Below are 288,358 nucleotides of genomic sequence, written 5' to 3'. Positions count from 1 at the left end.
AACAAAATTATTTTTATATAACTATCAGAGACTTTTTGACCTGTCTGTAGCACTGACAGTTTTAGAGTGATTAGCCTTTGTGTCTTCTTGTTTGATACATACAGTAGTTGTATATTTCTGCAATGGAATTCCAAAGCAGTAGCATATTGAGCATCAATTCTCACAGTGTAGAAACTAAAGAAAAAATGGCATTTGTATGTACAGAATGCACAAATATAGCTATTAAATGGGAAACTCTAAGATGCCTGAGAGAATGAGTGGATTGAATTGAAAAGCTATTAATATATTTCAAATACTGTAGATTTCAGCAGCTACCAACCCAAACATTATCAACGTTTTCCTATACTGTGTATAGGATGAAGGATCGTAACCCAAAATGTGACTGTTTATTCATCTCCATAGATGCTGCCTGATCTGCTAAGTTCCTCCAGGCCTTTATGCATGTTCTTCAAGATTTCCAGCATCTGCAGACTCTCATGTGTCTGTGAAGTACATCTGCCTTTTCCAGATGCTTATCTATCAACAACACATGTCATTCTGCAGATGCTGGAAATCCAGAGTAACACACAGACAAAATGCTGAAACACCTCAGCTGGTCAGGCAGCCTCTGTGGAAAGGAATAAAGAGCTGACTTTTCATCAGGACTGGAATGGAAGAGGAAAGAAGCCAGAATTAGAAGATGGGAAAGGGGAAGGAGTTCAAGCTGGAAAGTGATAGAAGAAGATATGAGGGGGAAAGTAGGTGGGGGGGGGTTAAAGTGAGAAATTGGGAGGTGGAAAAGGTAAAGGGCTGAAGAAGAAAGAATCTGATAGGAGAGGGGAGTGGAGCATGGGAGAAAGGGAAGGAGGAAGGGCTCCAGAGGGAAATGCTACAGGTAAGGAAAAGAGAAGAAGTGAGAGGAGACCAAAATGTGGAATGGAAGAAGAGAGAAGGAGGAGGGGGAAGAAATTACTGGAAATTAAAAATATATATCAGACAATCTTCATTTCTTAGCAACACACACAAAATGCTGGAGAAATTCAGCAGGTCAGGCAGCTTCCATGGAATTAAATAAATAGTCGATGTTTTGGGCTGAGACCCTTCGTCAGGATGGAATCTTCATTTCTTATAATCTAAAGAAATACAGCATTGAACAGTAATCAATCTGAACCTGTGTTTGTAGAACCCATCAAAACAATCTAGCAATAATCTACACAGACACAAGAGATGTTGAAACCTGGAGCAAAAAGAAACGGACAACTGAAGGAACTCAGCAGGTCATGCAGATCTTTGTGGAAGAGAAACTTGATATTTTGGGTCAAAACTCTGCATCAGAACTGAGGTAGAGAGGGAAGATGGAAGTAAGTGTGAAGAGAAGGCAGTGAAGGGGAGACAGTTAGTTGGTATATTAAGAACGAACACAAAGGCTATTCATGCTGGAATCTGATAAGTAAGGAAATTGTCAATGGGAACCATTAGACGAGAGACGAAGGGCTGTCCTCTGTGGCAAAAAATTCTTTCAATTCACGAGCCTTTGGCTGAAGAAATTGACTTATGAAGGCCATTTGCTTTCTTGCCCATCCTATGTTGCCACTTTCAGGAAATTCTCAAACTGAACAAGTTCCTTAAAGTTCCTCAGACCTCTATCAGAAAGCTGAATGCAGGAGAGGGAAACTAAATCAACTAATACAAAACGGAATGAGATTCTTTTGGTAGGAGATTCTAAATAAACATTGTTATTGTTTTACCTTGTTCTATCTCAATGTATTGTGTAATGAATTGATCTGTATGAACAATATGCAAGACAAGCTTTTCATTGTATCTCTGTCCGTGTGACAATAATAAAACAATTACATTTGGAATTCCAATTCCAATTGTAGTAATAATTAGCCAAAAGACATCATTAAATAATGATATTTTCCAATAAAACAATTAATGCAATGTTCTTAACAACTGAAATATATCCCAGGATAGAGAAAGTGAAAGAGAAACAGAAAGTAAGAGACAGCTTCCAACAATAAAAATCAGGAAATCTTTCAAAGGAGAATCATTGACAAGGAAAACTCTGCCTTAAAGTATTTGCTAGAACTTAAATCAGGAATCTAACATAGTCCGAGATAAAAACCATACATGGCTACAGTCATACTTGATGCCAAAAAAGGTGGTTCCTGGAGCCTAATTATTGTAATTTAGGACATTGTTCAAGGAGTTATCTTGGACATAAAATTAACATTTACTTTTCTCCCTTTATAAGATTAGGCATGAGCTGTTATCTGATGACTGCACTGTGTTAATTCTATTCATAACTCCTCTGATAAAACAGCCTACACTAGTGAACTCCACTGCCGATGAATCACAGGTATTATTCATACCACATTAGTGCTAAACTATGAGCACATCTCAATGACTTTCAAAAGGCACCGCCAAGACTGATTCACCATCAATTCATCAGCTCCCCTGCCCATTCAGAACAACATCCTGAGTATCCAAAACTCCATTCGACCTGTCACTGAAAAACGTTTGTGGTATAGAGCCAAGCTGGTGTTAAACTACAGACTCTGTTGAGATCTTGGCTTAGATTTGGTCTTTTTTTTCAGTTCTTAGGGTTGGCTTTATGGACAGAGAAGGGAGTTAGGGGTCAGGTAAAGGTTTGGGGACAGGGATGTGGGGCAGTTAGAGATCAGATTAAGATTTATGGACAGGGATGTGGAAGAGTTAGAGGTCAGACCAGAGTCTAGACCTCTGGTCTGCAACATTTTTGAAGGCCAGCGACGTGCATGTGTGACAGTGGACATCCAGAGTCCAGGCCTACCCTTTGCACTCAAAGGCCACTGACATGGATAGGTGATGAAGGACACCCATGGGTGTCAGATGCCGTGGCCTGGACCAGTGAGGATAAGGACTGGTGGCCCACCAGGTCAGCTAATTTCCCTAGGTCAGTAGGTCTCTTGATCAGGTGTCCGTGCGAGTAGGTGGCACGAGATCCAGTAACTACCACCCGCCCCCCCCCCCCCCACCATGCAAGTCAATGAGCCTAGATTTCGGGGTGATGGTATCAGCTAGTGCTGTGGTCAATACTGAAGATGGAAGCCCAAAGGTCCATCGGAAATCTGGATTTCGAAGACCTGGGTCTTTAACGCTGACGTCCATTGGGGAAATCGGAGGCCATTGTTCATAGATCCGCTAGAAGCCAAGGTGGCTCTCCTGGGATTAGATGACAGTCTGTGTTGGCATGTGGGGAGGTGGGAGGAGGAAAGACACTTGTTTTGCTGCTGTTGTTTTGTTGCTGATGTTCTGTAGTGTTCCACCGAGCATTGTGGGCATGCTATGTTGGCACCAAAATATGTGATGCCACTTGTGGGCTGCCCCCAGCACATCCTTAGGTTGTGCTGGTTGTTAACACAAACAATATATTTCATTGTAATACGTGATAAATAATTAACCTGAATCTGAGCACCAGCAAGACAGAAGTGAGGCATCCTATAATGGCAGCCATCTGCTCTAAACCCTTTAATCTAGAGCTACTCTGGTATCTCAGCATTGCCCCTGTAGGACAAACAAATACTTCATGATGCTCAGGCTAACTCCAACACATAATCACTACGTATGCCCAATCTTCAAGCTATAGGTTTGGAAGACTTCTTGTCCGACTTTGAAACAAAAGCTTAGCTCATGTCCCAAAAGGAGACAAATTGAGCTACTTCAACATCAGAGTCAGAAAAGACACAATCCTCCAGCAAAGGATGATTGGTAAGGAAGAAAGCAGAGACTAAATCCTCCTCCTGACAAGAGACTTACCATAACTGACACTCAGTATCACGTCGGACAAGCACAAGCCCTCATGGCAACACCCTAAGCCAAACACTGCACCTGTTACAACATCGTCATCTGAATGAGAGACCAAAAGGCTGTTTATGTCATGACTGCTGGACTGACTACTGCCTTTTCTGCTCTACTGTCTCCACCAGACTAAGTCCCAAAACCGGACAGGCAACAGAGACATTGAAAGAAAATAAATGTTGATTTCAAAGGGAGGATAAAACTCCACCTGTGCGAATCCCTGCCGCATCTGGTGACCCTGTGACCTCCGTCTCAGAGGGCAACGTCAGAACATCTTTAAGGAGGGTGAACCCTCGCAAGGTGTCAGGCCCTGATAGTGTGCTTGGTTGGGCTCTGAAAACCTGTCAATCAACTGGCGGGGGGAGAGTCGGTGGTTTCAAGGACATCTTCAATCACTCACTGCAGTTGAAGGTTCCCAACTGCTTCAAAAGAGTGATAATTATACCAGTGCCCAAGAAGAGCACAGTGAGTTTGCTCAATGACTATCAACGAGTGGCACTCACACCTACTGTGACAAAATGCTTTGAGAGATTGGTCATGGCTAGACTCAACTTCTGCCTAAGCAAGGACCTAGATCTACTGTAATCTTCCAGTCCACCTGAGACACCCACATTGGCCACTCCAGCCGTCTCTAAGCCCATAGGTTAAGTGAATCATCCCCCATTCTGAAAGACTGCCTCATAACAGGAGGAGTTTTCTGACACATGGTCAAGTTCCTAACTGTTCAAATCTAACACGTGCATGGCTCAAAGTCCTGGTGGACTACTCATCCAGTCTAAAAAGAATTGATTCATCTTATTACTACAATCCTTGCAGATAATATAATTTTCAGTATTGAATACTTTTGAAACTACGAAACTACTCAAAAGCACATTAGTCATATCCTTGTGATGGCCATGACCCTGTAATCGGGGCCAAGTTTACTTGATATTTCCAGTTACTAGCCAAACATCTTCAGCCAAAACAGTTTAGACTGCCTGATAGGAAAACTGCACTTCCAAGGAAAAAATGTAGCTATGTTATAAAACGCAGAATTGTCCATAGATTTTTTTGCCAAAGGGTAGCCAACTGTAAAGTGGCAGATTATCCTCAATCTCGAATAAAACAAATGCATTTGAGACAGCAATTATGCTTCTACTTTGGAAAATTACACAAGATAGAAATAAGAATAGTCAAAAGAACAACTAATTTTATCAATTTTTCATTCTATTGACATTTTTTTCTTATTTTCTAAAAACAAAAACAACCACAAAGAAAATGAAAGTATATTGGCATCAATATTAGCATTATGATGCAATCAATTTTTTTTTCTTTATTTTAGAAATCCAATCACTGTCATTCTGAGATTTTCAAAATGTTCAGGGGCTTTTAGAGACATAGCAAAATGTGTTAAACAATACATAAAGAAATCTTCAAAGTGCAATGGCTTAATGGCTTATAAATTGCTCCATGTCACAAGAAACACACAAAACTCTTCATAGTTCATTTTTCAGAATCAGGGTGCCACTGTCAAGGCCTTCTCTAATTCCGCTAGAGAAGTTGGTGTTGGCCACCTTGAACTGTTGCAACCCATCTCATAAAGGTACTTCCAAAATATAATTTGGGGGAAAGAATACACTAGAGATTTTGCAGATGCTGGAAATCCAAAGTAACACATACAAAATGCAATATTGGATCTCCTGTTAGGAAACGAGTTAGGACAAGTGACGGAAGTCTGTGTAGGGGAGCACTTTAGTTCCAGTGACCATAACACCATTAGTTTCAACTTGATCACAGACAAGGATCAACTTGATCACAGACAAGGTCCTAGGGTTGAGGTTCTGAACTGGAAGAAGGCCAAATTTGAAGAGATGAGAAAGGATCTAAAAAGCGTGGATTGGGACAGGTTGTTCTCTGGCAAAGATGTGATCGGTAGGTGGGAAGCCTTCAAAGGAGAAATTTTGAGAGTGCAGAGTTTGTATGTTCCTGTCAGGATTAAAGGCAAAGTGAATAGGAATAAGGAACCTTGGTTCTCAAGGGATATTGCAACTCTGATAAAGAAGAAGAGGGAGTTGTATGACATGTATAGGAAACAGGGAGTAAATAAGGTGCTTGAGGAGTATAAGAAGTGCAAGAAAATACTTAAGAAAGAAATCAGGAGGGCTACAAGAAGACATGGGGTTCCCTTGGCAGTCAAAGTGAAGGATAATCCAAAGAGCTTTTACAGATATATTAAGAGCAAAAGGATTGTAAGGGATAAAATTGGTCCTCTTGAAGATCAGAGTGGTCAGCTATGTGCGGAACCAAAGGAAATGGGGGAGATCTTAAATAAGTTTTTTGCGTCTGTATTTACTAAGGAAACTGGCATGAAGTCTATGGAATTAAGGAAAACAAGTAGTGAGATCATGGAAACTGTACAGATTGAAAAGGAGGAGGTGCTTGCTCTCTTGAGGAAAATTAAAGTGGATAAGTCCCCGGAACCTGACAGGGTGTTCCCTCGGACCTTGAAGGAGATTAGTGTTGAAATTGCAGGGGCCCTGGCAGAAATATTTAAAATGTCGCTGTCTACGGGTGAGGTGCTGGAGGATTGGAGAGTGGCTCATGTTGTTCCGTTGTTTAAAAAAGGATCGAAAAGTAATCCGGGAAATTATAGGCCGGTAAGTTTAACGTCGGTAGTAGGTAAGTTATTGGAGGGAGTACTAAGAGACAGAATCTACAAGTATTTGGATAGACAGGGACTTATTAGGGAGAGTCAACATGGCTTTGTGCGTGGTAGGTCATGTTTGACCAATCTATTGGAGTTTTTCGAGGAGGTTACCAGGAAAGTGGATGAAGGGAAGGCAGTGGATATTGTCTACATGGACTTCAGTAAGGCCTTTGACAAGGTCCTGCATGGGAGGTTAGTTAGGAAAATTCAGTCGCTAGGTATACGTGGAGAGGTGGTAAATTGGATTAGACATTGGCTCAATGGAAGAAGCCAAAGAGTGGTAGTAGAGAATTGCTTCTCCGAGTGGAGGCCTATGACTAGTGGTGTGCCACAGGGATCAGTGCTGGGTCCATTGTTATTTGTCATCTATATCAATGATCTGGATGATAATGTGGAAAATTGGATCGGCAAATTTGCTGATGATACAAAGATTGGAGGTGTAGTAGACAGTGAGGAAGGTTTCCAGAGCCTGCAGAGGGACTTGGACCAGCTGCAAAAATGGGCTGAAAAATGGCAGATGGAGTTTAATACAGACAAGTGTGAGGTATTGCATGTTGGAAGGACAAACCAAGGTAGAACATACAGGGTTAATGGTAAGGCACTGAGGAGTGCAGTAGAACAGAGGGATCTGGGAATACAGATACAAAATTCCCTAAAAGTGGCATCACAGGTAGGTAGGGTCGTAAAGAGAGCTTTTGGTACATTGGCCTTTATTAATCAAAGTATTGAGTATAAGAGCTGAAATGTTATGATGATGTTGTATAAGGCATCGGTGAGGCCGAATCTGGAGTATTGTGTTCAGTTTTGATCACCAAATTACAGAAAGGATATTAATAAGGTTGAAAGAGTGCAGAGAAGGTTTACAAGGATGTTGCTGGGACTTGAGAAACTCAGTTACAGAGAAAGGTTGAATAGGTTAGGACTTTATTCCCTGGAGCGTAGAAGAATGAGGGGCGATTTGATAGAGGTATATAAAATTATGATGGGTATAGATAGAGTGAATGCAAGCAGGCTTTTTCCACTGAGGCAAGGGGAGAAAAAAACCAGAGGACATGGGTTAAGGGTGAGAGGGGAAAAGTTTAAAGGGAACGTTTGGGAGGCTTCTTCACACAGAGAGTGGTGGGAGTATGGAATGAGCTGCCAGACAAGGTGGTAAATGTGTGTTCTTTTTTAACATTTAAGAATAAATTGGACAGATACATGGATGGGAGGTGTATGGAGGGATATGGTCTGTGTGCAGGTCAGTGGGACTAGGCAGAAAATGGTTCGGCACAGCCAAGAAGGGCCAAAAGGCCTGTTTCTGTGCTGTAGTTTTTCTATGGTTTCTATGGTTTCTAAAATGCTGGAGAAATTTAGCAGGTTGGGCAGCATCGCCAGAGAGATACAACAGTCAATGTTTCAGGCCAAGACCCTTTATCAGGTCAAGAAAGGAAAGGGGTAAAAGCCAGAATAAGAAGTTGGGAAGAGTGTAAGCTGGGAGGTGAAAGCCAGGTGAAGGGGAAGATGGGTGGGTGTGGAAAGGGGTCATGAAGTGAGAAGCTGGGAAATGTTAGGTGGAAAAAGTAAAGGGATGAAGAAGAAGGAATAGAGTCATAGAGTCATTGAAAAGTACAGCTCAGAAACAAGCTCTTCAGCTCATCCAGTCCATACAGAAACATTTAAACTGCCTACTCCCATTGACCTGCACCAGGACCATAGCCCTCCATACCCCTACCATTCATGTACCTATCCAACCTTCTGTTAAACATTGAAATCAAGCTTGCGTGCACCACTTGCACTGCCAGCCCATTCCACACTCTCACGGCTATCTAAGTGAAGACGTTTCCCCTCATGTTCCCCTTAAACTTTTCACCTTTCACTCTTAACCCATGACCTCTGTTTGTAGTCCCACTCAACCTCAGTGGAAAAAGCCTGTTTACATTTACTCTATCTATACCCTTCATAATTTTGTATACCTCTATCAAATCTCCCTTCAATCTTGAACATTCCAAGGAGTAAAGTCCTAGCCTATTCAATCTTTCCTTATAATTCAGGTCCTCCAGTCCCAGCAACGTCCTTGTAAATTTTCTCTGTACTCATTCAACCTTATTTACATCCTTCCTGTAGGTAGTTGACCAAAACTGCACACAGTACTCCAAGTTAGGCCTCACCAATGTCTCATACAACTTCAACATAATATCTAATCTCCTGTACTCAATACTTTGATTTATGATAGCCAATGTGCCAAAAGTTTTCTTTACAAACCTATCTACCTGTGTTGCCACTTTCAATGAATTATAGACCTGAACTCCCAAATCCCTTTGTTCTACCACACTCCTCTGGGCCCTACCATTCACTGTGCAAGACTGAACTTGGTTGGTCCTACCGAAGTGCGACTTGTCTGCATTAAATTCCATCTGCCATTTTTCAGCCCATTTTTTCCAGTTGGTCCAGATCTTGCCATGATAGTCATGATAATCTTCAATGTCCATTAAATTTGCTGATCCAGTTAACCGCATTATCATCCAGATAATTGATACAGATGACAAACAACAATGGATCCAGCACCAATCCCTGTGGCACACCATTAGTCACAAGCCTCCAGTCAGAGAGGCAACCATCTATAACCACTCTCCGACTTCTCCCACAAAGTCAATGTCTGATCTGAGAGGATTGTTCCAGGACCCAATGGCAATGAAGAAATAGTGATATACCGTATTCCCAAATAAGAAAGGTGTTGCATTTCATATCTCTCATGTTCTTTTGTCAGTTTATTTTGTCTACGTTCTGACCCACTAGGTGCTCTAATTCACCTATCGACCAGATAGCCCCCATTGTCTGGATACAACTTATCCCCATTGTCCTGCTGATTTTAACCCATCGGAGATATCCTCTCCTACCTTCCCTGCAGGTTAGCAAGTTTCTTTTATCTCCTTTGTAGTTCTGATAAAATATCTCGACCTGAAAAATTTGACTCTGAATCTCTTCTCACAGATCTAGCCTGGCCTGCTGGCTATGTCTAGAATTTGCTGTTTTTCTTCTAGATTCCCTGTATCCATAGTTCTTTCCATTTTCAAAGATAGTGTGTGGACTTTTGGAGGTGTATATGCTGGGTTTCATCAGATAGCAGGTGCAACATGGACATCAAAAGAAGAATAGGGATGGCAAAAGACACTTTTACGAGAATGAAGAGTATACTGACCAATACTAAAATAGGCATGACAACCCGCCTCAGAGTACTGAAATGTTACGTTTATCCAGTTATGTTATATGGCTCAGAATGTTGGACAATATCTAGTAACAGAGATGTGGTTTTTGAAGAGGATGCAAAGAATATCATGGACGAAACGAATATCTAACGAGGATGTCATGAACAGAGCAAATGCAAAAAGAGAAATAATGTATGAGATCATGAAAAGGCAACGTAACTTCATTGGACATGTGATTAGGAAAGAGGAGCTACAATGCATGGTAACTTGTGCTTGGAGGTGCTTGCTGTCTTGAGGAAAATTAAAGTGGATAAATCCCCAGGACCTGACAAAGTGTTCCCTCGGACCTTGAAGGAGACTAGTGTTGAAATTGCGGGGGCCCTGGCAGAAATAGTTAAAATGTCGCTGTCTACGGGTGAAGTGCCGGAGGATTGGAGAGTGGCTCATGTTGTTCCGTTGTTTAAAAAGGATCGAAAAGTAATCCGAGAAATTATAGGCCGGTGAGTTTAACGTCAGTAGTAGGTAAGTTATTGGAGGGAGTACTAAGAGACAGAATCTACAAGCATTTGGATAGACAGGGGCTTATTAGGGAGAGTCAACATGGCTTTGTGCGTGGTAGGTCACGTTTGACCAATCTTTTGGAGTTTTTCGAGGAGGTTACTAGGAAAGTGGATGAAGGGAAGGCAGTGGATATTTTCTACATGGACTTCAGTAAGGCCTTTGACAAGGTCCTGCATGGGAGGTTAGTTAGGAAAATTCAGTTGCTAGGTATACATGGAGAGATGGTAAATTGGATTAGACATTGGCTCGATGGAAGAAGCCAGAGAGTGGTGGTAGAGAATTGCTTCTCTGAGTGGAGGCCTGTGACTAGTGGTGTGCCACAGGGATCAGTGCTGGGTCCATTGTTATTTGTCATCTATATCAATGATCTGGATGATAATGTGGTAAATTGGATCAGCAAGTTTGCTGATGATACAAAGATTGGAGGTGTAGTAGACAGTGAGGAAGGTTTTCAGAGCCTGCAGAGGGACTTGGACCAGCTGCAAAAATGGGCTGAAAAATGGCAGATGGAGTTTAATACTGACAAGTGTGAGGTATTGCCCGTTGGAAGGACAAACCAAGGTAGAACATACAGGGTTAATGGTAAGGCACTGAGGAGTGCAGTGGAACAGAGGGATCTGGGAATACAGATACAAAATTCCCTAAAAGTGCCGTCACAGGTAGATAGGGTCGTAAAGAGAGCTTTTGGTACATTGGCCTTTATTATTCAAAGTATTGAGTATAAGAGCTGGAATGTTATGATGAGGTTGTATAAGGCATTGGTGAGGCCGAATCTGGAGTATTGTGTTCAGTTTTGGTCACCAAATTACGGGAAGGATATAAATAAGGTTGAAAGAGTGCAGAGAAGGTTTACAAGGATGTTGCCGGGACTTGAGAAACTCAGTTACAGAGAAAGGTTGAATAGGTTAGGACTTTATTCCCTGGAGCGTAGAAGAATGAGGGGAGATTTGATAGAGGTATATAAAATTATGATGGGTATAGGTAGAGTGAATGCAAGCAGGCTTTTTCCACTGAGGCAAGGGGAGAAAAAAACCAGAGGACATGGGTTAAGGGTGAGGGGGGAAAGTTTAAAGGGAACATTGGGGGGGGGGGCTTCTTCACGCAGAGAGTGGTGGGAGTATGGAATGAGCTGCCAGACGAGGTGGTAAATGCAGGTTCTTTTTTAACATTTAAGAATAAATTGGACAGATACATGGATGGGAGGTGTATGGAGGGATATGGTCCAGGTGCAGGTCAGTGGGACTAGGCAGAAAATGGTTCGGCACAGCCAAGAAGGGCCAAAGGGCCTGTTTCTGTGCTGTAGTTTCTATGGTTCTATGGTTCTAATTATGGAAAAGATTGAAGGGAATTAAGCAAGGGGAAGACAAAGACAAATGATGATGGAGACAGCAGCCAGAGAACTGGAATGAATACCAATGAATTGATCCACTTGACCCAAAACAGCAGTGTGTGGGCCATGGCAGTCAAAGCTCAATCTGGGCACGACACCTAATGATGATGATATGCTGATAGTGGAGTCCCATGCACCCAAGCTCTTGTCCTTCTTAGTGCTAGAGGTCACAGATTTGGGAGATACTGTTGGAGTGCCTAGGTAAGTCACTACAACACTTTTTGTAGATGAAACATACAGCCATCATATTCCACTGGCTGCTGAAGGAATGCATCTTTAGGGTGGTGAATGCAGGACCAATCAAGAAGACTGCTTTGTCCTGCGCGTTGTTCAGCCTCTCCAGTGTTGTAAGAACTGCATCAGGCAAATGGAGACTATTTCATCATTCTCCTGACTTCTGCCTTATAAATAGTGGAAAGGCCTTTGGAGTGCCAGGAGATTAATCGCTCTCCATAGGTACCTTAGCCTCGAAACCATGTGGCAGGATATTGTTAGTGGTGAACTGGAGATAGTAATATCAGACGTGACTTGCTAGACTCAGTTCTGACGGAAGTGGTCATTGCTTGGCGTTTTTGTAACCCGAGTGTTATATTCTGCTTGATCAGCCCATGCCTGAATGTTGTCTGAGTCTTGCTGCATGAGGACATGGACTGCTTCACTGGTAGAGGAATTAATTCTTCGAAACATCAAAACATACACTAAATGCAGTGTTTGTATCAACAACAAGCACGTTCGAGATGTGCCGGGGGCTGCTGCAAGTCTCCCCGTGCTTCCAGTGCCAAAATAGCATGCCCACAACTTACTAACCCCAACTTGTAAGTTTTTGAACTGTGGGAGGAAACTGGAGCACCTGGAGAAAACCCACGCAGTGACAGGGAGAATGTGCAAACTCCTTACAGACAGTGGCAGGAATTGAACCCCAATCTTACAGCTGGCACTGTAAAGCGTTATGCTAACTGTTACACTACTGTAGTGATGGTATGATATTGTAATGGAATTAAATATGGTGTAGTCATCAGTAAGATACCCCACTTTTAATGTGATGAGGAAGGGAAGTCATTGATGAAGCAGTTAAGCATGGCTGGGCTTAGGACACTATCATGAACAACTCCTGCAACAATACTGGCCTTCAGAAATCACAATTATCTTCTTTTCTGTGAAGTATAACTACAATGTTGTGGATTGTTTTCCCTTCAATGACCACTGACTTCACTTTTACCTGAGCTGCCCAATATCAAGGGCAGTCCCTCTCGCCACATCGCTGGAATTCAGTTCTTCCTGTCCATGTTGGGATCAAGGCTGGGGTGGGACTGGAGCTAAGTAGTCATGGCGAAAACTTAACTGGTCACCTGAGAGCAGTTTATTGATGAACAAATGCCATTTGATGGAACTGTTCATAACATAATGCTGATTATTGACATTAGAATGGAGTTAGACTAACTGGGTTGGATTTATCCTGCTTTTTTGTGAATAGGAGCCATCGAGATGGTTTTCCACATTGTTGGGTAGATGTCAGTGTTGTTTTCCTTATTTAGAGATACAGCACAGTAACAGGCCCCAAGGGCTACTTCTCCTCGTTTGTACATCACTGGACCTTCCCCTTTGGTGAATCATTCTGGCAGGAAACAGAATTTTCCCAGCCATTGTGATGGAAGCGTTAATAACTTGAGATTTTGTGAGGACTACAATGTTGCCTGTTGTTTGACTATTCTATGGGTGAGCTCCCCTAATTTAGACAATGGTGCTCAGATATTTATGCAGTAGACTTCACAAGATTAATCTGCCATAACTGAATTTGCGGCCCAGGCTGGTGGCAGATTGTCTGTCAGTTTTATTCTTTCTTTGCAGGAGCATTGGCCCACCATGTTCATGCCAACTCTCACATACTTATCTATAATAATTTAATTTCCCAGCCTTTGATCTGCCGCCTTCTATGCCTTGGCAGTTCTTGTGCTTGTCTAGATACTTAAAAGTGAGAATATCTGCTTTCACCGCCCACTTAGGCAATATGTTCCAGATTCCAACCACGCTCTGGGTGAAAAAAAATTCCAGATCATTATCTGAATTTAAATTCCACATTTCCAGTAGTCTGTTGTATCTTCACTGTAGGCATTTGCGCATGTCCCCCTACCCCACCTGGGATATGGGGTGGTAGAACACCTGGAATGAAGTGTATACTGTATACACAACTTAAAAGGGATCTACTTGTAGGTGGCTTCAAGAGTAGAGACTATGGTTTTGGATCCGGTCTCCTAAGTTCCCTTGAAGCAGGTCTCACATTCTTTGAGAAATCTTGCATCCATACGAGTGGTCTGCACCAATTACAGGTCGTTTTTGTGCAAATTGATGTGTACTGGGTGTTATCACCCTGTTACCGCCGAGTAGACATTATATATGACAGTGCCAGTAACAGTAATAGTGTTGTATATTTAACTATATGTCGTATATGCAACTTTCGTCAACTTGCACGAAAGCATCTGCCAGACAGGCTGATGTTGAAATTAGAAGGACCGGGATTGCTAAATGCATGTTCAAGTGCTTGAGCAAGATATTAAAGAATAACATAATTTCTATGGGAATGAAACTCAGAGTGTTGCAGTGTTACGTTCATTCCACACAAACATATGGAAGCGAATGTTGGACAATGTCAAAGCAAAATGAGGGAAGACTCAAAGCTGCAGAAATGCGGTTTCTGAGAAGAATGATAAAAATATCACGGAACAAATGAGGAAGTGTTGTGAAAAGCCGAAACAAGAAGAAAGCTGATATCATCAATCAGGAAATGGCAGCTGGAATTTCCAGGACATGTACTGAGGAAAGAGAAGCTCGAACATCTTGCAGTGACGGGAAGAATTGATGGAAGAAAAAGTCTCATTCGACAGTGCATGACATTCATGTTACATCAAGGGATGGACAGGCAGAAGAATTGAAGAGCTTGTTAGAACTTCTCAGATTAAAGGCAGATGGAAGACCGTGATTGCCCACATCATATGGCATGACACATGATGATGATGATGTTGGTACATCTCCAGAATACTTTTTTATCTGTTAATATTATTTTATATGCTGTATGTGATGTCTGTACTGTGTTTTGTACCTTGTCCCCGGGAAACTTTGTTTTGTTTAGCTGTATACATGTATATGGTTGAATGGCAATAAACTTGAACTTAAATTTAACTGCAGAATTTTGTACAATATTACAGATCATTGTCTGAGTCCAGACGGCAGTCTTTACAAAGGCAGCATAGTCTAGGGACCTACAACCAATTTGGCAGCTATTGCAAAAAGAACACAGAGGTATCTAACACTTATTTATTGGGCAGCACAGTAGTGGTTCACATAACACTATTACAGCACCAATGACCCAAGTTCAATTCTGCCACTATCTGTAAGGAGTTTATATGTTCTCCCTGTGACCCCATGTGTTTCCTCCAGGTGCTCTTGTTTCTTCCCATATTCTAAAGACATATGGGTTAGTGGGTTAATTGGTCACGTTGATATAATTGGGCAGTGTGGGATTGTTGGGCTGAAAGGGCCTGGTACCTTGCCGTATCTTTAAATAAAAATAAAAATTAAAAAATACTCAATGATTCTCAGCAACTGTGTTTCTGAGAAAATTATAACATTGTGCCTCACAGTAGAAACTAGGTCAGAGTTAATTTGGCATTATTATTGATTGGATAACACACTGTCAAAGAGGAGTGGTGGTGTAGTTGATAAGTTGCTGGACTAGCAGCCAGAATTTTTCAGCCGGTGCCAAAGGTTTGAATCCCATCATGGAAGCTGGGAAATTCAAATTCAGCTATTGAAATTTTGTTCTGCAAAGTCAGTCTCAGAAGTGATGAGTACAAAGCTAGTGGGTTGTTATAAAAACTCACCCTGTTCACATGTTATTCAAGGCAGGAAACCTGCCTTACGTACTCTTGCCTGTACGTGACCAAATGACTTTAAACAACAACCTTGATCAGTAAGGAACGGACAATGAATACTCAAATTGCCAGCACCATCCAGACCATTTCCTACATTTTCTTTTATTCTTTTTGATCCTGTCGTTTAAATAAGATAAAGGGATTTTATTGCTTCACAGGTAAATATTTCTCAGATGGAATATTTGACTTCAGAAAATAAGAAGAGGTACGAGGGATGGATATTTAGAACATTGAACACAGAATGTATAAACCCTTCAGTTCACAATGTTGTACTGACCTTTTAACTACTCTAAGATCAATCCAATCCTTCTCTCCCTCATAGCCCTCCATATTTCGATCATCCGTGTGCCTATCTAAGAGTTTCTTAAATACCCTTAATGTATCTGCCTCTACAACTATCTCTGGCAGGGTGTTCCATGCACTCAGCTCTTACCCCTGACATCCTCCTTATACTTTCCTCCAATCATCCTAAAATTATGCCTCTTATATTAGCCATTTCCAAAAAGTCCCTGGCTATCCACTTGATTTATGCCTCAGATCATCTTGTAAACCAACATCAAGTCACCTCTCATCCTCCTCTGCTCCAAAGAGATAAGTATTAGCTCACTCAACCTATCCTCATAATGCATGCTCTCTAATCCAGGCACCATCCTGGTAAATCGCCTCTGCACCATCTCTCACAGTACAGGGCCCATATTCAAATACACAGGATCGATATCCAATTATACTGCTAATTGATATGAACTTTGACATATGAAAGAGTGCTTAGAAATCTAATTGCATAATACTCATTTATATCACCATGATGCAATTGAAATGTTATATTTTCTGTAGTGAAATACAACAGGTGACTTCATGTCACTCCAGAATTTGACTGTTGACTTCCAGGCATAAGTATTCTTTACAGCCCGATGTAATTTCCCTATCTTATGTGACACACACAAAATGCTAGAGGAACTCAACAGGTCAGGCAGCATCTATGGAGAGGAATGAAGATTCACCGTTTCAGGCCAAGACCCTTCATCAGGATTTCCAGCATCTACTGAATCTCTTGTGTTTCACTTTCTAATGCTATTTGTGGAGCATAATCAGTCAGGGAACTTAACACCATTGCTGGCTACCCCTAGGACTGCTGGGCCTTCTCGATGCAATGCCAGATCAGGACCTCTGTCAGATAAATCCATTCTTCCTTAGCTTCTTCAAATTACCACTGAAATCACCTTTGATCCTTCTGCAGTGCACTGAACTCCCCTTTTCCCACTCCTCTGCACCAAGATGTTGTTCTTAACTCACCAATTCCTACATCTCTACAGATGCTTACACAACCCATAGCTCTGGCCTTGACTCATCTTGTACACCTCTATCAAGTCACTTCTCATCTACTACTTCACTGGCCATAGTCCCATTTTCATTCCCATAGGTGCACAAGCTAAGTTTACTGTGCTTACAATGAAACAAATATTGGTGCCTCACTATCACTCTCATCTGGCTTATCCACTTGAGGTCACCAATTTAGTTGCAAATTGTTCCATTCTCTTTCCTGGAAACATTTCCTCAATCAAGCTTCATTTTGTGTTCATGAACTGACTGGTTCCGGAGATATAAAAACCAAAGTTTCCACATTTTTAAGATTCCTCGCAGTGCCAGATGTTGAATCATAATCAGGTTTAATGTCACTGACATTAGTGGTGAAATTTGCTGTTTTGTGGCAGCACTACTGTGCAGGCATAATAAATTACTATCAGTTACAATAAACGGTGCAAAAGAGAAGTAGCGAGATAGTGTTCATGGATCATTCAGAAATCTGATGGCAGAGGGGAAGAAGCTGGTCCTAAAACTTTGAGTGTGGGTCTTCAGCCTCCTGTACCGCCACCTGAAGGTAGTAACTTTAGGGCAATTAAGAGTCAATTCTCATGGAAACATTCAATCTGATCTCAGTATTTACCGTATAGGGTGGCTTCACTATTCTAGAAAGGCATTTCAATTCATTGTTCTTATCAGAATGTCCCATGGTAGAAAACTGGATATCGTGTAAAGGTATATACAGTATAGCTGCAAACATGTAGTTAAGATCAAAATAATCTTTCATTCCAAAGGCAAGTAATGGTAAATGTACAAGATTCATTTGGCACTTCCTGACATTGCCATACAATCACAAATTAGTTTCAGCAATCCAGTTTTATTTCTATACTTGCTGAAAATCCTCAGAGCCACTTTGCTCTCGAGATTGAATGCAGAATCCTCCTCCTTTGCCCCTTTGGAATTCTGTTCCTCCGATAATTTCATGGAAACTTTGTGTTTGAATGATCTCTGTCTTCCTCGATTCTGTTGGTAGTTGGTGCCGGAGCAAGGTTTAATCAATGTGGACTGTAGATTTGGACTCTAATTCAGGTTTATGATGTGTTCTAGTTTCTAGTTCTAATTTTAGTCACTCTTTTTTGTTACTACTTTTAGGTGATTTTTGAATCACTCTTTCTTTGCTGCCATTTGTCCATGGGGGGGTGGGACTTGATGATCGAGGTTTTTCTTTGAACAGGTTGGTTTCACGGTTCTTTGTTTTATGACTGTCTGTGGGGAAGATAAATTTCAGGGTTGTATACTGCATGCAAACTTTGATAATAAATGTACTTTGAATCTTTGATTTGCATGGCCTAAACAATATTTACTCGCATTACCCAATTGATTTCTCAGTACCAATTTTGAAATGATGCAATATATAGACCACAATCCTTCAACTAGAGTTCTTGAGTTTTTAATTTCATTTGGCAGGGGATGTAAAATGTCATTATCAATTTCAATATATATCTCTGATGTTGAAAGTATAGCGGTGGTGGCATCCATTAGTCTCACGAGACCATGGATCTGCGCTTGGAATAGTAAATATAAAGTATAGTATTGTATAGTAAATTTGCAGTTTTCCAAAGCAACACACACTGTTGTGTTCATTATATTAATACGTACTGTGGGTTAACAATAAAGAATCATATTCTGGAAGAATTAGAACTTTTATTTACAGCAACAAAACCAAACTACATTTTTATCAAGCCATGTTCCAGATCATTCTAACATTTCTGCGCATGCTCAGAACTCTGTCCAATCACAATCTGACACGTCATATCACCACATCTTCCTTTCCTTTAAAAGAAAAACAATTAGCAACATTGATTGAAACAAATGCATAATTTAACATGTCTTTATCAGTCTCTCTGGGAGTTTACGAACACGACTAGACCTTCTAAGTGGTTCACACAGTTCTTGTGTTTCGTTGTAATTTTCATGTGTTGTCTGGTCTGCATCAGTTAACTGAAACCTTGAAGTTGGCTCTTTCTTGAGGTCTTTCCGATTTCTTAACACTGCTCCTTCTGTTTGGACCATGTATGGTCTGGGTTGGACTTCTTCAAGTACTGTAGCTTTCTGTGTCCATGTGTTCATTTTGTCTTGTATCCTTACTTCATCTCCTTGGTGCAGTTCAGGTAATGGACGAGAATATCTGTCAAAGTAAGTTTTCTGCTTTGCTTTGTGTTCATCTTTCCATCTTTTCACTTGTTCACCTCCCTCTGTTCTCAGAAGGCTCTCACCTATTGGCAGATTGGATCTCAAATGGCAACCCATCAAGAGCTGAGCAGGTGAAGATCCACATTCAAGCGATAGGCTAACAAAGCTTTATAAAAATCACCTCCATTATCTTTTGCTTTGTGCATCAGTTTCTTGATAATTCCTACCGACTTCTCAACTAATCCATTGGACTGAGGGAAAAATAGACTAGATGTTGTATGAACAAAGCCCCATTCATGAGCAAAATGTCTCATGCATTCACCATTGAATTATTGACCATTGTCTGTGAAAACTTCATCAGGTACACCATGTCTGAAAAAAACTGATTTCATGCATGTAATTACATTCTCTACAGTTGTTCTGCTCAGACCACACACTTCAGGATACAATGAGTAGTAATCTGTTATTAATAAATAACCTTTGTTGTCTGTTACAAAAAGAACAATGCCTACCTTCTGATAAGGTCTCTGAGGACTAGGATGTGGATGCAGTGGCTCCTTAGGGTTGCTAGGTTGGTATTTAAGGCATATTTGACAAGAAGACGCCAATTCTGCAATTTCTTGATTCATCCTGGGCCAAAACATCACTTCCTGAGCCCTTCTCTTACATTTTTCAATACCTAGGTGGCCTTCATGAATTTTCCCAAACATTTCTTTTCGGAGGCTTTTAGGAATCACAACTCGGCTATCTTTGTACAATATCCCATCCACAACAGACAGTTCTGATCTGTGGTTCCAATATTCTTGTACTTCTGAGGTACAGTTATGCCTATTATCTGGCCATCCATCCATCACCACTTGTATTACCTGGCTGAGAGTTTTGTCCTTCTCTATCTCCAGATGCTGCAGTTGCAAATGTTCAGCGGAAACAGGTACAGTCTCTATGATCATATCAACAAATGCCTGAACATCAACAGTGTCCCTGTAGCTGTCTTTTGTTGTTGGATCCACAGCTCTGGAAAGTGTGTCAGCCGTGTACATGAATTTTCCAGGTGTGTATGACACATTCAATGCATATCCTTGCAATTTGATTATCATTTGCTGAATTTGCAAAGGACAGTCACTTAAAGGTTTGCGAAACAATGCAATCAGAGGCTTATGATCAGTTTCAACATTAATAGATTGCCCTGACACAAACTGATGAAATCTCTCGCAAGCAAACATAATGCTGAGCAATTCTTTTTCAATTTGGGCATATCTTGTTTCTGGATCAGATAATGAACGAGATGCATATGGCACTGGTAGCCATTCCTAATCATGTTTCTGGAGTAATACTGCCCCTAAGCCTGCTTGAGATGCATCACATGAGATTTTGATGGGTCTCTCAGCATCACAGAGTTTCAACACAGTGAGCACTTTCCTGAGATTTTGCCATGCCTTCTCCTGTTCATGAGTCCAGCTCCATTCGTTTTTCTTTTCTGGCGTCATGCTCTTGTTTAGATGATCCCCAAACAATAATATCGTCCATGGAGGTACCCATGCCCTCAATGTGCTAATATAGCATGTGAATGGTTTCATGGTACACTTCAGGAGCTGATGCAATTCCAAACAGAAGCTGAAGAAAACGGTATCTGGCAAAAGGAGTGTTAAAGGTACACAACTTTGAACTCGGTTCATCCAGTTTAAGTTGCCAGAATCCAGAGGATGCATCTAATTTACAAAAGTATTTTACATTAGCAAACTGTGACATAATTTCTTCACGAGTAGGCAATTTGAAATGTTCTCTTTTAATGGCTCAATTCAAGTCTCTTGGATCTAAGCAAATCCCCAGTTTTCCATTTTTCTTATCGACAATGACAAGCGAATTGACCCATTCAGTTGGTTCATCAATTTTTTTTATGACTCCTAGCCGTTCCATTGTGTCAAGCTCTGTTTTCAGTTGATGACGTAATGCAAAAGGTACTTTTCTACATGGATGTACTACGGGTGGCACTGTGCTGTCAATTTTGATCATGTGCTCTCCTGGAAGACAACCATGCCCTTTGAACAAGTCCTCATACTCTTTCATCAAGTCACTGTATTCTGACTCTGTGTCACTGTCCAGGACTAAGACTCTTTTCACCAAATTCAGTCGCTCACAGGCAGATAGACCCAGTATTGACTGTACATTCTTTGGCACCACCACAAATGAAAGCATGTGCACAAAATCTTTGTGTGATACTTTTGCCACACATGTTCCTTTAACTGAAATGTCTGCACCTGAATACCCAGTCACTTTTATATTTGTCTTATGTAACTTTGGTCTTGGCTTTAATGCATTAAACTCAGGCTCTGCAAGAACATTTACTTGTGCTCCAGTATCAAGTTTAAACAGAATATTGTTTTGGTTCCCTTGCAATAGAATAGTCCAGTCATTCTTACTTTGTTCGTTTTCACAAAGTACATCTGTATAAAACTCCTCAAGTTCATTTTCAAGCACTGCATTTACTTGTTTTATTTTCTTTCTACTTCTGCAACAGCGTGAAAAATGATTACTCTTACCGCAGTCGTTGCACATTTTCCCATACGCTGGACACTTTTCTGGCCGGTGCTGCTGCCCACAGCGATCACATGTTGTCTTGTTCTCTGTCGGTTTTGTTGTCGCTTCATTATTTTTTCTAATATGTTCATGTTTATTCACAGTGTGTGCGTTGCATTTCTCAATAAAAAGCTCTTTAGCCTGTGATGTCACAGTTTCCAAAGCTTTGCAGAGCATCAAAGCTTTTTCCAAATCCTAATCTTGTTTTTGTAACAGTCTTTCTCTCAGAGCATTATCCAGAATGCCACAAACAATTCTGTCTTTAATGAGAAAGTCTGTCAGTTCTGCAAACTCGCATGTTTTACTGCGGTGTCTCAACTCCGTAACAAATTGATCAATAATTTTACGAGCTTTCCACTTGCATGTGAAAAATTTGTACCGCTCATACATCACATTACGCTTCGGTAGACAAAATGATTTGAATTTGTCCATTATCGATTTCAAATTTAAATTATCTCCATCTTCAAAAATGAAATGATTATATACCTCAATTGCGTCATCACCTATTACACCTATGGAGTAGAAGCAGTGCTTTTGTTTTTTTCCGGTTTTTTATCCGATCTGATCACTGATAAATAAATTTCAAAACGCTGTTTAAGTCTTCTCCAGTTCTCAACTACATTCCCAGATAAATGAAGTGACGGTGGCGGTTGCAGATCTTCCATTTGTAAAACTGTTAGCAAGCACCAAAACAGTTCGCGCTCTTTTTTTAGAAACTTAGCTTCGCTTCTCCCGTGTTAGCGAACATAATATTCTTCCAGACCGACTTCTGACACCATGTTGTGTTCTTTATATTAATACATACTGTGGGTTAACAATAAAGAATCATATTCTGGAAGAATTAGTACTTTTATTTACAGCAACAAAACCAAACCACGTTTTTACCAAGCCATGTTCCAGATTATTCTAACATTTCTGTGCATGCTCAGTACTCTGCCCAATCATGTTCTGACACATCATATCACCACACACACAAAGTGCTGGAAGAGCTCAGCAGGTCAGGCAGCATCTGTAGTAAAGAGTAAACAGTTGATAGTTTGGGCTGAGAACTTTTTTCAGGACTGCATTTTTCAAGACTGCAGATATCCACTTGAGAGCACTGGAATTTATGGACACTAAAATTCCTTGGCCTCCGATCTCTAGCTTTCCATGTGCCGTGAAATGTTTCATCTGCCGTGATAGCTCAGTAAAATTGAGATTTTTTTTTACATACTTTGTTTATTCCTGGAATGTGGACATTGTCAGAATGTAGGCAACATTTGCAATTGCTGTGCATTCCATTCAGTTAATCTTGGTAGGCTTCCTTAAGTGGGAAGTTGAGAGATGTGACCTGAGTTTGAACGTAGGACATACAAAGAGAAGAATTCAGTTTTCTAGCCTTTAAGCGTTATTGAATGAACGATGAATGCCTTGAAAGGATATTAATGAATCAGTCAGATTTAAGTAGTTTTTTTTTAATTTTTAAATTTCATTGATTTTCTTTGTCCTCTTTTTGCCCTACTTAATGTAATTCTGTACTGCTGCCGCAAAACAACAAATGTCATGATATATGCCAATGATATTAGGGCTGATTCTGTTCAGTTTTATACTTAAAAGAATTAATTTCTTCAAAGTGTCACAGTCACATTTGAAACTGCGTTCTTCAATAGAGTAGGCCTCCAGTCCAGTAACATCGCCCCTCGGCCCATGCATAAGAATATCAGATATGGGAACAGAATTAGACCATTCAGCCCATCAACAATTCATTCCCACATTCAACATGGCTGATCTGCTGCTTCAAACTCCATTTCCTTGCCCTATCCGCACATCCCAACTGGGCGGCATGTAATGCAACAGTTGACGTCATTGCTTTACAGGGCCAGTTGTCGCCGATCCGGGTTTGATTCCTGCCACTCTCTCAAAGGAGTTTGTAACTGTGAGGGTTTCCATCAGGTACTCCAGTTTCATCTCAAATTCCAAAGATGTACGAGTTAGGGTTACAGAGTTGTAGGCATGTTATTTTGGCACCGGGAGTGTGTTGATACTTGTCAGCTGCCCCCAGCACAATTCTCAGACTGTGTTGCTCATTGAAGCATAATGATGCATTTCACTGTATGTTTCAATGTACTGGACACATATTCAAAATCAAGGGTTCTGTTAATATTTTTAATAACTTGGTCTAGCATTAGTGCAACATTTACTGATCTGTATATCACCATTTCCCCTCTGTTTCTGTACCTCAAATAAAAATGTGCACATACTGTACAACGCACTGCTTTCCCGCTTCTAAAATATGTATGTGCCTTACAGTTTATTACCAGTGATTTGTTTCTACAATACCCAAGCACAAAGTTACTTTGACAAGGCAGCTTTACAATTAAGCACCTGCCCATTACACCGCTGGTATTTAGGGCAGTAGTGAAGGGCTTCCATCTCTGTCTGCATAGAAGGATTCTTCATTGCTGTTTTGACAACAATTTTTTTTTTTTTATTGACCAGTCAGGGTTGTTAGCCCTGAGCTAAACCCCTGAACCTTGAGATCTGGTGGACCACTATTAGTCTGGCCTCTGCCCATTGACCTATTTGGCATGGGTGACCCTACCATGAGTCAAAGCACAAGGTCCTGACTCCAGCTGACATAGCTCTCTGGGTCATCGAGGCACACAAGCCTCCAAACCCTACAATCAAGGTGTGGTCCTCTTGGAGGTCTACAATTAAGCTCAGTAAGAGTTTAACATACTATTTATTTTGGTCCCTGCTGTATTACAATAGCTGAGATTGTTAGCATTAAGCTTATTACCACTCCTCAGTTGCTTTCAACAGTTTACCTTTTCACTTTGACATGATTCATTGACTATTTATGCCTTCATTTCTTTTATTTTCTTCTAGAAGTATTACATTATGGTGTTTTCTTTATTCAGTCTCATGTGCCATAACTCTCACCACTGAAATATATATTCAGTGGCCACTTTATTACATACAGGAGTGGAATTCAGCGTGGTCTTCTATTGCTACAGCCCATCCACTTCAAGGTTGACACGTTGTGCATTCAGAGATGCTCTTCTGCATACTACTGTTGTAACATATGGTTATCTGAGTTACTGTCGCTTTCCTGTAAGCTTGAACCAGGCTGGCCATTTTCCTTTGACCTCTCTCTTTAACAAGGTGTTTACACCCATAGAATTGTCACTCAGTGCGTGTTTTTTTTTTGTTTTTTGCTCCATTCTCTGTATCTCTAGACTGTTGTGTGTAAAAATCTCAGAAGATCAACAGTTACTGAAATACTCAAAACACCCTGTCTGGGGCCAACAATCATTTCACTGTCAAATTGTCTTGGATCACATTTCTTCCCCATTCTGATCTTTGGTCTGAACAACAATTGAACCTCTTGACCATGTCTGCATGCTTTTAGGCATTGAGTTGCTGCCACAAGATTGGCTGATTAGATACTTGTATTAACAAGCAGGTTTACCTAATAGTGGCCACTAAGTGTATTTTATACATTTTTCTGTAATTGAGTCATCAAAATCAAATGTTCTCCCAAGTTTAGCATTTGTAAATTTGAGTATGTTGTAGTCTATTTAAGAATATTTTTCAGAATTAGAAACAACAGGGGTCAGAGGGGTATGAAATACAGATTTTTGGCCAGGCATCAATTTGCTAAATGACACTCATCGAATGTTAATTGGCATAACCTCTCCCTGCAGCTTGAACAGCAACCTTTGCATTAACTTTATCAATGCTTTTCTAGACAGGCTCTAAACGGAAACTACAAAAAGCATTTAGAGTCTGGCCATTCTTCTGACTGGTTATAACTCATTCTGCAATAATTGGTTATCTTCCCTTTCATTAGTTATCAAGGATATTCCACAAAACCCATCTCACCATTACATTTTAACAAACGATTCTGTGAAATAACATCAGCTTTTTGCCTTCCACAAGTAAATCCTAAAACACAATGTTTCTCATTGCACATTAAAACAGCAGGAAAACAGTGCTGGAATAAAGGTAATGGCATCTGTTAGTCTTGTGAGACCATGGATCTGTGCCTGGAATGTCTTCACTCTCCAGGGTGCAGGGCTGGGCAAGGTTGTATGGAAGACCAGCAGTTGCCCATGCTGCAAGTCTCCCCTCTCCATGACACCAATGTTGTCCAAGGGAAGGGCATTAGGACCCATACAGCTTGGCACCAGTGTCGTCGCAGAGCAATGTGTGATTAAGTGCCTTGCTCAAGGAACAACACAAGTTGCCTCGGCTGGGGCTCAAACTCACGACCTTCAGGTCGCTAGTCCAATGCCTTAACCACTTGGCCACGTGCCCAAGTGCTGGAATAGCAAGTCTGTTAAAGGGGGCCAAATAGCCCACTCCTGCATCTATCTGTTTCTTATGATCTCAGCTGCCCTCCCACAGAACTGCTTTCAATATTCCTTAGGACCAAGTGGGAAGGCATTGTTAACTTGAAGGGAAGAAAATAGTGAGGGAGAAATTGAGGGAAAAGAATATCACTTTGTACAAGACTTCAAGTGAACATGAGGAATTGATTGATTCCTTCACTGCAGCTTCCTCTTCAATATGCATCATATCTATTACTGAAAGTAATTTACAGCCAGGCTTGACAAGGTGTTCCCTCGAACCCTGTGAGAGGCAAGTGTGAAATTACAGGGACCCTAGCAGAAATATTTAAATCATCCTTAGCAACAGGTGAAGTACCGGAGGATTGGATGATATCTAATATTATTCCACTGTTTAAGAAAGAATCTAAAAATAGGATCTAGGAATTATAGGCTGGTGAGCCTGACATCAGTGGTGAGAAAGTTATTGGGAAGTATTCTAAGGGATTGGATATATGTGTATTTCGAAAGACATGGACTGATTAGGGATTTGTGCATGGTAGGTTGTGTCTAACCAACTTATAGAGTTTTTCAAGGAAGTTACCAAGAAAGCTGATGAAGACAAGGCAGAGAATGTTGTCTACATGGACTTTAGCAAGGGATTTGACAAGGTCCCACATGGGAGGTTGCTCAGGAAGGTTCTGTCGCTCAGTATCCAAGATGAGGTAATAAATTTGATTAGACAATGGCTTTGTGGGAGAAGACAGAGAATGATAGTAGATGGTTGCCCCTCTAACTGGAATCGATGCTGGGTCCATTGTTGTTTGTCATCTATATCAACAATCTGGATGATAATATGGCTAACTGGATTGGCAAATTGGATGACACCAAGATTACAGGTATAGTGGACAGCAAGGAAGACTATCAGAGCTTGCAGACAAGTGTGAGGTGTTGCGCTTCTGTAGGACCAACCAGGGTAGGTCTTTCACAGTGAGCACCAAGGTGTTCAGTAGAACAAAGAGATCTGGGAATACAGGTCTATAATTCATTGAAAGTGTCATTACAGGTAGATAGGGTCATAAAGAAAGTTTTGGCACATTGGCCTTTATAAATCAAAGTATTGAGTACAGGAGAAGAGGTGTTATGGTAAAGTTGTATAAGACATTAATGAGGCATAAATTATGTACAGTTTTGGTCACTTTTCTACAGGAAAGATGTAAGTATGATTGAAAGAGTACAGAAAAAATTTACAAGGATATTGCCGGTTCTGTAGCATCTGAGTTATAAGGAAAGATTAAATAGGTTAGGACTTTATTCCTTAGAACATAGAAGATTGAGAGGAGATTTGATAGAGGTATACAAAATTATCAGGGATATAGATAGGGTAAATGCAAGCAGGCTTTTTCCACTGAGGTTGGGTGAAACTACAACCAGAGGTCATGGGTTAAGGGTGAAAGGTGAAAAGTTTAAGGGGAGCATAAGGGGAAACTTCTTCACTCAGGTGGTCATGAGAGTGTGGAACAAGCTGCCAGTGCAAGTGGTGCATGCGAGCTTAATTTCAATGTTCAAGAGGATGTTTGGATAGGTACAGTACATGGATAGTAGGGGTATGGAGGGCCATGGTCCCGGTATAGGTCAATGGGAGTAGGCAGTTTAAATGGTTCAGCAGGGACCAGATGGACTGAAGGGCCTGTTCCTGTGCTGTACTTTTCTTTGACTCTATAACTCAATTATTAGCAAAATTTCAAAGCCTCCTTAGAATTTCCATTTCCAATCAGTCTGACTTTATCAGTATGTCTTTAGTTTGGCTGGTCTTTTGACTTCACAGTAAGTTTAATTTGAGTGCACAGGGTACTCAAGCTCTGATATCCACCCAGATCTTTATTGACATTAAAGAATAATATATAATTTAGATTGCATGCAGAATCACTATTTTGGTTTGTTCACATTAGAGTTTGCCAAAGTGGGAGTCTTTAGTTACTTGCATGCAAGGGGATCAGCCATTATTTATACTCACTCACCTTCACAAATTCAACTTCAATAATTTCAATCCACTGACTTCACTATGGCAACTATTTGTGCAGCTTCATGTCCCTTGTGGCTGGCCTAGAATCCCCATTCCAACAACGTTATCAGAACTAGACTATTATTTTTTAAATTACTGACATTTATCTATAGCTACACAATGAGTTAGGGACAGGAACTCACCAAAATTAATGTAATCAAAATAACAGTAATTAATAAAACTGGTACTGAACAGTGGCAAATCTTCATGCCAAAATGGTTTCCATCTCAGGGTCTTAAAGGAAGTAATCAAGAACATTGCAGATGCCCTAATTATAATTTTCTGAAGCTCCTTCTATTCAGAAATCAGGAAATTATAGTTAGCCTAACATATGTAGTCAAGAAAATTAGTAGAATCTGTAATTAACGATAAAGTGGCTGAATATCCTGAACACGTTCAAATGATCTGAGAAATTCTGCTTGGATTGTTAAAGAATACATCATACCTACTGAATCTGACTTGAATTGTTTGACAGAATGACAAAAATAGAGAACAAGGGATTGTCTATGTATATTAATGAAATTAATGAAAGTAACTTTCATTGCAATTCCTGATAAGAAATTATTGACTGAAGTTGTAACTCATGAAGGCAAACTTTTGATCTGACTTGGAAACAGCTGAGAATCAGATGACAGACAGTAACAATGTGAGCAAGTTCTTTAACTGGCATCCCACAAAGTTTCGTTTTGACACTGCAGCTGGTCACCGTATTTGCAAATAACTTTGATGCTGGAGGTAATCAGTGGGTCAGGCAGATCAGTCAATGTTTCGGGTCGAGAACCTTAACTTAGGGTGATGGTATGGAAAGCCACTTAAACATGTTTGTCAATGATTCAAAGGACAAGTGGCAATGCAAGCATTGTAGCTGTATGCATTATATTAAGAAGGGATGTTAACAGATTGACTGAATCAGGAAACCTGTGGCTAATGAAAATTAGCATAGCTAAAGATGAAGTCAAGTGACTGCATCATTAATAAATCAAGAATAAGTACAGAAAATAATCAGAAAGACGTGTTATGCTGTCCTATATATTTGACTACAAGAATCAAAGTTATGTTATAATTATACAAAGTGCTGGTTATGTTATTTTAGTAGTTCAAGTCAACCAGTTAACATTTCAGGCTGATGACCTTACATCAATCAGAAGTATTAATTCTTTTAAGACTTGCACTATTTGTCACATGTACAGTAATACATAGAGTGAAATGTGTCATTTGTATCAAATCAAATCAGTGAGGGCTGTGCTGGGCAGCCTACAAGTGTTGCTACATTTCTGACACCAACATACTATCCCCACACTCACTAACCCCAACCGTACGTCTTTGGAATGTGGGAGGAAACCGGGGCACCTGGAGAATACCCACGCAGTCACAGGGAGAACTTGCAAACTCGTTAAAGGCAGTGGCGGCAATGGAACCCCGATCTTACAGCTGGCACCATAAAGCATTGCACTAACCACTGGGCTAACGTGAAACTTTTATTTCTCCTTCTACCTCACCTAAAAGGTTTTCAGCATTCATTGTTTTTCATTCAGGTTTCTGGTATCTACTCCATTTTGCTTTTGGAATTCCGTAGCCATATCTGCTCAAAAACCTTCCGATAGTATGTTAACAACAGGAATTCTGCAGATGCTGGAAATTCAAGCAACAAACATCAAAGTTGCTGGTCAACGCAGCAGGCCAGGCAGCATCTCTAGGAAGAGGTACAGTCGACGTTTCAGGCAGAGACCCTTCGTCAGGTTACCCCAAAAATATTACACGGGTTTTCTATGACTTGTATATAGACTTGAACTGTAGCCTTTTTTACAGTCTTACAGTTTTTTTATATTCTGTGAATGAGAATATGGATTGGATCACATTTGGGTGACCACTCACTCCTATTTGGAATGTACATTAACAGCTTTGAAGACCTTAGAATTGCATTGATTTATTATTGTCACATATACCAAGTTACAGTGAAAAGCTTGTCTTGCATGCTGTTCATACAGATCAAAACATGACACAGTGCATTGAGGTAGAACAAGGTAAATCAATACCATTGCAGAATAAAGTGTAACAGCTACTGAGAAAGTGCAGTGCAGGGAAATAATAAGGTGCACGATCTTAACGAGGTAGATGGTGAGATCAAGAGCGTCATTCTCAGGCCAAGTGACCCCATGGCATCATTTATCATTGAATCATTTTGATCTAATCAGCAACAAACCCTCCCTATTCACGAGTGACCTTATACTTGTGAAATTGTTTCTACTTCACATTTCCTATGGTCCATTGAAATAGATGACCACATCTTCGGGACCTGCATTCGATCGCACCCACATATTTATGTGGAGATTGACAATAATACCTGAGTTTTGTTGAGTTAACTTTGCAAAATGAGGTTACTGTGGCGTGGCTCACACAGAATCTGGTCAGCAGAGGCAACTATTGGCACTTGGCTTACATTGACAGTGCCGGAACTGCTTTGTAGTAGGATTGCGGTGGCTTGTTAATACAGGTCAGGGTGAGGCTTGTGGAGAGGGGTGACATGTCCCACTCAGACCAGGTATGCATTGTGAGTTCCATTCCCAACCCAGTGAGTTTGAAACAATATTGACAGCAGAGTTTGAGAAAACAAAGCTTTCATTTGCAAGAATAACTCTATAAATATTACAAGTGGAATTTGCAGATATGAGCCAGTTTGAATCCTATAGAAAATCATCTCCACCAACCCAATAAATACTGTGAGGATGAGAGATTCAGCAGTGTGAATCACTTCCAGATACCCCATTGCTTTTTCACCACCTACAGAGAGTACAAGTAAGGAGTGCTTGGAATACTTTTCAGTTGCCTGGATGAATCCAGTTCCAAAAGCAGTCAAGCAGATTGACATTACTCAGGTCAAAGCAAGCTGCTTGGCATACCATCTACCAACTCAAACATGAATTGTTCCCACCACCAAAACACAGCAGTACTGAATGCATCACTGTTACTCACCAAAGATATTCCAACAGTGCACTGCAAATTGCAATTTTACCAACAAGAACGAGGGCAGCAGATGCACAGGAATACCACCAGATGTAAGTTTCCCTCCATGTCACACCCCACCCTGTATCTGAAAGTCCATGGTCATTTATGATCTAAATCTTGGAACTCTCTATCCAATAGTGTTATGATAGCATCTTCATCATGCGATTGCAGTGGTCCAAGAAAGTTGCTCACCACCAAACCCAGGACAATTACAATGGTCAAAAACTATTAGCCTTGCCAATTTATCTGCTTAAGTAACCTCATAAAATTTTCATACCTTGCTCATTTACAATGCTCCTGCATCAGAAATTTGGGTGTGGGTCAGACAAGAACAAACACTACGCATAATAATCTGTTAAGATATTGAGATTCAATTAGACTGTGCCCCTGTACATATATTATTAAATGAAACATATCTCATGTTTTAGAAATTGTAGTTATCCTAGTATCAGGGTGTGATATCAGGAAACTTAGAAAATACCAATAGGATTGCGCAAGGTCTGCATGTGTTAATAACGATAAATTATGTTTGGCAACCACTGGACTTTTTGAATATGTTTATGATGTATTCAGATTATCATATGGTGTATGATGTAGATTTGGAGTTTCATAAGCCCTTAAGATCCACATGACAGATTAGTTTGTAAAACTGAAGGATATGTGATTGAAGGTAATACATATTGAAAATGGATTAACAGACAAAAGGCAGATAATAGGATATATTGGCTTTGGAGGCAGTGCAGAGGAGGTTCACCAGGTTGATTCTAGAGATGAAGGGGTTAGTCTATGAGGAGAGATTGAGTCGTCTGGGACTGTACTGACAGGAATTCAGAAGAATGAGAGGAGATCTTATAGAAATATATGAAATTATGAAAGGGATAGATAAGATAGAGGGAGGAAAGTTGTTTCCACTGGTAGGTGAGACTAGACCTAGGGGGCATAGCCTCAAAGATCAGGGCAGTAGACTGAGGACGGAGATGAGGAGGAACTGCTTTTCTCAGAGAGTAGTGAATCTGTGGAAATCTCTGCCTAATGAAGCAGTGGAGGCTACCTCAGTAAATATATTTAAGACAAAGTTAGATAGATTTTTGCATCGTAGGGGAATTAAGGGTTATGGAGAAAAGGCAGATTGGTGGAGATGAGTCCATAGCCAGATCAGCCATGACCTTATTGAATGGCGGAGCAGGCTCGATGGGCCAGATGGCCTACTCCTGCTCCTATTTCTTATGTTCTTAGTAGGAGTAAAATATACCATAAAACCATAAGACATAGGCACAGAATTTGTCTATTCAGACTGTAAAGTCTGCACTGCCGCTTGATCATAGCTGATTTATTTTCCCTCTCAAATCCATTCTCCTAACTTCATCGTGTAACCTTTGATGGCCTTTATTAATGAAGAACCTATCAGCTTCCACTATACCCAATGACTTGGCCTCCATAGCCGTCAATGGCAATGAATTCCACACATTCACCACCCTCTGGCTAAAGAAATTCCCCTTCATCTCTGTTTTAAAGAGACATCCTTCTATTCTGAGGGTGTGCTCTCTGATCTTAGACCCGTCCACTATTTGAAACATCCTTTCCACATCCACTCTAACTAGGCCTTGCAATATTCAGCAGGTTCCAAAGAGAATATCTCCCTCATTCTTCTAAATCCCAGCAAGTACAGGCCTGAAGGCATCAGACACTCTTTTTTTCGATTTTTTTTGGGGGTGACAAGCAGTGATTAGTACAATGTTAGAACAGTTTAGGAACTCAGCAGTTTAGGAAGCAACCATGGGAATAGAAATAGAGTTAAAGTTTCAGGTCAAAGATCTTTTATCAGAACTGGAGATAGAAAAAACAAGCAGCAGGGAGGGTGGGGAGGGATAGAAAGACAAAGGGAATCATTCTCATCGCCCAAGGCCAGTGATAAGGTCATCAGGTTGATAGATAAATGGGGGCAGCTGGACAATGGAATGTAAGGGTCAGGAAATGCAGAGCTACAAGACATTCCCAGCCGGTCAGGCTGTATTAATGGCATTGGAAAAACTGAGTCAATATTTATTTATTTATTTACTGATGAGATATAGGGCAGAATAAGCCCTCCCGGCCCTTCGAGCCACGTCACCTAGCAATCCCCAGATTTAATCCTAGCCTAATCACAGGACAATTTACAATGACCAATTAACCTGACCTTTGAACTGCAGGAGGAAACCGGAGCACCCGGAGGAAACCCGCGCAGTCACAGGGAGAACGTGCAAACACCTCGCAGGCAGTGGCGGGAATTGAAACCGGGTCACTGGCACTGCGAAGTGTTGTGCTAACCACTACACTACCTTGCCACCCCACAATTTCACAAAAGGATGTTCTGAACCGAACCGATACTGACAGAGAAATCAAGTTACTTGAAGTTGCACAATTCAGTACTCTTCCTGGAAGGCAGCAGTGCGCCCAGACGGAAGAAAAGGTGTTGTTTAAACATGTGTGGAGATCATTATAACATATAGGAGAGCACAGAGAGATGGGTCAGAGGACTAGTGGGCTGAAAGATTAAAACAAGTAGACAACAGGACATTCGGAATTGCCTCTGTATTCTGAATTCCACAAAGTGGGCTGGAGGATCTCAGTGGGCTGAGCGGTATCTGTGGGGCTGGGGGGTGGGGGGTGGGAATGAATTGTCAATAGTTTGGTTCAAAACCCCACATCAGGTCTGAGGCCCTCTGCCTCACGAAACAGGCTGCCTGGCCTACTCTCGTATCTGTCTTCCTGATGCTATGACAATCAAGACTGGTAAACGATTTAGACAAAGCATACATAAACACAAGAGATTCTGCAGGTGCTGGAAATCCAGAGGAACAGACAAAGTGCAGGTCAGGCAGCAACTATGGAGAGGAATAACCAGTCGACGTTTCAGGCCGAGACCCTTCATTAGGACTAGTCCTCTCCATATATGCTGCCTGACCTGCTAAGTCATTTCCGCAATTTGTATGTTGCTCTACAATATACAGTATACTCACTAGTTAAAATAATACCTCATTCTGAATGTTCATGTCCTAGAGGGGAATCTGTGGGGACCAAACAAATCTTTTAGTCCTATTCAATATGAGATGAAATATCCACATTGGACACTGGCAATAGTACAGGGTCATTATTTCAGCAGATAATCAAAATACCTTCCTTTGACATTCTCTTCCCATTTCTTTGCTTTCACTTTAGCTCTGTATGGTAAATACAATAACAGAAGAAGAAGTGGTAAATTTTAACTCAGCCAGGTATCTGCACTGAATATGATTAAAGAACTCTTGCAGTGGAGTCAATGGGTCCAATTGTCTAGTAGCTCAAACAGATGTGTGCTTTACCAGTGATCAGAAGGTCAAAGGTTCAGGTCACTTGGCACAACCAGACCTTAGCATTCCTGCTTCAGAGTGACAAGTAGAGATGTAACAAGTCACATTTGGATTTTCTCTTTGATAACAGTCACTTTGATGACACCCATGAAATGATACTTGCATCTTGACTGCAAGAAGTTGTAGCTGAAATGCGTAATGATCCATAAGTAGAAAATTATCTTCTAAAATAAAGATCAGTCTCAAGAAAAAGTTTTCGAACCTATATTACTGTTAACTGACATATCATAACTGATCTCTTCCCAAGTCTGCATTACACTTCTCATGACACAATGCCACACATGTAATAAAATATCAGAATTCTGAGTAACACACACCAGATGCTGGAGGAACTCAGTAGGTCAGGCACCTTATATAGAAAGGAATAAACAGTTGACGTTTCAGACTGAGACTCTTCCAGTTACAGCAACCATTAGGATCAAGGATCAACTTTATTTGCCATATACATTTACATGTATTAGGAATTTGCTGTGGTGTGAATTACAACAAAAAACAACATTCAGCAATTATATACAAATAAAATTAGAGGTTTAAGTACAGATATGGAGTAAAATGTCCATAAGTACATCTGTGAGAAAATTATTATCAAGTCTAATAATTATTGAATTTAGACACTCAACCACTATCATATCTGTTAAAGGTTAACCTTGTAGAAGGGATGTTCTTCCTATCTTCACTTGGACCAGTCAGTAGCACTGTTACTTGAGTTCAAGAGTCAAGCCCCACTCCTTGATTTTTGAATTAATCTAAACCGAGACTTCTTCCGTCCACAGCTGATGAAGTGTTACATTATTGTTACCTCTTAGCACAGTTTATTAAATCATTCCAATGAGTCAAGCACATCTTACTGGCTCTATACACTCTTTAAAGTCAGTGAGAAATTTGATGCTCCAACCAATCTTTCTCTTTCAATAATACCATCAGATGCAAATCAACACTCCAAATCATTTTCATTTTGCACCTATCATATCTCTCACATGACCCAAGACATTCTTATCAACTGACTTACTCTGAAGTGCAGTCATTATCTTCTGTTGATAAATAAGTCATTCAAGTTGTGCGGGGTGAGGATTTACAGTAACTAATAAAATGAATGACACATAGAGCTGTGATTTATGCCTCATTTGAACGTGGCATTCATGCCCATGCAGCTATCTCTCAAAGTACCCTGTTGCTTACAGAATAGACATTTGTTGTCCAAAGAGATGTGTTTTTGAAATCTCCTAAATTTAATCACAATTGCAGATTCTTAGGGGATTAATCATTCTGTGCGTAAATAAAAAGGCCACAATATTAAATGGGTGTGAGGCCAGTTAACCTTCAAGCCCTGTCCACTGCCTGGCAGGAACTTTTAGCAGCCAGCTGATGGGCAGAAGTGATATATCATGCTACAGGAAATGGCTATTGAAGACTTGAGAAACAAGGAACTGATTGTAGACTTCAGGAGAGGGAAACCAGGTGTCCATGAGCCAGTCCTCATCAGAGGATCGGAGATGGAGGGGGTCAGTAACTTTAAATTCCTGGGTGTTACTATCTTGAGGACTTGTCCTGGACTCATCATATAAATGTAATTGCAGAAAAAAAAGCATAGCCTCTACTTCCTCAGGAGTCTGCAGAGATTCAGCATGACAGCAAAAACTTTGAGAGACTTCTATAGATGTGTGGTGGAAAGCCTGGTAGGTGAACACCAATGACTTTGAATGGAAAATTCTTCAAAAGGTAGTGGATTCAGTCCATTACATCATGGGTAAAGCCCTTCCAACCATTGAGTATATCTACATATGCAAGATATCTACAAACACTGTCATCGGCAAGGCACATTCATCGTCAAAATCCTCACCACCCAGGCCATGCACTTTTCTCACTGCTGCCATCAGGTAGAAGGTACAAGTGCCTCAACCATCAGGCTCTTGAACAAAAGAAGATAACTACACTCATCTATTGAGCTGTTCCCACAACCAATGATCTCACTTTAAGGACTCTTTATCTTGTTATTTCATGCTCTTGTTATTTTTTGCTATTATCGTTATATATTTGCATTTGCACAGTTTGCCACCTTCCATGCTTTACATGATCTTTCATTGATCCTGTTTATGATTACTTTTCTACAAATTTGGTGAGTGTGCCCACAGGAAAAAGAAGAGAATCTCAGGGTTGTATGTGGTGACATATATGTACTTTGATAATAAATTTTACCTTGAACTTTGAACTTTAGAATGGTCCCTGATGCTAAAATAGCAGGACACATTTATCAGTTATTATAATTCAAATGTACCTTCATCTTCTATTAATAATAATGTGAAATGAAATATTGTAAGATATACAAAGATTAACAAAAATGATATTGCACTGAACCCACCCTTACCTGGTACTTATATGCACCTGGTACTAGAAGATTGAGGGGGGATCTGATTGAAACATATAAAATCCTAAAGGGATTGGACGGGCTAGATGCAGGAAGATTGTTCCCGATGTTGGGGAAGTCCAGAACGAGGGGTCACAGTTTGAGGATAAAGGGGAAGCCTTTTAGGACCAAGATTAGGAAAAACTTCTTCACACAGAGAGTGGTGAATCTGTGGAATTCTCTGCCACAGGAAACAGTTGAGGCCCGTTCATTGGCTATATTTAAGAGGGAGTTAGATATGGCCCTTGTGGCTAAAGGGATCAGAGGGTATGGAGGGAAGGCTGGTGCAGGGTTCTGAGTTGGATGATCAGCCATGATCATACTGAATGGCGGTGCAGGCTCGAAGGACCAAATGGCCTACTCCTGCACCTATTTTCTATGTTTCTATGTTTCTATAGAGCTGAAAGGCTGAATGGCCTACAAATTTGTACAGCCCCCCCCCAAAAAAAAACAATCAATACCATGCTCAGTACTTATTTGGCTTGTTAAGGAAATCTCTTGGCTTGAGAAATTTTTGTGCTCTAATGGTGTTTTTGTGTTTCTAGTGAGCCCAAATGACATCAACACTGGTGTCCTTCAGTCTACAAGATTTCTATACATGATATGATTATGAAACTTGGGTGATGCAGAACTTTTTTCAAACACAAACTTGTGGCCAAGAATCTCATTCCTGTTGTATTGTACTGCCAACAGTAGCTCATTTTACTTTTAATTAAATTCTCCTTGTCACATCCTGTGGGTTCGATGAGTCATATCATAAGATGACTTTGAAGCATTTGCAAGTCTGTAATGTGGTTGTCCTCCATTTGATCAGCCCACAGTCAGACTTTGGACCTTGAAGATGCTTAACTTCTCCCTTTCATATTTGTTTTCAATTGTTCTGATTTCAACATTCAAAATAGTGGAGATCTGCACTCAGTATTAGGTACACCAGTACACTTGCTTGTTAATGCAAATGCCTAATTGGCCAATCATGTGGCAGCAACTCAATGCATAAAAGCATGCAGATATGGTCAAGAGGTTAAGTTGTTTTTCAGACCAAACATCAGAATGGGGAAGAAATGTGATCTAAGTGACTTTGACCGTGGAATCATTGTTGGTTCCTGATGGGGTGGTTCGAGTATCTCAGAAACTGCTGATCTCCTGGAGGTTACAGAGAGTGGTGCAAAAAATCCAAAAAAAAAAATCTAGTGAGTAGCAGTTCTGTGGGTGAAAATGCCTTACTAGTGAGAATGCTAGAGGAGAATAACCAGGCTGGTTCAAGCTGACAGGAAGGTGACAGTAACTCAGGTAACCCACGTTACAACAGCGGTGTGCAGAAGAGCATCTCTGAATGCACAACACGTCAAACGTTGAAGTGGATAGGCTAAAGGAGCGGAAGACCACACCGGGTTCCACTCCTGTACCTCATAAAGTGACCACTGAGTTCATGTTTACCTGTGGCTTTCTGTCGGAATCTTGTCTGGTATCCCTTAGCTGGTAAACTGAGACTTCAGCTTCTGCATGATGGCTGAAGGTGTGATTAAATGCAGGTAGTTTACCTGCAGGAAGTTGGAACATAGTCTAAACTGTCACCAAGTATTTCTCACCCAAGGTTAATCAAGCACATTAGGTTTACGAATAAATTCCTTCTGCTGCTTTGATTTCCTGGATCTTTAGTATATTTTCAAAGATGATTTTCACTTTCAAAATTCCTGGCCAATAAAAAATGACTCGTGAGTTCCCCTCAAGCAGGGTGTTTCTAACTTAAAATTTCAACACTCCCATTTGTTTCTGTTCTGAAAAGCAATCCCTAAAGGTTCTGAGTCGATCTTGATCCCCAGAGTTGCAGCTCCTTTTCAGGCTAAATGTGCCTTGCAGCAGGATCTATCAAAGGTCTGATTGCGTAAGCTATTGGTTGGCCAATTTGTGTAATATCCGTTCAGAGATCCACTTGTAATGTTTGTCGTCAAAGTAGCATGTCTCTGGTTCAGCCGTGATCTTCTCTTTGACTCATCGTGGATATCCAACCAATACCATTCAATATCGTTGATGGAATATCATTCGTAGAGCAGGGGGAAGGCCATTGTGTCCATGCCAAGCATCCTGATGAAAACCATGCCAACCTGATGAAAACAACCCAATTTTTCAGCATGGATCCCACAGCCATTAACACCATGTCAATTCAAATGCTCATCTAAATACAGTGGATTCCAGTTAATTGGGATACATTGGGACCAGTATATTTTGGCCCAATTAGCCAAAGGTTTATGGAAATAGTTAAAAAGGCATAAATGGGTGGCCACTGGGAGATCCCATTCCCATTCCAATATGTCTCTATCTGTGCTACTCTCCGGCACCATTCTCCATCCCCTTTTCCCTCTCTCACCTTATCTCCTTGCCTGCCCATCACCTCCCTCAGGTTCTCCTCCCCCCTTTTCTTTCTTTCATGGGCTTCTGTCCTCTTCTATTATATTCACCCTTCTCCAGCCCTGTATCTCTTTCACCAATCAACTTCCCAGCTCTTTTCTTCACCTCACCCCCTCCCTGTTCCACCTAGTGTTTCTCTCTCCCTCTGCTCCCCCTACCTTTTAACTCTATTCCTCATCTTTTTTCTCTGGTCCTGCTGAAGGGTCTCGGCGGAAACATCGACTGTACTCTTTTCCACAGATGCTGCCTGGCCTGCTGAGATCATCCAGCAGTTGTGTGTGTTGCTGTGTATTAGTTCTTAATAGTTATCGATGGAGGAATTTATCCAGTGTACACTGCTGTGTTCTTTTGATTGACTGCAAATAAACAAAATCAGCAGAGACACCTAGTGCAGATAACGAACTGCTTTCATTGCCTTCCTGCATGAAAAGTGTTAGGCAGATGGTTATTAATTTGGTCCAGTAGGGTAATTTTATCAGCAAGTGTCAAATCTTTTCGTGGCATTTTGGCAAGGATCTAAATTTTTTTAAAGTCAGAATAAAAAACAAAATTATCACTCTGATTTTTGAACCAGCATCCGTCAGCCCGAATGGATAATGTAACACAAGCACATGCATCTGACACTATTTGAAAAGTGACCAATCTAAGCATGGTATAGTGTCTAGTGGTGGGGTGGCGGGGTGGAGATACAAATCATAAACATGAGAAAGTCTGCAGATGCTGGAAATCCAAAGCAACACACACAAAATGCTGGGAGAATTCAGCAGGTCAGGCAGCATTAATGGAAATGAATAACCAGTTGACCTTTTGGGGCGAGACACTTCATCAGGACTGGAAAGAAAGGGGTGGAGATATGTCTCTACCAAAGGAGGTATAAGGTGCTCCTACCCTCTAGTAGCCTGCGCGTCACCCTTGGGCAAGGTGTAGCACCTACTTAGCCCCCTGATCAGGTCATGTGAAACCATGGGAACAGATGGTGGTTGGTCGTATGAGCAACTGGTGCATATCACAAGTCCTGGTTATGCGACCATTAATCCCAGGCAGAAAATCTCTGGAATATCGATAACGGCTGGGAACATCCATCTTGTAAAGACACTGCCCAACCGAGGGCGATGGCAAACCACTTCTGTGGAAAAGTTTGCCAAGAACAATCATGCCATGCACCATGATTATAGACATGGCACATAATGATGATGATGAGTGTCTGTTGGTCACACAAGTGCACACAACTGACGCTGGTTAGAAACTGTTCAGCACCAGTCTCTTGTCCCAATTAAGAGGCATAGTGTCTCAAATAAATGGAAATCCCAGCTATTTTCTAGATTTGAGTTTGTATTGTCCCAAATTGTATTCTCCAATTAACCATTGAACCAATTAACCGGAATCCACTGACTACTTCTTAAGTATCTGAGACTAATGTGCACTTCCCACATGGGCAGTGTGCTCCAGATTTCTGTTGCCCTCTGGATAAAAATTCTTCCTCAGACCTCCTGCCCATTGCTGATTAGAGGCACGTTTCTAGGAAGGAATGTTTCTCCAAATCTATGCACTTCATAATTTTGTATGCTTCAATCAAGTCACCTCTCAGCCTCCTCAACTCCACAAGGAGATCTAACTCAGTCTTTCTAGCCTTTCCCTTATAACCAAAATTTTCCATGTTAGGCAACATCCTTGTGAATCTCCTCTGCACCATCTTCAGTGTGATCACATCCATTCTGTAGTGTAGTGACTTGCATAATACATAATACTCCAGCTAAGGCGTAAGTAATGCTTTACATTGCTCCTCCTTAGTATCTCAACCTCCTTGGTCTCATATTTTATGCCCTGGCTAATGAAACTTATCTCCCTGTGCTGACAACACAAAGATCACTTGGTTGAACAGTACCTCATAGAGACCCTCTCATCCAATGTGTATAGCCTTACCTTATCTGCACATCTTCCCACTCATTGGCATTGTTCTGTAGTCAAAGACTACCTTTCTCATGCTCAAAAACAGGGTTAATTTTTGAGGAGCACACACAAAATACTGTAGGAACTCAGCAGGTGGAGCAGGGAAATAGACAGTCCACATTTCAGGCTGAGACCCTTCATCAGGACCTGCTTAGTCCTTGATATGCTTTGACCCCATTCTGTGGTGACCACATGATCAATGAAGGGAACATCCTTTGGGCTGAACTTTCCTTTCCAAATGTTGCACTTCAGCTTTCTGCATTGGTTCTTTGTGGTTCTCACAGTGCAGTCATGATCCATCTCTGTCTGCAAAAGTCTACCCTTATCCAAAGGTAAGAATATAATCTCACACAATTCAATAGCCTGATGCAGCCTTGATTCCAAAAGCTATCTTTAGCCATCACTAGCTCCCAAAGAATGCTTTGAAGTTCATTGTTGTGCTCCTTACACCAAAATCCATTCTTGGCATCCAGCACACTGAAATGTTTTGTTCTGCTTAGATCTGGTAGGTTAATCTTCAATGCCATTATCAGAAAATTATTGCTCTTCAGTTTCTTCTGCAAGTCATGTGGATCTAAATAGATGGTGTTTAGTTCGCTGAGCCACACATCAAGATTGATACCCAAGGGATAAGAAGATCTATAAGCAATACACACAAAATGCTGGAGGAACTCAGCAGGTCAGAACAGCGTTTATGGAGAGGAATAAAGCAGTCACCGTTTTGGGCTGAGATACTTCATCAGGACTGGAAAGGAGGGGGGTAGAAGCCAGAATAAGAAGGTGGGGGGGGGGTAAGAGGGGAAAGTGTACAAGCTGGCAAGTGTTAGGTGAGACCCAGTGAAGGGGGAAGATGTGTAGGTGGGGAGAGGGAGTTAAGTAAGAAGCTGGGAGGTGTTAGGTGGGAGAGGCAAAGGGCTGAAGAAGGAATCTGATAGGAGAGGACCGTGGACCATGTTAGATAGGACAGGAGGAGTGGCACCAGATAGATGTGATGGGCAGGTGAGGAGAAGAGAAGGAGTGATAGGGGAGCCAAAATGGGGAATGGAAAAAGAAAGGAGGTTGAGGGAGAAATTACCATAAGTTATAGAAATTGATGTTCATGCCATCAGGTTGGAAGCTAGCCAGAGGAAAATGAGGTGTTGTTCCTACAACCTGATCTTCCCCCTTCCTTCGGGTCCCGAGGAAGGGTGGATCTCAGCCCAAAACATCGACTGTCTATTCCTCTTCAGAGCTGCTGCCCAACCTGATGAGTTCCTCCAGCGTTTTGTGTATGTCGCTCTAGATTTCCAGCATCTGCAGAATTTCTTGTGTTTCAAAAATCCCTAAGAATGATTTGAGCCTTGTTCAGCCTCTCAAGCTCAGTTTTCAGTTGCTCTTTGACAGTCAGAGGAACACATCATTACGGGTGCTTCTTCAGCTCTATAAGGTATTTTCCCTCTAGCTTTCAGACAGAATAACAAAACCACCTAGCATCTGCTTTTCATTAAATGTAGCACATCATATGCGTTATCCACTGTCCTCACCAAGTTCTCCACACTGTTATTTGTTGAGCCACATGCCTACCAAGGTTTAACACGCATCTGTTAAACAAACCCTGCTTTGTACTTCTTACCATTCCTTGGATATTTTTATTTTCAAGGTGCACTTGCCCTGCAGTGCTAGTCACGTGGTTACACGTCATCTCTTCAATATCTTAGGAATGATATTTCATATTGTTCTGCTGTCGACGTGACAGAATAGAGGAAGCCAAGTACTGCCCCTATGAGGCTACACTCAGGTTGGAGAAGCAACAGCTCATATTGCATCTGGATAGCCTCCAACCTGATGGTGTGAACACCAATTTCTCTAAATTCTGGTCATCACCAGAACTGCACCTCTCTTCTATTTGCTTTCATTGCAACAAAGATGGTACTTGGCTTAAAAACAAGACTCTGCATCACTGGAATTCTTGAGCAACATGCAGAAAATGCTGGAGGAACCCAGCAAGCCCGGCAACATCCATAGTGGGGAATAACCAGTCAAAGTTTTGTGCCAAGTCTCTTCATTGGGACTGGATAGGAAGGGGGCAGACGCCAGAATAAGAAGGTGGGGGGAGGGGAAGAAGTACAAACTGGTGGGTGATAGGTGAGACCAAGTGACGGAGAAGGTGGGTGTGTGGGGGAGGGTGGGAGGTGATAGGTGGAAGAGGTAATAGGCTGAAAAAGAAGGAATCCAATAAGAGTGGAGAGTGGACCATGGAAGAAAGGGAAGGAGGAGGGAACCAGAGGGAGGTGATGGGTGGGTGAGGAAAAGAGAAAGGGTAGGGGGTAACTAGAATAGGGAATGGAAAAAGAGAGAAGCAGGAGGGAGGAGAAATTATCAGACATTACATAAATCGAATTTCACTCAATTGGGTTGGAGGTGACTCAGATGGAATATGAGGTGTTACTCCTCCAATCTGAAAGTGGCCTCATCTTGACAGTAGAGGAGGTCATGGGCAGACATACGAACATCATGGCAGCACTGGGCTTTCTCTACTCGGTTCAATTCCATTCTATGTGCGATCAAAATCAGTCTACTTATGTGACATTATGAACTGGTTACACATTGTCACTGTGTCATTATACACATTATTTCATTGACTCTCTCTATACTTTCTGCTACAGTAATGTAGTCAGTATAATCAAAGACCCAACTCACCCTGCACATTCTCTCTTTGCCTCTCTTCCATCGGACATACAAAAGCTAAACTGGCCTAGTCCCTGCTGCTGGTGGGCATCCTTATCAGAGGCTGGGCCTTCTCACCTGCCCATCACTTCCATCTGGTGCCATTCCTCCTTTCCTATCTTCTATGGTCCACTCTCCTCTCCTATCAGATACCTTCTTCTTCAGCCCTTTACCTCTTCCACCTGTCACCTCCTAGATTCTTACTTCATGGTATTAACCACAAGGCTTGCATAACTTACAGTGTGGCTGTCCCCTTTGTTCTGTTGTTAAATCCTCCGCACAGGAGTCCCGCCTTCACCCTCATCCCTAATTAGCCTTCTCTCATATCCTTCAGCTTGACGTCATTTCCCGGATTCACTCCCCACCCCCCACCCCCCCAGCTGTAACCCAGAATCAGGTTTATTATCACTGAATTATGATGCCAAATTTGTTGTCACCAATCTGGTCTGCATCCTCGAATGAACAATGACAGAAATCGCCCTCATCAATGTTATATCATACAAGCAAAAAACAGTCTGCTGGAGGAAGTCAGCAGGTGAAGCAGCAATCGGGAGCGGGGTACAGACATTGTTGACCTTCCAGGTCGCAATCCTGCATGAAAGGTGAGAGAGTGGAGACAGGAAATTATAAGTAGGATGGGCGGAGTTTTGAGTCAGAGAGGAGGGGGAGTGGTGATGGTGGGTAATAGGCAGAGTGAGCCTGATAGGATAGGGGTCAAGTTGGGAGCCAGGAGGTGATGGTGGTAACAGTAACTAGAGGGTATTAGGTGGGAATGCAAAGGCTGTTTACTTGCCTTCCTGTTACTTGTCACCCTAATTCCCCATAAAACTCCCATTCAGATCTATCTGTCTGTTGAAGGCCTCCTGTGTCCAATGAATTTTTGTCTGGCCAGTTCTGATGTAGGTCATCTATCTGTAATATTGACTCAGTTTATCCTCTCTTCACTGCCACAGCTTCAAATGTTGGATATTTCCGATAGCTCTGTATATTACAGCTTCCATATTTCCACCATTCAGGGGCCCAGATAGTCCTTCCAGGTGAGGCGACACTTCACCTGTGAGTTGGCTGGTGTGATATACTGCATCTGGTGCTCCCGATGTGGCCTTCTATATATTGGCGAGACCCGATGCAGACTTGGAGACCATTTCGCTGAACACCTACGCTCTGTCCGCCAGAGAAAGCAGGATCTCCCAGTGGCCACACATTTTAATTCCACGTCCCATTCCCATTCTGATATGTCTGTCCACGGCCTCCTCTACTGTAAAGATGAAGCCACACTCAGGTTGGAGGAACAACACCTTATATTCCGTCTGAGTAGCCTCCAACCTGATGGCATGAACATTGATTTCTCTAACTTCTGTTAATGCCCCTCCTCCCCTTCTTACCCCATCCCTTATTTATTTTTATTCCCCCCTTTCTTTTTTTTCTTCTCTCTCTGTCCCTGTCACAATCACTCCTTGCCTGCTCTCCATCTTCCTCTGGGCTCCCCTCCCCCTTTCTTTCTCCCTAGGCCTCCTGTCCCATGACCCACCCCCTTCTCCAACTCTGTATCCCTTTTGCCAATCAACTTTCCAGCTCTTAGCTCCATCCCTCCCCCTCCTGCCTTCTCCTATCACTTTGGATCTACCCCTCTCCCTCCCACTTTCAAATCTCTTACTATCTCTTCTTTCAGTTAGTCCTGACGAAGGGTCTTGGCCGGAAACGTCGACTGTACCTCTTCCTGTAGATGCTGACTGGCCTGCCGCGTTCCACCAGCATTTTGTGTGTGTTGTTTATATTTCCATTGTGGCTTTCTCTCTCTCTCTTTTTACACTCCCTCATCAATATCAACTAGATGGAGTCATCAATAGATAACCATCTGAGTAAACCTGACCTTAACTTATCAGCAATATCCTCCTCCCATCCTCCCTCCCTGGCACATCCTCCCTACAACTTAAAACTAACTTGTTTTAGAGTAATAGAAAAATCCAGCACAGAATCAGGCCCTTTGGCCCATCTAGTCCATGCTGAACCATTTAAACTACCTACTCCCATCAGCCTTCACCAGGACCACAGCCATTCATACACCTATCCTTCACGTAGGTATCTATCCAAACTTCTTTTAACTGTTGAAACCAAGCTCACATCCACCACTTGTGCTGGCAGTTCATCCCACACTCTCACGACCCTGGGTAAAGCCGTTTCCCCTCATGTTTGCTTAAAGTTCTCACCTCCCACCCTTAACCTATGAGCTCGGGTTGTTGCACCCAGCCTTTGTGGAGAAAGCCTGCTCGCATTTACTCTAACTATAGCCCTCATTATTTCGTATACCTCTATCGCATTTCCTCTTAATCTTTTATTTTCTAAGGAATGCAGTCCTAACCTATTCAAGCTTTCATTATAACTTAGGTCCTCGTGACCCAGCAATATCCTTGTAAAGTTTATCTGTAGCCTTTCAACCTTGTTTTCATCTTTCCTGTAGGTCGGTGACCAAAACTGCACACAATACTTCACATTAGGCCTCATCTACAGCTTCATCAATGTTTTCTTTCTTTCTCAGTTCTGACGAGTCTTTAACCTGAAAGATTAACTCTGTTTCCCTTTTTGCAGATATTGCCTGATTTTACCAGGGTTTTCTTGAATATGCTGTAATTGTTATAGTTTGCTTCCTGTGTAACTCAGGCCCCAGTGCATCATTCTTCCTCGTCCTTCGCAAACCGTCTGCAACCATTAACAAAGATGAGAAGGGTATCCTTCCTAATCCAGCCTCACTTACCCTGTAGCAGTGAGAGCACGTTCAGTAATCTCTGCTCTGTCTATAACTGCATGTCACTAATGGGAGAAATGCCAAAGATAATGTGTAAGATTCTTAAGTGTGATTGACAGGGTGCGTGCTGAGTAGTGTTTTCCCCTATTGAGATTATCCAGAACTTGTGGGCATTGTTGCAGAATAATTGGAGAACTTCTTACTTTGGAGAAAACATTTTTGTAGCACTTTTCCCACTGCTGTTGTGAGGGCACTAGTCGTGCATCTTAGATCTTTGTTTAATCAAACTTCTGCCTCTAGCTTTACTTGACGTTTCAAATTTCTGAGCCTCTCAAAAAATTGCCCTCTGACACTTTGGCAATAAAATTATATATGGAGAAAGAACAGAAAAAAAAATTCCCTATTTTTTATGCATGAAATCTCTTCGAATAAATGTAACGAGAATTGGTGAGAACATCTCTTCCTTGCTGTCAATCAACACAGACACCTCAAGGATGTGTGCTTGGCCCACTGCTCTACTCTCTCTGCACTCTTGTGCATTCCTCAGCACAGCTCAAACTCCCTAACTCACAGACACCACCACTGTTGCTGGTAAAATCTCAGGTGGCAATGAAGAGGTGTACATCAGAGAGACACATCAGTTGGTTGAGTGGTGTCAAAACAATAACCTCATGTTTAACATCTGTAGACCAAGAAATTGATTGTGGACTTCAGGAAGGGGAAGTCAGTAGAACACAGTGATCTGCATGGGAGAAGGTGAGCAGCTGTGATTCCTGGCTATTAACACTTCAGAGGAGCTGTCCTGGACCCAAAACATTGATGGAATCATGAAGAAGGCTTGCCAGTGGCTCTACTTCATTAGGAGTCTGAGGAGATATGATATGGCACCGAGGACTCGTTCAAATTTCTACAGATGTACAATGGAGAGCATTCTGGCTTTGCATCACAGCCTTGTGTGGAAACGCCGTTGCCCAGATGGCAAGTGGCTACAGAGGTCTGCAGGCTCTGCCAGTTCCATCATGGTACAATGATAGATGCCATCCTCTAGAGGTACCGCCTCTCGAAGATGTCCTCAATGGTACAACCCTCACCACCACGGAGAACATCTGCATGAGGCATTCTTCAAGAAGGTAGCATCTATCATTAAGGACCTATTGCATCTGGGGCATACCCTCTTCTCCTTACAACCAACAGGGAGGAGATTCTGGACACTATTCAGGAACAACTTCTTCCCCTTTGCCAGCAGATTTCATGAACTTCTTCATCTTACCTGCCTATCACCTCCCTGCTTCCCCTCCTCCACCCCTTAATCTTTCCCCTTACAGGTTTTTCACCTGGAACCTACCAGCCTTCTCCTTCTCACCCTCCCCCCACCTTCTTTATAGGGCCTCTGCCCCTTCCCTCTTCAGTCCTGATGAAGGGTTCCGGCCCGAAACGTTGACTGATTGCTTCCATGGATGCTGCCCGACCTGCTGAGTTCCTCCAGCGTGTTGTGAGTGTTTCATGAACTCATGAATACTACATTTTTTTTGCATTACTTAATTATTTGAAGTAATTTTATGTCTTTAATCTGTGCTACTGCCACAGAACAACAGATTTCATGTCATTGATTTTAAAAAAACCTGATTCTGATTTTATGCTGTGTAGACAATAGGAGTGTACTGATGTTGATTTCACTCAGATCAGTATTTGGAGCTCTTGTATTAAGTTCCCCACCCCCATGAGTAATGCTGCCTTGAACCATACTAGCTAGTAAGATTTTAGGTTGGCTAAAAGAGGTAACCTAGGACTCAGTTGGCAGTGGGCAGCAACTTCTGTTTCCTGCCCTGGATATAGAAGGAGGTGAACAGTATTCAACAGGGGTCCCCTTTGAGTTATCACTGCCAGGAACAGCTACCCACTGGACTAGTCTGTGGTTAGCACCGTAATCCTCTACCTCAGTGATTACCATCCATGTTCATATGCAAAGAATGGCTATTCTGTGCAAGGCATAAGAAGACTGCTGTGGTTTGGGTATCAAACTGTCGCATGATCTGCCACCTTCAGGAGAGAAAGGGTAAAAGAGGTATGAACACAATTGCTTTACTTATTTCCTCCAATCCTACTTGACAGCCAGTAGCGTTTCATGTGTTTTCTGTAACAGATATAAGTAGATCTTCATAGCTATATTTACCAGCCAATAAATTTAGTCTATTAGGTGCTGCTCACAAGTTCAACTTCATAGGATGATACATTGTATATAACACATTTACCCTCTTTCAAAACAGAAATTAAGATCCAAAACTGATTGTGTAGAAATTCAAGGTTAGAAAAGAGTTAAGTTAGGGAATCATGAATAGGTCATGCTAAACTTTATTTTTTAAATCCTAAGAGGAAGGAAAAATTACTCATCAAGACACTAATGTATAGATGTTGAATTAATTCATCAGGAATTCCTTTCAATTATACTCAGTAGCCACTTCATTAGATACCTCTGGTACTTAATAAAGTGGCTTCTAAGTGTATGTTCATGGTCTTCTGATGTTGTAGCCAATCTACTTCAAGGTTCGATGTGTTGTGTGTTCAGAGATGTTCTTCTGCACACCACTGTTGTAACACGTGATTATTTGAGCTACTGTCGCCTTCCCGCTAGCTTGAACCAGTCTGGTCATTCTCCTCTGACCTCTCCTATTAACAAGGTGTTTTTACCCACGGAACTGCCGCTCACTGTATGTTGTTTGTCTTTCACACCGTTCTCTGTAAACTCTAGTGACCGTTATAAATGAAACTCCTGGGAGATCAGCAATTTCTGAGATACTTAAACCATGCCATCTGGCACCAGCAATCATTCCACAGTCAAAGTCACAAAGATCACATTTCTTCCCCATTCTGATTTTTAGTTTGAACGACAACTGAACCTCTTGATCACGTCCGCATGCTTTTGTGTATTGAGTTGCTGCCACGTGATTGGCTGGTTCGATACTTGCATTAATGTCCGGGCATACAGGTGTACCTAATAAAGTGGCCAGTGAGTGTATTTTGGCTCATTTAAGATAAATTAGAAAATAAGTTTCAACAGTTTTAACACCCAAAAGGCAAGTAGCTCTATCATTCTGAGCTTCTGGGAAACGATGAGATTTAGCAGATTTTATGTTAATCATTCAGATCAGTTTGGATGCAGGGAGGCGTGTGCAGAACTGTGTGTTTCCAGTTAATGAGAAAATGTAGTAATGGTTGTGAGTTTCTGGTGCAATGAAAGGGCGTGTGACTGGAGGAGTGACCCAAAACCAGCTGCTACATTTCTTATATCTGGCCGCACGGTATCATGGTGGTTAGCACAGCGCTTCATTGTGCCAGCTGAAAAATCAATCAGGGTTCAATTCTTGCTGCTGCCTGCGAGGAGTTACGTTCTCCTCATGACCTTGTGGGTTTATTCTAGGTGCTCCCACATTCCAAAGACCTACAGTTAGGATTAGAGTGAGTAAATTGTGGGTGTGCTATGTTGGCACCGGAAGCCTGGCAACACTTGTAGTCTGCCCAGCAGAATCCTCGCTGAATTGAGTTGACACAAATGACACATTTCACCGTACGTTTAGTGTTCAATGTACTTTACATGTGACAAGTAAAGCTTAAAGCTAATCTTTAAATCTTTTGCACGTCTGTAGATGGTGTTAAGGTTGTTAAGGTGGTTCCTTAAGGTTGTTATAACCGGGTGTGGTAATGGGGAGAAGCTCCAACTACCTATTAAATGCTCCCAATGGTGCATGGTTCAAATAGCCTTTGTCTGAACCTATGTATCCCTGTTGTTGCTGCTGCATGCAAACTTTACATTGTGCCTGCACCTCATGATATGACCACATGACAACAAACTTGACTTGACTTGGGAGAAGCACTTGGTAGTGTCGGAGGTCAGAGTGTCAGGGCCAGAGGTGATGGACAGGCCAGGGTTCAGCTCGCTGCTCAGCAAAGTTTACTCGACTTTGCGTTGAACTGAGGCTGTGGTCTGCAACTAATAGGCTCCTGGACTGACAACCAAGCCCAGCTCCTGGCCTTCACGTGCAGCTTAATTACTAAGCCTGGTAGAACCACTTCTGCCGACAGGAGAAACAAGTTACTGGCACCTTAAAACTAGTCGCTTCAGGCAGACGGGGCTTGTCAGTCTTGGCTGCTCATCTAGGAGAAGGAAAATCTCCACTGCCTTGCAGCTATACCCACTCATGGGGAAGGCTTTGGGAGTAAACCCTAAGGGATAAATCAGGAGCTACAGCCCCAAAGGCAGTTGAGTTCAGTGTTGACTGTCAACTCCTGTGATGTTGCTGTTGCCAAACTGTATCGGCCTCTGCCATTCCTTTGGGCTCATCAGATGCATGGAGAGGGGCAGCTTGCTACATGGGCAACAGCTTGTTCTCCATATCGTACTGCCCAAGCTTGCGTACCTAGACACGATATCCATGGTCGGCCTCAAGAGGTCTCTGGAAAATTAAAACAATACTCAACTCCACAAAAGAATGAGTCCTACCAAGAAGTAAAAGCAGCTGAAAAGAAAGCCCAAGGACTGAAACTGAATAGCAACTTTTTTGCTCAGAATTTGCATTGTATTTACACAAACTGGATTCCATCCACCCAGCAGGAAGAGCACCACCCACACCTCCTATCCTATCTACATTGTTTTAAGGAATTCTTAACTACTTGCAAATTCATTAGTGAATAAATAAGAGATCAGAACAGTCATTAAAATGTATTGTGTTACACTTATCAAATGACATAAGAAATTTGAGATCCAGGGATGTCTATTCTGATCAGAGCAGTGATCAGAGCTGGCTGGCACATACCCTGTATATGTAGGTGGTGTTAAAATAGCCTCCATAACCTTAAGCAATATATATTTAACTCCACAAAGCATGGGTCCTATGAAGAGGTCCTGTTTTGTTTTCCTTCCACAGGGGCTTCAGCAGGAGGAGAGGAAGTGCGCAAGTAGGCAAGGACAACTTAGAGAGAAGATCTCTGGCTGTGACTACCAACTCCCAAGCTTCAGGACCAGGTGGAGAGTCAACCCGTTCTCCGAAGAGATGGTCACTGAGAAATACCACCTGCTGCCTGTACCATTGAAAGGCATTGTGGCCAGTTCGCAGAACACATGGAACATACAGCATTATAGCACAAAACAGGCCCTTCGGCCCAAGATGCTGTACTGACCTTTTAACCTGCTCCAATCTACCCCATCCACCTACTGAGCTCTCCATTTTTCTATCATCCATCTAAGAGTTTCTTAAATGCCCCTAATATATCTGCCTCTAACACTACCCCAGGTGGGGAGTTCTATGTACCCGGTTCTCTATCTGTAAACACCCCATCTATACTTTCCTGAAAATCACTTTATGCCTCTCTGTATTAGCCATTTCTGCACTGCGAAAACATCTCCGACTGTCCACTCTACCTATGTCTCTTATCATCTTGTACACCTCTCATCCTGCTTCGCTCCCAAGAGAAAAGCCCGAGCTCACTTTACCTCTCCTTATAAGACATGCCCTCTAGGCCACGCAGCATCTTATTGATCTCCTCTGCACCCTCTTTACAGTTTCCTCATCCTTCCAACAATGAGGTGACCAGAACTGAACACAATACTCCAAGTAACACATGCAAAATGATGGAGGATCTCAGCAGGTCTTGTATGCGATACAGCAAGTGTGGTCTAACCAGTTTATAGAGCTGCAACATTACCTCACAGCTCTTGAACTCAGTTCCCTGACTAATGAAGGTCAACATTCCACATGTTTAAGATTTATTTTTCCTTTGCTTCTGACATTTATCAACTGTAAGAGGTTTTCCTACTCTAACCTAGAAATCTGGCATTTTCTTAATGCCAAATTCATTTCCTTGATGGACAGATTTAGCACAGAGATTTACAATGAGAACAGGTTTCCTCATGGTTTGTGGGTAATACTCCACGTGTGTGCTGTTAAGGGTTTCACAAAAGACCCTCAGCAGATTCAGGAATTGCAAATGCTTTCACCTCCTAAGTATTCAGTTGAATGCAATACAACTAGGGAGATTGCACTGTTCCTTCATTCACAGATATTACTGTCTAACCCATGAACACCCGCCACCGATGTCCCTCACTCCACATCGCAGCAGTTTATGAGACCAACTTGTAGCCTCTGAGGGAGAAAGGTTGCTTTCTGAATGCCTGTCCCCAGACTTGTTCAGCTTCCAGTAACCACAACCAATCCCGCTTTCATGAGAACTTGGAGCCATCCATCGTCATTATGAAGTGAAGCAAAGGTGAAGTGGTCTGGCAGTTTGCTGCAGAACACTCCAGACAAGGATCCCTGTTGCAATGTCAGCTACAGTGTCCTGACTCAATCATTGGCCAACAAACGACACCATGAAGATGAGGAGGAGTAAGTACAGAGCAACCTAGAGACAGTGAGAAACATGTTCCAGATGTACTTCAAGGACATGGGAGGCACAGTAGTGTAGTGGTTAACGCAATGCTTTACAGCATACCAGCTGCCAGTTCAAAGTTTGATTTCCCCCATTGTCTGTATGGAGTTTGTATGTTCTCCCTGTGTCCATGTGGGTTTCCTCCAGGTACTCCAGGTTCCTCCCACATTCCAAAGATATAATGGTTAGGGTTAGTAATGGATCTCAAGGGAGTGAATTTGTTGAATGCCTAAGAGATGGCTTTGTAGAACAGTTTGTCGCTGAGCCTACTAGGGGATCAGCTATACTGGATTGGGTGTTATATAATGAACCAGAGGCAATTAGGGAGCTTAAGGTAAAAGAACCCTTAGGAACCAGTGATCACAATATGATTGAGTTCTTGAAATGTGATAGGGAGAAAGAAAAGTCTGATAGGGAGAAAGTTGGCTGCCGGTGACTAGTGGTGTTCCGGAGGGGTCAGTGTTGGGACCACTTCCTTTTATGCTGTATATAAATGATTTAGATGATGGAATTGATGGCTTTGTTGTCAAGTTTGCAGATGGTATTGTCCTGTGTTTTACGCTTGGCACCGAACCACAATCACTTCTGGTACGTTTCATATATTAACAATAAACTGATTCGGAAATAGTTTCCTCTAATCTGGATGAGAAGAGCTGAACTCTGAAGAAGGTTGATGCCATCCAGATGAAGTGTACTTGATTGTGCATTGACAGCATCTACAGCAGACTGCCTCAAGAGGGAATCCCACCATCTGGGTCGCGCTCTGTTCTCACAATAGGAGGTACAGAAGCCTGAAGTCCCACACTGGTGAGTTCAGGATCAGATACTTTCCTCCAATATAATGCTCTTGAAGTGATCTGCACAAGCTTATCCCAGCTCAACCACAGGAACAGTACCGACCACCTCTTAAAACCCCGTGGTCTTGGCTCTGATTGTGATTTTTGCCGTCTTTTTTTTCTCTTCAGCACCTTGTATAATTTATGTTTTGTTTATTCTCTGAACCTATGTACTTCTGTTGCTGCTGCTGCATGCAAGCCTTACATTGTGCCTGCACCTCACGGTATATGCACATGACAACAAACTTGACTTGACTTGGGAGAAGCACTTGGTAGTGTCAGAGGTCAGAGTATCAAGGCCAGAGGCGATGGACAGGCCAGGGTTCAGCTTGCTGCTCAGCAAAGTTTACTCATCTCTGCGTTGAACTGAGGCTGTGGTCTGCAACTAATAGGCTCCTGGAGTGATGGTTGGCTTCCTGGCCGTGGACTCACTTTTGTGAACTTCAGTTCTGCTTACTTTTATCAATTGTACGATTTGCTTTTTGACGGTCTTCTTTTTTAGTGGGTTGTGTTGGGTTTCTTTGTTTTGTGGCAGCCTGTAAGGTTGTATATAGTATACATATGTTGATAATAAATGTACTTTGAACTTTGAGTTTATGTATAGAAGATATTAGGTTGGGTACATGGATCAGAAAAGTTTAGAAAGACGTGGATCAAGTGTAGATAAATGACACCAACTCAGGAAGGCACATCTGTCAAAATGGGCGAGTTGGATCGAAGGGCTTATTTCTATGCTGTACAACTGTATGCTTCTTGGAGGATTGTTGTCTTGTTGTAATGGTGAGTTCTTGAGATCCCAAGAGCGATGCTGTCTGGAGTTTAGCCATCTGAAGCTTAGCTCCTAGTAGGGTCACCCATTGTGGTGAGGTCTAGGGGGAGGGTTCCAAACAGCAATCCAACCAAGACCTCAACAGTGAAGCTGGAGGAAGATGATGACATGTCGCAACAGCAGAGAAGGCGGAGGAAGGCTGCAGCAATGAAGGGTCTCTAGTCATCTTGTATTCCATGCCACTGGACCCGGATCCTGATCTGACAAGGACTGCCCCACCCATCAGCCTCCCCACATTAAACAGTCACACACAGGCATTCTCCATAAGGGAAACCATCCTAACATCTCGGATTAAGTCATGTGGCATTTAGCAAGTGGCAAAGGCAACAGGATTGTGAGGTCTGGAGGTATGTGGATCCCTGATCGGCCTCTACAGCCACCTGAAGACCTATCACTAGACAACCCCTTTGGAGAAGATCGTACTTGACTCCAGTGAGATCACACAAAGTCAATTCAATAACTCCATTGTTAATCATAGGATTTTGTGAGATAATTAATGCATTGGTTTAAATTTCCAAAATTATCTAGACTGAGGTAAGATTCTACTTGAAAGAAAATAACAAACATATTTCCCTTATTCAAAAAGAGAGTCTGAAAACAGGAAAACAAAGGCATTTAGTTTAACATCTGTTCTAGATAAAATTCAAAAAAAAACTATTAGTAAAGGCATTAGAGCAAAGCACTTTGAAAAATGTAAGCTAATCAGGCAATGTCAACATAGGTTTGTGAAGGGGAAATCATGTTTGGACCATTTATTGAATTTCTCATAAGAAGTATTTTTCTTAATGTAGAGAAACAGCGTGGAATTAGCCCTTCCACTCCTTTGAGCCTTGTCACTGCCAGTAACTCCCAATTTAACCCTAGCCTAATCACAGGACAATTTACAATGACAAATTACCCTACTAACTGGTACATCTTTGGGCTGTGGGAGAAAACCAGAGCACCTGGAGAGAAACCCATGCACTCCATGAGGAGGACATATAAACAACTTAAAGAGGACGTCGGCATTGAACTCCAAACTTTGAATCCCAGTCCTGTAACAGCGTTGCACTAACCATCATGTTACCATGGCACCCATGGTATAAATGTGAAACCTTTGGATGGAGTGCACTTAAACTCCACGTGATTAAGTGCCACATCAAAAGTTACAGTGGAAGGTAAAAGCTGATGGTGCAGGACGTAGTGTTGTGACACTTGCTGGAGATTCTGGGGCTTCCTACTTAACAGCAGTGAGGGAGTAATTTCACCACAACTATGAACAGGAAATGGAGAGGAGGCATTCAATAGGTGTTTTACATCTTACAATTTATGTAAGTGATTTGGTACGGTACCGAAAGAATGTCTGCTACATTTGCTGATGGCAGAAGAAGTAACTTGTGAGGAGGACATCATTCGTTTCCAAAGGAACAGAGATAGTTTAAGTGAGTGGGCAACGTTCTGAGAAAGTACAAAGCTTTCTAGGCGGGAAACTAGGTAGAAAACTGCCTAGGAAACTCTAGGCAATTTCTAGAGTAGTTTACATGGTTGGCACAACATTGTGGGCCGAAGGGCCTGTAATGTGCTGTAGATTTCCATGTTTCTATGTTTGCAAAACTGTTCATTCTTGCGAGGAAATTTTTTTTAAACAGTATATTCTCTAAGTAGCGAGAGACTGCGGATCTCTGAGGTGCAGAGGGATCTGGGTAACCTAGTGCGCAATCTTTCAGTGGCTGGTAGGCAGGTAGAACAGATAATTAGCTCAAGACTCTCTCTCACTGCTCCCCTTCCGTGATGTCTGCTGCTTTCCAACTCTTTGATCACATACTTACACTGAAACGTCGGCAGTTTATTTCCCTCTATAGATGCTGTCTGACTTGTTGAGTTCTTCCTTCATTTTGTGTATGTGTGTGTTCCATCATTAAGAAAGTCCAGGTTGTCCTGATTGTAACTTGAACTCCATATTCCACCTACCCACAATAACATGGAAATGTAAGTATTGTATTTCTACTGCAGCCCCTTTATCCACTTCACACTTCACTTCTTCAAAGAACTCCAATGTACTTTCCAAACATGATATGCCTTGCACAAAACTGTGTCGACTTTGCCTGACCTGATCGGACATCCCTGAAGTGCAGCTGGTGGATGGGCGCTCCTGTGAAACAGACAAGCCTGCAGATGGCTGGGAAGATAGAAAAGCCTGAAAGCACATATCACCAGGCTCAAGGACAGCTTCTAGCACTGTACTAGACTCTTGAATGGACTTCTTGGCCTGATATAAGATGGGCTCTTGGCCGCACAATGTACCTTGAAATGATTTTGCACTTCATTGTAACTTATTCAAGCTCAATGCACGGTGTAATAATTCGATCTGTGTGAACAGTATGCAAAGCAAGCTTTTCACTGCATCTTGGTACATGTGACATTAATAACCCAATCCAAAACTCCAGGAGCCCTGCCTGGGCAGGCCTGTTTCAAATTGTATTACAGTATCCTGCACTGAACCTCTGTTGCTGGGGCTAGCTGATTTGTAGACATCAGGGAGTGTACTAGCAGAGTGGTATTGGTAGGATCCCAAAAACTATCAACCTGAGGTTTAGAGAGTCATACTGTACAAAGACTGTACATCTGTCTGTCAGATTGAGGTCCGTGCCAGGCTTCAGGCTCTCATTTACAATAACCTCATCTTATTCTCGCACGTTCCCATCAACTCTGCCCAGATTCTACTACTCATTGGGAGTAGACTTATGGGGCCAATTAACCTGTACGCCTTTTGGAAGTGGATGAAAACCGAGCACCCAGAGGAAGCACACACTGTCAAAAGCGGTATACACAAATGCCCCACAGGAAAGATTGAACTTACAGTACGTATTTGGAGTTGTGAGGCAGCTCTTCAGTTAGATGCCTTGTTGTGGCCAAAGGAGACAGCTGATTCATATCCCTTGGTTGGTATAGACCTGTTGTTGCGATCACAGTAATGAAAAACATACACTCATTTCAAGAGCTTCCTTCATAATTCCAAAGGTTACCCATGGAATGTGATTCTACCACAATCCAAAGTATATTGCATGTAAAAACAGTGAACTTTCCCAGGCAACACACAAGAAACGGTGGAGGAACAGAGCAGGTTAGGTAGCACCTATGGAGTGAAATAAACAGTTGGCTTTTTGGGTTGAGAACCTTCAGCAGGACTGGAAAGCAGGGAAATAGCTGGTATAAAAAGCAGGGGGGAAATGGGTGGAGTGAGAGCCGACAGGTGATAGTGTGGATCCGGGTGAGAGGGCTATAAAGGTGAGCGAAGTGGGAGAAAGGGAATGATCTAAAGGGATGGGAGGTGAAGATAGAATCTGATAGGAGAGGACAGTGGACCTTGGAATAAAGGAAAAGAGGGTATGGAGGGAAACCATTGGGAGGAACAATAGGCAGGTGGAGACAGTGGGAGAGGGGAAAGAGAGAAGGTAATGGGGGCCAGTGGATGAGGAACATTCTCAAGGCAATTTTCATAATGGAAAGCATTCTATTTGTGAAGAACAGCCAGGAATATCAATCTGTGAAGAAAGGCTAACGAGAGGTGGTAGCATTTGTTGGTGGTATCCAGGGAAATACTGAATGATTCACTGAGTTAACATGATACTTAAAACTTCTCAGCTGTTTCCTTCTTATCAGCTTAGTTGATACAGGAATAGATTTCATTGGCTGAGAGGCTTCAAAACTGAAACTGCTACATATTGGGCAAGATCTATAACAATGGTTATTGTGAAAATTAACAATTTATATGATAGGAACCACAGTGTAAAAGGTAGTATTTGAAAGGGAATTGAATATTGTCTGAGGAAATTTGAACAAGAAAGAACGATTAACTGAGAGCAAGAGTAAAGTATCAAAATCGGGTTTAATATCACTGGCATATGTCATGAAATTTGTTATTTGGCAGCAGCAGTATATTGCAATACAAAGTGTAAAGCATATATTTTTTAAAAAATTAAATTAAGTCATGCACAAAGAGAGGAAAAAAATCGTTAGGTAGTGTTCATGGGTTCATTGTCCATTCAGAAATCTGATTGTGGAGGGGAAGGAGCTGTTTCCGAAATATTGAGTGTGTATCTTCAATCTCTTGCACCTCCTCCTTGATGGTAGCAATGGGGCAAGGACATGTTCTGTGTGATGGGGGTCCTTGATGACGAACGTCACCTTTTGTGAGTACTGGTATGACGGGGCAGAGTACGACAGGAAGATTACTAGTACTGCTCCAATGGATTCAGAGTAAAAGATACGTATGGATAAAACTGTAACATTGGCCTTACTAGTGAAGGACCCTGTCCCTATAACAATGTGCGCTTTTAGGTTACAGCACGGAGTAAGCATCAATGACTGAAATTATGGGAAGTGAAATTGAACATTGATAATTACAAAGTTTTGTACACAGATCAAACATATGAACAAGTAATTTACATTGAATGAATAAGTTAGAAAAAGGCTCTGAAATATCATGGGATATTAATGTACAGAGGGGACTTTGATATTTTAGTAAAAACAAGTGGAAAAACAAAATCAGAGTGTGTTATATGTTTGGAAAGCTTTGCCAGGTAGGTAGTAAAGGTGAACATATCTTAATTACTTTTGGCTGGATAACATGTCAGGGCAACAAGACATGAGCATCAAAGGATTGAATGGCCTTTTCCATACCCGGGTTCTGTTGCCTTGTTTGCCTTAACTTTGATCTATTTTCATTCTTCTGACGGTCTAAAGTGGAGAGCTGTTAAACTACCCCACTGTCAGTCAATGAAATAGTCAAGATGGGATTATGCAGGTGAGCTTGAATTGAACAGTCACATGCCAAAAAAAAAAGCACCCATCACGTTGATGATAATATTGTAAAATTTTACTCACATATTTTGTATACTCAGGTCTTTGATACTAACTGAACACAGTAGCAATTGGAATGTAGATCTTCAGGGGATGGTCAACCTTCCAACTTTAGCCTCATGTTGAGCTTAAGGCAAATACCTCCATCCTATACCACTTTCAAATTCCTTTTAAGTGGAGAGTTGAGAAGATAGCCAGTGTAGTTTTTTTTTGTTTTCCTACTCTTCATTCCAATAGACATATAGACAATATGCCTGCCATCTGTTTCAGTTCTGGGCAGCAATCCATCAAAGAAAACTCTTTGGAAGAATAAAAGAACAAACATGTTAGTTCTGTTTCATACTATGTAGCCACATCAGGGCAATGTTATCAATAACCATCCTAAATCGGATTCAGTTTAGAAACAGGGAGAATTTTTCAGCACCCTCTCTTTTTATGTCTCCTAGGGGAAAGGCAAGTCCTTCCTGCTTCAATCCTTTTTGAGAAGCATGGATCTTGAGAATTTAAAGCTCGTTCTCTGAAAATGTAGTACCAGAATCACATAAGAGTACTTTAGAACAACTATCTGCTCCAACTTCTTTATATTTTATATTAGAACTCAGTGGCCACTTTATTAGATGCACCTGAAAACCTGCTCGTTAATGCAAATATCTAAGCCAATCATGTGGCAGCAACTCAATGCATAAAAGCATGCAGGCACGATCCAGAGGTTTAGTTCAAACATCAGAATGGGGAAGAAATGTGATCTATGTGACTTTGACTGCGGAATGATTGTAGGCGCCAGATGGGGGGGTTTGGGTATCTCAGAAACTGCGGATCTCCTGGGAGTTCCATGCACAGCAGTCTCTAGGGTTTACAGAGAATGGTGTGAGAAACAAAAGACATCCAGTGAGTGGCAGTCTGGGGGCGAAAATGCCTTGTTAAGGAGAGAGTTCGGAGGAGAATGGCCAGACCAGTTCAAGCTGACAGGAAGGGATGGTACCACAAATAACCACACATTACAACAGTGATGTGTAGATGAGCATCTCTGAATGCGCAACATGTCGAACCTTGAAGCAGATGGGCTACAGCAGCAGAAGGCCATACCGGGCTCCGCTCCCGTGGCCACGTTATTGGGTACACTCCTGTAGCTAACAATGAAGCCACTGAGTGTATACATGCAGTTAACTTCCATAACCTATTTTGCATTCCTCAGGACCAGAATAACTTTGAATCATCTCAAGCACCCACAACCTCAATTAACAATTGATCGTTTGGAAATAATTTGCCTCAATTCTGGTTTATCACATTCTGTATTTTCCTTCTTCATTTACCTATCAATTCATGTTTCCTTCTCAGCCACAACAAAAGGCGCTGAGTAATCCAGAATGTTTCTGGATGGTTTCGGTTGGTCAAGTAAACACACCATTTAAAATACTTATCCTCAAGAGGCTTGGTGTAGAAAGATGCTTAAACTATCTTTTGTTTGTTGGATCCAATTCAGATGTATGGTAGGTAAATCTCTTCCTTCTCTTCCCCGTTAACATCAACCTATATACGTAGACACACAGTATTGTGCAAAAGACTTGGTCACCTATATGTGTGCGTATGTAAGGGGGCAGGGAGAGGGGAATCATGGTTGGGAAAAGAGGTGAGGAGCGGGTAGTACCAGAGAGACATTCTATAATGACCGACAGACCAATTGACCTTGCCTGGTCTCTCAGGGCTGGGTGTGTCTGTAGCCATGCCACCCCTGCCCCTGGCACTCCCTCTTGCTACCTATCCCACACCCCTCGCTCCACCTCGCCATTCCTAACATCTCTTGCTCCCACCAGACTTACAAACTCACGCTCTGCTCCACGTTGACAAATACCGTACTGTGCAAAAGTTTTAGGCACCCTAGTTTTACATATAATATGGTTCTAGGACTTTTGCACAGTACTGTACTTAAAATGATTTAATCTACTACTGTAAATCATTGAACATCTACAATACAAAACTTCTGAAACAAGCTCAGTGATATTTCATCAATCATAAAACACAGCAAGAGCAGTAAATAAAAGTGCCTTGCTATGATGGGAAAAATTATATGCAAGAAATGGTTAGTTCTTTAATTTTATATTGAAGCTTGTTCTGCCTTTTGCCTGTCTTTCCTTGATGTACGTTGTATTTTTATTTTGTTTTATTTATTTCATTTGGTAACATAGTACAGAACAGGCCCCTTCAGTCCTTTGAGACACGCCGTACAACCCTCGACAAACCAGATCTACCCCTCCTAATCATGGGACAACTTACCACCGCCAATTAACCTACGAACTTTGGACTGTGGGAGGAAACTGGAGCACCCGGCAGAAACCCACGCATTTCACATGCAGCACATACTCCTTACAGAACGGCGCCAGAATTGAACTCTGTACTCCAGAATGCCACGAGCTGCAACAGCAATGCGCTACTGCGGCGCCTATTAATTAAGCGAAGCTTGTCATGAAAATGAACATTTTCTTTTCATTGAGCCAAGCTAGTCATATAAATTCCCTAGTACAGTTATTCTAATCATTCTGCACGCACAAAAGACCATTGAATTGGTTTAACTGAGGAATAATTATACATCTGGAAGGAATTTAACAGCTATCTTTCAATAACTTTAACAATACAGTGAATAAGGCCACACACTAAATAATTCTAAACGGAATAATACACATTTTTTTAATATTCACAATTTAGTTTGATAATTTAGTTGTCAATATAAACTATATTTATATTCATATTCATCATTACTTTCACAAGTTAAATATTCATATACTAGATTGAACAGAAATCTTTAAATAACTGTACTCAAAATGGAAAAAATATCCATTTTGTGTACTTCATAAATTATAACATTCTAAGCACCAGAATCCCTTCCAGATTTTGATCTTTGAACTTAATACTCTTGAAATGTTCAATGACAGTTACCTTTCTTCATCTTTATGTAAATCTCTACTTAGAAGTTAAGGTACAGTAGTCTGTTGTTTGTATTTACCGGTAACAGAGACATTATAATCTTCCCTTTATAATTTGTAGTACTAGGTTCAATAATTCATGTATTTTGTGGGCTGGGACAGAAAAAAAAAAGGAATGGGCAGAACAATTAACAATATTCCCACTCATTCCTCGTTGCCCTTTTGGAAATGAATCTCTTCATCCCCAACATCTCTTCTTATTGTTACCATGAGGAAGGAGCCTGAAGGCACACACTCAACAATTCGGGAACAACTTAACAGCTTCGTTCTCTCTGTCGTTAGATTTCTGAATGGACATTGAACTCATGAACACTAACTCACTACTTGTTTGTTTCTGTTTTTCCATGAGTTATTTAATTTAACTATTTTATATGTATATAAGTTTAATAAAAATATATATTTTGCTGAAAATCACCTTTTTTTGCATGTATTGCATTGTACTGCTGCTGCAAAGATAACAAATTTCACGACATCTGCTGGTGATATTAAACCTGGTTCTGATTCATCTGGTTTGGGCTACCTGATGTGGTTTACTCAATGTCACTGAGAAGAGATTGCAACTGGTATCTGTAGGCTGCCTGAAACAATTAATCTTTTAAAATATTGTTGAATTGCCAAAGTTTTCCTTTTGATCATGAACAGTCCTTTAAAGTAAAGAGTCCATACATTTGGCATCTGTTATACACAACAGCCCATTAAATTGCCTTTGTCAGTTTCCAGTGGTGGGAATCACACTGCTCATTTGCCTTGTAAATCCTTCCCTTACAAAATAAACCAGTGAAATGGTACCAGAAGGTATGGTTATCCTTGACTTAATATCTCTATTTTAATAATACAAGAGCTTTATTAACACTACAGCCAGTTAATTTAGCCCTCATCCTTCTTGCTTTGTGCTGTAGATGTTGCGCTGGCTCCATCTTGCAACAGCATTCCCCTGATTTTTTCTTGCTGGAAAGTGAAAGGGCATAGTGTTGATTCTTGGCAACATCAGCTGAGAAATGGCAGTCGGGCAGGTCAGAGTTTGGAACAGAAGCACAGAACGTGGCCTGGTATACGCTAAGAAAAATGCAGAGATGGGAGAGGGGACTGAGACGGCAACTTTACTGGCGTTTATGGGTATGACAATGTAATTTGCTTGGTGGAGGAAGGCAGGGCAGAAATGCTGACGAACACTGATCTGTGTCGTAGTCCTCTTTGAACTGTGACACTGCTCACATAATATGTACATTTACAGCCACCATTGCACTTTCAGTATTCCAATAAAAACAGATTGAAAGTTTGTTTTCATTTGGGCCACAGAAACTTCATAGCGGTAAATAAAGGACAGTTAAAAGCATCACAGTGTACTTATCTGGAAATATTGATTGCCACATGCCTGAATCTTTTGTTTGTGTTCAGAGGTCCCACAAATTGTATGCGCCCTTTAACGAACTGAAACTCTCCAGCAAAGTCTAGAATGACTAACTCGTGAAAATACTGTATACTGCCTTGCAAAACAAACTTGGGCTTATGTAGTATCTATAGACTGCGGAAGCTAAGCAAATGTTGATCACTAAGACCAGGGATTTTGTGCACAGATAAGTTTGGCACAAATGGAAAGACAGCACAGTTGGCACAAATGGCACAGCTGGCATCAATGGCACTGATGCACAGCTAGTACCTTTGGCACAATTGACAGTGTCAGTGTAGTTGGCACAGCATGAACAGCTGGCACAGAAGTATTACAGCTGGCAATATTGGCATAGTATATCTTTCTCCCCCCATCAATTCTTATACAACTTTGGTAGGTTTGACTGCATATTGTTAGTATCTTGCATTAAATAAATGTCTATTTAGTTTACCAATTCTAGCCTTTCTAAAAATAAAGATTATTTATCTGGGATTTCAAAAGCAGCAGACAAAAACGCTGTGATTAAAAAGTTCCAAATTTCCTATGATGACAATGTGCCTCTAGATGGAATAGAATATTCAATGTGTTAACTATGCTGAATCAAAAACGTAGTCATTTTCAAAATGTATGCATATTCAAATTAAAATTATGGATGAATTGTTAATATAGCCAATCAGTTGCTCCACAAACACAAGATATTCTGCAGATGCTGGAAATCCAGAGTAACACACATAAGATGCTGGAGGAACTCAGCAGGTCAGGCAGCCGAAGTTTCGGCCCGAGACCCTTCGGCTGGTCCTAATGCAAGGTCTCGGCCTGAAACGTTGACTCTTTTTCCCTCTCCATAGATGCTGCCTCACCTACTGAGTTCCTCCAGCATTTTGAGTGTGTGTCGCAAAAATCACCATTCACTCTTCCACAAAAACAATATTGCATGACATTTCTGTTAGCTGCCTGAAGAATGGAAGTATTCAAATGGAAGCATCAAATGGGAACTGAAAGTAAAAGTGATTGCTGTATTCCAAGCTGCCAGTGCAAAACCAAGTACCATTGTAATTACTCATCTTAAAGCAAACAGCAAGAGCAGGTCCTGAACACAAAGAGTTGACTGGATCACAAGTTAAAAACCAATTTGTCCTGAAGACTAAGCTGAGTAAGTTTTGTTGCTTCTCCGCTGGACTCATCCGGCAGAATACTATTTTGATAGTATTAATACTATTTTAATACTATGATAGTATTAATACTATTTTGAGAGGGAAACACAAAAGCTGGTCATTGGGCCCTCTCTCTGTACTGCCTATCAATCTTCAATGACATTGACAGCGGCTTCTGTGAAAGCAGCAGCCCGGAATAACTAGTTATTTCAATTTAGTAGTCTTAATTTCATTAATTTCGCTTTTATATCTCAATTGCAGGAACGATGCACCATACAGTTTATATATATATATTGTTGTTATTTACATCAAGTCGGCTGGTAACATCCAGAGTTCGCCGTGCTTCCTGCAGACCGCTAACAGTACTAATCGGAACGGCATCGGCGGCAGTCACTGACACGTTCCCAGCCTGAAGGAGCTTTGCAGCGCCCGTTGGAGGAGCGCATGCAGGCGCTTAACTGGAATAGACCGATAATGTGGGCAAAATTATGCCCAACGTAAAACTGATTTTTTATTCGACAAAAGGAACGCGGGCGTCAAGTTTGCAACAGCGGGATGACCGGCTTACAACATCAGCAAGCGTGAGTCTGCCTCGTCATGTCCTCCCGTTTCTATAGTGATTTTAATATTCTGCAGTATTATCAAAATGTGCAGCCCTTAAGGTTCGGAGGCGGTTTGCACATAACTGCATTTGAACTTTTATATATACATAGAGATGTAAAAAGTTTTGACCATTTTCTTAAAGTGGGAAGATAATTTTCCGGATTCAGCTTCCGCTTCTGCACATCTCCGGACAACCTACCCCTGGGCATTCGTCGCCCCAGAGCTGTCTTGGGCAGAAGGCGGACTGTCGGCACAGTTCGGATCTGGCGACGAGGGATCCAAACTTGCCTGGGGCGCCGTGGACTACAACTCCCGAGATGCCTCCCTCCCGCCCCGCCGGAGGCACGCAACCCCCCCACCCCCCTTTTGCTGGCTCACGGTTACTCCGAAACGAACCTACCCCGAGAGCGGAAGCCCCGCCCACCGCGCCATCCGATTGGCCGGCGGGATCCCGGACTTTCTTTTTCGGAAGGTTGCTGGCCGATTCCCGGCGTCTTTTGTGGTCGGCCAAGACTTCAATGAAGATATGATGTCACTCACACTTCCTCCGTCAAGGTAGGTGGAGAGCACGGAATAGCAACAGCTCTCTCCAACATCTGGCCGCACTTATCTCCTGTGTGTGTGTCTAGCTCTCTCATGAAGTCCTGAAAGTCATTGGTTGTTTCTTCCTCCCCCACTCCCTCCCACCTACTTGCACTCGCTGTTTTCTCCAGGCAGAAAAAGTGCACCCCCTCCCCTCCTCCCCATCTCCTGTTTTTTTTTTGCTTCCTGTGAGTATCTCAGAGAATCAAATCCTCATGGATTCCTCTCCAACTACTCCGTCTACCACGGGGAGGAGGGCAGAAAGGGGGAGGGAGGAGCAGCGTTGCCAGGAGCGGCGCGGAGTTACACTGTTTCAAAATGTTACTCTTTCCCCTCTCAGTTGTTGCGACGCGTTGTTGCTGGTAACCGTTCACGCGCTGGCGCCCGCGCCCGAGCCCGGGTCGCCCCATCGGACCGGCGAGGCGGCGGCGGCGGCCGCGGCCGCGGTCCGTTGTGACTTTTCTCTCTGGGTGTCGTGGTTTCACTGCCGTCACCATGCACTGAGGATCGCTGCTACTGCTACTGCTGCGGCACATTTAACAGGTCGCCCTGTAGCGTTTTTTTTCCACAGTGCTCTGCGGCCGCAGTTTATTTGTGTCATTTCAAGTGAAGTGGATATTTTTGGCAACAAAAGAAAATAAAAGGGGAAGGAGGGGTGCGAGGGGGGAAGACACGGTGCTGTACTTTATTTGGTTTTATTTTATTGGCGGGAGGGGGGCATTTTCCCCCCCTTTTGTAGCAGATAATGAATTCAAACGTGAGATTGGTGGCAGCAGTAGCAAACACGACACGAGTAACATATGGCATTAAAAAGCAGCACAGCTGGAGGTAGCGTTTCCATTTGAAGTGATGTCAGAGCAGCTGACAGTCTGGCATTGCTAGGTTTTTTTGTGTGATCTTGCTCCGTGTGCCGGTATCATTCCTCTTCAGTCTGCTTTTTTAAACTTGACAGACCAGAGTCACAAAGATTTAGCGCACCATTGAAGGTGTTCTTTTGGGGACTGATCAAGAGAAGTTGATCTGTTTATATTCCTTTTGCAGGTAGGGGGGATTTTTATTTTTTGCTTTTACAAATACTGCTGGAGGTTTAGTACGATAGTATTTGTGTTTATATTATTTTGACTTGACAGATTATTGCTGTTAGTGCAGGCTAGTTCCCCCCCTTTGGAGTTTGCGGTAATAGTGACTAATTTGGGAATCGCAGATTGCGACGTGTGGAATTGCCCAGACAGCTGTAATCGCACTCCATTCTTTAATCTCTTTATCTGGGCAGCAGCTGCCATATGGCCATAGTCATCTGTATCAGATGTTTATAAGCTTCGTTTTCGTCCTGTCTCTGTCCTTTTAGGCATCTAATTTGATCAACAGTACCTTACTGACTATCATGTAATCTTTATTTTTAGCCATTTTAAGGATTAGAGATTCGGACATAGTACAGTTAATGTGATTGAGTCTTGTGGCAGTTTACGTGCTTTTCCCTCTCCCATGCCCTGCCAAGGGTAGCAACAAAATAATTCGTTGTGGCTAAAGTTTATTTTCTTTTTATTTATCTTTTAGTTGTAGATTTCAGGGGACTTGGAGGGGGAGGGGGTAGCATTTTGCATTAGTTGTGCTGTTTCTTCTAAATGTTAACAAACTTTTTTTTAAATCTGCTACAGGTTATGAAGACAGTATGGAGTTTCCCGACCACAGCAGACATTTGCTCCAATGTCTGAGTGAGCAGAGGCATCAAGGTTTTCTTTGTGATTGCAATGTCTTGGTTGGGGATGCCCAGTTTCGAGCCCACCGCGCTGTGCTGGCTTCGTGCAGTATGTACTTCCATCTCTTTTACAAGGACCAGCTGGACAAAAGAGACATTGTTCATCTGAACAGCGACATTGTTACAGCCCCAGCCTTCGCTCTCCTCCTTGAATTCATGTATGAGGGGAAACTCCACTTCAAAGACTTGCCTATTGAGGACGTACTGGCAGCTGCGAGTTACCTTCACATGTACGACATAGTGAAAGTCTGCAAAAAGAAACTGAAGGAAAAATCCACTGCAGAAGCGGACAGCACCAAGAAGGAAGAAGATGCCTCCAGCTGCTCTGACAAGGGGGAGATCTCCTCGGTGAGCAGCGCCCATGCCGTGGGGGAGCTGGCCAGCGAGGAGGACGAAACCGAGGAGGAGAAGCTGGGGGCCACCGTGTCAAGCAAAAGGGACTTGGTCATTGAATCTGGGAGCATGTGGATGAGATTACCCTCTGACTCAGCAGGCATCACTCAGCCTGGCGCGGAGGTTGAAACACAGGCGATAACAGCTGGGAAAACAGTGTCCAGTCCCTGCAGCTCAACAGGGCCTTTGTCCCAGAGGTCTGTCAGCTCCATTAAGGATTCAGCAGATGTTGACTGTGTGCTGGATTTGTCTGTCAAGTCTGGGCTGCCAGCAGGAGAAAATGCCAGCCACCCTTATGTCTCGCCGCATGAAGACGGCCCCAGAAACAACCTGATCCAGGTTAAAGTAGAGAAGGAAGTGTTTTCTGACGGTGAAGGCAGTAGCACCAATGACTTTGATATGGATCAAAGTAGCACGGTGAAGGACAGCGGAAACTCAATGAACAGGGTTCATTACGACTCACTCCATGTGTCTGCCAGAAGAGAAGCCTCCGTTTCGAGCGAGATGGACCGAGAGGATCGAGCCAGCGACGACGAGATGATAACCCCCGAGAACGACGGAGCCCAGATGGAAGGAAACATGGACAGCAGTTTGCTGCCTTACTGCTCCAACATACTTGGCTCTGCCGGCCAAATCTTCATGTGCCCCCTGTGCAACAAAGTCTTCCCCAGCCCGCACATCCTGCAGATCCACCTGAGCACGCACTTTCGAGAGCAGGACGGCCTCCGGAGCAAGCCGACCACCGACGTCAACGTCCCCACCTGCTCGCTGTGCGGCAAGACTTTCTCGTGTATGTACACCTTGAAACGGCACGAGCGAACTCATTCAGGGGAAAAGCCGTACACCTGCAGCCAGTGTGGGAAGAGCTTCCAGTATTCACATAATTTGAGCCGGCACGCGGTGGTTCACACCCGGGAGAAGCCACACGCGTGTAAGTGGTGTGAGCGCAGGTTCACGCAGTCGGGTGACCTGTATAGACACATCAGAAAATTTCACTGTGAGCTGATAAACACTCTCTCTGTTAAAACAGAGTCTCTTAACTTGCCTGCAATGCGAGACTGGACCATAGAAGACAGCTCACAAGAACTCTGGAAATAAAACCTAGCTGTGGAACATTCTAAAAATCAAGTTTCTGGTAATCTCTTCTACAGCTTTTTGGGCACTGAGTTCTCTCAACAAAGTAATAACTATAAATACTGTTTATCACAACACAGTCTACAAAAGTGAGATTCTGTGATTCATAATGCAACATAAGGTAAATAATAATTAACTATTAAACTCGACACTTATTTAATAAATGTTCTTATTTTCTTTTTAAATGCACCCTGCAGTTGTGGAGTGCACAGCAAAGGATGCTGCTGTATAGCTCATGAGGTTTTGTTGTTGAAATTTTTAACAATGAACCACTAATTCTTTAAGGTCTTCATTGAAACTTGTTAATATTTTAATGTTGCACAATTTCTGGATATTTAAAACTTTTTTTTTGTACAATGCTGTAAACAAAATAATGATGAAGTTCATTTCCGTATGCCTGGGAAGGTGAATTTGCAAATGAATGGTTCTTTACCCTGTTAACCAGAAACTTGATGTAATTTAGATTCTAAATGTATGGGGTTTTTCAGGCAAATTAAAAATTATGTTTGAAAATGTGAATTATATTACTGTACGTCTTACTGCATTGAATGGATTTAACAAACCTGATGGATTGTTTTCACGCTCTTAGTCAGGTATTATGAAAGTAAATATTGAGGCTATAGAAAATGCATGAGTTTTATCAGATGTTTTGGGTTTTTTTTTTGCAATTCTACAAACTTGGCAAAGTGTGTAACTTAAGTTTTTATTTAATTAGTGAGACGTTTTCCTTTCCCGGGATGCATTTTTGTCAAGTGCAGTAGCACCGTGAAAAAAATGCCACTGGTGTTGCACAGCAATTTAATTTTTCTTTTGGAAAAAAGTGCACTGCTATGCAGTTTCAATGTGTGAAACATCTTTCCCAGTCGCCTGTGCTCTCAATATTAGATAGTGGTGCAGCACAAATTCCAGTGGAAGTTCCCTGCTTTCATGTGATCGGAATTGCTGGTTGATAGAAATCGATTGATTACGTTGGCCATGAAGTTTGGGGGTGGGTGGGGGTGGGCAAGAAGGATCTGTGAACCCGGTTTTGAAGAAGGGGTTCATTATATAGTGTGTAACCAAGCAGCTGAAGTGGCTGCTTGGTATGTGTGTGGTTTTAATGAACAACACATATGGCAAGTGTTTTGCACAGTGTTTGTTTTCCTGTCTTGCACTCGCAATAAGGTCTCTGGGAGTAGCACGGAAACGTGGCTGTTTTCCCCCTTTCTTTCCGTGGCTTTTATTTTTTTTACTTGATTGCCTTAACTACTGTAAACATAGCTTATTTTTGTGCACAAAGGCAATATGATTATTAATGGAAAAACTAGATTGTGTATTGCTGGATTTTTTTTTTAAAAAGCGGGTCAAATGAGTTTTTTTCTTTTGGCTCTTGACATTGTTTAAAAAGCTGTGAAATGGCCTCTAAGATTCTGTAATTATGCTAGTTACTTGAAGAGTTTAAATGTCTGACAAAAGTATGTTGAACTGTAGATTTTAAAAAATTGTTTAGGTAAGACAATCAGTGTCTTTAAAATGAAACAGCTTCCTTGGTTCCCACCTTGGTTTTCTTTGTGGTATTTGTGAGTATGACTCTCAGTTATTTTTACCTTACAGGTGACCCTTTACTAGTTTTATTTTTGTTATTTCCCTCCCTCCCTCTTTTTTTTACCCCCTCAACCACAATCCCCCAAGCCTGTGACATTCTACCTTTTTACCTGGATTTAGACTGACGTTAGCCTTGACAATCATAGTCTGTTTTTAATTTTCAGAACAAAGGGGGGGGGAGTAAATTATAATGCTGTTTAGTTTTGTACCTTGATGTGCCGTTGGTGGAATTTTTAAATTGTGTGCTAACTGCAATAAATTATGTAAATTGAAAAGGCTGCTTAGTTGTCTTTCTTTTGATGGAATTTTATTCATTTCCAATGTAACATAAAATCAACTCTAGACTTCCGAGTACATGAGATTTTAAACTCCTGATGCACATGAGGGGTTTCCTTCCCCTTTATTTCTGTAGGCGCACGTAAGCTGAACAATCCTGAGATGCTAAAACACGCATCTTCCACAGAAATTTATCTTTATTTACAAACGTGTTTGTAGGTAAAGGAATAAATCGCAATTACCTTATTTAGAACATTAATGGCTCTTTACAAAATAGCAATAACCTGTTTAAAAATTGCATCCTATATGAAAATACCTGTCATTTAATTGTATTTTTTCCTAAACTAAAATGATGTGAATAAGTTTATTTCTACAAGATGCTTTAGTTTAGTGAGTCTAAATTAAATACATTATATTTCGGCTTTTACGGGATGAAAGAGTTTCACTGAAAGCTCCAGGAATCCTGCATTACTCTACTTGGATGAAACCAAAATCTGCAGCGACAACTCACGGTTGTAGAACGTCTTTATGAAGTATTTCACAGCGCGTAAGATGAGCATTGTCAAGATCCCTCCCTAGTTCTTACAGATCTATGCTACGACAACAGAACTGAAATCAGTAAAGGATCAGGAGAATTATGAGGAATAATTGGTAGATTACAACAAAACCTGTCTGTGAACAAGTCATTAAATACTTTAAGGATAACACTGGAGAGAAATGAACCCGCTGCCTCTGTTTTGTAATTTTTGACGGATTGCATGTAGGCTTTTATTTGTCCAGTGTTTGGTCATCTCAGATCAGCAAAAAAAATGACAGATGATAAATGAATTATCTTGATATTTTAAAAGTATCTAGCTACTAGAATGTTAATGATTGTCCTGATTGGGTATTTTCTGGGTGGGCAAAATGATAAAGATATTATTAAAAACACCTCCAACATTGGACTGTTCAAAACAATCAAAATAGCTTGATATTTAAAGTAAAGCTGTTCAAACATCTGTTCTATTCATGTGCTATGCCCTGAAACCATGGTGCAGTTTTTTTCCCTCCCTTGTAAATTTGTAGGTCACTCATTTGTATCTGTCCTTTGTTGGAAAAGGGGGGGGGGGAAACAGGCCAAAAGGGCAGCTGGTTAAACATTTGGCTGTGCCGAAGGGTACTGGGCACAACATGTTAGAGCTCTGCACTTGACCAGTTTGAATTTGTATCTGCAATTCCACAACAAACTTTCTCCCCCCTCCTTTTCCTGTTTCTAAAAAAATACAGGAGTTGAAATCATATTTTCTGAAGGCACCTCTCAACGGCAAATCTTCCCAACTAAAAGAAACAACAAGTCAAAGCAAGCTAGAGAAAATTATCATGAATATTCATTCTGCAAGCAGAATGAAGTCGTAATGTGTAATCCTGTTACACCACGGTATGGGAAAGAAACAGACATTTTATATTAAAAGTGCCTAGGTCTCAAAAATGACAGAAAAAAACAATTGTTATAATAGAACAATGCTACATACATTCAGTGCTTCAAGTACTAGGAATTTTAGTTTTTAAATTATGGAAGTTTTATTTTTCTACCAGTTGCCAGATTTCATTCATTTTTGCACAATTCAGATGCACGGCCGATTTAAAGTGGTTGATGAATGGCGTTCAGTTTTAATAGGAATACATTAGCATTTGAAGTTTTGAAAGCTGATGGGTTGTTTGCAGATGTTAACAGGAATGTTAAAGAAATTAATGTTACTTTTTTATATTTTCCTACTGAATATTTGCAATTTATTGTAATTAAAACACTGTAGAACATTATGTAAATACCGACTGTCACTTCTGGATTGCAGTTTGCAACAAAAATGCAAATGGAAGCTCTTAAACATTGTGGGTGGTATATGATTATGCAAAGGGCTTTTGTATTTTCTTAATAAACAAAAAGGGAAAATGAATTGTACATAAAATAATTTCGGAAATGAAAGCAAGAGCATTAAGGTCAGTGCCTCCTTCAACTGCTGAGAATGTATTTTGGAGCTGGGCTGGTTCTGCTTTCTGGAAATACAATCATTTAAAAATTGACCTCAAGTGATATTGTTTGGTGGGTCTGACTAAAACTGTGAACGACTTGTACTATACCCTCAATTTATGGGGATGTTGAAGCCGTCTTTATTTGGGTGCTTGAGATAGGAGGGAGAAATAAGCCTAGTTCTTATTATCAATCTGAGTGGGTGACATGATTCATACTCTGCACTGTATGCAAGATTCTGTGCTTCTTGAAAGGTGTATTTATAGTGACTCCCCATGCAGTAAATGTCAACAGTTTGGTACTCGATAGAAACCTTAATGGAGGTGCAAAAGTGTAAGGTCGGGAAAAAAACCCACTATCATAACAGGTAAATAGATGAAAGTTTAATCCTCTGAGGATGGGATGAATTTGATGACAAGTCAAGTATTTACCTTCTGATTTCTTGTTTTCTCAATAACCTAGATTTGACTTGGAAGTATTTTTGTATTTTGAAGTTTATTTTCCTGTCCTTTGTGGTGTTGGCAGAAAGGAATTAGTGAGGTTAGTATAAAAGCAACACTAAACTTTCGGTATGACCATGTTATGCAAATAAGATAAGTTTTGTGTTGAAATTTTCACAATGAAATACAGGCATAACACTTTCAAGGCTGCCTTACCAGCACACAGATACATTTTTTTAAAAAATCGTATTACACTTGGCAAATTCTATGTGATTTAATTAAAATGTACTATTGCACAAGATTGCTTTCTATCACCTAGCAGTTCAAGTTCAAATGGTCACCTACAAACAAAAATGGGATGGTATGGTGGCGTAGTGGTTAGCAAAACGCTTTACAACACCAGCGACCCGGGTTCAATTCCCGTCGCTGCTTGTAAGGAGTTTGTGCGTGTTCCCCCGTGACTTTCAGGTGGGTTCAGGTTCATCCCATTGTCGATAGATCTAACAGTTGATAGGTTAATTGGTGATTGTAAATTGTCCCCTGATTAGACTAGATTTAAATAGGTACGATGCTGGGTGACGGGACTCAAAGGGCCTATTCCACACTGTATTCTAATAAATTAAAAAATCTGAGCATTTTCAAGTGTGGAGTATGATAACCCATCAAATGCACATTTACAAAAGTAAGAATCAATGTAGTATTTCTGTCAGCGAATATCTTCTATATTGTAAAGTACTGTGTGAATATCTTGGCCAACGTAAATAAAACAATTGAGTTATTTATCCGCACTCCTTATTGAACGGTGATGATATGATGCACAGTGGAACTGCCTTCTGAACATTTCCCAGTCATTGCAACTCACGTCTTTTAATCCCTTTGCTGCAGAAATCCAAGATTGGAACGCAGTTGAGTGCTGTGGATACCCAGTTGTTCAAGGCTGAGATTGATAGCTGTTTGGACACTGAATCGAGGTTTATGAAAATCGAGCAGGTTGAGGATTCAACGTGACATTACTGAATGACGGAGTACCATTAAGGGACAAGGCGTTTGAGTGCAATCTTATTTCCTGTTAAAAAATTTTGAATATTACACTCTTTTGCACTTAATCAATATTGCATATTTTAATCTCCAAATTTACTGGGAACAACAAACACTTCCAAAATTCTATCTTCTGTAAATTTTCGTTTCGCAAAGTCTAAATAATAAATGAGGAGGAATGGCTGAGCTGAGAGAAGCGTTGGTGGTTACTCTGGTCACAGTCGGTAGTGAAGCAAAGCATTTAGATAGCACCTTGGGTAACTCCCAAAGCATTCTGAAGTATACTTAAGTTGATGAAGTAGGGATGAGATGTAATCTCTGCTGTAACCTGGGAAACACATTTCACTCACATGGGCCAGTGTAACGTGGCCAGGCTAAAACCAAACCGGCAGTTCCTTTGCGGTGGAGTTGGATTAGTTGAGTTTAATTTCTCCGTAGGACTGGAGAAGAATCGCCAGATTTAGTCAACTGTTAACTATAAACATTACAATTAAGCTGCCTGTCAGTCAGTTTCACTTAACGCAATCTCGTGAACTATGTTTTATTTTACATTCTCCCAGGCATTCTGCCAGTTGGATCGCTGACATCTTTTGGTTTGTTGTGCTTGACTTGCACCTTTTGCTGTCCATGCACAAGGTGGAAGTCTAAAGCCTAAAGCCTAGGCCATCTTGCTTTATCCTGCTGGAAGCGGAGGTGAGGGTAACAGAACATTTCATACAGGAAGAAAAATAGGCTCAGTAAAGGAATAATCCACACTAGTTCCAAAACTGTAATCCATTCATTACAAATTGTGACTCTTTTGAAATATTTGTTATGATGCGATGATCCACATGGCAGTATTTTTAAAGGAGACTTTAATTTGTGCCAATCGCTACACTACTGTGGGCCTGTAAGGAGTTTGTACGTTCTCCCCATGACTGCATGGGTTTCCTCCGGGTGCTCCGGTTTCCTCCCACAGTCCAAAAGACAAAGGGGTTAGTAGGTTAATTGGTCATTGTAAACTGCCCCATAATTAGGCTAGAATTAAATTGGGGGATTGCTGAGAGGCAATTAATAATCGTCAAGGTACCGAAATGCTATACCAGGGTTTCCCAACCTGGGGTTCATGGACCTCTTGCTTAATGGTGTTGGTCCATGGCATAAAGACAGTTGGGAACACCTGTGCTATACTGAAATAGCTAAGATTGGGACCAAAGTACAAGTAAATCAGATTTAAACTGCATGATGCCTTCAAGGGAAGTACAAGAGGAAATATTTCTTCAGTGTTAGCAGCTCCGATGAGATCTATTTGTCTATTTAAGATGTCTATTTAACCATGCTCCAGTGTGATACAACACTTCTAATAGTAAATGCAAGCAACTGCCAAAAGGACTACTTGCCTGATGTAGCAGTAATATCAGTGTATAATTATCTCCGGCCAATAATTTGAAAATTGTAACATATTGGACAATAACAACTCAGTTAAAATTTGCCTTTGAAACATTACTTGAGGATCATCTGAGTCTCTCATTTGGTGAAAACAATTGGTTTTAACAGGTCCCTTTCCAACTAGGTGGTCATGGGGTTTGATTCAAGGTACAATAAGCTGGGAGTGCTACTAAATAACAACACCTACAGGTTTCGAAATGAATTAAGATCAGTACAATTCAATTCAACTCAATTCCTTTGCAGTCCTGGGAGTTTACTGGAAATTTTGTGCATGATCAATGACTGAAAGCTTGCCTGTGGGGTTCTCCTGAGTTGAGCAGCATATACCACTCACTCCAAAAGCAATGAACCAGTGTTTAAGAAGGAGGGTTAACTTTCTGCAGGTATTTAACAGGCATTTTCAATGCAATTTTAGAATATGTTGTGGAAGGTAATGAAAATGGGCGAAACATAATCTTTATGACCATCACTGAAACATATGATCTCCCCAGGCCCATTCTTGTCAATGGCTGTTCTTTCAATTACAGGTTGCATCTGTTTGACAAACAAGGGAGTGACTGTATTACGCAAAGGGTTAAAAGAGGAATCCCATTTTGCTTTGTTTACACTGATGAGGATCAGCCTTACAGAAGTGTTTATAATTATGAGAAATAAAGGTAAGTTGTATCATAGCTGCCTTTTCTTTAGCGTAGGGGGCATGGTTTTAGGCCTCCAAGAGGACCACAACCTTGTGGTAGTGTTTGGATGCTCACGTCCTTCATTTACCCAGAGAACTATGCCAACCAGAGTCAGAGTCTTGTGCTTCAGCTCTTGGTAGGGTCACCCATGCCAAGCAGGTCAATGTGTTGAGGCCAAACTAAGAGTGGTCCACCAGTCCTCCAGGTTCGGGGGTTCAGCTCAGGGCTGACAACCCCGACTGGTCAAAAAACAGCTGCTATGGGAGCAGCAATGAAGAATTGTTCTACACAGACTGAGACGGAGGACCATTGTTGCTGCTCTAAATGCCAGCGGCATAATTGGCAGTAAGTAAGTAAGTCTGCTGTAGTTTTAGGATGAGAGGGGAGGTGAAAGGGGGAAGATTTAAAAGTTACCTGAGTGGTGGCTTTTTCACCACAGAGAGTGGTGAGAATATGGAGTTGAACTGTCAGAGGAAGTGTTGAGGCCGGTACAGTTATATCATTAAGTACTTGGATGGGTAACTGGAGGGGTGGGGCTTAGAGGGATTATGGGGCAAACGCAGGAAATGGGGGCTAGCTGATGGGCACTGTAGTCGGCATCGGCAAAGGGGGCTTGTGTCTATGCCGTACTGCTCCATGGCTCTGATGGATCAACAATGAGATCCCAGGGGTGGGAAATCTAACGTTTCTTGCCATCTTATTTAACTGGTGCCAATTGGATGCAGCATAAAATAATTATATAAATAGGAAGAGAAAATATTTTGCCAAGTTTAGCTACAGGCACATGCAGATTTATTTCAAATGGAACACGCAGAAATATTTCATGTGGAAATCTGGAATTCAATTTTTCTTCCCCAAGAAACCCTTCTTAACTGTGTTCCCACATTAGCTGTAATATTTAGCCAGCTGTGCAATGTTTGTATTGCCTGCTGCAGCAACTGTGATATTTTGTCATACCCAGATCAACTGCCTCATGAGAAAAATTAGCGCTACAGTTGAATCTGTTCTACTGGAATTCCTTGAAGCCAGCATAAACAACAATTTGTATTTATATAGCGCCCTGAGCATAAAACATACCGAATCATTTTACACCGAGCCCTACAAGGAGATAGTCAAAGTCTCGCTGGGAGAGCTAGAGATGGGAGGCAATCCAAGGGAAAACATTCCAGAAACCCAGAGACAGACAGCAGAAGTGCAACAATCGACGGGCAGGTAGAATCGGAGGAGTTAAAAGCTGCAGAGGGTTCAAGGGCTGGGTAAGACTTGGAAATGGAATGTGGTTTTGTTGGCACAGACCTGGTACCAAATATGGGGCCTTCCAGTAGGAAACGACAGGAGTATATCACATAAACGAAAGAAATGTTTATGCTAGATGCTGGAACTCCACATACAAATGCCGGAGGAACTCAGCAGAATAAACAGTGTCTATGGGGAGGACCATTGAACCCATGAACACTACCTCACTACTTTCTTTTATTTATTTCTGTTTTTGCACTACTTTATTTTAACTTCATTATTCAGTTTTTTTCCCTATAATTATCATGTATTGCATTGTACTGCTGCTGCAAAGTTAACGGATTTCACGACATATGCCGGTGATATTAAACCTGATTCTGATTCTGAGTAAAGAGTTGATGTTTTGGGCCATCCTGATGAAGGTTTCAGCTTTGAAATGGCGACTCTTTATCCCTTTCTATAGATGCCACTGATCTGCTGAGATCCTCCAGCGTTTTGTACGTGTTACATTAAGAATATCCCACCTGTTTTAACGGTGGAGAGACTCAAGTGGTCCCCAAAAGATTCTTCTTGAAGGCAAATTGTATTTGTATTAATATTTTTGTTGGTTCATTGATTGAAGTATTTAATTTCCCCAAAAAAAGTAAAGTTATACTTTTGTGCTAATGTCTCCATGTTGTCCAGTTAGGACATTTCCTAAGTTCAATTTGGCTCTTGAAAAGTTCCTATCAGCTTTCAAATACACAACATAATAGAAATGGAATTATAGATTAGCACTGAACTGGCCAACAGTGTTATTTCCAAACTGATTATTCTATTTGGTGGTGCTACTCTTTTAATTATGAGTTGATCAATTGTCTGGTCACAGAGCTAAGTTTGTGGATGACAAAAAGTTATAGAATGTAGAATATAGAACACAAGACCTTCATCCCATGATGTTGTGCTGACCTTTTAACCTTCTCTAAGATCGATCTAACACTTCCCTCTCACATAGCCCTCTGCTTTTCTATTATCCGGGGGGAAGGGTTTAGAAGAGATGTTAGAACCAGTTTCACAATATAGAGAGAGAACTGAAAAGTTAGGGAGGAACTACCATCCAATTGGACTTTAGATCTTCCAGAGGGTCCCCCAGAGATTAATCTGGAAGATTATTCCATATGATGAATATTAAAGTTTCAAAGTTTTGAAGTAAGTGTATTATCAAAGTAAATATTTATTACCATATACAACCTTGACATACATTTTCTTGTGGGCATTCTCAATAAATCTATAGAATAATAACCATAACAGAATCAATGAAAGACCACCCAACGAGGGCATTCAACCGAAGTGCAGAAGACAACAAGCTGTGCAAGTATAAAGAGAAGAAATAATAATAATAAATAATAAATAAGCAATAAATATTGAGAACATGAGATAAAGAGAGGAAGAAGAATGAATTAATTTATATGAAGAATTTTCTGATATCATTTGTAAAGTGTATCATCTGATTGATTGAGCTTTACATCTCCTTATTCTTTCTCCATAGATTAACTTAAAGCAATCTGTAAGAGTAAATCTTATATCCTTAACAGTATTTATAAAATCTTGTGGATGCTTCCTTTCTGCAATAAAAGATGGAATTTTCCATTGCGTCAATTTGTATCACTGCGCCAACACTTATCTTTGAATTACAAGTTGTGCACCCAAGTCCCACAAGGGCAATTATGGTCTAAGATAAATAGAATGTAGATCAGAACAACACATCAGCAGGCTCTTCACCCACCGTGTCCACCAGCAACTAACCCCATCTGCCAGCTCATTCCAGTCACCTTCCAGTCTCTGGGTAAAAATCTTGCTTTGCATTTCTCCTTTAAACTTTCTCCCTCTCACCTTAAGGTCTTGCCCTCTAGTATTTGACATTTCCACCAGAGTTACCTGTTAGAAGTGGATGATGCATTCAGAAGTAAATGACAATGTTTTCAATAGAACTGAAATGGTAAGGAATTTGAACTACTTCCACCCCAGCTGACGCCATAACACAACGCTTTGCTGTGCAGTTTAAATATGACAACGACTGAGATGTTGTCATCTGGACAACTCGTTAAACTGTGATGGTCTAACTTGCTCAGGTGAAGGTAAAAGATTCCGGGGTAATATATGAAAAGAAGCAGGAGAAATGGCCTGACCAACATACATCACTCAATCCATAAGACTGGAAAGATCACTTGGCTCCTGGTTTCTTTGGTTCCAGATTGGTGAATCCAGGAACTACGTCTGGCTTGAGTTAAATGACACAACAACCCTCTGTCACTATCCTCTATTACACTCCGCTCAATTACATTCCCCTTTATTACACTCCTCTTTATTACACTACCTTCTATTTCACTCCCCTCTATTACACCTCACTCTATTACACTCCCCTTTACTTCTGGAGTCCTGCACAGGACTGGAATCCCCATTCAGTATAAAGGTAATTCCTGAACTAGAGATTCAGAAGAAAAAGAAATGCTGTTATTTAGTGTTACTCACTTTAAAATTTTAATCATGTATTGTTTTAATGTATTGTACTTAATGATTCTTAAATGTTTTTGAGCATCTAAAATATTTAAAATCTATTTAAAGAAACTCCCAGTTTTGACGGGAGACAAGTCTCTGCCCATAACCTTGTCTCAAGTTCAAGTTTAATTGTCATTCAGCCATGCTTAAATACCCACGAATACAGCCAAATGAAAGATTATTACTCTGGGGCCAAGATGCAAAACACAGTACCAACAGTCATACACAGCACAAGGCACATGCATGTGCGGTGCCTGCCTGGTGTCTCCCGTCAGGGTGTTCTTGCCACTCGTACTTTCTTTGCGTTGCCATGGGAATGGTGAGCCAGTGCAGCACTCTTCGTCCAATACAGGTGACGTGCAGGTGGTCAGAATCTACAGGCAACGGTCAGTGTATGTGCTTGACATAAGAATATTGGAGTTCGGTTTTTCCCCTACCTGTAGTTGTATTCTACCCTTTTACTGTTTAGTTCGATATCCGGCTGGCGTTATTAATAGATAGGTGGGAAGATTAAGATGGGATCATTGTATATGAGTTCTTAATGATCAACATGGATCTGGTGTGCTGAGGAGCCCTAATCTGCACTGTGTGACTCCACGATGCTATGAGGTTAGAATCACGGAGTCAGAGACCTCTGCAGCCCAAACAGGTCCAGTCGGTGCCAGCCCGGTTTTCTGCCTAATCTCATCTACCTGCATCCAGAACATAGCCCTCTCTACCCTCCAATCCCTGTACCTATCTGAGCTCCCCTTAACTGTCACAACTAAAACAGCATCTACCGCTTCTACGGGCAGCTAATTCTACACTCGCACCACCCTCTGAGTGAAAAAAGCTCCCCCTCAGGTTCCCCTTAAATATTTCACCTTTCACCCTAAACCTACATCCTCTGGTTGCAGTCTCACCCAACCTGAGGGGGAAACCCCTGCTTGCACTCACCCTATCTATACCTCCAATGATTTGTATAGCTCTGCAAAATCTCACCTCATTCTCCCGCAGTCCAGGCAATAAAATACTAACCTATTCAGTATCAGAGTCAGTTTATTACCAGAATGTGAAACATACCAGAATTGATTGAGGTTTGGTGCCAAGCATAAAACACAGGACCATACCATAACAGACAACACAATAATAACCAACAATTTACAAGACAGTAGTGCAAACAGCCATGAGCAATCAACAATTAGCAGAATGGGCAATCATCAATAATCAAACTTAAATAAATATGAACATATGAACCGATTAAATAATTATCAACAGAACAAGGCAGCAGGAAAGACCATTTCATGGATGCTATGCAGGGACAGTGATGGTATTACACCTGAGTGAGGGTATTACACCTGAGTGTGGATTTTACACCTTAGTGAGGATGTTATTCTAGAGTGAGTATATTATACCTGAGCGATGGTATACCACGTTAGTGAGGATATTACACTTGAGTGAAGGCATTAGACTTGAGTGAAGGTATTACACCTGAATGAGGGTATTACTCTTGAGTGAGTATATTATACCTGAGTGAAGGTATTACACCTGAGGAAGGAGTCAGCCTTTCCCTACAACTCAGTATCCCAGCAAAATCCTTGTAAATTTTGTATACATATACACAGTAAGGTCTCCCTTCCTTTGCACTGCTTTACACTTTGATGAAGTTAGTGTGCACTTTTTTTATCTGCTTTTTAAAGTATGACATCCTGTCATTTCGAAGTTACCTCTTTCAGTTTTAACAATATAGTGCTGCACTCCCTCCACACGACACCCCCTTCTGTTTGTGTTGCCAACAGATTTGACCAGATTGCACCCATTTTCTAAAGAACACGTTATCAATAATTAAGCCTCATTCAGCACTTCACCTCCTCCATTCTCTAACATGCATCCATCGACAAGTACCTGCAGCCTAATCTTTAACCAGCCTCAGTGTTTACCCTGAATCCCTCTTCTTCAATGCTTTGTCAGTTTTGGGTAAGACTAATAATTATAGAACAAGCTGCATTCAACCCTGACATCCTGGGGGGGGGGGGGGGGGGGGGTGTTGGCATTTCTTACCACACGATGAAGGTGTCCCAGAAGAGGTAAGCTGTGGAAAATGCTGCTGGGAATGAATAACAAAAAAAAATCAAACATTTCTATCCTGCTTTATTCAATCATCTAATGTTAAAAATCAAAAGTATAAAAGATAAGATTATAATTTAAGTGTTAAAGACTAGTTATCCAAATACACAAGAGGTTCTGCAGATGCTGAAAATCAGGAATAGCACATACAACATGCCGGAGGAACTCAGCAGGTCAGGCATCATCTATGGAGGGGAATAAACAGTCGACTTTTCAGGCTGAGACCCTTCATCAAATACACTCAGTGGCCACTTTATTAGGTACAGGAGTGTACCCATAAAGTGACCACAGGTGTGGACCCTGGTCTGGTCTTCTGCTGTGGTAGCCCATCCACTTCAAGGTTCAATGTGTTGTGCGTTCAGAGATGCTCTTCTGCAGACCACTGCTGTAACATGTGGTTATTTGAGGTACTGTTGCCTTCCTGTCAGCTTGAAGCAGTCTGGCCATTCTCCTCCAACCTCTCTCATTAACAAGGCATTTTCACCCACAGAACTGCCGCTCACCGAATGTTTTTTGTTGATCAAACCATTCTCAGCCAACTCTAGAGACTGTTGTGCAGGAGATTGGCAGTTTCTGAGATACTCAAACCACCCTGTCTGGCGCCAACAATCAATCCACGGTCAAAGTCACTGAGCTCACATTTCTTCCCCGTTCTGATGTCTGGTCTGAACACCTGAACCTATTGATCATGTCTGCATGCTTTTGTGTGTTGAGTTGCTGTCACATGATTTGCTGATCAGATACTTACGAAAACAAGCAGGTGTATGAATGTACCTCATAAAGTGGCCACTGAGTGTATCTTGAGTTACTGCCACGGTAATGTAGCAAGTGCTGTCGCCAATTTCTACAAACTTTCTCATTCCCAAATAAAGGGTTGAAGAACAACCTGCCAGCTTGTGTTCTTCCTCTCTTAATCATCCTCTTATTCTGCCTTCTTCCCCCTTCTATTCCAGTCCTGACGGAAGGTCTCAGCCTGAAACTTCTACTGTTTTACTCTTTTCCATAGATGCTGCTTGACCTGTTGAGCTCCCCCAGCACTTTATGTACGTTCAGCATTGGCAGAATCTCTTGTGTCTGCGTTGATGAAACTATCTGGTCGTGGACCGATGAGGCAGCATCTATGGAGAGTCTGGACCCTTCATCAGGACTGGAAAAGAAAGGGGAAGAAGCCAGAACCTCTCACATTTATAGACTGAGAGAATAGTTAGAAGAGAGAAAACAAAGAGATGAACAAAAGTTGTGAAATGCACATGTGGAAAATGGATAACAGAGGAGATAATGTCAACAGACAGGGAAAAACTAAGTTAATATTATAGATGGCTGTCAGTACTTCCAGTTGAACTTTGTCTTTTTGTGTGTGTTTCCCCCTAGCCGTCAGTGTGTGGTTTTGTATTGCCATGTGCTCTTGTTTGTTTTCATGTCCCATGTGCTCCTGTCCCTGTTCCTGCTCTACTCCGGCCCCTGTATTACTGAGTACTCCATCTCTCACCTGTTTCTCATTATTACCTGTCTGCTGCCATCTGTGTCTCACTGTGCTCCACCTATCATCTGCCTCCCTGTTTATTGCTCAGTGTATTTCAGACCTGTGTTTTCACCTGTTTGTTGCCAGATTGTGACAGTGAATTTTCCTGAGTCTTTCCAGCATTCGTATCTGTACTCTGTCCGTCAGCATATCGACTCCGCCTGTGTCCTGATTCTGGTTTTTGGATTTCTTTGGATGTTTTGATCTCTGCCTGAACTTTGATGCTGACTTTGTTTGCACCTTGGGATTTGTTACTCAATTTATATCACTGTGTGCACAGTACTGGGTCTGAGATTGGATCCCTGCTCCAGCATCCTGACAATGGCTAATACACAGCAAAACTGGTCAAAGTACAGCAAATGCAAGTTACCTGAAATTATTGAGCAATACACACAAAATACTGAGGGAACTCAGCAGGTCCTTCTATGGAGGGAAATAAACTGTTGACGTTTCAGGCCTAAACATTGACTGTTTATTCCCTCTATAGATGCTGCCTGACCTGCCAGGTTCCTCCAGCGTTTTGTGTGTGTTGCTCAAGATTTCCTCTCTCTGCGCCATCTGTTGAAGAACGAGTATTTGTTAAGACACCTAGGATTGGAGAAACAACATGGAATTTTGAGCACAAGGCAGATAGGACTTTGGTTTAATACCTTGGCCAAAAGATGGCACTACCTTCTGCACAGTGCTCCCTCAGTACCGCACTGAAATGGGAAAAGTTGGAGACCAGAGGCCTTGAAGGACATGGGAGAGGGTAACGGTGCTAGCTTTGCTGCTGTTGTTTTGTTCCTTGTTTTGTTCTGGTTCACTCTGTTGGTATTGTTCTGCCGAACATTGTGGGCGTGCTATTTGGCTGCTGGAATATGTAGCGATGCTTGTGGGCTGCCCCCGGCTCACCCTCAGGTTGAGTTGGTTGTTAATCCAAATGACACTGTATGTGTCAATATACATGTGATAAATTAACCTGAATAATATGCTCACATGCCTGAGCCCACAAACACCTGACTGAAGCAAGAGTTAAGTAAAGAACTTCATCATTGTTAATAAACACTGAGAAATGGGTTTCAAAGTTTCTCGTGCTTGATTTTTAAAAAAAAATGTTCCCCTAACCCCACAAAGGATCAGCGAGAATAACTAGAACAGAATTTACTGCTTCTGTTTCCAAAATGCATGCTGTACTGCCACCTAGAGGCATTTGTTTGAAAATACTTGGCTGCCAATGTGCGAAGGTTAATCATGGATTTAGAATAATGACTTCAGGAGAAGGATACAACCTGCCATAAACACCAACAGAAGAGCAGTGGAGATTATGATCCCATTGGCAGGAGGGATTAAGTTGCCAGCTCTTTATATACACGGTGCATATTTATGAGACGAAGGTGATTCATTCATGGAATTGTAACACATGGTTATTTGAGTTACTCTCTCCTCCCTGTCAGCTGAAACCAGTCTGGCCATTCTCCTCTGACCTCTCTCATTTACAAGGTTCATTTGCCCACAGAGCTGCTACTCACTGGATGTTTTTGTTTGTTTATTCACCATCCTCTGTAAACTCTCGAGTCCGCTGTGCGCAAATTAGTGGCTTCAGAGATACTCAAACCACCCTGTCTGGCACCAACAATCATTCCACAGTCAAAGTTACTTAGATCAAATTTCCTCTCCATTCTGTTTGGACAACAACCGAACCTCTTGACCATGTCTGCTCACTTTTATGTATTGAGATGTATCACATGCTTGGCTGATTGGATATTTGCATTAATGAACTGGTGTAAGGTAGCCACTAAGTGTATAATGTTGGCAACAACATTGTGAGCATTGTGAACTGTGAATACAGTACACTACGCTGGAAGAAGTGTAGGCGACTTGCTGCTTCCCTTTGACAGACTGTTTTGGTCCCTGGATGTGGGAAGGGAAGAGTAATTACAAGGGAAGGTGCTGCTGGAAGGGAGATGGCTGGTGGGAAGGGAAGAGTGGCCGAGGGAGTTGTGAAGGGACCATTGACTGCAAAATGCTGTATAGGGAGGAGAAGAGAGATTTGGAGAGGATGCTTCCCATAGTGGAGGCATCTAGGACCAGAGGGCACTGCCTCAGAAAAGAAGGACGTCCCTTTAGAACAGAGATGAGGAGGAATTTCTTCAGCCAGAGGGTTGTGAATCTGTGGAATTCATTGCCACAGACAGCTGGGGAGGTCAGGTCATTAGGAATATGTAAGGTGGAGGCTGTTAGGTTCTTGGTTAGTTAGGGCATCAAAGGTTACAGGAAGAAGGCAGGAGAATGGGTTGAGAGGAATAATAAATCCCTGGAGGCCTGTGACTCGTGGAGTCCCGCAGGGATCGGCACTGTCCATTGTTGTTTGACATCTATAGCAGTGATCTGCGAGATAATGTGGTTATTGGATCAGCAAGTTTGCAGATGACACCAGGAATGGGGGTATAGTGGACAGCGAGGAAGATTGTTTGAGTCGGAAGTGTCAGTTTTGCTGGACTAACTGTTCTTTTTATATTACCACAGCATGTTACCTACCTCCAGCAAGGCCCCAAGGAAACTCCAAAGAAGCTTTTGGGATAGTAGCCTCTTCCTCCACCGAATGGTGAAAATTCACACTTGCCTCTACTGTAGGAGCATCGAGGCAAGCACTGCAGTGACCTCCTTTTCTCCTGTAGAAACAGGATTTCCCACTGCAACATCCAACCATATGGATCCAGCAAGTTTCACTCCCACCATCTTTTCCAGAAGAGCATTTCAGATATAAACCAACCTTCAAAATAAGTGTCTCTGTTACTGTTGGATTAGAGTGTAAGACAGTTACTTTTCTTGTAGCTTAACTTTCTCTACCCCTGCTTATCACTTAAATGTGTGCAATTTTTCAGTGAATTTTCAGTAATTATCCTTTAGTTGATTCTGTATTTTTCTTGGTTTCTCTGTAGCCTGTGTCACACCTCTAAATGTGGCTGCTTCCTAGGTTATTTCTTATCACTGGAATGTGCTTTATTTGTCTAGCTTGTATAGGACAACTGTTGTGACATGAACAAAGTCACTGCAGAGCCTGAAGCTAGTGGCTATAGAAGTGTTTATTCAACAAAAACGAGTAGCAGGCACTCTTGGAAGAAGAGGCCCCATGACCCAATATCACGTGACATTTTTATATGCTAAAGATCAAAGCCAACAGCAGGACAATTCTATAGTTACAATGTATCTACATTGCTTCCCTTGAATTACATATAGTTTTCAAACACCCCCTACTTTGCACCCACACTCAAGACACCCAAAATGAATGTTACTTGCTATTGACTCTAGGCCTCACTCATGCATATGCAGGCATCTGAGGTCCAGTTATTCTGAGCTGTGTTTTAAATTCACTTGGAATTCACATTCAAATCTGAAGATTGGTTGCTGGTGAAATTAATATTTGCCAGATACCCTAACCCAAGAATATACTCGAACAATGACCAGAACTATTTTGTTTTTTGTTCTTGGCTTTTCTTTATTCTTTGTTCACTCTTTGTTCTTATAACATCCAATAAAACAGGGGTGGTTACGAAGTTTTATGTCTCCTTGCTGAATTTTGAAGAAGCTCTGGGTCCTAGTGTAGTGTACCATTCCTTGTCCTTTCACATCTCCAGATTCAACACTACTTTGAGGCAGGATAATTTAACACCAGTATGGAGGAAGGAATTCTGTCTATCGCCCCTGTGTCATCCCTCTATAAGCTGTCCAATTAGACCCAATCATCCCCCACTGCCCTTTCATTATGTTCCTCCAAATTGTTCCCTTTATATAACTGGCTTTTGATTCAGTTACCTCTTAATGTGCTTCTACCAACCTTCTTGACAGCATAAATTTCACATCATAACAACTCCCTATGGATAAAAATAGTCTCTCATCTCCTGTCTGGCTCTTTGGACAATTACCTTAACCTGTATAAAAGCTGAGGATAGATCGGCTTTACATAAATAATGTAGACCTAAATTATTAAATTGTCTCTGAGTCAGGCAGCAATACCTAGGCAGAGTAATGACAAATCCCTTAAGTGGATGCCAAAATACATTTTACCCACTACACCTCTGCAAATTAGCAATCAACACTATTGTAATTAAAAAAAATCACTCCTCATTACATCTTCAATTTAGAATATTAACATATTAGCTATAATGGAGGCTACTAATTGAATTTTTAAATCTGCAGTTTTAAATTTAATAAACATCTGTGGCATTATGTGCTGTCAGTTTTAACTTAAGCAGCTTATTAGGCAAATGTTAGAGCTGCATTAATCAAATACATAACAAATCTATTATGCTGACCAAATGCATTATTACTAAATAGGTAACATGCCACCAATCACTGACGATCACTTATAACTAGATTTCCAATGGAGCAGTCTTGGCAGATGAGCAGCAAGGTCTGAGCAGTATGTAAACAAGTGATCTCAGAAATCAGATAATCACCATGGCTACCTTCAACCCCTCCACAAGCATTCAATGACACCATTGATATGTTGTGGAATATAGGGAACTGTCACCTACAATTAGATGATAAAGTTAGCTCAACATTTTAACATCACGGCAGTGTAAGTCTATTCCAATGTCAACGATCTGGGTCCAATTCTGCCACTGCCCAGAAGGAGTTTGTATGATCGTGTGGGTTTCCTCTGAGTGCTCTGGTTTCCTCCCACATTCCAACGGGCACACGTTAGTAGGTTAACTGATCACATGGAAGTAACCAGGTGCAGTTTCAGTAGGATGGAAGGGCCTAGTCTTGTTCTATATCTTCAAATAAAATTTTAGAAAACAGAAACAATTAAGTAATAATCCAGAGATTATGGATCTAGGAATGCATCTCCACTATTCCTTGGAAGTTAAATCACAGGTAGATAGAGTAGAAAGAGAGTTTTTGGACATCGGCTTTCATAAATCAGGTATTGAATAAATGAGTTGGGATGTTATCTTGAAATTGTATGGGACCTCATTGAGGCCAAATTTGGAGTATTGTGCGCAGTTCTGGTCACCTACCAACAGGAATGATGTCAATAAGATTGAAAGAGTACATTGAAAATTGACAAAGGTGTTGCCAGGACTTGAGGACCTGAGTTATAGGGAAAGATTGAAGAAGTTAGGACTTTTTTCTCTGGAGCATAGGAGAATGAGGGGTGATTTGAAAAGAAGTGTACAAAATTATGAGCGGTATAGATAGGGTAAATACAAGCAGGCTTTTCCACTGAGGTTATGTGAGCCTAGAGCTAGAGATCATAGGTTAAGGTTGAAAGGTGAAATATTTAAGGGGAGTCTGAGGTGGAACTTCTTCACTCAGATGGTAGTGTGACTGTGGAAGGAGCTGCCATTGGAAGTGGTGGATGCAGGTTAAATTTCAACGTTTGAGAGATGTTTGGATCAGTAAATGGATGGGAGGGGTAATGGAGGGTCCAGGTGCAGGTGGATGGTACAAGCAGAGTAACAGTTTGGCACAGACTAGATGGGCCAAAGGTCCTATTTCTGTACTGTAAAGTACTACTCTGTATAAAACTTTGGTTTGGCCACATAAGGAGTATTGTGTGCAGCTCTGGTTGCCGCATTACAATGAGGATGTGGAGACTTTGGAGAAAGTATAGAAGAGATAAATGAGGATGCTGAAAGGATTAGGCCATAAAACCATAAGGTATAGGAGCAGTATTAGGCCATTTGTCTGCTCCGCCATTTTGTCATGGCTGATTTATTATCCCTCTCAATCCCATTCTCCTGCCTTCTCCCCATAACCTTTGACGCACTGACTAATCAAGAACCTGTCAACCTCTGCTTTAAAAATACCCAATGACCTGGCCTCCACAGTCACTGTGGCAATGAAATTCACAGATTCATCACCCTCTGGCTAAAGAAATTCCTTCCCATCTCCGTTCTAAATGAAGGTCCCTCTATTCTAAGGCTGTGCCCCTGGTCCTAGGCTCCCCCAACTATACGAAACATCCTCTCCGCATCCACTCGGTCCAGTCCTTTCACTGTTCAATAGGTTTCAATGAAATCCACCCCCATTCTTCTAAACTCCAGCAAGTACAGGCCGAGACACATTAAACACTTGTCCGATGTTAACCCTTTCGTTCCTGGGATAGTTGTCATTAACCACTTCTGGACTCTCTACAATGCCAGCACATCTTTTCTCAGATAAGGGACCCCAAACTGCTCACAATACTCCAAGTGCAGTCTGACCAGTGCCTTAGCATTGCATCCTTGCTCTTCTATTCTAGACCTCTTGAAGTGAATGCTAATATTGCGTTTGCCTTCTTTACGTCTGCCTGAACTTGCAAGTTAACCTTTAAGAAATCCTGCGTGAGGACTCACAAGTCCCCTAGCACCTCTGGGTTTTGAATTTTCTCCCCTTTTAGAAAATGATCTAAACTTTTAGACCAGTGATTCCCAAAATGGGTGGTACCACCCCCAAGAGGAGCATGGCTAGGGGAAATATAAGTCATCGGGGAGCGTTCAAGATTTTGGGGGGGAGGTGGGTCGGTAAGCAGCCCCCTAACTTGAGGCAAGAGACCAGACCGATCGTTAGCAGAGCAGGCATTTTCAACAAAAAGGATGAGGCACTGGAACACAGGAAGAACCATATTTCTGCAGGCAGGTAGCACTCGCTGTCACAATGCATCTGAAACTCGGCAATCTCGTCCAACCTTACCAACCAAACAGACATTATTGGACATACATAAATTAACAACCAGTGTGCCCAACAGTTCCCCTTGACTCGCGGCACGGAACGAGTTCATGCAATTCCTTTCTTTTCAAATCTTTTTATTGTCGTATTATACAAGAGAAATAACACGAGTACATTGAAGTAACAACACTTACAATGTCTCAAAAAAGACATTATCTTAAAGATTGAAAAAAAATTTGTGATAACAAAAAGAAAACCTACTAAGCAGAAAAAGTGTGGGGGGGGGGAACCCCATTAGGCGTACAACCCCGGAACCATGCTTCATACAAAAAACTTCTAAAAATAAACATCAAACTGCCAGGAGGAAAAGAAAATATACCAAAAAGTTTACAATTAGATCGTGGAAAAAATCTATCAATTAGCTCAAGTGATAATAACGAGCAAATGAGCCCCATCTTTTCTCAAAATCAAATACTGTAAAAGTTCAAAGGTTCGACTTCTAATTTTCTCCAGACTAAGTCATAGCATCACTTGAGAGAACCATTGTGACAAAGAGGGAGCTGATGTATCGTCCCACTTCAACAAAACGTCCCTCCTAGCTATCAATGTAGAGTTCATGCAATCTAACAGTTGGTAAGTCAAGTACACCCTCTCAACTTTCTCTACAAATCTACAGAAGACAGGTTGCGCAATGATACAATGTTGGCCAGAATCAGACAGTGAAACAGTGAACCTGCCAACCCTGACGATTCCTCTTGAAGTGTTCAAAGCAACCTTGGCTTCATATGTGTGGTCAAGCTACCTTTATACTATCATCTTTGGGGATCATGATACCTTACGTGGTTGGTCAATTGCACTAACTGGAATAGTATAAAGGTAGCTTGCTGAAGAACAGCTGTTTCCTGATTAACATTCAGATTCTAATCTGAATCCCTGTCAACGTAATTTTCACTGTTGTGATCGTCTTCATCTTTACCTCAGCATTCCTTTGCATGTCGCTACCATCATTCCATCCATGTCAACTCACTGCTGTCGTCAACATCTGATATGCATTTGTTGTTTGTGTTAATGTTTTGTTCTAATTTAGCACCATTAATGATGGTTAAATACATACGGCGCGATCTCTATGAGTCTGAAGGAGGCGAAGTCTTGAATTCTAATCCTACGAAGAAACTGAAACTATGGAGAGTGCATAAATACAATGCTACATACCTGGTATGGTTTTATTCCGTTCTTGTCGGATCATACTTGTAATCCTGTACTGTCCAATGAAGCCATCAAAATTGCAGGAACAATTCCATAAAAGATATCCTGAAAAGTCTACTTATGATATTACTCAGTACCAGAAGACGAAAGAAGCATTTGAAAAGCATTGCACACTCGAGTTATTTGCCAAGAAAGCTAAAAGGGACCTTGACAGTGGTCTCATTGTTTCTTATAGCATTTCCAAAATGATGGAAAAGTGTGGAAAATCTCATACAATTGGTGAAAGATTAATAATGTTCACTATATCAGAAGTGCTCACCACTGTTCTCAAAATGGATACCAGTATTTTAAAATCTATTCCTCTGAGTAATAAATCTGTAGCTCATCATATTAATGAAATGAGTGAAGAAACTGAGTATCAACTATGCACAGAGCTACAAAAAAACAGATTTTGGGATACAACTGGATGAGTCAACTGTGAGAGACAACTAGGCATTGCTAATGGCATATGTACAGTTTATCAAAAATGGAAAAGTTTATGAAGAAATTCTCTTTTGCAAAAAGTTAAAAACAAATATAGATGGAAAAGCTATCTATGAGAAGCTCAAAATATATATTGCAGATAAAAGTATTCCAATTAGGAACATGCTTTCTTGTGCAATAGATGGAGCACCATGCTGGCTTAGTGGCATTTATGAAAAAAGAACTTCCAAGTCTGTTTGCAATCCATTGTGTAATTCATCGTCAACATCTCACAGCCAAGAACTTCAGCCAGCAACATCTTTCAAGCATGACTCTGCTATCAATAAAATTAAAACTCTTCCATTAAATAGCAGAATATTTTGCCAGTTATGCCAATATAACAATGAAGAGTTTGAATGCCTGCTTCTTCACACTGAAGTGCATTGGCTGTCAAAACACTGCTGCTTAAAACATTTCTTTGATCTTTTTGACACTGTGGTTAAATTTTTGCTCAATGTCGACAAGAGCTTGGGAAACAAGATTGAACTTCTATGTGGAGATGAGGCATTCTTAGACAATGTGTATGATAAAATGTACATTCTAAATACGTAACTGCAGGGTGAGAATTTCAATTTAATCCAGGCAAAAAGTACAATGTCACCTTTTATCAGAAAATTAGAAATAAATAAGCAAAACATTGGGAGAAGAATGCTTGGTGTAGTACTCTCTTTCACAGACAGTGAAGAAGGATTTTCAGAATCGATTCAAGGATTTGAACGATCTTGAAATTCCGGACTGGGTAATTAATCCACTTCTTTGCAAGGTGGAAGAACAGGAAGACAGCTTGCAAGAAGAAATGATCAAAATTCAGAACGATGAAGAAGCAAAACTGCTTTTCAAAAATGTCTTTCAAAAATGTCAGTTTTTGTGGTATGTGGTTGCACTGTCACACAAAGTTTCCTGGTCTTTGGAGAAGAGCCAAACTGCTCTTCATTGCATTTCCATCCTCCTACCTTGTTGAAAGAGGCTTCAATGCAGTGAGCCACATACTCACAAAAAGCAGAAATCCCCTGGACATTGTTACTTGTGGGGACTTAAGGCTTTTGCTGTCACAACTTGAACCAGATATTTCAACTCTTGCTAAAAAGCCACATTGATATCGAAGCTGCTGTACAGTGCACAGGTACAGTGTAAGCTAGGTTTAAAGACAAATAAAAATTTAAAGCAGAATAGTTTTTCTCAGGTTAGCATATGGTAGACATGTTTCTACATTATGGGGGTGCTGGAAAATATATTGTACCTAAGAGAAGCATTAGCAAGTATGAAAGCGCTTTAGGGGGGCAGTGGGCTAAAAAAGGTTGGGGAAATGTTTTAGATAATACGACGATAGACAGGTTGATATGAAGATAGGTGGAGGGGCAAGTTGTGTTGAGGAAGCAGAAGGACTTGGACAGATTGGGAGAATCGGCAAAGAAGTGGCAGATGGAATATTGAGTAGGGAAGTGTATGGTGATGCATTTTGATACAAGGAATAAAGGCATAGATTATTTCCTTTTGCAGATTCTCCACTTCCTAATTTTATCTGTCCCCTACCTATCTTTGAATCGTGTGCAAAATTGCCCACAAAGGCATCAATTTAAAATTATGAGAGGTCTTGATAGGGTCTTTTCCCCAGGGTGGGAAGTTCAAATACTAGAGGGTGCAGCTTTAAGGTGAGAGATGGAAAGTTTAATGATCTTTGCCCAGAGAGTATTAAGTGCCTGGAAAACACTGCCAGGACAGATGTTGGACATAGATATAACAGCATCATTTTAGAGGTATTTGGACAGGAATATAAACAGGTAGGGGATGGAGGGTTATAGACCATGTGTAGGCAGATGGGATTAGTTTAAATTGGCACCATGGTTTGCATAAATATCATGGGCTGAATGGCCTTTTCCTGGACTTTCCTGTTTCAGGGAATTATGAATGGCGAGTCATTGACTATATTCCGAGATGGGTTAGAGGGATTAGAGGGAAATCATGGGTTATGAAGAAGATTGGATTATCAATGATAACACTGAATGAGGTTTGAGGAACGGTTTGGTCAATCCTGGTATCATTTTGGATGCTCTTAGAAAGAGTATTTTGTACAAGTAAACACATACACACACCTAAGGCAGTGTAAGGCACTCCATCCTTCTGCTAGCCTGCAGGTCACCCTTGGGCAAGGTGTAGCACCTGCTTAGCCGCCCCGATCAGGGTCACAGGAAGCCACGGGAGCAGGTGGTGGATGGTCGTATGAGCAGCTGGTGCATATCATGCCCTGGTTATGCAACCACTGACGCCAGGCAGACAATCTCTGACAAGTATTGATAATGGCTGAGGTCACCTGTCTTGTGAAGACACTGTCCAGAAGAAGGCAATGGCAAACTACTTCTGTAGAAACATTTGCCAAGAACAATGATGGTCATGGAGACCACGATTGCCTATGTCATACAACATGGCACATAATGATGATGATGATAAAACACATATGCCCTGTGTGAATAGTATTGGTGAATTTTTAATCTTACATTTATAAGCATATGAGTATTACTTGCGAGCTCAGAATTCATCGTCCGTTCCTAAGTGCCCCTGAACTGAATACTGTTGGATTGAGTGATATTACGATCAAAAGATTCTTTGTAAGTCAAAAACAAGGCATAAACCTTGGTGGTTATGGCTGTTTTTTTTATTTGTTCCAAGAGTGAACAAGTAAAGGACAAAGAGCAAAGACACAATCAGAAAGAAAGAATGCCAGCAGCTATGCGATATTTCATTCGGAGTTTGAGGAGATGTCACCAAAGACTCTAGAAAATTTCTGCAGACGTACACTGGGGATCATTCTGGCGTTCTGACTGGCTGCATCACCTTTTGGTACGGAGCCGCCAATACACAGGAACACAAAAGCTGCCGAGGGCTGCAGACTGAGCCACCTCTGTCTTGAGCACCAGCCTCCCCACCACCGACAACCTCTTCAACAGGCGTTGCCTCAAGAAAGCGGCATCCATCATTAAGGACTGTCACCATCCGGAGCGCGAGCTCTTCTCATCACTACCTTTAGAGAGCAAGTACAGGAGATTGAGCACACATTCTCAACATCTTAGCAACAGTTTCTTCCTCTCCACCACCCGTTTTCTGAACCATCTATGAGCCCATGAACACAGCCTCACTATTTCCCACGTTTTGCACTTTTTTAAAAAATATGTATTTCTTATTGTAATTTATAGTAACATTTTATGTATTTCACTGGTGCTACGGTAAAAAACCAAATTGCATGACTTATTTTCTACAATGTAGCCTGTCTGCCAGCAGAGGGTGCTAACATGGCATCAGACAAGGTGCTGGCTGCTGTCTTCCCGGATCCAGCATCTCCAGCAGGAGACGTGTTACCATGACGTCCCAGAGTTCCCCAACATGCGCTATCCTCAGATTCAATCTGGTGCCACAACTTGTCACGCAATATTCATGGCCGATGCCAGAAAGATCAATTAGTTTCTGCAAGGTAGGAGGTGTGCGATCGAGGATCAAATTTATTTATCATTTACATTATTAGGAATTTGCTGCAGTGTTGGTAGAGATGCGACGTGCACCAAAAATCAACATCCAATAAAAATAATGAATAAAGATTATATATAAATAAAAAAGCTAATAAAGTTAGAGATGAAAGGAGAGAATGGAATAAAATGTGTATAAATACAGGGATACCAGCACGTATTTACAGTGTAAACAGCATTATAAGAAGTAGGTTAAAGTGTTTACAATGCAGTAATGATGAGGTGAGAGAGTCAGCCATTACCCAGCACCTACATTTAATGGAGAGGAAAGGTGTTGGAGTCGGGTGTTGAATGTCGACAGTGTTCAGAAATAGATACAAAAACCAAAACTTTACCTGCAAACAAAAGTAGACTCCATTTGACCTTTCCTTTCCAAGTAGAACAGCAGGAGTACAGATTCCAAGATTGTTCCATTGGTGTAACCTACTGCCCCGTGGCAGGGGATTTGCAGTGACTGACAACTTGAGCTTGGCTATGTCACCTCCCAGTGGTTTTCCATCGACGATCAAAGCTGATCACGTTTGGATCATGATGAATTGCAAAGTAAAGGTAATGTAACTGCAGAAACAGAACCACGTGGAACAGGACATTCACCAGGACAGGACATTCGATCCTGCATAGTTGTACTGACCATGTGTCATTTTAAATAATCACATCTACCTGTATGTGGTCTGAGTCCTCTATTCACTGCCTGTTCTTGTGTTTGTCTAAATGCCTTTAAATGACACATCCACCTCCCCCACACAGCACACTCTAGACAGCTACTTGTGAAAAAAACTTGCCTTGCACCTCGCCATTAAATTTTCCCCTCTCATCACAAATGAGTCCCCTTTGGATTTTTTGGCATTTTTACCCTATCTACGCCTCTCCTCATTTTGTATATTTCTCCCAGATTGCTCCTCAGCTCCTGTTGCTCCAGAGAAACCAATCCAAGTTTTTCCATCCTGTCCATACACTCCAATCCAGGCAATATCCCAATCCTCTACATTAGTGAGATCTGTCGTAAATCGGGGTCCACTTTGTCGAGCACCTCTGCTCTATTTGCCAAAAGCAGAACTCCCCGGTGGCCAAGCACTTTCATTCTGATTCCCATTCCCAGGAATATGGAATACATTATATTCCAACTGGGGGGCCTCTGTCCCGATGGCATGAACATCGATTTCTCCTTCCAGGAAAAAAAATTCCCTCCCCCTTCCCTCTCCTTCTTTTCCCCACTTTGGCCCCTTACCTCTTCTCACCTATCACCTCCCCCGGGTCCCCTCCTCCTTCCCTTTCTCCTGTGGTCCACTCTCCTCACTCCACTCTCCTATCAGATTCCTTCCTCTCCAGCTTCCACCCACTTGGCATCACCTATCACTTTCTAGCTATCCTCCTTCCCTGCCCCCCATCTTTTTATTCTGGCATCTTCCCCCTTCCTTTCCAGTCCTGATGAAATGTTTCGGCCCAAAATATTGACTGTTTATTATTCATTTCCATAGATGGTGCCTGATCTGCTGAGTTTCCCCAGCATTGTGTGTGTGTGTTGCTCTGGATTTCCAGTATCTGCAGAATTCTTGTGTTTATAATATACTGGTGAACCTGTTCTACACCCTCTCCAAAACTTCCACAGCCAGAACCAGGAGTGGGAATGGATTGTATGTGATCAAGCAACAAAGGTGCACTGTGCCAACAGTATTACATATAAACTGAACATCATTTAAATACACAGGCAGGAGTAACACATTCTTGGCATAAAAGAAGTAAAGTCAGAACGTGCAGGAAATACTCACCAGGTCAGGCAGCTTTTGAGGGGAGAGAAAGAAATTCAAAGTATCAGACTGTCCTGTGAGTGATCATCACCTGAATCAATGAAGCTAGATGCTCTCTAGATGCTGTTTGACCTGCTGAGTATTTTCAGCAGCTTCTGTTTTTATTTTGGATTCCCATCATCAGTAGTATTTTCCATTAGCCTGCCAAAGGAAAATCAGGGTATTTATTTTGTAAGGTGCTGGTTTCTATGAATCTTAATTTGGAGACCAGTATTTCAGGAGTATTGTGGCTTTCCACGGGAGTGATAAGGCATTTTAAGAAACAATGTCCTGGGCAAATTTTCTTAGTGGCTTCTAAGGAATATTTCTTATTCTTTTAAAAGCTAATCTACCTTTTAAGTTAACTTTTAACATTAATTTAAACTGTTACAGATACTAGAAAATAGTTGAACAGTATTGGAATAACTGTACATCAGAATCAGAATCAGATTTATTATCGCAAACACGAGGAAATCTGCAGATGCTGGAATTTCAAGCAACACACATCAAAGTTGCTGGTGAACGCAGCAGACCAGGCAGCATCTCTAGGAAGAGGTGCAGTCGGCGTTTCAGGCCGAGACCCTTCGTCAGGACTAACTGAAGGAAGAGTGAGTAAGGGATTTGAAAGTTGGAGGGGGTGGGGGAGATCCAAAATGATAGGAGAAGACAGGAGGGGGAGGGATGGAGCCAAGAGCTGGACAGGTGATTGGCAAAAGGGATATGAGAGGATCATGGGACAGGAGGCCCAAGGAGAAGGAAAAGGGGGAGGGGGGAAAAACCCAGAGGATGGGCAAGGGGTATAGTGAGAGGGACAGAGGGAGAAAAAGGAGAGAGAGAGAAAGAATGCTGTATATAAATAAATAACAGATGGGGTACGAGGGGGAGGTGGGGCATTAGCGGAAGTTTGAGAAGTCAATGTTCATGCCATCAGGTTGGAGGCTACCCAGACGGAATATAAGGTGTTGTTCCTCCAACCTGAGTGTGGCTTCATCTTTACAGTAGAGGAGGCCGTGGATAGACATATCAGAATGGGAATGGGATGTGGAATTAAAATGTGTGGCCACTGGGAGATCCTGCTTTCTCTGGCGGACAGAGCGTAGATGTTCAGCAAAGCGGTCTCCCGGTCTGCGTCGGGTCTCGCCAATATATAAAAGGCCACATCGGGAGCGCCGGATGCAGTATATCACCCCTGCCGACTCCCCCTCCCACTTTCAAATCTCTTACTCACTCTTCCTTCAGTTAGTCCTGACGAAGGGTCTCGGCCTGAAACGTCGACTGTACCTCTTCCTAGAGATGCTGCCTGGCCTGCTGCGTTCACCAGCAACTTTGATGTGTGTTACTTCAGATTTCTTATCATTGACATATGTCATGAAATTTGTTGCTTTGCAGCAGCAGTACAATGCAATACACAAAATATGCCATAAATTACAATAAGAAATATATATTAAAAGTAATCAAGTATTGCAAAAAGTAGTGAGGTGGTGTTCAGCAATCTGAGGGTGGAGGGGAAGAAGCTTTTCCTAAAACAATGCACGTGTATCTTCCGGCTCCTGTGGCTCCTCCCGGACGGGCGTATTGGGAAGAGGGCGTGTCCTGGCTGCTGGGCGTCCTTAATGACGGACACCGCCTTTCTGAGGAAACGTCATTTGAAGATTTAATTTGGAACTTAGAATTTACATCCATCCCACAACGTGAGGGAGTAAAAATCTTTGCGTTATGGCTCCGTTGCAATGTACAGCCATGTGAATCTAAAAGTCTAATGGCTTGTAGAAAGAAGCTGCCCTGTACCTGCTGGTCCTCACCATCGAGATGTCCTCAGTGGTGAGGAGGATCATGCCCGTGACAAAGTTGGCCGAGTTTACAACTTTCTGCAGCGTTTTCTGGTCCTGAGCAGTGGCCCCTCCATAGCAGACGGAGATGGAACCAGTTAGAATGCTCTCCATAGTACATCTGTAGATTGTACATGGGATGATTGAAAATGGTAATTTCAGTAGAAAATACTTGAATCATCTCCCAGCCACACCTGATACTCCAATTATTGCCTCAGTAATATCAGTCATTGTTGAAGGAGTTGTGGGGATTATAGTGAGAACTTCTTGGCCAAAGGTCATGTGTGCACAGGAGCCCTACATTGACGGCAGGAGTGGAGGACCATACAACACTACTCATGACACATTACCTGCCCCATCTGTGGAAGTCTCTCTGGTTCCTGGTTTGGTTTCATTATCCACCTCACAGCCTACAAAATTGGAGTATAAATTTGTTGCTCCTGACCTCCAGGGCAGAGCCTAAGGAGGAGGGGAAGATATGACAATCCTGCTCGGAATGTCATGAAGCAGCCACATGCATCTTGACTGAGGGAGCCAAAGACAGACAGAAAACAGAGATCTGAGCTTGGGTTACTGTGCTGGGGTCTGCCCGCCATGCTGTTCAGCTGCTGTAGTAAGAAGGAGAGGAAATAATAGGACAACCAAAAGCAAAATCTTCAAAGTATGGAAAAATGTAATGAAGGAATTTAACACACACAAGATTCTGGAGGAACTCCATAAATCAGGCACATCTCTGTAGGGGAATAAACAGGCGATGTTTCCGGCTAAGGCCCTTCATCAGAACTGGGAAGGAAGGGGCTGGTCAGAATAGACCTGGAGAGGAAGAAATACAAGCTGGAAGGTGATGGGGAGACCAGGGGAAGTTAGGTGGAGGGTTGTGGGGGGCGGGGTGGTGCTTAGTTAAGAAGCTGGGAGACGGTAGGTGGAAGGGGTAAAGAGCGGAAGAAGAAGGAAGCTTATAGGAGAGGATGGTGGATCATGGAAGAAAGGGTGGAGGAGTGGAAATACAGGGAGGAGATGTGTAGGTGAGGAGAAGAGATGGGGTGAGAGGGTAACCAGAAAGGGGAATGGAAACAGAGAGAAGGAAGGAGGGGTGAGAAATTATCAGAAGTTAGAGAAATTGGCTTTCATGCCATCAGGGTTGAAGGAAATGTAATTTGTTTGAAGTTGTTATCAGCATCAATAGTCCAGATTGGGATATGTTGAATTTTAATCCATGTTTAACAGCCAGTGTTGTGTTGGGCTGTGGAAAATGGCACAGCAAAGAGCTACTTGAACCAAAACCAATTTCCCAAACAAAATGCTTCACCATTTTGGCTCATTTGGCTTCATTTGCCTTATGCTAATTAAAGTTCCGGCTGAAATTCATGAATTCCTTCTTGTCTGTGAAGGGAGGTGAGTAAAGATGATATCAATTGGTGGACTGAGAGTTTTGACACTATTAATGGTCATAAATCATGATGGACTGCATAGCTTTTAGTGATTTTTTTTTAACTGGGCTTAGATTGAAAGTTTAACTTTGCATTGTGCCAAAGGACAGAACCAATGGGGAAGAGGATTAAAAATATTTACAAAGTGTTTTTTTACAATTGGTCACAAAATTTAGTCTAGTACATTTAAAAGAATCGACCTACCTACAGGAAGTATATCAATAAGCTTGAAAGAATGCAGAGGAAATTCAGAAAATGTTGTCAAATGTAAAATCCTGCGTTTCAGGGAAATGTTGAACAGGTAAGGACTTTATTCTTTGGAGTGCATGAAAATGAGGGGAGATATTGCAGAGATGTACAAAATTTAGAGGGGTATAGGTAATGCTTGGTAAAGGCATATATCAAAAAATCAATTTCTGTCACCTTGGACACTCACCAACAGAACCGCTCTACAACAGATGCCATAACATCTGCCATGCACCTGGCCCTGACACACCTAGAAAACAAGGACACTTATGTCAGAAAGCTGTTTCTGGACTTCAGTTCAGCATTCAACTCTGTTGTCCCACAGGCCTTGGTGAACAAGCTCCTTCTCCTTGGTCTGAATATACCACTGTGTGACTGGCTGTTGGACTTCCCGACGATAGTCAGGATGCAGAACTGCTCCTTCCTCCCCGTCATCCTCAACATGGGAGTCTCCTCCAGGCCGTGTGCTGAGCCCACTGCTGTACGCTCTGCTCTTGCGCGGCCAAATACCTGAGCAATCACATCATCAGGTTCGCCAACGACATGACATCACCAACCACGATGAGACGGCCTACGGAAAGGAGGGGGAAGAGCTCAAGGCCTGCTGTCAGGCAAATAACCTCTTCCTCAATGTCAGCAGGAAAAAGGAAATGGTTATCGACTTCAGCAGAACTTGTACCACGCACAAATCCCGCCCCCACCTTTACATTGGTTGGTAGAGCAGTGGAAACTGCAAGCGCTTGCACACTCCTGGGAGCGCACGTCACGCGCAACCTCTCATGGTCCAAGAACACGTCCTACACAAAATTAGGAAAGCTCACCAACTTCTCTATTTTCTGAAGCTGCTGAAGAGAGCTGGACAATGCACACCTATACTCATGTCCGTGGAGATCATCCTGACAAGCTGCCTCGCCGCTTGATACAAAAACTGCACTGCAGTGGACCGGAAGGCTCCACCTTTGGTAGTCAAAACTGCCCAGGGCATCACTGGCACCAGCTTATCTGCCACCAAGGGCACATAATGCAGAAAGGTGCTGGAACGGGTCCAGTATCATCATGAAGGATCCCACCCACCCTGCTCATGGACTGTTTTTCTCACTCCCATCAGGGAGGAGACAACCTAGTGTCCACATCAGGACCACCAGACTCAAAAACAGTGACTTTCCCCAAGCAGTAAGGCTGATCAACACCTCCCCCTCTAACTTCACCACCTTATTTCCCATCACTCACCTTATATACAGCTTTGCAGTCCTTCGTGGACGTACAATCATTCTCTGTATATAGGCTGTCTTATGTATGACATTAATTGTTTATTTTTGTTATTATTATCATTGGGTTCTTTATTTCATTCTCCTTACGATTATTTACAGGAAATGACATTAAATAATCTTGAATCTTGATAGGGTAATTGCATGCAAGCTTTTTCCCTTCAGGTTGGGTGAGACAAGAATTCGAGGTCATAGGTTTAGGGTCAAAGGTGAAATATTTAAGGAGTGTTTGAGCGGGAAACTTCTTCACTCAGAGTATGGTACGAGTGTGGAACGAACTATAAACGGAAGTGGTTAGGTAGGCAAGATCAATTGTAACATTTGAAAGAGGTTTGGTTAGGTACACAGATGGAAGGAGCATGAATAGTTAAGCTCCATTTGCAGGTAGATGGGGCTAGGTAGCAGGGACAGTGGGCCGAAGGGCCTGTTTCTGTGCTGTACTGCTCTTCCACTCTATGACTTTAATGATTAATTCAGATGTTTTTGTCAGTTGACATACCAAAGCAATAATTGCAGTAAGAGTGTTTAATTCCATTGTGGGAACATTGATCCATGAAGAAGACAAGTCTGCAATAATTGGGATGTGAGTGTGTCTGCATTCCCCGGTGACGATCTTTTCCAACAGAAATATGACACACACTGAGCCAGAGTTGCCCAGTGTTCCAAACAGGGATTGCCAACCTTCTGCCAGCAGCATTTGGCATCGGATGTCTTTGAAGTCCTTTGGAATGTGCCTCAAGGAAAGAGAAACCCTCTTGGGCATAGCTTACTCTCCATCTGTTGCTAAGTCCACTTGCATCTCTTACAAACCATTAGCAGAAATCAGCCATCGACACTGATATGTGTCTCTCTCCCTCCCTCATCAGAATCACATCCGATGTTGTGAGGACTGCTTGTTTAACAAGGCAATTATCATCTTCCGATAACTTCCCTTTCATTGCCAAAAGACTGATTGTAGATGAAGATAATCCTTATCTTGACCTAGTAACGTAATGACGACTCCTCCAATCAGTTGAAAACAAATCCCCTCAGCAGTTGGTTGAATGAAACCGCATTATCCAAAATCACCAAGTAGCTGTGGTGTATCATGACATTGTAATGAAATAAAAGTGTGTAAGGTAAGAAAAGGTACTGTTCTGCATTTGGTTGAATGAATCTATATTATCCAAAATTCTATAAGGGGTTTAGACATTCTCCCCATGGCTGTATGAGTTTCCTGCAGGTGCCCTGGCTTCCTCCCTCAGTCCAAAGATGTACCGATTGGTAGGTTAATTGGTTATTGTGAATTGTCCTGTGATTGGGTTTGGGTTCAGTCGGGGGTTTCCGGGCAGAACAGCTTGAAGGGCCAAAAAGGCTTGATCCATGCTGTATCTCAATAAACAGATAAATAAATGGCCAAACATTTAGTAACTATAGTATATCAAGGCCTTGTAATGAAATAAAAGTAAGGAAAGGTACTGTCAGATCTTTCCATTGTACAGTTCAACATTTATGATTCTCAGGGTCTTTAAATGCTAGAAATCGAATTGAATTCCATAATATTTTTTTCAGAGTGAAATCCTTCCTGTTCCTCTGTCTAATCATTGAAGACTCTGCAAAGCATCAATTTCTCCCACAGGCATTAACAATAACTAATTCAATGAACTAAAAGTAAGCATAATGAAGTTAAGCTTTCACAAAAGCATGATGCTTTTAACATCAGTGCAGCCATTACCACTGATAATCTTTGGTTTACAGTCTGCAGTGGTGTCTGTCAGCCAACGTGGTTGTTTTTCTAATGGAAAGCTGCACTCAAATAGTTGATGCTGGTAAAAGTCAATGACTCCACCTTAAATGAGAAACGTAGCCAGCCGGTGGTGCAGTGGCATCTGCACCGGACTTCAAACCAAGTGATCCCGGGTTTGAATCCAGCTGGTTCCTTGCATGCTTTCCATCCGTGCTGTGTTGAGTGTTGAGCTAGGAACTCGTGCTCATAAAATACAGGCAAAAGAGTTGAAGGAACAGCAAGGTTGCACCACAAGGCGTGGAAAGGAACAACAACAATTACAAGTGAGAAACCAAATGCATATGTCATGGAAAGATAATACTTTGTCACTTATGGGCATGACTAGACCTGGACCCATTGCAATTTGCCTATCGCCACAATAAGTCAACGGCAGATGCAGTCTCAATGGCTCTTCACACGGCTTTAGACCACCTGGACAACACAAACACCTACGTCAGGATGCTGTTCATCGACTATAGCTCAGCATTCAATACCATCATTCCCACAATCCTGATTGAGAAGTTTCAGAACCTGGGCTTCTATACCTCCCTCTGCAATCGGATCCTCAACTCCTAACCAGAAGACCACAATCTGTGTGGATTGGTGGTAGCATATCCTCCTCGCTGACGATCAACACTGTGCACTTCAGCCGTGTGTGCTTAGCCCACTGCTCTACCCTCTGTATACACATGACTGTGTGGCTAGGCACAGCTCAAATACCATCTATGACTTTGCTGATGATACAACCATTGTTGATAGAATCTCAAGTGGTGACGAGAGGGTGTACAGGAGTGAGATATGCCAACTAGTGGAGTGGTGCCACAGCAACAACCTGGCACTCAACGTCAGTAAGATGAAATGGCTGATTGTGGACTTCAGGAAGGGTAAGTCAAAGGAACACATACCAATGCTCATAGAGGGATCAGAAGTGGAGAGAGTGAGCAGCTTCAAGTTCCTGGGTGTCAAAGTCTCTGAGGATCTAACCTGGTCCCAACATATTGGTGCAGTCATAAAGAAGGCAAGACAGCGGCTATACTTTATTAGGAGTTTGAAGCAATTTAGCATGTCAACGAATACACTCAAAAACTTCTATAGTTGTACTGTGGAGAGCATTCTGACAGGCTGCATCACTGTCTGGTATGGAGGGGCTACTGCACAGGACCGAAAGAAGCTGCAGAAGGTTGTAAATCTAGTCAGCTCCATCTTGGGCACTAGCCTACAAAGTACCCAGGACATCTTCAAGGTGCGGTGTCTCAGAAAGGCAGCGTCCATTATTAAGGACCTCCAGCATCCAGGACATGCCCTTTTCTCACTGTTACCATCGGGTAGGAAGTACAGAAGTCTGAAAGCACATACTCAGTGATTCAGGAACAGCTTCTTCCCTCTGCCATCCGATTCCCAAATGGACATTGAACCCGTGAACACTACCTCACTTTTTAAATATATATTATTTCTGTTTTTTGAATGATTTTTAATCTATTCAATATACATACACTGTAATTGATTTACTTAGCAACACACATAAAAGTTGCTGGTGAACGCAGGACTAATTGAAAGAAGAAGCCTCCTGTCCCATGATCCTCTCATATCCCTTTTGCCAATCAACTGTCCAGCTCTTGGCTTCATCCCTCCCCCTCCTGTCTTCTCCTATCATTTCGGATCTCCCCCTCCCCCTCCCACTTTCAAATCTCTTACTAGCTCTTCTTTCAGTTAGTCCTGACAAAGGGTCTCGGCCTGAAACATCAACTGTACCTCTTCCTAGAGATGCTGCCCTGGCCTGCTGCGTTCACCAGCAACCTTTTTGTGTGTTGCTTGAAATTCCAGCATCTGCAGAATACCTCGTGTCTGCGAATTGATTGACTTATTTGTGTTTTATTATTATTATTTTATTTAGTTTTTGTTTTCTTCTCTATTATGTATTGCATTGAACTGCTGCTGCTAAGTTAACAAATTTCACGTCACATGCCGGTGATAATAAACCGGATTCTGATTCAGAGCTAGCAGGCATGTAAAACCCAAAGCCACAGGAGCAGAATTAAGTTATTCATCCCATCGAGTCTGTTCTGCCATTCCATCATGGTTGATTTGTTGTCCCTCTCAACCTCATTCTACTGCCTTCTCCCTGTGACCTTTGACGACCTGTCAAACTCCACTTTAAATATACTCAATGACTTGGCCTCCACAGTGGTCTGTGGCAATGAATTCCACAGTTTCATGACCCTCTGGCTAAGGAAATTCCTCATCTCTGTCCTAAAGGGACCATCTTCTATTCTGGTCCTAAACTCACTCACTATAGGAAACATCTCCATGTCTTTTCCATCCAGGTCTTTCAACATTTGATCGGTTTCAATGAGATCCACCCCCTCATTTTTCTGTTATGGCGGAACAGACTTGATGGGCTAAATGGCCTAATTCTGCTCCTGTATCTTATGGTCTTCTAGCCTAAAACAGCTGCTTCCCCTGGGCTGTGGTGCAGCTGAGTAATGCTGCACCCCAGTTTGCCAATGGCCTTTGAGTGTTATGGGCTATCAAAATCACTTTTTGTATGTAAATACGGGAGCTTTATTTATTTATTTAAAATTAAGCTGTATTGCAGGCATTGTAAATATCAGTTTTGCACGGATTGGTGTAGCTCCGCAATGTTGTTGTTTTGAGCAAAGACGGTAAAGTTCTATACTATTCTATTCTGCATCCGAGGTTTATTACAAAACTAACAAAAGATGATTAATCATATATTGCAACAGAAATAATTGGGTAAAGAGACTGGGAATTATAAAGTCGGAGGTTTGAATGACTCCAAATTTACAGGAAGTAGGCAAGGGTGGTTAGTTGGTAGTACTTTCGAAGGGTTCACAAGCATGAGAAGAACATCTTTTGTCAGTGTCATCAATTATAGCCTCTTAATTGGCTGTTGAAATTGTTCGTCCCAAATTACTTCAACAGAACATCCTGATAATTTTGAATACTTCAATCTTATCCTCGAGATAATTGGTTTAGAGAGCTTCCTCTTTCTTTCGGAATGACCTGTGGCAGTATCTTAATGGATCTTTTCTTTATTCCTCTCTATTATCTGATGCCCTTCCGAAAATAGGCCATTAACCTCTAACTAACCAATGATTTATATCTGCATAGCATTGCCTATTTGTTTTTGTACACACTGCAAATATTTATATAACCTCACACAATAGACAATAGACCATAGGTGCAGGAGTAGGCCATTCAGCCCATCGAGCCAGCACTGCCATTCACTGTGATCATGGCTGATCATCCACAATCAGTATCCAGTTCCTGCCTTATCCCCATAACCTTTGATTCCACTATCTTTAAGAGCTCTATCCATCTCTTTCTTGAAGGCATCCGGAGATTTGGCCTCCACAGCCTTCTGGGGCAGAGCATTCCATATATCCACCACTCTCTGGGTGAAAAAGTTTTTCCTCAACTCTGTTCTAAATGGCCTACCCCTTATTCTTAAACTGTGGCCTCTGGTTCTGGGCTCACCCATCAGCAGAAACATGCTTCCTGCCTGCAGCGTATCCAATCGCTTAATAATCTTATATGTTTCAGTAAGATCCCCTCTCAGCCTTCTAAATTCCAGAGTATACAAGCCCAGTCACTCCAATCTTTCGACGTATGACAGTCCCATCATCCCAGGAATTAACCTTGTGAACCTACGCTGCACTCCCTCAATAGCAAGAATGTCCTTCCTCAAATTTGGAGACCAAAACTGCGCACAGTACTCCAGGTGTGGTCTCACCAGGGCCCTGTATAGCTGCAGAAGGACCTCTTTGCTCTTATACTCAATTCCCCTTGTTATGAAAGCCAGCATGCCATTAGCTTTCTTCACTCCCTGCTGTACTTGCATATTTGCTTTCAGTGACTGATGTACAAGAACACCTAGATCTCATTGTGCTTCCTCTTTTCCTAACTTGACTCCATTTAGATAATAATCTGCCTTCCCGTTCTTACCACCAAAGTGGGTAATCTCACATTTATCCACATTAAACTGCATCTGCCATGCATCTGCCCACTCACCCAGCCTGTCCAAGTCACCCTGCATTCTCATAACATCCTCCTCACATTTCACACTGCCACCCAGCTTTGTGTCATGGGCAAATTTGCTAATGTTACTTTTAATTTCCTCATCTAAATCATTAATATATATTGTAAACAGCTGCGGTCCCAGCACTGAACCGTGCAGTACCCCACTAGTTACCACCTGCCATTCTGAAAGGGACCTGTTAATCGCTACTCTTTGTTTTCTGTCAGCCGGCCAATTTTCAATCCATGTCAGTACTCTGACCCCAATACCATGTGCCCTAATTTTGCCCACTAATCTCCTATGTGGGACTTTATCAAAGGCTTTCTGAAAGTCCAGGTACACTACATCCACTGGCTCTCTCTTGTCCATTTTCATAGTTACATCCTCAAAAAATTCCAGAAGATTTCCCCTTCCTAAATCCATGCTGACTCGGACCAATCCTGTTACTGCTGTCCAGATGCGTCGTATGGTGTGCAAAATTTTCTTTCTATTTTCAAAAATTGGTTTGTTTTCAGCATCTAGTGTACATTGTCTTCCAAAATACATCTATTTCTTCAGACTGAAAACGTGAGATGGAAACATCTCTTATGTTCTAACCAATGGTGCTGGTGCATGTTTTGATCTCTCGGCTTTTTATATTTGAATTTGATTTGATTTAATTTAATTTGAACTATGGGTTCAAATCCTTTCTGAGGTACTATATAGTAAAATTAATTAGCTATGTGTAGATTTTTTAAAAAGGCCATTTAAAAAAAATGTATTCTTGGTAAGTTATATTTGTTAGATAACTGTTCAAAAGACATAAGGGAACCATCTAAAAATAAATCCAAAAACCGTGAAATACCGTTAGTCTTCCAAATTTGAAAAGCACGATCTGCAGAAGAGAGGGGAAAGAATATGTTGCCTAAAATAGGAATCGCAAGCCCAAATTGATTAAGATCGAAAAATTTTCGGAATTGAAAGCAAATACATAAGGTATATTTAACTATTGGGTTACAAACCTGTTTATGACGTTTTGAATCAAAAGGAAGAGAAGAACCTAAAATGGAGCCAAGTGCATAACCTTGAGCAGATTGTAATTCCAATACCACCCATTTAGGAATGGATAGTGTATCTTGATCAAGTAACTAAAATTTCATGTGTTGAATATTGATTGCCCAATAATAGAATCTAAAGTTAGGTAATGCCAAACCTCCATCTCTCTTAGCTTTCTGTAGATATATTTTACCCAGTCTCGGGTTTTTATTTTGACAAATAAATGAAGAAATTTTAGAGTCAACTTTGTCAAAAAAGGATTTTGGAACAAAAATCGGTAGTGCCTGAAATACGTATAAAAATTTTGGCAGAATAAACATCTTAACCGCATTAATACGACCAATCAAAGTTAAGTATAATAGAGACCATTTAAATGAAAGTTGAGTAATATAATCAATTAAGGGTAGGAAATTAGTCTTGAATAAATCTTTATGTTTACAGGTAATTTTAATCCCAAGATATGAAAAATGATTATTAATCAGTTTAAACGGAAGGTTCTGATACAAGGGAAGTTGCTTATTAATCGGGAAAAGTTCACTCTTACTGAGATTTAACTTGTAACCGGAAAAAAGACTAAATTGTGCTAATAAATCTAAAGCAGCAGGGATAGATTTTTGAGGATTAGAAATATATAAAAGTAAGCCATCAGCATAAAGTGATACTTTATCGGACTTCAAGCCCCGAGTTATCCTAATAATATTTGGAGATTCTCGAATGGCAATTGCAAGAGGTTCTAATGCAATATCAAATAATAAAGGACTAAGAGGACAACCTTGTCTAGTACCTCGAGAAAGAGGGAAAAAAGGTGAGCTTAAAGAGTTAGTACGAACTGAGGCCATAGGAGAATGATATAACAATTTGATCCAGGATATAAATTTAGAACCATAAATAAGTAGGGCCATTCGACTCTGTCAAAGGATTTTTTAAAAAGGCCATTTGGCAAGTCAAATCTTTTCTTGTATTTGCATGTTACCAACAACGCCAGCATTCATTGGCATCCCTGGTTATCCTTGAACAGGTGGTGTGGCATCTCTTTTTGAACTGATGCAGCACATGTGGCAAAGGATCTGGCAGCTGGTATTTACAGGATTCCCTGTGAATGCGGAGCCAGACAGGGCTCACAGTGGAAAGCCACATCAAGGAGCTCAAGTGGTGTATCCGTTTGGGTTACCCAGAGAAATTGGCAGTAGCAGAACATTGCATTTGCAAGGGCTTTGACGGCACAAAACTACCGTGCCGCGCCAATGGCTTTTGGGACTGCCTGGTGAAGGAAGCCATTGAAATAAAACTAGAGGAAAAGAATTTTAACAAAGATGAAGGTTTTGCTTGAAGTAAGAACTGGAACTTGATTGTAAACAAGGTGGGAGAACAGAAACCTGATTGGACGAGGACTAACCAATCAGGAGGGATGAATGAAAGGGGTATAAATACCTCTGGAGGAGACATGCCCAGGCATCATGGCAGAGATTGTCATTGAAACATCGGTTAAAATCGACATCTGTACCCGGCTGGAAGCCCAAGAAGAGTTTATTTGTTCCGACACTGCTTCTAAGGAGTGAGTTCCAGAGTACTAACCAGGTGAAGAAGCAGGAATGAGGAAATACTACTGCCAGATGTGCAAGTATCTGCCATCCTTGTTCTTCTAGCCAGTGGAGATCAATTTGCTAGAGTTCTCTATTGATGACTCTAGTTGACTGGCAATATTTCAGATTCAGATTTATTTATTTATCATGTGTTCATTGGAACATACAGTGAAATGTGTTATTTGCTCGAACAACCTAAGGATGTGCTGGGGGCAGCCTGCGAGTGTCAATGCACATTCAGGTGCAACATAGCATGCCCACAATTTTCACTAAGCAGCACCAGCAACAACAACAGTAGGACAACAGTGCCAAAACAACAACAGTAGGACAACCGCCCAGCCAGCCGTGCACACACAGCGACATTCCTCCAACCCCAGGATAGGACGTTTCAGGCTTCCTGCCTCCTGTGGACTTGGACTCACAGACATTGTGCCTTTGACTTCCCCGGTGAACTCACAGACCCAGGCTTTGGCCATTGGGCCTCTACTTCCGGACTCCTAAACGAACTTTGGGCTTCATTTTTCAGAATCGGTCCCAGGACTCACTGATGTTGATGGAGGAGGACTCTGAACTCCCAGCCTTGAACCAGAACCCTGAACACTAGGCCTCAAATTCTGGCTCTTTCATACTCACATAGATTCATTCAAAATAAGCAGACTAAACCTTGTGTTAAAATAGCTAACAGAAAAGCTGGGAATGGGGTCAACTCCTTAACCAACAGGGGTAATAGAACATAAAAGGTGACAGCACAGTACGGGCCCTTTGGTCCATGGTGTTGTGCCAATCTTTTAGACTACTCCAAGATCAATCTAACCCTTCCCTCCCACATAGCCCTCCATTTTTCTTTCATCCATAAGAGTCTCTCAAATGTCCCTAGGATGAATTTTGATCCTCAAATCCGTTTATCATTCAAGCCAGATGTTGCTATTGTGAAACTATGGAACAGATAACCACAATGGAAGTTCAGCATCAAAGACTGATACCCCCATCTTGGCAATACAGCTGTTCACAAACCAAACACTAATGGAGACGGTCAAGTGTTGCCCTCATGCCCAAAATTGTCTGTGCTCAACTCAGTGAGGCTGGGCGGACAAGCTCACAAAAGCTGAAAAGGGCTGGGGGATCACAGCACTCATTTTACATTCTGACGTAAGTCATCCCCCTGGATTTTATGTGTGACAAATAGCTGTCATTTCATGAGACTATGTAATAAGCAACATTTAACATACAAGCAGGTGACAATTTCCATCAGATGAGGTTTTGAAAGTATTAACAATTTATGCTCTTCTGTAAACTTTGGAAGAGTAACGTTCTTGTGTTAGGCCTTTTTAAAAGTACTATGTCTTGTTCCTGATGCCTACAGGCTGTTCGCTGTGTTCTGCAGCTTCAAAGGTTGGTCAAGCCTGCGAAGTCCTCCCTCCACATAATGCTGTGGTCTCGTGCTGGGGGACAGCTTGATGGAGTCATAACCTTCATCCCAAACTCTCCCACCATGGTCCTCCAGGATAGGTCACCTGCCCACTGACAGGTCAGGCCCTACAGAAATGGGAGCCCCATGGTGCTTTACAAGATTGTTTAATGTCATTTCCAGGACACAAGTGTAAAGGAGAACAAAATAATTAATACTCCGAATCCCATGCAACACACAAAAAACACAATAAGATAAAGAACACAACAATAAAAACCACAATAAATATTAATATATAGGATAGCTTATATATGTATATAGATTGATTGTATGTCCATGTAGGCGCAGGAGTGTCTGTACATAAGGTGGCTCTGAAAGGAAATGATAAAGTAGTGGTGGTGGGTTAGTGTGAGGAGGTGTTGATCGGCCTTACTGCTTGGGGAAAATAATCGTTTTTGAGTCTGATGGTCTGGGGTGGATGCTGCATAGCATCCTCCCTGATGGGAGTGGACTTTCAGTCCCTTTACCTCTTCCACCTATCACCTCCCAGCTCCAACCTCATTTCATAACCCCTCCTTCACCCATCCACCTTCCCTTCACCTGGTCTCACCTATCACCTTCTAGCTTGTACTCCTGCCCCTCCTCACACCTTCTTCCCCAGTCCTTTCCAGTCCGGATGAAGGGTCTCAGCCCAAAACATCAGCTCTTTATACCTCTCCGTAGATGCTGTCTGACCTGCTGAGTTCCTCCTGTATTTTGTGTATGTTATGCCGGCATCTGTAGAACTTCTTGTGTTTGAAATTCCAAACACCCTGTCCCGGGTTACTCACAATCAAAGCAGAGATGGGTTTGTGCTTCACCAGCTAAAAAACCCAGACTCTATAAAACAGAGGTACCACTTAGTGGAGCATTTATCGTGGGAGCAGTCATCGTCAGAGTAGTAAGGCTTTGGCTCAACAGGGCTTCAGCGAGAACAGGCAGAGGCAAGGTAAATAGGTAAGTTCATTCCTTATTTCCTATTTCTTTTTTTCTGAATTAACTCTTGAGAGAATAGGGGTATGTTTGTAGAGCTAGTGTTCGGCTGTGGGATTTCCAGGAGACTTCCAGCCTCCCCGATGGCCATATCTGCACTAGGTGCATCAAGATGCAGCTCGTTGGAGCACGTATTAGAGAACTGGTGCTGCAGCTCATGACCTTTGGCTTGTTAAGGTAAGTGAAGCAATGAAAGACAGGAGCTACAGGGAGGTAGTCACCCCAAGGCTACAGGAGACTGATAAATGGGTGACTGTCAGGAGACGCTGATGGGAGAACGCCAGATAGTGGAGAGCACCCCTGTGACCATCCCTCTCAATAATTTTGAGTACTGTTGGGGAGGGGGTGTGGGACTTACCTGGGGAAAGCAACAGTGGCCGTGCCTCTGCCACTGAGTTCGGCCCTGTGGTTCAGATGGGCAGGACATTGCAGAGGGTGGCAGCAGTAATAGGGGACTCTATAGTCAGGGGGACATATTGGTGATTCTGTAGAAGCAAAAAGGAAACGTGGATGGTAGTTTGCCTCCAGGTATCAAGGTCCGAGATGTTTCTGGACACACCTCCAATATCCTGAAAAGGGACGGTGAGCAGCCAGAAATTGTAGTACATATTGGTACCAATGGCATAGTTAGAAAAAAGGAGGAGGTCCTGAAAAAAGAATACAGGGAGTGTGGAAGGAAGCTGAGAAGGAGGACCTCAAGTGTAGTAATTATGGGATTGCTGCTTGTGCCATGCAACAGTGAGGACAGGAATAGAATGAGGTGGCAGATTCTGCACGGCTGAAGAATTGGAGCAGGGGGCAGGGATTCAGATTTCTGGATAATTGGGATTTCTTCTGGGGCAGGTAAGACCTGTATAAAAGAGACAGGTTGCACTTGAATTCAAGGGGAACCAATATTCCTGGGGGCAGGTTTACAAGAGCTGTTGGGAATGGCTTAAACTAAAATGGGATGGGAACTAGTGTATAAGATGATGAGAGGCATTGATCGTGTGGATCGTCAGAGGCTTTTTCCCGTGGCTGAAATGGCTAGCACGAGAAGGCACAGTTTTAAGGTGCTTGGAAGTAGGTACAGAGGTAAGTTTTTTTACGCAGAGAGTGGTGAGTGCATGGAATGGGCTGCTGGCAGCAGTGGTGGAGGAAGAAACGACAGGGTCTTTTAAGTGACTCCTGGACAGGTACATGGAGCTCAGAAAAATAGAGGGCTATGGGTAATCCTAGGTAATTTCTAAGGTAAGGACATGTTCGGCACAGCTTTGTGGGCTGAAGGGCCTGTATTGTGCTGTAGGTTTTCTATGTTTCTATGATAGAGCTGAGGATGAGCCAGCAGGTTTACAAGTAGATGATGTAATATGAATGTAAGGAAGGACAGGCCAATGATTGGGTACCAATGCAGACAGAACAAAGAATTAAGTTGTACCACAGGGACAAAATTCAAAAGGACGAAGAATGCAGGACTGAAGGTACTGTGTTTAAATGCGCATAGCATTCGGAATAAGGTGGAGGAACTCGTAACACAATTAGGGATTGGTCGGTATGACGTTGCAGGCATCACTGAGTGGTGGCTGAAAGAAGGCCATAGCTGGGAGTTTAACATCAAAGGATATACTTTATATTGAAAGGACAGGCAGGAAGGCATAGTCAGTGGTGTGGCTCTGTTGGTAAGAGATGGAATTACATCTTTAGAAAGAGGTAACATAGGGTCAGAGAATGTTGAATCTTTGTGGGAGGAGTTAAGAAACTGCAACGGTAAAAGAACCATTATGACGCATCCGGAATCTCCCAGTTAGCGGGAGATTTCCTTCCACGCCGCTCTGACGTATTGGGAAATCGTTTACGAGGCTAGTTACAGCAGTGGTTTGCCATTGCCTTCTGTCGGGTGAGTTTTCTTTTAAGAGATCACCAGCTCTTAACCCAGCACAGATGGAGAGCATGCAAGGGTGCCAGCTGGAATCGAACTCGGGACCTCTCACCCCAAAGTCCAGCGCTGATGCCACTACGCCACCAGCCGCCTAAAAGAACCATTATGGGAATCATATATAGGACTCAAAATAGTAGCCAAGCTGTGGGGTTGAAATTGCAAAGGGAGCTGGAAAAGGCATGTAAGGTTAATGACACAATGTAATGGGGGACTTCAGTATGCAAGGGGATTGGGAAAATCAGGTTGGTGTCGATTCACAAGAGAAGGAATTTTTTGAATGCCAACGAGATGGCTTTTTAGAGCAGCTTGTGCTTGAGCCTACTCGGGGAAAGGCTATTTTAGATTGGGTGTTGAGCAATAACCCAGATTTTATTAGTCAGCTTAATGTAAAGGAACCCTTAGGATCATAGTATGATTGAATTCATTCTGCAATTTGAGAGGGAGAAGCATAAGTCTCATGTATCAGTATCTCAATGGAATAAAGGGAATTACAGAGGCATGAGAGAGAAGCTTGTCCAGGTGGATTGGAGGATACTGGCGAGGATGACAGCAGAACAGAGGTGGTTGAAGTTTCTGGGAACAGTTCACAAGGCACAGGATAGATATGCCCCATGGAAGAAGAAGTTCTCAAATGGCAGGAGTCGACAACCGTGGCTGACAAGGGAAGTTAAGGACTGCATAAATGTCACTCCACTCTTTAAGAAGGAAGGAAGACAAAAGAGAGGAAATTATAGGCCAGTTAGCCTAACTTCAGTGGTTGGGAAAGTCCATTATTAAGGACAAGATTTCGGGGTACTTGGACACTAATGATAAAATAAATCAAATTCAGCATGGTTTCTGTAAAGGAAAATCTTGCCTGACAAACCTGTTAGAATTCTTTGAGGAAATAGCAAGCAGGGTAAACAAAAGAGAGACAGTGGATGTCACTTACTTAGATTTTCAGAAGGCATTTGATAAGGTGCCTCACATGAGACTGCTTAACATGATAAAATCCTAAAGCGTTGCAGGAAATATATTGGCATGGATAGCAGAATGGCTGACAGGCAGGAGGCAGTGAGTGGGAATAAAGATTTCTGGTTGGCTGCCAGTCACCAGTGGTGTTCTTCAGGGGTCAGTATTGGGACCGCTACTTTTCACATTGTTTGTCAACGATTTAGATTGTTGAATTGATGGCTTTGTGGCAAAGTATGCGGATGATATGAAGAAAGGTGGAGAGGTAGGTAGTCGTTGTCGTTGTAGCTATCCCTCGAGGTCGAGGATGATGATCTTTATTCTGTTGATCTACTTATGGGCTCTCTATTGGCTTATGTGTCCAATCTTGGCTTTGAAAGTTCTTCCGCATTCAGGACAGGTAGCTCCAGATGGCAGATCGGGCTTTGGTTGTTGCTGCCTCTCTTTCCATTTTCTTCTCTTTTCTTCTAATTCTGTACATCTGTTGGCTTCGAAAGTTGCTGTTCCTTCTCAGATGATGGCTTGCCAGAGTTTCCTGTCCTTGGCATTGGTTTCCCAATTGTTGATGTCGATGTTACATTTCTTCATGTTGGCTTTTAAGATGTCTTTGAATCTCTTCTGTTGTCCGCCTCTTTTACGTTTTCCTTCTTTAAGCTGGGAGTAGAAGATTTGTTTCGGCAGTTGTTCGTTTTTCATCTGAACAACATGACCACTCCATCTTAGTTGATTCTTGATGATGTAGGCTTCAATGCTTGTTGTTTTTGCTTCATTTAGCACACTGACGTTGGTTCTTCTATCTTCCCAGCTGATATTTAAGATACGAAATACTCTGCAGATGCTGGGGTCAAAGCAACACTCACAAAACGCTGGAGGAACTCAGCAGGTCGGGCAGCATCCGTGGAAACGATCAGTCAACGTTTTGGGCCGAAACCCTTTGTTAGGACTGTAGAGGGAGGGGGCAGAGGCCCTATAAAGAAGGTGGGGGGAGGGTGGGAAGGAGAAGGCTGGTAGGTGCCAGGTGAAAAATTAGTGAAGGGAAAGATCAAGGGGTGGGGGACGGGAAGCAGGGAGGGGTTGGCAGGAAAGGTGAAGAAGGAATAAGGGAAAGCACAATGGGTAGTAGAATACTACCATAGTTTCTGCCTGCTCCTGCCCCACCGAACTTGTATCTGCCTACCCAGACTCCATTTTGTCACCCATAGTTCGGTCCCTCCCCACCTACATCTGGGGTACTTCCCATGCCCTCTATCACTTCAATAACTTCCGGTTCCCCGGTCCTGACCGCTTCATTTTCACTATGGATGTCCAATCCTTATACACTTCCATTCCCCATCAAGACAGCCTCAAAGCCCTCCGCTACTTTCTGGATAATAGACCTCACCAGTTCCCCACAACTACCACCCTCCTCCGGTTGGCAGAACTGGTTCTCACACTTAATAACTTCTCTTTTGGCTCTTCCCACTTTCTTCAGACCAAGTGTGTAGCTATGGGAACTCGCATGGGACCCAGCTACGCCTGCCTCTTCGTTGGTTATGTGGAACAGTCTATGCTCCAAACCTATTCTGGTACTGCTCCCCAACTTTTCCTTCGCTACATTGACGACTACATTGGTGCTGCTTCCTGCACCCATGCTGAGCTCGTCAATTTCATCAACTTTACTTCAAATTTCCACCCAGCCCTCAATTTCACTTGGTCCATCTCAGAAACTTCTCTCCCCTTTCTCGATCTCTCGGTCTCCATCTCTGGAGTCAGACGGTCCACTGACATCTTCTACAAGTCCACTGACTCTCATAACTACCTCAACTATACCTCTTCCCACCCTGCCACATGCAAAAATGCCGTTCCCTATTCCCAGTTCCTCCGCCTCCACCGTATCTGCTCCCAGGATGAGGCTTTCCATTCCAGGACATCTCAAATGTCCTCTTTCTTTATGGATCGTGGTTTCTCTTCTGCCATCATCAATGATACCCTCACCCGCATCTCCTCCATTTCCTGCACTTCGGCCCTCACCCCATCCTCCCGCAACCACAACAGGGAAGAGTTCCCCTTGTCCTCACCTACCACCCCACCAGCCTCCGGATCCAGCACATTATCCTCCGCAACTTCCGCCACCTTCAACAGGACCCCACCACTAAGCACATCTTTCCCTCTCTACCCGTCCCCGCTTTCCACAGGGATCGATCCCTCCGCGACTCACTTATCCGCACGTCCATCCCCACGGATCTCCCACCCGGCACTTATTCCTGTAAGTGTAAGTGCTACACTTGTCCCTACACCTCCTCTCTTGCCACCATTCACGGCCCCAAACAGTCCTTCCAGGTGACGCAACACTTCACTTGTGAGTCTGTTTGGGTCATCTATTGCATCCGGTGCTCCCTGTGCGGCCTCCTCTACATCAGTGAAACCCAACGTAGATTGGGGGACCGCTTCATCCAGCACCTCCACTCCATCCGCCACAACAGACAGGATCTCCCGGTAGCCACCCACTTCAACTCTGCTTCCCATTCCCATTCAGATATGTCCATACATGGCCTCCTCTACTGCCATTATGAGGTTAAACTCAGGTTGGAGGAGCAATACCTCATATACCGTCTGGGTAGTCTCCAGCCCCTTGGTATGAACATAGAATTCTCCAGCTTCCGGTAATTCCCTCCCCCTCCCTTCTTCCATCCCAGTTTCACTCTGCCCCCTCCCCCAGCTGCCTATCACCTCCCTCATGGTTCCGCCTCTTTCTACTACCCATTGTGTTTTCCCCTATTCCTTCTTCACCTTTCCTGCCCATCACCTCCCTGCCTCCCCTCCCCCACCCCTTTATCTTTCTCCTTACTGGTTTTTGACCTGGAACCTACCAGCCTTCTCCTTCCCACCCTCCCCCCACCTTCATTATAGGGCCTCTGCCCCTTCCCTCTTCAGTCCTGACGAAGGGTTCCGGCCTGAAATGTTGACTGATCATTTCCACGGATGCTGCCCGACCTGCTGAGCACCTCCAGTGTGTTATGAGTGATATTTAAGATGTTTTGAAGACAGCGTTGATGGAACTTTTGAAGTGCCTTCAGATGTCTTCGGTACGTTGTCCAGGTTTCTGAAGCATACAGGAGCGCTGGGATTACCACTGCTTTGTACACTAACATTTTGGTGTCTGTTCGGATGTCACGATCATGAAAGACTCTTTTTCGGAGACATCCAAAAGCTGTTCCAGCGCATTTAAGACGATGTTGGATCTCGTCATTAAGGTCGACATTGGAGGAGAGGTGACTTCCAAGATACAGAAAGTGGTCCACGTTTTCCAGGGTTGTTTCGTCAAGTTGAATTGATGGTTCTATCTGATTTGCCTCAGTTGGTGACGGTTGGTAGATGATCTAGATGGTACAGAAAGGGGTAGGTAGTGCTGAGGAAGCAATGCGATTACAACAGGACTTGGACAAATTGGAAGAATGGGCAAAGGAGTGGCAGATGGAATACAGTGTTGTGAAATGTATGATAATGCATCTTGGTAAAAGGAACAATAATGAGGACTATTATCTAAATGGGGAGAAGGTTCAAACATCAGAGGTGCAGAGGGACTTAGGAGTCCTCATGCAAAACTCCCAGAAGGTTAATTTGCAGGTTGAGTCTGTGGCAAAGAAGGTAAATGCAATGTTGGCATTTATTTCAAGGGGAATAGAATATAAAAACAAGGAGATAATGCTGAAACTTTTTAAGACACTGGTCTGCCTGCACTTGGAGTATTGTCAACAGTCTTGGGCCTCTTATCTCAGAAAGGATGTATTGCCATTGGAGAGAGTCCAGAGGAAGTTCATGAGGATGATTCCAGGAATGAAGAGGTTAACATATGAAGAGTGTCTGGCAGCTTTGGGTCTGTACTCACTGAAATTTAGAAGAATGCATTGGGATCTCATTGAAACCTATAGAATGTTGAAAGGACTAGATAGGGTGGATGTAGAGAGGATGTTTCCTCTGGTGGGGGGATCTAGAACTAGAGGGCACAGCCTCGAACTTGTGGGGTGACCTTTTAGAACAGAGGTAAGGAGAATTTTTTTTAGGCTAAGAGTGGTGAATCTGTGGAATGCTCTGCCACAGACTGCAGTGGAAGCAAAGTCTGTGCGTATATTTAAAGCAGAAGTTGATAGATTCCAGATTGGTCATGGCATCAAGGGATATGGTGAGAGGGCAGTGTATGGGGTTGAGTGGGATCTGGGATCGGCCATGATGAAATGCAGAGTGGATTTGATGTGCTGAATGGCCTAAATGACTTATGATATACAACCCTGAGAATCATCTTCCTACAGACATCCGTGGAACAAAGAAACACTGTGGAAGCCGTCCAAAGGAAACGTCAAACACCCAATGCACAAAACAAAAGAACAGATCATGTAAATGGCAGAAAAAATGAGTGAAACACGCACAGAAACACAATACCTACTGGAAGGGCATTCAACACAAAGGACTCTGCACAACTGACAAACTGTGACTGTCTTGACCACTACCGACAAGAGCAGGTCCGAGAACCTGTGTAGGTCCTATATCAGAGTCTTGGAGGAGTACCTTCAACACGTGAACCTTCACGTACTGCTCAAGTTAAGTCAAGTTGCTTATTTTCATTTAACTAGGTACATGTATACTGACAAACGAGACAACACTTCTCCGAACCTGGATGTAAACACAGCAGTACACATAACATACATATCCTTACTTATGAAAGTAAGGGTGAAATCTACAGATGGATTACACATAAATAAACAAAGTAAAAATTAAATATTGTAAGCTACAGAACAGATTAACCGGTAACACTTTGAATGCGATGCAGCAGGGAGCTCAGAAGCCTAATGGCCTGAGGGAAGAAACTGTTTCCCATCCTGACTGTTCTTTATTTTATTCGTTATAGTCTCCTTCTTAATGGTAGAAAGTCAAAGAGGGTGCTGGATGGATGGGTGGGATCCTTAATAATACTCAGTGTGTGCAGCGCTCCTGACAACTGTCCCCGATGGATGGTAGGGGGACCCCTATGACCCTCTCAGTCGTCCTCACAGTCCTTTGTTGGGACTTCTGGTCCGATGCTCGGCTGCTCCCAGACCAGATGGACATGCAGCTTGTCAGGATGCTCTCACTGGTGCTCCTGTAAAATTCAGTTAAGATGGGGGAGGTGGGGGAGCCTCGCTTGCCTTAATCTCCTCAGGAAGTGGAGGCGCTGTTGTGCCTTCCTGTTTGCGGGGGTGGGGGTTGACATTAAGGAGCCAGGTGAGGTAATCTGTGATGTGAATTCCCAGGAACTTGGAGCCACGTATTCGCAGAAGGGGTTGGTTCATCTAAACTTTCCTGAAGTCCACGATGATTGCCTTTGTCTTCTCCATGTTCAGGCTTAGGTTGTTCTTCTCACACCAATCCGCCAGCCGCTCCACTTCCTCTCTATACTCCGTCTCGTCACCGTTCTTGATAAGGCCAAACACTGTTGTGTCATCAGCAAACTTGGTGACACAGTTTGAGCTGGATCCTGCGACACAGCCATGTGTCGGCAGTGTGAACAGCAGCGTGCCGAGCACACAGCCTTGGGGAGAGACAGTGCTGAGCGTAATGGGACGAGAGGCATGCTGCCCACATGGGCTGACTGCGCCCTTTCCGTTCAGGATCCAGTTACAGAGGGAGGGGCGTTGAGACCCAGCGAGGACCGCTTCCCCACCAGTGTCTGGGTTATGAAGGTGTTGAAGGCAAACTGAAGTCTATAAACAGCAGTCTGGCATATGGGACCCCATTTTCCAGGTGGGTCAGGGCAGACTGGAGGGCAGAGGCTACTGCATTTTCAGTGGATCGACCTGAATGATAAGTGAACTGGATGGGTCCAATTTTCTTGGGAGTAAGGCTTTAACGTGCTCCATGACCAGTCACTCAAAGCATTTCATAATGGTTGATGGTAAAGTAGAAGCTCACCGCTGTCTTGAAGGGAAAACAGTGATGCTGACTTTAGCAAATCCTGAAATTAGATACAAACAAAAGCACTGCAAGAATTTAACAAAAGAAAAGATTATGTTATACCAAGGAAGGTAAGCTACACCTCAGTACTAGTATAGTTGATGTAAAAAATATAAAGGCAAGGAGAAGATTGAGCAGGGTGGGACTAATGATCTGAGTTGTGTTTATTTCAATGCAAGGTGTATTATAGGAAAGGCGGATGAGCTTAGAGCAGTGTTTCCCAACCTTTTTTAGCCCAACGCCTCCCCTAAAGCACCTTCATACTTGCCAACCACCGCCCCCCCCCAACAAGCACCTTCATACCTGCCAACACCCCTCTTAGGCATACTTTCTGGCACCCTCATAATGTAAAAACATGCCTAAAATATGATAACATGGGGAAAATGATTCTGCTTTCGATTTTTATTTGTCTTTAAACCTAGCTTACACAGTATCTGGGTGCTGTACAGCAGCTTTGCTATCAATGTGATCCTTGCTTGATGGTTTTTAGCAAGAGTTGAAATATCTGGTACAAGTTGTGACAGCAAAAGTTTTAAGTCCCCACACACAACAATGTCCAAGCCGTTTCTGTTTTTGTCAGTGTGTGGTTCACTCCCATTAAGCTTCTTTCAACAAGGTAGGAGGATGGAAATGCAACGAAGAGCAGTTTGGCTCTTCTCTAAAGACCATGAAACTTTATATGAGAGTGTAGGCTCCTACCACAAAAGCTGATATTTTTGAAAAGCATTTTTGCTTCTTCATCATTCTGAATTTTGATAGTTTCTTGGACCATAAGTCAAAGGAGCAGAATTAGGCCATTTGGCCTGTCGAGTCTGCTCTACCATTCAATCATGGTTGATTCTTTTTTCCCCTCCTCAGCCCCACTCCTCAGCCTTCTCCCCATAACCTTTGATGCCATGTCCAATCAAGAACCTATCAAGCTCTGCCTTAAATACACCCAACGACCTGCCCTCCACAGATGCCTGTGAAGTTGGTGCGGGGAGCAGGGTTTTAGATTTTTAGATCATTGGGATCTCTTCTGGGGAAGGTGGGACCTGTACAGATTGGATGGGTTGCACCTGAACTCGAGGGGGAGCAATATCCTTGCAGGTAGGTTTGCTAGCATGGTTTGGGAGGGTTTAAACTAATTTGCGAGGGGGATGGGACCCAGAGCGATAGAGCAGTGAAAGAAGTGCATGGAGTAAAGCCAGATCTAACATACAGAGAGGCTTTGAGGAAAGAGAAGCAGAATAAACGGTGTAAAGACAATAAGGTAGAAGGGCTGAAATGTGTGTACCTCAATTCAAGAAGCATCAGGAACAAAGGTGATGAACTGAGAGCTTGGATACATACATGGAATTATGATGTAGTGGCCATTACAGAGACTTGGCTGGCACCAGGGCAGGAATGGATTCTCAATATTCCTGGATTTCAGTGCTTTAAAAGGGATAGAGAGGGTGGAAAAAGGGGAGGAGGGGTGGTATTACTGGTCAGGGATACTACTACAGCTACAGAAAGGGTGGGTAATGTAGCAGGATCCTCTTTTGAGTCAATATGGGTGGAAGTCAGGAACAGGAAGGGAGCAGTTACTCTACTGGGGGTATTCTATAGGCCCCCTGGTAGCAGCAGAGATACAGAGGAGCAGATTGAGAGGCAGATTTTGGAAAGGTGCAAAAATAACAGGGTTGTTAGAATGGGTGACTTTAACTTCCCTAATATTGATTGGCACCTGATTAGTTCCAAGGGTTTAGATGGGGCAGAATTTGTTAAGTGTGTCCAGGATGGATTCCTGTCACAGTATGTGGACAGGCCGACCAGGGGGAATGCCATACTAGATCTAGTACTAGGTATTGAACCGGGTCAGGTCACAGATCTCGCCGTGGGTGAGCATCTGGGGGACAGTGACCATCGCTCCCTGGCCTTTATAATTATCATGGAAGAGGACAGGAAAATTTTTAATTGGGGAAAGGCAAATTATGAGGCTAGAACTTGCAGGTGTGAATTGGGATGATGTTTTTGCAGGGAAATGTACTATGGACATGTGGTCGATGTTTAGAGATCTCTTGCGGGATGTAAGGGATAAATTTGTCCCGTTGAGGAAGATAAAGAATGGTAGGGTGAAGGAACCATGGGTGACAAGTGAGGTGGAAAGAAGGCAGGAGGAAGAAGGCAGCATACATGAGGTTTAGGAAGCAAGGATCAGATGGGTCTATTGAGGAATATAGGGAAGCAAGAAAGGAGCTTAAGAAGGGGCTGAGAAGAGCAAGAAGGGGGCATGAGAAGGCCTTGGTGAGTAGAGTAAAGGAAAACCCCAAGGCATTCTTCAATTATGTGAAGAACAGAGGGATGACAGGAGTGAAGGTAGGACCAATTAGAGATAAATGTGGGAAGATGTGCCTGGAGGCTGTGGAAGTGAGCGAGGTCCTCAGTGAATACTTCTCTTCCCTGGCCTTTCGGTACTTCTCTTCGGTATTCACCAATGAGAGAGAACTTGATGATGATGAGGACAATATGAGTGAGGTTGATGTTCTGGAGCATGCTGATATTAAGGGAGAGGAGGTGTTGGAGTTGTTAAAATACATTAGGACAGATAAGTCCCCGGGACCTGACGGAATATTCCCCAGGCTGCTCCACGAGGCGAGAGAAGAGATTGCTGAGCCTCTGGTTAAGATCTTTATGTCCTTGTTGTCCATGGGAATGGTACCGGAGGATTGGAGGGAGACAAATGTTGTTCCCTTGTTCAAAAAAGGTAGTAGGGATAGTCCGGGTAATTATAGACCAGTGAGCCTTACGTCTGTGGTGGGAAAGCTGTTGGAAAAGATTCTTAGAGATAGGATCTATAGGCATTTAGAGAATCATGGTCTGATCAGGGACAGTCAGCATGGCTTTGTGAAGGGCAAATCGTGTCTAACAAGCCTGATAGAGTTCTTTGAGGAGGTGACCAGGCATATAGATGAGGGTAGTGCAGTGGATATGATCTATATGGATTTTAGTAAGGCATTTGACAAGGTTCCACACAGTAGGCTTATTCAGAAAGTTAGAAGGCATGGGATCCAGGGAAGTTTGGCCAAGTGGATTCAGAATTGGCTTGCCTGCAGAAGGCAGAGGGTGGTGGTGGAGGGAGTACATTCAGATTGGAGGATTGTGACTAGTGGTGTCCCACAAGGATCTGTTCTGGGACCTTTACTTTTCGTGATTTTTATTAACGACCTAGATGTGGGGGTAGAAGGGTGGGTTGGCAAGTTTGCAGATGACACAAAGGTTGGCGGTGTTGTAGATAGTGTAGAGGATTGTCAAAGATTGCAGAGAGACATTAATAGGATGCAGAACTGGGCTGAGAAGTGGCAGATGGAGTTCAACCCGGAGAAGTGTGAGGTGGTACACTTTGGAAGGACAAACTCCAAGGCAGAGTACAAAGTAAATGGCAGGTAGTGTGGAGGAGCAGAGGAATCTCGGGGTAAACGTCCACAGATCCCTGAAAGTTGCCTCACAGGTGGATAGGGTAGTTAAGAAAGTTTATGGGGTGTTAGCTTTCATAAGTTGAGAGATAGAGTTTAAGAGTCGCGATGTAATGATGCAGCTCTATAAAACTCTGGTTAGGCCACACTTGGAGTATTGTGTCCAGTTCTGGTCACCTCACTATAGGAAGGATGTGAAAGCATTGGAAAGGGTACAGAGGAGATTTACCAGGATGCTGCCTGGTTTAGAAAGTTATGCATTATGATCAGAGATTAAGGGAGCTAGGGCTTTACTCTTTGGAGAGAAGGAGGATGAGAGGAGACATGATAGAGGTGTACAAGATAATACGAAGAATAGATAGAGTGGATAGCCAGCGCCTCTTCCCCAGGGCACCACTGCTCAATACAAGAGGAGATGGCTTTAAGGTAAGGGGTGGGAAGTTCAAGGGGGATATTAGAGGAAGGTTTTTTACTCAAAGAGTGGTTGGTGCGTGGAATGCACTGCCTGAGTCAGTGGTGGAGGCAGATACATTAGTGAAGTTTAAGAGACTACTAGACAGGTATATGGAGGAATCTAAGGTGGGGGCTTATATGGGAGGCAGGGTTTGAGGGTCAGCACAACATTGTGGGCCAAGGGGCCTGTAATGTGCTGTACTATTCTATGTTCTATGTTCTATGTAATAAATTCCACAATTCACCACCCTCCAGCTAAAGAATTTTCTCCACAGCTCTGTTTTAAATGGACTCTCCTCCATCCTGAGGCTGTGCCCTCTTGTCCTAGACTCTCCCACCATGGAAAACATCCTTTCCACATCTATTCCGTCAGGCTTTTCAACTTTCAAAAGGTTTCAATGAGATTCCCCCCCCCCATCCTTTTAAATTCCAGTGAGTACAGACCCAGAGCTATCAATCATTCCTTGTATGATAACCCTTTCATACCCGGAATCATCCTTGTGAACGTCTTCTGAATCCTCTCCAATGCCAGCACATATTTTCTTAGATGAGGAGCTCAAAACTGTCACAATACTCAAGGTGAGGCCTCACCAGTGCCTTATAAAGCCTCAGCATCACATCCCTGCTCTGGTATTCTAGACCTATTGAAATGAATGCTAACATTGCATTTGCCTTCCACACCACTTAACCTTTAAGTTGTTCTGCACAAGGACTCCCAAGTCCCTTTGCATCTCAGATTTTTGGATTTTCTCCCTGTTTAGAAAATAGTCTGCACATTTATTTCTACTATCAAAGTGCATGACCATACATTTTTGCAAGCTCTCTTCCTATTCTTCCACCTTGCAAAAAAAATGGGTCAATTACCCAGTCTGGAATTTCCAGATCATTCAAATTCTTGAATTGATTCTGAAAATTCTACTTCAGTGACTGCAGGAATAAGCAGTACTCTTGCAAATCACCTTCTGTGAGAGGAAGTGCCATACTTTCCATGCAGGGAAATCGAGAACATTCTTCTCGCAATGTTTTGCTTACTGTATTTATTTCCAATTTTCTGATAAAAGTTGACACTGCACTTTTTGCCTGGATTAAATTGAAATTCTCAGCCTGCAGTTACGTATCTAGAATGTACATTTTGTCATACACATTGTCTAAGAATGTCTCATCTCCATGTAGAAATTCAATCTTGTTTCCCAAGCTCTTGTCAACTTTAAGCAAAAATTCAACCACAGTGTCAAAAAGATCAAAGAAACATTTTAAGCAGCAGCCTTTTGACAGCCAATGCACTTCAGTGTGAAAAAAAAAAGAAGTGTTCAAACTCTTCATTGTTATCTTGGCATATCTGGCAAAATATTCTGCTATTTAATGGATGACCTTTAATTTTGCTGACAGCAGATATTACAAGAGTCATGCTTGAAAAAAGTCACCGCCTGAGGTCTTTGGCAGCGAGATGTTGACACTGAATGACACAATGGATTGCAAACAGACTTGGAATTTCTTTTTTCATGAATACCACTAAACCAGTATGGTGACCTGTCATATATGGTACTCTGTTGTACAAGAAATCATGTTCCTAATCAAAATACTTTTATTTGCGATATATATTTTGAGTTTGTTGTAGATTGAGTCTCCATTGGTATTTGCTTTTAACTTTTTACCAAGGAGAATCTCTTCATAAACTTTTCCATTTTTGATAAACCGTACCTAGGCTATTGGCAATACCTAGGTGTCTCATACAGTTGACTCATCCCATTGTATCTCAAATTCTGTTTTTTGTAGCTCTGTGCTTAGTTAATACTCAGTTTCTTCACTCATTTCACCAATGAGATGAGCTACAGAGTTATTACTCAGAGGAGTTGATTTTAAAATACTGGTATCCATTTTGAGAACAGTGGCGAGCACTTCTGATACAGCAGGATTATTAATCTTTCACCAATTGTATGAGATTTTCCACACTTTGCTACCATTTTGGAAATGTTATACGAAGCAATGAGACCACTATCAAGGTCATTTTCAGCTTTCTTGGCAAATGACTCGAGTGTGCATTGCTTTTCAAATGCTTCTTTCATCTTCTAGAACTGAGTAATACCGTAAGTAGCCTTTTCAGGGGAACTTTTAAGGAAGTGTTCCTACAATCTTGATGGTTTAATTGCTTCATTAGACACTACAGTACTGTATTACAAATAAGACACACGGGGATTCGCTAATCTGATGGGAACGGAATCAAACGATACTCCAGGTATGTAACATTGTATTGACAGGCTTTTTTTTAACCAGTCTGTTGTAGCGAGTGTAGCCTTCTTTGCGGCTTTATGCTGGGGGAGCAGCATCGGTGCTGGTGATGCAAAAAGTCTAAATAAACTCATCAAAAAGATTGGATCCGTCCTTGGCTACAACCCAGACTCTGCTGAGTTAGTGGTGGAGAGAAGGTCACTGAACATAATGGACAATCTGGCACATCCCATCCATGACCTACTGAATAAGCAGCAGAGCACCCTTTCGAATAGACTCATTCAGCTCCACTCTCACAAGGGTCGTGACAGAAAATCTTCCCTACCAAATGCAATAAGTACATACAACAGTCTCTGTGCGACAGGACAGCATGCATCACAGGACAATAATCTGTTTTGTATTTCATACATTATTATTATTGCACATTGGTACATTAATATTGTGTATATTATTATTCTGTACTTCATTATTAGTCAAGTCTGCACACTGCTAAGTGTGTTTTTAAATGTTGCTGCTGTAAAGAAAGTATTTCCCACTCAGGATCAATAGAGTATTTATTATTATATTATTATTTCTGTTGTTTTTTGTTTCTTAGCTGGATTAGAATTCAAGGCTTCACTGCCTTCATACTTGAGGTACATATTTATTACAGCGTTAATAGGGCTAAATTAAAATAAGAAATTAACGCAACTGGGGATACCTATCAGTTGTTGACGACGGCAGCGAGTTGATACGGTCGGTCAGGTCTCGTGCCTCAAGTTAGTGTGCCTCTTACAGTCCTCCATTCAAGAATCACACTTCCCCTCCCCCGACGACTTCTATTTGCCCTAATGCCCCCTTAGGACATGTAATCGCCCTCGTTGGGAATCACTGGCTTAGCGTATGGATGAGCATGTGATATTATGGCATTGTAGCCATTAATGAAACCTGGCTGCAGGAGGAGCTCAATGTTCCAGTGTTCTGCTGTTTTGGACGTGACAGATCAGGAGGGATGAAAGGAGGAGGGGACACATTACTAGTCAGGGAAAATGTTACGGCAGTGCTCAGACAGGACAGACTGGCCGAGCTCATCTGGTGAGACTTTACGGGTAGAACTGAGGAGTAAGAAGGGTATGCCATTAGTTTCAAGGTTATTATGGAAAAGCATAGGCGTGGTCCTGGAGTAGAGATTCTAAATTGGAGCAGGTCCAATTTTGATGGTGAAGCACCTTCAATAACTCCAAAAGACTGAGGTTGGGTAAAATACTGAAAGGCTTTTATTCGCTGTACAATACGACCTCCATGGTGAGTGTCTGCCCCCGGACTGTGGGGGAGGGGCAAGGCGAACACCTTTATACACAGGGGCAGTCAGCAGAGGGGCGTGTCCAGACAGTTAACCCAGTTACAACATATATATGGTTTACCACAGATGCTATCAGAAAGTACCTGGCAAGTGCAGGTTGGGGCAGGTTGTTTTCTGGCACCGGTGTACTTGATAAGTGGGAGGCTTTCAAAAGTGAAATCTTGGGAGTACAGAGTTTGTATGTTCCTGTCAGAATAAAAGGCAAGGCTGACAAGTTTAGGGAACCTTGTTTTTTGAGAGATATTGAGGCCCTGGTTAAGAAAAAGAAGGAGGTACATAGCAGGTACAGGCACGAAGGAATAAATGAGGTACTTGAGGAATATAAGAAATGTAAGTGAACTCTTAAGAAGGAAATAAGGAGGCTAAAAGAAGATGTGATGATTTTCTAGCTGACAAGGCTCCTAAGGGCCTCTACAGATATATTAAGGGACAAAATTGGTTCTCTGGAAGCCTGGAGTGGAAGTTTGTGTGTGAAGCAGAAAGAGTTGGGGGTGTTCTTAAATGGACTTTTTTTCATCTGTATTTACTTGTGAGAAGGACAGAGTCTACAGATGTGAGGCCATACAGCATTTGTACCTTATACAGATTACGGAAGAGGAGGTGCTTGATGTTTTAGGGCAGATTAGGGTTGCTAAGTCCCTAGGGCCTGACAATCTGCTCCCTCGGTCCTTGTGGGAGGCTAGTGCAAAAATTGCAGGGGTATTTAAAACATCCTTGGCCAGAGGTGAGATGCTGGACGATTGGTGGATAGCTAATGTTGTTCCGTTGTTTAAGAAAGGCTCTAAGAATAATCCAGGAAATTGTAGGCCAGTGAGGCTGACATCTGTAGTGGGAAAGTTATTGGAAGGTATTCCAAGGTATTGAGTATGTTTGGATAGACATGGACTGATTAGGGATTGTCAACACGGCTTTGTACATGGTAAATCATGTCTTGTTTGTTCATTATGTGCCATGTTGTATAATGTGGGTGATCATGGCCTTTCCATGACCATGATTCTTCTTGGCAAATTTTTATACCTAAGTGGTTGGCCATTCCTTCTTTTGGGCAGTATCTTTACTTGATGGGTGACCCCAGCCATTATCAATAGTCTTCAGAGATTGTCTCGCTGAAATCAGTGGTCACATAACCAGGGCTTGTGATGTGCACCAGCTGCTCATATGACCATCCACCACCTGCTCCCATGGCTTCACGTGACCCTGATTGGGGGCGGGTGGGGGAAGCTAAGAGGGTGCCACACCTTGCCCAAGGGTGACCTGCAGGCTAGTGGAGGGAAGGAGCAATTACACCTCCTTTTGTAAAGACTTATCTTTACCCCACCACCTAAAGTGATCTCTAACCAATCTTATAGAGTTTTTCAAGTAAGTTACCAGGAAAGTTAATGAAGGCAAGGCAGTGGAGATTGTCTACACAGACTTTAGTAAGGCCTTTGACAAGGTCCCACATGGGAGGTTGGTCAAGAAGTTTCAGTCACTTGGTATTCAAGATGAGGTAGAAAATTAGATTAGACATTGGTTTCGTGGAAAAAGCCGAAGAGTAGTTATAAATGCTTGTCTCTCTAAATGGAAGCCTGTGACTAGTGGTGTGTTGCAGTGATTGGTGCTGGGTCGTTGTTGTTTGTCATCAATATCAATGATCTGGATGATAATGTGGTTGACTGGATTTGCGGATGCCACCAAGATTGGGAGTGTGGTGGACTATCAAAGCTTACAGCAGGATCTGGACCAGCTGGTGCAATGGGCTGAAAAATGGCCGATGGAATTTAATGCAGACAAGTGTGATGTTTTGCACTTTGGGAGGACCATCCAGGGCAGGTGTTACATGGTGAGCGGTAGGGTACTGGGGAGTGCGTTAAAACACAGGGATCTGGGAATATAGATCCATAATTCCTTGAAAGTGGCATCACAGATAGATAGGTTCACAAAGACAACTTTTAGCACATTGGCCTTCCTAAATCAAAGTATTGAGTAAAGGATATGGAATGTTATGTTGAAGTTTACGACATTGGTGAGGCCTATTTTGGAGTATTGTGTGCAGTTTCAGTCACTTACCTGCAGGAAGGATGTAAATAAGATTGAAAGAGTGCAGGGAAAATTTACAAGGATGTTGCTGGAACTGTAGGAATTATAGGGAAATGCTGAATAGGCTAGGACTTTATTTAGATTGCAGAAGACTGAGGGGAGATTTGATGGAGGTATAGAAAATTCTGAGTAGTATAGATAGGGTAAATGAAAGCAGGCTTTTTCCACTGAGGTTGGGTGAGACTACAACTAGAGGTCATGGGTTAAGGGTGAAAGGTGAAATGTTTAAGGGGAACATGAGGGAGAATTTCTTCACTCAGAGAGCAGTGAGAGTGTGGAATGAGTTGCCAGTGCAAGATTGCAGTGAATTTTCCTACCTATGTTTGTACTGGAAATCATTGACGGCTCAACCAGCTACAGAAAAGCATGGCAAGGAGAAGTTCTATAGGCCTGGACAAAAGCTGACTGCTGTGAGGAGGTAGAAGACTGGCAGCAAATGTGGAATTGAGACAGGATTTCAGTGGAGAGTCTTTTGTGTGTGTTTTTATCTAACATAAATGATAGATTGTGATGGAAGGGCTTTTGGAAGAAACCAAGCATAGAGCTGGTAAATCTTTCTGAAACAACGGAGGGAGCTGCAAGTATAATTGTCTCCACAAGGAAGCAGCAGGGAGGCGTGATACACCGGGCTGGTGTTTGTGGAAAACTACGAGTGATATAAGTACAGCAAAAGTCTCTGATGAACACTCATTACTTCTTGTGGCAGGGCTTGCTCAAAGCAGTACTGAAGATGCACCTCAAGTATATTGCTCCATGCTAGCCCTTTACCCTGTTGTTAGTTCTTTGTTTAAATTTTAGCTTTTAGTTTCTTTCTTTTTTTAAATTCAGCAAGATTGCATTGAATTTTACTCAAAGTCAGCAATACCAAGGAATTGGTTGTGGACTACAGGAGGGGGAAATTGGGTGAACACACACCAGTCCTTGTCGAGGGGTCAGTGGTGGAAAGGGTGAGCAGCTTCAATTTCCTGAGCGTCAATATATTTATTGAGATGCACCATGGGATCACAGCCTTACGAGCTGTGTCACCCAGAAATACCATCATTATTAAGGACCTCCAGCACCCAGGACATGCCCTTTTCTCACTGTTACCATCAGGTAGGAGGGACAGAAGCCCAAAGGCACACACTCAGCGATTCGGGAACAGCTTCTTCCCCTCTGCCATCCGATTCCTAAATGGACATTGAAGCTTTGGACACTACCTCACTTTTTTATAAATATACAATATTTCTGTTTTTGCACATTTTTAAAATCTATTCATTATACGTAACTGATTTACTTGTTTATTAATTATTTTTTAATGTTATTTATTATTATTATTTCTCTGCTAGATTATATATTGCATTGAACTGCTGCTGCTAACAAATTTCATGTCACATGCCGGTGATAATAAAACCTGATTCTGATTCCTGAAATCCCCCGATTTACAATGACCAATTAACCTACCAACCAGTACGTCCTTGGACAGTAGGAGGAAATCAAAACTACTGGAGGAAACCCACGCAGTCATGGGGAGAACATACAAACTCCTCACAGGCAGCGGCAGGAATTGAACCTGGGTCGCCGGTACGGCAAAGCGTCGTGCTAACTACTACGCTACCACCCTGCCCCATCTCAGAGGATGTATCAGATTCTGATTTATTTTTAATCTGCTGCTGTTTTTAACCCAATTAAAAGCAATCTATTGTATATTTTACCTTGACAGCTTGCTTTGCAGCTTATTATAGTTATTTCCTTTGTTCTTTCTGCACGCACACACACACACTTCCCCCGAAACTTCATGCTTGCTATCTTGCTTTTCCATTTCCGATGAAGGGCCTCCAGTCTGAAACGTCCATTCTGTTTATCTCCCCACAGACGTTACCTAGCGTGCTGAGTGCTTCCAGTATTCTGTTTGCATTTCAGGGTTCCAACATCGGCATTTATTTTTGCTCCATCAATTGTTTGTTTGCTTTTCATATTTCAGTTGTAAAACAAACGTGATCCATGGGTCCAGTATAGATATATATGCAATGCAAATAATTGTTCAACAGCTTTGTCCACAAGCATTTGTCAAGGTAGATTTTGGAGGGTGAAGCTGCTCTGATGAAAATCAGAATCAGGTTTAATATCAGTGGCAAGTGTCATGAAATTTGTTAATGGCTTGGCAGCAGTACAATGCAATACATGATAACAGAGAGAAAAGGAAAACTGAATTACATTATGTATATATATTAAATAGTTAAACTAAATAAGCAAAATAAAGGAAATAAAAAAGTAGTGAGGTAGTGTTCATGGGTTCGGTGTCCATTCAGAAATCTGATGGCAGAGGGGAAGAAGCTGTACCTGAATCATTGAGCGTGTGCTTCAGGCTTCTGTATCTCCACTCTGATGATAGCAATGAGAAGGGGGCATGTCCTGGGTGGTGGGGGTCCTTAATGATGGACGCTGCCTTCCTGAGGCACTGCTTCTTGAAGATGACCTGGTTACTATGGAGGTTAGTGCCCATAATGGCACTAATCTTGAAGGTCACCAATCTTAAACATTAACCCTGTTTCCCTCTCCACAGATGCTGCCTGACCTGCTGAATATCTCTAGGTTTTGTTTTCATCTCAGATATCCACTTTTTGTTTTCTTTTCAACAGGGTATATTGTAACAAGCGTCCTGAACAAACATTTCATCTTCAGGTGGTCTTTACTGTAACGAAAATCAATTTCCCTCGGGAACAATAAAGTATTACTATGACTATGACTACTATAACATGAAGTATGTTCTAGGTCAAGGGTTCCCAACCTGTGACCCATGGACCCCTTGGTTCATGGTCAGACTCCATGGCATAAAAAAGGTTGAGCACCCCTGTTGTAGACTTGACGTAGAAACTGCTGTGATTGGATTCTTCTTACCCTCAACACTGTAAAATGCATACTGTATATGTTACATTTGCACATGGCAAGGACAAAAACTGCTCAAGTTGCCCCAAATGAAACAGAATTGTCAGAGTTAATGCTTCAGATTGATGTTCATTCAGCCCATCAAGTCTGTTCAGCTCCCAGAGCAATCCCAATGGTCCCATTCCCCCACTTTCTTCCCAGTAGTCTATCCACTGTTTCATCAACTTCCCTGCTACCCAGCTACCCCAGGGGTCAGCTGCAGTGGCCAGTTAAACCACCAACTTTATCACATCATCGGGATGGGGGAGGATACGGGAGCACCGGAGAAAATTGCATGTGGTTGTGGTGAGACCATGCAAACTCCACACACACAGCGGCCGAGGTCAGGATTGAACTCGGATCCCTGGAGCGTGTGGCATTAGCATTAATCGTTATGCCCCTGTGCAGCCCAGGCAAAAGAAAATACAGTTATCTAATCACTTTTAAGTTCAAAGTAAATTTATTATCAAAGTACATAGGAGGGGTGATTGATAAGTTCCTGGCCTAAGGTAGAAGAGTCAATTTTAGAAAACCTAGCACATTTATTTTTCAACATAGTCCCCTCCTGCATTTACACACTTAGTGCAGCAGTCCTGGAGCATATGGATCTTGGACCTCCAGAAAGTGCCCACAGCAGGACTGGACTGGACTGTTTAATAAGACTATTGGCGCCTTTTATTTTATATTTTATTTCTCTATTAGATTCATAGTCAAGGTAAGAGTTATAAAACCTTACTTGTCTAACTTGTCATGGACTCCACGGACCGGAACATGACAGTACTGTTTGCTATTTTGGGGTACTGATCTGACACAGGGGACGCATCACGCAACATCCACCCAAACGAGAGTTCTAAAGTTTGGCCGAGCCGGGGGTGGGGGGGGGGGGGGGTCATCACTCCTGAGATCATGCCATGTTACAGGACTATGTTGAAAAATAAATGTGCTAGGTTTTCTAAAATTGACCCCTTCTACCTTAGGCCACGAACTTATCAATTGCTCCTTGTACATGTCACCATATACAACCCTGAGATTTATTTTTCTTGCGGGCATTCACAACAAATACGAGAAGCACAATTGAATCAATCAAAGACTGCCCCCAATATACAGAAATAATCAATGTGCAATAGTAAATAAATAAATAAGCAATAAATATTGAGAGTACGAGTTGTAGAGTTCCTGAACTTGAGTCCATAGGTTATGGGAACAGTTTAGTGATGGGGCAGGTGAAGTTGAGTGAAATTTACCCACTCTGCTTAAAAAGCATAATGGTTGTGAAGTAATACTGTTCCAGAGCCAGGTGGGGATGATAGTATTGAATGTTGAGCTGTAGTCAATGAAGAGCATCCTGATGTATGCATCTTTGCTGTCCAGAAGGTCCAGGGTTGAATGCAGAGCCAATGAGATGTCATCTGCTGTTGACGTGGACAAATTGGAGCAGATCCAAGACGCTTCTCAGGCAGGAGTTGATAAGTTTCATCGCCAACCTCTCAAAGCACTTCATCACAGTGGATGTAAGTTCTAGTGGACAATGGTCATTGAGGCAGGGTACCATGCTCTTCTAAGGCACCAGCATAATGGAAGCCTGTTTGAAGCAGGTGGCTATCTCAGAATGTCAAAGTGAGAGGCTAAAGATCTCAGTGAACACTCCAGCCAGTTGGTCAGCACAGGTCTTTAGCACTTGGCCAAGTCCCCATCTGAACTGGATACTTTTCAGGGGTTCACCCTCCTGAAGGAGGTTCTCATGTTGGCCTGAGGTACTGAAGTCACAGGGTCATTAGGGGGTCTGAGAGTTTGTGAAGACACCTCCATGTTTTGGTGGTCAAAGTAGGTATAAAAGGCATTGAGCTCATCTGGGAGTGAAACCTTGTTGTCACCTATGTCGCTTGGTTTCATTTTGTAAGAGGTAATACATTTAAGTCCTGTTAAGCATCCTTCAGTGATTCAAGTCTGGTCCGGAATTGCCAATTCACATGTGAGACGGTTTTCTGAAGGTCATATCTGGGCCTCTTCTATCTTACTTGGTCACCAGTCCTGAATGCCTCTGACCTGGCCCTCAGCAGATTGCGGATCTCATGGTTCATCCAGGACTTCTGCTTGAGGAGGACTGAATGATTTTGTGGGGATACAACTCATCTGCAACTGTTTTTATAAAGTCTGTGACACTGTGGTGTACAGTATTAATTCAGATCCTCTGATGAGTCCTTGAAAACAGCCCAAACCATCAACTGAAAGCTGCTGCTCTGCCTCTTTATAGTCCTTATCTCTGGAGCCTTGCTCTTTAGCCTCTGCCTTTATGCAGGTAGGAGGCCAGCCAGGTGATCAGATTTACTGAAATGCTATCCACAGATCGAACAGCAGGCATTCCTAATCATAATATAGGAGTAGTCCAGTGTTTTAGGAACCCTGGTGCTGCAAGTTAAATATTGATGGTAAGTGGCCAGAAATTTCTTCAAACAAGTCTCACTGAAGTCTCCAACAATGAGTTGAAAGGCATTAGGTTAGGCTGTTTCGTGTTTGCTGATGGTGGCTCTCAGTACTTTAAGTGCCTGCATAACATCAGTCTTTGGCGGTATGTAAACTGTGGTGAGAATCATGGATGAGAACTCAAACGATCAGCACTTAATCATCAGATGTTCCAAGCTGGGGGAACAAGAGTAGCGACAAGACGGCTGTGAGTTTATCATTAAACACAGACCCAACACAGACCCCCACCCCGCAACATTTTGCCTTTTCTGAAAAGGCAGTCTGGGCCATCCTGTGTATCAAAAAGTCCTCAGGACTTATCGATGTATCAATCGTTTTAGGGTGAGCCACGTCTCCGTGAAATATACTGTAGAATGCAGTAATTCCTTATTTCCCCTCCCATACAGCAATCTTGCCCTTAAGTCCTCAGTCTTGTTCTCCAGTGACTGTACATTTGCTAACACAATTCTGGATAGAGAAAGTTTCATACCCCAGAGTTTTGGTCTGGCTTGGGGTCCTCCCCTCCTCTCTCTCTTCTGACCATGGCGATGTACCTTTGTTCACTTAAAGATGACCTACCTACCTGCATACTTGAGAGTTCAGTCTGTCAAGTCCTTCAGAAGATCATGAAATTGCTAGTTCATCATGACAGTTCAAAAGTACATTGCTTAAAGGGAAATTACAGGCTGCAGATTGCAATGAGAATAGTTTAGAAGTATATTTAGAAGTTTTGTAAGCTGCCCACAACACATTGCTATATTTCAGCAGTGCCATCTTACCCAATCATACAGCTTAAACAAGGCAGAAAAAAGTGACTGAATTTACAGAAGATTGTTATGGTTGAAGAGGGAACCAATATTGCTTCCCTTCTGAGATTCACGTTTGAATTTGTCAGTCGTAAGAAATGAACATTTTCCATCTCCAAGGATATTTAGCAGTGAGTAAAATAAACATGAAGAAGACCCGCAGCTCAAACTGTCTATAATTTGCCACTAATGAGATTGTTCTCTCAGTGAAACAATTATAAAACCTGTGGAAACCAGAATTCAAGCCAAACTATTAAGTAATGCTGCAATTCATTGCCAAGGAAATCCTTGACTACATTTGATATGTTAGGCTTTATCATAAATGATGGCTGGAAAGAGTAACGCAAGGCAGACCTTTAAGCAGTTCAAGTAGATCCTAGTGTAAACATCACCACCTTCACTCTCAAATTGGGATCCCAGGTTTGACCTACCTATAATCTAACTTAAAATTTCAGAATTAAGGTGCTTAAAGATTCAAGATCCAAGGTTATTTAATGTAATTTCCAATTCACAAGTGAGAACAGAATAATTGTTACTCTGGATTTAATACAGCACTAGGAAAACCGCTACGATTAAGAACACAATAATAATAAATACATAATAAATATAAATACATAAGAAATCAAGAACAATCGAATCATTTGAAGAACCTTAAATTGCATTGAAGAGTAAATGATGTGATGAATCTAAATTTTAATTAACACTAGACAACATTCACTTTGTACACGAAACCCGTGTTTACTGGGCATCTCGAGAGATGCAGCTCATTAGCCCTTCTCTAACAGCCACTGGACCCAGCATTGAGAAAACCACCTTTCTCAAACTCTGTACGTCTAGGGTCAATATGACTTGGGCTCCACCAAACCCATGAGGTTGGGATGTCTCACGCACCAAAACTCTGGTTTGAGTGAATACTGTGTAACTTACTGCTCCATCCAATTGGTCGTCGGCAAGAAATAACAGATTGTACACCACATATAATTATAAAGAAAGTATATTTATGAATGTTAACTTAACCAAAGAGTTGTTAAAGAAAAGAAAGAAAAAAGCAAGGTCACATTATAATTAAACAGTCAAATGTGCACAGTTGGAGCTCAAATCTTCCAAAAACCATTGTGTCCAATGTATTCATGGCACCAACTCATATTCACTGATCCGCGGTAGAAATCCCCCTTTTGGGCTCCATCAGATTGCACCTTCCCGCCGGATCAAATCCTATGGCCGGTTCTCTTGAGCTTCTTCTCTTTCCATCTCCCGCTGGAAGAGACCTCGACCCACCTCAGTGTCCATCACAAAACCTCTCCCCCAGTGTTCTCTACAACCTTCTCCCAGTTCCACCCTCCTGACTGGATGACACAACATTCCCAAGCATCCCTAATCTTTAACGGTAACCCAAACACTACCAGAAGAACACATGGCTTCTACAGAAAACCATTACTTGAAATACCCTACAAAATTAGCAGTAAAATCTTTACATACAGTACTAGCCCATCTCAGAAATAGAAGCAGCAGACCAGATAGCATTTCACCTCCTCTGCCATTCATCAACATCATGCCCAATCCTCTACCTCATGGTGTTATCTCCTCTATTCTCTTAATGGACAGGAATCTATCATTCTCTGTTTTGAATCAACACTGCTCAGCTTCCAGAGCTCCAACGTTTCACCCTCTGTACAACAAAGTTTCGCTTCTTAACTGCACACAGCCTCACTATTATTCCCAAGCTGACACCTCTCCTCCTCAGTCAGGGGAGACATCAGACCTCTCATGCTCCTCTTAGATAGTTCAAGGAAACCGTTCAATTCTAAATTCTACAGAACACTGCCCCACTCTTCTCAGTCCGCCATGTGACAACCTGCCATTTCTGGACGCATTTGGGACAGCTTTTGCTGAACTCGCTTTACAGCAAACACAACACTGCTTTGGACTGGGATAGGAATTTTGTCATAATTTAATCTGCGTGGACAAAGATGAAATGATAAAATCCTGATTTCCTGTTGAGAGATGAAACTTGTGTACCCTGGGGGAATCCTCAAAAAAAAAGTTTTAGGATCTTATATGAGGAGTGGGATGAAGTGAGAGTTATGTAAATATCACTTTAAAACAACCAAAATGCAATGGATTGTGATGCTTGCCCACAGCATTAACTCTACTCTTTTCCACAGATGCTGCCTGGCCTGCTGAGCTCCTCCAGCATTTTGTGTGTGTTGCTCGGATTGTAGTACTTGGCCAGTTCTATTTCTTACTTACTGCTTTAAAATCAAATCATAGAAGTGCTACAGTAAATTAAATTTGCTTCAGCTGCAATTGCTTTAGTTTAAATTGAATTTAATCTTTAAACTGTGCCTGTACAACGCAGTTTGAAATGGCTTCCAATAAAACACACTAATCCTCTCTAAAGTTCTTAACTATCTCTATTGTTTTTTGTGCATTCATGATGCAAAAGGACTTGTATTAACTCCAAGAACTTGATTGTCAAATGTTGGAAATTTAATTAAATAACCATGCTGAAATAAGTCCCTAATTACCAAATCAATTGGGTTTATTTTTCAATTAAGAACAATTTCTGTTACATTCTAATTTCAATTAAAAGCTTTATTGGATCATATACCTATCTATTAAACACCAGTTTTGGAGGGATTAGAACAAAGTGTCATTTCTCAAAGTTCAAAGTAAATTTAATCATCAAAGAACGTATATGTCACCATATACTACAGTGAGATGCAGGCATTCAAAAGAAACACAACAGAATCATGAAAAACTACACACAAGCATTGATAAGCAACCAATGTGCAAAAGAAGACAAACCATGCAAATACAAAAATAAATAAATAAATAATATGGAGAACTTGAGTTGTAGAGTCCTTGAAAGTGAGTCCATAGATTGTGTTCAAGTTTAATTGTCATTCAATCATACACATGAATACAGCCAAACAAAGCAGCATTCCTCTGGGGCCGAGCTGCAAAACAGTGTCACACAGCACATAAAATTATGATAGCAGAATGTTCTCTCTATGATCATTTCCGGCTACTATTCCCATTCATATATATATGAATATATAAAAGAACTTTTTGAAGAACCAAAGAGGAAGAGAACTGAACATAAAGAAGAATCTTGAAGGACCTAGCATTCTAAAAATTAGAAATTCGAGCAGCCGTAAATAAAACAAAACAACAGAGCAACTGGTCCAGACGACATCGCTGTTGAAATGATACTGGCCTTAGAAGATTTCGGAATAGAGAAAATAACAGAAATAGCAAATGAAATCTATGATCATGGGGAGATACCTGATGATTTAAGTAAATCAGTGTTCATCACACTTCCAAAGAAAGAGGGAGCAACAGAATGTGAGTTACATCGTACAATAACCCTGATGAGCCACGTGGCAAAAATTATTCTCAGACTAATCATGATGAGAGCAAGACGCTGCATAAAACCGGAAATCAGTAAAGAACAATGCGGCTTTGTGGGAAACACTGGAACCAGAAATGTAATTTTCATGCTACGGATGATCTGTGACTGAGCCATCCAGGTACAAAAAGACATCTACCGATGCTTCATCGACTATACAAAAGCTTTTGACACTGTCAGACACCAAGATCTTCTGGAAATGCTTCAAGATCTTGACATAGATGGGAAAGATGTACGTTTCTTAAGAAACTTTTACTGGGACCAGACAGCATCCATCAGAATAGAAGAAGTGAGTGAGTATGTGAATATCATGAGAGGAGTCAGGCAAGGTTGTGTCTTTTCGCCAGACTTACTCAACCTGTACAGTGAAAATATCTTGAGAAGTATCAAAGACATCAAAGGATTCACAATTGGAGGCCATAATATAAATAACATCAGATATGCTGATGACATCTTTTTAATCGCTGACTCAGAAACAAAATTTCAAGAACTACTCACTATAGTGGCAGCAGAAAGTAATCGCAGAGGCCTCTCAATCAACACCAAGAAGACAGAAAGCATGGTCATCTCCAGAAAGACAAACATCCCACAATGTGTGATCAAGATTGGAAATACAAACATCAAACAAGTCAACAAATTCAGATATTTTGGCAGCCTAATAACAAGTAATGGCAGGTGTGACACAGATATCAAATACAGAATAGCAATGGCGAAAGAAGCTTTCCAAAAAATGAAGACCATATTAACAGACAGAAAGATGAGCACATACACTAGAAACAGAATACTGCAGTGCTACATTTATTCTATCCTGACTTATGGAAGTGAATGCGGGACCATTTCCCCAGCAATGGAAAAGAGACTAGAAGCAGCAGAATTATGGTTCTACAGGAGAACCATAATTAAAAATATCATGGACCACACACACATCAAATTAAGAAGTTCTCAGAAGAGCCCAAGCAGTTCGATCACTCATACCAACAATAAGAGAAAGACAACACAGATTCCTAGGGCACATCCTGCGGAAAGATGAACTAGAAAAACTAATACTCTCTGGAAAGATTGAGGGGAGAAAACCTAGAGGAAGACCTTGGCTTATGTACATCAAAAGCCTAGCCAGGTGGCTACACATCGAGGAAATGGAAGTCATCCAAAGAACAATGGATAGATCTATATGGAAAACCATGGTCACCAAAGTCCGCATTGGATATGGTACCTGGACGGACAGACATTCCCATTCATCATTATCCCATTGTGATAGAACGTAACATTATGGATCATTGACCAAGTATGGATCTGATGTCTTTAGTAGGCAGAATAAAACTACTTATTTTGTGCAGAAAAGTTGCAAGTCTCAAATATTTTGCAGACCACAGTCCCGAGGAGACACCGGATTGTATAGAGGGAAAGAGTTCAAAAGAAATGGGGGCAGTCGGCACATTTTGCATGCCACAGCCCTGAAGAGACACCGGATTACGTAGAGGGAGAGAGAGTTTAAAGGAAGCGAGCGGGTGCACCACAGTTCTCAAGGAGACATTGAATTGCGCATAATTAGGAACTTGGCAAGGATCAATAAGTTAGGTTTAAGTGGAGCGGCCATTGTGTGAATGGACACACAGAGGTGGAGTGGGAAGTTGAGGCATAATCCATTTTTTTCATCAGTTATTCTTTATTTCTTATTGCATATTTAGAGCAGTAGGGTTGCCAGACAGGATAGTGGAATGTCCCTCTTGTAGGGTGACATCCAGTGTCCCTGATGACAATGCCTGCAAGAAGTGCATGCAGCTGCAGCTTCTAACAGACCGTGCTAAGGAGTTGGAGCTGGAAACTGATGAACTCTGGATCATTCAGGAGGCTGTGGAGTTGGTAAACAGGACATACAGGGAGGTAGTTACGCTCCAGGTTCAGGACACACGTTACTGGGTAACCATCAAGAGGGAGCAAAGGGGATAGGCAGCCAGTGCAAAGTATCCCTCTGGCAATTCCCTTCAACAAGTATACCGCTTTGGATACTCCTGGGTGAAGGATGGGAATGGCCCAGCAGAGAAAAGCCATAGTGCTCAGGTCTCCGGCACTGAGTCTGGCTCTGTGGCTCAAAAGGAAAGGGAGCAGAAGAGGCAAGCTGTGGAGATAGGGGACTCATTGGTTAAGGGAACAGAACAGAGGATCTGTGGATGAGGATGAGATTCCTGGCTGGTTTGTTGCCATCCAGATGCCAGGGTCAGGGACCTCTCGGATGGAATCCACAGCATTCTTAAGTGGGAAGATGAACAGCTAGGTGTGGTCATGCCAGTACCAATGAACATGGGTAGGATGGGTAACGAGGTCCTGCAAAATTAGTTCAGGGAGTTAGGTGCCAAGTTAAAGGACAGGATTCCAGGGTTGTGATCTCAGGATTGCTACCTATGCCATATGCTACCGAGGCCAGAGAAAGGAAAATCGCACAGTTCAACACTAAGGAGATGTTGCAGTAGCAAATTTGTAGAGATTGTAGACTGCTGGAAGCAGCACAAGATGGTGAAAATAAGTGATTTTAACTTTCCACATATTGACTGGGAATCCCATAGTGCAAAAGGATGGGATAGGTGTCAGTCAAATGTGTTCAAGAAAGTTTCCTTAATCAGTACATAGAAATCCCAACTAGAGAGGACGTGATACTGGATCTATTAGGAAATGAGACAGGGCAAGTGACAGATATTTGTGTAGGGAAACACTTTGCCGTAATGGCATTAGTTTCAAGGGAAAAGGTTGAGATTCTAAATTGGAGAAAGTCCAGTTTTGATGGTATTAGAAAGGATCTAGCAAACGTGGATTGTGTTAGGTTGTTTTCGAGCAGAATTGTACTTGATAAATAGGAAGCCTTCAAAATTGAAATTTTGAGAGTACAGTTTGCAAGCTCCCATCAGAATAAAAAGTAAGGATAACAGGTTTAGGGAACCTTGGTTTTTGAGACACACTGAGGCCCTGGTTAAGAGAAGGGAGGTGCAAAGCTGCTATTGGCATATGGGGTACTCGAGAATAAGAAACGCATGAAAACACTTAAGAAAGGTATCAGGAGGATTAAAAGACATGAGGTTATCCAACAGATAAGGTGAAAGAGAATCCCAAGGGTTTCTATAGATATATTACGTGCAAAAAGACTGCAAGGGGCAAAATTGGTTCTCTGGAAGACCAGAGTGGCAAGCTATGCATAGAGTTGAAAGAGATGGGGGGAGATCTTAAATGGATCTTTTTGCATCTGTATTCACTCAGGGGATGGACACAGAGCCTACAGATGTGAGGCCATGTAGCAGCAAGATCATGGGCCCTATACAGATTAGGGAGGTGGAGGTGATTGCTGTCTGAGATAAATCCCCAGAGCCTGACACTGTGCTGTCTAAGACCCCCTGGGAAGCTAGTTTATAAATTGTAGGAGCCCCAGCAGAAGTATTTAAAACATCCTTACCCATGGGTGAGGTGCTGGAGTATACCTAATGTTGTTCTGTTGTTTAAGAAAGACTCTAAGAATAAACCAGGAAATTAGAGGCCGCTGAGCCGGACATCAGTAGTGGGAAAATTATTGTAAGTTACTCTAAGGGACTTGATATACAAGCATTTCGATACATGGAGACTGATTAGGGATAGTCAACATGGCTTTGTGTCTAACCAACCTTTAGAGCTTTTCGAGGAAGTTACTGATAAGATTGAAGGCAAGGCAGTGAATGTTTCCTACATGGACTTTTAGTAAGACATTCAACAAGGTCCTGCATGGGGAGTTGGTCAAGAAGGTCCAGTCACATGGCTTTCACAATGTGGTAGCTAATTGGATTAGACATTAGTTTTGTGGCAGAAGGCAGAGAACGTTAGTAAATAGTTACCTCTCTGACCAGAGGCCCATGACTAGTGGAGTATTGCAGGGATCAGTGCTGGGTCTGTTGTTGTTTGACATCTATATCAACCATATGGATTTGTGGTAAACCGGATCAGCAAATTTGCAGATGACACCAAGATTGGGGCTGCAGTGGACAGTGAGGAAGACTACCAAAGCTTGCAGTGGAATCTGGACCAGCTGGAAAAATGGCAGGCAGAATTTAATGCAGAGAAGCATGATGTACTGCACTTTGGGAACACCAACCAGGGTAAGTGTTACATAGTGAATGGTAGGGTACTGGGGAATGAAGTAGAAAGAAGATATGGGAATACAGATCCATAATTCCTTGGAAGTGGAGTCACAGATAGATAGTGTTGTAAACTTTTGGCACGTTGGCCTTCATAAATTAATGTATTGAGTACAGAGAATTGGGATGTTATGTTGAAATTGCATTAGACATTGGTGAGACCTAATTTGGAGTATTGTGCTATTTTGGTCACCAACCTATAGGAAAGATGTAAGTAAGATTGAAAGAGTGCAGAGAAAGCTTACAAGGATGTTGCCGGGTCTGGAGGACCTGAATTAAAGGGAAAGGTTGAATAGGTTAGGTCTTCATTCCTTCAGATGTAGAAGATTGACGGGAAATTTGATAGGGTATACAAAATTATGATTGGGCGTAGATAGGGTACATACAAACAGGCTTTTTCCATTGAGGTTGGGTGAGACTTGAACTAGAGGTCATGGGTAATGAGTGAAAGGTGAAATGTTTAATGGAAACATGAGGGGTAACTTCTTCACTCAGAGGGTGTAGGGGTGTGGAACAGGCTGCCAGCACAGGTGGTGCATGCAAGCTCGATTTCAACATTTAAGAGGGGTATGAAGGGCTATGGTCCAGATGCAGGTTGATGGATCAAGGCAGGTTAATGGTTCGGCCAAAGGGCCTGTTTCTGTACTGTAGTGTTCTGTGACTCTAAACAACAGGTATATCAACTATTCTAAAGTTCTCCAATGTAATTAATACTCAATGGAATAACACATGAACAGAAAATATACACATTTTTCTTCTGAAGTTTCTAGAACATTTTGTTCAACATTAGAAATAGATACAGAAAAGATTTTTTTTATTAAAATAAAGATTTTTTATTCAAATACAAGGTTGTTTATTATATTTGAATAATACCAATCCCACTGAAACTCAAACTAGATTTGAAGTGACCATCAATACGATTAACTCCATCCATATATGTTGTCAATCTCAGGGCAGTTCAAATCAACCCAATCAAATCACGGCACAGTTAAAAGGGAAGCCGTGACTCTCGAAGAATACTATTTACATTTTGTAGCTCAATGCAAAACATCTTTTACTTTGAGGACTACAGCTCAAAATAAACTGAGACAAAGAGACTTTACATTCCAGAATTTATTTTCTGTAGTTAAGTTCTTAACAGCCCACCCAGAGTTTCAATAGTTATGTGTTTAAAAAGAGAACAGTTGCATAATTTACAAAGTAAAACACATACAGCTTGTATACATAATCATTCATGCGTATTGCACATGAATCTTCATTGTATATGACACCAACCCCAGGAAAAACATCCTGCACATTAGCCATGTTAATTATTTACAGTGCAGTTAGTCATATTCTTCCAAATACCAGTTTGGTAGGCAGAAACATAGGAAAACAATTTTTAAGAAGAGTAGTTAGCATGGCAAAAATCTGTGCAAATATGCAATAATCTTCTCTAGAAATATGGTTAAAACAAACCCAAAGGAGGTACCAAACTGCAAGCTTTCATAACATCTTTACTTTTTAAAAAGATCAAGCACAGGCATTGGGTTTCATTGGAAGAAGTTTCAATGTTTTAAAAACTGCTGTACAGGCTGGTGCAGAAAACTAACCACTGCTTAAAAATTCTTGACACTGATCTTTCTCAGCTTTGGGATACCTGCTTGCTAAATAAGTGCTGCAGTACACACAGCACTGAAATGCTTCTCTCTGCAAGAGTGCCTGTGTTGGGTCACACAGATTCTGAAATTTATTTATTTTAATGTACAGAGGAGGTGCTTTAAGACACAATTGTATACTGACTCCATTAGGACAACATGGACAAGCAGCATTAAAAGCTTTGGGGAAAATAGAAGGCGAGTCGATGACTTCATAAAAGAGCCAACAAAAGGATCTGAATGGCCTTTAGCCCTTTGTGGTTCAGTCCTGAAAAAAACAATGAACTTCATAAACTCAGAAATCAAGCAGCAGAGCAGTTTTTACAATACATTCAGTAATTCTATTCTCTCCAGTGAATTTTGACATAAAATATACATTTCACAAATTATAATTTTAAGTAACCATTGATTTGAATTGCCAATGTTTCCTTCTCTAAAATCAAATTGATTAAATCAGAACTCTTACCTTCTCTGTCTAGCTTTGAGTTTCTCATAGGCATCAAAAAATATTCAAGTTCTTACTCAGGAAGACCAAAAAACCGAAGAACTACACTTTGTGCAAGGGGAAACAACCATTTCAATCCTTTCTAATGAATCAGGTTTCCTTGTTATCTCTGATAGCCTTGTATATTAAATCTTAAAACAACAGTTTTGCCTCAGTTTTGAAACTTCTATTACCTAGTTGTATAGCTTCCAGACATTGTTCACAATTGTTAAATATTGACCATCGTTTATTTCATGCTACAATGATGCATCTTTCATCAGTAATGTCAATGCAGTGCCATGGCATACATTTCTCTATTCAGCAACATCTGCTAATGCCAACAAGGCAAAGTAGCAATGAAATTAAATCTCCCTCACAAGGGCCAAAGACTCAAAGTTTTACATCTCTCGTCACCAGAAGTTGTATCTACACCTGGAGAGAACTGAACTGCGTATATGAAAAGAAAATATCTTGCTTTATGCCATACAATTCACACACCATGAGAAGTTTGCCTATGACAAGCACATTAACACAATAATCCACAATTTCAAACATTGCCAACAGCCTCAACACCATTGCAATTGCTGTCAATTGCACCATAATTAAGCTTGTAGCATTTCCCCAAAAAGCTCATGAGGTAATACTATGAAGAGTTACCTTTTTCTTAGGAAGTCCCTCAGGATTAAAGCTGACTTACATTCATTCCTGTTCTGAGATGCCTATTCAGGCCAATGGGGGAAGCTGCAACAGATGGGGGAAGGGCTGGGTAGGGTAGGTTTTTCAATGGACACGTCATTGGGGCGCCATGGTAGCGTAGCGGTTGGAGCGATGCTATTACAGCTCGGGGCATTGGAGCTCGGGGTTCAATTCCAGTGTTCTCTGTAAGCAAGCCTGTAAGTCCTTCCTGTGTGTGCTGGTTTCCTCCGGGTGCTCTGGTTTCCTTCCACACTCTAAAGATATATTGGTCAGTAAATTAATTGGTCATTGTAAGTTGTCCTGCGATGAGGCTAGGGTTAAATCAATGAGCTGCTGATGGACACAGCTTGAAAGGCCAGAAGGGCATATTCCACACTGCATCTCTAAATGAAATGAATAAATAAATACATTTCTACTGCTTATGCTAAGTTGTGTACTCCAGACAAATGGACTTGGGGTTCTCAGTTCCACCTTAGTGAACCTTCTCCTGTTTGAGTGGTCATGTGCTATTGATTCCCACATGCCTGGGAGATGTTACACTTTTTTCAGGGATGCTTTGAGAAGGTTTTTGAACCTTTCCTCTACCCACCTAGTAATCTGTTGCCATAAAAAAACTTGGAACAGAGTGCCTGTTTTGGGAATCCGGTGTCAGAAATCTGAATATGGCCTGCCCGTTAGAGCACACCGAATGCAATTAGGGCCTCAGTATTGGGGAAGTTAGTCCAAGAGAGGATGCTGGCACTGGCTCCGTAATCCTGCCGATAGATTCGGAGAATTCTGCAGAGGTTGTTGGTGGCACCACTCCACCAAATACCTGTGAACAGACTCATAGCTTCTCCACCATAAAACACAAGAGCTAACAATGATCAAAGGATCCAGGAGCTGGTTCATCATAAATACAAGGTGTTTCTGGATTGAAAGCTCCACCATAGCTCAAGGAAAAAGAGACAGCTTTATAGGTGCCTGAAAACAGAAGACTAACAGAAAACCCATGACCTAAAGGCAGATGGTGATAGGAAACCCACTGATAAACATGAAGTATGCATATTTTTCAATGATATCAAGCTCACCAACAGCTCAAACTCACACTGAAAGCCAAACTTGAAGGTGAATTTATTAAGGACAGAGAGGCTGTCAGCATAGGCTGGAAAGAACATGTCAATGAACTCCTCAAACTGAGAATTTGCCTTTACTGTGAGCATCTTTGACTTCATTTCACAGCAACCTATCTGCTGCAGACTGACTTGTCACCCAGACCAAAAAGCAGCCCAAAAGACTACATCCTAACTGAAAAGCATTCAGGGCATGGAAGGAAATGGCATTCCTGCTGAAGTTTTAACATTTGAAGGATAGGAACTTTAACCACAATTTCACAACTTCATCTCCAGCAGCTGCGAAGAGAACATGCTACTGGGCCTCAAATATGGAATAATCATGACAAGAGAGAGACATGTCCTATTGTGGTAACAACACAAATCTCCCTACCACCTGCAACTGGGTCATCCTCAACCAGTGCCTCCTCCCAGTGATCAATGACCTGAACCCTGAATTGCAGTGTGGATTCTGTCTACCTTAAGGCATCAGGAACATAACTTTCACCTCCAAATAGCTCCAAGAGAAAGTCATGATCTTGGTTGGTGCCACAAAAAATGATGCACCATTTTCAAGTTAGAAACCAGAAAGAAATATTTTTTAGTTTAGTCTGGGCAAACAAACAAACACCAGCAATATACTTTTGTGAAGTAAAAGGAGTATTTTTTTGTTTTTATTTTCAATTCAGAATAGTAACTTAATCAAAAATAGTACCAATTCATATCAACTCTTAAAAAGCATCAACATATATTTATATATCAAACAAGTGCCATTACACTGGATCTCAATGTCAGCACAACTGCTTCGAACACTTTGTGACAGCAGGTTATGAAACTATCCCTGAATGAAATGAAATTTAATTATTGTTTCAAAGTCATTTTCACAAGCTGATTTGAAATAGCATCCATCCTTCCCCTCACCCACACAATAACAGTAATTCCCTACATTTCTGCCAGATACAAACAATACTAATTTTGGTATTTGAAGACCGAATGCATCCAGATTTCAACTTGCCGAAGTCAACTCTGGGGCTAGCAGACTCTTCCTGGCAACACCAATCTTAGAACAGTTGGATCATCAGCTCCCTTGACTTCCCGATCCCAATCCACTTAACTGTAAAAACAGGAAGTATTATTGAATTTCAGAACACATTAAGTTACACTGCAACTTAGAGGTAAACTTAAGTAACAAAAAGATTATATGACATCCACTGCAATCTTAGGATACTTTACATGGCTTTAGAATTAAGTGATCTTTGAAGCTTTGTGACTACACTCATACAAGTAACTAACATGACTGAAAAGAAAATATTCTCCACATATTTCAATACTTTTTTGAGAAAGTACTTGGTTTGACAAGAGTTTTTGGTCTCTCCACTCCTTATATCAACTTCCATTCAGTGGCCACTTTATACCTGCTCATTAATGCAAATATCTAATCAGCCAATCATGTGGCAGCAACTCAATGCATAAATGCACGCAAATGGTTCAGACCAATCATAAAAGGTGAAAAAATGTGATCCTAGTGACTTTGATTGTGGAATAATTGTTGGTGCTAGACAGACTGGTTTGAGTATCTCAGAAGCTGCTGATCTCCTCGGATTTTCACACACAACTATCTCTAAAGTCTACAGATAACGGTGCAGAAAGCAAAAAAACACCTAGTGAGTGGCAGTTCAGAGGGTGAAAACGCCTCGTTAATGAGAGAGGTCCGAGGAGAATCGCCATACTGGTTCAAGCTGATGGGAAGTCGACAGTAATGCAAATAACACTCGTTACAACAGTGGTGGGCAGAAGAGCATCTCTGAATCCACAACACATTGGACCTTGAAGTGGATGTATTTCAGCAGCAGAGCTGAAATGGTTAACACGAGGGTTACAGTTTTAAGGTGCTTGGAAGTAGGTTCAGAGGGGATGACAGGGGTAAGTTTTTCCACAGAGTGGTGGGCACGTGGGATGCACTGCTGACAATGGCAGTGGAGGCGGATACAATGGTGCATTTGAAGAGACTCTTAGATAGGGGCATGGAGCTGAGAAAAATAGAGGACCATGTGGTAGGGTAATTCTAGGAGGTTTCTAGAGTAGGTTACATGGTCAGCACAACATTGTGGGCTGAAGGGCCTGTAATGTGTTGCAGATTTCTAAGTTCTATGTTCTGCTGTAAAAGAATACCTTGAGTATTGTGAACAGTTTTGGGCTCCTCATCTCAGAAAAGATGTGCTGGCATTGGAGAGGGCCCAGAGGAGGTTCACAAGAATGATTCCAGGAATGAAAGGGTTATCATATGAGGATGTACTCACTGGAATTTAGAAGGATGAGGGAAGATCTAATTGAAACCTTTTGAATGTTGAAAGGCCTAGACAGAGTAGATGTGGAAAGGATGTCTCCCATGGTAGGGGGGTCTAGGACAAGAGGGCACAGCCTCAGGATAGAGGAGCATCCACTTAAAGCAGAGCTGCAGAAAATGTCTTTAGCCAGAGGGTGATGAATTTGTGGAACTTGTTACCACAGGCAGCTGTACAGGCCAGGTCGTTGGGTGTATCTAAGGCAGAGATTGATAGGTTCTTGATTGGACACGGCATCAGAGGTTATGGGGAGAAGGCCGGGGAGTGGGGCTGAGGAGGGGAATAAAGAATCAGTCAGGATTGAATGGCGGAGCAGACTCGATGGATCAAATGGCCTAATTCTGCCCCTATGCCTTATGGAATGAAGACTGATTTCACTGTATTTCAATGCAAGAGGAAGGAAGAGAAAGAAATGACAATGGTGATTGAAGTCTTTGCAAAGAGCACATACAGCAAATATGATCCTGCTGTAAAATCAACAAGGACCAAAGAGAGCCAAGCAATTAACGCATGTCGGAAAACTAAACAAGTCAAGTTTATTGTTATTTAACTATATACATATATGTAACATATAGAACCATATAATGTATTTAGAAACAAGACAACATTTATCCGAACCTGGGTGTAAAGCACAGTAGTACACATAATGCACGCTAACTTATGAAGATAAGGACACCTTATACTATACTTTATACTTTATTGTTGCCAAACAATTGATACTAGAATGCACAATCATCACAGCGATATTTGATTCTGCGCTTCCTGCTCCCTGGATTACAAATCGAAAGTAAATACTAAAAATAGTTAAAATTAGTAAATATTACAAATTTAAATTATAAATCATAAATAGAAAATAGAAAAATGGGAAGTAAGGTAGTGCAAAAAAACTGAGAGGCAGATCCGGATATTTGGAGGGTATGGCCTAGATCCAGGTCAGGATCTGTTCAGCAGTCTTATCACAGTTGGAAAGAAGCTGTTCCCAAATCTGGCCATACGAGTCTTCAAGCTCCTGAACCTTCTCCCAGAGGGAAGAGGGACAAAAAGTGTGTTGGTTGGGTGGGTCGTGTCCTTGATTATCCTGGCAGCACTGCTCTGACAGTGTGTGGTGTAAAGTGAGTCCAAGGACGAAAGATTGGTTTGTGTGATGTGCTGCGCTGTGTTCACCATCTTCTGCAGCTTCTTTCGGTCTTGGACAGGACAACTTCCATACCAGGTTGTGATGCATCCTAGAAGAAAGCTTTCTATGGTGCATCTATAAAAATTAGTGAGGGTTTTAGGGGACAGGCCAAATTTCTTTAGTTTTCTCAGGAAGTAAAGGTGCTGGTGGGCCTTCTTGGCAGTGAACTCTGCTTGATTGGACCAAGTCAGGTCAAGATAAAATCTACAGATGAATCACATAAATCACAAACGAAAATGCATTAATATTACATATTGCAAGGTACAGAACAGATGGAGATGTAACTTGTCAGGATGCTCTCAATAGTGCTCCTGTAAAAAGTTTTTGCAAGGACCAAAGAAGAGCCAAGTAAGTAGTTAGGATGGGGAGGGACCTTGCTTGCCTCATTCTTCTTAGGAAGTGGAGGCACTGCTGTGCCTTCTGTTCAGGAAGGTGATGATAAAGGACCAGGTAAGGTCATCCGTGATGTGAACTCCCAGGAACTTGGTGAACTTAACTCTCTACAGAGAAGCCATTTATTCGCAGTGGGGAACAATCCACAATGATTTCCTTTGTCTTCTCCATGTTCAGGCTTAGCTTGTTCTTCTCACACTAATCCACCAGCCACTCCACTTCCTCTCTATACTCTGTCTCGTCATTGTTCTTGATAAGGCCAACCACTATTGTGTCATCCGCAAACTTGATGACACGGTTTGAGCTGGATCCTGTGACACAGTCATGCAACAGCAGCGTGAACAGCACTGGGCTGAGCACACAGCATCGGGGAGTGATAGTGCTCAGCGTGATGCAGAGAGTAGTATGGACAGCTCAATGCATCTGTGAACGTGACTTCCCCTCCATTGAGGACATTTGCAGCAGCAGGTGCATAAAGGAGGCCTGGAAGATCATCGGGGGCACTAGTCAACCCAAGCAAACTTTTTCAGCCGTTTCTGTCTGGCAAACGCTACCGCAGCATTAAACCCAGAACCAACAGGTTACGGGACAGCTTCCTTCTACAAGCCATTAAACTTTTAAATACACATGTCTGTACATTACAACTGAGACTTAATGCAAAGATATTTACTCACTCATGTTGTGGGATGGACGTAAGATTTAAATCAATTCTAATGGGACTAAAGATGCTGCTGCCCACATGGATGACTGTGGCCGTACTGTTAAGAAGTCCAGGATCCAATCGCAGAGGGATGTGTGGAGACCCAGCGAGGACAGTTTCCCTACCAGTTTCTGGGTATGATGGTGACAAGTGCCAATCTGAAGTCTATAAACAACAGTGTGGCACAGGAGTCCCCATTTTCCATGTGGGACAGGGCAGAGGCCATTGCATCGTCAGTTAATGCCACTGGGTGAGAGTCATTTTGGCAAGTTGTTGTTGCCTTCTTTGGCACTGGAATGATGGCTGCCACCTTGACAACTGAGGAGACAGTGGATTGTTCCAGAGAGATGTTCAGTATATCCGTCAGCTGGGCTACGCAGTCCTTCAGAACCCGACCCCATATATTATCAGGCCATGCAGCTTTGAGTGGGTTGACTCTGGCCAGGGTTTTCCTCACCTCAGCTTCAGCCTGACGGAGTGACTGTTCCCCTGAGGGGAGGGGTGCCTTCCATGCCAGCACTTTGTTCTGCACATCAAGCCGGGTGTAGAAGACATTCAGGGAGTGAAGCATCCTGGTCACTGATGCGCAGGGTAGAATTGTAGTCTGTAATCCTCTGAGTTCCCTGCCACGTGCGCCTCCTGTCTTTGATATCACAGAAGTGGCTGTAAGCTCTCTGAGAATGCTCCCATTTCACCATCCTGATGGAGCGGGAAAGCACAGTTCTTGCATCCCCCAATGTAAAGTCAACATCACGATCCCGCAGCCATGCACGGACCTCTGCACTAAGCCCATGGTTTCTGATTTGTTCTCACACAGATCTGTTTCGTGATGGTAACATCCTCAGTAGACCTCTCTACGTAGCTGGTCACAGAATCCACATATTCCTTGATGTTACACACACAAAATGCGCTAGGAAATCAGCAGGCTAGGCAGCATATGGAAAAAAGTTGACATTTTGGGCTGAGATCTCCTCGATGTTAAGGTGACTGCCATAGATAGCAGCCTCCCTGAACAATCACTAGTTCACGTTATCAAAACAGTCCTGCAGAGGTGACACCTCCAGGCCAGGTTTTCACCAGCTTTAGAACTCGTTTGACTCGTTTGAAAACAGAACCTGCTGGTCCTGATGAATCATTGACTGTTTTTACCATTTCCATTAATGCTGCCTGACCTGCTGAGTTCCTCCAGCATTTTGTGTACAATGCGAGACATCTTTGGGGAGAGTTAAGAGTTAACTTCTCACATTGAAATCAAAACTGGAAATATGGAATAAAAGCAGCACATTTTAAGTCATGGAAAGGTGGGGGGGGATTGAATAGAATAGAAAGGAGGTTTGTGATAGGACAGAGATCAAAGCCACTCAGGTTATATTACTATAAATTTCTTTAAGTTACCCTACTAATTATTAGAGCTGACATTCAGTTCCTGCAAGATAGAGGTCAGTTTGCCACATCTTGTCAGCAGGTTTGATTAGGTTGGCTCCTGAATTTTGCAAATTCAGAGGGAGGTGTGTTCGACTAAGGGCAGTGGAAAAATTGTGATGGTCAGTGACACATCAGCAGGAGAGATAAATAAGTTTCAAGAGGGTGACAGGCTAGGAGGGGCCCAGTTGAATTCGGTAGCTTGGGAATGGGATAAAAGGTCTCTATTCTTAGGTGAGTGCTCTTGGCTGAAGAATTTGTTGAGGTGTTGAAGCCATTGGAAGAAGAAACTAGCAATGGCCCATTGGAAGACTGCATATCATGAAAGACCATTTATCCAAAATGCCAACCCTGTTCTATTCCCAGAAGCTGTTCAATCCACTTAGCACTTCAGTAAGCCCTGCTCTTACACCAGATCTGGTCACGTCCAATACAAACCAATTATTTGAAATTGTTGAGTTCAGTATTGCCCGCCCACCACCCCAAGGAGAATAGTTTGCCTAGATAAGTAATGTAATATTGATTGTAAATTTTATGCAGGGACAGACCTGAAATAATGCGATTGGAGTTGAGTACTTGTCCAATTAAACTGTAAAAATTCCCTCCTAATGCACTCCTTCAATCTAGTTTAGTTTTAAAACTCTTCCAGACCTTTTTTCAGGTTCACTTTCCTTTCACCCTGCCCCTTCCCTCAATCTCATTCCTTGCCATGTTTTCAATATTCCTTCTGATTGTCTCCTCTTTGCTTTTAAACAATCAGTCTTCAGCCGTGGTCTCATCATCATCATCCCCCTAATGTGGCTTTCCTGATGGGGACAAGTCTGCAAGCTCAGTCAACTCCAACATGGGCACTATCCTCCCCACCATACAAGACACCTTCAGCAGGAGATGCCTCAAAAAGGCGGCATCCATCGTTAAAGACCCCCATTGCCCAGGACATGCCCTCTTCTCATTGCTGCCATCAAGGAGCAAGTACAGGAGCCTGAAGACACACATTTAACATTTTAAGAACAGCTTCTACCCCTCCATCAACAAATTTCTGAGTCAATAATGAACCCATTAACATTGCCTCACTATTTTTTGCTCCCTTTTTGCACTAAATTTAATTTTTGATACATTTATTATTGTAATATATGATCTTATTGATATCTTATTGTTTATTATGTACTGCTGCTGCAAAACAACAAATTTCACAACAGATGGTAGTGATATTAAACCTGATGCTGATTCAATGCATATTGAACTATTTTGGATTAACACTAAAACCTAACTATTGAATGGAACATCTCATTGTGTAACATGTTTCAGTGATATGTGATACAGCACTTACCAGGCACCCCAAGGTGTCCTTCAATAAATCGGACATAGCTCTTGGCATTTGTAGGCAGATCTTCAAATGTCCTGGCTTTTGCAATGCTGGTGTTCCAGCCAGGTAGGGATACATACTGAACTTCCACTTTGTTCAAGACCTCTTGGTTAGCTGGGAGACAATTGTCACAAATGTTAAAAGAAAATGTGCTTTCAATAGAAAGGGCTATTCAATGAAATGTTATATGAAAGTGCATGCATTTTAATTCTAACAAGCTCTATCTAAGAGGAACTTAAAATGTTCTCAAATATTCCTGAAAGGTTGCACAAATCATCAGAACAACAAATATCTTGTGCATCTGTGTACACAATAACATTAAGATCCATTTGCAAAAAAATACATAGTTTTTTCCTTCCTTTTCATTCTTCAGTTTACACCTTTTACAATGGAAGTTGTTTCAGAAGTTCAGTTCCACAACATCGACTGACAAACTGCGAACAACTTTGAATCCCAGCTTCCTTCACTGAACAGCCTAGTACTGGCTTGACACCTCCTGCAGATGGTAAAATAAAGCTTAAGTTTGCTTTCAGAAGGACAGCAGGATTTACAGGCAATGAAGGTGAACTGGCAATGTATGCCCAAGTTAGGATAATGTGTTATTTAGAGGGGAATGCTCTGTTAGTGGTGCTTCTGTGTGCTCAGGCAGCCTCTCCTCTTGATGGTTAGACCTGGAGATTTGAAATTCAGATTAATTGATTTATCACATGTGCATTGAAACACGGATTAAGAGCAGTTTTGGCGAATAACAGCATTGTATTTTGTTGCCAGGCACTCACAGCAACATCAGTGTATTGGTGGAGGAGTGAATGAGAATTTAGGCTGATGGATGGGGATTACAATTAAGTTGGTTGGCTCAATGGTGTCAAGCTCCTTGTTAGCACTGACCAGTGGAAAATATTCTATTTTCCTGACCTGTGCCTTGTAGATGGTACAAAGACTTAAGTTATCAGAAGTGGAATCACCGATCCACTCTTGTAGCCACATTACTTATGTAGCTGGCCCACTTGAGTTTCTGATCATAGTCATAATTTATTAATCCTGGGGGAAACTGGTTTTCGTTACAGTTGCTCCATAAATAATAAATAGTATTAGGGAGAGTCACCATGGCTTTGTGCGTGGTAGGTCATGTTTGATCAATCTATTGGAGTTTTTCGAGGAGGTTACCAGGAAAGTGGATGAAGGGAAGGCAGTGGATATTGTCTACATGGACTTCAGTAAGACCTTTGACAAGGTCCCGCATGGGAGGTTAGTTAGGAAAATTCAGTCGCTAGGTATACATGGAGAGGTGGTAAATTGGATTAGACATTGGCTCAATGGAAGAAGCCAAAGAGTGGTAGTAGAGAATTGCTTCTCCGAGTGGAGGCCTGTGACTAGTGGTGTGCCACAGGGATCAGTGCTGGGTCCATTGTTATTTGTCATCTATATCAATGATCTGGATGATAATGTGGTAAATTGGATCAGCAAATTTGCTGATGATACAAAGATTGGAGGTGTAGTAGACAGTGAGGAAGGTTTTCAGAGCCTGCAGAGGGACTTGGACCAGCTGGAAAAATGGGCTGAAAAATGGCAGATGGAGTTTAATACAGACAAGTGTAAGGTATTGCACGTTGGAAGGACAAACCAAGGTAGAACATACAGGGTTAATGGTAAGGCACTGAGGAGTGCAGTGGAACAGAGGGATCTGGGAATACAGATACAAAATTCCCTAAAAGTAGCATACCAGGTAGATAGGGTTGTAAAGAGAGCTTTTGGTACATTGACCTTTATTAATCAAAGTATTGAGTATAAGAGCTGGAATGTTATGATGAGGTTGTATAAGGCATTGGTGAGGCCGAATCTAGAGTATTGTGTTCAGTTTTGGTCACCAAATTACAGGAAGGATATTAATAAGGTTGAAAGAGTGCAGAGAAGGTTTACAAGGATGTTGCCGGGACTTGAGAAACTCAGTTACAGAGAAAGGTTGAATAGGTTAGGATTTTATTCCCTGGAGCATAGAAGAATGAGGGGAGATTTGACAGAGGTATATAAAATTATGATGGGTACAGATACAGCGAATGCAAGCAGGCTTTTTCCACTGAGGCAAGGGGAGAAAAAAACCAGAGGACATGGGTTAAGGGTGAGGGGGGAAAAGTTTAAAGGGAACATTAGGGGAGGGGCTTCTTCACACAGAGAATGGTGGGAGTATGGAATGAGCTGCCAGACGAGGTGGTAAATGCGGGTTCTTTTTTAACATTTAAGAATAAATTGGACAGATAAATGGATGGGAGGTATATGGAGGGATATGGTCCGTATGCAGGTCAGTAGGACTAGGCAGAAAATGGTTCGGCACAGCCAAGAAGGGCTAAAGGACCTGTTTCTGAGCTGTAGTTTCTAGTTAATAGAACCATAAATAGTTCAATAGTAATATGTAAATCATGCCAGTAAATTATGAAACAAGTCCAGGACCAGCCTATTGGCTCAGGATGTCTGGCCCTCCAAGGGAGGAGTTGTAAAGTTTGATGGCCACAGGCAGGAATGGCTTCCTATGACGCTCAGTGCTGCATCTCAGTGGAATGAGGCTCTGGCTGAATGTACTCCTGTGACCACCCAGTAGATTATGTAGTGGATGGGAGACACTGACCAAGATGGCATGCAACTTGGACAGCATCCTCTTCTCAGACACCACCGTGACAGAGTCCAGTTCCATCCCCACAACATCACTGGCCTTACGAATGAGTTTGTTGATTCTGTTGGTGTCTGCCACCTTCAGCCTGCTGCCCCAGCACACAACAGCAAACATGATAGCACTGGCCACCACAGACTCGTAGAACATCCTCAGCATCATCTGGCAGATGTTAAAGGACCTCAGTCTCCTCAGGAAATAGAGACGGCTCTGACCCTTCTTGTAGACAGCCTCAGTGTTCTTTGACCAGTCCAGTTTATTGTCAATTTGTATCCCCAGGTATTTATAATCCTCCACCATGTCCACACTGACCCCCTGGATGGAAACGGGGTCACTGGTACCTTAGCACTCTTCAGGTCCACCACCAGCTCTTTTTCACATTAAGCTGCAGATAATTCTGCTCACACCATGTGACAAAGTTTCCTATCGTAGCCCTGTACTCAGTCTCATCTCCCTTGCTGATGCATCCAACTATGGCAGAGTCATCAGAAAACTTCTGAAGATGACAAGACTCCGTGCAGTAGTTGAAGTCCGAGGTGTAAATGGTGTAAAAGGTGTAAATGTAAATGGTCAATGGTGACCCCAAGATATTAACAGCAAGGGCCCTGTTAATGTAATTGAATTGAATGTTCAGAGTAGTTAATTAAACTTACTCTTGAAGGAGACGGTCACTCCTTTGTACTTCTGGGGCTTACAGCTACTTGCTGTCTATCAGATCATGTCCAAATGTAGTGTATTGTTTGCTTTAAGCAGCTGTGTTCTGCTTCTCTTGCCAGGGTGGTGTGAATGGACTAGAACATTGTGTATTCTTCAGTAAACATAACCAATAATGAATAGAAGGTTAAAATTGTACATAGATTCACAAGAACTGTAAAGTTGATGTGCCAAGGCCAAGATAACTGATGTCCAACAACAATTTCTCTTTATTAGGGCTCCTTCATGTCATAAGTGGTCAAATGCTGCCCTGGTCTTATAGGTGAATGGTGAATGAGTCACTGATGAGGAAGTGCCACACAGTAGTTCTGAGAGAACAATTGGAAAGGTTTGGAAGGACCTTTCTGTCTCACAACTTTAGTAAAACAACTAGATCTTTTGCAACATGAATGTTTCATTAAACCTAAAAGCAGGATTTAAACCATCAATTTGGGTTATGACCAGGAACATGCTATTTCCAACAGTGCCAGTCTCTGCCCCGACTCAGCTCACTGGACGTCCCAGTTGTTTACTCTCTCCTGGTTTGTCTATTTCAACACAACCCTGGGTGGTCTCCCGTGCTCTTCAATAAACCTGGGCACTTGAGTTTTAGATCACCTTAAGGCTTCCGGTACATTCAATATGATCTGTGGTTTTGCACTGCTTTTTGTTTAATTATGTGCCCGGAATGTCTTTTCCTTACATCACAGGTGTAGTAACAAGCAGCTGTTGGTTGTGGAGATTCAAGGAAAAAAAGCAGAAGCAGTAAAGGAGGAAATTTCAAGGACTGATTGTAGAACTAAGAGCAGAGGAGTTGGGTTAATTGAATCACTTTTTCCAAAGAGCACAAACATGGTGGACCAAATAGATGTTTCTATGCTATATAATTCCACAAGGCAGTCATGAAATCATATAGTAACGAAAAAGGCCCTTCACCACACCCATTTATATTTATCCTATTTACCAGCACTGGGTTCATAGGCTTCTATGCCTCTAAATATGCTTTAATCATCATCACCACCCCTTCAGAGACTGTGTTCTACACCCAGTTACCCATTACTCTAAACCCATGTCTTCTAGTTTTAGGCACCTCTGCTATGGGGAAAAGCCTTCTTTCTAGCCTTACTTGCAAAGCTCTTCCCAACTATACTGTATGTGCACTTACAAGTTTTTTTGATTAGAGTATTAGACATCGATGTTACTCAGAACACCAATATATTTAATCACTGCAGCTGAAGATAGTCGTATCATAAATCATGCAATGGTTATATTTACTTACCTGGAAAGTGTGGTATTACTTTTTCATCAACCTTATAAGCTACTCCAACTTTAATCTCTGTAAATACATCCAGGATGTCCAATTTGGTAAGTGCTAAACTACATGAAAAGGAAACCAGAAAAGTTAATTTATAATTAGGCAAATACATTCTAATTCAAAGAGGTCAGCAGGCCTACTTTAACGACGTCAAAATTTGTTTAGAAAGAGCAAGGCTTCAGTGTATTTACTTATTTCAGTTGTAAAACGATTACAATATTGATCTTTAAAATCAGTCAAGAGGAAGAAAATCTCCAATGAAAGTACTTACGCAGTAAAGCCATTAATCATGTGAGCATACTTCAGCAAAACCAGATCCAGCCAGCCACACCGCCTCTTCCTGCCTGTAGTGACACCCAGTTCTGACCCACGGGACTGCAGCAATTCACCAATATCCTATAACACGATAGATTTATAAATGGAGCTCATGTGACGGCCCCAATGCATAGCATTTGATAAAATGCATTGATATGACACTGACCTTTAGACTGAGCACAAAAAATAGAGGTCAATGCTGTAAGAGAAGAGTCCCAACATTTTGCAAAATTTATGGAAGGTTTACAAAACACTGAACAAAGCATCAGCTGCTTAAAAGAAAGGATTCCCCATTTAAGAAAGAAATGAGGCAAAATTGTCTCTGGGTCTTCATGAGTGTTGGGTACAGTTTTCCTCAAAGGGCCTGCAAACAGAGTCTTTGAATATTTTTAGGACATAAGTGAATAGATTCTCGATAGACAGGAGCTTGAAAGGTTATCATGGGTAGATATGCATGTAGAGTTGAAATTGCAATCAGTCATGACCTCACTAAATGGTGGAACAGGTTCAAGAAGCCAAGCGCTCTTTCCCTGTTTCCAGTTCTTTTGTATGAATGTATGTATGCATGTAGCATATACTTGGGAATATTGTATAGGCATGGAGAAAAGTCGATGGACTATAGACAATAGTTGTGATGATGTTACTTTAACAGTAATGTTTCTCTCTGGGACCATATGCCATTATGTTCTGCTGAAGAGAAAAAAAATTTCTGTAATCACTGACACAATCACGGTGCAATGAATAAATGTTACCATATAGTGGGTAGATAAATTCTCCATTCTTTGCTTTGAACATCATTTCCAGAACTGGTATATAACCAACTTGTGTTAATTCATGGTTACACATTAAAAGCAACTGATTACTAGTCTGAACAAAGTAACTTTTGGCATAAAACAAGATTTAGATGGTGTTAGTTATAATCACCAAAATGACTTTTTGGTCCACGTAACCAGCAGACAGCCTGGAAACATAAGAAATAAACGTGCAGGTAACGGATTCTAAGCTATTATCCTGGTATCACTGGGATGACAGGAAGAGGACTAGAGACGCCTTTTCATAAACGCTATGTTGGCATTCCACCAACCTCCTAAAAGTATGCAAATGAATAGCTGTTGGTCAAATACCAGGGTTTCTACAAGTTGTCTGCCAAGACTGATGACTTACTCGTGAATACAGTCAGATGACAGAAAATATTATTAAGACGATGAAGAGATAGCACCGGGTGAAGAGTCAATCTTGCAAAAACATAAACAACAAAAAAAGCCAACTGATCATCCAAATAAAGGAACAGGCAGAAAACGATTGATCTACTTCAATTATAAACTGGGTTTGGAAAGAAGTTAGTTATGAATTTTGGCAGGTGACTCAAATTGCCTGTAAACTTACATTGTTTTGTTCTGTAGGGAAAGCACCAATGCCAACCCTTGTTGTGTAGGCTTTCACCACTCCGTACACTTCCCCAACATTCTGAGGAGGGATTCCCAGCCCTGTGCACACACCACCCACTGTGCAGTTCGATGACGTCACAAAAGGGTAAGTACCTTTGTTGGGAAGGAAGGAAAATTTTGAAGTAGTGTGATTATGTACGAAAAAATGCCACAAGTGTAACATCATTGCATTTCCCATGTATGAGGATATACAGTATGACTGCTTCCATCAAACAGATGCTGAACATCTTCAAAAGGTAGGAGGTGGCACCCACCATTGGGGACCTTCGCCTTCGCCACCCAGGACATTCCCCCTTCTCATGACTGCCATGAGGTAGGAGGTACAGGAGCCTGAAGGCACACAATCAACATCTTAGGAACAGGTTCTTCCCCTCTGCCATCAGAATTCTGAATGGTCCGTGAACACTAACTCATTATTTCACTCTTTTTGAACTATTTATTTTTTTTAATTATATATTTTACTGTACATTTCTTACAACAAATTCCACAACATATGTCAATGATTCTTCTTTATTTTTTCTGGTTTATGAACTATTTCAAGAACATCCTTTATGGCTGTCATTCATAAACAACTGTATGCACACTTTCAAAGGGAGAATAAAACTACATCCCCACTGCATCTGGCTACCTTATGATATCTGCCCCGGAGGTTTGTCAGAAAATCCTTCAAGAGGCAGCAGGTCCCAGTGGTGTAACTGGCAGGGAACTGAAACCTGTGCCAACCAACAGGTTGCAGTGTTCAAGGACATCTTCAACCTCTCACTGCTGCAGTCAGACATTCCTGCCCACTTCAAAAGGATATCAATCATACTGGTGCCCAAGAGGAGTAGGGTGACCTAGCTCAATGACCATCACCATGTAGAACTCACATCAACTCTGATGAAGTGCTTTGAGGGGTTGGCCATGGATAGAATTAACTTTTGCCTGAGCATGGACCTAGACCCTTTGCAAGTTGCCTACTACCACAATAGGGTCTACAATAGACACAATCTTCACTGGTAGGCCTTGGACCACCTGGAACACAGCAATACCTAAAGTCAGGCTGCTATTTATTGATTACAGCAAGATGTTCAACACCATTATCCCCTCAGTTTAAAACCTGGGCCTCTGTTCCTCGCTCTGTAAATGTATCCTCCACTTCTTCAATGGGGGAACCAGTCAGCGTGGATCAGTAACAACGTCTCCTCCTCGCTGATGATCAACACAGGCACACATCAAGGATGCTCTACTCTCTCTACACTCATAGTTGTGTGGCACAGTTCAAACACCATTTGTAAATTCACCTCTGACACAACTATTGTTGGAAGAATCTCAGACGGTGACAAGGAGCTGTGATACAGATCAGCTTGTTGAGTGGTGTTGCAACAATTTTGCACCCATCAGAAAGACCAAAGAATTGATTGTAGACTTCCGGAAGGGGGGAAGGCAGGAGAACACACATTAGTTCTCACTGAGGAGTCAGCAAGGGGAAAGGGTGAGCAGCTTCAAGTTCCTCGGCATCAACATTCCAAAGGATCTCTCCTGATCCCAATATATTGATGCAATCATGAAGGTAGTATGCCAGTGGCTAAACTTGATTAGAGATTTGAGGAGATTTGGTATGCCAGCAAAGATTCTATAAAAAATTTCTTCAAATGCACCATGCATCATCAGCTGTTACAAAGGGTCCAATATACAGGATCAAAAGAAGCTGAAGACAGTGGTAAGCTTAGCCAGCTACATCATGGGCACAACCCCCACCATTGAGGACATTTTCAAAAGGCGGTGCCTCATGAAGGTGACATCCATCATTAAGGACCCTTGCAATCTGGCATTTACCCTTGTCATATTGCTACTACCAAGGAGGTAGCTTGGGATCCTGATTGCATACTCCGCATTTTAGACTTCTTCCCTTTAAACAATCCATGACAACGCACCACCTCACTATTCCTCTTGAAGTATTGTAACTTACAGTAATTTACATCTTGCACTATGCTGCTGCCATGAAATCAATAAATTTCACAGCATTCACTCAGCGCCACCCTATTGGTACACTTGCTCATTATAAAAAATATCTAATCAGCCTAATCATGTGCAGCAACTCAATGCAAAAAAGCATGCAGACATGGTCAAGAGGTTTTGTTGTTGCCCAACCCAAACATTAAACAGGGAAGAAATGTGATACCAGTGCCTTTGACTGTGCTGGTGCTGGATAGGGTAGTTTGAGTATTCCAGAAACTATTGATCTCCTGGGATTTTCATGTGTAAGTCTCTAGAGTTTATGGTGCAAAAAACAAAAAAAAAAAATTCAGTGAGCAGCAGTTCTGTGGGTAAAAACACTTCGTTAATGAGAGGGGTCAGAGGAGAATGGCCAGACTGGTTCATGTTGACAGGAAAGCGACAATAACTCAGACAACCACACATTACAACAATGATGTCAGAAGAGCAACTTGGAATGCACAGCACATCGAATCATGAAGTAGATGGGCTAAAGCAGCAGAAGACCACACCGGGCTCCACTCCTGTACCTAATAAAGTGACCACTGAATGCCAGTAAGTAATATTAAATCTGTTTCTGATTCTCTCTGGCACCTTTTAAACAGATAGTCATTGGAAGCCATCTTACTAGCACAGATTTGTCCTTTTTAAAGGACCATACTTAATACTAGGAAAGGCAGTAAATTTTAATTCAAGAACTTGCAGCCAGCATTGAGCTTTCCAGTTGGCTAAACAGCTTGTTCATCTCAAACCAAGCCCCCTCCACCCTGGCCACAGCAGGTCCCATTTTCTGAATCCACTATTGTGTGGTGGGTGATTGAAATTCAGGGACAGGTTCTTGCCTTCATCTCAACTCGGAACTGGAGAGATTGGAGTTTTATCAATGTCATGATATTGTCCATATTGTTGTATCAAATCAAAACAATCTTAAGCTTTTGTCATAGCATACGGAATTACAGTACGATAATTCAAATGTGGGGTTCCACACGGCCATAACCTAGGCCCCATTTGGTTGTAAAATGAATATATTTAATCAAAGACTGCTTTCCATACTTTCATAACCTATCAATAATCGTAATAATTTTCCAAGTCTTCCACATCTTTATCTGAACTTTCCACACTCTCTGAGGTGGATGCCTGGTTCTCACAGTCTGCCAGGCTACACTTGTCAGTACACCTGAGGCCATTTGCAACACACATATATCTCGGGAGTGAACATCTTTTTGGACAGTTACAGGCCACTAGACCAAGACAGCACTGGGTGCTGGCTGGCCTTCCATCCAGTGCACCACCAACTGTTCAGCTTCCTCTTCTCTCTCCATTTCCATCCTCTGCCAACAGGGCTTGGCATTTGTGAGTCCTTCTCCAAACATCATCTTCATATCCCAGCCAGGTAGTTGGCTCGCTGTGCATGTTTTGTTAAGCAGTCCTTGCATGGTGGGAGTTGATGACTTTCGATTTCACCTTTTTTCACATTGACCTCGGTGGTCGATGCTTTTGGGGCATACAGGAGACATATAAATGCCTCCAGTTTGTCCATCAGTTCTGGGGAGAGGTCCCATTCCTGACCCAACTCTAAGAATGTGTCCTGAGTTTCCCTGTTGCTGGTCAGAAGTTTTAAGGCACTTGTCTTCCCTTTGCCTGCAAAAGCGCCTACAGTGTCACATCCTGTATATGCGTGCAACCCAATTAGAGTCCTACAAATCTCTATGCCAACAGTGGCAGCAACCTTCCTGATGACTATAAGCTTTGTGCTGGTTCTAGTGCCACAATTCTAGAACAATGGGGCCTCAATCTCGTCACAAAATGCTAAAGACATGATGAAGACATCTGTGTCTTCTGAGCAGATCACGACAGATTGGTATCCCTCTCTTGTGGCATGGGCAGCATGGAGAAGTAGGCGGCCATCTGCTTCTTCTTGTTGACACTGAAGAGCTGACACCTCCTCACTATCTTAAGATGTGATTCTGTAACATTCGTCATTCAAAATCTTCTCCTGCAGCTTTGCTCTGTACTCCGCCTTCCTCCATTCATGGACTATAACGCTAATGAGACTATTTTTGTTACTGATTTTGGTCGGGAAGCTCCTCCACTGCCTCATCATCTGTGTGCCTGTGATACCCTGCAACTCATGGCCAGACTCTTCACCCCACAGAGATCTTTCACTATTCTTGATAGTTCTCCTTGTATGTGTCAAACACAACATCTATTCTGCTACTCTGACTGCCTTCCTTGAGCCATACCCAGAATCGTAGTGGCAATATCTCTGAAAGTAACGATCACCTTTCACCAAGTTCATTCCATCAACCACTGTAGCAGAGTTTTCTAGGAGTTGCTCTTCTACTGCTACATTTTTCTGCAAGGTTATGGCTAAAGTAGCTTTATTTGTCTTTCTCAGCAATCGTTCTGGTGTGGACAGGGCCCAGGGCAATGGTCCAAGGGGATGAGAAAGGATATCCTCCATACGTAGGCTGCGCCCTTGTGCCATCACTGTGATGCATCCAAACAAAGACCTGTCTGCTTTCCAGATAATCACCCTCCCATTTGATTTCACTTCTCTCTTCTTACACATATCACTGAATGTTTTCAGCTTGTTGGTTTTCATTGGGTCATGGAATTTCTTTGCTGGTGGGTCTTCCTCTAGTCTCTCATCCTTGAAGGTTGCATAGCATTGCTCACCAATCTCATATGCCTTCATCAGGTCAGAGGCAATGTCCTTGAGGGCTGCCTTTTGCCATAGAGATGCTAATGAGGTCTCGCTTCTCTGCAAATGGGTTGACCCATTCATGTATGAGGCTAACCGCTGCTGAAACTGCTTCCTCATCTTTCTGGATTCTTGGCCGCTGTAGCTCCGCATGACAAAGCTCTGATTTGTCGCCTTGCACCATCTCCCTTAACTGTCCCAGGAATGCACTGTGGTGCCCAGCTGTTATGTAGTAACGCTTGATAGCTCCAGCATTCAGGCTGAACCGTGATGTGCCTCCAGGAGTCAATGTGTCTTTGTTCACTGTGGCTTCAATAGCCTGGTCCACAGGGATCTGCCCAAAGAGGTTGTTACTTGACAGCTGCACTGAGAATTGGCCTGTCTTGAAGGCCTCATACACAGAAGGATTCTTCTCTGGGAGGTTCATCATCTGAACAAAGTAAGGAGACAGGTACCTGGCATAATTCACCTTATCATAGGCAAAGCACCATGGGGTCATGGTTCTTATAGCATGGAGGTGCAACTCCCAGTCCCCCTCACAGAAAGCTACCACCACTGCAATGCTATCACATATTTTCTAGCACTAGGTGTGTATACATTGCCAAAAATCACTATAAGAATTATTCCCCCCAGATGGCACCGGTGGCCCAAATTTGGGGACCTGGCTCACAGACTATTCATGAAATTTAATTGAAACTTACCAAAATCGATATCTAGTAAGGCTGCATTTGCTCCTTCAACCAAAATCTTCTTTTCTGGACCATGCAAGGCTTCGTACATGAAATAGACACCATCCCTTACCATGGGCTTGAGTTTCTCTACATAGCCCTGCAGTTAAAAATCAAACAGAATGATTGCTGTTATTCAAAATTTCCAAAGGGCTCTTTGTGCCTTTTTGAGAAAGTACAATAGTCCCCATTTTTGTATTTAATCTGCCGTATGCTCTTCACGTGTAACTCAGCTCCAGGCAATTTCAGTTTCTTACTGCTGTAAGTGATGATGCTTTGCCTGACAGAGTGGCAGAGCCCGATGAACAATTGATTATCTCTTCATTTGCCATTCATTAGTTCTCCTTGCCCTACCTTACTGAGGACACACTTCCCATCTATAAACTAGGAACAAACTAATTTTTCTTCAAGCATTAACTAAGATATAAATTGGGAAAAGGACAGTACAGGCTTTAAAGGACTCAAAGTTGGTTTACCAGGTTGGAATATGTGACATAAACATTCACTAGTACGCCCATGAATATTGTGGTAACTTTGTTCCCAGACTCATCTCACCACACGTGCGCAGTCTTCCATTCCATCTCTTCAGAGATATGTCAACAATTTCACTATCATTTCTCACCAGGGATGCACTAAATGCCTTATCTTTAAGTATATTATTAAAGTGCCACCACATACCACCTTGAGATTCATTTTCTTGCAGGCATTTCACAGTAAATACAAAGAAACAGCAGAATCAATGAAAAAGACAGACAAGCAACCAATGTACAAAACAAATTATGCAAATACAAAAATAAAATAAACAAAATATTAATAATAAATAAATAAGCAATAAATATTGAGAACATGAGATGAAGCCCTTGAAAGCGAGTCCATAGATTGTGGGAACAGTTCAGTGATGGGGTGAGTCAAGTTATCTCCTCTGGTTCAAGAGCCTGATGGTTGAGGGGTAATAATTGTTCCTGAAACTGGTGATGCAGGTCCTGAGGCTCTTGTTGGCAGCAGCAAGAAGACAGCGGTGACAGCACTCCTCGTAGATATGCTCAATGGTGGATGGGGGGGGGGGCTTTACCCATGGATTAGAATGTATCCACTACTTTTCCATTCAAGGGCATTGGTGTTTCCATACCAAGCTGTGATGCAACCAGTCACATACTTTCCACTACACATCTATACAAGTCTGTCAATGTTTAAGATGACACGAAAATTATTCCAAGATTGAATGGCTTGTCACATGAGAACGATCTGATGACTCTGGGCCTGTATTCTCTAGGATCAGAAGACTGAAGGGCGACCACATTGAAATCTATCGAATGCTGAAAGGCCTTGATAGAGTGGATGTGGAGAGGATGTATCCTATGGTGGGAGAGTCTATTACCAGAGGATAAAACCTCAGAATAGAGGGGTGTCCTTTTCGAACAGAGATGAGGAGGAATTTCTTTTGCCAGAGAGTGGAGAATCTGTGGAATTCTTTGCCACAGCCAGCAGTGAGGCCAAGTCTTTATGTATACTTCAGGCAGAGGTTGATAGATTCTTGATTGGTCGGGTCATGAAGGGATACAGGGAGAAGGCAGAAGACTGGGGCTGAAAGGAAAATTGGATCGGCCATGACAAAATGGCAGAGCAGACACGATGGGCCAAATGGCCTAATTCTGCTACTATGTCTTATGGTCGTATGCCGAATCTCGGCAAATGTCTCAGAAAGTAGAGGTGCTGCCATGATTTTTTTGTAATGGCACTTATGTGCTGCACCCAGGACAGATCCTCTGAAACGATAACACACAGGGAAAGGGATGCATTAATCCTCACCCCTCTCTTCAGAGATGGTCCAACAGCCTCAACCCAAATTCGTCCCTTCTTGCATCAGGGATGTAGTGATTCCCCACCCTTTTATCCCCAATTCATAGCACTTGCAGGAACATGGCAACACTTCTTCCTTCTCCTTGAACAAGCACACATTGGTAACGTTATTCTCAAAGCAGGCTGCAGAGTGGCTACTAATAGGAATGTTCCTAAATTAACGCAAGCTGTTACCTTGAAGTTAACTAATGATACTCAGTATACTGAAAATTAAATCAGATATCTACATAGTGAAACTAAGCATTAACCTATTTATGATTTTCCTGCCCAGCTTTCTGAAGTGGGTGGGATACTGGGATCTTGATGTGGGGAAGAGTTTCAAAACTAAATATTAAGTTCCACTCCTCCCTATCCCTCATTTGAGGTTGTAGTTGTTGTTGATATATATTTTTTGGTAGGGTGGCAGATTGTATTGGATGCTGCAGGCAGGAAGGAACAATTGACATAAATGGCAGTAGGTGACATAGCTTCAACAGAATAAACGGTATTTTCTACTAGCTACAGAATCTAGGCCTCTGTACCTCCCTCTGCAACTGGATCCTCAACTTCCTAACCAGAAGACCACAATTTGTGCAGATTGGAAATAACATCTCCACTTTGCTGACAAGCAACACTGGCACTCTACGGGGATGTGTGGGTAGCCCACTGCTTTGTTCTTTCTCCACCCATAACTGTGTGGGTAGGCATATCTCAAACCACATCTAGAACTTTGCTGATGGTATAACCATTGTTGGCAGAATTTCAGATGGTGATGAGAGGGTGTGCAGGAGCAAGATATACTAGTTAGTTGAGTGGTGTCGCAGCAAAAACATTGCACTCACTATCAGTAAGATCGAAGAGCTGATTGTGGACTTCAGGAAGGGTAAGACGAGGGAACACAAACCAATCCTCATAGAGGGATCAGAAGTGGAGAAACTGAGCAGTTTCAAGTTCCTGGGTGTCAAGATCTCTAAGGACGGAACCTGGACGCAACATATTGATGCAGTTAGAAAGAAGGTAAGACAGCTGCTATATTTCATTAGGAGTTTGAAGAGATTTCGTTTGTCAACTAAAACACTTGAAAACTTCTACAAACGTACCGTGGAGAGCATCCTGACTGGCTGCATCACCGTCTGGTATGGGGGGGTGGTGGTGGTGGTGGTGGCTACTGCACAAGATCAGAATAAGTTGCAGAAACTTATACAACTTTTCAGCTCTATCACGGGTACCAGCCTCCGTAGTATCCAAGACACCTCCAAGGAGCGGTGTCTTACGAAGGTGGCGTCCATCATTAAGGATCCCCACTAACCAGGACATGCCCTCTTCACATTGTTACCATCAGAAAATGAGGTACAGAAGCTTGAAGGCACACAATCAGTGATTCAGGAACAGCTTCTTCCCCTCTGCCATCCAATTTCTAAATGGACACTAAACCCATGAACACTACCTCACTACTTTTTTAATTTGTTATTTTGCACTACTTATTTTAACTTAACTATTTAATAGACAACCCGGCTGGTGGTGTAGCGGCATCAGCATTGGACTTCGGGACGAAAGGTCCCGAGTTCGAATCCAACCAGCTCCCCTGCACGCTTTCCATCCGTGCTGGGTTGTGAGCTGGTGATCTCTTTGGAAAGACAGAAGGCAATGGCAAACCACTGCTGTAACTTGCCTCGTACGCGGTTCCCCACATCAGAGAGGCGTGGAGGGAAATCGTCCACTAACCGGAGAAACTCCGGATGCGACGTACCTTTCCTATTTAATAGACATATATATACTCAACGTAACTCAGTTTTTATGTATTACATTGTACTGCTGCTGTAAAGTTAACAAATGTCACGACATATGCCAGTGATATTAAATATGGTTCTGATACTTTTTGTACAGACTAAGTTTATCCTTCAAAGCCTTAACCCAGACAGCAAGTTCTCTGCTAACCCAAAATGGACAAAGGTGTCATAATTCATTTCCTGAACAATGAAAGCAACATTCCATTCATATTTCTGCAGCTAAACTGGATTCCAGCAACTGAGCAACTTAGATAGGAAATAAAAACAACAAATTCTGGAAATATTTAAGAGATTAGGCCTGATTTTTGAAGCAGAGTTAAAAGTACATGTTGATGACTTTATAACAGAACTGGAACATAGAATATAACAGCACAGTATGGACCCTTCAGTCCAAGATGTTGTGCTGAGGTTTTAACCTACTCTAATATCAATCTAACTCTCCTCTCCCACATAACTCTCCAGTTTTCTACCATCCATGTGCCTAACTCAGAATCCCTTAAATGTGTCTAATATATCTGCCTCTACCACCACTCCTGGCAGTGCTTTTCATGCACCTATCACTCTGTAAAAAAATAAAAATAAAATAATTTACCTCTGACCTCCCCCTTATACTTTCCTCTAATCACATTGTAAGTATATTTGCTGTTTTCAGTATGGGTGAGGAAAGAACAAAAAGGCTAACTTGTCATAGTGAGGAGATAATCGGTTTAAAAAAAAAGATATGCTGATTCAAGGCAAAAGGGTTTGAAAACAGTAGCAATAATCCAGAAACTGTTGTGATGATGAACATGCACTCACTATTGCCCTACTTACTAGATCTATACTTACTCAATGGAGGTCATCAAGTAGCAGCTTAGCTTATGATGCTGATTCTAACCTGAACAAGACCTAACACAGCAGGTGGCAAGGTCCAAATAACTCAAGCCAAGAGCTTAAAACAGCCGGTTAATAATGCATATCCACATCCCCAGAGTTGAACTGACTGTTCAAACTGTCACAATTGAAGGTTTTAATGTATGACATTCACAAATTCTCAAGGACTTGCAAAGCCTGTAAAAAAATTAACCACACTATTAAATACGGAAGCACAAGAAGATCCTCAAGAGCAAATAATACATTTAGTGAATTAAGTCAAACTACACATTTGCCTTAAACCAGCCTGTTTCCTTCACTACTGAACATTGCACTGTATTACAGACAAAAGTCCAACATTAATCACTAGGAAACTGCAGGAAGCTGCTGCCCTAAGGTCCAGGGTCAAACTACAATCCCTGGCATCAGTGATGAGGAGGTACAGGACTACCCCATTTGCTTATACTTGAGCAGGAGTTCCAAGCTTCCTGGAAGTTATGAAGGCAAATTCAGACTGTTCGACATGTCGATGCCAGCACTTATCGAGAACATCATCATTCCAGACAAAAAGGGAAACAGTGGGTGAAATTTACTAACTCAACGTTGAATACAAATGATTGCAAAATGCCATGAGAAAAGATAAGCACAGTTTATTGAGCTTGTGTTGAGCTTCAACAGAATCTAATACAGGAAATGAGTTGGCAGAGAATTAAAGCATCCAGCAACTTGAACCTTGTACCCACGTTTGCACAGTAAGCAGAGAAATACTGTAACAGTCACCCCACCTACAAGCGTTACCTGGGGTTAAATCGCAGGCATAGTTTGATGGTTAACACCTCAGGTCCAAAACCAGTGTCTTCAACTTAAATGAGGGCAACTGAATGGTATGAGGGTGGAGTTATTTAAAGTGGTCTGGGTAAAGTTAAAGAGATAGGTTAGTTGCCAAACAGTAATACATATTGAAATGGCTAGCTCATGATATTCAGCAGATATTCATCCCAGCTAGATTCCATGACAAAGAGGAATCATCTGCAGTTTCCAAAGGAGGTCAGGGAAAATGTTAAATCTAGAAGTGGGGCGGACAAAGTAGCAAGGTAACCTAGAGCTCTGAGAATTTTTCGGGCACCAGCAGCGAAAGACGACAAAGATACAATAAAGTTAATTTTGAGATGAGACATGCATGTACAGAGCCTATTAAAAGTATTCACCACCCCCACCCGGAAGTTTTCACATTTGATATTTTAATTAATTTAGATCACTTTGTAGAGATCGGTTTTCACTTCGACACCAAAGAGTCTTTTCCTGCTGATCATGCCAAGAAAGCCGAAGGAAATCCACTGTAATTCAATGTTGTAAAACAATAAAACATGAAAACTTCCAAGGCGGTGAATTCTTTTTATAGGCACTATAATATCAAACCAAACAGTAAGTGGCAAATGGTTAAGCAATACACACAAAATACTGCTGGAAGCAGGTCGTCGGGTGACAGTCAGAGGGAGGAAAGCGAAGGTGAGTAGACAGGTAGTGCAGAGCACCCCTGCAGCCATTCCCCTGAATAATAAGTTTACTGTCCTGGATACTGTTGGCGGGGACGACCGACCAGGTGTGAGCCACGGTAGCAGGGCCTCTGGCACTGACTCTGACTCTGTGGTGCAGAAGGGTGGGACGGAGAAGAGGAGAGCTGTCGTCATTGGAGACTCTATAGTCAGGGGAGCTGACAGGAGGTTTTGTGGACGTGAGAAGGACACCCGCATGGTTTGTTGCCTCCCGGGTGCCAGGGTCCGGGATGTCTCTGACCGGGTGCATGACATCTTGGTATGAGAGGGAAAGCAACCAGAAGTTATGATACATGTTGGGACCAACGACATAGGCAGGAAGAGGGATGAGGTCCTGAAGTGTGAGTTTCGGGAACTAGGCAGAAGGCTGAAGAACAGGACCTCAAGGGTGGCGTTCTCAGGATTACTGCCAGTGCTACGTGACAGTGATGGTAAAAATTGGAGGAGATGGCAGTTGAATGCGTGGCTGAGGAGTTGGTGCAGGGAGCAGAGTTTTAGATTTTTGGATCATTGGGATCTCTTCTGGGGAAGGTGGGACCTGTACAGGTGGGATGGGTTGCACCTGAGCTCGAGGGGGAGCAATATCCTTGCAGTTTAAGTTTACTAGCATGGTTCGGGAGGGTTTAAACTAATTTACAAGGAGGATGGGACCCGGAGCGATAGAGCAGTGAAAGAAGTGTATGGAGAAAAGCCAGATCTAACATATAGAGAGGCTTTGAGGAAAGAGAAGCAGAATAAAGGGTGTAAAGGTAGTAAGGAAGAAGGGCTAAAGTGCGTGTACTTCAATGCAAGGAGCATCAAGGACAAAGGTGATGAACTGAGAGCTTGGGTACATACATGGAATTATGATGTAGTAGCCATTACAGAGACTTGGCTGGCACCAGGCAGGAATGGATTCTCAATTTTCCTGGATTTCAGTGCTTTAAAAGGGATAGAGAGGGGGGAAAAGGGGAGGAGGGGTAGTGTTACTGGTCAGGGATACTATTACAGCTACAGAACGGGTGGGTAATATAGCAGGATCCTCTTTTGAGTCAGTATGGGTGGCAGTCAGGAACAGGAAGGGAGCAGTTACTCTATTGGGGGTATTCTATAGGCCCCCTGGTAGCAGCAGAGATACAGAGGAGCAGATTGGGAGGCAGATTTTGGAAAGGTGCAAAAATAAGAGTTGTTATCATGGGTGACTTTAACTTCCCTAATATTGATTGGCACCTGATTAGTTCCAAAGGTTTAGATGGGGCAGAGTTTGTTAAGTGTGTCCAGGACAGATTTCTGTCACAGTATGTGGACAGGCCGACCAGGGGGAATGCCATACTAGATCTAGTACTAGATAACGAACCGGGTCAGGTCACAGATCTCTCAATGGGTGAGCATCTGGGGGACAGTGACCACCGCTCCCTGGACTTTAGCATTATCGTGGAAAAGGACAGAATCAGAAAGGAGAGGAAAATTTTTAATTGGCGAAGGGCAAATTATGAGGCTATAAGGCTAGAACTTGCGGGTGTGAATTGGAATGATGTTTTAGCAGGGAAATGTACTATGGACACGTGGTTGATGTTTAGAGATCTCTCGCAGGATGTTAGGGATAAATTTGTCCCGGTGAGGAAGATAAAGAATGGTAGGGTGAAGGAACCATGGGTGACAAGTGAGGTGGAAAATCTAGTCAGGTGGAAGAAGGCAGCATACATGAGGTTTAGGAAGCAAGGATCAGATGGGTCTATTGAGGAATATAGGGAAGCAAGAAAGGAGTTTAAGAAGGGGCTGAGAAGAGCAAGAAGGGGGCATGAGAAGGCCTTGGCGAGTACGGTAAAGGAAAACCCCAAGGCATTCTTCAATTATGCGAGGAACAAAAGGATGACAGGAGTGAAGGTAGGACCAATTAGAGATAAAGGTGGGAACATGTGCCTGGAGGCTGTGGAAGTGAGCGAGGTCCTCAGTGAATACTTCTCTTCGGTATTCACCAATGAGAGGGAACTTGATGACGGTGAGGACAATATGAGTGAGGTTGATGTTCTGGAGCATGCTGATATTAAGGGAGAGGAGGTGTTGGAGTTGTTAAAATACATTAGGACAGATAAGTCCCTGGGGCCTGACGGAATATTCCCCAGGCTGCTCCACGAGGTGAGGGAAGAAATTGCTGGGCCTCTGGCTAGGATCTTTATGTCCTCGTTGTCCACGGGAATGGTACCGGAGGATTGGAGGGAGGCGAATGTTGTCCCCTTGTTCAAAAAAGGTAGTAGGGATAGTCCGGGTAATTATAGACCAGTGAGCCTTACGTCTGTGGTGGGAAAGCTGTTGGAAAAGATACTTAGAGATAGGATCTATGGGCACTTAGGGAATCATGGTCTGATCAGGGACAGTCAGTATGGCTTTGTGAAGGGCAGATCATGTCTAACAAGCCTGATAAGAGTTCTTTAAGGAGGTGACCAGGAATATAGATGAGGGTAGTGCAGTGGATGTGATCTACATGGATTTTAGTAAGGCATTTGACAAGGTTCCACACAGTAGGCTTATTCAGAAAGTCAGAAGGCATGGGATCCAGGGAAGTTTGGCCAAGTGGATTCAGAATTGGCTTGCCTGCAGAAGGCAGAGGGTCGTGGTGGAGGGAGTACATTCAGATTGGAGGGTTGTGATTAGTGGTGTCCCACAAGGATCTGTTCTGGGACCTCTGCTTTTCGTGATTTTTATTAACGACCTGAATGTGGGGGTAGAAGGGTGGGTTGGCAAGTTTGCAGATGACACAAAGGTTGGTGGTGTTGTAGATAGTGTAGGGGAATGTCAAAGATTGCAGAGAGACATTGATAGGATGCAGAAGTGGGCTGAGAAGTGGCAGTTGGAGTTCAACCCGGAGAAGTGTGAAGTGGTACACTTTGGAAGGACAAACTCCAAGGCAGAGTACAAAGTAAATGGCAGGATACTTGGTAGTGTGGAGGAGCAGAGGGATCTGGGGGTACATGTCCACAGATCCCTGAAAGTTGCCTCACAGGTAGATAGGGTAGTTAAGAAAGCTTATGGGGTGTTAGCTTTCATAAGTCGAGGGATAGAGTTTAAGAGTCACGGGGTAATGATGCAGCTCTATAAAACTCTGGTTAGGCCACACTTGGAGTACTGTGTCCAGTTCTGGTCGCCTCACTATAGGAAGGATGTGGAAGCATTGGAAAGGATACAGAGGAGATTTACCAGGATGCTGCCTAGTTTAGAGAGTATGGATTATGATTAGAGATTAAGGAAGCTAGGGCTTTACTCTTTGGAGAGGAGGAGGATGAGAGATGACATGATAGAGGTGTACAAGATATTAAGAGGAATAGATAGAGTGGATAGCCAGCGCCTCTTCCCCAGGGCACCACTGCTCAATACAAGAGGACGTGGCTTTAAGGTAAGGGGTGGGAAGTTTCAGGGGAATATCAGAGGAAAGTTTTTTACTCAGAGAGTGGTTGGTGCGTGGAATGCACTGCCTGAGTCAATGGTGGAGGCAGATACACTCGTGAAGTTTAAGAGACTACTAGACAGGTATATGGAGGAATTTAAGGTGGGGGGTTATATGGGAAGCAGGGCTTGAGGGTCGGCACAACATTGTGGGCCAAAGGGCCTGTAATGTGCTGTACTATTCTATGTTCTATGAACTCAGCAAACCGGGCAGCTACTATGGAAAAGAGCACAGTTGACGTTTCAGGCCAAGACCCTTCATCAGGACTGGAAAGGAAGAGCAAGAAGGTGGGGGGAAGGGAGGAAGTAGTACAAGGTAGTAGGTGATAGGTCAAACCTCTGACATTCCTGCCATACTTTCCTCTCAACACTTAAAAATTTTGCCCCCTTGTATTAGCTATTTCTGCCCGGGGGAAAAAACTCCACTCGATCTATGCCACTTATCATCTTGTACAACTCTTGTACAAATCACCTCTCATCCTCTTTCTCTCCGAAGAGAAAAGCCCTTAGCTCCTTCAACCTATCCTCTTACAACATGCTCGCTAATCCAGGTATCATCCTGGTAAATCTCCTCTGCAACCTCTAACGCTTCCACACTCTTCCTATAATGAGGCAACCAGAAATGAACACAATAATCCAAATGTGGTTTAAAATCTCAGATTTCCAGAGAACCAATGTAGTTCAAGGAGAGGGCTGATAGAATATATGGGTCTATAGAATAAAGAGGGATGTAGATCAGTTGAATGTATTCAGTTTCCCCCCAGGGATGGGGAATTAAGAACTATCGGGAGTAGATTTAGGGAGGAGATTTAATAAGAACCCATGGTGCAATATTTTCGCACAAAGGGCGGTACGTATATGGAATGAGCTGCCAAAAGTGGTGGTTGAGGCACTCACGCAAAATGCTGCAGGAACTCAGAAGGTCAGGCAGAAACAGGACTGAAGAAGAATCTTGGCCTACAACTTTGACTGTTTATTTTCCTCCACTAATAGAGTCTGACCTGTTAAGTTCCTCCAGCATTTTGTGTGAGTCGCTCAAGATGTCCAGCATTCACAGAATCCATTGTATCTTGTCGTTGAGACAGGGAAAATTAACAATATTTAAGACACCTGGATTGGTACACAGATAGGAAAGGTTCAGAGGAGGGGTTCCCCAATATTTTTTTGTGCCCTGGACTAATACCATTAAGCAAGGGGTCTGTGGATCCCTGATCAGGAACCCCTGGTTTAGAGGAATATGGGCCATGTAGCGGGAAAATGGGACTGGCTGAGATGTGAATCTTGTTTGGTGTGGACCAGTTTTGTTGAGGAGCATATTTCTATGCTGAATGACAAGCAGTTAAGTTGGCAGATGGGGTTGAACTTTAGAAAGAGGTAAGATTTGTCATAAATCTACAGGGTGTGGGTGAAATTGCATCAGAGTACTGCACACAGTTTTAGTCTCAGCAAGAGCTCTTGAAACAAAATGAAGATTATTCCTCACAGAGTGGAAATAAGTGATAAGGGAACAAAAAATATTGCCCATGCTTCAAAAAGAGATTGGCAGAGCTGGGATCAGTGCAATTTTTTTTATATATAAAGACAGTGCATGTTTTATAGGAGTAGATCAAGTTCAGGCATGTGGAAGGGACTGGCTCAGCTCAAAGAGGCAGAGGAGGCCCCATGACTGCCCCAGCAGAGGAGGGCCACCAACATTAATTTGAAAAACAATTCACATTCACAGATTTGAGCTCAGCTTCAAAAAGGTGCCAGTAAACCCAGCTACATTCTGAGCATCCATATGCATTATAGTTTAGATGCAAAGCTTGGGGAAAAAAACAGTTCGGCAACAAAACAATAAATACTGGTGGAACAAATGTGGATTGTTGAAATTGTCAACTATCAGATCATAAATTGTATTTATGATTCACTTTGTTTCTGAAAGAACTAATGCAATGACAAAATTACATGGCGATATGAGGGACTACAGATGCAAGGATCTAGCACAAAAAAACAAACTGCTGGAGGAGCTCAGTGATCAGGTTTGTGAGGGTGAGGACGGGGGAACAGAGTAATTGATGATTCAGGTGGAGACAACATCTGGATTCTGTGGGAATATAATGAGAGGTGGGGGGAGAATGAGGCAGGAGTCAGCAGGTGATCGGTGGATCAAGGAGAGGTGAAAGTGGGTGACAGACAACCGCAGATAAAGTTTTAAAATAAAAGGATAGGTGGAGTCAAACTGGGGTAGGAGTGAAGGTAGAAACAGCTGCTGGAGGATAATAAAACAGAAATGCAAAGACTACCAGTGCTGGATTCTGATAAGGATGGAAGGTGAAAATGGAAATAATAGTTGGGGAGAGAGAAAAAGCCAAGTGCAACAAATTTTGGGGAGGGGATCTGGAGGGTGAAATATTGGGTGGGTGAGGTATTTTTGCCACTTTGCCAAGACGACAGGTATAGTTAGGGTTCATACACATGCCTTTGGCTACGCCACTGTTATGCACAAAGCAAAAGGACTCCAGAAAAAAAGTTGTTCCTCACACCATCAGGTTCAAGAACAGTTACTACCCCTTAATCATCAGGCTCTTGAACAAAGGGGGAAAGTTACACTGATCTACTGAGATGCTCCCACAACCAATGACCTTATTTTAACAATCCTTTATCTTGTTATTTCACGTTCCTGTTATTTATTGTTATTTATTTATATTTGCATTTGCACAGTTCTATGCTCTACTTGGTCTTTCATTGATCCTGTTATAGTTACTATTCTATAGATTTGCTGAGTATGCCTGCAGGAAAAAGAATCTATGTGGTGACATATATGTTCTCTGTTAATAAAATTTACTTTAAACTTTGAATACGGGCCGGCTGGTGGTGCAACAACATCGGCGCCAGACCTGGGAGTGGAGGTTCCCGGGTTCAAAACTAGTCAGGTCTGCCCCCGAGTAGGCTTTCCAGCTGTGCCGGGTTGAGTGTCAAGAACGCAACTCGACCTCGTAAAACAAAGGGAAAATACTGCGAAAGTGTCTGTGTGAGGAGTGGTGCCACCCAGTCTCTCTCTCTCGCTCAGCGCCTTGTAAAAGCCATGAAAAAGACATTATCATGGACGCACGCACCAACACGCAGACGCACAGACTCGCACGCACGCAGGCACACACCAAAAGAAAACAACTTTGAATACCTTCTGTCAGGTAGATGCAAGTGCTGGTGGAGGGGAGCTTGTTAGATCTTTGTTGCAGAAAGGAGTGGAGGATTTTAAGGTTTTTCTGATAGATGAGGAGGAGTGTATAACAACAGGATATCCATAGTGAATATAATGTGGTGGGGTTAGGGAACTGGAAGTTAACAAAATGGTAAAGAGCAAACAATGTCTGAGATGTAGGTGAGAAGGAAAGGGGAGGCTGGAAAGAAAATACGTACTAGTGCAGTGGGGCATCAGCAGGGAGAAGGGTGAAACCAAGGCTGTCCTGTTTGTACATTCTGAGCAAGAGGTAAAAGCAGGAAGTGTGGGGTTAGGGCAGCATCAGGTTAAAGTGTAAAGAAGGAAAATTTCCTGATGTAATGAGATCTGTGACAGTGAGGGAGGCAACAGCCTGATGTTTGTTGATGGGGTCATGGTCCAGGTGTAGGTATGAAGAACCACAACATGGCCTCCGTAAGGTAAGAGTCAGACCAACAGACTACAATGAAACTACCTTTGTCAGTGAGTTCAATAACTTGGTTGGGATTGGTGCATACACAATAGTAAGATCCCAGCAAGTTTTGAAGATGATCTTTCATTTACATTTTTATGTTTGCTGTATTGCAGACAAGCTTAAAATTGGAAATTAAAATTAAGTTACATTCCAAAATATTAGCTTGCAAATTGCAAGTCCAAGCATTTCTGAACAGCTGAGGGAAAAAAATGTGCATGTTAGTTTGTAGGCCTCCCATCATTCCCATTCCGATGTCTGGTGCAGTTTAATGTCATTACTTTAACAGCCCCACTAATCAACCCAGGAGCAACCATTCATATTGTTGCCCAACAAGGACCTGTCAGAGAGTGTGGGGAAGAAAGCAACTTCCAAGCTTTCCTCATCTGCACTAAACATTTTCATGAGATTTACAATGTCTTCTTTCATTTCTGGTTAAGTCTTTTTTTTTAAATTCTGGTTAAGGATCAACCATTGCTCTTGGGAATTGCCAATGACAGCAATAAAGACACAAAAAAATATAGATAAAGCCAAGATCAGCTTACCTTGAGTTTCTCTAGTTCTCCATCTATGTCAACATCCAGTGTAGGGTACATTGACATGTGCTGATTTGCCAAAACTTTAAACCTGAGGAAAATAAGAAACTTTATTTAGCATTAAAAATACTAAATAATACAATCCAATTAATTAATTAAACCGAAGCCTTTAGCTGTAGAATCCACAAAACAAATGGTTTTAACCCAGATTAACATGATCTACAAATAATTAACATTTTGTGACTAGACAAAGAAAGCCCTCATTGCTGGACTGCATATATTTAATCCCTGAATTTTTTTTTATGGGATGGGAAAAGAGAGACTCTACAATTGTTCAGTGCAGATTTAGAGAACTCAGAAATTCTGGGCAGCTTTTAAACTAAACATTTAAAGGAATAGAAAAAAAACAAGGAACTTTTAGGAAGACAAAATGGATACTCCATCTCATGGTTTTCCACTAAAGTCAATTAAAAATAAATCTGGTCGTCCTATTGGTCAAAAGCACTTCTACATGATGAGGAAGCAAAGGTATTGCATTTTAAGAAACATTAAGAGGTAAAGGTATTTGCATTTTTCCCCCAGAGCAGAAATGGCTAATAAGAGAGAGTTTAATTTTAAGGTTATTTAGAGGAAAGTATAGGGGGATACCAGAGGTAATTTTTTTTAAAAGCAGAAAGTGCTGAATGGTGGTACATGCTGGCAGGAGTGGTGGTACAGCCAGATACATTATAGATATTTAAGAGACTTTTACATTGGCACACAGCCCTCCATTTTTCTATCATCTTTGTAGGAGGGAAGATCTTAAAGTAGGTTAAAAAGTCAGCACAACATCCTGGGCTGAGGGCTACTACTGTGCTGTACTGTTCTATGTTCTCTATAAGTAAAGCTGTCATGTAACATAAACTTCATATTCACAGCAGTGTTGTGCAGTCAGGACACATGGATAGAGCACTCGGGTTTATAGATGACTGGTGCAAGAGTAATTTTTCGATATACATGAATGACTTGAGTTGACAATGACTTGGAGCTCAGCCTCCACAGGCATGGTCTGTATGCTGCAGCTAAATGACTGAATGACCCTGGTCTGGTGGGGGGGAAGGTGTACCTGATTATCCTGCAATTAATACAAAACTTTTCTGTTTGGCTGGAAACTTTAGTAGTTTTTGAATTGAGCTTTCCTCTCAGAACTTGGTCCTACTGCTCAGAGTCTGAGCGTGTATGTATGATGCAGTTCTTGGGTTGAAGATTAGTTATTAAAATTAATGGTGAAATGCTCAACCAGTTATATATTGGGGCAGCATGGTTACGTAGCCACTAGCATAACGTTACTATAGTGCCAGCAACCCAGGTTCAATTCCAGCACTCTCTCTATGAAGTCTGTATGCTCTCATTTCCTCCCATATTCCAAAGATGTCTAGGTTAGTTATGCAAATCAACAGTTGTCTCAATTTTCACATCTGAACATTATGCTGCAATTAATAAACTAGAAGCTTTCAATACGCTTAGATTAACCATCAGTATTTAAACTCACTCCACCAGTTGGGCAAAAAGAACAAACTAAAGCACGAATACCTGAAATAAAAGATACGACTGTCAAGTTTAACAAATTTAAACAAATTTCTCCACTAAAGCTATTTTCCATATTAAATGGGAGTGAGGGCATGATTTATGGAGCAAAGTACCAGATATAGTTTGCATTCAGAGTTCCCCAAAGATGTAAACTGAAGCAGTAGTTACTCAGTGCAATCTGGCAGGAAACCAAGATCCTCAGTCAGAAAATAACAATAGGCATAGAAATACAAAATCTGCTTTACAAAACCTGTGTAACTCCTTTGTGAACTGTCATTAAATGATGATGTTTACAGTTTTATCACAGGGCTCTGTTGAGGTCACTAGATAAAGATCGATAAAAACAACCCATGAGTGCTGAGCCCAATGCTGTACACTCTGCTCAGTTGTGACTGCATAGCCAAACACCTGAGCAATCACATCGGCAAGCTTGCCGATGACACAACAGTGGTGAGGCTCATCGCCAACAATGTGAACAGAAAGGAAGTGGAAGAGCTCATGGCTTGCTGCCAGGCAAATAACCTCTTCCTTAATGTCAGCAAGACAAAGGAGATGGTTATTGATGGCAGGAGAACTCGCTCCACTCACAACTCCCCTCCTTACATCAGAGACACAGCAGTGGAAACTACAAGCTGTTTCAAACTCCTGAAAGTCCACATCACACACAACCTCTCATGATCCCAGAACACAGCATACACAGTCAAGAAAGCTCACCAATATCTTCACATTCTGAGGCTGAAGAGAGCTGGACTTGGCACACCCATACTTCTGTCATTCTACAAGCTGCATCACTGCTCGGTACAGAAACCACACTGCGACAGACAGGGTGGCTCTACAACGGGCAGTCAAAACTGTCCAGTGCATCATTGGCATCCGCCATTCTGTCATCAATGACTTGTATACAGGAAGGTGCAAGGAAAAGACCAGTAACATCATGAAGGATCCCACATACCCTGTTCATGGACTGTTTGTCCCCCTCCATCAGGGAGAAGGCTACACAACATTCTCGTCAGGTCCACCAGACTCAAGAACAATTACAAACCCCATTTCCAGAAAAGTTGGGATAATTTCCAAAATGCAATAAAAACAAAAATTTGTGATATGTTAATTCACGTGACCCTTTATTTAACTGACAAAAGTACAAAGAAAAGATTTTCAATAGTTTTACTGATCAACTTAATTGTATTTTGTAAACATACACAAATTTAGAATTTGATGGCTACAACACACTCAACAAAAGTTGGGACAGAGGCATGTTTACCATTGTGTTACATCACCTTTCCTTTCAATAACACTTTTTATGGAGACATATTATGATCACCTGCACCTAACAAGTGACTATAGCGGCAGAGCAGGTTCTGACACTCCTTTCAATGTTCTGCTGGTAGTTAAAGACATTTTAACCATTTTTAATTATATCCATGAGTGATATTTTCAAAACAGAATCAAGGCTTATTATCAACACACGACATATTCTGCAGATGATGGATATTTTGAACAACACGCACATACAATGCTGGAGGAAATTAGCAGATCAGGCATCATCAGCCAGAGGGTGGTGAATCTGTGGAATTTGTTGCCACGGGTAACAGTGGAGGTCAAGTCATTGGGTGTATTTAAGGCAGAGATTGATAGGTATCTGAATAGCCAGGGCATCAAAGGTGAGAAGGCGGGGGAATGGGTCTAAATGGGAGAATGGATCAGCTCATGATAACATGGCGGAGCAGACTTGATGGGTCGAATGGCCGACCTCTGCTCCTTTGTCTTATGGCCTTATCATGTATGCTGGGAAACAAATAGTCAACATATTGGTCTTTGGGTTGCTAACTGTTGATTTTCCTCCACAGATACTCCTGACCAGCCGAATTCCTCCAGCATTGTGTGTGTTGCTCAGGTTTATTATCACTGCCTTATATGACATGAAATGTGTTACTTTGCTGCAGAACATAGTGCAATTTGAGAAGATAACATCGGTAGGGCAAGATCAAAATCATTTGCAAAATACCCAAATTGTGAAAAGCTGCTTTAATAGCACCTAGAATCACTTGCAAACATCGGTCAAAGCAGAATTAGATCCCAAAATTTGTCACTACTTTAGGAGAGCTGATGGCTGAAAACAAAAAGCTGGAAACATCAAAGGGTTGGTATCCAGAAAAGGTATTTAATTGAACATGAAAGTAACCAGGTGAATGTTTTCCTGATTATGTGATAAACAATGTTGACCATTCAGATAAAAAACTAAAAAATTGATTACCACAAATATAAATCAAGAAATTCACACATAATTGAAATGACAGTCTTGCTGATCCATAGAAGTAACCTGTATAGTGCTCCTGCAGAAGGTAATAGATTGAGTGGTGGAAGGAGGAAGATCTCTGTTTCACTGGTCTTCAATTTTCTCCATTTATATTTACACAAACAAACATGGACAGTTAAAAAAAGTTATAACAGAAATTATGGGGTTAAAGGCCTGGGAACCAAATGTCTCAAAATAAATTCAAGAGACAAGGGTTAACAGGATAAAGTTACATTACTTGGAAGAATATTAATTTAGGTGTCTTCCAAATTCAGAAGAATGTTGCCGGGCCTGTGGGATTGAGTTATAAGGAGAGACTGTTTAGACTGGGAATGTTTTCCATAGACCGTAGGAGGCTGAGGTTTGACCTTACTAAGGTTTATAAAATCAAGACGGGCACAGATATGATTAATTGTCAGTCATTTTTCCCAGGGCATGCAAGTCTAAAAATAGAAGAGAGTATGTTTAAAGTGACAGGGAACATGAGATGCAATTTCCAACACCGCCCCCTCCCCAACAGATGGTGGTGGGTGTAATGAATGAGCTGCCAGTGGTGGTAGAGGTGGATAGAATTACAATGTTTAAAAACATACAGACAGGTGTAAATATATGAAGGGTTCAGAAGTATATGGGCCAAATGCTTGCAAATGACACTTGCTCATAAAATGTGCAGGTTGGCCTGTTTCTGTGCTGACTCTATGAATGGACCTATTTATATCCAATTTCTTTCAAAGGTGACTTCAATTATAAAAGTCACGGCAGAAATGCCAGAAACAACCATCAGGTCAGACTATATCTTTGAAGTAAAACATTTGCAAGAGTTCCTGCACAAATTTGAAAAACAAAACTGGTATTGGTTCAAAGACAGGTTTTGCCAAAATTAATACAGGTCGACCTTCACTAATCCGGCACCATTGGGATCTGAGGAGTGCCGAATTAGGGAAAATGCCTAACTACAGAAGGATCACATTAAGCAATAGCTAACCCCCTCTTCATACCTTTAAAATACTTTATACTTTATTGTCGCTAAACAATTGATTCTAGAACGTCCAATCATCACAGCGATATTTGATTCTGCGCTTCCCGCTCCCTGGATTACAAATCGATAGTAAATATTAAAAATTCAAATTATACATCTTAAATAGAAAACAGAAAAATGGGAAGTAAAGTAGTGCAAAAAAAAAAATGAGAGGCAGGTCCGGATATTTGGAGGGTACGGCCCAGATCCGGGTCAGGATCTATTCAGCAGTCTTATCACAGCTGGAAGGAAGCTGTTCCCAAATCTGGCTGTATGAGTCTTCAAGCTCCTGAGCCTTCTCCCAGAGGGAAGAGGGACGAAAAGTGTGTTGGCTGGGTGGGTCGTGTCCTTGTTTATCCTGGCAGCACTGCTATGACAGCGTGTGGTGTAAGGTGAGTCCAAGGATGGAAGATTGGTTTGTGTGATGTGCTGCGCCATGTTCACAATCTTCTGCAGCTTCTTTCGGTCTTGGACAGGACAACTTCCATACCAGGTTGTGATGCACCCTAGAAGAATGTTTTCTACGGTGCATCTATAAAAATTAGTGAGGGTTTTAGGGGACAGGCCAAATTTCTTTAGTTTTCTCAGGAAGTAAAGGCACTGGTGGACCTTCTTGGCAGTGAACTCTGCTTGGTTGGACCAAGTCAGGTCATTTCTATGTAAAATATCATGTTTGTATTTGTATGTCAAATATCATGTAAATCAGCAGCAAGTGAAATTTTAATAAAGTAATATACTGTACAGGCACAGATAAAATAAAGGGTACAGGTAAATGTACAGAAATTAACTTATACAGAAAAGTTGAGCACTTCCGCTTCTAAAGTGAGACGTTTAATATACCTTCAAGCAAAGTTACATATCTGCAAGTGTGGGGTTGTCAGGATCATCAACATCTTCATCTTGAAAAATGAGTGAAGCCTCAGGAACTGGTGCTGAAACTGGCACAACAGTTTTTTCAAAAACTGTTGATGGTGGCAGCACATCTGGGTGAGCAGAAGTTGATGGCACTGGATTTTGAAGTGTTAGCTCCCCTGTTGCACTTTTTCTAGCAATCTTTTGAACATATCTTCCAAGGTAAGCTGTTCCATATATTTTGGTCTCTCTCTGATTAGCTTATCCTGTAGCATATAAACACTCATTATTTCTTGCTCAATTATAAAACATCGTTAGTCTAATCCTTTCAGCAATTCACCTGTCAACTTAATTAGCCTGTCAATGGAAAGTCTCTCTGCTAGCAAAGCCACATGATCTCTCGATGCCTTATACCCTGTTGGCAATTCTGCATCTGCTGCTGTTAGTGTTCTTCTTGGTGTACATCTCCAATACAAAGCAGTCTCATCAGCATTGTACACCTGCTCAGGGCTTAATTTTTCATCGGAGACTAACTTGGCGAACTCGTCAACAAACTCTGCTGCTGCTTCCTTGTCTGCTGAACATTTTTCACCACACACTGCACGGAACTGTAAGCCGTGACGCTGTTTGAACCGATGAAGCCAGCCTTCACTATAGTCACACTCATAATCTAGTCCTAGATCTTCATGAAACATTTTTGCCTGTTCCTTCACCATATCTCCAGTTCGTTCAACACCTTCACTTACACGAAGATTAAACCATGTTATCAACACTTTATCTCTTCTTATATCAACTGTACCTCTTCCTAGAGATGTTGCCTGGCCTGCTGCGTTCACCAGCAACTTTGATGTGTGTTGCTTGAATTTCCAGCATCTGCAGAACTCCTGTTGTTTATCAGCACTTTATCTAGTTCCAAACTTCTTCCGTCTTTCATTGTTTTTCTCATGCACATGTTTCTTTCAGCCACTATCAGCAAAAAAATGTAGCAGTTTTTCTTTGTTTCTTTATGTCGTACACTGTGGAAGACCCAATGTTGTAACACTTGCACAAGCTTTTCACCGATACACCACTGTCCAGTTTTTTTTCCAAGAGTTCAACCTTATCTTTAAAGAATAATGTGCGGTGTTACCGCTTTACAGCACGAGGTGCATTTCCTTTGTTCACTGGGGCCATAATTGGGGCTAAAAAAGAGCCAATGATATTAACAAATGCAGGAAAACAAGCAGGAATCGTCTGTCTGTGCTTACAAGAACGCGCCAACACGTGAACAGATCTAGCGCAACCAAAACAATGTGCAGTAAATTTGAAATTACAGTTGCGCGGAAAATTTGAAATCAGTGCCATATTATCGAAAGAACCAGATTACAGGTAGTCAGATTGGTGAAGGTTGACTGTACTTGCAAATTAAGATGAATGAAGAAAATATGAAAGCATAATCCCCAGTTATGCTTCCACTCTGAACTTTAAGGATAAGTGATGATGACACGGTAGAATGACACTCCTCTAAATTTTAAATTTTTGACTCAGGAATCATTCCTTCAGATTGTAAAGATGCTCACATTGGTCTGCTTCTGAAGAAGGCAAGGTCAAAGGTCAAAGCAAATTTATCAAAGTAAATATTTTCACCACATACAACCCTGAGATTCATTTTCTTGCTGGCATACTCAGTAAATCTAAGAACCATAATTGAATCAATGAAAGACAACACCCAACAGGGTGGACAAACGACGAATGTGCAAAAGACAACAAACTGTGCAAATATAAAACAGAAAAAAATACAACAAATAAATAAGCAATTAATATTGAGGACATGAGATGAAGCGTCCTTGAAGTGAGTCCTTAGGTTGCAAGAACAGTTCAGTGATGGGGTAAGTGGAGTTAAATGAAGTTATTCCCACTGGTTCAAGAGCCTGATGGCTGAAGGGTAATAACTTCCTGAATCTAGTAGTGTGAGTACCTTCTTCCTGATGGCAGCAACATGAAGAGAGCATGACCTGGGGGGGGGGGGGGGTCCTTAATGATGAATGCCACTTTCCTTTGACAACACTGTGTAGATGTGTTCAATGGTGGGGAAGGCTTTACCCGTGATGGACTGGGTGGTATCCACAACATTTTGTAGGATTTTCTATTCCAGGACATTGGTGTTTCCATACCAAGCTGTGATGCATCCAGTCACTATCTTCTCCACTGCACATATATAGAAGTTTGTCAAAGTTTCAGATGACATACCAAATCTTCACAAATTTCTAAGGAAGTAGAGGCGCTGGCATGCTTTCTTCATAGTTTAACTTGCGTATGTGCTAGGCTCAGAACAGTTCCTCTGAATGATAACACTGAGGAATTTATTCCTTTGATGAGGACTGGCTCGTGGACCTCCGGTTTCCTCCTTCCGAACTCAACAATCAGCTCCTTGCTCTTGCTGACATTGCGTGAGAGCTTTGTCATTGTGGCCCCACTCAGCCAGACCTTTGATCTCTCTCCGAAATGCTGATTTGTCACCACCCTTGATCCATCCAATGACAGTGGTGTCGTCAGCAAACTTAAATATGGCATTGGAACTTTGCTCAGCCACGGTCACAAGTGTAAAGTGAGTAGAGCAGGGCAGCTAAGCACACAGCCCTGTGATGATGGAATTTCTGGGGGAGATATTGCTGCCATTCCAAACTGACTGGCTGAGTAGGGGAAAATCAAATAATTCCACAGACCTGTTAGCTTAACAGATGATGTCAGGACATCCCTGAAGACTTCAGTTGAACACCTCGCCATTTTCAAAATGCAGGAGGCAAAATAAGCTCAAGCCTGAAGAATTTGATTAGGTGGCTAAAGTGGCCAGATGTCAGTGTATGTAAATGAACTTCAAGAAGAGAAATAACTATCTCTCAGAAAAACTGTAGCTGAAGATTTTAACTTGCATTGGAAGGTTTTTTAATGAATAAACTGGAAAAATGGCTGTGTGATGGAAGATAAGAATAGTGACAATTTGTAGACACCCCGTAATCAGTCTGTGATAAGAGGCTCCTATGAAGTTATATTTTATTTATAAGTAGCTCAAAAAATAAGATAAACACAAATACCTGTTTTTTTTAATCAATGAGTAAACACAGGCAGCAATATTAGCTGTGTTGATGAAGTACTTTATTAATAATTAAGTGATTGCTCAAAGTCTGTTTAATGGATTTCAATGTAGACAAATACAGAATCTTTCAATTCAGAATGAAAAAGAAACAGCACTTTCTAAACAGGTGAAAAAACAAACAGAAGCAGTTTAGTCTGAAGAGATTTGGAGCGCTTGTATGGAAATTAAAATATGTCAAGAACAGGCAAAGAAAATGAAGTATTTCATAGAATTCTAGTCTTTATAGTCAGAAGACAGGAGTGTAAGAAGGAAGAAAATAGTCTATAATTTTACAAGCTGTAATTATACAACGCTTGGAGTACTGTGAGCAGCTTCAGGTTACCACAGCTTAGTAAAGATATATTGTGGTTTTGGAAAGCTTTACTCACCAGGTAAAATAACGAAAGGTTACAGAATCACAGGAGACATTCATTAGAAGTAGTACAGATGCAGCCCGACAGGTCCAAGACCGAAATTCACACCTGACAGCTGGTGCCATCAATGGGGAGCGTGAATATTTTCCCTGTAACTTCTTGGATTTCCTCTGGGTGCTTTGGTTTCCTTCCACGTCCCACTGGTTGGGTAATATCCACTATAAATTGTCCCTATTGTGTAGGTGAGTGGTAGAATCTTGGGGTTAGGAAATGTAAGGAGAAGGAAAATAAATGGGGTTATGTACAAATGTGTACTTAAGGCACTCATTTGCACATAAAAGGCCTGGTTTCATACTGTACAATATGCATTTCAGAAGACCCATCCTGGTCTCAGCATGCAAGTGCAATTATGAAGAAAGCATGGCAGCATCTCTACTTCTTTGGAGGTTTGCCAAGATTTGGCATGTCATCTAAAACTTTGACAAACTTCTATAAATGTGGAATGGAGAGCCTACTGACTGGATACAACACAACCTGGAATGGAAACATCAATGCCCTTGTACAGGAAAAACCTCCAAAAAGGGATATGGCGCAGGCCATTATGAATAAAGCCCTCTACATGGGCACATCTACATGGAGCGCTGTTGCAAGAAAGCCACATCCATTATGAAGGATCCTCACCATCTCTTCTCGCAGCTGCCATCAGGAAGGTGGTACCGTTCGCACTGAGCTGGACTCACTCTCAAGGTCTCTCGATCTCATGCTTTCAATATTCATTGCTCACTTACAGTATTTATAATTTTTTTCCTCTTTTTTGTATTTGCAGCTTGTTTTTTTTTTGTATGTTAGTTGTCCACCCTGTTGGATGCAGTCTTTCATTGATCCCAATGTGTTTCTGTTATTTACTGTTATTACCAGCAAGGAAATGAATCTCAGGGTTGTATATAGTAACATATATGTACTTTAATATGTACTTTGATTACTTTGAACTTTGAGACGCTGGAAATCCACAGCAACACTCAAAATGCTGCAGGAACTCAGCAGGTCAGGCAGCATCTGTGGAGAGGAGTAAACCATCGACATTTCAGGCCGAAAACCTTCATCAGTACGAGGCTGGTTCTCGTTATGTGCTGTGCCCACAAACTCTCTGCAGTTTCTTATGGTCATGCACAGAGCAGTTACTATACCAAGCCATTATGCGTCTATATAGAGCGATTTCGATGGTGCAATGGTCCCATGTAGTAGCCTATTAGTAATGCAGTTCTGGCTAATTGCATTTCTGATTAGTAGCAGACACTGCCCATAACCAAATGAACTTGATACACATCTGCACAATTTATGGTAAAAAAAAAAAAGGCAAGATGAAAAGTATAGTGGTTTTGAATTGTTTTATGTGTTGGGTGCTATTTGAACTCTTCAGATAAAACATCACACAGCATGGATGAAAATGCCAGACTTGCACAACCAGCAGCCACAAGGCACAAAACTGTCAGAGGACAGCTTGAGCAAACAGAAAACCAGCAAATAGAAAGGCCAGGCAGCAACTAAAGAAAGGAACAAGATTAAATACCTTTCAGAAAAGTCATCAAAGTCAGTCAGGAGGTCACATATCCTGAGCCCACTCCGAGCTGCCTTTGAAGAATACACCGGACCAATTCCCTTCTTTGTGGTGCCCAGGCTGCAAAATAAGAAAGAAATAAGTTCCATTTTGTTTGATTAATCAACCTCTAGTAATTTCCAACAACTGATAAGTAACCAATTGGCAAATATACCAATATTTTGTAAATTACACAAATTATATTTATTCCTCTAGTCCCATCACAACACATAAAGAATGGTTGAAATTAAAACAGGACCCGATGTTACGGTATGATTTTAAAGGTTAACACCATGACCAGCAAGAAACACACTGCAGTTTTCCAACATCATCTATTACTTGTCATTAGCGGCCTTTGTTAATAAGCCGCCTAGTGATAGAACCAACTTTAGTCACTAGTCAGCCACAAAGGGTACAGCAATGTATTGGTTAAGACTCCTGAAATAGAACAGTTATGCTGCTGATCTAAAGATGCAAGTTGAAATCTCTCTGCTGGGAAATTTAATTCAGGTAATTAAATAATCCTGATAGAAGTTGTTGACTCCCCCCCCCCCCCCCAACTCTGGGGATTTTTCTATGGTAATAAGCTCGACTAAGCAGCACATCAACACACGGAGGTGTTGCCAATCCTCAGCAATGGCCTGCACTTACCATGCTGGTTGGAATGCAACCCCGAGTCCCTCACTGGGCCCGACAGCTCAGCAGCAGCCTCACAACCCTCTTCATACCAAGCTGTGAGTGATTTACTGCTGTGAGAGCACCAGAGAATGGCACAGGTTCACATCAGGTTCCTGGCACACTGGAGTCAACTCTCTTGGTACACATTCTATAATGACCCGTCTTAGCCCCGATTCCATTAGCACTTTCATCCAGGGAGTGCAGCCGAGTGCTAAAGGCAGCACCAGCATGCATTACAAAGAATTGTAACTAGACACCTGGAGTTCATAATGTAATATCAGGCAGATTCAAACTTCTGTTATAAAAGGAAAATAATGTATGAAAATGTTTAGTTGAAAATGTAGCAAAGATATTAAGGGGAAGCTAGTGGATGGAGTGGATCTGGACTTTCTAAGGACACAAAATACAGTGAAAAAGAAGTTGTGTACTATAGTGTATGTCCTATGGGTATGAAGAGGATTGGTTAAAGAACAAAGCAATAGGATTAAAGAGATCTTTTTATGATGGAAGGCTTTCATTACTGTACGAGTATAAAGTCCTATTCCAAAAAGAATTATCTAGTACTGTCCTTATTTGATATAAAAGCTAAGTATTCTGTCTCTTTCTCTCTCATACTAAATAAACATCAAAGGGAAATTCAAGAGAATGTCTAAGGTTTAAATTCAGTATACCTATGAGCTATTTAAAATTAATAAACAGAACACTGAATGGGAAGATTTATCTGGTTGTAATTATATTCCTCCCTTTCAGTTATATATAAAAATAAAGCAGAACAAGACAGGTGTAAATAGGAATTATATCAGTTATTCCCGATCTCTGACACTGGTTGCAAGTTTGTGTGCAATGCCACAGTAGATCAGCTAATCTACTTGTCACATCGTGGGAAATGGAATATTATTGTCACATGCACTGAGATACAGGGAAAAGCTTGATCTGCATACTGTTCATACAGATCAAATCATTACACAGTTCGTTGAGTTAGAACAAGGCAAAACGATAACAATGCAAAATAAAATGCAACTGCAACGGAGAAAGTGCAGTGCAGGTAAATAAGATCATTATGAGGTAGATTGTGAGGTCAAGTCTTTCTTGCCATACTAGGAAACCATTTCAATAGTCGTAAAACTGTGGGGTAGAAGCTATCCTTGAATTTGCCGGTATGTGGTTTCAGGCTTTTCTATCTTCTGTCCAATGGAAGAGGGGAGAAGAGCAAATGTTGGGGTGTCCAGGGTTTTTGATTATGCTGACTTGTTTACTGAGACAGCAAGAAGTACAGACAGAATCCATTAAGGAGAAGCTAGCCAAAACACAGTTTTTACTATACAATTGACAAACTTTAAATGCAAAACATTTACAGTTAAAACCAAGAAATATTAAATCTGTTTTCCTGCAATTCATTCTGCTCTTAACAAGGTTTTTAGATTGGCTAATGTTCAATATAGTTTAAGCCTTTGCAGTTTGAAAAAAAAATCATTAACCAAGGTGAGAAGAAATGCTTGGTGTATGCCTTAACAGTTAAAAGATTACTAACACTATCTGTTTACCAAATAGCAAACACTTGTCAAGAACCTGCCCAAGCACCGAGGGGAACTGCACTCTTAAATGGTGCAACATTTTGTACTCCCAAATGTGATTAAAAGAGCTCCCCTACAATTTATTGAATTCCATTTCAGAAAATGTTGTACAAAATCTACATAAAAAGGGGGGAAAAAGACAGAAGCCTTACTTTTTTCCAGCTTCTAGTTGCCTCTGCTGTTCCTGAGCACCATCAGCAGCTTGGTGGAAATCAAATACTATAAAAACAAAGGGATAAATAATTGATAATGCTGATAATTAATAATTGATGTAGTATGTAAATTATCCAAAGTCTTACTGGATAATCATCAGTCCAACAAATCAGAATCAAAGCTTCTGCAAATGCTTTACAAGTAGGAAATTAAAAAAGGCAATTTTCTCGTAAACTGTGGAAATTGGCACATTGTCACTATTCACACCCATATTATGTGCAAGAAAATAGAAGAACTTAGCTGTGCCTTGATGTTCATTACTGCCCAGAGTCATTAGTAATCTTTCACACAACATGGTTCACGTCATGATCACTAATATAACAAGATAGCTTTAGCATTTTTAACCACGCAATTCACTTCATTGATATCTGACTTTCGCAATTTGATGGAAATCACTTCAAACAACTTCTCTCAGAGATTATTTTATCCTGGTGAACTAATTTTAATAAGGTTTGCAACAATTACAAGCTGGCTACGTAGCCACAGATCCAACTTGCCATAGAGTTGTACAGCACAGAAAAAGGCTCTACTCATCCATGCAAACCACAGAGTCTTTCGAGCTAGTCTCATTTTCCTGCGTGTGGTCAATATCCTTCTAAACCTATCCTGTGTACGTACCTATTCAAATATCCTTTAAGCAGTGTTAACTGTACCTGCCTCTACCACTTCCTATGACACCACCTTGCAGAACAAATATAGGTCAGGACGTGGAAAGCTCCCTGAGATGGTGTTGCAAGTAGCTGACGAAACTGTTCAAGAAAAGAGCATATGGGATCCTAGATATTGCCAATACATGCAGGGAAAATATGGTAAACCATAAAACACTATTAAGACTTGAGCTGAAGTATAGGTATCCAGTTCTGGAAATCACACTTTAGAAAATCCGTAGAGAGTAGATTAATCCACCTCCCTGAGTAGAAGATCTTGCCACTCAGGTCTTCTTTAAAATTCACCCCCCCCCCCCCGCAACCTTAAACCTACTCTCTCTGGTTTTTGACTTGCTACCCTGGGGGAGAAAACCCATCTCAAACACTGCAATGAAAGTTGAGCAAACTCATGCCATAAAAACCCAGAGCTACAGAAATGTCAACAGAAACTCCAAAGACCTCATCACTGGGACAGGAATGATCTTTAAAGATGGCCACCTGTGGACAACTTGAAAGTCTGGCCCAGGACAGAGGACTCTGGCGAGTTGCTGTCAAGAGCCTATTCCCCAGTAGGGGTGATGGGCTAAAAACAAAATCCTGGGAAAAAGACTGCGATAATCCATTTGATCCGAGTCCCAATTTGTCTCATCAATTTGTTAAAAGAGAAGGAGGACTAAACTGAAACATGATATTTATTTAACAGGCACAGAATTAAAACCCATGCAATAGCAATGGATGTTATAAGAGTTTTAAAAAAGCAAATTCTAATAAAGCACAATGACATTGACCACTTGAGAGAGTCTATTAATAGTTTTTTTTTCCTGGGCCAGTTGAGACTTATAGGCTAAGAGAACTTATTATCAACAGGAGGAAGTTAAGTACCTTTCCCACTCACCACCACACTGGTTTCAAATTTAGATTGAATATGATAAATGTTCATGGAAGGAAAATTTAACAGCACTAAAATAGCTCATTAAACTAAAATATAATCAGTGCATCCAATAACCATAGCTTTTATTAAAAGTTTTATGCAGCAAAGGTAAACATAAAAATAATGCTAATTTTATTATTATTGATAAAATAATAATTTAATAATGATTTCCCTTACCAATATGAGCTCTGTCTGAAATGATTAATCTGTTCTCCCAACCTTCAAGACCTGAAGGTGAACATAAAGTTATACAATTTTCTAAACCAGCACACAGAGTCGATTAGTAATGCCCACAACCACAAAGATGATTTTGGATGTAGGAGAGATATTAGTCAGGATGTGGAAAGCTCCCTGTTGTTCCCTGAGATGGTGTTGCTAAAAGTTGATGAGGCTGTTTAAGAAAACATATGGGATCCTAGATGTTGCTAATACAGGCAGGGAGTACAAAGTATGAAAAATATTGTAAATGATAAAATAGTGTTAGACCTCAAGCTGAAGTATGGGCATTCAGATCTGGAAATAACACTTTAGAAAAACTGTAGAGAGTAGATTTACCAGAATGATGCCAAGAACAAGGGATCATGTGGATAGACCAGAGAATCAGGAGTAAAGCCCTTGGAGCAGCAGTGTTCAAAACAACAAATGGTGCAGTACAGCAGGGGAGTCTGCTACCCCATAGTTCAGCCCTAACCTCCATTACTGCTTGTAAGCAGTCTTTGACTACATTGGGTACACTTCTGCTTTCACCCCCCCCCCCCCCCCAAGTACTGGTAGGCTGACTAGCTAGCATAAATTACCCCGCAGTGCAGAAGGGTGGTAGGAGAACTGGGAGTGTTAATAGGCATGTGAAGGAGAATAGGTTATAGGGAATAAAGCAGGCAAGGGGTATTAATGGGATTTCTCAAGAGCTGATATAGACTGAATTGCATTCTTTGTTGGAAGGAAACATACACAAAATGTTTCAGATGGACATAAAGGAGAAAATTCTAACAAGTTACTTTATAGCTCAGTTACAAGATCAGCCCGAAATCCACTGGACCAACCTTTTCCCTTCTTCACATTTTTTGCGGCTTCTTCAAAGAGACCAGGTAAATGAATGACAACCCCATTACCTAAAGGGCATAAACAGGTAGCTTGTTAACAAAAGTGCATTTTTAATAAATAAATTACATACTTGTTCTCCATTTACAAAATGAAATGCGGACAAAAGACTGTAATTGTTAGGTGGTCAATCATCTGAGCCCCAGGACATCAGTGCAGGAGTTTCCTAAGTCAACCATCTGTGACTGCTTCATCAGTAACCTTCCTTCTGTCATTCAGCCAGAAATGAGGATGTTTCATTGATAATTATGGAGTTCAAATCCTATCTAAACTCCTCAACAAATGAAGTATCTCAAGCCTACATATAGCAAAATCTATTCATTCACAAATCTATTCACATGAGAAATTCTGCAAATGCTGGAGATCCAAAGCAACACACACAAAATGCTGGAAGAATTCAGCAGGTCAGGCAGCACCTATGGAAATAAATAGTCAAAGTTTCAGGCCAAAACCCTTCTTCAGGACTAATTTACTCAAATCTAATCATTGTTATGGCATGGACGATTTGTGACATAGCACTCATGCAACTGAGAATGCTAGAAATGACCACCTCCAACAGGAGAAATCACCAATCCTTGACATTCAACAACATTACCATCACTAAGACCCCACCATTGATATCCTGAGTCACCACGAATATCCAATTTCCTGATTCCCCAAAGCCTTTTCACTATTAACAAGGCATAAATCAGGAATGTGATGAAATCTACTGGATGTGTTGCACCAACAAACCCAAGCTGCACAACACTACCCAGGAGTTGACTGCACCCAAGGCAACATCTTACCTATTAATTCCTCTACCAGAAAGGTACAATGACTGCAATGAAATTCACCACCACCTAACCTACTCTGACAGCACTTCTAAAACCCATTACTTTACAACCAAGGGTGACTTTGTTAGGCCACAGCAGGAGCACTGTGCGCAGTCTGGTTGTGGTTGTTACACTACAGGAAGGGCATGAAGATACCATGCAGGATGCAGTGGAGATTTACAAAACACTGCCTGGCTTGGAATATTTCAGTTATGAAAAGAGGCTGTACAGGTTGGGATTGTTTTCCTTGGACAAGAGGAGGCTGTGAGAGGAATCTGATAGAGATATGGTATCCAAAATTCTGGTTCATGACAGGGAGAGATTCCCATCCCCCCACCCCCAGAACAAAACGTGAATGACAGATTTAAAGTGAGGAGAGAAAGAGTTGGAAAAGATGGTCACTGAGTCAAAGAGGAATACTGCAGGGAAACAGGCCCTGTGGCCCAACTGGTCCATGCTGAGCACAGCATCCTCCCTGCTAGTCCCAACTGCCTGCATTCAGCCCATATCCTTCCAAGCTCTTCCTCTTTGTCACCTACCCAATCAAAATGCCTCTTAAATGTTGCAAGTGTACCTGCACTGACCAAGGAAACATTTTTTCCCCATCCAGAAGATCATTGCAATCAGGTTGCATCTGAGAAAACGTTGGAGGCAGGTAGTCTCATGATACTTAAATCACAAAGGCATAGAATACGATGAAGTTCAAAGTAAATTTATTATCAAAGTACACACATACCACCACATACAACCCTGAGATTTTTTTTGCAGGCATACTCAGTAAATCCAAGAACTATAATAGAATCAATGAAAGACTGCACCCAACAGGGCAAACAAACAACCAATGTACAAAAGACAGCAATCTACGTAAATACAAAAGAAAAAAAAACAATAATTATAAATAAAAATAAATATCAGAACATGTGATGTCCAGTGATGGGGCAAGTAAAGTTGAGTGAAGTTATCCTCAAGGGTTTAAGAGCCAAATGGTTAAGGGGTAATAACTGCTCCTGAACCTGTACCTTCTTCCTGATGGCAGCAGTGAGAAGAGAGCATTACGTGTATGGTAAGGGTTCCTGATGATGGCTGCTGCTTTCCTGTGACAGCACTCTATATAGATGTGCTAGTAGTGGTAAATGAGATTAGTACAGATCTGGGGTTCCCATCCTTTTTTTAAAGCCATGGGCCAATACCATTAGACAAGGAGTCCATGGACTCCAGGTTGGGGACTCATGGTGTAGAGAGAATAATTGGTGGTCAGTATGGGCACGGTGCAATAAAGAGTGTGTTTCTGTGCTGTATGACTATGACTTGGGCTTCAGGTGCATGTGAACTCCATTAAAACTCCAGCTTCCGCTCCAGGTTACACACCATCCTGATTGGTAAGTATACTGCCAGTCCTCTTTCATCAATGTATGCAAATCCTGGAGCTCCTTCCCCAAGGATACAATGGGAGTAGTGCAATACGTAGTAAATATTGGCCTTTCTGACTTCCAGATGATAAAAATATAGAAGAAAATGGAGGGGCAGAATAAGCTTGGTGTAAATCAATGCTGTTGAATGGAAACACATATTCAACTACTCATCTCTGGTTATTGATTAGCTTTTCCTTGAGAAACACCTTTATTAATTCTGGATAAGTTCCTGAGGAGAACAAACCTCATGCTGTCAAGGAGAATTGACTATTGGCGATCACGTACAGAGCACAGTAATCAGATCTTACTGGGATAAGTTATTACCTTTTCAATTTGGTTAAGTAGGCAGCAGTAAACAAAAATACAAATCTGCTTATTTACTTTCCTATGCCTTTGTGTATCAGATCTGGAACATTGGGCTTGGGGCTGACCTTACAGAGATTCATTAAATTATGAGGGAAATATATAGAGTTGTCTTATGTCTGAAGGGCATAGGTTTATGGTGAAAGAGGGAAAATTTAAGAGAACTGAGAGACAGTGTTCCCCTCCACACACAGAAGGGTGCTAATTATATGGAGTATGCTGCAAGAGAAACTAGTAGAGGCAGGTGCAAATACAATATTTTAAAGGCATCAGGACAGAAATCTGGAGAGCAAAGGACAAACAGGAAATTGGAATAGCATACACAGGCATCAAGGAAGGTGTGGACAAGCTGGACAACCCATTTTTGCACTCTACAACTTTATGATTATCTAAAACTATTTATATTACTGTAAGTAAACCAAATGTCTGGTGGTGTAGCGGCATCCTCACTAGACTTTGGAGCAATACATCCCAGGTTGGAATCTGGCCTGCTCCTTGCAAGAATTTCAGCTGTGATAGGTTGAGCGCTGAGCTAGCAACTCGTCCTCGTAAAGAAATGGCAAGGTTGCTGCCCTATGGGCTCAAAGGTGCAGGGAGGAACTTAAGGACAAATCAGTGGGGCTCAAGGGTGGATTCTCAAGCAGTAGCTGATGGCCTAAACTGGAATGTTTCTTTTATTGAACTGAACTCATCTTACCTGTACAGTTCAACTTTTAAATATTTTATTATCCCAGTCACTAAATAAACACTTTGCATGAAGAAACTATAGAAACATTCACATAAATATTATAGGAAACTACTAAAGGAAATGCAGACAAGAGCATTAAACTCAACTAGATCAAAAAAAACATACTCTAGATACGAATGGCCATGAATGTAATGGTCATAATATCATCTCCACTCAGAAATCTACATAAACCTTCAATAAGCCTGTATAAAAGGAGTAGATTTTTTTTATTAATAGGAAGGCTACACCCCGAGAGACGCTCCAACTGTGTACACGTGATTCAAATAACTAAAATCCCCATCAACTTAATGAGGCTTGCAATATAAATCTTTTATAAACATGAGCAGTATAAAGGCCATTGTTAAATCTGGATTTCAAAGAATGCAATTTTTTTTTGCAGCATTGTCTCCTCTGCATTTGCAAAAAATGACAATTTGGCAGTGTTTTAAAAATAGGAATCTTTCTGCATAGCTTTTTCAAAAAGAGAGCAGAGAATATTGCTGCATACTGATTTCCCCACTGATTTTCATATTTGTGTCAATAAATTCAGATGATAAATTAACCTGTCTGCAACATGAATTTTCAAAGTTCTGGATAAAGGATCTGCTCTAATGGACTGAAAACTATTTATTAGGATTAATGAAATATTTGTACAATCTAATTACAAAATATTGACTACCAGTTTTAAAGCAGCAACATACAGTACATGCAAATTTCTTGCTGCTGGCTGCAGTTAGAAATCAAAATGTCTGATTCCATTGTATAGTACAGCACTGAAGATTAATGGGTTGTCATGCCTTTGATAGCTCCTCGAAAGAGAATTTCATTTAGATTTGCAACGTTTCACTTCTATACTTTGGAGAATGTGGGAAGTTGGAAATCCATTAATATCAGTCTATATGGCTCACTCTCCCAAATCCAATTCTAAAACTTCAATTCCACCTTGTCCAAGTGCTTCATGTTTGCAGAAATTTAAACCTTCCACTACTCTGCTAATTCAGATGGTTAGTATTTGAACTGAGGCCTTCTGTTGGTCGACGTTGACCATTGATGTCCCAGCTCTCTACGTGACGGGCAAACCAGGGCAGTAGGACATGGAGAGCTACCTGTTTCCCATGCAGCAGGCTCCCCACCTTCACGCAGCTGATGAATCCAAAGGAATGGCAGAGACTAACATAGATTAGCACCAGTGATGTTGCAGGAATAGTCAGTCAGCGTTGAACTCAACGTACGACTGCCTGAGGGAGTCCAGCTCTGGATATTTTCCTCGGGGTTTACGCCTGAAGTCTTCCCCATGAGTGGATATTGTTCTAGGCAATGGAGGTTTGAGATGAGAGTTTTCCTTCGAAATGAGCTGCCAACGGCAGCTGATGTGCCCCTTCTGCCTGATGCATCTAGTCTTAAGGCACCATTACACGCCTTTGTCTTTCTTCCTGTTAGTAGAAATGGTTTTGCTGGGTTTCGGACCTAAGCCGTACATGAAAGCCAAGAGCTGGACTTGGTTGTCGGGGGATCGAAAGAAAGGCCTTGAAGTATCAGCCCTTAGTGCAGGAGTGTAAAGACAAGGAATGGCAGGCATGGTTGTTCCCTGTGGAGATTGGCTGCAGAGGTTTCCAGCCAAATCAGCATGGCGGTTGTTGTCAGATCTGGGCCTGGACGAAAGGAGCAAAAAAACAAGCAGTTCATAGTATGGGGGAAGAGGCAGAACGAGCCTCTTGTTGGATTTGGAGTAGGTGAGAGGAGGGAAGCTGGAAGCCAGGAGCAGATGGACAGTGATTTAACCACCACCACTGGCCCACCAACTGGACAGTGTCGTGGTTAAGGGTTGAAACACTTGAAGGTTGGGAACCACCTGATGACATCTGCTTCTGGCTGAAGGCTACGGTTACCTTATAAGGTAACTGGAGAATGTACCCTAACAGGTGTATGTAACAAGATGCATGCAACTTAATAGTTAGTGGAAGCTTATCCCCACTATTTCCCCCAATTATGTATTTGAATTACAGCCCTGATATCCATTATATTATTCTTAAAAATTGGACTGAAAGACTAAAGCCAAAATTTCCTTCACAATTCAGTACTCCCCAAGTTTTAATTTTAAAAAATGACAATGTTTGGCCTTCATGATACAAAAGAAAACAAGAAAATAGAATGACAGTAACTGTATTAACTTAACAGTAATTATATTACTGTTTCCTGATCTGAGTATATCCTGCCTTTTTTAAATGTAGCTTTGGTCGATGACAAAAAAGAGTAGAAGGGAAATTATTTAAGGTGCAAAAAAAAGGTCTCAACCATCTGCCAAAAAGCCAACATCTATAAACTACTGCGTGGAACATGTAATCAACAGAGGCCATAAATTCCTTTCAGTCAGGGGCAATTCTGTTAATGATCACAGCAACACTAGATTTTCTCCATTTGATACACAAAAATCCATCTTTTCAGCAGTCCCTGATAATGAAGCTCCCACAACAAAACAGAAGACGATGAGGAATTCTGCTCTAGTTCATTGGTCTCACAAGCTGCAGGCAAAAGAAGATGAAAACTTACCAATGAATGCAATGGCATTGGGATTGATGATTCCACTGGGTAAAAGATGAAAGTGGTATTCCACAGAATCCACTACCACAGTATGGCCCGCATTGTTTCCTCCCTGTGTGAGAGACAAAAAGACAAATTAAATAAGAAAATTTATACATTCTATCTACCTTTTCTTTTTTGAAACCTTCTCTGACATGGCAGCTTGGGCAAGAAGGCCAAGTGCGAAGATATGATATGGGCTTCTTTCTCCTCAGTATTAGAAAGCTCACCACATAACAGCAAGACCATAAGACATAGGAGCAGAATTAGGCCATTCAGCCCATGAAGTCTGCTTTGCCATTTCATCATTGTTGATATATTATCCCTCTCGTCCACATAGTCCTGCCTTCGCCCCATAACTTTTGACACTCTTCTTAATCAGGAACCTATCAACTTCTGCTTTAAATATACCAAATTGCTTGGCCTCCACAGTTGTCTTGGAAATGAATTCCACCACTCTAAAGGGACGTCCTGCTACTTTGAGGCTGTGCTCTCTATTCCTAGATGCCCCCACTATAGAAAACATCCTCTTAAGAGCCACTCTATCTTGAGCAATCCCTTTACCTCACTATAGTTCATTGCAACACATGAGGACCAGTTCACTTTGGCCCAATTAAGCAGCTTCCCAATTAGCCCAGTTTTATGGAGATAGTTTTTTTAAAAAGTATAAAAAAGACAAACTACCTTAACAAATTATGTATTAAATGAAATACCGAACAAATTAGAACACTACCAATACTACTATAGCACTATAAATTTGTGTATTACTTCTTAATAGCTATTGATGGTGAAGTTCATCCAGTGTGCACTGCTGTATTTCTTTGATTGACTGTAAATGAAATCAGTGCAGATAGTGGGCTGCCTTCAAACAGTGCTTTCTATCATCGCATCCTCCAAGTCTTCATTTAAATTATAACACAGAAGATAACTGTCAATATCTTCAAATTCTTTGCAGTTCCTAACTTGTGGAAGTCATGAAATTGCTTCATTTTCCTTCATGGCCATGTCTGGCAACTCCAAACCTGAATGCTTGAAACTGTAGTGAGCAAAACAGTTCTGAATTGTCCTACTATTTATTACTCACCAACTATCAGTGACAAAAATCACTGATTTTTAAAACATAAACACACAAGTGACGCTATTTTAAAACTTCTTGCTCAAGGAGGTGTAGTGTCTAACAGCCATACAATGTGCACAAAATGATGCTGTTTAGAAACCGTTCGTCAGAATCTCCTGCTCCAATTCAGCAGCATATTATCCCAAATAATCAAATGGAATCCAGCTATTTTCTCAATTCGTCTTTAACAAAGGAGTTAACAAACCTTAACAAATTTCTCTTTAACAAAGGAGTTGTTCCAAATAATCAGAATGAGATTTAATATCACCAGCATATGCTGTGAGATTTGTTAACTTTGCGGCAGCGGTACAATGCAATTCATGAGAACATACGGGGAAGAAAAGCTGAATTTCAGTAAATATATCTATAATAGTTAAATAATTAAACAAGTAGTACAAAAACAGAAATAAAAACATAATGATGTAGAGTTCATCGGTTCAACATCCATTCAGAAAGCTGATGGCAGAGGGGAAGAAGCTGTTCCTGAATCATTGAATGTGTACCTTCAGGCTTCTGTACCTCCTTCCTGATGGTAATCATATCCTCAGTGGTGGCTACCCCACTTAACTACTCACCAAATGAACCAGAACCCACTGTAATTTCGAGATAAGCCCTTGACTTGCCAGGGCAAAGGTTGCTATGGAACAACCTTTATCAGTAAATAAAGTACAGGAAGGAACAGTGAATAGCTTTGCTTTTGTAATCTGTGATTCCATCAGATTCACATCAATTCCACTCCACTCCTTTCAAGTCACACAGTAAGGGCAATTTACGAATGCCAATTAACCAAACAATCCATATTTTTGAGGGGAAGGGAGTATGTGCAAATTCTACACAGACAGCAGTGGAGGTTATTATTGAACCCAGTTCTCCACATCCATGAGTCAGTATCTCTAACAGCTGCCTTGATGTGCCATCCTACAACTTAAACTCAAAATGAGTTCAAGAAGGAAAGAGATGGACAGCGAAAGGAGATCAAAAAATATATAAAAAATGTATGATACAAAACAAATGCAGCAATAGCTTTGCAGTTCTGTAACTGGCGATGATTTTACTTTTTGAGCTCCACCTGAACTATGATGGGATCTGGATCCTAGCGAATTGCATAACTAGGGCTGTGGATAGGGCTTTAAACTAAATAGTAGGGGGTGAGTTCAACAGATTGGAGAAGTATGGATAACATAAAAAAGAAAAGTGTGGATAAAGATAAAGAAAATGCAAAAGATAAAAAAGAGAAAAGTAAGAGTGGAGTACAGAAAAGTCAAGTGCAAAAGAGGAAAAGATTACGCGATTTTAAAAGCACAATGAGTCCAAGGGGACTTTATTTGAATGCCCGTAGTATTCACAACAAAATCAGTGAACTTGCGGCACAAGTCAGTACAAAGGGGTATGATTTAGTGGCCATTACAGAAATGTGGTTGCAGGGTGGAGAGGATTGGGAATTAAATATCCAAGGCTATCAGATAATACAGAAGGTGCTGGCTCTAGGGGCCGAATGGCCTACTCCTGCACCTATTGTCTATGCAGTAAGGTAAGGGAGGTGGGGCAGCACTCTTAATTAAGGATGAAGTCAGGACTATAGCGAGAGATGATATAAGATCTAAGGAGCAGAATGTTGAATCCATCTGGGTAGAGATTAGGAATAGTAAAGGGGAAACAATCACTGGTGGGAGTTGTCTATCAGCCACTGAATAACAACATGACAGTGGCACAGGCAATAAACAGAGAAATATCTGAGGCACGCAAGATTGGAATAGCAGTATCATGGGGGACTTTAAGTTTGCACATAGATTGGGTGAATCAAGTTAGTCAAGGCAGTCTTGAGGAGGACTTCATAGAAGGCATCCGTGATGGCTTTCTTGAACAGCACATTACTGAACCTACAAGGGAACATGCCGTCTTAGATCTGGTCCTATGCAATGAGACTGGTAAACTTGTAGTTTGGGATCCTCTTGGAAACAGTGATCACATTATGATTGAATTTCTCATACAAATGGAGGGTGCAGTAGCTCAATCTAAAACCAGTGTATTATGCCTGAACAATGAAGGCTACAATGGGATGAGGGAGGATTTGGCTAGTGTAGACTGGGAACATAGGCTACATTGTGAGACAGTTGAGAAGCAGTGGAAGACTTAAGAGATTTTTCACGGTGCTCAACAAAAGGATATTCCAGTTAAAAGCAAGAACAGTAAGGGTGCAGAGAGCCAGCCTTGGATAACTAAGGAAATAAAAGGCATCAAACTAAAAGCTTGTGCATACAAAGTTTCCAAAAGTAGTGGGAAACTGGAAGATTGGGAAGACCTTAAAAACCAAAAAGCATGGACTGGCTGATGGCGCAATGACATCGGTGCTGGATCCGGGAGCGGAAGTTTCCGGGTTCAAAACTAGTCGGGTCCACTCCCGAGTACGCTTTCCATCCGTGCCGGGTTGAGTGTCGAGATCGCAACTCGACCTCGTAAAGTAAAGGGAAAAATACCGCAAAAATGTCTGTGTGAGGAGTGGCATGCCACACAGTCTCTCTCTCGCTCCACGCCTTGTAAAAAGCCATGAAAAATACATCACGGACACACAGACGCACAGACTCGCACGCAAGCAGGCACACACCAAAAAAAAACAAACCAAAAATGCGAGCAATAAAGAAAGAGAAGATAAATTATGAAAACAAACTAGCACAAAATATAAAAATGGATAGTAAAAGCTTTTATAATTATAAAAAGCGGAAAAGGGTGTCCAAAGTGAACGTAGGATCTTGGAGGACGAGAGGGGGGAATTGATATTGGGCAATGAGGAAATGGCCGAGGCTTTGAATGCCTATTTTGTGTCGGCATTCACGGTGGAGAACACGTCTAACATGCCCAAGAGACACGTTGTGGATGTGATGGAAGGTAAGTATCTCGGTACAATATCTATCACTAAAGAGGTAGTGCTAAGCAAACTTGTGGGCCTGAAGATGGATAAGTCCCCTGGTCCTGATGGAATGCAACCCATGCTACTGAAAGAAATGGTAGAAGTTATAGTAGAGGCTTTGGTGATAATTTGCCAACATTCTCTGGACGCGCCCCGGCGTATTGGAAGACGGCCAATGTCACGCCACCGTTCAAAAAAAGGATATAGGCAAAAAGCAGGTAACTATAGGCCAGTTAGTTTAACATCTGTAGCTGGGAAAATGCTTGAAGCTATCACTAAATAGCGAGGAATCTGGAAAGGAGTCAATCCATCGGGCAGACACTGCATGGATTCAGCAAAGGCAGGTCCTGTTTGACAAGCTTACTGGAGTTCTTTGAGAATATAATGCGCGCAGTGGACAGAGGGAAACAGGTGAACGTTATTTACTTGAATTTTCAAAAGGCGTTTGATAAGGTGTCGCATAAAAGACTTTTCGATAAGGATGTATAGAGTTGGAGATGATGTATTAGCATAGATAGACGATTGGTTGCCTAATAGAAAGCAGAGAGTTGGGTATATAGGTATTACACTGGTTGGCAATCAGTAGTGAGCAGTGTACCACAGGGGTCGGTGCTGGGCCTGCAGCTGTTCAAGATATACATTAACAATCTGGAAGAGGGGACCGAGTGTAGTGTATCTAAGTTTACTGATGATACTAAATTGAGTGGAAAAGCAAATTGTGCAGAAGATACGGAGAGTCTGCAGAGAGAGAAAGATATGTTGGGTGAGTGGGCAAGGGTCTGGCAGATGGAATACAATGTTGGTAAATGTGAGGTCATCCAATTCAGAAGGAAAAATGAAAGAGCAGATTATTACTTAAATGGTAAAACACTGCAGCATGCTGCTGTGCAGAGGGACTTGGGAGTGCTTGTGCATGAAGCACAAGAGGTTGGTTTGCACGTGCAGCAGGCTATCAAGGCAGCAAATGGAATGTTGGCCTTCATTGCTAGACGGATTGAACTTCCAAGCAGGGAGGTTATGCTGCAACTGTACAGCGTATTGGTGAGGCTGCACCTGGAGATGGTACAGCAGAAGTTCACCAGGTTGATTCCAGAGATGAGGGGGCTAGACTATGAGCAGAGATTGAGTCGCCTGGGACTGTACTCACTGGAATTCAGAAGAATGAGAGTTGACCTTATAGAAACATATAAAATTATGAAAGGGATAGATAAGATAGAGGCAGAAAGGTTGGTAGGTGGGACTAGAACTAGGGGGACATAACCAAGATTTGGGGGAGTAAATTTTGGATGGAGATGAAGAGGAACTAGTTTTCCCAGAGAGTGGTGAATCTGTGGAATTCTCTGCCTAATGAAGCAGTGGAGGCTACCTCAGTAAATATATTTAGGACAAGGTTAGATAGATTTTTGCATAGTAAGGGAATTTAAGAGTTATGGAGAAAAAGACAGGTAGGTGGAGACAAGTCCATGGCCAGATCAGCCATGATCTTATTGAATGGCAGAAAAGGCTCGATGGACCAGATGGCCTATTCCTGCTCCTATTTCTTATGTTCAAAATAAATTATTTCAAAATATGTATAACGGCAACCTTACTATCATGACTTGTCAAGCCTCATATCACAGCCAGCCTCCCCTCATCGCTGGATCCTCTACAGTTTGCTTATCGTCCAAATCGCTCTACGGAGGACGCAATATCCACCACACTGCACACAGTTCTCTCTCACTTGGACAACAAAGACACTTATGCCAGAATCCTGTACATTGATTTCAGTTCAGCGTTCAAAACCATCATCCCACAGAGACTAGTGGAGAAACTGTCGCTGCTTGGCCTTAGCACTGCCATGTGTCACTGGATTCTGGATTTCTTGACAGAGAGACCACAGTCAGTCCGTGTTGGCAGGAACATCTCCGACTCCATCACACTGAGCACTGGATCCCCACAAGGCTGTGTGCTTAGCCCATTGCTGTTTACACTGCTAACATATGACTGTGCAGCCAGATTCAAGGAGAACCTGATCATTAAATTTGCAGATGATACCACAGTGGTGGGGTTCATCTGCAAAAATGATGAAACAATGTACAGGGTTGAGATCAAACACCTAGAGAGCTGGTGCAGGGATAACAACTTGATGCTTAATGTCACCAAAACCAAGGACATGATCGTCGATTTCAGACTGTCTCAGCCTGAGCACACACCCCTCAGCATCAGCGGCTCCACAGTAGAGAGAGTGGAAAACATCAAGTTCCTTGGGGTGCAGATCTCGGACAATCTCACCTGGTCCAGGAACACCACTGGGATTGTGAAACGGGCCCAGCAGAGATTGCACTTTCTGAGGAAGCTTAAACAAGCATCACTCCCCACTAACATCTTAACTACATTCTACAGAGGCGTGGTTGAGAGTTGCATCACAACCTGGTACTCCAGCTGCAGTGCTGTTGACAAAAAAGCCTTGCAGAGGGTGGTTAGGGGAGCAGAGAAGGTTATTGGGGTCTCCCTACCTTCTGTCCAAGACCTCTTTCAGAGTCGATGCCTTCAGAAGACACGGTACATCATTAAAGACCGCTCACACCCTCTCCACGAACTGTTTGTTCTTCTGCCATCAGGCAAACGTTACAGGAGCATCAAAACTAAAACCACAAGGCTACTAAACAGCTTCCTCCCACAGGCAGTCAGACTGCTAAATAGCTGCTCTACCTGACTCTGCTTTGGACACTTTTAACTTGCACTGGACACTTATAACTGATTTTAACTGACATGTGGCTGTTGTGTTTTACTATTTATTGTTATGCTTATTATTTAGTGTTGCGCTTGTTATGTTATGATTGCACTGCTCCTGAGAAACGCTGTCTCATTCTGCCCCTCAGAGCTGATGTACGGTTAGAATGACAATAAAGTTTTTTGAATCTTGAATCTTTGAATGATTTTTCAGCTGTCAGAAATTCAGCCTTGCAGAATTTACAAACTGCCCAGTAATTTATCCTGATGGAATTTATGTGGGGAATAGCGTATATAAATAAATTATTTATTTACTTTCAGTGTGCATTTCTGCACACATGTACAGATAATGTGACTTCACATGACAGAAAAATCACTGATCAAACCGTGTTTTTAATCAATCCAATCTCCTGTGACATGGGGGTTGTCTATATTACCTCAAGCTAGCCCCTTTCCTTAACCACTTTTTCTCTCCAATTAACCTAGCAATGGTTACTCGTTAACCATTGGGAAGAAATTCCAGGCAGTTGCTTCTCTGCGGTCCAGGCTCAAAGCATAATCATGAAATCACCATCATAAGCCAGAGTTTCAAGCCTCCTTGCAGTTAGGATGACAAATGCAAACAGTTACACAAGAAACTGCTAGCACTTCCAGAACATCTGAGCCTTTAATCATTCCTGATTAAAAAGAGGCCAATGGTAATGACTTGACATTGTTGAACTTGAGGTTGAGTCCAGAGTAGGTCAAAAGACAACATGCAGTTCAAGTTTATATTGAGCTTCAATGGAATACCATAGGAGCCAAGGACAGTTCAGAAACGGGGAAGTTAGGGTGGGGAGCACAGTTCTGCAGATGAATAAAGAGTCAGTGTGTTGTGGAGAGAACAGTCTGTTCAGAATGCTGAAATGAGAGGGGAAGGTTTGTTTAGTAGTGACAACTCTCAGGCCCTTGTCTAGAAGGCAACCTCAAAACCAACGTCTCAGGAATGAGAGACGTTGATTGTAAGAAACTTTATTAAAAAGTGACAGTGGAATAAGCTGGTACAATGTGGATATTGTTCCACAAGTCAAAGTCAGAGCACAGAAACAGGCCCTTCACTCACCAGGTTGGTATGAGCCATCAAACACCAATATACACTAATTCCACAATGACCCCTATCAACTCTCCCCAGATTCCACTGTTCACTTACACACAAGGGGCAATTTACAGTAACCAATTAAGCTGTGAACCGCATGTGCAAAGTCCACACAGACAACACCAGAAACCAGGATTGAACCGGAGTAGCTGGAGGTCTGTGGTACATCAGTACTACAAGCTGTACTAATGGGCCATCACATTTGGCTCAGTAGCATTTTTAATAAAATTACACTCCTGTAAAGAACCTTACAACATTCTTACCTAAATTAACAAAGCCACACAAATTGAAATTGGGATTAAAGCTGCCAAACACTAGATCTCGGTGTAGCTTGGTTTCCTGCACTTTTCCGGGACTCTGAACTAAACATTATGGTGAGTAAGAGAAGTTTCATGCTACACCAGTTGATGGGTGAGAATGCACAATTTAAAAGCTGTCCTTTAAAACTTCTCACGCCTGCAGAAAATACTTTGAACTTGACTATTTTGATCTCCAGGGATAAAAACTATTTGAGGTGACAAATTCAGTGCACGGACATCACATTAGCTGTTTAGAGGCTCCCTTTTATCACTATGTGCACAACTAAGCTGCAAATCAGAACTCTTAGGCACTGAACAGTACAGTATAAATACTGATGAAAATAAACCTGCCACATATTAAAACTAATCTAGCAATCTTAACAATGTAGAGGAAGAAATTCTGCTGCTCAACACTTTTCCACTTCAAAACTGAACAGCTATGTATGAATTCAACAAGTAATGCTTCTGCACAGTCAATAATCACAATACTCTACACCATGCTTTTTTTTTTTCTCCAGTTACATGAATGGATTGAGATGAGATATTTTCAGCCCAACAGAGCACATGACATAGCACTTCATTAAACATAAACAGCACAAGGCACCTTTTGATCCTTTTCCATGTGTTAGGTCATAACACACACAAATTTGCAGCTGATCATACAGAGGAACAAAGAGATTGTTTTCAGCATTGAAGGAAATACGGCAAGTGCGGCATCACAGAACTGGCCGGAAAGTACTAGAGTGCCTCGAGTGTCATCAAGTGCAAGCCAACCTAAGCTATGTATCAACAACCAAGAATAAAGCTAAACCGAATCATCGCCCAAGCAGGTCCTGGAAGAAAAGAGACTCAAGATGATCACCTGGGAGTTGAGTAGGGGAGAGAAGGGTAAGTGAGGGGGTGGGGGAGGAGTGTCCTATTATGCACTTTTTTCTGAAATAAATGTTAACTAATGGAATTGGCACAGCCCGAGGGATGGATTATAGTTCAGAACCCAGGAATCCACTGCTGTCAGTGGGATTTTTTTTACAAATTATTTATTTAGAGATGCAGCGTGAAAAAGGCCCTTCCAGCCCTTTGTGCCATGCCACCAGCAACCCACCAATTTAACCCTTACCAAAACATGTATGTTGCAAGCTATTTAAAAATACAACTTTTGCCTGTCACTTAGAGGAATGAGTATAAAATAAAAGCAAAATTGGTTCACTCTGCGGAGGTTTGTTGCCAATATTATGTTCAGCATTGCCTTTAATTTTAATTCATCCCAAAGACATGAATAACCATGACAAGGACAGCAATTAATTCTCATCCCTAACTGCATGTCATACTGCACCAATGACCATATTCTGATAACACTTCCACAAAATTTCTGTAGTCACAAGACGGGAAACAGAACTTACAACAGTCAGGACCTTCTCTTCATATATGGACAATATATATTGAGAAATAAGTAAAGCTGCGAGAGCTAACAAAACTGTGAATGGGTAAAGAAAAGGATAAAAACACAGAGGCAGAATTGCTTAACCTTTCTTTGTAGGAAGGGCCCAAATGATAAACAAGAGATTCTGCAGATGCTGGAAATCTGAAGGAACTCAGCAGGGCAGGCAGCATCGAGGGTGAGAAATAAACAGTTGATGTTTCAGGCTGAGAATTTTTATCAGTGCTAACGCCCATATAACACTTGAGAACACATTTTCAACCTCACTGCTACAGGCGGAAGTTCCCACTTGCTTCAAAAAGGCAACAATTATACCAGGGCCTAAGAAGAATAATGTGAGCTGCCTTAATGACTATCGACCAGTAGCACTCACATCTACAGTGATGAAATTCTTTGAGAGGCTGGTTATGCTAGACTGAACTCCTGCCTCAGCAAGGACCTGGACCCATTGCAATTTGCCTATCGCCACAACAGGTCAACTGCAGAAGCAATCTCAATGGCTCTCCACACGGCTTTAGACCACCTAGACAACACAAACACCTACGTCAGGATGCTGTTCATCGACTCTAGCTCAACATTCAATACCATCATTCCCACAATCCTGATTGAGAAGTTGCAGAACCTGGGCCTCTGTACCTCCCTCTTAATTGGATCCCTGACCTCCTAAGTGGAAGACCACAATCTCCTCCTCGCTGGTGCACCTCAGGGGTGTGTGCTTAGCCCACTGCTCTACCCTTTGTATACACATGACAGTGCAGCTAGGCATAGCTCAAATACCATCTATAAATTTGCAGATGATACAACCATTGTCGGTGGAATCTCAGGTGGTGACGAGAGGGCGTGCAGGAGTATGATATGCCAACTAGTAGAGTGGTGCCGCAGCAACAAACTGGCACTCAACGTCAGTAAGATGAAAGAGCTGATTGTGGACTTCAGGAAGGATAAGACGAAGGAACACATACCAATCCTCAGAGATCAGAAGTGGAGAGAGTGAGCAGCTTCAAGTTCCTGGGTGTCAAGATTTCTGAGGACCTAACTCAGGTGACGCAGTAGGTTTGTGAGTTTGTAGATCTCCAGGTAGAACATGTTGTGCCTCCATTTCTGTTGCGTGGTTGTTTTTGTGATGCAGTTTCATTTTTAAAACAGAAGGTGCGTTCTCTTACAAGATATTGTATTCGGACTGGAAATTTGTGGCTGGAAGTGCCAATTTACTCAATTCCGACAGTTTTGAAGGGAGAGTGAAGAATTCATCGAAGTGAAGGATCGAGAGAAGTCAGCATCGTTTGGCAGTTTAATAAAGGATTGACCTTATTGAGTCTTCGTTGAAGAGAACCTGCATTGAGATAACTCAATAGCGCAATGAGTTCATGCAAAAAGGCTCTCTCTCTCTCTCTCTGAAGGAATTTAAGGTCAGTTGATTTAAACTGTTTATTTTTGGCATTGGGAATCCTGTGGACGGAACCAGCAGTAAAGGTGCGTCGGTGAAGAAATCGCTCTCCAGAGAAGTCTCTCCCAATTGAATGTGTAAAACTGTTGGACTTTCGAAGTTATCTCTTTAAGAACTGTATCTGACTGTATCGCTTTAAGAACTGTTTTCGCATTTAACACTTTAAGAACCAGAGCCGAGTGGAGTTGATGAACGGCTGCGTACTTGTCAACCTCCGGTTAAAGTTTTCCTTTGTTTTTTTTCTCCTTATCATTTATACGTGTTTAATAAATGTTTGGTTGTTTTTATATAACCCGTCTCGATTAATATTCATTGTTGCCGGTTACGTAACACTCCACACTGCAAAGAATCTTACCATTAATACTATATTCTGCCATTATATTTGACCTACCAAAATGAACCACCTCACACTTATCTGGATTGAACTGCATCTGTCACTTCTCAGCCCAGTTTTACACCCTATTGATGTCCCGCTGTAACCCCTGACAGCCCTCCACACTATCCACAACATGCCCAACCTTTGTGTCATCAGCAAATTTACTAACCCATCCCTCCACTTCCTCATCAAGGTCATTTATAAAAATCACGAAGAAAAGGGTTCCCAGAACAGATCCCTAAGGCACACCATTGGTTACCGACCTCCATGCAGAATATGACCCATCTTACAACCACTCTTTACCTTCTGTGGGCAAGCCAATTCTGAATCCACAAAGCAAGGTCCCCTTGGATCCCATGCCTCCTTACTTTCTCAATAAGCCTTGCATGGGGTACCTTATCAAATGCCTTGCTGACTTCCATATACACTGCATCTACTGCTCTACCTTCATCAATGTGTTTAGCCACACCCTTAAAAAATTTAGTCAGGCTTGTAAGGCACGACCTGCCTTTGACAAAGCCATGTTGACTATTCCTAATCACATTATGCTTCTCCAAATGTTCATAAATCCTTCCTCTCAGGATCTTCTCCATCAACTTACCAACCACTGAAGTAAGACTCATTGGTCTATGATCTCCTGGGCTATCTCTACTCCCTTTCTTGAATAAGGGAACAACATCTGCAAACCTATAATCCTCCGGAACCTCTCCCATCTCCATTGTTGATGCAGAGATCATTGCCAGAGGCTCAGCAATCTCCTCCCTTGCCTCTCACAGTAGCCTGGGGTATATCTTGTCTGATCCCAGTGACTTATCCAACTTGATGCTTTCCAAAAGCTCCAGCACATCCTCTTTCTTAATGTCTATATGCTCAAGCTTTTCAGTCCGCTGTAAGTTATCCCTACAGTTGCCAAGGTCCTTTTCAGTAGTGAATACTGAAGCAAAGTATTCTTTAAGTACCCCTGCTACCTCCTCTGGTTCCATACATACTTTTCCACTGTCACAAATTTTGAAATAAAGATTTAAGGGAATTAAATATACAATATTTAAAGAGCTTGTAAGGGTGTAAGACAATAATTATAACTCTAGCTTGCTGTTAAAATTTCATTTATAACTAAGCAATAAACCAGGGTATTTTACAGCAAGAATATATCAAACTTTGATATCCCTGTTGAAGCCTGCAAAATCCTGCATCTGCCAAGAACAGAAGCACTTTCGAGTGTCCATTGTCTGACTGTATCATTGTGTGGTACAGAAGATGCAAGTATCAGACCACAAGACCCTACAGAGAACAGTAAAAACCACTGAGAGGATCATAAGGCTCTCCCTCCCCTATGTGACTTTTTCTGGAAGATTGTATACGAACAGCTCAAAGCGTTGTTGAAGATCCCCACCACCCATCCCACAACCTCTTTGACCCACTATTGTCAGGAAGGAGGTACAGGAACATCAGGACTGGACTGCTAGACTAGGTAACAGCTTCTTCCTTCGGGCTCTGAGACTAATGAATACCCTACCAACACCAAGGTCTTGTCACTTTACCAGTTACCAGTGAGCTGTTTTCTATACTGTTCACCTGCGCTGCACTTTACTACATGCATATTTAATTATATTTTATGAACTTAATTATAGTATAATATTTTGGTTTATGTGCTGTGTGTGATGTATGTTGTGTGTGTGCACTGTGGTCCAAAGGAACATTGCTTCATGTAGTCAGATGGTAATAAACTTGAACTTCAAGTAACTATTAAAAGCTGTTAACTATGTCTGTCTGTCTAGGTACCATATCTGATGCGGACATTTGTGGCCATGGTTTTCCATATAGATCTATCCCTCATTCTTTAGATGACTTCCATTTCCTCAATGTGTAGCCACCTGGCTAGGCTTTTGATGTACATAAGCTGAGATCTTCCTCTAGGTTTGCTCCCCTCGATCTTTCCAGAGAGTATGAGTTTTTCTAGTTCATCTTTCCACATGATGTGTCCTAGGAATCTGAGTTGTCTTTCTCTTATTGTTGGTATGAGTGACCGAACTGCTTGGGCTCTTCTGAGAACTTCTTCATTTGATGTGTGTGTGGTCCATGATATTTTTAACATTCTCCTGTAGAACCATAATTCTGCTGCTTCTAGTCTCTTTTCCATTGCTGGAGAAATGGTCCAGCATTCAGTTCCATAAGTCAGGATAGAATAAATGTAGCACCGCAGTATTCTGTTTCTAGTGTACGTGCTCATCTTTCTGTCTGTTAATATGGTCTTCACTTTTTGGAAAGCTTCTTCCGCCATTGCTATTCTGTACTTGATATCTGTGTCGCACCTGCCATCACTTGTTATTAGGCTGCCAAGATATATGAATTTGTTAACTTGTTTGATGTTTGTATTTAGAATCTTGATCACACGTTGTGGGATGTTTGTCTTTCTGGAGATGACCATGCCTTCTGTCTTCTTGGTGTTGATTGAGAGGCCTCTGCGATTACTTTCTACTGCCACTATAGTGAGTAGTTCTTGAAGTTTTGTTTCTGAGTCAGCTATTAGTACGATGTCATCAGCATATCTGATGTTATTTATATTATGGCCTCCAATTGTGAATCCTCATGAGAGGAGTCAGGCAAGGTTGTGTCTTTTCGCCAGACTTATTCATCTTGAGAAGTATCGAAGACATCACAAGATTCACAATTGGAGGCCATAATATAAATAACATCAGATATGCTGATAACATTGTACTAATAGCTGACTCAGGAACAATACTGTTAACTATATATTTTTTTTAAAAAAACATACTATGTTGAATCTCAGATTGGACGATGACACCAGTACTAACGCTAAGGGACTAATTTTTATATTATTTTGGAATATATGTGTGCAAAAACATTTATTTTATCATTCAAAGGAAGATGATGCTCAACATAATAGGTGAACAGTTTTCTGACAAACCCATTCCAACACAAGTGGGTACCTCTAGTCTTCAACTTGACAAAGAATAACCAAAATGGAAGTTTACTATGATTCTACAGCATCAGGTCCACTTGCACTTTACTGTAACATGGAGATGGGTATGCCATGAAATCTCTGAAAACAGTCTCAGCAGGGTGTCAGTATAGCTGTTCTAAAGCATGTACCAATCTGAAGTCAGCAACAAGATTGAAGTTCAATGTGATCCCAGCGAGTGAGCTTGGGGTGCTGAAGCAATTAACACCTGCAACTTATACAGTGTGCAAAAGTCAACTTAACCAACGGATGTCTCTTCAGTGATAAATCACAATGCACATGCTGCAGATCCACTCATATTCAGTTACTAAATTAAGCCATCTATTAATGCTTCTCCTTTTTTGTTAATTAGTTACCTACAGGAAATCTCTCAACAGATTTTCATTTAAAGTATTCAGCCCCACAAACATCTCTTGCTTCTGCAGTTGAAACAAAATATTTTACATAATTAAATACTGTACTTATGTTTATGAGGGAACATCAAAAATAGAAGTGTAAAAATAACTGGCATATAGTAGGTACCTCACTAATACTTATTCTTGAAAATCCACCTATATTTAAAATAACTGTATATAATTGTGTTGGGTGTAGAATTTTTGTTTTACTTGTATTTTCTTTGTAGTTTAACTCTCCTATGCTCGCTTGTACTTTCATATAATCATCTATATACAAGTAATTGTTCAGTAAATTTTCCAGCAATCAAGGTAGAGTTGCTTCTGTAGTTTTCTAGAAGAGTCTTGTTTTTCTGTAGCAATTGTTCTGCCACTTGAATCTGGCTATTTAATAGGTTAATTGTTATCACTGGAATTTTATCTCCAGCCGGAGTACGAGATGACCACTAATGTTTTTGTAATACTTAACAAAATTGCTTAATAGTAAGTTCTGTCTCATTCTTGCCTTCCAAAGAACCTTTGAAATGTGAAAGCATCAAGATTCAACAATCAACAAATATGAAACACAAAGGGCCTTATAATTTAAATCTTATAACTGAAATGTTAACCTTCTCTTTTCATGTATGTTGTTTGACTTGCTGAATGTTTTCTGTGTCTTCCCATCTTCCTCCACCTCCCCCCGGCCCAGAGATTCTGTATCTGTTTATTTTGTACAGTGGATTCCAGTTAATTGGGCCATTTACTTATTTGGGACAACTCTTAAAGAACAAGAACTAAATAGTTAAACGCAAACACGACTCCGTCTCCGAGCCTACTTCTTCAGCAAGGACTCTTCCACCCCCACTGATGACCCCTTCTCCCATCTTCAACCCCCCCTCCTCTTCATGGACATCCCACTCTGGATCTCTTTATTGCTAACTGCCGACGAGACATCAACCATCTCGACTTCACCGCACCTTGTTCCCATTCCAACCTTACTCCTTCCGAACGCTCTGCTCTCCACTCCCTCCGCACTAATCCTAACCTTACTATTAAACCCGCCGATAAGGGGGATGCTGTTGTAGTCTGGCATACTGATCTCTACCTTGCCGAGGCACAGCGACAACTCGCGGATATCTCCTCTTATTTACCCCTCGATCGTGACCCCACTAAGGAGCACCAGGCCATTGTCTCCCACACCATCACTGACTTTATCCGCTCAGGGGATCTCCCATCCACTGCTACCAACCTTATAGTTCCCACACCTCACACTTCCCGTTTCTACCACCTAGCCAAGATCCACAAACCTGCCTGTCCTGGTAGACCTATTGTCTCAGCTTGCTCCTGCCCCACCAAACTCATTTCTGCATACCTCGACATGTTTTATTCCCCCTTGTTCAATCCCTTCCTACCTATATTCGTGACACTTCTCACGCTCTTAAACTTTTCAATGATTTCAAGTTCTCTGGCCCCCACCGCTTTATTTTCACCGTGGATATCCAGTCCCTATATACTTCCATCCTCCATCAGGAAGGTCTCAAAGCTCTCCGCTTCTTTTTGGATTCCAGACCTGATCAGTTCCCCTTTACCACCACTCTGCTCTGTCTAGCAGAATTAGTCCTTACTCTTAATAATTTCTCCTTTGGCTCCTCCCACTTCCTCCAAATTAAAGGTGTAGCCATGGGCACCTGTATGGGTTCCAGCTATGCCTGCCTTTTTGTTGGCTTTGTGGAACAATCCATGTTCCAAACCTATTCTGGTATCTGTCCCCCACTTTTCCTTCGCCACATCGACAACTGCATTGGTGCTGCTTCCTGCACACATGCTGAGCTCGTTAACTTTGCCTCCAACTTTCACCCTGCCCTCAAGTTTACCTGGTCCATTTCTGACACCTCCCTCCCCTTTCTAGATCTTTCTGTCTCTATCTCTGGAGACAGCTTATCTACTGATGTCTACTATAAGCCTACTGACTCTCACAGCTATCTGGACTATTCCTCTTCTCACCCTGTCTCTTGCAAAAATGCCGTCCCCTTCTCGCAATTCCTCCGTCTCCGCCGCATCTGCTCTCAGGATGAGGCTCTTCATTCCAGGATGAGGGAGATGTCCTTTTTTTTTTAAAAAGAAAGGGGTTTCCCTTCCTCTGAGTTTCCCCCCCCTCTCCCTTTTCCTTCTCCCTGGGCCTCCTGTCCCATGATCCTCTCATATCCCTTTTGCCAATCAACTGTCCAGCTCTTGGCTCCATCCCTCCCCCTCCTGTCTTCTCTTATCATTTTGGATCTCCCCCTCCCCCTCTCGAATCTCTTACTAGCTCTTCCTTCAGTTAGTCCTGACGAAGGGTCTCGGCCCGAAACGTCGACTGTACCTCTTCCAATAGATGCTGCCTGGCCTGCTGCGTTCACCAGCAACTTTGATGTGTGTTGACTAAATAGTTAAAATAGTCAAGATTCCCTTCGTTTATTTGGGACACTGTGCTGCTTAATTGGGACAGGAGACCATTACCGAACAGTTTCTAATTAGCATTAGTCAGTCGCACTTGTGTGACTGTTATGACAGCACACTGTGCTCAGAGTGACTGGTTTTTAACCATCTTTTGTAGTGTTTCTGTTGAAACAGCAGTGATTTTGGTCACTGATAGTTGACAAAAAATAAACAGCAAGACAATTCATAACTATTTTGCTCACTGTGGTTTCAAGTACTCAGGTTTGGAGATTCCAGAAATGGTTGGGAGTGAAAATGAGATGATTTAATTACTTTAACGAGTAAAGAACTACGAGGAATGTGAAGGTATTGACAATCATCTTGAATGTCACAATGACAACGAACTTGCACTGTTCCATTCACCCATCACTTCTTGCATGCTCATCATATACACTGTCAGTTAAGCAATTCCATGTTTTCAAAATTCTCACACCTACTCTTTGCAAATCCCTCCCTGTATTTCTTCACTTTTTGGCTCTTGGGCATTCCTGATGACTTTAAATGCTCCATTCAGTTTCCAAGGATCTGCTCTGGAAATGCTTTCCAAAATTCTTGTCTTCCGATGTTATTGAAGACTTCCCTCTTTAACCAAGTCTTCTATGATCATCTCCTCAAGTGTTTGGTTTTGTTGCCTGATATTTTTATCTTACTTTCTTAACAACTCTGAAAGATCTTGGGTGCTTTAGGAATATTAAAAGAACAAAATCCACTATTACCCATTCCCTCCACCCCCCCCCCCGCCAACTCAGAAGCACAGCGGTCTTTCATTGAAAGTTGGTAGAGGATGAACTCAGAGTATATTAATGATTTCACCCAGCAGTTGCAAGCAACATACTTAATTTATCAGACAGTTGCTATGAATGTTGACTTGAACAAAATTAGACAGAGCCTCACTTACTCACTATACATAACATGACTGGATGCTGTTTCGTTTTCAGCACAACCGTTCCTGTTGGAGCTGCTGATTACCAGTTGGGTCTGCTTTCTTCTGCTGGCCTGTGGCCATTACTCCGAAACATTTCACTGAACATGGTGGTAGTTCCCTTGTGGGTGTTCTCATGATTTTTATTCCAAGTGTTAACCAGCATTTGATTAGTTAGCTGAGGAGAAATCCTTAAAAAGATTTAAACTATTTTGTTCTATATATAAACATGAGACGGTCTGCAGAGGCTTGAAATCCAAAGCAATACACACAAAATGCTGGGTTCCTCAAGCATTTTATGTCTGTTGTTTGTTCTACACGTGGCTGTTTTGTCAAAGAATGCAAAACAAAATAACTAGACTATATTTGTTTGCAGCCTGTGACAGAGAATTGATATCACACATACTCAACACCAATATCACCAACACCATTCTCTTTTTCCCCCTTATCTAAATTTGCCTAGCGCCTGGTGACTTCTGTTTCACCCTTCCATCCCATTTTACGCTAGCCATCTCCCCTCTTTCTTTCCGATCTCGAAGCATCCCAATCTGAAGCATCAACTTCCCATTTCCCTCCATAGATGCTGTCTGACTTGCTGAATTCCTCTCTTTTGTGTGTTGCACCAAATTTGCCGTGCCCGATTATCATTTACTAATCCAAACAGAATTGTGTAAAACCAAATTTTCAATGATTCACAAATGGCCAGCACATTGGATAATGTTACACTTGCTCATTTGAACACTGCAAGTAAATCCATAAATCTATCAGAATCAGTTGTATTATCACTGACAGGTCATGAAATTTCTTTGCAGAGGTACAATGCAATATATAAAAATTACCATGCTACAATAATATTGGATATATAACTAGTGCAAAAAAGAGCAGAAATGAGCTAGTGTTCCTGGTCCGTTCAGAAATCTAATGGCGGAAGGGAAGAAGCTGTTCCCAAAATGTTGAGTATACCATCTAACAGTAGTAATGAGAAGAGGCCACATGCTGGATGGTGAAGGTGCTTAATGATGAATGCCACCTTATGAGGCATTTTCTGTAAGATGTGGGCAAGCTAGTGCCCATGATAGAGCTGGCTGAGTTTACAAGCCTCAGCAGCCGTTTTCTGACCCTATCAACTGGTGTGTCCATTACAGACGGTGATGCAATCAGTTAAAATGCTCATCATAAATCAGTTGAAATTTGCCAAAATCTGGTGATATACCAACCCTCCTCAAACTCCCAATGAAATATAGCTGCTGACATGCCATCTTCTTATATGTATTATTCCTTGATTTGAATGCAAGTTGAGAGTATTAGTTCATCAACATGAGTGTTTGAAAATCCTCACAATGTCCGACTACTTATTTACTTACTCACCGTTATGCCTACTGGGGTTTATGGCAGCAAACAAGCCTCCAAACCAATGACAAGATCCTCTTTAAAGATTTGAATACTTGGCTCCACATAAATGATGAAACCATGAGTATTGTGTGTTGTGTTGAATTGCCCACTCCTCTCTTTTAGTGAGTTACTTACATAGCTTTCTTTGTTGTACTGAGGTATCAAAGAGGCTGTAAAGAGCTTTGACCAGCGGCCAATCAGACATCAGAAGTTTTGGCCGGGGGTGGGGGTGGGGGGGGGGGGCTTCAAACAGGTTCACTGCCCAAGGATAAAAGGCAGCAGCAGTGGGTTAATACAGCAAAAAAAGCCTTGACCAGCAACCAATCAGCATTTGGGATTGATTAGCAAGAGCACATTAAAGGAAGGCAGGGGCAAGCACAACAGCCATCATCTGAGTGGACATACAGTGCTGATCTTTACTGATTGAGGCTTTAGATCTTTGAGACTTCAGAGAAGAGAAAGCATAGGAAAGAAAAACTGAAGTTTTTTCATTCTCTTTACTTCTGCTCAGCTAGGACAGTACGAAAGACAGTGGAATGTTCCTCTTGCAGGATGTGGGAAGGCAGGGAGACCTCCAGTGTCCCTGACCACTAAAACTGTGAGATGCGAATTCAGCTGCAGCTTCTAACAAACCCACATTAAGGAGTTGGAGCAGGAACTGGATGAGCTCCGGACCATTCGGGAGGCTGAAGGGGTGATGGATAGTACATATAGAGAGTTAGTTACAGCCAAGGTGCTGGACACAGGAAGGGGAAAGGGATTAAGGGCCAATCAGAGTACCCCTGCGGCCATCCCCCCCTCAATAACAGATATATCACTTTCAATACAGTCAGGGAGGATGACCCAACAGAGGAAAGTCGCGGTGGTCAAGTCTCTGGCACTGAGTCTGCCTCCTGGATGCCATGGTCTTGGACATCTCAAATCGAGTCCTCAGCATTCTTAAGTGGAAGGTGGACAGCCAGAAATCGTGGTCTTTTAGGCACCAATGACATGGATAGGACCAGTGATGAGGTTCCACAAAGGGAGTTCAGGGAGTTAGGTGCTAAGTTAAAGGGCAGGACCTCCAGGGTTGTGATCACAGGATTACTACCTGTGCCACATGCAGGTGACGGCCAGAACTAGGAAGATTATACAGTGTAATCTGTGGCTTAAGAGTTGATGTGGGAGGGAGGGCATGAGATTTTTGGATCATTGAGCTCTCTTCCAGGAAAGGCGGGACCTGTACAAAAAGGATAGCTTGTGCTTGAACTGGAGGGGAATTAGTATCCTAGCGGGAAAGACTGTTAGTGCTGCACAGTGGGGCTTAAACTAGAGTTCCGGTGGACAGGAACCAGAGTGCCAGAACGGCTAGTGGAGAACTTCTGGAGGCAGATGCTGGTAAGACCTCATACAAAATTAGGAATCAAAAGTTTGAGCATGGTGTGACTAGTGTCCTGAATTGCATATATTTCAGGGCAAGAAGCATCATCGGAAAGGCGATGATGGTGCTAAACATGAGGCAGCTGGTCTACAAACAGAGAATGTGTAGTGAGCAGAGGCTGTTAGGGGAAAATTGCAGTCAACAGGACAAGTTGCCGCGTAAAAGGTAGACAAAAATCGAAAAGGGCAAATACAGGACAGAGGGTATTATATTTGTATGCAAGAAGAATATGGAATAAGGCCCATGAACTTGCAACACATTTGCAGGTTGGCAGGCAAACATCCACGAAAACAGTTGGCATGCTGGAGGCATCACTGAATCATGGCTGAAAGCAGATTATAGCCAGGAACTTAATGTCCAGGAATACACATGGTATTGAAAGAACAAGCAGGAAGGCAGTGGGGATGGTGTTGTTTGGGTGGTTAAAAAAAAACCAAATCATTAGAAAGAAGTGATGTAGGGTTCGGAAGGTGTTGAGTCATTTAGTCATAGTCATACTTTACTGATCCTGGGGGAAATTGGTTTTCGTTACAGTTGCACCATAAATAATTAAGTAGTAATAAAACCATAAATAGTTAAATAGTAATATGTAAATTATGCCAGGAACTAAGTCCAAGACCAACCTAGTTTGATGGTCACAGTTTGATGGTCACAGGCAGGAATGACTTCCTATGACGCTCTGTGCTGCATCTCAGTGGAATGAGTCTCTGGCTGAATGTACTCCTGTGCCCACCCAGTACATTATGTAGTGGATGGCAGACATTGACCAAGATGGCATGCAACTTTAGACAGCATCCTCTTTTCAGACACCACCGTGACACAGTCCAGTTCCATACCCACAACATCACTGGCCTTACGAATGAGTTTGTTGATTCTGTTGGTGTCAGTTACCCTCAGCCTGCTGCCCCAACACACAACAGCAAACATGATAGCACTGGCCACCACAGACTCGTAGAACATCCTCAGCATCGTCCGGCAGATGTTAAAGGACCTCAGTCTCCTCAGGAAATAGAGACAGCTCTGACCCTTCTTGTAGACAGCCTCAGTGTTCTTTGACCAGTCCAGTTGATTGTCAATTCGTATCCCCAGGTATTTGTAATCCTCCACCATGTCCACACTGACCCCCTGGATGGAAACAGGGGTCACCGGTACCTTAGCTCTCCTCAGGTCTACCACCAGCTCCTTAGTCTTTTTCACATTAAGCTGCAGATAATTCTGCTCACACCATGTGACAAAGTTTCCTACCGTAGCCCTGTACTCAGCCTCATCTCCCTTGCTGATGCATCCAACTATGGCAGAGTCATCCGAAAACTTCTGAAGATGACAATACTCTGTGCAGTAGTTGAAGTCCGAGGTGTAAATGGTGAAGAGAAAGGGAGACAAGACAGTCCTCTGTGGAGCCCCAGTGCTGCTGATCACTTTGTCGGACACACAGTGTTGCAAGCACACGTAATGTGGTCTGGCAGTCAGGTAATCAAGAATCAAGAATTTTGGATAGAGCTAAGGAACGGCAAAGTTAGAGACCCTGATGGGAGTTGTATACAGACCCCCAAACAGTAGTAAGGATGTGGTCTACAAATTACAACGGGAGATAGAAAATACATGCCAAAAGGGCAATGTTAAAATAGTCATGGGAAATTTTTATATGCAGGTAGATTGGAAAAATCAGGTTGGTGCTGGATTATAGGAGGGGGAATTCATGAGTGCCTGTGAGATGGCTTTTTTAGAGCAGTTTGTGGTTGAGCCTGCTGGAAGATCAGCTATTCCAGATTGCGTGCTGTGCAATTAACCAGAATTGATTTGAGAGCTTAAGATAAAAGAACACTTAGTGGCAAGCAATTATATGATTGGATTCACCTTGAAATTTGAGAAGGAGAAGCTAAAGTCAGATGTATCAGTATTACAGTGGAATAAAGGGAATTACAGAGGCACGAGAGGGGAACTGGCCAAAATTAATTGGAAAGGAACCCTAGCAGCGTGTCGGCAGAGAAGCAACGGCTGAAATTTCTGGGAGCAATTTGGAAAGCGCAGGCTATATATATCCCAGAGAGGTAGTATTCATAAGGGAGGATTTGGTAACCATGGCTGACAAAAGAAGTTAGTTCAGGCATCCGTTAGTCTTGCTAGATCATGGATCTGCGCCTGGAAAGTCTTCACTCTCCAGGGCGCAGGCCTGGGCAAGGTTGTATGGAAGACCAGCAGTTGCCCATGCTGCAAGTCTCCCCTCTCCACGACACAAATGTTGTCCAAGGGAAGGGCATACACCTTGCTATCAGTGTCGTTGCAGAGCAATGTGCAATTAAGTGCCTTGCTCAAGGACACAACACGTTGCCTCGGCTGGGGCTTGAACTCACGACCTTCAGGTCGCTAGTCCAATGCCTTAACCACTTGGCCACGTGCCCACGACAAAAGAAGTTAAAGCCAACATAAAAGCCAAAGAGAGGGCATATAATAGAGCAAAGATTAGTGGGAAGTTGGAGGAGTGGGAAGCTTTTAAAAACCAACAGAAGGAAACTAAAAAAAGTCAATGAGGTAAAGATGGAATACAAAAGTATGCTAGCTAATAACATTAAAGAATATACCAAAAGTTACTTCAGATACATAAAGTGTAAAAGAGGCAAGAGTGGATATCAGACTGCTGGAAAACAATGTTGGAAAGGTAGTAACGTGGGGGACAAGAAAATGGCGGGCAAACTGAATAGGGACTTTGCATCGATCTTCATGGTGGAAGACACTAGTATGGTGGAAGCTCCAGGTGTCAGAGGTCATGAAGTGTGTGAAGTTACCATAACTACCGAGAAGGTTCTCGGGTAACTGAAAGGCCTGGAGGTAGATAAGTCACCTGGACCAGATGGTGTACTCCCTAAAGTTCTGAAAGAGATGGCTGAAGAGATTGTGGAGACATTGGTAATGATTCTTCAAATATCACTAGATTTTGGAATGGTTCTGGAAGACTGGAAAATTGCAAATGTAACTCCACTCTTCAAGAAGGGAGAGGCAGAAGGAAGGAAACTATAGGCCAATTAGTCTGACTTCAGGGACTGGGAAGGTGTTGGAGTGGATTAATAAGGATGAGGTCTCAGTGTACTTGGAGGCACATGATAAAATAGGCCACAGTCAGCATGGTTTCCTCAAGGGAAATCCTTGCCTGACAAGTTTCATGAAATCCTTTGAAGTAGTAACAAATAGGATAGACAGAGAATAGGTTGGTGTTGTGTATTTGGATTTTCAGAAGGCCTTCGACAAGATGCCACACATGATGCTGCTTAACAAGCTATGAACCCATAGTTGTTACAGCAAAAGCTCTAGCATGGATAAAGCAGTGGTTGATTGGCAGGAGGCAAAGAGTGGGAATAAAGGGAGCCTTTTCTGGCTGACTGCCAGCGACAGGGGTCTGTGTTGGGACAGATTATTTTTACACTATATGTCAATGATTTGGATGATGGAATTGATGACTTTGTTGCAAAGTTTGTAATGATATGAAGACAGGTGGAGCACCAGGTAGTTTTGAAGAAGTAGAGAAGCCTCAGAAGGACTTGGGCGAATAGGCAAAGAAATGGCAGTTGGAATACATTGTCAGGAAGTGTATGGTCATGCAGTTCAGTAGAAGAAATGAAAAGGTTGACTATATTCAAAACAGAGAGAAAATACAAAAAAAATATTAGCGTAAAGGGGCTAGGGAGTCCTTGTGAGGATTCCCTAAAGGTTAATTTGCAGGTTGAGTTTGTGATGATGGTAAATGCAATGTTAGCATTCATTTCAAGAGGTCTAGAATATAAAAGCAAGGATGTAATGTTGAGACTGGGGAGGCCACACTTAGTGTATTGTGAGCAGGTTTGCTGATGACACTGGATAAGGAAGTAGAAGGGTGGGTTAGTAAGTTTGCTGATGACACAAAAGTTAGGGGTCAAGTCAAGTCAAGTCGCTTTTTATTGTCATTTCGACCATAAACTGCTGGTACCGTTCAGTAAAAATGAAACAAAGTTCCTCCAGGACCATGGTGCTATATGAAACAACACAAAACTACACTAGACTAAGTGAGACAGTACAAGGCTACACTAGACTATGTAAGACAATACAAAAATTACACTAGACTACAGACCTACACAAGACTAAAAGTGCACAAAAACAGTGCAGGGCAGTACAATGAATAATACACAAGACAATAGGCACAGTAGAGGACAAATTACAATATAATAATAAATGATGTAGCTGTCAGTCTAGTCTCTGGGTATTAAGGAGTCTGATGGCTTGGGGGAAGAAACTATTGCACAGTCTGGTCGTGAGAGCCCGAATGCTTTGGTACCTTTTGCCAGATGGCAGGAGGGAAAAGAGTTTGTATGAGGGGTGTGTGGGGTCCTTCACAATGCTGTTGGTTTTACAGGTGCAGTGTGTAGCATAAATGTCTGTAATGGCAGGAAGAGACACCCCGATGATCTTCTCAGCTGACCTCACTATCCGCTGCAGGGTCTTGCGATCCGAGATTATCCACAACAGGGTGTTATGGATAGTCTGAAGGGTTGTTAAGAGTTTACAGCGTGATATCCATAGGATGCAGAACTGGGCTGAGAAGTGGCAGGTGGGGTTCAACCCAGATAAGTATGAAGTGGTTTATTTCGGTAGGTTAAATTCGAAGAATATTATATTCTTATTAATGATAAGACTTTTGGCAGTGTGAAGGATCAGCAAGAGCTTGGGGTCCGTGTCCATTATACACTCAAAGCTGCTGTGTTGACAGTGTTGTTAAGAAGGCATATGGTATCTTGGGCCTTCATCATCCATGGGATTGAGTTCAAGAGCCGTGACATAATGTTACAGCTATACAAGGCAGCTGCGGAGGCCAAGACTTCATGTATATTTAATGCAGAGGTTGATAGATTCTTGATTGGTCAGGGCATGAAGGGATACAGAAATAAGTATGGTGTCTGTTCTGAAAATATAAAATTTTAAAAAAATCAAAAATAAAATAAAAATATAAAATAAAATTTAAAAATGCAGAAGCTGAAAATAAAATAAAAACAAAGAGTCTTCAATTTGAAACCGTTAACGTTGCTTCTCTTCCCATAGGTGCAGCCTGATCTCATTATTACCAGAATTTTTAGGTTTTACTTTTAGCCTTTCACAATCCTTTATATAGAAAAAGTGCTTTCTAATTTTAATACCTAAATACCGGAACGTTAATTTCAAGATTGCACAATGTTTGTGTAGGCATTTTTACCATGTGAATAAGGTATTGATATATGACTAACCAATGTGAGCTGTTACACACTGGTACTTTCCAGGTAATAATTTCTGGGTATTTCACCACCACTATCAGCAGAGCCTGTGACCACATTTCATCCACTTCTCAACTCTGCTTTAACACAACATCTGCTGGACAGAGCAAGAGTAGAATCCCCCAGTCCTCATTTTACACCCTACTAAAGTTCAAGATTAATCAAATCATTGCTCAAATTTCCACAATTTCTAAAAATATTTCTCACCAAACATCTTATCCTCCACTTTCATCATTTTGAAAGGTCTATCTCCTTCATGACTTCTTCATTCCACTCCTCCTTTCCCACCAATCACTTCCCTTCTCACACCACATACCCATGCACTACTGGAGATGCCACATCTTTTTCCCTTCATCAGGACTGATTCCTCCAGCATTTTGTGTGTGCAACTTTATTGGTGCCAGATTTGCAAATTTTTGGTACCACACAGAAACCCAGGATGTAGTGAATTTAATGGGAAACTGAACTCCTGGCATGTTTAAATGAAGCAGAAGAAAGAAACCCTTGATTGGTAGATGCCGGGTGGTGGATGTTCAGTTTTACTGCAAATTCCAATATGATATTCCCCACATCCATTTCATCACTGAAAGTTTAAGAATGTGTGGGGTGCTTGTGTGAGAAGGGAACAAAGGGGCAACCTCGACCGGGCGACCCAGCCAGGGGTGATCAGCCCCCAACTTGTGTCCAAGTGGCGCACTAATCCACGGATTCCGCCCCCCTCCGGATCCACAGCCACCGCGAGGCCTTTTCAGCAGCCTCCAGAATGTTCTCGGTGGCTCTTCTGCACTGCAGTCCTTTAACTCCAAGGAGTTTTAGAGTCCACTGTAATGAATGGCCAGCAAAGCCCCGGCACCCAACTTCGACTGGCTCACAGCGAGCTCTCCAGCCATTGCTCCAGCATTCTGCAACAAGATCTGTATATCTAGCTCTCTTGCGCTCTTGACCTCTTCAATCCAGTCTTCCCAGGGGACAGTAAAGTTCCAGCAGGACCACTTGCTTTGTAGACTCCAATATTAACATCATGTCTGGGCAGAGCCGAGTGGCTGCAATATTCTCTGGGAACCTGAGCTGCCTCCCGAGGTCGACTTGGAGCTGCCAGTCCCGTGCAGTGGCAAGAAGCCCTCCCAAGGAGCTAGGCCGATGTTGAGCTTTCTCCCCAGCTCTAATAAAGGTGATGGACTGTTTGGGAGCGCGCTGATTTTTGCTGTCTTGAATCACTGTGCTGATTGTGTCCGCCATAGACCTTAGGACTTGGTCATGGTGCCAGCAAAACATCTTTGGTCGAAACGATTTGCCTAGTTTCTGTCGCTACTCTTTTTAATGAAGTAATCAAAACCTGACACAAGCAGTCTTAAAGTCTGAGTAAAATAGGGTTGGGATTTACGATCTTTACTTCATCAATCATGCAAGTCTATTCTTGAGGCAATTTAAATTAATGTACAAATTGGAGATTGAGTTCTAGTGAAGCAATCAACCAAGAAATTTTGGCTCGTTAAGAAAACCTACGCAAACAAAAAGCAGAGAGAATTTTTTTATAAATTAACAAAGCAACATACTCACTACATAGCCATGCATTACCTCAACATGAAGCGACTGTCAAGAATGACCAGAATGATTGTCAGAAATGAGGGGTTTCAGTTATGTTGACATATTATACAAGTCATGCTTGCTCTTGAAGCAGGGCAGGGCATAGAGAAATTTAAGCATGAAAAATTATAAAAATTCTGCATGTCATATATACTGGGAAACAAAGATATACAGTATAATAACAAAAAAAATCAGGAATACTCTTTTCTATTAATCCAATATTATAAAGGATCTGGGAGGTATTGTCTAAAGGAATGGTACGACTATATAGTAGGTTTCCATCTTATATACATTTGAAGGAGAAATTTGCAGGATAATGATGAGCAAGTAGAAAAATGGAATGCATCACTCTTACAAAATGCCAGTATTGACACTGTAAGTCAAATGACCATCTTTTCTGATGACCTATGAGCTATATTGTAGTTATATGGACTAAATGGGAGAAAGTGAGCCAGGAAAAAAATGCCATACCCCATCAATCACAATAGGAATTCAACTTGTGACGATAGGACTCTTGCAAAGATGCACATGGATGGTGGCTGAACACCCGAATTAAACCAAATGGCATTCTGCTGTTTACATAATAAAGAGCATGAGTACGCAGTGCAAACCATGTGCAGAAGATGGAAAATGGGCAGGATATGAACACCACAGTTTGGAGTCAACATTCATAGTGACATTTCCATACTTTCTCAGCCTTCACTCCCCACTCCCCCACCCGCCCAATTAACAGGATTAAAGCAAATCATAGTATTTAAAGTAATCTGGAAAGAAATGCAAAGGTAGTAATTTCCATACAAGAAAGTGGCAGCTGAACTCTTAGAAAGATGAGGTTGAGTTTAATTTCTAGCAAAGGCAGAGGAATGATGAGCAAGCAGCTGACTTGTCGTAGCACAAGTCTGTCAGAGATTCTCAAGAATCAGCCCCCGTGTGCAGCAGAAATCAAATGCCATGAGCAATGAGTCACCAATTTCCTCGCAGGACTCATCAGTTAAGTATTCCAACTCCGTTTCAGGAACAGCTTCTTCCCCTCTGCCATCTGATTTCTAAATGGACACTGAACTCATGAACGCTACCTCACTTTTTTTCACCCTGTTTTTTGCACTTTTTAAAAATTTAACTATTTAATATATATATATACTTACTGTTATCTATTTATTTTCTATATTTATCATGTATTGCATTGTACTGCTACCACTAAGTTAACAAATTTCATGATATATGCTGGTGATATGAAACCCGATTCTGATTCCTCTTTGGCTTCAAGAATTTCAAATACGAAGAGGTCATCTTGTCTGCCACCTACAGCCTCAGGTGATAATTCAGGTCAGTATCATAGTTCTCCTTTACCATCCAAAGTCATGCTCCAGTTTTCAAAGTGTTTTCGAACAACTTCAGTAAAGTATGCTATGATGCAAACAGAGGCCTCCTTTGATATTCAATAATCTTCTGTTATTCAAAACTATTCTCACAAAGATGCTGGGATTCATTAACTAAGTATTGAAAACCTGGGCAGAGTACTGGTTCAATATATCAAGCTGGAACACAACATCTCCCTTGAAAGCAGGTAGAAACCTTGACTAATATACACAAGAGTATTAGAATGCAAATCATTTTAAAAATAAGGCTAACTCCATTACCTGCAAATCAAATTTCTTTCGGAATGATATTCATGTCACAATAAAACTCCAATAATTTGGTACACTTGGGGACGTTGGTGGTGCTGGTTTAGCACATTTTCTAGACTATTGAGTTATTAATAGTCTTGCACAGTGTAATTTATTAAAAAAGATATTACAGACCTTTGTAATAAATTTCAAAGTTTTGCAGGTAAGTTTAAAGGCAATGCAGGAACAGGATATAGTAAGTCAGAAGGAAGATAAGGAAGCATTACATTTAAGTTGCCAAAAATGGGAAATAAAACAGGGGATCAAAAAAATTATGTTGGAAATATTCAGAGTAAGGGAATGTGTGTGGAGAGAAAGAGAGTAAATCAGGTCAATGACCTTCAATGAGTATCGGACAGTTGGACATATGACATGGAAACAGGTCCTTCAGCCCAACTTCAGAATCAGAATCAGGTTCATTATCACTGGCATGTGACGTGAAATTTGTTAACTTAGCAGCAGTTCAAAGCAATACATAATATAGAAGAAAAATAAATAAATTACAGTAATAGTATATTGAATAGATTAAAAATCATGCAAAAACAGATATAACATATATTTAAAAAGTGAGGTAGTGTCCAAGGGTTCAATGTCCATTTATTAATCAGATGCAGAAGGGAAGAAGCTGTTGCTGAATTGCTGAGTGCGTGCCTCCAGGCTTCTGTACCTCCTACCTGATGGTAACAGTGAGAAAAGGGCATGCTCTGGATGCTGGAGGTCTTTAATAATGGACGCCTTTCTGAAACACCGCTCGTTGAAGATGTCCTGGGTAGTTTGTAGGCTAGTACCCAAGATGGAGCTGTCTAGATTTACAACCCTCTGCAGTTTATTTCTGTCCTGTGCAGTAGCACCTCCCCCAACCAGACAGTGATGCAGCCTGTCAGAATGTTACAGAATTGTTACTATTTACCAATGTAAAGATAGAAATGGAACATCTTTTATGTTGCAAACAAAGGAAAGGGTGGAGAGCGCTAAGGGAATGTCTGTCACCAAACTAATATTAAATGTCACTAAAGTAAGTAATACTCCCCACCCTTCTCTCTTCCTCCATTCTGGCTTCCCTCTTTCGCCTTCTCCTTTTCTCACCTGTCCATCTACTTCACCTCCTTTCGGAGCCGCACCCCCCCACCTTCCCTTACTATCCATTTCTATCCTCTACCAGATTCCTTCTTCTGCAGCCCATTACCTCTTCCACATATAACCCCCCCCCAGCTTCTTACATCATTCCCCCTCCTCATCCACTCATCCTCTCTTTTCTAGTCCTGATGAAAGGTCTCAGCCTGAAACGTTCCTCTCCACTGATGCTCCCTGACCTACAGCACTTTGTGTGTTCCAGCAGAATGTGGTGACAAGTTTGTTAATCACAGTTATCCAGCTGCATTGTAAATAAATGGGAGCACACACTACATGGGAGAGGGAAGGAGCAGCTTTGGAACTGAGAGATATAAAATCCGAAACCACAATGAACGTAGGAAGCGCTCAACACGTCATCAGTGGAGAGGGCAAACGATTTATATTACAGGTTGATGATCTTTCATCGCAGCCTGCCAAGTCCTCCCATAAATTGAAATTGCTGAATTCAATGTCAAATTGTGAGGACAGTAACGTGCCTTGTCAACACTGCTGTTCCTGAACTGACCTTGGGTTTTGTTGGAACAATGTTAGCTACCAAAGGCAGCTAGCAGGAGCTGGGACTCAGAGCGTGAGGCAAGAGTTTTTAAATACAGAGGCTAGTGCCAGTAGCTTCTGTTCAGTTTCACCTAGCATGGATTTCAGAGGCACATTTGCAAATTGCTCATTGAAAATTAATGGTTAATTAGCAGCAAATATAAAGTTAGCGTCAAGTGGAGTGGTCATTGTGTGAGTAGCCTTTGTTAAGAGTGGGCAGCTGAGGCTTCAGAATGAAAAGATAGAGGATCTAAGCCAGGAGTTCCCAACCTTTTTTATACCATGGATCAGTACCATTAAGAAAAGGGACCCCAGGTTGGGAACCCCTGATCTAAGCGAAGGCTAAGGCGAAGCTCTGGAAAGTTCTCTTTCTTAATGCAAGAGTAGTGTGACTGACAGCCAAGGCAATGATCTGCTGCATTTGCAATATGGGAAGTCAGGAAGTCCTCTGGTGCCCCTTATGACTACACCTGCAGATCCTCAGAGACCATGTAGGGGAATTGGAGCTGGAGTTGGATGAACTCAGGATAATTTGGGAGGCTGAGGGGTATATAGAAAAAAGCTACAGGGAGGCAGTCATACTTAGGATGCATGTAGCTGGGTAATTGACAGGATAGGGCAAGGGAATAGGATGTCAGTACAGAGTGCCCTATGGCTATTCCCTTCAGTAACAATCATACTGCTTCGGATACTGTTGTAGAGGAGGACCTACTAGGGAAAAGCCACAGTGGCTAGATCTCTGGAGAAGAATGTGATAGCGATTGGAGTCTCAGGTTAGGGAAATAAACAGAAGATTCTGTGGATAAGAACAAGACTCCTGGTGCCAGGGTCAGATGTCTAGGATTGAGCAACGGCATTTTTTAAGGGGGAAGGTGAGCGGCCAGATGTCATGGTCCACATCAGCAATATGACATTGGCCAGAGGGATGATAATATCCTGCAAAGTGAGTTCAGGGAGTTAGGTGTTCAGTTAAGACTTCCAGGTAAGTGGTCTCAGGAATGCTATCTGTGCCATGTGCATGTGGAGGGAGTGATTCAGCATTTCAGATCTTTGGACTCTCCTCGAGAGAACGTGGGATCTGTACGAATGGGACGCTTTGCACATGAACTGGAGGGTGACCAATATACTTGTGTGGTGGCTTGCTAGTACTGCTCTATGGGGATTTTTAACTAAGATGCAGTGATGCAGCCAAAGTGGCAGGGCAGCAAATGGAATGGCTATAGGAAAAGTAGATATTAGGCCTATGAACTAAAACAGAAACTGACTGGCTAATGAGTATGGTGAGACTAACGTGTTTATTTCAATGCAAGGAAGTAAGGGTGACAAATTTAGAGCATGCCTCAATACACGGAATTGATTAATAAGACTTGTTTACAGAAGGGGCAGGGCCAGAGTAATGTTGTTTTAGATATAATAGAAGGGAGGTATTAAAGGGGACAAGGTGGCATTACTCGTCAGAGAAAATTTCACAGCAGTGTTCAGACAACAGAGACTGAAGGCTTGTTTACTGAGGCTGTATGGGTGGAGTTGAGGAATAAGAAAAAGGGATGATGCACCATATCATATGCCTCCCAATAATGGAATTTAGAGGAACAAATTTGTAGAGTGATTTTAAACCTTCTACATCCACAGGGACTCCAATACTGTAAAGAGATTTAAATGTGACAGAGTTTGTGAAATGGATTCAGGAAAGTTTCCTTGATCAATATGTAGAGGTCCCACTGAAAGAGAGCACAATATTGGATCTTCTCTTTGGGAACAAGATAGGGCAAGTGACAAAAGCTGTACAAAAAGAGATTGGGGGGGTTGGGGGAGTAGTCAAGTGGCGTTCATGGGTTCATTGTCCACTCAGAAATCAGATGGTGGAGGGAAATGTTCCTGAAATGTTGAGTGTGTGCCTTCAGGTTCCTGTACCACCTCCATGGCAGCAATGAGAAGAGGGCATATCCTGAATTATGGGGGTCCTTACTAATAGATGCTGCCCTTCTGAAACATTGTGCTTTGAATGCTTGCAGGATAGTGCCAATGATGGAATTGGCTGAGTCTACAAATTTCTGCAGCTTTTCCCAATCCTGTGCTGTGGCCCCTCAATACCAGGCAGTGATGCAAACAGATTGCTCTCCACAGTGCGTCTGTAGAAATCTCAAGGGTCTTTGGTGACATACCAATTCTTCTCTAACTCCTAATGAAAAGTAGCCACTGTCTATAATTGCATCAATATGTTGGACCCAGGATAGATCTTCAAAGATGTTAACACCAAGGAACTTGGAACTGCTCACCCTTTCCACTGCTGATCCCTCAATGAGGACTGGTGTGTGTTTCCCTGAACTTCTTCCTGAAGTCCACAATCAATTCCTTGGTCTTACTGACAGAGTACAAGGTACTAATTAACTGACAATTAACAGGTAGTTATTTTTATAATTTATAGGTAGCTTGTTCAATTGGATTATTTAAATTTCTCAAGAGTATTAAGAGAATTAGTGAATGAACCCTCTCTAGACTGAATTATTTTCAAGTGCATCTATGGTTTCTTTCTAAATGATAACTGAGAAGCAATTACTGGGTTGTTTACTCAAGTGATCAATTTTTCATGGAACTGTAAGCCCACATTTCAAGGAAATGAATTTTTGTACAAACTTTTTACCTTGAACACTGCAACAAGAGATGAAACAGTGGTATCACACAACTCCGATAGACAAGCAGCTCAGAAAAATTCGGTTGCTATCAATTGTGCTTCAAAGCAGCATGGCTGTGAAGTATTTTAAAGAAAGCACCAATTCTATCCTGGTGTTTTAAATTTTTCTTTGAAAACTGGAACCAAACATGGACATCACTGAAATTTGACAAAGTTACCCCACCAAGATTACTGGATAAATGGAACTGTTTAGTGGATTAGAATTTGCATTTCCTAATCTAGGTAAGTAGTTATCATCATTATTATGGGCCATGTCAGGTCAGTAGTAAAATATTTATAAGTAAGCCGGTAGGCCTGTGAGAGAATAAAGAGCTGCAGAAGTATCCAGGTAGGGAAACGGGATTTAAAAGGTTACACTTTGGAGACTGGCACGGCTTTAATGGTGATTAAAGTTAAGACAACCTGGGGTGGCACAGAGGGAGACATTTTGCACTAAGAATCCATATTCAGAGGGATGAAAGTGGAGTTGGTTAGAATTACTGAAATTGGAATGGGGTCAGAACATGAAAGGCCACTGAAAGTAAGACTGAGAATAATAAATTAGGGCTATATGAGGATTGCAAGCAAACACAGTATAGCAAAATAATAACTGCTCAGTAAGACTTAAATGCAAGAGCTAAAGTCTTTTGGAGGATAGCAAAAAGATGATAAAGATGTTGAATGTGGAGGCGACAATGGGGCAAATGGGTGGCTAAGAGGTGGACAATATTGCAGAGGTTAGTAGGGTTGGAATCTGTACAGAACATGGAAGGAGGGAATAGTAAAATTTTTACAGTGATAGCAGAACAAATAAATGTGTATAGATGCAAAGCACAGGAGCCATTGGTTTCTGTCCTTTAAATATTCAACTAGAGAAAGTTATGTCCCTGTGAGAGCTTAATGCCAAGGAAGTAATGTAGAAGAGGTCTACAAAAACATATAGTGGAAAGGACATGCTTGGGCATTGCTCCAAGCACATGTAGAAGCTGACATGACAACAGAAATTTCCAAAGTGTCAATTGTATATTCCTCTCTATAGACGTTGCATGTCCTGCTGAGTTCCTCCAGCATTTTAAACGTGTTGCGCTAGATTTCCAGCAGCTGCAGAAGTATTTTTGTGTGTATGTTTGTTTGTTTGTTTGAGTTTGAGATGAAAAGGTTCTGTTCAGGGATACAAGGAAGAAACAAAAAAAAAATATTAATCACCGGTGATGAGCTAATGCGGTGATGAGCTAATGAGGTAAGAGTGTAGAACAGCATCAGTATCATTACTAGAGAATATTACACCACGGTTTTAAATCTCAAGAAGCAGCTTTGACTTAATCTGTAAACAGATAAACAGCAGGGGGAGGGGGGATTAAACTAAAACTATTTTTATGACAAACGTTAATCACATGCAGCATGTGTGCACAGCACCCAGAAACCACAATACATATGAGCCCTGTTATTCCCCTTTTGGTATTGTGAAATGGGATACAACTTGCAGCAAAGTATACTTTGCAATATCTGGCATCTTAATTCAGCATGAGAGAGGCTTGCTGTTAATCTCTACCTCTTATTCAAAAGGAATTGTTTAAAATATACACATCTTGGCAACTGCAAAAAACAATGCCATTGTGAAGCTCAAGCACTTTCTTTAACTCCCCGTCAGGTTTCACATTTTCTCTTTGCCTCTTGACAGTGTTATCAAAGCTCCAGTACCACTAAACTTTAAGTTGCTCTATATTTCTCAAAACTTTTGCCTTACAAGTTTCTAGCAACAGCATGTATTAACAATGGGATAGATTTCTGAAAAATAAACAGCTTTCAACTACAAAGAAAATTTATTATCAAAGTACATATATCACCACATACAATCCTGAGATTCATTTTCTTGTGAGCATGCACGGTAGATTCCATGGAAGATTGCACCCAACAGGAGGGACAACAACCAACGTGCAAAAGAGTACAAATACAAAAAATTAATAGTTAGAGATAAACACTGAACATGACACGAGTCCTTGAAGGAGAGTCATTGGTTGTAGGAATAGTTCAGTGAAAGGGTAAGTGAAGTTATTCCCTCCGTGCTGTACTTAGAATTCAGACAGTCTTACAAATGCAGAGGTTTCAATTGATATTAGTGTGGCAAGTCCTTCAAACGAGAAGCTACCTCTTAGTTCCAATTTCGTGGGTTCATTCCTGACCTGCAGCATTATTTAAATAGGGTTTGCACAATTTCCCCATTTTCCTGGGACTCCATATTTCTCCCACATCTAAAAGATGGGCAAGAAGGCTGGCATGGAGATACTGGGCCAAAGAGCCTGTTTCTAGCATTGTATTGGTAGATTAATTCTACTGTGAATGATGTCATGTGTAGATGGGTGGTAGGAGAGTCAAGGTAATGTGGATAGTCAAGTGAGGAATTGGGAAATAGAACATAGAATATTACAGCACAGTACAGACCCTTCATTCCACTGTTGTGCTGACCTTTTGACCAACTCCAAGATCAATCTAACCCTTCCCTCCCATATAACCCTCACTTTTCTATCATGCATGTGCTATTCAGAGAGTTTCTTAAATGTCTCTAATGTATCTGCCTCTACTATCACCTTCAGCAGGGCGGTCCATGTACCCACTTCTGTGTATTAAAAAAAACTTCAGTGTTTAAATGGATTACTGTGAGAGCAGGCATATCCTCAATGGAATGGATGGCTTCTTCTTATGCTGCGAAAAAAAAGTTTGATTTTATATGAAAAACTAAATCTTCATTTTATCTGAAAATTAGAGACATTTGCATCCTTCCAATTTCTAACTACAGCATCCAGCTGTCCTGATTTAAAATCAATCTTAGGTATTAGCAACGAGTGAAATATGACCCCCTCTGCTCCAGCACGTCTCTCTGCAGTTTCAAATCCCGTCACCACCACTGCCCCGTCTGGAGCTTCCTCTCTCAAATCACTAATCGTTTCACATTGCCCTCGAGATATTACAGAGATCAGCACCAATTACTGACATGGATTCAGAAATTATATAATATCAACAGAAGGTTGTGGCCCATCCCTCTGAAGGGACAGAAACTGAACTAATTTTCTAAATGGAAAAAGAACATACTGGAAATCTGAATTAAAAGCATAAAATGCTAGAAGTATCGAGTAGGTCAGACAGCACGTCACAAAAACTAAACCGAATTAATATTTTAGGTAGCCGGCCCTTTGTCAGAACAGGGAAGGAGAGCTGTAAATAGGGAAGGTCAGCTTTAAAATTACTGAGAAGCGGGTAAAGGCATGGATAGGACAATGGCATAGCGAGACCAGAGTTGCCATCATGGTGACAAACTATTGATGAATCCATTTGATAAGACTAATGAAGTTAGAGCAAGAAAGAAAACACAAAGGGACAGGTATCGCAAAGGATAATCTGCTGACCACACAAACTGCGGGCTTGAATGATGAAGACTACAGGAACTCCCTCCTTGCTCTGTCCTTGAGATCTATGTTACTATTCATAGAACCATTGATGACTACAGTGCAAAAGGCTATAAGGTATAAAGAGCCTGTATCCATGCTCAAAAAGAGCAAACCATTTAGTTAAACTCACTGCTTCCCTCCTCCCCCATCTACTTGCACCTTTTCTCTACCTTTCAAATATTTATCTAATTATCTTTAAAATTTTCTAGTTCATCACTGAAGCTCATTCTTAATATAAATCAGTCAATGAATAAATATTTCTTCCTTATCTTGCCTCTGGTTTTGTTAATCTTAAGTTATTGATTTTCTTATTCATGATGCAAAAGAAAAGTAGGAAACACAAGAGGACCTCAATCTCACCCTTCTAACCCACTGACAATGACAAAAATATACCAACTGAGTAGTTTGTACGGTGTCTTCTGTAAAATGGAGGATTTGTGTGCCAATAAACCAAAATTTCACCTTAGATATAATCAACGTGACTTTTTTATTGCCTTGGATACAATATTAACATCACCAGATTTTAATGGATATACTACAAAAAAATCAGTCATAGGTTTCATTGTGTACCTTAGCCAGAGCATTAAAGTGCTCCAGCGTGACAAATCATTTTGTTTCAGTAGCGTTGCTGAAATCCATTTAAAAAGTGTCAATTGACAGACTGCATGAAAATCCATACTTAGATTGGAACCAATAATTAGACACAAACACAAGTTAGAAGTAAAAACAGGCCACTCCACTCGTTCTACCATTCAATAAAATCTTGGCTGAAAAGACTAACCATATTTCTGTCTACCCTCTTCTATATTGATGTCCTTAACAAACACTGTTTATTGTTGAGGACATCTTCAAAAAAAATGCAGTGCCTCAAGAAGGTGGCATCCATCATTAATGACCCTCACCATCCAGGACATACCCTCTTCTCATTACCATCGGGAAAGAGGTACAGGAGTCTGAAGACTCACAGTCAATATTTTAGGAACAGCTTCTTCCTTTCTGCCATCTGATTTCTGAATGGACAATGAACTCAGAAAAACAACTTTGCTGTTTCTCTTTTACACTATTTAATTAAAATTAGGTAGCAGCATGTTCGCTTAGTGGTTAGTAGAATGCTTTACAGTACCAGTGACCCAGATTCAATTCCCACAGATGTCTGAAAGGAGTTTGTACATTCTCCCTGTGACCACTCGAGCTTCCTCCTTGTGCTCCAGTTTCCTCCCACAGTCCAAAGACGTACTGGTTGGTAGGTCAATTGTCCCGTAATCAGGCTAGGAGTAAATCAGGAATTGTTGGGCAGTGTGGCTCGAAGGGCTGGAAGGGCCTACTCCACAATATCTCAATAAATAAATAAACAACAGTGATCTTTATGTCTTGCACTGTACTGCTGCCACAATACAAACTTCATGATGTCAGTGATAATAAACCGGATTCTAATTATGCCTGTTAAACTAATTCAGTGGATCTGCTCCCACTGCTCCAAGAGAACAGAATTCCAAAGACTCATGACTGTCTGTCCTAAATGGATGACGCTTGTTTTTAAGAGAAATTGCAAGTTTTAGATCTCTTAAGGAAATTATGACACAAACAGACTAGGATGTTCAAAAAAAACCCCCACAGAAGAGAGGTCTGCAAGAAGTTTCGAGGGATCTGAAGTAGAAGATATCTTACTGAGGGTGATTGAAATCTGGAATGCACTGTCAGGTGGCTGACAGAGGCAGACGGCCTTACAACATTTAAGTAGTGTCTCGAGAAGTACTTTAGTTGCCAAGGAATAGAAGACTATGGACAGAGTACTGATAAATGTGATTAGAATGAATTGTTATCTAAGTCAATATGGGATATGCTAAGCCAGGGGTCCAGTGGAAAAGATAATTATTGGGATCTTGAGCTTCAATCGACTTGTGTAACTCTTCTCTAATCCAGCAGATCAAGCGTAGCCTGTCCAAACCTTTCCCAAAGGGCAACCCACCTCTGAGAATACACAATTAATACAAGGTTCATGAATTATGTATGTATTCAAATGACGAAAGGTACATCAGAATGTGGCATCAGTTGCCCAACTAATTTATTGAGTTTGACATTTAACTTAATACTTGAACAACACAAAACAAAAATCCAACAAGAAATACTCAAAAAGGTATTATAAACCATTTGCACTGGAAGTTGAAACCTGGAATTCATTACACAGCTTTATTTTCTCAAGGGACAACGCCCAAAGTTAATTTCCCTTAGCGGTGGTGTCCTCTCAAAACATTGCATTCCTTTGATTGAAAGCCATCCCACAGTATAGTTGGGCAAATAGTTCTCTGACTTTGAAGAAATTACTAGCATATTCCACATTTCTTATGGTAGAACTTGGTAACGATATTATTCTAAACACAAGAGCTCCTGCAAATGCAGGAAATCCAGAGTAACACAAAAAAATTGCTGGATGAATTCAGCAGGTCAGGCAGCATCTACGGAGATGAATAAACAGTCAATATTTTGGGCCATGGCTGCATGCTTATGAGATGATGCCTTGCTGAGTAACTGCAGACAATGGAAAAAAGTTATACATGTGGTGTTAAATGAGGAGCCAATCGAGCAGGCTATTTTGTTCCATGCTACACAATGTTGAGGTTTCTCTAGTGCTGTTGGGAGTTCTGATCTCATGAAATGGAGAACTTGTATTATACTCTTGGCAGGTTTATACTTGGGGGAAGTCTTTCAGTCACATCCCACTGAATTAGCAAGCCCCAACCGTATTCTTTTAATTGCAGTGTTTATGTAGTGGTCCAGCAACATCAGACAAGTTGCACAAGCGCCCAACAGCGAAATCCTAGAGACAGCTCCCAAAACTACTATCTTTCCAAATATACTACTACTTCTGAACTGTGATCAATTGCAGCCTGTATTTTCCCTTTTAAGGATGTACTCTTGAGCTGACCAAACGATCTGACGCTTCTGTGATCTCAATAGACAATAGGTGCAGGAGTAGGCCATTCGGCCCTTCGAGCCAGCACCACCATTCACTGTGATCATGGCTGATCTCGTCGGGGATCCTGCGTGAATGAGAGCTGAGTGTGCCGCTATGGCCATCCTGGTGATGTACAATGTGTTGATTCCTAATGGTGAACCCAAGCCCGTGGTTGGCTCCAATACGCCACACCAATTAAAGCACCGAACAAGATTAAAATTGTCGAGGGCCAGAACAGAATACGAAGTGTTTGGCGCTGTCTGCCTACACTTAATTGGTCTCCCCTCGCTGCTGCCGATAGGTGAGGATACAGGAGCCTTGGGTCCCATGCTGATAGGTTGCGGAGCAGCCATCAAGCTTCTGGATAGACTTCACTCGGCTCAGCACTGAATGTGCTCCACAGATATGGAATCACTTTCAGTGACTCTGCAGTCCATGTTCCTTGTGTTTTTGGTTACTTCGTTTTTACTCTTTGCGCAATTTGATCAAGGCACTGTACTAACTCTACAGCTGTGGCCTGCAAACATTGGTACAGTATTGAACAGATTCCCTGGGTGTGGCCTGCAGCCATTGAGCTTCTGGACTGGCTTCATCCGTCTCAGCAGCTCACTGAATATAGACTCATTTGCGGGGACTCTGGTTCATGTCATTTGTTTACAAAGTTCAAAGTTTAAAGTTTAAAGTACATTTATCAATGTATAAATTAAACAAGCTTGAGATTCATCTCCTTACAGTCAGCCATGAACAAGAAACCCAAAAGAGCCCATTAAAAATTACTTTTTATTGTTCGCATTATTCGCTCTTTTCTCCCCCACAGTTTGATGGTCTTCCTGCGTGATTTCTATTTTAGACTTCCAGCATTTCTCTGATCATTTTCACTATGTTAATGTTTCTGCATCTTTCCATTTACATCTCAGAGACAAGGTACTTGCCCCATTAAACTTTTTGCCGTCACAGCATCACCCACTTCATCATTCAATTGGTTCTGCCTTCCACTTTGCCACAGTTTCCTCCTCCTCTTCTCCCCATTACTCCACTTAAAACTAGTTCCTCTCTTCAAAAACATTCCACCTCGCTGAAACATCATTGACTTGAATCGTCTATCTTTCCCTCTTTATAGGTGCTAGCTGGCCTTCAAGAATTCGCTTGCAGCAACATCACAAACATATTACATCAAATAAGCAGTATTCACAAGAAAAATATAAACATAAATTATACAATTTTTACAAGAAAGCACAATTAGAACAAAAACAAATAAAAGTTCATTTAGTGTACGAAGTATTCATAATACTGATAAACTGTAGTGATTAGTGCTTTGCCGTTTGGTTTGAGAACTGAATGGTTGAAGGTAAGTAGTTGTCCTTGAACCTGACGGTATGGGACTTCGGGCTTCTGCACCTCCTGCCCAATGGCAGTTACAAAAAGATGGTATGGCCTGGATGGTGGGGATCTTTGATGATAGATCTTCCCCTCATGAGGCAATACCACCAACGATGGGAAGGGATGTGCCCATAATGTATTGGGCAGAGTCTACTTCGCTTTGCAGCTTCTGTTACAGTGCTATCACATTGCTATACCAAACCACCATGCAACCAGTCAGGATACTTTCACGATTTTCTATTTAATTCACAGATAAGGCACCAATTTCAACTAACTTGAAAAGTAATTGAAAGAAGAAAGATGTCAGGCTCTAAGCAGAGTATGGGGTGGAGATTGCTCTACCTATATTATGATACTCAACAGGTCAAAATCAAGACTGTTTAATGTAATTTCCTGTATGCAAGTGTAAATAGAATGAAATAATTGTTACTCCAGATCCAATGCAATGCAATAAAAAAAACATGATCGATAGAATACGAACCTTCATGACATTATTCATCCTTTTCCGGCACCTTTCTGTATATACGTCTTTGACGGCGGGTAGGCTGAAGTTTTGACTACCTGTTGGAGAACCTTCTTGTCTGCCGCAGTGCAGTTTCCATCCTGAGCAGTGAAGCAGTTTGTTAGGATGCGCATCTGTAGAATGATGCCAGTATGGCCTCCTTAGCCATACTGTCCTGTGAAGCAAGTTCATAACCTCTATGTGCATGTACAGATTCTCGCTATCACAGCCCAGTGCTATTGTTGTATTCCAGTACAGGTTGAGTACCGCTTATCCAAAATGCTTAGGCCACAAGTGTTTCAGATTCTGGATTTTTTTGGATTTTGGAATATGTAATGAGATAGTTTGGCATTACCATCATTTCTGACTCTGAATTTATGTGCTACCGATAAGCAGTCTTTCCCTTACACTTGTTCATCACACCTACGTACTGAAGCAGCCGTTCAGTGTGCTACACATTTCCTTAAGCCACCATCTTGGCAAATTCAACCATGAATTTATCTGCTGCTTCATGATCAGCAGATGCTTTATCACCACAAGCCTTTAAAAAATTAATGCCCAGCCTTTGCTTAAATTTGCAACCAGCCTTCCGAATATTCACAATTACCTTCAATTTTCAGTTCATTGTGACAGATCTTTGCTTGTTTCATGATCAGCATACTGTTAAGCAACACATATTCACTCCAACACTGATGAATCCACCATTCAATATACGATCGAGATCTTCATTTCTCACTTTATGCAGTGTTTTTCTATTTCTCATTAAATTCTGTTCATTGTATACACGAGGTCACTTCTCAAAACTGTCTGTAGTGCACAGAGACCTGCACATTGTCGTGGAACCTTCCCAGCGCCTTGTGGAATTTTCCTTTTGTGACATCATGTCAGCGCTAAAAAAAAATGGATTTCGAAGATTTTTGGATTTTGGAATTTCAGATGAGGGGTAACTCAATCTATAAGATTCTGCACTGCGTCCATCATTTAAGTACAAAAATGCTGAAATTCTCCAACATGCAAAACTAGAATAATCTGCTCATGAACCCTGGCTAAGTTCCACCAGTGATTGCTCTGTGAGCCCATTCATACCAATGGAAATGTATTTATTTATTTACAGGTGAGAGAAAGAACGAGTTACAAGCACAACAACCATTCTGTAGACACAGGATCACACAAACAGGCAAATAATGTACAAGCTAATCTAATCTCTGTTGGTTTTGACTGCAGGAGGAATACTGTATATGAGATACTGTTCACTTTTGAATAGTGCCTTAGGACATTAAGATCCATCATTAGTGCTGTCCTGGATGGAATGTTACCCTAAATCAGACACAAATATCAGAATGGATTTCAAATCACAACCTTGCTCTCAAAGTAGAGAAAATTAAAAATGAATTCTGATGGCATTTGTATTATCAAGTACTTTTTGATGAAGTTATACGCAGAGATAACTTTATAAAAACAACTTTAATTACTTTAAATCCCAAGCTTCAATGAAACTGAACAATTGGCAATTCAGTTTTAAAAACAAAAGAATTTTATTTAATTCTGAGATTATCCAAAAAGCTAGCACACTATCAGTGTATGCAAGAAGTGAATATCTGAATATTTTAAACACATTATTAAGTGAGTAAACTAGTTTTTGTGGAAAAGCAGAGACTTCTTTCCTAAAAAGGAATGCATAAGCTCCTTCTGGCAAGATTTGTGAATGCCCTCTTTTATCCCAGTGCCAACAGACCAAGCTCTCAAGATGTTACATTAGCTTTGCTGTCCGGCAATGACTTTGCAGCTACAACAAAGGCAACTAAGTTATGACCAAGGCGTTTTCAATAATGAACTGTGGTTCTTACGTCAATGGTGCAGGTCCATTGGACAAGACATAACACTATGACTTAAATCTATTCCATCTGCTGCCTCAGACGGATATTTACCACCAACTCCAGATATTGTGGACATCATTTCATCTGATGTCTTAATGCAGAATTGATTTGTTGCAGCAGAGGGTGAATGAAGATCCTGTCTACCAGAATATATCTGAATATGCACTTGGATCTAAATATATACTCAGTGGCCACTTTATTAGGTACACCTGTATATTAATGCAAATATCTAAATAGCCAATCATGTATCAGCAACTCAATGCACAAATGCATGCATGCAGACCACACATAAGAATGGGAAATAAATGTGATCTGATGGGGGTGGCATGGGGGGCAGATACACCAAGCCCTGAGACACCAGGCAATTCCAAATAATTAAGATCTTGATCATTACAGGATGTGCCTTGGTGCTTCCCTCTCCCTTCCCCTTTTGCCAACCATGATCCCCTCTCCCTGCCCCCTTCTCACTCTCCGTCCCCAATGGAGACCCGTATCAGAAACAGATTTATCATCACTCACATGTCATGAATTTTGCTTTTTTGTGCATCAGCAATATAGTGCACTACATAAAATTGCTGCAGTATTATACTAAAGTCGTAGGCACCATAGTTAAATATGTCAGACTTTGGCACAGTACTGTATCGCATTCAAGACAAACTATCAAATAGAGTAGCTATTCCTAGCCATTACTTATAACAACTACTTAGAACTCTTTGTAATACTCAGGTCCTAACTCCCACCAAATGCACACTGACAAGAGAGGTGGAGAAATCCTGAACTTCACACTTGAAATCCACACTTGCCTCAGATCAAGAAGAATAAAATAGATCACAAATACTTCTGATCCCAGATGCTGATGGCAGGAGTAATGGAGTCTAACAAATCACAAAGATCACATTTAGTCTAATTTACAATCTGCTTTTGTTCATACATACTTGAAGGTAATAGCACATTTCAGCAACACATTCATCAAAGTTGAAAATTTAGTTTTAAGCTGCTTTAATGTGGTTTAGAACATAGAACAAAGAAATCTACAGCACATTAAAGGCCCTTCGGCCCACAAAGTTGTGCTAACCATGTAACCTACTCTAGAAACTGCCTAGAATTTCCCTAGAGCGTAGCCCTCTATTTTTCTAAACTCCATGCACCATTATCATTTTGAATAACAATATCCAAATATTGCATATTAAAAACATCATAAACAGGACGTAAATGTGGCACAATTGTTAGTGTTGCTTCCTCACAGTTTAGAGACCTATGATCAATCCTGACTTCAGATGACATCTGAAGTTTTTATGTAACTGTACAGGTTTCCAATGGAGGGGCAGGACTGGCAGCTTAATATTCCAGGGTTCCGATGTTTCAGATGTGATCGAGGCAGAGGAATGAAAGGTGGGGGAGTAGCATTGCTTGGTAGGGAAAATATTACAGCAGTGCTCAGGCAGAACAGATTAGAGGGCTTGTCTACTGAGTCCTTATGGGTGGAGCTGAGAAACAGGAAAGGTATGGCCACATTAGTGGGATTGTATTACAGGCCAGCCAATAGTCAACGAGACTTGGAAGAGCAAATCTGCAGAGAGATAGCAGACAACTGCAGGAAACATAAAGTTGTGGTGGTAGGGGATTTTAATTTTCCATACATTGATTGGGACTCCCATACTGTTAGGGGTTTAGATGGTTTAGAGTTTGTAAAATGTGTTCAGGAAAGTTTTCTAAATCAGTATATAGAGGGACCAACTAGAGGGGATGCAATATTGGATCTCCTGTTAAGAAATGAATTAGGGCAAGTGACGGAAGTCTGTGTAGGGGAGCACTTTGGTTCCAGTGATCATAACACCATTAGTTTCAATTTGATCATGGACAAGGATAGATCTGGTTCTAGGGTTGAGGTTCTGAACTGGAAGAAGGCCAAATTTGAAGAAATGAGAAAGGATCTAAAAAGTGTGGATTGGGACAGGTTGTTCTCTGGCAAAGATGTGATTGGTAGGTGGGAAGCCTTCAAAGGGGAAATTTTGAGAGTGCAGAGTTTGTATGTTCCTGTCAGGATTAAAGGCAAATTAAATAGGAATAAGGAACCTTGGTTCTCAAGGGATATTGCAACTCTGATAAAGAAGAAGAGGGAGTTGTATGAAATGTATAGGAAACAGGGGGTAAATCAGGTGCTTGAGGAGTATAAGAAGTGCAAGAAAATACTTAAGAAAGAAATCAGGAGGGCAAAAAGAAGACATGAGGTTGCCTTGGCAGTCAAAGTGAAGGATAATCCAAAGAGCTTTTACAAGTATATTAAGAGCAAAAGGATTGTAAGGGATAAAATTGGTCCTCTTGAAGATCAGAGTGGTCGGCTTTGTGCAGAACCAAAGGAAATGGGGGAGATCTTAAATAGGTTTTTTGCGTCTGTATTTACTAAGGAAGCTGGCATGAAATCTATGGAATTGAGGGAATCAAGTAGTGAGACCATGGAAACTGTACAGATTGAAAAGGAGGAGCTGCTTGCTGTCTTGAGGAAAATTAAAGTGGATAAATCCCCGGGACCTGGCAGAGTGTTCCCTCGGACCTTGAAGGAGACTAGTGTTGAAATTGCGGGGGCCCTGGCAGAAATATTTAAAATGTCGCTGTCTACGGGTGAAGTGCCGGAGGATTGGAGAGTGGCTCATGTTGTTCCGTTGTTTAAAAAAGGATCGAAAAGTAATCCGGGAAATTATAGGCCGGTGAGTTTAACGTCAGTAGTAGGTAAGTTATTGGAGGGAGTACTAAGAGACAGAATCTACAAGCATTCGGATAGACAGGGGCTTATTAGGGAGAGTCAACATGGCTTTGTGCGTGGTAGGTCATGTTTGACCAATCTCTTGGAGTTTTTCGAGGAGGTTACCAGGAAAGTGGATGAAGGGAAGGCAGTGGATATTGTCTACATGGACTTCAGTAAGGCCTTTGACAAGGTCCCGCATGGGAGGTTAGTTAGGAAAATTCAGTCGCTAGGTATACATGGAGAGGTGGTAAATTGGATTAGACATTGGCTCGATGGAAGAAGCCAGAGAGTGGTGGTAGGGAATTGCTTCTCTGAGTGGAGGCCTGTGACTAGTGGTGTGCCACAGGGATCAGTGCTGGGTCCATTGTTATTTGTCATCTATATCAATGATCTGGATGATAATGTGGTAAATTGGATCAGCAAATTTGCTGATGATACAAAGATTGGAGGTGTAGTAGACAGAGAGGAAGGTTTTCAGAGCCTGCAGGGAGACTTGGACCAGCTGGAAAAATGGGCTGAAAAATGGCAGATGGAGTTTAATACTGACAAGTGTGAGGTATTGCACATTGGAAGGACAAACCAACGTAGAACATACAGGGTTAATGGTAAGGCACTGAGGAGTGCAGTGGAACAGAGGGATCTGGGAATACAGATACAAAATTCCCTAAAAGTGTCATCACAGGTAGATAGGGTCGTAAAGAGAGCTTTTGGTACATTGGCCTTTATTAATCGAAGTATTGAGTATAAGAGCTGGAATGTTATGATGAGGTTGTATAAGGCATTGGTGAGGCTGAATCTGGAGTATTGTGTTCAGTTTTGGTCACCAAATTACAGGAAGGATATAAATAAGGTTGAAAGAGTGCAGAGAAGGTTTACAAGGATGTTGCCGGGACTTGAGAAACTCAGTTACAGAGAAAGGTTGAATAGGTTAGGACTTTATTCCCTGGAGCGTAGAAGAATGAGGAGAGATTTGAGAGGTATATAAAATTATGATGGGTATAGATAGAGTGAATGCAAGCAGGCTTTTTCCACTGAGGCAAGGGGAGAAAAAAAACCAGAGGACATGGGTTAAAGGTGAGGGGGGAAAAGTTTAAAGGGAACATTAGGGAGGGCTTCTTCACACAGAGAGTGGTGGGAGTATGGAATGAGCTGCCAGACGAGGTGGTAAATGCGGGTTCTTTTTTAGCATTTAAGAATAAATTGGACAGATACATGGATGGGAGGTGTATGGAGGGATATGGTCCATGTGCAGGTCAGTGGGACTAGGCAGAAAATGGTTTGGCACAGCCAAGAAGGGCCAAAGGGCCTGTTTCTGTGCTGTAGTTTCTATGGTTTCTATGGGTGCTCCAGCTTATCCACATTCTAAAGATATACTGGTAGATTAAACAACCAAATACAAATTATACCTTAGTGTAGAAAAGTGCTTCACCGGGGAATTAAAGTCACTGGTAGGTGTTTAAGATTCTTGGGGGCGGTGGGGGGGGGGGGGGCTGGGGCAGTAAGCTGCACCCTAACTTAAGGCGCAAGACCTGACCGACCACGTCAACTCACTGCCATAGTCAACATCTGATAGGTACAGTCTTGCCACTTCGTGTTAGTATTTTATTTTAAATTAGCCCTGTTAATGATGGATAAATACGTTTGGCATGATCTCTATGAATCTGAAGGCAGTGAAGCCTTGAATTCTAATAAAGCTAAGAAACAGAAACTACAGGAAGCACGTCAATACAATGTTGCATACCTGGAGAATGGTTTTATTCTGTTCCCGTCGGATTAGTGATGCCCCAAGTGCCTCATTTGTAATACTGTCATGTCTAATGAAACCATGAAACTATCAAGATTGCAGGAACACTCTGAAAAGGCTACTTATTGTATTAGTCAGTTTCAGAAGATGAAGGAAGCATTGCGCACTCAAGTCACTTGCCAAGAAAAATGCTAAAAATGACCTTGATAGTGGTCTTATTGCTTCTTATAACATTTCCAAAATGATAGCATTGTGGAAAATCTCATACAATTAGTGAAAGATTAATAATGACTTCTGCATCAGAAATGCTGTTTCTCAAAATGGATACCAGTATTTAAAAATCAATTCCCGAGTAATAACTCTGTAGCTCATCATATTGACGAAATGAGTGAAAAAATTGAGTATCAACTATGCACAGAGCTACAAAACACAGAATTTTAGATACAATGGGGTAAGTGAACTGTGTGACACAAGGCATTGCTAATGGCATATGTATGGTTTAACAAAAATGGAAAAGTTTATGAAGAGATTCTCTTTGGTAAAAAGTTAAAAACAAATACCAATGGAGAATCAATCTATAACAAGCTCAAAATGTATATTGAGGATAAAAGTATTCTTCTTAGGAACATGATTTCTTGTGCAACAGGTGGACCACCATATATGACAGGTCACCATGCTGGTTTAGTGGCATTTATGAAAAAAGAACTTCTAAATCTGTTGGCAATCCATTGTGTAATTCATCATCAACATCTCAGAACCAAAAATCTCAGCCAGCAACTTTTTCAGGCCCAACTCTTGTAATATCTATCAACAAAATTAAAGCTCATCTATTAAATAGAATATTTTGCTACTTAATCCAACAATGAAGAGTTTGAATGCTTGCTTCCTCACAAAAGGCTGATGCTTAAAATGTTTCTTTGATCTTTTTGACACTGTGGTTACATTTTTTGCTCAAAGTCGACAAGAGCTTGAGAAACAAGATTGAATTTCTGTGGAGATGTGGCATTCCTAGCCAATCTGTATGACAAAATGAACTGCAGGCTGAGAATTTCAATTTAGTCCAGGTAAAAAGTGCAGTGTCCATTTGTACCGAAAAATTGGAAATATATAAGCAAAACATTGGGAGAAGAATGCTCTCACCATTTCCCTGCATGGAAAGTAAGGAACTCTCTTTCACAGACTGATTTGCAAGAGTCATATTTACACCTGCAGTTCAGTTCAGTTTCCATTTATTGTCATTTAGAAATGCATGCATTAAAAAATGATACAACGTTCCTCCAGAATGATCTCACAAGAAAACATAGGACAAACCAAGACTAAAACTGACAAAACCACATAATTATAACATATAGTTACAACAGTGCAAACCAATACCATAATTTGATAAAAGAGCAGACCATGGGCACGGTAAAAAAAAGTCTCAAAGTCCCAATAGATCCATCATCCCACGCAGGCGGCAGAAGGGAGGAACTCACCCCGCCATGAACCTCCAAGCGCCGCCAACTCGCCGATGTAGCACCATTGGAAGCACCCGACCGCAGCGGACTCTGAGTCCGTCCAAAAACTTCGAGCCCCTGACCAGCCCCTCCGAGCACCATTCTCTGCCGAGCGCTTCAACCCCGCCCCAGCCGCCGAGCAACAAGCAAAGCCGAGGACTCGGGGCCTTCTCCTCCGGAGATTCTGGACCACACAGTAGCAGCAGCAGTGAAGCAGGCATTTCAGAAGTTTCACTAGATGTTCCTCCGTGCTCTCACGTCTGTCTCCATCAAATCAGGATTGTGCACAGCACCCTACTTGACAAATAACAGACATCACCACCGGAGTGGCCGCTGCGAGCTGTGTTGCATCATCATCTTCCCACCTCACTGTCACTGAAGAAGGAGTTTCAGAATTGATTGAAGGATTTGAGTGATCAAGAAATTCCAGACTGGGATATTAACCCTTTTCTTTGCAAGGTAGAAGAACAAGAATAGAGCTGGCAAGTAGAAATTATCGAAATTCAGAATGATAAAGAAGCAAATACGCTCTTCAAAAATGTCATTTTTTGCAGTACATGGATACACTGTCATATGAGGTTTCCTAGTCTTTGGAAAAGAGCCAAACTGCTCCCCACTGCACACCATCCTCCTACCTTGTTGAAAGAAGCTTCAGCACAGTGAACCAGATACTCACAAAAAAACAGAAACCGCTTGGACATTGTTACACATGGGGTCTTAGGCTTTTGCTATCACAACTTGAACCAGATATTTCAATTCTTGCTAAAAACCATCAAGCAAGGATCACATTAATAGTGAAGCTACTGTACAGCACACAGATACTGTGTAAGTTTAAGACAAATAAAAATTTAAAGCAATATCATTTTTCTCATGTTAGCATATGGTAGGCATGTTTTTACACTATGGGGGCGCTGGAAAATATACTGCGCTTAAGGGGGGTGTTGGCAAGCATGAAGGTGCTTTGGGGGGGTGTTGGCAAGTATGAAGGTGCTTTGGGGGGGCGTTGGCAGGTATGAAGGTGCTTTAGGGGGGCGTTGGCAGGTATGAAGGTGTTTTGGGGGGGCGTTGGCAAGTAGGAAGGTGCTTTGGGGGGATGTTGGCAAGTAGGAAGGTGCTTTGGGGGGGTGTTGGCAAGTATGAACGTGCTTTGGGGGGGCATTGGCAAGTAGGAAGGTGCTTTGGGGGGGGTTGGCAAGTAGGAAGGTGCTTTTGGGGGGTGTTGGCAAGTCGAAGGAGCTTTGGGGGGGGCATTGGCAAGTAGGAAGGTGCTTTGGGGGGGTCATTGGCAAGTATGAAGGAGCTTTGGGGGGGTGTTGGCAAGTATGAAGGAGCTTTGGGGGGTGTTGGTAAGTAGGAAAGTGCTTTGGGGGGCGTTGCCAAGTCTGAAGGAGCTTTGGGGGGTGTTGGCAAGTAGGAAGGTGCTTTGGGGGGTGTTGGCAAGTAGGAAGGTGCTTTGGGGGGCGTTGGCAAGAATGAAGGTGCTTTGGGGGGGCGTTGGCAAGAATGAAGGTGCTTTGGGGGGGCGTTGGCAAGTATGAAAGTGCTTTGGGGGGCTTTGGGCTAAAAAAGGTTGGGAAACACTGGTGTAGGGTACAGAGTAAATTGCCATGAGAGAATAAATTATGGGCTCCAGGAAGCACTAAGTGGAATGGCTATAGGATTGCAATATTGGGTGTCCAGTCTTGGGCCACTGATGGGCCAAATTACTCCTTTCAAAGTTGCAATAGCAAACATTTATCATAATTTGATTTTGAGTTCCTCTCCGCACCTTGTGGAGCACCCGGTAGCAACCAGTAGCAACCTTGCCATCTCTTTTACATTTATGTGTTTTTTTACGAGGCCAAGTTGCTAGCTTAACGCTCAACCCAGCCCAGCGTAGATGGAAAGCGTGCAAGGAGCTGGCTAGATTTGAACTCAGGATCACTCGCCAAAGTCCAGTGCAGATGTTGTTATACTACCGGGCAGCTTTTATCAGAATTTCCCATACCGAAAAAAGGAGACTATTTAAAATACATTTAAATATTCTCAGGACCATGTCTTAGCAAGGGAAACCTACTGTGTTGTATAGAATAATTTGACCTAAAAAAGACACAACAAAATAGTGGGTATAGCCATTTGTGGGTCTGCTTGAGATCGGCAATTTTTTAAAAATTCTGTTTATTTGTAACCCAGACCATATCACCATCAATGGTACAAATCATGTGCACAATTATTTAATAAAGGGCAATAGTAGGCATGACCATTGCACTGATGGTGGTGCCTACTATTAGCTCTCTCTTGATTATGGGACAGAACCTAGTCAGCAGACGAGAAGCAGTCTTGTTGCCACTGTATATCATGCACGTCTGGCACATACACCACGCCTGCACTGCAGCAAGCTACCAAGCCATATACTTGTTTATCTGGAGATTGAAAATGGATTACATCTGCAAAAAATGTGACAACTTATCTCTAGAGAAAGGCCAGAGAAAGAGAGGGGCCAAAATATACTCAGTAATATCCTTATGTGGCTGTATCACAATGTGAACTACAAACTTCATGATATATGTCAGGGATAATAAACCTGATTCTGAATGTATCCCATGTACAAAAAACATCAAACAAGTTCCTCTCTGCTCTCGATGTTGCAAAGGATAAGTCTTGGCTCACTGCCACAGTATATTCATTCCAGTGTACTGTACTTCCAGTATTTCAGAGCATTGTACAGAAAAAAACCTCAAGCTACATCTTAATAAGACAATGGTCTGGATCCATGCCTGTGAGAACAAAAGACGTTGGATTCTGCTGAATAGATCCCTGAGCAGCATATTAAAGACTTTTAGCAAAATGCCTAATTAACAAACCTTTCAAACAAGCCATGACTTTACTTGGCCATTGGTGAGGAGCCCTGTACAGCCAAAGCCTCGGACCTAGAGGCTGTGTTGGGAGCGGAAGCTTCACCAATCCATCTCTAAAATATTCATTTTCCAACCCGACCTGAAAAAAGATACAGGAACTCCATCTCAAATAGCTGTGAAACTGATCAGTAGTTCCTAGGGATACAGACTTATTCAAAAATCATTTGCTGCAAGAAGTTCACCAGCCTGTTGAACAATTGCCCTTTGGTCTTTAAGTGCAATAAATGGTTCATGACCAAATGCTTTGGGACTAGATTGTCCCAATGTCTAGGACTGTGCTGAGAGAATGCAAAAACTCCACAGATAAAGACCACTTCACAGACTCCTCCTGCCTCTTTATACGGAAAGGTTAGAATCAGTGTAAAAAAAAAGTTGGATTGTTTGCTCAGCTGATGTATGTAAAGGAAAATTAATGTCATACAGATGTAATGTAAATGGAATGAAATGTAATGTAAATGGAAAAAAGGTATGTGCTGTATTATTCATATTTTTGAAATAAATGTTAAACTTTAAAAACAATTCATTAATGTTGCCCTTCTTTCACATTTTTGCAGCTAATTAAATACTTTTGAAATAGAGTCACTGCTGTCATAAAATAAATCAAACAGCAACGTAATTGCAGTGAGCTTCAAGTAACAACATGAAAATAATGAAGATTTAAATAGTGATCAAGGGATCAAATACTGGTCAGGACTCCAGGAAAAAGCCATGGAATTTTCTGCAGCCAGCTGAGAAAACATATTACTTGCACCACTTATAACAATGGTAACAAAGACTTAATAACTTTACAACGATGTGCTGTTTTAGATGTTCACATGTCAACATATAGTTATTGGGCTAACATAGCATTTTACAACATTAGTCCAGAAAACAGAATAATCATTAGCACAAGACATAGGAACAGACTTAGGCCATTCAACCCATCAAGTCTGCTCTGCAATTTCATCATGGCTGATCTATTATCCTTTTCAACCCCACATTCCTGCCTTCTCCCCATAAACGTTGACATGCTTAGTAATCAAGAACCATTCAATTCCACTTTAAATATACCCAATGTCTTGGTCTCCACAGCCATCTGTGGCAATGAATTCTGCAGATTCATGACCCTCTGGCTAAAGAAATTCCTCCTCATCTCTGTTCTATAGGGAACCTCTGGCCCTAGATGTCCCCGTTCTAAGAAACATCCTTTCCATATCCCTCTATTGTGGTCTATCAGTATTCGATAAGTTGCAATTACCCTCTCCCTGTCCTTAGCAAAATGGATCATTTTGCACATTTGGTTAACACTAGTAGAGTTGTATATGCATATAACTGGAACACTGAGACTTGCATGAATTGGTGCATGTCTGTCAAATTAGAAAATGGAATGCATAACTCAAAGGGAGAACTGAGCTTCGAATCACAACGCACACCCTTGCACTGGGGAAAAGGAGGGAGCTGTTCAATTGCATTGGGTTTCACTACTTAGCAGAGTGCTTGCAAAAATACTAAATATTTTGAGATGGAGTTCAAGAGATTGGGATATGAGAACGTTTAGGAAGTTAAAGACGACACAAGATATTAGTGCACAGTGATGATATGGGAATTTTTAAGGCATCCGTTAGTCTTGCGAGACCATGGATCTGCGCCTGGGCAAGGTTGTATGGAAGACCGGCAGTTGCCCATGCCGCAAGTCTCCCCTCTCCACAACACCAATGTTGTCCAATACAGCTTGGCACCAGTGTCGTCGCAGAGCACTGTGTGGTTAAGTGCCTTGCTCAAGGACACAACACGTTGCCTCGGTTGGGGCTCGAACTCATAACCTTCATGTCGCTAGTCGAATACCTTAACCACTTGCCCACGTGCCCACATGATATGGGAATGATAACCGCATAACTGAAAGGAACACAGCATAAAAACATAGGACAATAGGTGCAAGTAGACAATTTACAGTAAACTGGTGAAAAATGACAATTATGCACACACTATTTGAAAATGAGATGAAATCAGTGACAGCACAAAATAGAAATGAATGAATCATCTAATAATCATGTTTTCATAACAAACTATGGGTGTTTCACTCTTCATAAAGAAAGGTAAAGCTGATGGCATTGCTGTGTTGATAAAGGATAAACCCAATAGTATAGTAGAAAATTATCTTGAATTGCAAGATTAAAATGTAGAATAAATTTGGGTGGAGGGAGAAAACTGCAAGATGGCAGGTTCCCTAACTATAATGCACGTCAAGAGTAAACCCAAGACATGAGTGGTTCAAAGAAACTAACTGAATTAATCATATACAACTTTAATTTCCATATCCAGTCAACAAATATAATAGGCAAAAGTAACCATGAAAAGGAGTTCACTGAGTGCACTTGTTGTAGAGACAGGCAGCAGCTAACTTTAGATCCAGTCAAATGCATGGAACTGGGACTAATAATTTCAAAGTAAATAATCTGAGAAAGAGCAGTCAAAATTTCATATTCAGTTTGAATGAAAAACCTGAAAATAAAATGAAAGTACCAGATACAAGAGACAACCCAAACAGATTTGCAGGTAAAGTGTTGCTTCACCTGGAAGAACTGTTTGGGGCCCCTGAGTAGAGGCAAGGGAGGAAGTGAATGGGCAGGTGTAGCATTCTTGTCACTTGCAGGGAAACGTGCCAGGAGGCAGATTAGTGGGGAGGTACGAATGAACAAGGGACAAGAAGAGACACTTGGTGATTAATGTCACTGTCCATCTCAAGTGACAGAATGGAAGCAACTTACTTCTTAGTCCAGGCTAATATAAGACCTGAAGAGTTATATCTATCCTGTCCCATCAGGTGCTGACAAGTTGGGTAGAGCACCTCTTCTCTTCACCTGCCTATCAACTCTAATTCTTCCCTTCCTCCTCCCCCATCAAATTCCTCCTTCTTCAGCCCTCTACCTTTCCCACTCACCTGGCTTCACTAACATCTTTTAGCTGATCCTCCTTTCCCTTTCGCCCACCTTTTTATTCTGACCCGACATTTTAATTCCTAACCCCATTCCTGTTCCAACATGCTGGTCCATAGCCTCCTCTTGTGTAGAAAAGCAACACTTTATGTTTGTATGGGTAGCCTCCAACCTGATGGCATGAATATTGATTTCTCCTCTCTGTTAAAAAAAAATCATTTCCCCTCCCTTCTTCTTCTATTCTGCATTCTGGCCTCTTACCTCTTCTCACCTGCCTATTACCTCCCCCCTGGGTCCCCTCCTCCTATAGTCCTCTCCCATCAGATTCCTTCATGTCCAGCCCTTTGACTTTCCTATCCACCTGGCTTCACCCACCACTATCAGCTAGCCTCCTTCCCCTCCCCCCACCTTTTTATTCTGATGTCTTCCCCCTTCCTTTCCAGTCCTGAAGAAGGGTTTCAGCCCAAAACATTGACTGTTTGTTCATTTCCATGTAAGCTGCCTGACCTGCTGAGTTCCTCCACCATTTTGTGTGTGTCACTTTGGATTTCCAGCATCTGCAGAATTTCGTATGTTTAAGATCTGCAGAATCTCGCGTTTAAAATGTACGTTAAATGATGAAAGCACAAAATGCTGTTTATAGTGGGATCTGAATGCCCCTCAGGATCACCTTAATAGCAAAAAGGAGGTTGTATAAAATTTAAGAAATTTGACAACTGTGTGAGGTATTGCTAAAACCACACTGGAGTATTGTATACAGCTTTGGCTTACTTACATAAGCTGTGTATGTTGGCAATGCAGATAAAGATTCATCTGGTTGATTTCTTAATGGAACAGGAATAGGTGAGAAAGACCACGATCTCTTTGGGGCTGAGCTTTCTTGAAGTACATAGAAACATAGAAAATAGGTGCAGGAGTAGGCCATTCAGCCCTTCGAGCCTGCACCGCCATTTATTATGATCATGGCTGATCATCCAACTCAGAACCCTGCACCAGCCTTCCCTCCATACCCCCTGATCCCCGTAGCCACAAGGGCCATATCTAACTCCCTCTTAAATATAGCCAATGAACTGGCCTCAACTGTTTCCTGTGGCGGAGAATTCCACAGATTCACCACTCTCTGTGTGAAGTTTTTCCTAATCTCAGTCCTAAAAGGCTTCCCCTTTATCCTCAAACTGTGACCCCTCATTCTGGACTTCCCCAACATCGGGAACAATCTTCCTGCATCTAGCATGTCCAATCCCTTTAGGATTTTATACGTTCCCCCCCTCAACCTTCTAAATTCCAACGAGTACAAGCCCAGTTCATCCAGTCTTTCTTCATATGAAAGTCCTGCCATCCCAGGAATCAATCTGGTGAACCTTTTTTGTACTCCCTCTATGGCAAGGATGTCTTTCCTCAGATTAGGGGACCAAAACCGCACACAATACTCCAGGTGTAGTCTCACCAAGGCCTTGTACAACTGCAGTAGTACCTCCCTGCTCCTGTACTCGAATCCTCTTGCTATAAATGCCAGCATACCATTCGCCTTTTTCACCGCCTGCTGTACCTGCATGCCCACTTTCAATGACTGGTGTATAATGACACCCAGGTCTCGTTGCACCTCCCCTTTTCCTAATCGGCCACCATTCAGATAATAATCTGTTTTCCTATTTTTGCCACCAAAGTGGATAACTTCACATTTATCCACATTAAATTGCATCTGCCATAAATTTGCCCACTCACCCAACCTATCCAAGTCACTCTGCATCCTCTTAGCATCCTCCTCACAGCTAACACTGCCACCCAGCTTCGTGTCATCCGCAAACTTGGAGATGCTGCATTTAATTCCCTCATCCAAGTCATTAATATATATTGTAAACAACTGGGGTCCCAGCACTGAGCCTTGCGGTACCCCACTAGTCACCGCCTGCCATTCTGAAATGACATGACATGACATGTTTCTGAGGTGAGCATGCTGATATTTCCCCCGGAGAGAAAAAGCAGAATTTGGAAGTATTGTTTTGGAAAAAAGCTCCATTTAAGATACTGACAAAGAATTTCCTGGAGTGTTGTAATTTCTTAAGCTTTCTCTGTCCAAACTGCTGTGAAAATAGAGTCACTGAAGATGTTCAAGGCCATGATCTATCAGCATTTGAATTGTACAAGACCCTTTAGTTAAGTGAAACAAAAGTGGTGAGGCCAAGAAAGTATCTTTCATTGCTACTGTTGACATTTTATTTGTACCTCTACCAGCTTCTGCACATCCATTGCCTTCATCTGCAGTGTTTCTTCAACAGGAAAATGAATGAGGGTCTGCTGCTGGTTGCAAAACAAAGAATTCCATCCTCTTAAGCTTCTTGCTCAAATTCCCTTCCACCTCACAAACAAATGAATCAAGTGATAGAGCAGTTTCAACGACTTTGCCTGGTTCCAACTCGAAGGCTACCTGGCAGATATTTTTGGGAGCTAATTCTGCAGAAGACTAACAATAGAAAATCATGGTTCTGAAAACCTGTAAAGTGAACTGATCAAAGCTGGCATCCTCAAATGTGTCAGCAGAATCTGCAAGGGTGAATTCCAAACCTGGGAAAGACTGGTAATCTAAATAACATACACAAGAAAATCTGCAGATGCTGGAAATCCAAGCAACACACACAAAATGCCAGACCCCATGAAAGGCCCCAGCCCGAATTGTCGACTGTTCACTCTTTTCCATAGCTGCTGCTTGGAGTTCCTCCAGCATTTTGTGTGTGTGGTGCAAAATTACACACACATTGAGGAAAATTGAACAGGGGAATAAACTATATCTCAATGGCCCATAAAACTCAAGGGCTTATGCCAAAAGCAATTTTTTTATTGGCCAATTTTCTACCTTTGCCCAAGTCCCTATATCTACAGGGAAATACAAGTTATCAGGTGACTATGACTACCATCAACACCTTGACAAAGTTGGTTCCTGCTAAAGGAATATATCATTCAAGGTGACAGAACAGAACTCCCAGAATCACTCAAAAGAATTGAGCCCTAGGTCACCTTCAATTACCAAAGCGAACAATCAAGAATTTTACTGCAGCTGTAGAAAACGGTGTATGAAGTCACAAGGGACAAAGAAGACTTTATAGCAAAAAGATTGGAAATGAAGACAAGTTAACTGCTTTTTGATTCTGACACGGGGAATAATGCAGATTTGAGTTTTACACAGCTTGTGTGAACTGTCACCAGAACATTTTTTGCAATGAAATGACAATTACACTAAACTGTATTACACAAGATTGAAATGCCCAAGTCACAAAAAAATTTTGCAGACAATGTGCCACTGAACAAGTTCCAGTAAAAACACTGCAACAATCAGCATTTTATTTAAACTGATCTATTGATGCAGCCTTAGGATATAAATCAGTAAACATTTAACACTGGTGACTGGATACGAAGGCACTGCATAACCAACAAGAGTCATACGAAAGTGGTAGGTCATATCCTTTAAAATACAAAGCAAGCATTTATTGGCAAATCATAAACACAGAAGATTCTGCATATGCTGGAAATCAGAGTAACACACACAAAATTCTGGAGGAATTAGGTCAGGTCAGGTCAGGCAGCATCTATGAAGAGGAGAAGAAAGTGTCAATATTTTAGGCTGAAACCCTTCATCAACACTGAAAAGGGGGAAGAAGCCAAAATACGGTGGGGGGAGGGGAAGGGGAAGGAACGCAAGCTGGAAGGTAACATGAGGCTGTGCCAGCTGGCTTCTTCCCCCTTCCTTTTCAGCCCTGATGACAGTTCTCAGCCCAAAATGTCAACTCTTCATTCCTCTCCATACATGCTGCCTGACCTACTGAGTTCCTCCAGAATTCTGTATGTGTTACCATCTATTGGCAAATTGCAATTTGAAACTAATGGTTTGCATTTTTTTTAAAAGAATCTGACTGATATAATTTTTAGTTATTGGTCCATCATTAAAAACACATGTAAACATCTAACTCCAGAAATTTAACCAGCAACAGTCCAGCTTCTTATAATTTGAGGACACTCCAGAGAACCACAGGTTTGGTGAAGCCAGAATTAACATTTAGAATTCAGTCTGATAAGTTGATCTCAGATAACACTGCCACCATGAGACTGGGATCACAGTGGGACTATGATGTTTATACTACTAAATGGAGGATGTGGATAAACTCTATTTATTTTACAGCAGCTTCTCAAATACTCCTACAGAAAAGTCAGTCAGAATAGGCACATGTGCAGGTATAGCAGAAGAGACCTACTGTATGTAAACTAAATTTGAAGAGTCATAGAGTATTAGAACACTACAGCACAGAAACAGACCCTTCAGCCCATCTAGTCTGTGCCAGACCATTAAACTGCCTCGGCCCATCACCCTGCTGCCAGACCACAGTTTTTCATACCCCTCCTATCCACATACCTATCCCAATTTCTCTTAAATGTTGATATCTAACTTGCATCTACCACTTGCGCTGGCAGATCATTCTACAATGTCACCACCTTGAGTGAAGATATTCCCCTTAAACATTTTACCCATAACCATGACCTCTAGTTCTAGTCGCACACAAACTCAGTGGAAAAAGCCTACTTGCATTTACCCTATCTACACCCCTCATAATTTTGCATACCTCTGCTAAATCTCCCCTCAATCTTCTACAGGAATAAAGTCCTAATCTACAAGTCCTAACCTTTGAGAAAGGTAAAATTACAAAAACAGGGGAAGAAAGATAGCCACTAGTCTTCAAGGTACAGATTCCAGCAAATCAATGGCTCAAAGCAGCACAACCTAGGGTACTCAGGTTGAAAATCTGGCTAAATCGAGCTACAACAACAATCTCTTACTTGTCATCAGCAAAACAAAGGAGCTGATTATTGACTTCAGGAGGCGTACAACAGAGGTCTACGAGTATATTGACTAGTTGCATCACAGCCTGGTATGGAAGCACCAATGCCCTTGAATGGAAAATCCTACAAAAATAGTGGGTATAGCCCAGTCCATCCTGGGTAAAGTCCTCCCCACCATTGAAACCCCCACCACTCAGGGCCATTCCCTCTTCTTGCTGCTGCCATCAGGGAGAAGGTAAAGGAGACTCAGGGCTCACACCACCAGGTTTAGGAACAGTTATTACCCCTCAACCATTAGGCTCCTGAACCAGAGGACATAACTTCATTTGCCCCATTAATGACCTATTTCCACAATCTATTGAATTACTTTCAAGGACTCTACATATCATGTTCTCAATATTGTTTTCTTTTTTTCTTTTGTATTTTGACAGTTTGTTGTCTTTTGGACATTGGTTATTGACTCATCCCATTGGGTGCAGTCTTTCACTGATTCTATTGGCTTTTTTTTTGATTTACTGGATGCCCACAAGACAATGAATCTCAGGGTTGTATGTGATTGATAATAAATTTACTTGGACTTTTGAACTTCAAAACCTTAATTATTCAAGTCTTTAACACTTATTTGATGCCCAAATATATCAACATATTCTCACATTTAAGATAAAAATCAAAACTAGATAGATGTAGTCCTGACGAAGGATCTCGGCCCGAAACGACGACTGTACCTCTTCCTAGAGATGCTGCCTGGCCTGCTGCGTTCACCAGCAACTTTGATGTGTGTTACTAGATGGACATATGCTTTCGTTGATAAGGTACCAGAGGAAAACAGGTTTTCTAAGCAATAACCAATGTGGTCACAAACAATGTGGTCAAAGAGTCACAGAGTGTGAAGAGCCGTATTTAAATTTTACAGAAACATCAGTGACAGAATTGTCAATCTTACAAAAAGCAAGACTGCTAAATGGAACATGCTTCCATTCTGCACCAACTGACCCAAGGACAAGGAATAATTTCAAAGAATTTGTTCCCAATGCTGCCTGTAAGGAGCTTGTACATTCTCCCTGTAACCACGTGGGTTTCTTGCAATTTCCTCCCATATTCCAAAGATGGTAGGTTAATTGGTCATTGTAAATTGTCCCGTGATTAGGCTGGTATTAAATCAGGGGACTTGCTGGGTGCCATGGCTCAAAGGGCTAGTGGGGCCTATTCTGTGCCCCACCTCAATAAATAAATAAAAAATATCCTACTTGGCCATTTATTTAAACACTGGCTTTAAAAGGCTACCTTCTACTCCAGCACTGGATGCTTTCCTTTGGTGTATATTATGCCTATTATTACCAAAGTCAGTGCATCCATCCCAAGTATCTGCTAAATCTGTTTCTGATATATTTGAGTAACCGTACACTGGTAGTAACATGAATAGAGGAACCACTTGGTGTTGGGATGGACGTCAATGTACGGCAACCAGTTTATAAACATTCAATACGCAATAAATACTAGTAAATTGTATGCTATCTTTAAATGCAACATTATGGGAAACAGCAATGAAGTAGGGATGATTTTTGACAGCTCCTTCAAAAGAGCCACAGGGCAAATGATATCATTTGATTTGACGAAAAAAATCAACAGAGCTTCCCTACCCTGCCTCTCATGCACAACCCTCACGCAATAACAAGGCGATGTTATTTCCATTTTTTTTTTTAACATATGCAGAGGTATTGACTTTGCATAGAATCTGAGTAATGCAAATAGGCAATTCTACAAGACCAGCAATTAGAGCTACTGTTAAACTGATTCATGCAGCAGTTCCAGCAAGCAAAATGCAACAGAAATCAAAATGCAATGACAAGTGACTTGATCTGCCACCTGTTCCTCAGCCAAAAACTATTTCATCATCAAGGTTACCTTGAAAAATTTGGCACCACATTCAGTACCCATTTCAGAGCAGGTGAGTGCCATGCCTTGTAGGAAGAGGACTTGACATGACCAGTTTTTAAATATTTATTTCAGCCCTTCGAGCCAAGCACCAACAACCCTCTGATTCAACCCTAGCCTAATCATAATGTACAAACGGCTTACAGACAGCGGTGGGAATCGAACCATCTTCAGTGATCACTGGCACTGTAAAGCAATTGCGCTAGCTGCTATGCCACTGTGCTGTCCTTTCGATGTTGTATGGAGTTTTGGTAGCTTTACTTTCTGCTTGAACAAGTTATCACATTTCTTGCTGATCAACAGTTGCTGAGTGACAGCAGATACCAAACTTCAGAATAGTTGTTCATTTTGTTGGCTCGTTGCTATGGGTCAAAAGAAGCATAGTATTATCCACCTATCTTTTATTTCTTTCACCTACTACTTTAAAGTAACGTTACAGGCTATCTCTTTTGTGATTAAACAAAGGAATCAATCACGACTCAGAAAATAATTTGCTTATCTTCTTAAATAGGTCAGCAAAATAAGCAGTTCTGAGGCATAACTTGCAGCGAAACAGCAATGAATGCAGCTTACCTCGAGACCTATTCAAATTTGTAACAAAGGCAGCTCTAAAATCCACACCAAATCAATCCATTATTCTTACTAGACTCACCAAGTGTAGTCAGACACAGGATCAGTCAATGCGCCCTGTGGCATATTAATAAATGAAATGCATTAACTCCAATAGCAAAACGTTTTCACATGCCGTAGGTTATGAAACGTTTAGCCAAACAATTTGCTGAATAGAGTTAATAAATGTTCAAACTTCAAAGTAAATTTATTATCAAAGCACATCACCATATACAACCCTAAGAATCACTCTGGTGGTCCGAGTCCTGAGGCTCTTGTACCTTCTAGTTGATGGCACCAGCATGACCTGGGTGGTGGAAATTTCTATTGCTGGATGCTGCTTTCCTACAACAACCTTTCATGAAGAAGTGCTTTCTTTCTTGCAGACATATTCAATAAACCCAGAATAGAATAATAACCATAACAGTATCAATGAAAGACTGCGCCAACTTGGGCATTCAACTAGTGTGTGAAAGTTAAAATAAAACTGTGCAAATACAAATGAGAGAAATAAAAATAATAAGCAAGCAGTAAATATTGAGAGCATGAAATAAAGAGTCCTTTAAAATGGGTCCATAGGTTGTGGGAACATTTCAATGATGGGACAAGTGAAGTTGAGTGAAGTTTTACCCTTTGGATCAAGAGCCTTTGATTGAAAGATAATAACTATTCCTGAACCTGGTAATGAGAGTCCCGAGGCTCCTGCACCTCCTTCCTGATGGTAACAGTAAATAGAGAGTATATCCTAGGTGATGGATTGTCCCTGATGATGAATACTGCTCTCCTGTGACAATACTCTGTGTGGATGTGTTCAATAGTAGGGAGGGCTTTACCCACAGTGGACTGAGCTGTATCCACTTCTTTTGTAGGATTTTCTGTTCAAGAGCATTGATGTATCCATACCAAACCGCAATGCAGCCAATCAGTATACTCTCCACCACACACAAATTTGTCAAAGCTTTAGATGTCATGCCAAATCTTCAAAAACCCTAAGGAAGCAGAGGCGCTGCCATGCTTTCTTTGTAATTGCACTTGTATAAGGAATCGCTCACTATCTTGTAGTGGTATCGCTACAAAGCAATAAAAGTCAGAAACGTTTGTCAATGAATTACTCTAGGTTCCTCAAGTCCAATTTTTATTTCTTGTCACAAGAGAAACATAACTCTTACATATAGCCTTAAGTCAAGTTTAAAGATGACCCAAAAATAACAATATTCAGTTCATTGTCTGGGTGTAAGCAACAAGTGACACACCTTCTAACATGGCACAAGCTTAAAAGAATCTTCAAAGCACATGCCAAGTGTGTGATTGAACGCTGAAAATGTTCACAGATCAGGCATCATCCGCCTTTAATCTGAAATTTTAATTCCGTTTCTCCCTCCGCAAATGCTGCATAACCTGCTGAATGTTTCCAGCACTTTGTTTCTGTTCCAGGTCTCTGGTTTCCAGCTTACATGTAATGCCATATTCGTCACTTGCCTGATAATCTATCAGCAACACAAAACAATTATTCCCTCCACCACTGGGACACAGAGGCCGTAGCCTTGGACCATCTGCAAAATGCACAGCTAATGTTCTCCTGCACTGGTCTTACAGGGCCTCTCAACTTGTAACCCATACCACCAAAGGTCAAGGTTCCTCTCCAAGTCACGCACCATCCTCACTTGAAAATAAATCACTGACGCTGTACTGCCACCCAGACTAACCAATAGCCCTGTGGGACTACTTACACCAGAAGGATTGCAGTTCAAGGAAGACTCTTACCGTGATCTTTTCAAAGGCAATTAGAGTCGGGCAATAAATGCTGATCTTTGCCAGCAATGTCCAGATGGTAAAACATTGAATAAATTAATAAATGGCTAACTGATTCAAAACTAATTTAGTATTTAATTCCTATTGCAAAATCGTCCAGCATCAACTTCTATGCATAGAGGTTGATAACTTCAGTAAAAGTGATACACTTTCCCCACTTTGAAAGCCAATGCATTATTCACTTTGAAGTCATACACATTCAATAAAATCAAACCATCCCTTGAAAACACCTGAATACTTCACAATTGATAAATTAAGTTTAAACACATAGATAAGTAAGGAATACCAGCAGCTGTGCTGTTGATAACAAACGCCTAAGAAACAAAACTATAGATGGTCAACCATATAAACTACGTGTGCGCAGCCCTCCGGTGAAAAATGATATTGTATCTGTTAAATAGGGGCCATGGACAATTCCGATTTGATGGAGAATGGACGTGAAAGCACAGAGGAACATCTGGAGAAATTTCTGAAGCGCCCGTTCGCTGCTGTCGTTACTGTGTGGTCGGGAATCTTTCGGAGGGTAGGCCTCAAAATCCCTGGCCTTGCCTGCTTTTGGCCACTGAGAAGGAGGTTGAATTGTTCAGACAGAGATGGCGCTCAGTACTCGGTGTCGGAGAGCTGATCAGAGCTCAAAGTTTTCAGATGACTCAGAGTTGGATTGTGGTCGGCATGGCAGGGAGAGTTTTTCTTCCTTTTCCCGTCTGCGTGAGATGTAGGACATTTGAGAAACTTTGAACTTTACTGTGCTCACGGACTTCTTCATCAAGTTATGATATTGTTACACTGTTTGTAACTATAAATTATGTGGTTTTGTCAGTTTTTTCAGTCTTGGTTTGTCCTGTGTTTTGTGATATCACACCGGAGGAAATAATGTATCATTTCTTAATGCATGTATTACTAAATGACAAGAGGACTACGTGTCTTCATAATCATATCATAAATTATTTCTGAGGGTGCTGAACAAGGTGACAATAGTGATCAGACACCACATAAATTCCCCCACTGTTCGGTGATCAATCCAATTGAATCTTTTGCATAAGTTTCATACTTCACCAAATGGCCAGAAATTCAATACCCCCGACTGTAAAGTGACCCTTCTGCTGGACAGTGGACCTAAAATTTTAAAAAGTTGGAACTGTTTGCAAGTGTAGTCTAATTGAACAAAGGGATATTGACTAAAACATAAATGCTGCAAAAACTCAGCCAGTCAAATATCCTTCATGGAAAGAGAAACAAGTTTACATATAGGCCAAATGTCAAGGAAGGGTACCTGACTAAAACAGTAACTGGGTTCATTTTCCATAGATGCAGCTTGCTTAGCTGAATTCTTCCAGCATTTCTGATTATTGCTTCAGGTTTCAGTTTTGTTTAGAAGTAAATTCATTATCAAAGTGTGTGTGTGTGTGTGTGTGTGTGTGTATGACCATATACAACCCTGAGATTCATTTTCTTGCGGGCGTACTCAGTAATTCCATAATAAAATAATAACCATATTAGATTCAATCAAATATTGCGTTATTTATGGTCGGTTTGACTAAAACACCTCAATGCTATACAGTTTATGGTTAAAGAACTGCAAAAAATTATGTAGTTGGACAAAATTCTGTGTATATTTTAATGCTAATATTACAATGATTTATTTGAATGAAGATTGTAACATTTTTGTTTGCACTCTCAAGATGCCTGTTAACAGAGTGAGCCTCATTTTTTAAAAATTTTGTTAAATTAGAGCACTCCCCATCTCTAATCTTCTCCAGCTATATAATCCTCCAGAATTCCCTTCACTTCTTGATCATTTCCCATTTAATCTCTTTACAACTGCCAGCCATACTTAGGTTTTAGTTTTGAGTTTTATTTCCCTGAACCTCTGAGCAGCTATCTTTTTAAAGATGCTTAGTAAAACTTCTCCCAGTCACAAAAGTTACACAAAAAATTGATTATATTTGATAGTGAAGAGGTAGTCTTAGGTTACAGGATGGCATTGACAAATTGATTAGATAGGCAAAGCCAAGGCTCTGATTGGTGTGAAATGATGTATTTTAGGAGAACTAATGAAATTACAGCTGAGAGGAGACTGATAAACAGAAGAATCCTTTATGGGTAAATCCAAATATGCCTGAAGAGTGCATCAGAGATAGAAAGTGGTTAGGGTTTCCCAGATAACTGCCTTCATTGGTCAGTGCACAGAGTACAGGAACAGGAAGGCTACAATACAGCTTTATAAAACAGTACAATAACCATATAGAAAAACTACAGCACAGAAACAGGCCTTTTGGCCCTTCTTGGCTGTGCCGAAGTATTTTCTGCCTAGTCCCACTAACCTGCACACAGACTATATCCCTCCATACACCTCTCATCCATGTACCTGTCCAATTTATTCTTAAATGTTAAAAAAGAACCCGCATTTACCACCTCGTTTGGCAGCTCATTTCATATTCCCACCACTCTCTGTGTGAAGAAGCCCCCCCTAATGTTCCCTTTAACCTTTCCCCCCCCTCACCCTTAACCCATGTCCTCTGGTTTTTTTCTCCCCTTGCCTCAGTGGAAAAAGCCTGCTTGCATTCACTCTATCTATACCCATCGTAATTTTATACACCTCTATCAAATCTCCCCTCATTCTTCTACGCTCCAGGGAATAAAGTCCTAACCTATTCAACCTTTCTCTGTAACTGAGTTTCTCAAGTCCCGGCAACATCCTTGTAAACCTTCTCTGCACTCTTTCAACCTTATTTATATCCTTCCTGTAATTTGGTGACCAAAACTGAACACAATTCTCCAGATTCGACCTCACCAATGCCTTATACAACCTCATCATAACATTCCAGCTCTTATACTCAATACTTTGATTAATAAAGGCCAATGTACCAAAAGCTCTCTTTACGACACTATCTACCTGTGACGCCACTTTTAGGGAATTTTGTATCTATATTCCCAGATTCCTCTGTTCCACTGCACTCCTCAGTGCCTTACCATTTAGCCTGTATGTTCTACCTTGGTTTGTCCTTCCAAAGTGCAATACCTCACACATGTGGCATACTTTATCCAGTTTGGGTCACCACACTGTAGGAAGGACATGATCACACTGGAGAAGATGTAAATGAGATACACCAGGATGTTCCCTGGGGTGAAGTGTTTAAGTTATGAGGAGACTGGAAAATTTATAGTTGGTGTCCTTAAGGTAAAGGGAAATGAGAGGAAACCTGACAGTATATATAAAAGGATACGGGGGATTGTGAGAAACTTTACCCCATTGCAAATATTAAAACTAGTGAACATGTATTTAAACTAAGGGGTAGGTAGTTTTGGGGAAAAATCTGGAAAAGCTTTTCACCCAGCTGTTCAGAACCCGAAACACACAGCCTGAGTGGGTGGTGAAGGCAGAGTTCCTCATGACACTTGAAGTTTTTGGAGGACAACCAGAATTACGGGGGCATAGAGGACAAGTGGCCGAGTGCTGGAAATTGGTACTGATGGGTTTGTGATCATCGCTATGGACATGATTGGCCAAAGAGCCTATTTCTATGTGGCATAACTCTGTTCTTTATTCCAGTATGATTTGATGGGCCAAATGGACTTCCATCTCAATACTGTATAGCTCAGTATCAATTTTTTGTTTCATATTGCTCTTTTCAACTGAGATCCACTACAATATTAAATTTACTATAGAAAAGCACACTTTTTGATACAGGGAATTATTTTTCATCTAGTCCTTAATTGAGGGGATGAAGAGAGAAACAAACTATTTCACAGGGTGAGAAAACACCATTTCCTTTCATTTCTGCAGCTTTCATGGAAAACAAACAGCAACCTTTTCTTAATGGGAGGTTCAGACTTTTACTAATTCTCTTTCAAGTAATGTTACTTCTGCATCCTGGAAACTGAGAGGGCAGTGTTGAAGGCAAAAAGGAAGTGGTTCTGTTACTCACAGACCAACAACCAGACAGTAACATGTGGCTATCTTCCCAAAATGCTCACCCTTCCAAAAACATTAAAAACACAAAAAAAGAAACATGGGCAAGATGGCAATCCAAATCTTTCACCAATTAATAAAGTGCTTCTCCCACTGAAACAAATGCAAATACACTCTGTTGTTTTGCTGAAACACATAGTGAATAAATGAGGAAATAACATTCTTAGTATTGGCCCAAAACAGGGGGGAGGGGAAAAGAAAAGGCCATGATTGAGAAAAATGAGTGCAATTTAAACAAAAAAGAAATTAGTGGGAGAGCAAAAAAACTAGCAGGGAGGAAAAAGGAATGCAAGATAAGGTGGACAGAAATGAAGGATGGCAGAGGCTGAGGAAGAAAGTGAGAGGGCAGGTGGCATGGGGAGAAGAAAGCAGTAGGTGCCAAAGATCTGGAGGGTGGGGGCAGAAGGCAGGGGGCTAGGTGGAAAAGAGAAAGAGGAAGACAGCAGAGGAAGAGAGAAGTGAATAGTTAGGTGGGGGCCTGGGAGAGGTAGAGGGGGTGTATGGCAAGGTGGGGGATACCTGGGGGAGGCAACAGGGGTGTACAGTGGACTGGGGGGGGTAGATGGGGGGGGCAGGGGAGGTAGAGGGTGTTTATGCAGGGTGGGGGCCTGGGGGAGAGTGTGTATGGCAGTTGGTGGGGGCCTGGGGAAGGTAGAGGGGCTGTATAGTCGGGAAAGGGACTTGGGGAGGTAGAGATGGGTGTATGGTGGGGGGGCCTGGGGGAGGTAGAGATGGGTGTATGGCGGGGGTGGCTGGGGAAGGTAGAGATGGGTGTATGGCGGGTGGCGGGAGGGCTTGGGGGAGGTAGAGATGGGTGTATGGCGGGGGGGCAGGGGGAGGTAGAGATGGGTGTATGGCGGGGAGGTAGAGGGGGTGTACGGCGGGGAGGTAGAGGGGGTGTACGGCGGGGAGGTAGAGGGGGTGTACGGCGGGGAGGTAGAGGGGGAAGTAGAGGGGGTGTATGGCGGAAGGGTCTGGGGGAAGTAGAGGGGTCCTGAGGGAGGTAAACTGGGTGTAATGCAAGGTGGCGGGTACCTGGGTAGGTAGGAGGCAGGGGGTCCTGGGAAGGTAAAAGGGTAGGGGGCATGTACAGCGGGGGGGGGGAGGTAGACGGGCTGTATGGCGGGAGATCCTGGGGAGTTTGAAGGGGTGTGAGGCAGGAGGAGTGAAGGGAGGCACTGCAGGAGCCTAAGGTGCAGAATTAAGGGGGTGGGGAGGGGAGGGGTGGGGAGGGGAGGGGAGGGGTGGGGAGGGGTGGGGAGGGGTGGGGTGGGGAGGGGTGGGGAGGGGTGGGGAGGGGTGGGGTGGGGTGGGGAGGGGTGGGGAGGGGAGGGGTGGGGAGGGGAGGGGAGGGAGGGGGTGGGGAGGGGTGGGGAGGGGGTGGGGAGGGGTGGGGTGGGGTGGGGAGGGGTGGGGTGGGGAGGGGTGGGGAGGGGTGGGGAGGGGAGGGAGGGGGTGGGGAGGGGTGGGGTGGGGTGGGGAGGGGAGGGGAGGGGAGGGGTGGGGTGGGGTGGGGAGGGGAGGGGTGGGCAGGGGAGGGGAGGGGTGGGGTGGGGTGGGGAGGGGAGGGGAGGGGAGGGGAGGGGTGGGGAGGGGACGGAGAAGAGGTAGGTGGCTGGGGCTGTCGGAAGAAAGGGATGGACAGCGGTTTGATTTGTTTCCCTCCATCCGCGGCAGTGGGCCAGGCCCATCCCCCCAGCCAGCCCGGCTCGATCTCTTCCCACCCCCTTCCCTTCCCTTCCCTTCCCCTGCCCTTCCTTCCTCTCCCTCCCGAGCTGAGGTCACAGCCGAAGGCGCGGGAAGAGTTAGTTGATGGCTGGCGGGCCCAAACCTCTGTCCCCGGCGACGCTTCGGGGTTCACTTACCTGGCACCTGCACACGATGTCTGCGTCCTGCGCCAGCAAATCCACCACCTTGCCTTTGCCCTCGTCCCCCCACTGAGCGCCCAGCACCACCGTCACCCTGTTGCCGGGCTCGGCGATCGTCAGCCTCCGCCGGAGGAAGAGCCTGTCGCCCGGCTCGGAGCCGCAGCACGGCCCTCCGTTCGGCTCCGAGCCCACGCCGCCCGCGCTGCCGTTCTCCGTCATGATGCCCCGGTGTGCGAGCCCGTGTGTCGAGCGGCCGGCAGAAGCTTGGCTCCTCCCTCCCTGTGCCAGCCTCCGCCTTTGCCGCCCTTAGCCCGCCGAAAGCCAACCCTCTGCTCTGCTCTCCGCCCCGCCCCACCTCAGCTCGGAAGGGAGGGAGGAAAGGAACGAGCCCGCGTCTCCGCTCCTCCCGGACCCCGCTGTCCTCAATTCACCTCACTCTCTCCCGGAGATCGCGCTCACGCTGCTCCCCGAGGATCACTCAGCATTTCCTGCATGCCGCCCGAGATCTTCTGCTGGGCCCTTCCTCTCGTACCCGGCGAATCCTGGAATCCTACCCTGTCACGCCTGCCGCCCCTGGATCTCGGAGTTCCAAAAGCGCCTTAAGATTTCTCTTGTCCATCTCCCTTGCTGCTCCTCATAAGATCTATCTGCGTTCTCGTGTTACAAAATTTCTCTCAGTGTGCTCCATCAGCCAGTCTGCGCTTCGTGGGATGTTACCAAGAATCTTTGGTCTTTGCTCTAAGTAGCATCCGACCTCCTGAAATCTTGCTATGTATAAACTCACTACTCTCCGGAATCTATTCTCTGTGAAACCTGTTACATAACGTACACTTTTATGTGTTGGATCCCGGCATATCTGGCAAGTCCAGCGCATATTGTCTTCCAAAAGGTAGTGGTATGGAGTGTATTCCACATCACATGGGGAAGGAGTTCCAGGGTTGGACCTATTGATAATAAAGAATTCAACGTTCAAAGTCCTCTTGCTCCTACCATCGGCCAGGAGGTACCAAAACCTTGGGACCCCCACCACCGGTTTCAGGACCAATTATTATCCTACAACCATCAGTCTCTTAAGCCAGCGTGCACTCAGAACTGATTCTACAACCCGCAGAATCGCTTTACAGGACTCTTTACAACTCATATTCTTAATATTATTTTCATTTGCACAGTCTGTTTTTTGCACATTGGTTGTTTGGTTGCCCTTTTTTTACTTATAGTTTATATATAGTGTAATTTTTTCTAAAATTCTATTCTATTATTTTTTCCTGTAAATGTCTGCAAGAAAATGAATCGCAGGTTAGTACTGTATATGGTAACATATACATACTGTACTTTGATATTAAAATACTTTGAAGAATGGCTATATATTTTCAATTTAGGAAATAGTAATACTCCTATGGTACAGAAGCCCTTGAACTTCTTAAGGGTAGAAGTCGTGGGTTTGAGAACAGTACAGTAGTGTAATGGTTAGTGTAATGCTTTACAGCACCAATGAACAGCTTCGATTCCCACCACTGTCTAAGGAGTTTGTACATTCTCCCCATGCCCGTGTGTGTTTCCTCTGGGTGTTCCAGTTTCCTCACAAGTTTCAAATATGTATGGATTAGTAGGTTCAAGTCAAGTTTAATTGTCATTCAACCATACATAAATACCCACAAATACAGCCAAATGAAATTCTAGGGCCAAGGTGCCAGCCACGGTACCAACAGTCATACACAGCACAAGGCATATTTAGCACATATAAGATAGCAGTAAACAGTCACACAGAGAAAAAAGTATAATGCAAATTCCCGAGTCCATGAATGTTGCAGCAGTCTACAATCGAACACAATATGGCTAGTCTTCTACCAAGTGAACACGATGGGGGGAGGGGGAGGGGGTTGGGGGCCTCCAGCATGGACATCGCACCACATTTCCTCTGGCATTCTGGTGGAGTGCACTGACTTTGATGCCTCCAGCTCTCCTGGGCAGTTGTAAATAGGTGACACTCCGGTTTCAGGCCTAATCCTCACTATGACTGTGGCCACGCAGCCCACCCCCCACCGACCCGCCGCCTGCCAATAAACCAGACTTGCAGCATTCCACATTAACGATGTCCAACGGGGTGTTGCAGTCACAAGAAAAGAAAACTCACTGTTAGACCGCACACCGCCTTCACACACGGATTCCTCCAAGGCCTCTCTGACGCAGGCTACAGCACAATCTGCACCAAGTCTAAACCCTTCAGTTTCTCTGCCAACAAGCAACATGCTGATGGGGTAGACCTGCAGTTCTTGTTCTTCATGTTTTCAGCTGAATCAAGTGATCATAAAAAGTATGTTTAAAAAAGACAGTAACACCCCTAGTTGGCCCTGTAGAAGCTGCTTGACCAAGTGCACTGCCACCTTACCAGAATTAATCACATGCCTGGAATTGGGTGGTGCAGGATCATTGGATCAGAAGAGCCTGTTAATGTGCTGCATCTCAAAATAAAATAAAAACAGCAAAGATGAATAATTGCAGTGCAATTTGCAGATGGTACCCACAGCAAATTCTGTGCGCTGGTAGTGGGGAGAGTGAGGTGAAGGATTACAAATGGGTTATCAATCAAGCAGGCTGCTATGTCCAAGGTGGTGTTGAGCATTTTTAGGTGTTGCATCCTATTTTTCAGTATGTCTTTTCTGTTTGGTCAATGCCGCTCCCACTTTCTCCCAGGCTGTTGATGGTGAGGTATTCATATTCATGGTAAATGGTAACGCGATTCAATATGAGGCATAGGTCGTCAGACTTTTACTCCCTGGTTAGCAATCTCCTAATATTCACTGTATGTGGCATGACTATTATTTGCCACTAATCAGCCCTTGTCTGGAGTTCAGGTTCAAGTGTATTGTCATTCAACCATATACCACCAAATGAAACAAAGTTCCTCCAGACCAAGGTGCATAACACAGTCTATGTAACTCACGCACAACTCATAAAGTAATATTGCCACTAATAAATCAACAAATAATAAGGTGTATTTACGATACAAGTTTAAAAATAAACAGTGTAATGCTACTGGTGCTTCATACGTGATGAGACCTGGATGGTGGCAGGGAGTCTCACACCCTGGGGGAGAAAGCTGTTTCCAATCCTAGCAGACCTTGTCCTAATGCTATGGTATCTCCTGCCACATCTGACATTATGATGGAATGAAGGTCATTGATATGATTAAGTGTGAGAAACTCATGCAATATTTATGAAATTGCTTTGCACTATCTATTGCATGCCATGTTTTATCTTTTCGCTCCGCATGTGATTCTGTTCACAGAGTGACCAAAGATAAGCACCCCATTTATGGTTATGCCCTTCTGCACTCCTTATTGAAGCAAAGTTTGGTGCTCTGACTTCATTATAATGGTGGAATGAACTGGACTGTGAGGTTACAGATTGTGATGCCATACACTTCTGCAGTTGTCACTTCTTTCAATACTAACATGGATGTGTATCTGCCACAAACAGATTGATGAGGATGTGATCACCTTGTGTAGGTTTGTTCACTAGCTGCCTCAGTCCCTGTCATCAGTGACATATTTCTGGTCTTGGCCAGATTGGTTACTGATGTGCTATCTTAGTGATAGATTCTGCAGTCTCCATCTGACATTCTGTGCTCTTGAAATTTTTGACACCTCCCCCCAAGTGTTGTTTGGTACAGAGTTGAAAATACGCATCAGCTGAGAGAGGAGGGTAAGTAGTAATCAGGAGGACATTGGTAAGATCAAAGTTGCTGGTGAATGCAGCAGGCCAGGCAGCATCTCTTGGAAGAGGTACAGTCGACGTTTCAGGCCAAGACCCTTTGTCAGGACTTTGTTAGCTCTTCCTTCAGTTAGTCCTGACTAGCTCTTCCTTCAGTCGGTCCTGACAAAGGGTCTCGGCCCGAAACGTCGTCCGTACCTCTTCCTAGAGATGCTGCCTGGCCTGCTGCATTCACCAGCAACTTTGATGTGTGTTGCTTGAATTTCCAGCATCTGCAGAATTCCTTGTGTTGACATTGGTAAGACGTCATAAATTTCAGTCTTCATTGAGCACCCTCATGCCATCCACCAGAAGTGGGACTTACCAGAGGCCAAATATTTTTATTCCCATTCCCGTTCTAACATGTTGATCTATGGCCTCATCTTGTGCCAAGATGAGGCCATCCTCAGGGTGGAGGAGCAACCCCTTATATTCCATCTGGGTACCCTTCAATCTGATCAACAAATTTCCGGTCAACAAATTTCCCCCACCCCCAAATTCAACTTCTTCTCACCTGCCTATTACTTCCCCTTGGGTCCCCTCCTCCTTTCCTTTCTCCTGTTGTCCACTCTCCTCTCCTATCAGATTCGTTCTTCTCCAGCCCTTCCTTTCCCAGCCACCTGGCTTCACCCATCACCTTCCAGCTAGCCTCTTTCCCTTCCCCCCATATTTTTATTCAGGCATCTTCCCCCTTCCTTTCCAGTCCTGAAGAAGGGTCTCAGCCAAAAACGCCGACTGTTTACTCTTTTCCATCGATGCTGCCTGACCTGCTGAATTCCTCCAGCATTTTGTTTGTGTTGCTTGGGATTTCCAGCATCTGCAGACTTTCTTGTGTTGAAGGTTTCCTTGTCCATGCTTGATCTGATGCCATGAGACTTCATGGGGCCTTCATCTGCAAACCACTGTACCATGACCTGTCAGGTAGATCTGTCCTATCAATGGGACAACGCATTTGCAAGGTGTTGCAAAGAATGGGGCAAACCCAAACGCAGGACACTGGCACAGAGATTGAGTTAGGATGCAGACGAGGGTGTGAGAGTGGCTGGAGCTTGAACGGCAAACAGGAGACAGGTGGCAGGCAAAACTTATCTTGACACGGAGCGTTGCTGAGCTGAACGGCGAATCGACAGGCAAGACGGCAGGCAATGCTTATCTTGACACTGAGCAACAGAGTTACACAGACAGCCCTCGATACTGAAGTAAAACTTAGAATACGCAATCCTAAGTGGCCGGAAACATTAATTACCACAATGGTTGAAACAACGATCTGGCAACGACTGGATGCAAAGCCGGGGTCTTTATGCTACAGGTCTTGATGAGAACCAGGTGTGTTGCTATCAAAGAGAATTAGGTGAAAATGAGGAATTAACGGTCAGGACCATGACACAATCAAAGGGAATTAGGAGAAAATGGGGAATTAATGGTCGGGACTGTGACACAAGGATTGTGATAGACAAGTCTAGCACATTATTTGTAAGATACAATTCTGTGACAGTGCCTGCATCACATTGTTGTTTGACTGGTACATTTTGTGCTCTCCTAATTTAGATACCAGCCCACATATGTTTGTGAGGAGGACTTTGCAAAGTCAACTGGGCTGGAATGACATTGCTCCATCTAAATTTGGTGCCAAGGTCAATGCTGAGTGTTTTGTCTGGTTTTATTCCTGACAGAAAGCAGTTGGTAGCTGAAAACATAGTCATGGATGATGCAGTGATTAAGATAGAGGAGAAGCACAGTGATAGAAGTTTCTGGAGGAGTTTATGGAATTGCAGAAAGAAATAGTTTTTGAAATGAAAGATAACAGTTTTAATGTATTTTCAGGGAACATGCATGATGGATGAATGGGCATTAGTCTGAGTTTGTTTGGGAGCAGGAGCAGGATCTTGTTGAGTAAGTGCAATTTCTATTTGGGAGTAACACACCCAAAATGCTGGAGGAACTCAGCAAGTCAGGCAGCATCTATGGAAAGGAATAAAGAGTTGAAAAGGCTATCATACGTTGAGCAGAAACAGGAATATCTCCTGGTTTTGATGGGGTAATTCCAAATATTGCCGTAAGTATATTAGGTTGTAGGTCCAGATCCAAGACTTTTGATAATGTTTTAAAAACATCTCTCCAAAAGTTGTCTAGCTTTATACAAGACCAAAACATATGAGTTAAAGTGGCCATCTCATTATTACATCTGTCACAAATAGGATTGATGTTGGAAAAAATACGTGCTAGTTTATCCTTTGACATATGGGCCCAATGCACTACCTTGAACTGTATCAAGGAATGACGGACACAAAAATATATGAGTTATTAACCAAATGAAGAAATTTACTCCATTGATTATCCGAAAATGACTCTTGAACTTCCAATTCCCAAGCATGTTTAATTTTATCGTTAGATATCATTCGTAAATTCAATATCCGTTTATAAATTATAGCTATCAACCCTTTTTGAAGTGGTTTAAGCTGAAAAAGAGCATCTGTCATATTAGGTGGATAAGCAGAAGGGTAATTTGGCAGCAAACCACATAAAAAATTCCTAATTTGTAAATATCTAAAGAAATATACATTAGGTAAACATTTTTTATCCACTAACTGAGAAAAAGACATTAAAAACAAATGATAGCCTTTTCAACTTTATTGGCTAGGAGAGCCATTTTACTGAAGTGGAAGGATTCTAATCCACCTACTGTCTTTTATTGGCTTTCCTCCATTATATCCTGTTTAAATTTAGAGAAAATAAGAAGTCAGACATTTGATACTTCCTTTAAATTTGAGCAAATCTGGCAACCTTTTATTCAATATTTTCATCTAATTTGATTTATTATTCTTTCAATTTTTTTTAAGTTTTAGATTTGATCAGAAAGTTTTTCTTTTTTTTTGGTTGTATCCTCAGTCCCTTTTTTTCCTTTTTTTTAGTGTAGTGGGGGTCTTTTTTTTCTTCATTTAAAATTCAAAGTTTTTTTTTCTTTCCTCTTCATGAACTGATAAGAGGAGAATTGCTTTTTTCTTTTTTATTATATATTATATACTAGCTTAACACTATGTATGTTTTTGATAATGTCCATTTCAATCTCTGTTTGTATTGTTATTGATATATATATATTTGAGATAATTCTCCTCTTGTTTGTATTTATGTTCCTTTTAAATCAATAAAAAGATTAATAAAGAAGAAAGGAATAAAGAGTCAACGTTTCAGGATGAGACTCTTCATCAGGACATGATGAAACATCATCTCTTTGTTCCTTTCCATAGATGCAGCCTGAACTGCTGGGTTCCTCCAGCATTTTATGCATCTTACTTTGGATTGCCAGCATTTGTAGAATCTCTTGTGTTTGTAGATGGGGGTTGGCCAAAAGAATATTAAAGCAGTGAGGTCTCAAGGAAACAATTAGAATGGGTCAGCAGCAGCAGAGGAATGAGGCAAGGCCGAAGGTCCCATAACCACAGGCTCAAGAGGTAGTGTTATAGAATTGTTAAATGGTCTAGAAATGGGGTTGATATAACTGGCTGTAAAGTTTGTGAACAGTCTGGTTCAATCTCCACCAATGAAAAATGGGAGGAATGGAATCAGGAACTAAGCAATGAAGTTTGAGCTATGAACTGAAAGATATTGATTTTTGTTTCCCAATATCTAGTTTGAGGAACTTTTGCTCATCTTGTACCAGATGTCAGAAAAACAAGTTAGAGGCCACAGTGATGTCCAAGAGGTGGTAGTGAGTTGGAGTAGCTAATACCGTTGCCTCACAGATCAAGCAACACAGTGGCACAGCAGTTAGCACAGCACTATTAAAGTACCACCGATCCAGGTTCGATTCCTGCCACTGACTGTAAGGAGTTTGTATGTTTTCCTTGTGACCACATGGGTTTCCTCCCACACTCCAAAGGCATGGCTAGTAGGTTAATTGGTCTCATGAGTATAATTGGGCAGCACAGGTTTGTTCGGCTGGAAGGGCCCATAACTGTGCTAAATATAAAATAAAAAATATGAATCCTGACATCACATCCAGAATTTGCATGCATGTGTTTCGTTCAAGTGCTCTAGTTTCCTCTCACATCCTAAAGTCGTGTCACCAGGTTAATTATCCATTGTTAATTGCAGCATAGTGTAGGCTAATAGCAAAAAGAATCAAAGAGGACTTTCTGGGCATGTGTGAGAGAAAATAAGTTACCAGAGTGCAGGGGAATGAGGAAGAGGGAATAGGTATTAATAACCTCCTGTGTCAATATGGGTGGAAGATAAAGAGGAACTGAGTATCAAGTAGATGCAATTTATTACAGGAAAGGTACATAGGGATGAAGAGGAGGAACAGATTTACTGATTGAGAAGATACTGCAGTACTGCAGAGAGAGGATATTGTGAAGCGACCAAGAGTGGAATCTACTTGCTTAGAGTTAAGAACCAATTGAAGAATGATTAAACTAATGGGGCTATTCTATGGAATGTCAACTACTGTAATAAGAAATAAGGACATCTTCCTTTCTTTACAAGATCCACTTCCTCTCAAACACACCTGTCAAGCCATGAAGCCCATTTTCCAGTTTTCATTGAGATGCAATTGCTCTACGTCTTCATCCCACATCAGGGTAAAATGAGAGCGCTCAGTTTCTTCCTGGATCAGAGTTCTGGGCAAACAGGTGAGCTCCTCTCCACTCAAATGCCTGGCTGAGCCCATTCTCACTTCTTCAACTCCATTCACTTTCTTCAGATCAGAAGTGTGGCAACGGGAAGAACCAGCATGACCCCAGATTTGTCTCTTTAGGGGTTACATGGAACAACAGTCTTTGTTCAGTCCTACTCACAACCACTCCCTCAATTCCAGAAGACCAGTTTCAACTGGGTGAGAGTGAACCTGACCAAGGTCAAATGGAACCAACAGTTGACCGGCAAAAGTAGCTGAGTAGTGTTAGAATCTCCTCCTTTAAGGAAGAAATTACTCACGTTCCACAAGAAGCAAAGGAAGAGCTCTTGGATAATGGAAGAGATGTAGAGGGAAGTAAAACAACCAAAAGAATGCTGTTAATGTCAGATCTCTGTAAATACCATAGAGATTACAAAATGACTGATTTTGAAAGGATCAAATGGAAATTGTCCTGATGAAGGGTCTCGGTACAAAATGTCAGCTGTACTCTTTTCCACAGATGCTGACCGGTCTGCTGAGTTCCTCTATCATTTTGTGTGTGTTGCTTGGATTTCCAGCATCTGCAGGTTTTCTCTTGTTTCTGATGAGAAAAGATTAGCTTCCAACCTAAGCGAGATCCAAAAATGTTCTGTAGATGGTAAAATGATAGTACACGGAGACTTATTAAGGCAGAAATGGGATCATGCCCATGGATGATAAGGTCACTGTAACAATGTGGTCTCAGCATCTGTCTGCACCAGGGAGGAGTGGGCTTCCAAAATAATAGTCAAAGAGGATATAGATGAAACACTGGATATTAAAAATTGATAGCATAGAGGTAGTAGAAGCGTTGGCTGAACTTGAAATGGATAGGTAATCAGGAGTGGATATGATCTACGTAGGATTCTGAGGGAAATTCCCTAGGTAATTTCTAAGGTAGGGACATGTTCGGCACAGTTTTGTGGGCCTGTATTGTACTATAGGTTTTCTATGTTTCTAAATATGGGAGGAAATGATGGGGATAATGAGAGCAATCTCTCAATAACTTTTGGATCCACAGGACTTACAGAGTGGTGAAGGTTACTCTATTGTTCAAAAATAGGAGGAAGGATAAGCCCAGCAACTGAATGCCAGACAGATTTATGTCAGCAATGGGAAAGCTTTTAGAAACATTGATGTGCAACAGGATTAATTGTCAACTGGAAGAAAATTGATTAATTAATATCAAAGCATGTTTCACCAATTTGCTAGAAAGGCAATGGATAGAATTGGCAAAGGTAAAGTAAGCGATATGTACATGGACTTCCTTAAGGCTTATGAAAAGATGCCTTACAACAGGCTTAGAAGTAAGGTTGGTATTAGAGGGATATTGATAGCACGGATACAAAGATCATTAGGTTCCAGAAAAAAAGGGATATGGTGAATGGTTGTTTCTCAGACTAGAGAGAGGTGATTAATGGTGTCCCACATAGAGCATTAGTATTAGGGCCATTTTTAAAAAAATCTAGATTACTGATATGGACTTGAGGCAGCAACTCATATTTTTTACATTTGCAAATGACAAAACTTGGCAGTACTGTGTATAGCAAAGAGGGCACTGATAAATGGGATATAAATAGGCTGGTGGAATGGGCATACAAAGTGGAGTTTAATGCAGAGAAATGTGAGAAAATGCATTTGGTGAAAAAATAATCAGAATCAGGTTTAATATCACCAGCATATGTTGTGAAATTTGTTGTCCTTGTGGCAGCAGTACATTGTAATACATAATAATAGAAAAAATGTGTATTTCAGTAAGTATATACTGCATATATTAAATAGTTAAATAAGTAGTGCAAAATAGAAATAAAAAAAAAGTAGAGTGTGAGGTAGTGTTAATGGGTTCAACGTCCATTTGGAAATTGGATGGCAGAGCGGAAGAAGCAGTTCATGAATCATTAAGTGTGTGCCTTCTGGCTTCTGTACCTCCTTCCTGATGGTAGCAATGAGAACAAGGCATGACCTGGGTGATATGGGTCCTTAATGATGACTGCCATCTTTTTGTGGCGTCACTCCTTGAAGATGTCCTGGATACTGAGAAGTCTTGTGCCCATGATGGAGCTGACTGATTTTACAACACTCTGCAGCTTACTTCAATCCTGTGCAGTAGATCACCACATCAGGCAGTGATTCCGCCGGTTAAAATGCTCTCCATGTTACACCTGCAGAAATTTGCCAGTGTTTTTTGTGACATACCAAATCTCCTCAAACTTTGAATGAAATTTAGCCCCTGTCATGCCTTCTTTGTAGCTGCATCAATATGTTGGGAGCATGTTTGATCCTCAGAGATATTGACACCCAGGAACTTGAAGTTGTTCAGTCTTTCCGCTTCTGATCGGTCTATGAGGACTGTGTTCCCTCATCTTACCCTTTCTGAAGTCCACCATCAGTTCTTTGATCTTACTGACAGAATGTAGAATAAGGGATACTGATTTAGTTTAAGATTCATTTATTTATCACATGTACATCAAAACGTACAGTGAAATGTATTGTTTATGATAACGGACAAGATGCCTAAGGATGTTTTAAGGACTGTTCTAAAAGAGGTGCAGAATCAGGGGGACCTGGATTATGTGTGCAGGTGACAATGCAGGTAGATAACATTGTTAAGAAGCCATATAAGATATTCACTGAACACAAGAGCATGGAAGTTATGTTCCAGCTTAATAAAACTTTACTCTGACTTCAGCTAGAGTTCTGTGTGCATTTCTGGTCACCATAATACAGGAAAGATTTGATTTTGGTGGACGGGGTGCAGAGGAGACTCACCAGAATGCTGCCTTGGATGGAACATTTCGGTAATAGAGACCGGAAAAGCTGAGTCTGTTTTCCTAGGAGCAGAGGAATTAAGAGGGACGTCTTCGGGTGGTATATAAAATTATGAAGGGAATAGATTGAGTAGGCTGCAGGAAAGTTTTCCCACTTATCACGGGCAGCACAATGGCACAGCAGTTATTAGCATAACACTATTACAGAACCAGCAAGTTCTCCTTCTGACTGCATAGGTTTCTTCTGGGTGCCTTGGTTTCCTTCCACATTCCAAAGACGTACAGGTTGATAAGTTAATTGGTGGTGTGGATGTCATCGGGCTGGAAAGTTCTGTTACCATGCTGCATCCCTAAATAATTTTTTTTAAAGTATCAGTGGTAGATAAAACTAGGTTTAGATTTAGGGTAAGAGGTAAAATATTTACAGTGGATCAAAGGGCATCTTTTACACCTAGAGAATAGTGAGTGCCTGGAATGGTGAGTGAGGGGTGGAAACAGATTAGCTGACAACACTTAAGAAGTGTGTAGAACAGTAGCTACATTACCCAAGGGTGGAAGTCCATGGGGCAAGTGCTGGGCAATGGGATTAATGCAGATGGGGGCCCAGAGGTCAGCATGGACATGGGGGGTGGGGGCTGAATGTTTGTTTCTATGCTATGTGAATCTTTGAAAGAGGCAGGACTGACTGAGAAAGTTGGAAAAAAGTTATGCACTGTTCTACAGAACCCAGGCAAATAAACACATGAAGCAGTGCCAAACTTTCAAGAAAGATGTAAAGGCATTGGAGAGGGTTCATTAAGGATTTGTGCAAATAGCTACTGTGATGAGAGGCTACAGTTACAAAATAGATTAGAGAGGCTTTGGAGAGAAAAAAAATAAGAGGAGATCTGATAGGATGATAAGGAGACTGGACAAAGTGGAAGTGGGAACATGTTCCCAGTGGTGGAGGAGTTGAGATTGAGCCCTTGGGTATAAATGAAAGAAAAAGAGGAGGAGAAGGTCCTTTATCATAGCATTTATTTTGAATCTAGAGTGAACTGTTTCCAGTAATTCATTGTGGCCTTCTGGAGAAAATTTAATAAAAATATGACAAGCCATAGATTGCAACTCTCATTCATTTAAGTGCTGTGTCTTAAATGTAGGCGATCACAGTCCATGACCATGATGGTTCATGGCAGATTTTTCTACAGAAGTGGCTTGCCATTGCCTTCTTCAGGACAGTGTCTTTACAAGACAAGTGACTTCATCCATTGGTAATACGCTTCAGAGATTGTCTGCCTGGTGTCAGTGGTCGCATAACCAGGACTTGTGATATGCACTAGCTGCGCATACAACCATCCACCACCCGTCCTCATGGCTTCACATGACCCTAATTGGGGGGCTAATCAGGAGCTACACCTTGCCCAAGAATGGCCTACAAGCTAGTGGAAGGAGTGCCTTACACCTCCTTTGGTAGAGATGTATCTCAACCTCGCCTCCCATTGCAACACTACAAAGGAGTTGAGCTAGCAAGTTGCTGTGGTAGTAATCCGGAATGGAAGTGACAGGCTGAATGGCCTCCTGTGTCGTAACTTATCTCAATTAGGATGAGGGATTCCATGAGAAAGATGCTCTAATCTATGATTAACAAAGGCAGTCAAAGAATCACGGTTAAATCAAAACGTAGTACATGGAAAATGATAAGGGCTCGTGGTAGGCCAGAGGACAGATCTTTTTTCAGGATGCACAAGTGAAAAGGTAAAAAGCTTATTAGGGGGAATAAATTTGATTATGAAAGAAAATAATATCAAAACATCTATAGATGTATT

The 288,358-nt window shown here is 41.9% G+C and overlaps 2 protein-coding genes across 6 annotated transcripts; one reads left to right on the top strand and one right to left on the bottom strand.

The window, feature by feature from the left end:
* Positions 1–66,113: 66,113 nt before the first annotated feature.
* Positions 66,114–74,835, top strand: zbtb18 (zinc finger and BTB domain containing 18). Of its 4 annotated transcripts, XR_011886786.1 has the most exons (3): positions 66,114–66,243; positions 67,929–69,677; positions 74,750–74,835. XR_011886786.1 is itself a non-coding variant. In XM_072264836.1 (2 exons), exon 2 carries the CDS (start codon positions 67,943–67,945, stop codon positions 69,518–69,520), a length of 1,578 nt encoding a protein of 525 aa, XP_072120937.1. In that variant the 5' UTR covers positions 66,384–66,458; positions 67,929–67,942; the 3' UTR covers positions 69,521–71,387. The 4 variants fall into 4 exon arrangements, 3 of the variants coding, with proteins under 3 accessions (XP_072120937.1, XP_072120935.1, XP_072120936.1); XM_072264836.1 differs by lacking the exons at positions 66,114–66,243; positions 74,750–74,835 and adding an exon at positions 66,384–66,458 and having other exon boundaries at positions 67,929–71,387; XM_072264834.1 differs by lacking the exons at positions 66,114–66,243; positions 74,750–74,835 and adding an exon at positions 66,475–67,311 and having other exon boundaries at positions 67,929–71,387.
* Positions 74,836–146,932: 72,097 nt separating this feature from the next.
* Positions 146,933–275,700, bottom strand: adss2 (adenylosuccinate synthase 2). 2 transcript variants are annotated; one of them, XM_072264833.1, is made up of 14 exons: positions 275,373–275,700; positions 204,490–204,592; positions 198,568–198,636; positions 197,702–197,752; positions 195,886–195,952; positions 193,455–193,562; positions 182,670–182,751; positions 168,964–169,090; positions 163,520–163,674; positions 162,090–162,214; positions 161,783–161,880; positions 157,110–157,259; positions 150,758–150,856; positions 146,933–147,739 (listed from the first exon to the last, which is right to left on the bottom strand). In XM_072264833.1, the coding sequence occupies exons 1-13, from the start codon at positions 275,592–275,594 to the stop codon at positions 150,804–150,806; spliced, it is 1,410 nt and encodes a 469-aa protein (XP_072120934.1). In that variant the 5' UTR covers positions 275,595–275,700; the 3' UTR covers positions 146,933–147,739; positions 150,758–150,803. The 2 variants fall into 2 exon arrangements, with proteins under 2 accessions (XP_072120934.1, XP_072120933.1); XM_072264832.1 differs by having other exon boundaries at positions 146,933–150,856.
* Positions 275,701–288,358: the final 12,658 nt, after the last annotated feature.

Source organism: Mobula birostris, chromosome 8 (genome assembly GCF_030028105.1).
Source record: "Mobula birostris isolate sMobBir1 chromosome 8, sMobBir1.hap1, whole genome shotgun sequence".
NCBI lineage: Eukaryota > Metazoa > Chordata > Chondrichthyes > Myliobatiformes > Myliobatidae > Mobula > Mobula birostris.
This window is presented reverse-complemented; position numbering and strand designations above follow the sequence as displayed.

Bases quoted from the DNA above. Each gene is read 5' to 3' on its own strand.
- zbtb18 (XM_072264836.1), top strand. From the start codon at position 67,943: ATGGAGTTTCCCGACCACAGCAGACATTTGCTCCAATGTCTGAGTGAG.
- adss2 (XM_072264832.1), bottom strand. From the start codon at position 275,594: ATGACGGAGAACGGCAGCGCGGGCGGCGTGGGCTCGGAGCCGAACGGA. The intron at 198,637-204,489 runs GTAAGTTTTCAT...TATGCCCTTTAG, and splicing joins CAATGCCATTGCATTCATTG to GTAATGGGGTTGTCATTCAT. The intron at 193,563-195,885 runs GTAAGGCTTCTG...CTTATTTTGCAG, and splicing joins CAACTAGAAGCTGGAAAAAA to CCTGGGCACCACAAAGAAGG.